Here is a 239,663-nt window from a genome sequence, read left to right as displayed (position 1 = left end):
TACCCAAATTGCACGCCCTTTTTCACCGCTACTACTTAATAAATCAATTAATATAATATTAATAATAACCCCTTTAGACAAAATTTCACTCTCTCATATATATAATAATAATAAGTCAAATGGGGTCATGACATGTCATCGAAACTCCCAAAAAGTCCCAACCAGGAATGTGCATTCCACGCTCTCTTTTCATGAGTTTCTATATGTTACAAAATTTGAAATATATAATTCATTAATTGCTCTATTGATTGTTCCTGGAATAATATAAATATGTATTTAATAATAGTAGAGTATGACTATGAGTTGAAACTGATCAGTTTCCCGCTAGCTCTAGGAATAACCTTAAACAATCCCCCTGAAACCAAGTTAGAAGGGTATAAATATATAAATATCTATTTGGGGTTCAAAACAAACAAGTTTGAGTAGTGATAGTACTAATAAGTTATACTACTAGCTAATAATAGTTATATTAGTACTAGTACATACAGTAGTGTATTGTACTAGTTTTGCAATTGAAATAGGTGTTAAGGTGGAGAATAGCCAAAACGGGTTTGCCAGTGTGGATGTTGGGGTTGGGTGCAGATCGGTTGCGGGCCGATATGAGTCGTTTGCTCGCACTACTCTTTCACCAGGTACATATAAATATGGCCCATATATTTACATTTACATATATGCATATGACTCTATATTTGGTTTTGTTTGATATTTTATGTATATATATAAATTGTAGGGAGTATTGGATGAGCAATTCTTGCAGCTGCAACAGCTACAAGATGAGAGCTCACCTAACTTTGTATCTGAGGTTGTAAACATCTACTTCCATGAGTCTGAAAAACTCTTGAGAAATCTCAGAAACTTACTGTAAGTTATGGATTTTAATTATCTTCCTTCTTCAATATAATGGGATACATTAATTATGTGGTTTATAATTATTTGTATACATAGGATGGATAAGGAGTTTTGGGATTACAAGAAAATGGGAATCCATTTGAATCAGTTCATGGGAAGCAGCTCTAGTATTGGTGCTAAAAGAGTCAGAAGTGTTTGCGTTGCCTTTCGAGCCGCTTCTGAACAAAACAACCGTCCCGGGTACTAACATTAACATGCATCATTTTATCCCACATCGATAATTTTAATCACAATTTTATACTATAAAACTTTGAACGTTTAATATTATATTATTTATGTTTTTGTGTATATTAATTTAGGTGCTTGAGAGCTTTGGAGCTTCTGGAACATGAATATTGTTACCTCAAGAACAAATTACACGAACTTTTCCAAGTAAAAACCATTACTTAGTTAAATTATAACTTACTTTGATAATAATTAATTATTATTAGTACAGGCTTTTGCATATGCTTTTTTACTGAAATGGGATTTAATTATTGTTTTTATGTATTATGATATAATGCAGTTGGAACAGCAGCGAGCTATGGCAGCTGGAGTTAGGTATCCAATGCAAAATTAAAATCAAGAGCCACAAAGTCTTCTTAGTTAAGATAACATAAATTTAAAAATCTAACTGAGATATATATATATATATATCTCTTTTGTACTATTTCTTACTCATCATCAAAACCAAGCGTTTTAAGTCTTGTCAAGTTGGAACAAGTTAAAGCACTACAACCACGGCCAGTACAGAAGTAGAAGAAGGGGTTATTTTGTTTCAAAAGGAAAAAACTAGAAGAGAAATATTAATTAATGTCTAAATATATATATATTTATCTTTTCTAGCTACCCACCTGCCCTTTAATTTAATCCTTATTAAATTATATATATGTATTTATGGAATGTCCTAGTATTTATATCTTTAATTTCATGTACGTTTTAATGTTATCTCTCTGGTTGTAACTGATGATATCAATATTGATCTTGATATATATGAAAGCAAGATCATGAAGACTTTTAATTAATTAATATATATATTTATTCTGCTGTTGTGATTCTCATATCAAAGTTTTAATTGTCAGCTTTAAATTTGATGAGTAAATGCTAGTGGGAAGTAGTAGAGAGCTGTCACTTGTCACATGTAATCAAATCTCATATCTCTATTTAATTTGCATGTATTTGGAAAGTTACGAAAATGATCGGCTCTATATAGAAATATGTATCTTTTTTAAGTAAAATCCCATCAATCAGTAAGAGCTATAGCTTTGGACTTCGAATCGATATACAAACTGTTTAAATATATAAACGTTGAATTCCTGATTTTGAGTTTTGAGAGAGTCAATAAAAAGAGGTTGGTTTTTATGTATGTATTGTATGCACGTAGATTTGAAGTTTGACTGTGTATTAACAGTAGTCAATGTATATATAGATAGATATATAGTTACACAGGAACCAAGTCTTATTTGGACTGAGACAGACTTTTGTGGTCAGGGCGGCGCGCGTTGCCTATATATGTATCGTCTTTTGTTTTACTTTTCATGCCCTTGTCAAATTTTCAGTGATTTATTACCATCTAGTAATATGGGCATTCTTATTTGACATTAATAGTGTCCAATAATTTTTACAGTGATGTTTTATAATTAGTAATTAGATATTTTTTAAAAATTATTTTTACTAAATAATAGTAAAATATCGAAAAAAAAAAGTGACACTTTTTAGTACTTCTTCTTAATAAAGTATTACTATCTAATATTTCTAGACTTGTCATTTTGATATTGTTTAGTAATATTTTTTTAAAAATTATTATATTAAATTATATGAGTTAAATCAGATATTCACATATAAGAAAAATTATTATACACTACTTGTATTCTTTAACATTTCTTCTCAATAAAATACCTGTTTAATAAATTTTTATCTGCATATATTCACGAGAAAGCAGTATGTTTAAGATAATTTTATAAAAAAACATCTATGAAATAATTTGTCAAAAAACAAAAAAGTTGCATATGACACATCATAATCCAATAATTAATTCTTGAACTTAAATTAAACGTAGAGATTCTAAAAGAGGAAAAAAATAAGGGAAAATGGGCAATATAGCCCAAACTGAAAATGGATTCTAATCTTATTCAACAAATATCATAATTCATAAAGACATTGTCACCAACTTACATTCTAGGGAATTTCAGTACAACTAAGACTATATTTGGTTTTGAATGTGAAAACTGCAATCTTAAGTTTTAAGGATATTAATGCAATTTTAGTTTAATTTAAGTTGAATAAAGATTATAGATACCATGTTTTACGCTATAAATAAAATAATAAATAATTTGACTTACTAAAGAATTTTGACATGTTTTATTCTATAAATAAGTAATATTTTTAAGAGATAAAATGAAATAATTAGTATATAATATTTTGAATATTTAAGGAATAATGGATATTAAAAGGAAAATTTTATTTATGTTTGATTTTAAAAGAGTAAGAGTAAGGAATAGGGATCCTATGAAGGTTATGAAGTAGAATGCTATAATTTAGTTGTTACTAGCCAAAGGGATTAGCCAAAGGGTAATCCCTTTGGCTAGTTCTAGTATTTTATAGGGAGATCTAGTTGCTTAGTCTTGGTGGTTGGTTGATTCTCTTCAATTTGAATAGTTTTCTAATTAAAGTTTTATGTTGTTTTTTGATATATTTTTTCAGGGGGAACTTCAGTATTTATTGAGTTAGGAGCGTTGTTTGAAGATGTTATAGCTTTATTGTCTAAATTTCCGGGGGCAGTTTTGTCCCATGGGGCTCGCTCTAAGATTTTAGCGGCCCATGGTTGGCAAAGCATGCTCTGCGGTTAGACGATGAGCTATCCTGGTTCGAGAAGGTTCCAGCGCCAGTGGCGGACGTGGGCGTCGTAAATTCATGAGTGATTTAAATCACTTTGTCAAAAAAAAAAAATGACTATATTTTGTATAGTTTTCGGTTTTTTGTTTTCAAAATAGCGTTATTAAAAATTATAACAAAAAATAGTTTTTGAAGTTAACACAAATCGCGTTTGTTAGTGTTATCTAACAATAATACTAATCAAAAGTAAATTGTTTTTTAAAAAATTCATATTTTTTGTAATTTTGTTTTCTGAAAATTATTTTCAAAAAAGGCCAAACAGTTTTTAAAAAACAATCATGTATTACAAGTTTTCCCATCGGTTTTTCAGATCTTAAAATTTTGTGGATCTTTTGTATATATTTTTCATAACATAAAGAGATAACTAAAATTAACAAACTAATCTAATTATGAAAAGAATCATAAAGTTCAAATTTTAGTTACTATGAAGATCTAAAAGTTTACCTGAAAGTAAACCATAAAATACCATAAAAGTCTGTTAGGTCATTCAAAAAGTTGTTACTGTTTAATGACTGTTTTGAAAAATACCATAAAATTGAATTAAATATTGGAAAATGCTATGTTGTTCTATTATCAAAAAAAGTCGAAAATGTCATGAATGTGTTGCAAAAGTCGGCTCATGTATATTTACTTTCTTTTCTAATTCTCTAATTTGTTTGTTTGTTAAGGCCATGAAATGATGGTTTGGTTACTATGACTTTCATTTTATCTAAATAAATAGCTATAAAATATTTTGGTTTGCCGACGATAAACTATAATTTTGCATATAAAAATATGTGAGCTTACACCGTACGTACGCGTAGAGATCGAAAGTTGTCAAATTTCTGGAATTTGTGTCAAATTTTAATCAAAAATTGACTTATGAGAGCAAATAATGTAGAAAGTTGTTATATAAGCTTTCGGTCTCACAAAAGCCCAGCAATATGGCCCATCTCACACCGTCTCTACAGCTTGTCAGATTGGATTTTAAATTCAACATTGGGTGGCTATAAAACCATAATAACCATTATAAAAATAAATAAATAAATAAATAAAAATTAAGATTTATTTTTTGAGTTAATTTTAATATTTATTTTTATTTGTCATAATTTTTTAAATCATGTATAATATATAACAAAATTTCGTATAATATTTTTATTTTATTTTTTTGTTATAATATTTAAAATATAATTTATTTTTCTTTAATATGTATATTTTACTATAAAAAATCTTACTTTTAATCACAAGTTTTATAAAGTAAAAAAATTATAATTTAATTATAAATTATCATTTATACATTTTGACTAAAAGATTCGTGTCTGAAAGTATTAGTTACAAAAATCAAAATTTATTGTGACTAAGTGTGTTTTTAGTCATAATACTTGTTGTGACTACTAAAATTAAATTAGTAACATCTAAATATTATGTTTTATTTATAAGTAATTTTTTGTTGTAACTAAAAGTTACATTTAGTCACAAAAAAAATAATGTTGTGACAAAAAAAATTGTTATTAAAAATGACATTTTTATATATAGTATTTTTTAAAAATATGAATTAGAACAAAAAAAAAAATTAAAAAAAAAACTAATATTATTAAAGATATAAATATTAGTTTGAAAAATAATAAAAAATAACAATTTGTCTTTAAATTAAAATAATTAGTTAAATAAATAAAAAACCTATATCACATATGTCATTGTAATATTATCCTCTTATATGGGAGAATTGTATTGAGACATAGTCATACCTAGCTGTGATTTGTCAGAATCAAATATTCCTCCAATTTTAATTTTTAGCAATTCGTGATTTGTTATTTTAGTATTTGTCGAAAGAATAAGGAAAACGTGCTCAATTGTTTTAGTTCCTAAAAATTATTAGGATGCTTATGTTGGTACGTACCGGTATATATACCAAATGATCTTATTCCATTTTTTTAGGGGAAATGATCTTAATATTCCCTTTGCTATAAAAAGAAATCAATAGATAATTTATAATAATACAAGTCTCTCTGTTTATTAATTTTGCAATATTATGAATTGTGTGAACTTATTAATTAAAAGAAAATAACACACGATAATTTAATTAACACAACATGTATATAATATATTGGGTGTGAAGATAATGAAAGCGTGTATTGAAATATGAATTTACAGATCGTTAGGTGGATACATATTATTGTGCTCAAATTTCAATCAGAAGTTTCTTTTGAAAGTTTAATTTAATTTATGAAAGGCATATAGAATCATATATAGATCTGGATACCCAGCTATAAATATATATATATATGTATATATACAGTGTATAAAGTCAATATATAGTTTCCCTTTGGGAGGTAAGGTAAGCTATCAAATTAAGTTGTTTGATAGGTCAAACTCATCTAACCACACCAAAAGTTTAAAATCGTCCAAACACCCAAAAAAAATTATATTCATGACCATTTCTTTCCTATAAATTTAAAAAGACTAACTAGCAATTTTTTTGGCCGTTAAAAATTATACCTCTGAATTTTTTTGGCCGTTAAAAATTCTCCTGAACTATTGAGATTGTTAAATTTAAGAACTTTTGTCTAATTTCATTCAATTTTACTGTTTCAGTTATTGTTTATGTAATAAAATATGCTCCTCAGATTTTGACATCTACCAAATTATGCTCCTCAAACTTTGATAATATAATCATGTCCCTGAACTTTCATCCATGTTAGAATTTTTTTACTAAAATTAGACAAAAATCTTTAAATTTAACAATCTTAATAGTTCAGGGGGAATTTTTAACGGCAAAAAAAAATTCAAGTGCATAATTTAGTACATGTCAAAATTCGGGAAAAAAATTGATAATTAACTATTTAAAAAATATATAATAATACATTTTTATTAACTTATCAAAACATTAAACAAACATTACACCGAGATGATTTTTTTTGTATTATTAAATGTTCGAGTACATCTTTGAGATATTTTGTTAAAATAATAATTAATTTCTCATGATCATACATGCTTCCTGATGAGATATCATGACCTTATATTGGAATCATGAATATTTAACATATATATATATAAATAATATTTTTTAATGAGTATTACTCATTAATAAGTTTAAATAAATTTAACTATAAATATTAATTTTAAAAATATTAAACCATTAAATTTTGATTCGATAACGAATAATAAAAGAGAAATTAAATTTCTATGCTTAATTTAATTACTTAATTAAATAAAATATTAAAAAATACCTCTTTTTGCACTATATCAAAAATATATTTATATGAAAAATATTTAAGTCAAAATCAACTTTTTAATCACTTTTTTGCCGAATTTTTTTTTTTTATTATTTTTTTTTTCAGCTGATGAACCAATCTCAGCCTATATAATATAAAAATGAGAAATTTTTTAATTAAATAGAAAAATTAATATAAAAACTCAAAATTTTATAATATTACTCATTCATGGATAATACCCATTGAAAATACACCATGTTATATATATACTTATGTATTACAATGCTTATATATATTTAGAGAATTGCTGTATAGATAAATAGTAATAATTCAGATAAATATTTTTTTTACAGATAAACTATCTGTATGCACTATTTATAAAAAAGTTTACATTAAATATTTTTGAATTATTTACAGTATAATTATACTTAAATTATAATTTTAAAATTTTATAGGTCTTTAATCTGTTAAGTGGTAAGTAAATTGCCACGTAGTAATTTTTGATTACTTTAAATTAATAAATTTTTATTTTTTATTTAAAAATTATTTTAAATATATATACTAATAAAAAAATAATACGTAAATTTATACTTAATTAAATATAAATTAAATACTATTACTATTAGAAATTAAATTTATAAAATATTAATTGTCTACAATTAAAAATTAAATTCAAATATTTATGGCACAAATTATTTAAATTTTTGTATATAGAATGGTATATTTAAATAATTACATAATTTATTTGCATTTTTCATTCATTCACTTCTTTTTTTTTTTTTTTTTTTTTTTTTGCATAACCTTAAATCATTTGAGATATATACATATCATATATATGGATCTATAGATTTACAGCTCAACTATATATAAAGACACAGTTTTCCTTCTTTTAATGAAATCCCAACACAAGTTGTGTTACAGTTCAACTAGACCACACACAGTAATAATACTCATTAATATTCATATATTTTTATATAGTGAAATTGGATTTGACAGATTGCTTTTGTTTGTTTTCGACGTGGGAACACAAATCCTCTTTACCATATGAGTTTGTGGTAGGGTTCACTTGTTTTTATCCATATCATATATATATATATATATATATATATATTTATATTTATATGGATCTGCTTAATTGTATTAGCTAGCTAGTATTATTTGCATAAATGAATATATTACTTTATATTTTGCTTTTGAATATAAATTAATCGATCATCCCAAAACAAAAGAACATTCACCTTTTTTTTATTCGTTTTTTCCACAATTTATTAGCATGCATGATAATAAAATAATTATAAGAATTAATTAATCCTGATAAAATATATAATTTGCATTAGGTATTTCTATATCACAGGTAATATTATTGTGCAATGTACATATGCAAAGATCACAAATTTGTGACATGCAATTACATAATTAGTGTTTCAAATGTATTGTTTCATTTGCAGATATATATATTATATTAAGAGAGGGTTAAATTGGATATGATCATTAATTCTTCCCAAAAATCTAATTACAAAATGGAGAAATTAAAAATTATTGGATATTCATTAAGGGCTCGTTTGGAACGCCGTATTAGATCGTATTGTATTGTATTGTATTATATTGAATTGTATTTTAATTATGCAATATTTTTATGTAAAACTATATGTGGTATTAACTTTTATAGACACCTAAATATATAATATTTTAGTATAAATTAAAGTTTAACATAGTATTATATAAAAATATGATATATAATACAATACAATACGACCTAATACGGCGTTCCAAATGAGCCCTAAGAACATATATATTTATATATATATATTAAGAGAAAATTTAAAGAATATCCAATAATTCTCTTTAGATCTATATAATAATTAAAAAAGTGTAACTGTTATCTCTCAATTATATCACTTTCTATCAAAACAAAAGCAATTACTATACTTATTTGGTTTAAATGCTATTTGGCATGTGATTAAATTATTTATAAAAAAAAATAATATATATAGATATAATTACTTAGTTAATTAAATAAATACTTTTTAAATCTAGTTATTACTCCAAATTAAATTTAATTTGTTGATACAAATTCTAAATTATTAAGGCACCTCAAAATAAGTAATCTTTATTTAACCATCAAAATTCGGTTTCGTAATTATTATTATTATTATTATACCCTCTATCCCTAGCTAATTTTACCATAAACAAAATACATATACAAATTTGTAGTGAGATGAATTAGAAATTTTACCTATAATAAATATAGTATATACGCATGATATAGACATGAAAAGATATATGTATCTATATAACATGCATGCACGAATGATGTACACATAAAGATTTATAGTATATATATATATATATATATATATATATACAGTGGAGTAGAACTCTCCTACGATGGAGTCAGAGTGTCAATCATTAACTTTTTTCGATCCATATATTTTGGACAAGTCATACGTATTCAAGTCTCTCCACTTAAACACACACCCTGCCCTAGATTCGCGATAAGTTTCCACATTTCCACCGGGCTCCACACACCACACTATAACATATTAAAAATAAATAATAACATATTTATGATTTATGATTTTCTTTTTCTTTATTATTATTTCAATCACTAAATATTATTATATAGGAAAAAGTTAAATGTCACCGGTGGTGTCACTCGACAAAAAATAATATTTTAAAATAGTATATATATTTTGATAATTATAAATATGGCTCGGGTTTGAATTGTGGTATAAGATCTCAAGGGAATGTAACTAAACTTAAAGTCCCTTGCTTTTTTATCCTTCCAAATAAAAAGATACTAGTAAAAAAATCACTTATTGAAGTTGAAAGTTTAAGAATAGATCTGACAAAAAATGATAGCCTTTAATCAATTATATAAAAATAATTAGTATTTTTTTATATCAAGAATACTAATTATAATATTTAATCAACTTTTACACTTAAAATCACTTAATGGAATATTGCAGTTAATTTTTTATAATACCGAAAATAAAATTAATAATATTTTAAATCTATATTTTTTACAATATAAATTATTCAACTGTGAAAATTTTATTAAACAAATATAAAAAATAATTAAAAAGTTATAATAAAAAATTTACTCTAACTTTTCACTTTTCTTATTAATAATATATTGGAAAGAAATGAACGGAAAGGTTTGGAAACAGCATTGAATATTATAATGCCACAAAAGATCTCTATATATAAACGATATATATGATATTAATGAGAAGCCACATGTCATATCGTATCATTTAAATCAACTAAACCTTCCATTTTTTCTCTCTCACACTCTTCTACTAATCCCTCTTAACATTTACATCTAAATATTTTTCTTCGTTGAACATACGTTATATATTTTTTTTTTGCTTAAAGTCAATCTAAATTTTCTTTTAAGCCCTCAACTTTGGAGAGTTTGGAAACTAAACCCGTAGAAGAAAAGACATGAAAAAGGGGTTGGTAGTTGAATCTGGGTATGTTTTCGATGAAGAGACCAGCCTCACTGTCTCAAAAACCTCTCTTTTCTTCGCCGGAGATGGCTTCACCGTCTACGATTCAAGAGGTGAACTAGTCTTCCGAGTTGACTCGTACGGACACAATATTCGTGATAAAGACGAACTCGTTCTAATGGACCCTCACGGCCGTTGTCTCCTAACTGTTCGCCGGAAGGTATTATAAGTCTTTTTTTTATTTATTTACATCATGTCTTTTCACTTTCTTCCACACACTCTCTCTCTCTCACCTCACGAGTTGACTCAGTGAGTACTCAACTCGGTGTCGCAGAAACTATTGTTAGGCATTTCTAGAATCGTGTCCGCAAAAGGGTTGGCTATTTTTTTGATTTAGATTTGTGGGTAACAAATGAAATATCCTTTGTTGCTTGTTTTAATGGAGATTCGCTTGCCTCGTATATATCTGAGTTAACTCGGCGAGTTTGGTTTGAGTTTGGTCTGGTTTGGTATATATAATCTTTTTCGTTTTCTTTCTTTATTGTAATTAGTTTATTAATAATAATAATGAAACAGAGGCCGAGTCTTCATCAACGGTGGGAAGGGTACTTAGGGGAGAGATCGGAGGGTCAGAAACCGATCTTCAGTGTACGGAGATCATCAATAATCGGACGGTCGAGCGTGGTGGTTGAGGTTATGGGAAACCCAGAAGAGGAGTATCAGATCGAAGGGTCATTTGGTCAACGAAATTGCACGATCTTTAACGCAGCGAAGGAATCAGTGGCTGAGATTAAACGCAAAGTTGATACTTCAACCAATGTGGTGCTTGCTAAAGACGTTTTCTCTCTTTGCCTTAAGCCCGGTTTCGATGGAGCCTTTGCCATGGGATTAGTCCTCATTCTTGATCAGATCAACGGTGACGATTTCTTCAACGTTGGAGGAGGAGGAGAAGAGCTTGATTAAAAGAAAAAACAATTAATAACTTAAATTAAACTAAAAAAAAAAATTGAACTAAGTACACTAATTATGTATCGTATCTTTGTAATGTTTGTGGTTTGGGTTTTGTGTTTTTTTGGAGCAAAAAAACAAAATTAATAAAAAAAATTGAGGGAAGTGATGAAAAATAAGTTATGCGATTCTTTTTGTGTTCTCTCTTTCTTTCTTTTGCAATAATTTCATTATCTTATTAATTTATATATATGGTTAGCAATTATTATGTTAATTAATAATTAATATAAGAAATAGTTGAGAAATTATTTTAATAGGATAAAAATGTATGAATAATATTTTATTAAAGAAGAAAAATTGGAGTGTTCGTAAGTGGTCCTTATTGACAATTTGTGGTGGAATTTGTGCTAAGATAGTTGCATGGGTAAGAGTTAAGTGGTCACACATTTATGTATGTACACTAGTTTCCAATACAAAACTGGTTGTTTCTGCATCCCAGAATTGAAAGTTTCTATAAATTTATTACGTTTTTTTTTTTTTTGCAACTCTATTAGACTAATACTTTATTTAATTTTTATATAACTCATAAAATTAAAATTAATTAAGATTTTTCTCCCCGAATCTTTAAAAATTAAAATAAGTAAGACTTGATATTAAATTGCACCAGTAACAATATTAGATCTCATAAGAGTGTTATGCACTATGGTGCTTTTTAGCATTTTACTATACTAAATTATGCCTCTCTAACTTTTTGAATTGTTAAAAATTCTTTCGATCTATTGAGATTGTTGAATTCAAGGAGTTCTGTTCAATTTTATTAATTTGGCGATAGTCCATATATCAAATCGTATTTCCGAACTTTGATATATACTAAATCATGCTCCAAATTTTGACATGTATCGAATTTTATCCTATGAACTTTCGATTTAAGTTTCTATTAATAAAATAAGAAAGAAGTCTTGAATTCAATTAACTATCTCAAAAATTCTAGTTCAAGAGGAATTTTTAATTAAAATATTTAACTAGTTCAAGAGGAATTTTTAATTAAAATATTTAAGTGCACAGTAAAAATCAATTCAAGAGTAGCCAAAATTTTAATTTGCCTAACATTAATATTCTTAGTGAGTTGTGCATTTAAATTAGTTGGAGACATGCTTACATATAACAATGTATAACCAATATTTGATTGGGAAATTTTGATGTGAGATTTAAAGTGACTACTTAATTATAAACATTGCTACCAAAAATATTGTTGACAATTAAATGACAACAGCTAGTTTAGGATATTCAATTATTTCATTAATTATAGTGTGACAATTATATTACTTGAGCAAGATCAATGTTGCATTTTTGCTGATTTCAAAAACTAAATATATATTATCTATATTTGATATTATTATTATTTTTTATAAATATATAAGGAAGATCGTAAGGAATTGCATCATCCTTTATACCATTTTTTGAATATATATTTCAAGTGGTAAATACTATATAGTTTATATCATGTTGTTATTATTTTAATATTGTAAACAAAAACCAGCATCATAGATCGGCTCTAAAATAAGTATATATTTTATGTATTTTATTTTATTTTATTTGTTTTATTAGTGAGAGAGTTGATGATCAATTATCCAAAATTGAAATTTGAAAGCACACAAGAAGTTAAAAATCAGGGACATATTAATTAATCTATTATAATATTATATTTTTATATATAAATAATATTGCGATTGTGTTGTCCCACCATATATAATTTCTTTTTTCTTTGGTTAGTGAAAACTGAAAAGGTGTGTTAAATTAATTAATAATGCATGAGCCATATTCTAACATATATGGAGTAAATCAATCATATCACATGGTTAAAAATCATAATAATAATAATTAAGTAGTCAATGAGTGGGGAGTGGTTACATGATTTTCATGTAATATTCTCACTCGACCCTTATCTATACATGTCCAACCATGGAAGGTTATTAATTTAATTCTTTTTCTGATCACCCTCATAGGAAATATCTTTTAGATATCATCACAATATTCCCCCACCTCTTTTTTAGTGTACACATTAATATATTATACACTTTAAAGTTTTCCATACATACATAGTATTTTAAATTGAAAAAATCCTCAAAGATTATTAAAAAAAAATTAGAGAAGAAATAAGAAAATATTATTAGAGGTGTCAATTAAATTCATTTAGCATAATTCAATTAAATACAAATTAAATATTGATTGATATGTAAAAGTAACCGATCTAATCTAATCTACATATATTTATATAATTTTTTTAAAAATTATATATATAATTACTATGACTATAAAAAAATTAGGTTTTAAAAATATAATCAAATAATTATGCTTTGAAACACAAAGTTAGTGCTATGTGGATTGGGGTTTCTCCCCCTTGTGCTCGTCCCGCAATTGAGCGGGACTTGCCATTTCCTTGTAATCGTTTAGTTATTTAAAGAATTGTTCTTCCTCAAAAAAAAAAAAAAAATATAATCAAATAATATAAATATATTTTAAAACTTAATAAATCAAATATATATTCTATTCTTATATATATTTGTCTATGTACAAAATATTAAACAAAATTAAATATATTTTTTACATATAATTTTTTTCTTCTTTTAAATTTTTATTTTATATTATTAAAAACATAAAATAACAATAATTTATTTTATTTTATTGTTAATTACGTAAAAAAATATTTTTTAATAAAAATTAAATAATATAATATTAAAAAATAATTAATCCAAAATAATATTAATAATACTCCATTTTTTTTAGCCTACACTCGATAACAATTTATAGTTTTACTAAAGCTATAGCTATAATTACAATGTCAAGCTGTGAAAAAAGACTGGCTTAATCCATTGTATTGATTGTTGTTTGAATGAATCTTGTTTCAAAAAAAAAAAAAAAATTACAATGTATATCAATAAAATATGACTTATAAATTAAACACATGCTTATAATTATATCATTACTAAAACAAATTAATAAATTAGCAATACTAATATTTAATTTAATTAACACATACGATCACTGTGGTCTTCTACTTCACACATTCAAATTGCATATGTTCTTTGTTGCTTTATTCCCGAACACTATATGAACTTGTGGTTTAAACTGTGAGTTATATCTAATAAATTAAATGAAACCTTATAATACATAATTAAAATCATGGTTCATATCCATTTCTTTTGCTTAATTATTATAAAATATAATTGAAGCATTGCTATACATTGACTAATTAAAAAACTTTATTATCTGTCAAACTCTTCCCAGCCGTTCTTTGAATAAATATCTTTTAATATATCAAAGTATATATATATCAAAAGTTCATATATCTTCCAAACAAACTTTCCAATAACTTTTTAAAGTTGTTAAACAGTCTATCTATTTAGTTATAACCTCAACTTTTTGTTTTTTCAAATAAATTAGCTGTACTATATCATATAATATTGTCGGTGTAAACGCCTCATAAAATATATTCAATTAATTCGAAAGTTACAAAAAGACATTTATTTATTATTTTATTAATTAGAATTATATACCTTCCCATATCCTATGTATAGTATTAAAGAAAGAAAAGTAAAGATTTGAATTCTATGTATAAAATGTTCATTTTATACCACACTTAAAATGTATTAAGTTTTATTATTATCATCTTGTTCTTTTGTTAATTAATGTAGTATATTTGATTGTTAATATCCTTTTCATAGCTAGATTTCTTTTAAACTCGAGCACTCTTTATTTGAAAAATAAATAAATAAATATGTAGGATTAAACAATATTGTTCTACATGATAATAATAAATATAAAAAAAATTAAACTATACATAAAACATAATTTATTTTATTTATTATACTAATTAATTTTGAGATAAAACCTTTTAAAATAGTAACATTATTGGCCTTTCACTGTAAACCCATGTTATTGTTATTAGCGTACTGTAAACACATGAACTTTAATTATACCAAAAGAGAATTTATAGTCAAAAAATTCATGATGAATGTTTAGATTCATAAAGGAGTGGCCACTGTGAGAAGAACATCCTTATGAAAAAAACTCATCATAATCTTCAGAAAATACAAACCACTTTAGCCTCTCACTTCTCACTTTTCCAAAAAAAAAAAAAAAACTTTCTTTTTGATTAAAGTTGCTAATCAAAATATCTACGTGTGATATGCTCTTTCATCCCACGTAACAAAATTAATTAATTGACTAATTATTGTATTATATAATTTTAAAGCTAAAAAAAGCACAATGATGATTCACGTTGCCTAGTGCATATAAGAGATCATATATTATATATATTGATAAAATATTATATTTCTATGTCCTTTTTAATTGACAAGTTCGACTTAAGTACATTTTAATTATAATATTTAATTATATGAATAAGATGGACACTAGTAGTACTACTGGACACTACGTATAAATATAGTTATCTCTGTTAATTAATTATATCTTATCATTGACTCCAACGTACACTCTCTTTCACCTATATCTAACATTTACTATATATATTTATGCATGTCGATCTACCATTTATGGGTTTTTTTTATTTTTAATTATATGATAAATGGGTGCATGTATAATGTAATAAATAATGATAAAATCATTTTTGATGATGAGAATGAATAATTAAAAATCAAATCAAATCAATAATTAATTTTTTAATTAAATTATTGAGTTTATGATTTCCTTACATTTACATTAATTAAGGAATTAATATTATTGAAACATTTTAAATATTTCTTATTAAAAGAAGTTTTTTATTCTAACTGAGTATTAAATTAAAATATGAGGAATACGACAAGTCGTTATAGTATTAACTCATAATCACTTCACGTTCTTATTCATTAATGTGTTGTAATTTATTTTTTTTTTCTTTACATTGGGGGTGAAAAAATTTGAATTTGATATTTCTATTTGTAAAATGAAGTGTAATATTCCTATGATTGACGACAATATTTTCTTATAATATTGACAATATATATATATTCCATTTATATAAGTTTGCCAATATTTTATGTAAAGCCATAAAATTTGGCAAACTTATATAAATGGAAAACAAGTTAATTTTTTTTATCTTCCATTGAATAGTTTATTTTACAATTACGGAAAACAAGTTAATTTTTTTTATGGACCAACATTTTTATTATTTATTTATATGCATGACCGGTTTACCAACGATGATCATATCTTCATTTTTCATACTCTTTGTAATTTAGTTAGAAAAAACTAACAACAAGTTTACTTTTTTAGGGCTTTTTTCATATATTATAAATATATTTTGATCCATACCAGTTATTTTCGACCTCCAAAACTAGGACAATGGACTCGGCTGGAGCCCCTTGGAAACTAGATGAAAATCTTGGTTATAAAAGCTTCTCTCTTTCTTATTTTGAAAGCTTTGGTTATTATAATATTCATACTAAAAATAATTTTTTTTAAATAGTAATAAAAAAATGAAATTTAATTTTTAAAAATGTTGGGAAGCTTGGGTGTACATATTCCAAAATCTTCATTTTTTGTTAAGGGCATTTTGAGTCCATTGGGCCTCAGTCCTGCTCCAAGGGGCCCACTCAGCTTAGGTACCAATCAATTTTCGAATATACACACAAAATATTTTGATAAATTTTAAAAATACTACATATCTCATGTCCAATAACTAATTTCTCCTCAGGGCTGGCCGAGTCTTAACATAAAAGTGCATTGGATAATAAAAAATTATGTTATAATAACAAGGGGAATTTTTATTTTTATAATTTTTAAAGTATAAGTTTGTAAAAATGTAGTTTTTTCTCAAAAAAAAAATATATATAATTTGTATTGTTTTAACTCTCAACAATAAAACTAGTTATTATATTTAAAAAAAAAAGTTATTTTAAGACAACTTTTTTTAAAAAGTGAAAAGATCTAGAAAAAGCCTCCTTATATTAACTGGTTACTCTTACCAGATTTTCTCATTTTTTTTTTCAGCTTTATCTTTAATTTTCCCACAATATAACCTTTTTGAAAAATAAAAGGGAAATTTACAAAAATACTGGAATTTGGGTTAACTTTTACAAAAATACTGTGACACGGAAATCTTTTCAAAAATACTGTATTTTTATAAAACACCAGTAAAACACAATGCAAAACAACTCAAAATAACAGTAGAACACCAATAAAACACCAGTAGAACACCAGTGAAAATTTAAGACAGTATACTGCAGTATAAAACTTATAAAAAATACAGTAAAAAAGTAAAAAAATACCGTCTGGCAGTATTTTTATAAAAAAATGACAAAAGTTAGTATACCATGTAAATTTCCCAAAATAAAATCATTTTTTGCACCAAAAAAAAAAGAAATATAAAAATCCTTAAAATTTATAATTTCCTCAAATAACAAACATGGTATAGATTTAGCTAGTTGAGTAGGTTTGACAAAATTGACTACATGTCCAAAATTTTAACCAAAAGGGTAAAAAATATGGCCAAGCTTATTACATTGACAAACATATAAACCAACTAATTGGTAACGAAAGTGACTACATAGAGAAACAGAGAGTGAGTGCAATGGACATTAAATTGAAGAAGACAGCAGCCAGAACAGAGGGCGGCGGCGACGACGAAGAACCAGGCGTAGACGGGACATTAGCATTAGATGGTGAAGGTGGGTGGGAGGGTTCTTGGGAAGATAGGACTTGGATGGCTAACTTCTGGCCAGATTGGCAGTGGTCGCCGAAGGTGCATATGTAGTAATGGTGTCCTTGGGTGAGAGAAAAGTTGGTTGGGCTTGTTGTGAAGGTGTTGCCTATGGCATTGGATGCACTACAACCCTCGTATGATGCTTTTGGTACTTCAACCACGTCGTGTCTGCCATTCATGAACTTGAATGCTGAAACAATAATGGTACACAACATTAACACTATAACATATTTACATGGGTAAATACTATTTTGGACCCTGTATTTTTCAAAAGTTACAGATTGGACCTTGTGTTTTGTCAAATGACAAAATGGACCCTGTATTTTCTAAAATAGTAAAAATAGGACCCTGAGCTTAATTTTTGACAACTTTTTTTTTTAATACAACCAACTTGAAGACAATGCTTAATGCGAACAGATACAAAAAATGTAAACAGTTTTGTCATAGCACTTTTAGATCGGATTATAATTAAACTTTAATTTGACAAAAAATCAATTCAGGGTCCTATTTGTACTATTTTAGAAAATACAGGGTTCATTTTGTCATTTAACAAAACACAGGGTCTAATTGGTAACTTTTGCAAAACAGAGGGTCCAAAATGGTATTTACCCTATTTACATTAGTGTACAATTTTTTTGGTACGACTACACCCCATTATTTTATAAATTGAAAAAATAAATAATATTCTTAGCAAAAAATATATATTTATCATGTGATGGAAATGTGCACATTCTCAAACTTAATTATTAAAAAATAAAATAATAAAATTACATATAAATATTAAATAATTAGTAATATGATGATAACATCCAAAAAGGTGAGAAGTGGAGGAGGATTGATAGGGTAAAATAGACTTTTGTTAGTATGGAATTAGCTTTCAAGTGATTTTATAGTGGAAAAGTAAATCCTTAGTTTAGGTGAATTGTAATTCCTTTGGAATGGGCTTTCAAGTTCTAATAAAGAAACCAAACACTTGATTGAGCTTTCTTAAGGAATAGCAAGTCCATTCCAATGTTCATTCATGTGAACCAAACACCACCTTAGTGTTTTTGGTTACTAAATATTACAAAATTTTGAATAATTTATAATAAATGTTAATGGCTATTGTTATTAATATTTTAACACGACCAACATCATAGAAAATGATCCTTTATATGTAGACTTGTTGTTATATAAGAGTTTTCTATATTAAACTAAAATATATGAATTATTAAATTGTAACAATAAAATATAAGCTAATTAAGATTTTTGTCTCTGAATTTTGACATGTACTAAATCATGTTCTCTAAATTTTTTTTCATTAAAAATTCTTTTCAACTATTGAGATTGTTGGATTTATGAAAATTTATTCAATTTTATTCAATTTTTCTAATTTTCGATTGTCCATGTACTAAATCATACTCTTTAGATTTGATATTTATCAAATCATGCCCCTCAAATATTGATATGTACTAAATCAAGTCAACTGAACTTTCATCTATGTTAGATTTTCTTTATTAATTAAAATTAGAAAAAAAATCATTAAATCCAACAATGTTAATTAGCCTAAAAATATAAGGGACAGCTTGGTACTCCTCTTTCAAGGAAAAAGTTTCCCCAGTTGTGTAACATTAAGAAGAGAAAATACAAAATATGGTTAACAGAACATATATAATAAGATGTGGAAATCTTACTTAGGATATCGCCAGCAAAGAATTTCTTAGGATTGGCCCAAGTGGAATACTCTGAGGGGTTTTGTGGGACGGTCCAGCCCATGCTATCTCCAACCACATGCACTGTTGTTGATTGTGCAAACATGCCTTCCACAAATACTGCTACCATGACACCAACAACAACTATAACACATTTTTCCATTTTTCAACATACACACTCTTCTAATATTGAAGGTAGATGATTATGTGAGATGCTTGTTAAGTGGATGGAATGGTATGGAACCTATAAATAATATCAAGGGAGTAATGTAAAAGAAAGACTTCTCACGTTTCTGTTGAAGGGTCTAAACCACGGCGTTGACGTGGAATTAATTGGCACATACAAGTAAAATAGAGGAAAATGACAAGGAAACTCAATCAATGTTTTGGTAACTTGGGAAATAATTGGTATCCATTTTTCAAAGTTCCATGGTCTAGGAAAGTCAATACTTAATAATCATTTGGTTTTCTCCATATACGATCAAAGTAGTTTTATGGAAGATGATTTATTATTATAATTGAGAATTTTATTTCATTCCACTTGTAATACTACGATTTGTACATAATTTTGTTTTGTCATCTCAAACTCATTAATAAGATTTAGTTAATGTATAAGTATAACCCTTTTTCTCAATCGACTATTAATTATTAAGTTGCCAAAGTTTTTGGACTTTGAATCTTTCTCCTCGAGAAATGAGACTTTATTCATTAATTTCTTCATCATCGTAATTATGAATTGTTGAGTAAATTCCACTTATAACCAGTCCCTTTACAATAAATATCCACATCAGCAAAGCAAAAAATAGAAACAAGTAAACAAAACAGTCCTAGGGTGGCTTCGCCTCTAGTGGATCAAATCTTAGCAGTTAGTTACAACTGAAAGTGTAACTAACTCCTAAGATCTTGATCAACCGACTCTACTACTCTATAAAAGAACAGAATCAAAGCAAATAACCTAAGATCTAACACAGAAAATCAGATCAGAAATTACAGAGAGAGAGAAAGGAAGAGAAAACCCTAGTTTTGAAGACTTCAGCTCCAAGATCCAACCTTGAGAATGCAGATCTCATGGTGAGGAGGTAGAAGGGATGAGTACATGCACAACGACAACAAACAGAGTTAGATCGAGAAGAAAATCACAAGAAAAACAAATGAAAACTTGTACAAACCAAAACTGAGTTTACCTGATCAAAGATCTTGTGACAGGAAGCTCCAAAAGTCTGTATTTTTGCCTTTGATCATAGTGGATATCAAGCTAATCTCTGAGACGAGCTTGACAGAGACGTAGCCCTAATTTTGGGGTGAACTCTGAAACAAATCTGGTGATTTCTTTCCTATTACTTGGTTTTTTCATTCATCTAAACCTAAAATCTGTGTGTGTGTTTGGATCTGGGTTTTCTGGGTTTCTAGGGTTTGGAATCGAGCAAGTTCTCTTTGAGAACTTGCTCTGCTAGGGTTTCGATCTGTGGGATTGGTGAGGCTGAGTGTTTTGAGTGTTAGGGTTTCTAGACCCTTCTCAGAGTATTTAATACTCAGAGAGCCAAACGACACAAGTTTGAATGTCGTGTTGGTCATACGGTGCCGTTTAAGTCTAAAGCATTAGTTAGACTTGGAAAGGTCAGTTTTGACCTTAATACTGATATTAAGTCTTTGTTGGTGTAGGGTTAAGGCAGTAAAATCCTACATGAATTATGAAAATGTAAGAAAAAGAACGAACAAATAAAAAACAGAGGAGGAAGGTAAGGGAAAAAAAACATAACATATGCATTTTGATTTTTTTCTTATTGTAAATTATGAAAAAAAAAACAGCTTTGTGTGATCCACGTCTAATACATATATAAAAAATAATCGTGTTATCATTGGTATATATACTTGGAATTGAATGAATAAATTTACCATATACAGTAAATATTTTACACAAATACAAATTTTTACATCAAATTCAAATTTCAAGGATCTCAACGTATAGGATGGGGAGTCAAAGTCTTTGGTCAACATCCTCAATCATCACGACGATAAAATTAGAAGCAGAACCGCAGCACAGCTCGTAAAAGCCCATGAATACGATGATCGAACCAAACCTTGAATTCCAATACCCTTTTAACAACACAAAAAGAAAACCATTAAAATCTATGCATACATCGTATAAACTAAACTAATCAAAAAGATCAAATGTAAACATACCTTAAACGACAATAGAGAAGAAGTGGCAGAAGAAGGAGCCAACCCAGTGAAACCAATATCATAAGATATACTCCCATCAGCCTTAAACAGCCCAAAGTTCCTTTCCGAAGTTGGACCAGGTTTTAGATTCTCATTAAACAAAGCGAAAATATAAGCCCTTACCTTAGTCTTAGGCCTATAAGGAGTACCCTTTTTCTTAAGCAATTTTTTCTTCAAATTCAAGTTATAAGTTCTAGCGTTTTTGAGATTAGCACCAGCTTCATCACTATCACCTTTCGAAGCCCAACCTGTTTCAGACACAATCACTTCCATTTTAGGAAACCCAGCTTTCTCCAAAGCTGCATAAGCAGCATCAAGCTGAGCATCGAACATGTTGTCGTAATGAAGATTAGTTTTGGCATCGAAAATGCCAGGACTTTTCTTGAACAGAGCATAGTTTATATCAATGTGTTCAGGGTCACTTTTGTAAGCTAGAAAAGGGTAAGCATTGATATAAAAAGGGGTTCCAATTTGTTGAAAGAATTTCAAAAGTGGTATCATGATTTGGGCTACATCTTCTTTAAACACACATGAAGATGGTGGATATGAATTGGCGAAAACTGCCTCTGAATGTGGACTTGAAACCTCAATAGATTTGTGTAGATTAAGTTTTTGAAGAGAACTGTAAACGTTTTTCACAGCTGGGAGAAGAACTTCACCCAATTCTAAACTAGAGCCACCCAATATCTCGTTTCCAACGGCGATTCCTCTGATTCGAGTTCCAGGAATGTAAGGCTGAACATTTTCTTTGATCCACATCATTGCTCTGTCTTCAGCTACACTTATATCTTTCAAGAACTCGTTACCAAGTCCTACAATGATTTCGATTCCTGAACCTTTGAAAGCCGTTAGAACATCTTTGTTTGCGTCGTAGATTCTTATGTTTTTGATCTTTGCTGCTTTGAGAAGTGTCACTACGCTTTGTGGTGGTGGTATGTTGTCTGCTATTCTCCCATAGTTTACTCCATACGTTCCTGTAAAGGCGTTGACTTCTGGTCAACCAAAAAAAACAAAAACAATGTGTTAAAATATATTTGAAAAAAAAAAAACAATAATATACAACAAAACAAAAAACTTATTTGAAAAAAGATGTTACCTTTGAGAAAGAGAGGAGAGAATAAGAGTAGAGAGAAGCAGAAGGAAAGGGAGAGGGAGATTGAAGAGAATGCCATTTGTTTGGTGGGAAGAATGAATGAAATTTCCATTTTTGTAGAGAAGAAGAAGAAGAAGGAAGAAGAGGGAGATGAAGTGTTCACCATTACTATTATTTTTTTAAAAGAATTTTGATTTTAGTACTTTTCCTTTGGTATTGTTTAAGTAGATTCTTGCCCTTTGTCCAAAGATGATGATGGTTTAGAAAGATTGAAACTTTTGAAGATGATTCTTGTTCTTGGCCTAAATCCAAAGATGGGGAAATATGTTGGGAATAGATTCTTATCTTTTTTCTCTCCACTAAAGTATACCTTTTCGAAAAAAAAAAATTGAACTTTCTATTGGTGTACGTTTTGTCTCTTTTGTTTTTGTATAATTGATTTGAATTGGCATGCATGTTTGTATATTTATGCTTTTCGTAGGGAATAGATTTTTAAAGAAAATTAATAAACTTGGCAAGCCATCTAAAAATATTAGAATGAATATAATTTTTATTCCTGAACTAAAATCTAACTATACAAATTATTGTATTTTTTTTCGTTCAATAGGGTTACTTGGATATATTGATACTAAACATACAAATATTCTCATAATTTGTTATTAAAACGTTATGTATTTGTTGCCTAAACTATTAAATTATACAAAATTAATGACATATTAGTGTTACATCAACAAAACTATAAAAAAATAACAAAAGGACTTTTAATAAACAAACTTTTAGATGAATTTAGCTTATTGTATTTTCAAATGAATATACAATTCTTTTTTTTTTTTTTGAAACAGAAATACAATTCAACCACAGAAAAAATTCATTATTTTTAAGAGAAAAATGAAAATTTCTATTAACAAATAAATCACACAGTCCATTCCATAATGAAATCGTTCAAAAAGCATAATTAATCAAAATAAGCAAATCATGCATAGTCAAAGTCCATTATTTTATTTTATTTTTTTTAATTTCAATCTTTACAATATTTATGCATATATAAAGTTAAGAACTGTTTCACAGACGTACATTTTAATATATCATCAGGTCATTTAAACACTACATAAATTTAAACTAAAATTGACTATTTATCCACTTGTTATTATTTATTTTTTTTGTCCCACATTTCTAATAAAAATAAAACAATTCTTATAGTGCTACTTTTAAGTCAGTATAATTATTTTTATTTTAAGATTAAATTTTTATTTTAGTATAAGTATCGTATTGAAAAATTAATCTCTTCCTACCTTATTTTATTTTTATGCCATCTTCACAGAAATTTGTTACAGTTTAAGAAAATTTCTGCAGCAATTAGGTTTTTTCTTCATCTGAATTATACCTTGAAAAACCATGTTCACATGATGTATTTAACTAACCTTTTGAAACAATCCAATTACTGAAACTTTAAAATTTAATCAACATAATAACAAATAAATTGTATCATAAGAACATTTAATGACAGTTTTAGTTACCAACATCAGCAATTACGGTAAATAGCGTACCAACAGAGCAGAAGCTATAACCTAAACTCTACAGCACAAGAAAAGAGAAACTAACCCACATAAGATGTCTTACCTTATTACTCCTACAATAAAGCTCCTGCCCAACATATCAAAATCTACCTCCTAATCTACTAAAGCTACATACAAATAAAGCTAACATAGATTTTAATATTAGAATTACAGTCATCCATTAAATTCTGGGGCTACCCAATTCATCATAAATTACCTTTACCTTTGACTAGAGTATTACAAAATGCACAGGGGAAATTGAATTGATAGCTCTACCACGTAACGTTCAGCAGCTCACTGGGGAGGGTGCCGGAGGTTGTTGTGGGGCATCAACTCGCCCCATATGGTCAACCTTTCCGTGATCAACAACACCCTCATCCGCCTTCGTGATATTCTCCTCAACATCAACCCCCTTAGTCTCTGCTTGGGATGGAGGTGCCACTCCACTAGGATCCTCTTTCTCTGCTCCTCCATTTGCTTCTGCGGTTACAAAAGCAGTGACATTTTCATATGCTTTCTCTGTGTCAGCTGCGGTTATAGTAGCAGTGTCGGTTTCTTTCTGGACATTCTCATTTGTTTTTACTGCTTCGGCTGTGGCTACAGTAGCAATCTCGGTTTCTATCTGGACATTCTCATTCATTATCTCTGCCTCAGCTGCAGTTACAGTAGCAGTCTCAGTTTCTATCTGGACATTCTCATTCACTATCTCTACCTCAGCTGCAGTTATAGTAGTAGTCTCGGTTTCTATCTGGACATTCTCATTCACTATCTCTGCCTCAGCTGCAGTTACAGTAGCAGTCTCGATATCTATCTGGACATTCTCATTCACCATCTCTACCTCAGTTGCAGTTACAGTAGCAGTCTCGGTTTCTATCTGGACATCCTCATTCACTTTTTCTACCTCAGCTGCAGTTACAGTAGTAGTCTCAGTTTCTATCTGGACATTCTCATTCACTTTCTCTACCTCAACTGCAGTTACAGTAGAAGTCTCGGTTTCTTTTTGGGCATTCTCATTTGCTTTCTCAGCTTCAACTTTGGGAAAGCTTTCCTTTCCATTCTCAGTAGCCACAGCTTCACCCAAAAGTTGTTCTTCTGCAGCTGCTTCTGCAACTACTTGCTCATCACTTTCCTTATCCTTAGTATCACTCTCACCTTTAGTTTCTTCAATCATAATAGCATCATCAATCTTAGTACTGTTATTTTCTTCCACATTGCTACCATTCCCGGCCCCATCAGCTCCAGCATCTGTCTTTTCAGCAGCCTGTGCTTCATTTTCTTCATGAGCAACTTCCCCTTCTTTCTTGTCCTTCTTCGAGATTGATGATCTTCGACGTTTTCTGGGTGGCTCATTTTCTGGTGGTGGTGGGGTTACCTTCACCTTCTCACTGATTCTTGCAGATCGCCGAGGAGTCTCACCAGTAGTCCAGTCAAATTCCGATACAGGAGGATTCCCAGGATGTGATTTTAGGTACTGCTCCAATTGCTTTCTAGTCGATATCTCTTCCCCACTAGGTGCGATAAAAATAACCTCAGTTTTCCTTGGTGTTCCTGCCTTCTTTGGCACAAACTGCACCCAAAAAAAACAGATCAGAGATACTTGTAATAAGAAAATACCTAAAGTAATCTTGTTCCTATGGACTCCCACTACACAAGAGTTGTACAAAATTTAGTGGTATCCCAATACATATTTCTTCAGAGTATTTAGAAGTCAAGACAACTGCCAGTCTTACCACTTTTACAAAAATAGGGCTATAGATTAGAACCATCAGAAATTTAAAATCAGCTAAAAATGGAACTGGCTAAATATAGCAAAATGGCAAATTATAATCTCAGCTTTATAAGAAACTAAATTCGTCAACTATCTATATAGTATATACTAGTAAAACTACAAGAGGGATTTTCTTTCCCTCGTTTCTTCTGTTCATCTGCATTTTAGGAAAACTATATTTCGAGAGACCAACAATTTCCAAATTTCTATTCAAGTTTATTGACTTGAACACGATCTAAAGTACAAAATCCATACGACAAAAAAATGCATATTTGGTTCAAAATTGAAGAAGCACACTTCAGAGATTAAACAAATACAAATGGTACTTAAGATAAAGTCAACCCTCTGAAAGCAGAGAGTGTGTAAGTACAAAATTGATAACCAAAAACCATTATTTTGGGAAAGCTATTCCAGAAACCATAAATTGCTGAAATTTTTGCTAATGTAGGTAATTCAGGGAGAAAATCCTTCATCAAAAACAAGTTTTTAAATTTACAAGCTTATTTCAAATTTTCTCCTTCAAGAAAAATGAAACTGTTACCCGAAAATAGTAACAGATGGACAAAGAACCCCATCTTGGGAAACCCTAACCCCAAAATTTACTATCTTGGCAGTTAGTACCAAATTTTATGCAGAAACCCTAGCTATGAAAACTAAATATACTATTAATTACTTGTCAAAAAATTACTCCCGTCAGACTACTTAAAAAGAAACAATCTAGCAAATTAAGCACAACAAAAAAGTGACAAACTCGGACCCAAAAACGGAAGGAAAGAAATTGATGTCATGAATCATAAAAATGGTACCTTCAAAATTCAAAAAGCAAACTTGGAGCCACAGAGGCAAATATTCACATAAAAATCGTTCGAGCTCCAAAAACATCAAAGAAATTAAAAAATTGTTACTCTTAATTAGACAAAGCACTTGTTATTAAGAGTGTAGAAAAAGAGAGAGAAGAAAAAGACCAGTTTTTTCCAAGCAGGAGGAGCTGGAAGCTCAACAGACACAACCTCATCCACTTTGTTCTCCATACCTGAAAAATTCAGACCACAAAACAAAACAAAACCAGAATAAAAATTGAACTAATGATAAATGGAACCTCAAAGTAGAAAGAACTCTCTCCTCTACCCCTTTCTCTCACTAGAAACTCCTTCTCTCTCTCTCTCTAAAAAGCCTAGCAAGTACTTATGCTTTGTTTGTGTATTTGTGGTAAGAAAGAATAGGTGTTGGAAACCGTTGAGACCTCTTTCTCTCTCTCATATATTTTTTCTCATGTAACTTAAACCGTCACAATATCCAGTGGGAGTGATAAGCTCACCCCACATTGTACACTATTTTTTTTTTTTTGGGATTATTTAAAAAAATAATTAGATAAACAAAGAAAATTAAAAAATTTCATTTCACAGTTGTCTAATCTAATTTTGCTATTTTTGTCAGTTAAAGCTGATTTTTGCCTTGTAATTTTACTTCTAGCTACTCTTTTCTTTTTTTTTTAGGTTTTCTATTTTTTAATAAATGATTTCTATTTATTTTTTTCTTCCTTAATAGTGGAGAGTTTTTGTTTGAGATGGGCACGTGTTATATGCTTAGGTTTATTTTTTATTTTTTTATTTGGTGACCTGTCCCACGATGTGACGTGGCGCGTATTCAAATCAAATCTATCAAATGTTTTTCGCTATTGCTCGTGCTTGAGTACACTTTTTTAGTAATTGTAATTAGATATGAGTAGTGTTAAAAATCTCTTAATTAATTTTACATCTCAAATTATATGTTATAATATTTTTTTATAACAATATTTATTATTTTTATAAATTTTTTAAAATTTACAAATAATTTATAATACTGAAAATAAAATTTTTCATGTTTCACTTTAATAGGTATATTTAAAAAAATAATTAGTTCAAATATAAGTCTGTCAATTTTATGTATGATTTGTGTGTGCGTATAATCAAATTATATGAATTAAATATTAACATTTTATGAATGTTTTTTTAATGAAATTTATGATGATTATTTCATAATTAATAAATTTTTCTTGTAAAGTAATTTTTGTGCTAAAAGTATTATTGATGTCTAATATTTTTTTTGGTCTCATACTGTTATTAGTGTAATAATAATTTTGTATCTTATTTATTAAAAAAATACAAAAAATACAATAATACATAATATAGGTATATACACATCCTTTTAAGTAATAATAATTCTATTAAAATTATGATGTACTTAATAAAATCAATCATATGTAATAAGATTGGGGAAATTTGAATTTCTATGCATGCATTAAGGGATAATTTTTTTCCCTAAACTAATACTTTTCAACATTGAAAACATATGACCACTTTTTCAAAACCCCAAAAATACCTCTCTCAAAAACTCACTCTTTCTCTCTCCTTCCCTCAAACTCTCCTTGCCTTTTCCCCTTCACCCGAACCCACATCCCACAACCCCCCACACAACCCACTCCGACTGACCACTCCGACCGAGACCCACACCCACCTGACCCTCATCGCCCGAACCCACATCGCACAACCCCCCACACAACCCACTTCGACTGACCACCCCGACCGAGACCCACACCCACCATTCCGACCCTCATCACCGCGTCACGGAGGAGACCCAAACGGTGCCCAACAATGTCCAAGGTTCAGATCTGTGATTTGGGGAAATCACAGTTTGGGGAAGACGATGGCCTGATGGGGTTCGATGCATGTGCAAAAAAATTTAGTTTTTGGGTCTGACGGGTCCGATGGGGGTCCGATGCATGTACTGGAAAAACTTTTGAGTTCAACGGGTCTGATGGGGACCTCGATTAGGGTCCAATGCATGTGCTGTAAATAGGGGTTCGACGGGTCCGATGGGGACCCTGATTGGGGTCTAATAGGTATGAAGAAAGAGAGAAGAAGAGAGGGGATAGGGGATAATGTAAATGGGGGTATTTTAAAGATATTATAAAATATGTCATATCCCACAAATATTACATGTTATGTATTTAGGGAGAAAATATTAAATATTTGTAAGCATAAAAAATTAAATTTGTCAATTAATCAATCTATAGCATATAGAATCTATAAATGGTATATGGCATATGAGAGTGCGTGAACAAAACTCCTTAAAAAGATTTCTATCCAATAAAGAAAAAGAAAAAAAAAATCCTTGAAAAGATACATACTTATAATATTTTATTGTTGGATTCGGATTTCGGACCACTCTAAAGTGGAACCCTTAGAGTTAGAGAAATATTCTTCCCTTTCTATTTTGGATTTTATAGGTTATTAGAATCAAATTGTGTTGTGGTCAATTTCCTTCATAATCATTAGTTAAGAATATGTTATGATTGCATAGCATCTCCACAATCGAAAAGCACATGAAACCAATGACTAAATATACTTAATTAGATCATAATGCAAAGAGACAAATCGTGCACTATTACAAATGATAACGTTAATCCCCCACAAACTAGCTTCACCAATTACCATTTTAGACTAAATTATAAAAAGTACTTCGTGCTTAACATCTTAGTCCGTATTATATTGTTATTAATATAATTAAATATTAAATTTCATATAACTTAATAAAATAAATTTCAAGAATATTATTAATCAATGGTAGTGCCACTTATAAAAAATGTTAGACATCAATACTAATACAAAATAACAATACTCTATATATGTGCAGCCTTAATCTATACAATAAAATTAAATTAAATAATAAATACTATAATAAATTTCAATTTCCAAGTTCCAAATAAAGAATATTAATAGGTGTGTAGATTAATTTTTTGTATTACTATATATCAAATAATATTGTGTATAAAATATATATATTTAATAATATAGTATTTATTCATTGTAATTATAATAAATAATATACAATACTAATCATCTAAAATATTATAAAAAATTGACATGAAATAAAAGTATTCTTATAACTTTTATCATCTAATTTTTTATATTTGACAATTTTTCAAAAAAAAAAAAAATTAAAAGGAGACATTTACCAAATTAGTCCATTTATTTGGGGTCAATATTTCTACCTTAATCCTATTTTATCCCTGAATTTTGTCATTTCAAATGAAGATGAAAAGAGTTGAGAAAAATACAAGAATAATCGAAAAAATAAAATGACATGGAAACGTGTTGTATTATGTCTAAGATATGTGAACAAGGACATGTTTTCTACAACATGTTCTTTACACGTTATAATAATTTATAGTTTATATACAATAAAAAAAGACCCCATAGTCATGACAGTGTTGAGAATAGATTAATTAATATCAACTAATTCATACTCTATTTATTAATACCGTCCTCTCTTTCTCTGTCTCAATTTTTTTCTTTTAAAATTAAAAAAAAAAAATGTTACATATTCAGAGGAACAGCTCTGATTCATCTAGATTCCCCATTGACAATCTTAAACTTGGTACTCATCAAAATTAAGGCAAACAAAAAACAACTCTTCCAAATCCCATGAGTTAATGAAACAGAACATAAGAAATGAGGTCAGTCCTATTTTCCCACCTTTTACTTTTGTTTTAAGTCACCATATATATTTTCTTTTGCTTTATGTTGTAATCTAATCATGCAATTTTTTCATGCCTAGCAGATATGTGAACTTAAGAGTTAGAGCCATGATGAAGTTTTTGTTACTCTTCTTTTTTGTAATCAAATCATGTTTTGGTGGTAGACAACATGTTGACAAAATCTACCCAGGTTTCCAAACATCTCAGATGGATTGGAACGACAACCACGGCTTATTCCTCGTATCAAACAACTCTGTCTTTGGATTGGGATTCTTTCCTGTCCCTGATGCCAAATCCTTCTTCCTTGCAATTATTCACAAGGACAGTTCAAAGCCTGTTTGGATTGCTAATAGAGATCTACCAATATCAAACTTTGATAAGTTTGACTTTGACATAAATGGTAACCTCATTTTAACAAGTGGGAACGGTGTCGTTTGGTCAACAAACACAACGGGAAAAGAAGCCATAGCCATGGAATTGAGGGACTCTGGTAATTTGGTGGTGATTGGTGGGGATGGAGACCATGGAGGAGGAGTCATTTGGCAGAGTTTTAGTCATCCCACAAATACCCTTTTGCCTGGCCAAGAATTCTTACCAGGAATGACTCTCAAAAGCTCTCTTAATCACAACAATTTGTCTCACTTTCTTGAAATCAAATCAGGGACTTTGGCTCTCTATGCAGGGTTTTCTCCAACACCACAAATTTATTGGTCTGTACAAAGTGAAACAAGGAAAACAAATAGAAGTGTTACTGGTGTGGTTCATTCTGCAACTCTTGTCTCCAATTCATGGAACTTTTATGATCCAAATGGAAACTTACTATGGCAATTTATTTTCTCAAACCAATCTGACAAAACTGCTTTTTGGGTTGCTGTTTTAACCTCTGATGGGATCATTTCATTCAAAAATCTTCAAAAGGGAAAAACCTCAACTTTTGAGGCTACTAAAATACCAGAAGGATGGTGCAGTGTTCCACAGCCTTGTGATCCTTACTATGTGTGCCATGTTGATAACTGGTGTGAGTGTCCTTCTCTTCTCAGCTCTCGGTTTAATTGTAAACTTCAGAATCTCCCAAGCTGTAATCTTTCCAATGATTCAGTGGAGCTTATATATGTGGGAGATAATGTTGACTATTTTGCTATTGACTTTGTCACACCCTCTTTGAAAACTGATCTCAATTCATGTAAACAAGCTTGTCTCAAAGATTGTTCTTGCCTTGTATTGTTTCATGAAAGTAGTTCAGGAAACTGTTTTCTCTTAGACCAGATTGGAAGTTTCCAACATTCTGGTGAGAAGAGTCATGGCTATATTTCCTATGTTAAGTCTTTGAGTAACAGAGAAGAAAACGAGGAAAGAGAGGAAGACCACATACTAATAGTTGTTGTCATTATAATTTCGACCATGTTTGTTATTTTTTCTATGGTTTATGCTGGATTCTTGTACATCAGGAGAAAGAAGAGACTAAAAAATGATTGTGCTCAAGAAGGCTCAGATGATGATGATTTCTTTGACAATCTTTCGGGTATGCCTGTTCGGTTTACTTATTCTGATCTTTGTTTGGCAACTGAGAATTTCACTAGAAAAGTTGGCCAAGGAGGGTTTGGTTCAGTCTACTTAGGTGTTCTTCCAGATGGGACACAATTGGCTGTGAAGAAACTTGAGGTGATTGATCATTGGAAGAAAGAGTTTAAAGCTGAAGTTAGCATCATTGGTAGTATTCACCATGTTCATTTGGTCAAAGTCAAAGGCTTCTGCACTGAAGGGTTTCACAGGCTTCTTGTTTATGAGTACATGGCAAAAGGGTCTTTGGATAAATGGATTTTCAACAACAACAACAATCAAGTATTGGATTGGAATACAAGATTCAACATTGCATTGGGGACAGCAAAGGGTCTTGCTTATCTTCATGAAGAGTGTGAAGTGAAGATTATTCATTGTGATATAAAACCAGAAAATGTTCTGCTTGATGATAATTTTGTAGCTAAAGTTTCAGACTTTGGTTTGGCAAAGCTGATGAACAGAGAACAGAGCCTTGTTATTACAACAATGAGAGGAACAAGAGGGTACCTGGCTCCGGAATGGCTCACTAACTATGCCATAACAGAAAAAAGTGATGTCTACAGTTATGGAATGGTATTGCTTGAGATCATTAGTGGGAGAAAGAATCATGATTCAGAGGATGATAATTCAGAGAAATCCCATTTCCCTTCTTATGCATTTAAGATGTTTGAGGAAGAAAAACTTGAAGAAATCATTGATTCAAGGCTAGAAATAGATGAAAATGATCAAAGAGTGAATAATGTTATTAAAACAGCATTGTGGTGTATTCAAGATGAGATGCATATAAGGCCAACTATGACAAAAGTGGTTCAAATGCTTGAAGGTCTTTCTGAGGTGCCTCCACCACCATTTTCCAAACCCCAAAGACTAGTTCATTATGACTGATTTTGAGTTTTATAGAGATGTACATAACAACACTTGTAATCTCTTAAGGAATGAGATTTTCCAAACTTGCTCAATTTTTGAATTTCATTTTATATTTATTCTTTGCCTAACATTAGGATTTCTCTCCTCACAGACGAATTTTGACATGTACTGAATCGTCACTTAAATTTTTCAAGTCGTTAAATATTTTTCCCGAACTATTGAGAGTGTTGAATTCAAGGATTTCCGTCCAATTCACGAACGCCTTACACAACGATCATTTATGTACCAAATTGTGGCTCCCAATCTTCCGTCCACGTAGCCCGTTAGTAAAATTGAACAAACAGTTTTAAACAGAAGTCTTTAAATACAATAATCTCAATAGTTCGAAATAATTTTTAATAGCTTGAAAAGTTAAAGAAGAACCCTAAGTAGCCTTGTTTTCTTTTTAGAAATGCTTGATTTTTGTTTCAGCTTCACTTATTAGGTTAGAGAAACCACATAAAAAAAACGACAGCAACCTGAATTATTTCTTATGAATAAAGTTTTGATTTAACTTTTCATATGGTATCTTCTGAGAAAGAGGAACGTGATAACTATGGCAGTTTGATAGATATAGATATGGTCGTTACAAAGCTACACAAACCACAAACAAAGATTATCTGTAGACACAGAAAATTGAAATAGATCTTGCTGCAATATAATCCACAAACGCACCTACTACTCACAATTCTTATCGTTGGATATTTTATTTAATTTTTGAACCATCTCTTTCAAGATTAATATTATTATTAATTGATTCCTGTCAAAAAAGACAATGATCTTTAATACTTGGTTGAGATTCATGACCTGTCAAGAGATAAAAAACAGAGTTATGCTTTTTTGATTTGGAATTTAATTCTAAAATGGAAACTACACAAGTCTCAAGTCATCATCTCTAGCTGTTCTAATGAATCAAAACTTCAATTGAACCAAACAACAAAACAAGAAGAATAACTTAAAACAGGAAGTACTAATAATTTTACATAGTTTATGATATTATTATACTATAGTCAGCAAGTCTTTAACTATTACAAGCCGAAAAGTTACATCTCATATATTATATATCTATAAATTTATATTATGTTACTATGAGCTTATTAATATTGTACAAGTCATAGTGTTTTTACTATATTATTTGTTGTAAGCAAAGAGTTTAAGAGCAAGACCAGGTGAATAGTGAGTACTAAGATCATGTTCATGCAGTTATTGGGGGGGCTCCATGGAAGTAAGTGGCTGGAGATGAATGCCCATGATCATGTTCCTTTTTTTCTTCTTCTTCTTCTTCATCTTCATCTTCAGCATCCCAAAGAAACCGAGCATATGAAGCCAAAACATAGCTGCAAAAATAACAAGACAACACAACACAAAGAGAGATAGTACGTAGGCAGACCAAACGTACATTAATATACTCTAAAACTAAATATTCAAATAAATCAATTAATTAGTCCTACTCTTTTTGTTTTCTCCAACCAAAGATAGAAGAAGAAAACCTTCTTATTAATTCTTACCAATCATCTGGAGAAGACTTCACAGCTTGGTCAAAATAATTCTCAGCTCTCTCAACATCTTTGTGGCTTGTCCAAATTAGATCAGCATAAAGGGATAGAATCTCTGCATCACCAGGATTAGCCAATATTGCTCTGCCACAGTATTCTTCTGCTTTAGCATAGTCTCCTCGAACCTGTTTTTTCATATATTATCAATCCACAGAGCTTAAAAATTGAATCTTTACCACAAATATTGAATCTTTACCTCTTTCAAAAACTTGGCATAGTTTCCAAGTAAGAGCCCATTTCCTGGGTTGGCTTCAATCATTTTCTGGTAATAAACATCAGTGCTATTACTCCCACGATTATTATTACCCTCAAAGAATCCCGACCCATCACCATCTCCGCCGCCAGAACCTCTCCCGTCACCGGCTCCACCGCCAATTCTGCCACCGTTGCTGCCAATTCCGTCACCCATTACAAGCGTCTGCAAAACCCTCTCTTCCTTTTCCACAGAGCTTCTTTCTTCACTACTAACTTTATCTCCCAAACCAGAGCAGGACAACAATCTCTGGATCGTAGAGGATGATCCTGAGTCGATTTGGGGGCTACCCTTTTGCTCATCTTCCTGGGATTTTTTAGCTTTGATTTTCGATATGGAGTTTCTCTTTCTGGGTTTTGGTGGGTTTTGTGATTTTGAGATGGGAATGGAATGGAATGATCTGTTTGATGATGAATCGTGAGTGGGTGAAGGTGAAGAACAAGTAGAAGAAGAGGAAAGAAAAGAACAGGTTAAGGAGACTGATTTGGTTCTTTGGAGATGGATTAATGGCTCTGGTTCTGGTGATGATGAATCTTTTGAATGAGGTAGCCATGAATTCAAGAGTGGTGCTGATGAACTCCTAAGAAGCATTTTTCTTTTCTTTTTTCAGTGAAAGAAAATGTGTTGTGGATTCAGAAACTCAGAAAAGGTGAATCACATAAATCTTGGATTTATAGAATCGAGGGAGAGTGGTTGTGTCACTGTCCGTAACAATAGAATAGTACAAACTACAAATACAAAGATATTATCAGAAACAGTCAAAAATAGAATTACTTTGCATATGGAATCCTATAATTATTGGTAGTTGAAAAAATATCACAAATACTTCCGTGCTAGGGAAACTCTCTTTTGTACTCTCTTTTACACTCTCTTTCTAATTAAGTGACATGTGTAACTTTTTAAAGGGGAGTTCTATTTACACCCCACAAAATGATAAGTATACCCCATTATTAAAAAAAATATAAACTTAAATAATTTTTAAAAATTACTCTTAATATTTTTTTAAAATTTTTTTCTCACATTATTTTATGTTAATTTCAATACTTATTTTGATTTTATTTTCATAATTTTTTCTAACTCATGTATATTTTTTTTTAATTTTTTCTAAGAAAATTTCATATAATTTTTTATTTTAATTTTTTCCTCATAATATTTAAAATATAATTTATTTTTATTTGATATGTATATTTTTTAAGAATATGAATTGGAAAAAAAAAGTTAAAAAAATTTAGTACAATTAAAGATATAAATTTTATATAAAATAAAAATTATTAAAATGGGGTGCTTTTAGAAAATTTTGGGGTGTAAATAAAATTTCCCCTTTTTAAAATATCTTTAAGTATAGTTACAATTATACCCTTTTTACTTTCATTAATAATTAAAATGTGTTATCTCATTTACTTGTTTATTTTTTGGACTATATTATTAATTTCTCATATTTTTTTTACTAAATAATGTATACTACTATGCATCTTTTTTTATAATAAATATGTAATATTTTATGTTATTAAAAATAAAAAACACTAACTCTTTTTTTTTTCAATAAATTTTACATCAGTTTTTTTTTTCTCATATTGTATCATTCTTTAAATTATTTTATTTCATATTTATATATATATAAAGAAATATTAAAAAAAAAGATTTAAAAAATAATAATAAAAAAAAATAAACTAATATAATTATGCCTATTCAATAGTATATGTTAGATCGATTTACTTTTGTTTTATTTTTTTAAGTAAAAAAAAATTATTTTCATGAATAGACAAAAAAAAAAAAAAAAAACTAATTGATTTAACATATATATACATATTTGATTAGAGAGAAATTTGAGAACTATTTAAGGGAATGTAAAAAAATAAAAACAAGAATTTTTTTTTAAAAGAATGATACGAAGCAAAAAAAAAATGAATGAAAAATAATAAAAAAATTGATACAAAATATATGAAAAGAAATATTTTTCCATTTTTTATAAAGTAAATAGTCAATATTTATTATAAAAGAAATTAAAAGAATAATTTATTGTGGTACATATTATCGATTAAAAAAATGAAATTTTAATAAAAAAAATTATATAATTTAATTTAGTTTTTTTATTGTCTAAAAAACAAACAAACAAGTAAATAGAATCACACATTTTAATTATCAGTAAAAATAAATAGATTAATTATTAGTTTTAAAAAAATAAAAAATAAATAAATGAGATGACTCATTTTAATTATCATTAATAAAAACTAAATAAGGACATAATTGTAACTATTTTTAAACATAATTTAAATTGTTACACATGTCACTCAATTAAAAAAAGAGTGTAAAAGAGAGTGCAAAAGATAGTTTGCTTAGGAAAAAGTAAAAAATCGTCCTTAAATTGTGGTAATAATAATGGTGTAATTATACAAGAGTGTAATAATAATTAAGGAGAAAGTGGAAATGGTGTAATTATTAATAAATAATAAGTATAAAAAAGGATGGTCACTACAAAATAGGAAAAAGTAAAAAATCGTCCTTAAATTGTGGTAAATTTGACACTTTATTTTTTACTATTCATATTTGTTTTTTCTTTTTTAATTTTCCTTTTACACCTTTTTGTATTAATTTTAATAATTTTTTTTTGGTTTTTCATAATATTTATTTTTAAATAATGTATTTACTATTTTAATTTTTTTATTAATATTAAAAATATAATCCCTACATATATTTTAGGAAAATTATCTCATATACTATTTTTTTTTTCAAATTTACGGTTTGAGTTTCTAAAGTGGTTTCCCTGGTTTCTGTATGGGTTGTTATACTATTTTTTTGTTGCGATTTAGGTTGCTCCACTAGTTGCAATAAGAGTTTTTGTAAAATTCCATAAAAATACAAAAAAAAAAAAAAAACAAAAAATAAATAAAAAAAAAAATTCCTATATTTTATTTGAAATATATACAGCATAAATAACTTATATTTTTAATTTCATACACTTATATATTAATTTTTTATCGATGAAATAAATAATATATGTGTTAACTCGAAAATTGATCTCAATGATATAGACATCATGTTTGACATGTGACAAGAGAAAAAATATATCAGAGTTAAATAGTTTTGAGTCATAGCAGTTGACTTAGGAGGCGTCCCTAGTCGTGCGCCTAGGATGATTTCAGAAACTTCAAAATGAGTGTTTGAATTCTGTCAAGTTATTTCCAAACTCACTATCTTCCAATATTTTGTACCACAAATGTATGAAACGTCCAAGTCAAATATCTTCATGATGATTCCCTTCAAAGTCTTGATAACTGTCTCGAAATCACTTTCAACCATCACAAACGGGTGTTGAAACGAAACAACCGTCTACATAGCTAACAGACAGACTGCAGCTTCTCCAATGAAGAGATCAGAGAAGTTAAGCATGTTTGTGGCCACCCACAAATAAGACTCGGTGTAGTCCCTAACCAATGCCACAACGCACATGAATCCGCAACCAACTTTCACATCACTGTTAAAATAATAATTTTAATATTTATTTTACTATTTAGTTTTTTAACTTTATTACTAATACCAAATAAAACGAAAGAGAGTAATTATCCTCTCTATCTATCTTACTCCCCATTCTTCCAAAACTCTCCATCCATACTACTCTATATTTTTCCTTCCAAACATAGCTTCACTGTAGTCAGTTTCTTTTTCCTTTTTATCTATCTCACTCTCTATCTTCTTTATTCGAACTTTATCACCTTTTTATTCTCTTCCTTTTGCAACTCCCAATTTTGTTCTCATCATTATCTCTTTTATAGAAATTTATCCCTTTTATAGAAATTATAACAGGAATTATAATTAGACATCTCATATTCAAACATACATTACATTCTGAAACATATTGTAACTACTTAACTGTAATAATCTAAAAATTACACACTAACTTTTGAAGAAAACACTTTAAAAATGAAAAACTTGTAAACTACATTCTATATTTTTAGTGCATTCTATTAGAATATTTTTATTATGGAAATTATTTTCTAATTAAGGAAATGATTTTCTATTTAAGGAAATAAATAAATAATTGATTTTCTGATAAATGAATATTTTATATTCATTAAATCTGGACAAAATCAATTATGTAATATTCTATATATGGTCAGATTTCTATATTCATTACCTGATTTGATTTCCTGAATTAATTGTCAAAATATTCGACAATTAATGTGGCACGAATGCGATGGAGTATCTCACCTATAAATATAGGGTCTCGGTCCCCGAGCTCCTCACTCATTACGAATCCATTCGGCAAATTCCATCTAAAGAGAGTTGAGAGAGCGAGGAAGCCCGAACTCAATACCGAAGCTATCGCGAGTGGATTGAAGCTCGAATCGATAGGTGGAGGTACATCGATCCTTTCATTGCATATATTATAGATATGATCACAGTTTATTTTCCGCATTTCATATCATTGTATATGCTATATTATATACACTATATATATAGTCTAACAGTTGGTATCAGAGCGGATTTATCTCTGCCTTATTTTATTTGAGTTTCATATATATATATACATACATATACTGTTCATATATATATATATTTGTTTTCGGTTCTGTATATATATATATTTATATTCATACCATTTATATTATATATACATTTTAATCAGTATATACATATATATATATATATATCTTTTATTGTTCATATATACATATATATTATATACTCATACATTCATACTCGTACGTGTATATATATATTTTATGTGTATATATGTTTATATATATTGTATATTATATATATGTTTTGTCACATAATAGTAATCATAATATTCATTTTTTTATTATGTGATATATACATGCATATATATATATATATACATGCGTATATATAATCACGATCGGTCCATGGTTTTGTTTTTTCCTTTTTTCATTTTTTGGTGTTTATTTCGAATTCTATATACATTACTATATTCGTATAGTATTATAGATCGATCTAAGCATTGAAAATCCATTGAAAAACTTAAAGATGGAAAAAAAATTTCAGTTAAAACTTTTTCGGACCCGATTAATTTCGTGATATTAAAGTATATATTTTTTCGTGTTTTTGTGCATAAAATCTATGTGGATCTCTTTATTATTTGATTTAGAACCATTTAGATTTGAAAACACGCAATTTGGTCGTCGGAAACGCAATTTCCGATCGGGTTTGGGTCGGGTTTGACGGACCCGCGTGCAGAAAAACGGGTCAAAATCGACCCGGTTTGGCTGAAGAAGACGACGCAAACGACATGTCGTTTTCCAAAAAACGACGTGTCGTTTGCCCAAAAACGACGTGTCGTTTTACAAAAACGACGTGTCGTTTGAAGGCATTCATTTCAGCTGTCGTTTGTAGTAAACGACATGTCGTTTTTCATACTGTGAAAAACGACATGTCGTTTTTCGTTTTTTTTGGCAGCTCTTCATTGTACAAAACGACGTGTCGTTTTTCCCTTTGGGGAAAACGACGTGTCGTTTATTCATTCTTTTCAGCCCCGTCAGAGTAAAAACGACGTGTCGTTTTTGCGTTTTGCAAAAACGACATGTCGTTTACAGGCAGTGGTTTTTTCAAAAAAAAAAAAAAAAAAAAAAAGGAAAAATTCCGAATTTTTGATAAATTTTTTATTTATTTGGAATATTAATTATTTTCCTATTTTGTGCGTTAATTTAGTCAATAAATTGCATTTAGTTAATTTTCCATTTTTGTTTAATACATATATATAGTATAAATTGAAAATGGAAATTTGTTTAATTATATATTACCAAATTTATGCAGTTTATTGTCTAAATTAATTTTGAAAAATCTGCCATTAATGTCATATTAAGGAATTTGCATTTAATTAATGATCATACATTAATTGTATCATTTTGTATTTAATTGACAAATTTATGTTTAATGCAATTAATTTAGATTTGTATGATTTAAATGCTATTCATAAATTCCTTTTATAGTGCTAGATATATTTAGAAATATTCAAACATTAAGATAGGTTGAATATTTTATTTAGCAATTAAGTTTCATAAAACTTCATAAAATTATTCATAAAATATTCATAAAACTTAATAAAATGAATAAAATATGAATAAAACGTAAGTAGTTTTGTGGTTTGACATAAGAAAACATGAACCTGGGACAAATGCTCATATCTAGAACGGTTTTTAATGATCTTCGGACGACCACACTAGGAGCACTAATCTCAGTGATTGTCTATTATGTTAATAACGAAATTACTTTTAGGTAGAGCCCAATACCTAATAATGCAAAAAGTGAAAATATAATTTTTTATAATTAGGGAGTAGCCACAGCATCTTTAATTATATAAAATTATATATTAATTAAAATTCACCTTAATGGACAAAACTTGTAATTAATTATTTGGATATAATAATTTTACCCCACAGGGATTTTATTATATTTTTATAATTAATTAGGATAATATATTAAGTTAAATTCTCTTAATTTACCCCACAGGGAGTTATGAGGATTTGAATTAATAGTGTTATCACAAATTTTAATTAAAGATAGATTTCATTCCTCCATTATTTCTAAATTAAATACTTCATTAAATCTATCATAAAGTTCATCCAATTTTATTAGATTTAAAATTTAGCCCACAGGCAATTTTAGATTTAATAAAATTTTCATCTTCATCATGTTTCTACATTGGTAAAACATGAATTCATTAAAGCCTCAATTCTTTTAAACATCTAAATTTTTTTGTAATCCTATTCTTGCAGCTATTTCATCCACCTCTAAATATGCTGAAATCACTAGTGAAATCCCTGAGCTTAGGAGTGACAACTTCAAAATCTGGAAGGAACGAGTTCTTCTCCACCTTGCTTGCACTGACATGGATTATGCAATAAGGAAAGATGAACCACTCGCTATCACCGATACTAGCACCGCTGTCGAGATTGCACCGGCGTGAAAAGTGGGAGCAATCTAATCGTCTACTCGCATCATGTTCATTATGTCCGAATTCCTATGGGAATGCGTGGATCGGTGGAGCCACCACGAGAAGGTGAAAGACTTTATCAAAGTTATGGATGAAGCGAGTTTGACACTTCGGATAAATCCTTGTTCATCAACCTCATCCAAGAGTTCTCGTCCACAAAACTCACCGGTGTTAAAGGAGTTCGAGAACACATTTCTAAAATGAGGGACATCACTGCTCATTTGAAGAAACTCGACGTTATCATTCCTGATACCTTCCTGGTTCATTACATCCTTCACAATCTTCCTCCACAGTATGGGCCTTTCAAAATTTCCTACAACACACATAAAGAAAAATGGACTATCAATGAATTGATGACCATGTGTGTTCAAGAGGAAGCCAGGCTCCTACAAGAGCAAGGAGAAAGTGTTCACCTGACCACTCAACCTAAGAAACGCAAGCCATTCAAGAAGAACAAAGGGAAAAAGCCCATGGCTCCCAAGGCTGCCATAAAGAAAGATTCCATCAAATGTTTCTTTTGTAAACAAAAGGGACATGCTAAAAGGGAGTGCAGCCAGTTCAAGAAATGGATGGACGACAAAGGTAATCCAATTTCCTTAGTATGTTAAGAATCTAATATGGCTAATATTAAACTTAACACATTGTGGATTGATTTTGGTTCAAAAATTCACATAACAAATTCCTTGCAGGATATTCAAAATCTAAGGAAGCCAGTGGCAAGTGAGCAAAGCATCTTATCTGGAAACAAGATGGGCTCACATGTGGAAGCTATTGGAACATGCAATTTAGTTTTAAGTAATGGTTTTATTTTAAAGTTAGAAAAGACCTTTTATGTACCAAGTTTCTCTAGAAACTTGATTTCGATTCAAGACTTATACCCTTTGGTTTTTCCTTTACATTTTCGGTACAAATATTTCAATTTATATTATAAATGCGAATGTGTTGGAAATGGTATTTTGTCTGATGGTCTTTACTGCCTTAATTTACAAAATAATACCACTAATAATGTTATGCATGTTCACGCTGGCACTAAGAGATGTGTTATGAAAGAGGATTCCTGTACATTGTGGCACTGGAGATTGGGACATATCTCCATTGATAGAATTAAAAGATTGGTAAAAGATGGGGTACTCGATACCTTAGATTTTATTGACTTTGATACTTGTGTGGATTGCATTAAGGGAAAGCAAACCTCCAAGTCTGTCAAAACCGGTGTCCATAGGAGTTACGAAATATTAGAAATCATACATGCGATATATGTAGTCCGGATATGGAGTCACATGGTCGAAATACTTCATCTCATTCATAGATGATTACTCACGCTACATGTATATCTACTTACTTCATAATAAAAGTGAAGCATTAGATGTCTTTAAGATATTTAAAGGCGAAGTAGAGAAACAATGCAACAAGCAAATTAAGATAGTGAGATCGGATAGAGGAGGTGAGTATTATGGTAGATACACGTAAGATGGACAAGCACACTGGTGCATTTGCGAAGTTTCTTGAAGAAAATGGGATTGTTGCCCATTACACCTTGCCGTACACCGAGCAAAATGGTGTTGCGTAAAGAAGAAACCGAACATTAATGGACATGGTGCGGAGTATGCTTAGTAGCAACTCTAACCTTCCTAAATCCTTGTGGACTGAAGCATTAAAGACATCCGTGTACATATTAAACCGAGTTCCAACAAAGGCGGTCTCGAAAACTCCTTTTGAATTATGGAAAGGTTGGAAACCAAGTTTGAATCATGTACGCATTTGGGGATGTCCATCCGAAGTCGAATATATAATCCACAAGAGAAGAAATTGGACCCAAGGACCATAAGCGGATTCTTTATAGGGTACGGCTGAAAAGTCTAAAGGTTACAAGTTTTATTGTCCATCTCATAGCACAAGAATTGTGGAATCAAGGAATGCAAAATTTCTTGAGAATGCCTTGATCGATGGGAGTGATCAATCAAAGGACTTAGGTCTGAGAAAGATCCTTCGAACCTTCCACTTCAAAAGCAAGATTGATAATGGTTAACAACTCCTATAGTTCAAACGAATGTTGAACAACCATTACCAATCCTTTGAAGATCCACAAGTTGGTAATGATAATCCGGTAGATCAAAATGTTCAAGAGTTGCCTGCAATCGTTGAACAACTTTCTTGAACTCTTCTTGCTCCACAAGAGCACATTGGTGAAGTCTTAAGAAGATCTACTAGACCTATCAAACCAAGGATTTATAAAGACTATGTTGTGTATTTATTAGAATGCGATATTGGAATTGGAAATGATCCGAAACGTTTTTACAAGCTATGAACGGTAGAGAATCAAAATTGTGGTACAATGCTATGGATGATGAAATGAATTCTATGAGGTGCAACAGAAGTCCGGGAACTTGTAAAGTTGCCTAATGGGGCGAGAGCCATTGGTGTAAATGGGTCTATAAAACTAAGAAAGACTCATTAGGCAACACCGAGAGGTACAAGCGAGACTTGTTGCTAAAGGATTCACTCAAGAGGAAGGAATTGACTATACGGAGACTTTTTCTCCGTATCAAAGAAAGATTCCCTCGAGTCATCTTGGCATTAGTTGCTCATTTTGATTTAGAGTTTGGAGCGAGATGGATGTAAAAGCGCTTTTCGAATGGTGATCTAGAGGAGGAGGTATACATGAAACAACCGAAGGATTCACCTCTAGTGAAGGTCGGGATTTGGTATGCAAGCTCGAAGTCCATCTATGGATTAAAACAAGCATCCCGCCAATGGTATTTAAAATTTCATGATGTCATCTCTTCCTTTGGATTTGAAGAGAATGTCATGGATCAATGCATATACCGAAGGAAAGTGGGAGTAAAATTTGTTTTCTTGTTTTATATGTGGACGATATTCTTCTTGCATCCAATGATAAAGGGTTGCTACGTGAAGTGAAACAATTTCTTTCAAAGAACTTTGAGATGAAAGACATGGGTGAAGCATCCTATGTCATAGGCATTAAGATTCATAGAGATCGATACCGAGGTATCTTAGGTTTATCTCGAAGCCTACATCAACGAGTTTTAGAAAGATTTCATATGAAAGATTGTTCACCAGCGTTGCACCAATTATGAAGGGTGATAAATTAAATTTGAGCCAGTGCCCAAAGAATGATTTTGAAAGAGAACAAATGAAGAACATTCCTTATGCTTCGCCGTTGGAAGCCTAATGTATGCTCGGGTGTGCACAAGACCCGAGCATTGCTTATTCGTCGGAATGTTAGGAAAGATTTCGAGTAACCGGGGATAGACCACCGGAAAGCCGCAAAGAAAGTTATGAGGTATCTTCTGTGGTACTAAGGATTACAATTTGATGTTCAAACGAACCGACAATCTGAAGTAGTTGGCTACTCGGACTCGCATTTCGTCGGTTGTCTTGATTCACGTAAATCTACATCCGGTTACGTGTTTATGTTTCTTTGGTGGAGCTGTGTCTGGAGGAGTAACAAACAAACTTTGACCGCTACTTCTACTATGGAGGCCGAGTTCGTTTCTTGTTTTGAGGCTACATCACATGGTGTATGGCTAAAGAGTTTCATTTCGAGCCTTAGAGTGGTTGATTCCATTGCAAGGCCGCTAAAGATGTTCTGTGACAATTCTTTTCTTGTTTTCATGGCTAAGAACAACAAAAGTGGAAGTCGAAGCAAGCACATCGACATTAAGTACTTAGCTATTAGAGAACGTGTTAAGGAAAATAAAGTGGTCATTCAACACATTAGCACTGAATTGATGATTGCCGATCCTATGACAAAAGGCTTGCCACCTCATAAATTCAAGGATCATGTAGAGAACATGGGACTTGGTTCCCTTATGTAATTTGTACAAATAAAGTTATTATCAATGAAACTCTTATTTTGATTTTTCTCATATTTATGCGCATCTTAATTTTATATTTGAGAAAAAATTCAGAGGACCTGAATAAACATAAGGTTTAGGGTTTATTCACTTAAGTACATTGCCACATAAAGTACATTGTTATATAATAAATGTATTGTAATACATGGAAGATAATACTCGATTCATAATGAGGACATGTCGCTATGATTCGTATGTTTATTATATAATGAGGAACGTTGGATTTGAATATTTTAGTTTAAATGCTGACCAAGTGGGAGAATATTAGAATATTTTTATTATGGAAATTATTTTCTAATTAAGGAAATGATTTTCTATTTAAGGAAATAAATAAATAATTGATTTTCTGATAAATGAATATTTTATATTCATTAAATCTGGACAAAATCAATTATGTAATATTCTATATATGGTCAGATTTCTATATTCATTACCTGATTTGATTTCCTGAATTAATTGTCAAAATATTCTGACAATTAATGTGGCACAGATACTGATGGAGTATCTCACCTATAAATATAGGGTCTCGGTCCCCGAGCTCCTCACTCATTCTGAATCCATTCAGCAAATTCCATCTAAAGAGAGTTGAGAGAGCGAGGAAGCCCGAACTCCAATACTGAAGCTATCGCAGGGATTGAAGCTCAAAGATCAATGGCTGGAGGTACATCGATCCTTTCATTGCATATATTATAGATATGATCACAGTTTATTTTCCGCATTTCATATCATTGTATATGCTATATTATATACACTATATATATAGTCTATCACATTCTAATTGTTTATAATAGAGCAAAATTAGCCAATGAATACTGTCACACTCGAGTAAAAAGGTACTAAGAAAGTGAAATGTTAAAGAAAAACAAAAGAATATTAATAATGCATGTACTAAACAATGAGGTGTTGTCTCAAATTTAGCCCACGAAACTAATAAGTTTCAACTTACAATTAACAACCTCTCTACCATCGACACCTTGCCTAAAAAGCACGTGAGGTTGGGACCCTTGAAAGCCGCCATTTTCATTTGGTTTTTATTAATGAACGGTCTTAAATTGGACAAAGACAAGTAGACCAATACTATGTCGTTTAGCATCCTTTAATGTCGTCGAAGCATTCCTTGCCACGTCCTAGGTCGAGTTGCAGAAGAAGTCACCACTTGATAATGTTTTATAACACTAGTTACAAATATGGTAGATGGAATCATCATCATCATCTTCATTATCATTGGTTAATGCCTTTTCTTTTCGAAAGCCATAGTTGTTTGCTCACAATAGAAAGGACAAAGTTTCTTTTCAATGAAAAGAGATATCATTTTGTTCTGAGTGACACTGAGCTATATGCTCCGCTCTTTTAGAGCATGACAGTGTAATCAAACAACCAAAGTTGCTTGCTTGACTCCAATTTTGTTTTTCAACCAATCAGGATTTAGAGAAGAAAAAATAATTGGTGACAACAATGGGAAAAGTATTTGGTGGCTACCTCACTTAAAAAACCCCACAAGAGACTTGAGCAACGGCAATAACACCCTACACTGCAGATGCTCTAGTACTCTTAGTAACATCATCAGTATATTCAGTACTTGATAGAAAGAGGGTAAATTGTCCTTTTAGTTCCATCTTGGACACATGTCATTATGCTCTATCTCAAAGAACCAAGAGAAAATAGTTGATAAGGTTTTGAGTTCAAACCATACAAGTAAACCAACAGAACATGACGATATGATTGAGTATTGAAACATCGGGCATTTTGATCATGAAATTCAATAAACATGCTTAAATCTTTTCAATATCATTACTCACTCCCATGTGCAACAGACTTTTTCTTTTAGAATAACATCAGCAGACTTGAGTGCTTCATAAGTAACATATTGATGATAAGACAGAGTGGGTTCAAAACTTAATCATTGACAAGTATTGATAAGTAGAATGAAAGTATTTTCTTGTACATAAATAGACTTTCAAGTAAATGTAGTAATATTACACTATTTACTGGTCCACAAATAGCAGTAGAGGAGAAATTGCTTAAAGAGCACGAGCACCTAAATTAGGTGCTTAATACCTTTTATAGTCATTCGAACAAATAAATTATAAGATCTCACCCATTTAAAAACTGAAAATGAATTTCACCGAAGGTGGCATACCTTGTCTTTCTTAGGGTGCAGGGTGCCTTATAGCAATGCTCATAATCCGAGGATTTCTCGTGATAACCCCATGAAGTGAAACAATAACTGAAACTTCGATCCACATTCCATCCATTCTCATCCCTGGTCTTTTAGAAGCAGTTATAACTTTTTTCTTTTTCCTTTTGTAGGCCAGCATATACTTACCACACTAAGAATGCTTCCCTCATATTGTGTATGCTATAACACTATCCATTTAATCCTACCAACTATATACAAATAAATGTTTACTGGGTCATCTTCTAAATCGTGATCCTTTGTTTGGTCTATTCCTTTCATCCCATGCGCAAGTCCAGAAGAATAAAGACATCCAGAAGAGGACAGCAAAAAATATCTGAATTCTATCTTGAAATTTGGAGAAAGATGATGCAAGACCTGCTCCAAAAAGAATGAAAAGACTGCTCAATATCCAACTTCAGGTAGCATAAAAGGAAGAGCAGCAGGAAAAGAGGTTTAAGAGACAAATATGAACCACAAAACAATTATTCCATTCAAGGAAACAAAACAAATTCTAGAAAAGGAAACTAAAAAAGTCCAACAACTACAGTATTTCCTTATTTTTTGGAAGGAACAGGTCGTAAATGAAGAGAAAGGTGTGAACTAGATCCAGGCAGGTGCTCTTGAGAGAAGTTGGATAAGGAACTCATTATTTTATTTTATTCTACACTCTAATAAAGTTCACAGGCCATCCCTCCCAAGTTGTAGATCACTCAAATGTGTGAATTAGAATTCCTTACACGATTAGTGCAGTTGGTTTTTTTTTTTCTTTTTTGTTAAATGATTAGTGCAGTTGGTTATTATATGATTGACAAATTCTGGATCTTGAAATTGACCATAGCAAAAGCATCAGCTATTCACACGATACATATTCCTTGTAGAAGAGAAAACAAACATCCAAAGATAAAAACAGCCCTTTATACATATACAAATACTTATTATAGACGTCCTTTTTTAAGATTATAAATATGGACATATGTTTATCTAGCCTAAACAGTTTATTTAGAAAAAACTAGCTAATTAAACTTTGTTCATTTCTCATACACTGACGCATTGAGATACCTGGGAAATGTCCATTGAAAACTTTTATGGGCATCCCCTTTTCTTCTTTCATCTCGTTCTCTTCATTCATTAGCTACAGTTCTAAGGACATCAATATCCTATCCAATTAAGGGTAACTATATACTCCCCTCCAAGTTAATGTATTTGTCATCTTGAAAAAGAGCCGATGGAACAGAATTAGCATACCGGATATGCTATAATGTGCTTTACATACAACTTGGTTTTTACTTGAAAATATTCAAACATATTAGATTAGTAATAATGAGTGGCTGAAAGGGGTTCACATGCAAAATGAAGCTAAGTGTTTCTTTCTTTTTTCGGATAAAAAACATTTCATTGGAGCAACACATCAAACACCAAAGCTGCAAATTATGCAGGTTGTAGAAACCAGAATCTTTTACTACAAGAAAATTAACCCATTTCTGTTTAAAATTAAGAGCACCACCTGAGTCCAACAAAACCAAAATCATGCTGAAATTCCTCCGTAATCAATCTCAAACCCTAGTGAACAGTATTTCTTCAATTTTCATCTTTTTTAAAATAAACAAACAGAAGCATAAGAAAAACTGGGTTCAACAAAAAAATATATCTTCAAAACCAAAAACACGAACAAAAGAAAAACGTGGGTTACGTACCCTTTATCGGGGGCGTCCCAGGAGGCGGGTCGGATTCAGGGGGAGAGGGAGGAGGTTGGCCGGGTTTCGTAGCCCGGAGAGAAAAAGACAGAGACTGACGACGGTGAAAACGAACAGGAGAGGAAAGCAAACGGTTCGCCGGAGAAAAGTTGCGAGAGGAGAGTGAGAAGCCGAGGAAGAAGAAGGAGTTAGGGAGTGGCAATGCGTGGTGGTTGATTTTGGAGCCATGGACAAAACCTGTCGCCGTAAAGAGAATCGCCATTTCAGTTGCTTTTTTTTTTTTGGAGAAATGAAAGTTAAGATATTTTCTCCACTTCATCTTTTCTTCTCTTCTTTTCTTTTCATTGGAAATTTTATTTGGGCTGGGCTTTCATTCAAAATACATTTCCTTTATTTTTTTTTATTTATTATTTTTTTAAGGCAAAATCAATTTATTTTATTTTATACATGCTGTAAAACATCATTATAAAATAAATCCCAACCCATTATAAAAAAAATCTAACAATTTAAGAATAAAATAAAAAATATAGTGTGAAAAAAAAAAAGAAAAAAGTGTTATTTTGGTCTAAAAATAAATAAATATCCATAATTTATTACCATTATTTAAATTTCTTTTTTAGTTTTATCATTCTTCTTTTCTTTTCTCCAAATGATTTTGAGACTAAATTTGAAAAGCTGATTTGATTAATTATATGAGGCAACTTTTTTTTTAAGGAAATACTCACTAACTTTGAGTATACTAATCTTCAATCAAAAATATATTTATCTAAAATGAACACAAGATATAATAGATCAAATACTCCCATTGACAAGAACAACAACAAAGACAGAATCAAATTAGAAATATTTATGTATGTACTAATAATAAAAAGGGTAGCTAGCTAAGAGTAGAAGATGAGATCATGGATGATAGATCTTATTTCCACATCTGCATCTCCATGAGAGTAGATAATATGTGTCATCTTCACCATGAGAAGTGGTCTTTAAATTATTAGGCTTCTTCTGGTGATTTGGAACAACCAAAGTAGCCTCACATGGTCTACAATTCAAACACTTGTTTACACACTGAGGTGGTCTTGACCCCAACACCATTTTCCTCTCCTCTTCTCTTGATGAATATTCAAAACCCACTTCAAAGTACACATCAAAAACCAAAATTAATATAATATATGTACATATAAAAACCCAATAGGATGACTAACTTTATATATATGTACCTGTTTTGGGTGGTAGAATTATGATGGAAAAGATGAAAAGCACAGTAATTACTGCTCCAACATTGAAGTAGTTCACTGGGAATAAGTATGAAGCCATAATAATGTGGATCAGTAGCTATAGTAGTCTAGAAGAGTGATATTGTTACAGTGAAGAAAATGATGTTTGGAGAGAGACCCTTATAAATATATTTTAATTTCTTTAAAACAAGAATGTTTATGTAGGAAAGGAAATGTAATTAGGAGGACAAAGGTTGAAGATTGTTTCCTCCTTAAACGACAATTGCAAAGGTTTTCTCACTGTGTTGAATATGGAGTTTTGGAAACTGTTGCTCTGACTCACTCTCTTGAGGTTTTTAGTGAAAAGTCTTCCTCCCCAGGTGAGACTATTTGATCATCTACGGTTAGGTATGTATTATCACTTTTCATCAATAACATAATTACCATCTTACCCTTATTCAATATAACACACACAAAAGAGGTATGTCATATCATATTTGCTAGTACTGTATGTAACTTTATTCATTAAAGTATTTATAGTTGAAAATGAAATAGTACAATAAACCTCATTAATAATAATATGGAATTTGTTTAATTAGTATATGAGTGAAACACAAGCAAGATTATAACATGAAACAAATGAGTGATCTGTTCTGCTTATAATCTTCTGCAGTGCAGTGGTATATAATTATATATAATATATGAGTTAATTATATAATTACTTTGAAAGTTGGTGAAAAGTAAAAAAGTATATATATTTTTTTTCATGTCTACTGTTAAACAACAGTAGTTAAAAAAGAATCTAAGCAAAGTAATTGAGTAGGCAATACTAGTACCATGCCATGGAGCAGAAAGAAAGTACAGGTGGCTTCCTCTGAACACTTATATTATTATTATTATTATTAATATTATGACAAAATTCCTCTGTTTTCATCTCTATTACAATATGCTTGGGTTGGTTGGAAGGAGAATAGAGAGAATGGAAGGTTAAGAAAAGATGGAAAATAATCCCTCTATATTGTTTGGCAGGAGAGATACAAAAGTGAAATGATAAATCACTATTCATTTGTCAAATTACTATATTATTTTCTAATTACTTTTTAATAAATCTTATAATTTTGAACAAATAAGAATAGAGAATATCAATCTTTCTATTAATGGAAGGAGTTAAAAAATGTAGTTGATTTATTTTCCTCTCACTTTTCCTTTCCTTCCAAGAATCTTTCTTGACAAACAAGAGGATTTGACCTTTCCTCCCTCTCATTTCCCTCATTTCCATCCTCCCACTTTTCCCTCTCACCAAATATAGTGTTAAGGTTAAATCTATGTTATAGCAAAAATATCCTCATCATGTAGTTGAGTTTGATCCAAAAAAATATACTCAAAATTGATAAATATGAACATGGTCATAATCATCTAATTTCATCATTGGTTCCAAAAGGGGCATAAAATTAATATTGTTGGAGTTAAAAGAGGTGAAGAAAAATCAATGGAGTTGGTGAGCTTTTCCCGAGATGAATTAATAAGTGTTGGTTCTTTAAGTAGACTTTTTCAGAGGTTGAATTCAAAAAAGAACTAGTTTGAAGTGCAGTGAGGAAAAAAAAAAAGACTTATTTATTTGAAGCTTCCAGAGCAGGTTACTTTAATTTCCCAAAGAACTAGGCAACTGAGGAAGTCTCTGTTACTTTTTTCCTTAACACAGGTTTTTTAATTCAACAATGGTTTTTAACTCATTACTCCTCTGCTCAATTACCATACCAATCTTCTTCATATTGTCAAACAATTTGGATAACATTTTTGAAACTTGCAACTTAGTTTTTAATTCACTTGATCTAGGCTATTCAGAATTATAACGACTTTATTAATTGGTCAAAATCCAAGAATTAGATTTTTTAAAAAAAGAGAGAAAGAGAGAGAAACTTGGATTATGTTTGGTATTGGAGAAAATGAGAAAAAAAATGAAGAGAATAAAAAAAATGTTTGTTTGGTTTGAAAGAAAAATAGTTGTTGATAAAATTTTATTAGAAAAAAAAGTTATTCACAACCATACATGTATCATGTAAGTAGGGTTAGTCTAGCTTTTATTCCTTCGAAATTTGCATACATCTTTCTTGTTTTATTTATTTTTTTCTTGAAATAGATGTTGTTTTGTTCCCTTTTATTGATCAAAAGTACACATAAATATTCGTGGTACTTTACTATAGTGGCAAAAATTTTGAAAACCCAAATTTCTTTTCTCATATATATTCCTGTATAAGCAGTTAATTGTGTTAATCAACCATAATATAAGAGGAAGGAGAAAAATGGATTAAACCCAAATCCTATATAATCCTATTGCTATTTCCTACTACACAAATGTTGAGGTTGAAGAGGAAAAGTTCCTTTAACTGACAAAAACTTATAGTCCTGCTTACTTACTCTTCACATCAACTATCTTTGGTCATCTCATCTCATATAAATATATATATAGTATAATATATATATATAGCTAGGACGGCCCCCTTCTGCATGGTTTTTGTACGTACAGCATATACTATCACTACTACTTAAAACTTTAATTATTTACTACCCCAGAAAAGAAGTCTCAATGAGTTTGATTTATAAAAGAAAGAAAATACAAAGTAAAACTGTGCTTGACAAGACCCTTGTGTTGTGTAGTGTACTATACTTTACCATAACTGTTCAAATCATAACAATAACGTCATTCCTTACAGCCGACACGTGTCAGAGGGCCACTGTTCTTTTCATTGGCCAGTCTTGTCCTTGTAAGAACAATGGATCGTATTCGTTCGTATACCCTGGCCTTTAATTAGAATAAGAAAATGGAAGAAATTGTGAAGTTGTTAACCATAAATTATAGCTTTTATTATATAATGATAGTCTGACTGGTCAGTGATCTAGTGCATGTGCATGCATCGTTAATGTGATGCGCCCTGCTGCTGTGGCGTGTTGGCGCAAAGTGGGTGCGCGCATGTCTCAATGTCTCATACGTGGCGCGCGCGCGCGCGCTCGTACGTGTGCTCTCTTAAAACTTATATTTGCCATTTGAAAAGGGCTTGCCTTTAAAATTTTTCCTTTTTGCCTGAATTAATAATGACTTTTGTGATTCATGTGGTGTGATGGAAAGTAATTTATTAAAAATGATGCTTTTAGGTAGTGATATTGTTGTATATCGACATCGTCATTTTGATCATGAGTTTTGGCAAGATGGCTTCGAATATTTTCGTATACAAACATTATAATCAAAGGCCATATTCATCGTAATTCTTCCTCCATCCTTATTTTCATCATACAAAAACACACACACACACACATATTAAAGACACAAAAACAGGCCAAGAAATGTACATAGATTTAAAGAGATGCAGCTTCCATTATCAGTGTATTTGGACCTCCTTAGCCTCTGTTTTAGGCTTCTCTGTTTTGGGAATGGTAATAGACAACACCCCATCTTTCAACTCCGCTTTGACATCATCAGCTTTGGCATCATCAGGCAACACAAGGCTGGCATTGTAGTACCCGAACCTCTTCGACGACGAGCTCCAAAACTCGTCGTCTGAGCTACTTTGATCCTCCTCCTCTTCCTTGTGCTCTCCCTTTATGATCAAAACCCCGTCATCTATAGTAATCTTAAGGTCCTCCTTGGCCAGCCCGGGCACGTCGAATTTCAACTTGTAGAGCTGGTCGTGCTCTTTTACTCGCCCAGACAGTGACCACGGCGACAAGTTTAGGCTCTCAAACAACCTGTTTACGTTCTCTGTTGCCTGCATCAGTGCATTTCCAAGGCTTGAAGGAAAGAACTCTGCCACCAAAAGAAAAAAGAAAAACAAAGAAGACTTTTGTAACACACACAATGGCCAAGTCTATAACATTAATATAAAACAAGAAAAGACGAAAGAAGAGAGTAAGTACCAAAAAGGGCAGGAGGAAAATCGGCTTGGTTCCTCCTCCAGAGGCCTCTTTTCCTTTGTCTCCTTGGTAAAACTGGTCTAGATTTTTTGCCTTGGGAGACAGAGACTTGTTTTCCCTCTGAGCTCTCAGTAGCCACCTTTTCAGTAGCTTCAGTGGAAAATCTCTGAGCACCACCAATGATAGCAGCTCTCTCCATAGCACCATGACCCACAAATGAAGGTGAAGAGAGTACCCTTTGGTGCATGTTCTTCAAAGCCAAACGAGCCAAAGCCATTGATAGCTTATTAAGCTACCTGTTTTGGTTAGAAAGTAGTTGAAATTAGAGCTTAGTTAACTTGCTAAGGATTGCACTTGACAGAAAAAATAAAACAAATATAAGAGTTATAAAGAAGTTTGAAGATTATACAGAGTTTTCAATAGATGAAGAAGGCTCTAAGAGATTCTGGGAGGTACTGGTGGTGACTAGGGACACCTAAAATTAATTATTATTAGTAACTATAATTGTGTAATGTGACCAAGCACAAGAAAAGGTTTCTTTATTTTAGTTATTATTATTTATTATTGTCTATCTATTTTCTTCTAACAAGTTCTTGGTCTTTCTCAAACATGCCATATAGCAAATACTGGTGAGGAAATTCGAAGAGTGTTCCAGAGGAAAATGCATAAGATGCCACGTCTTTTCTTGGGTTTCTTTCCTTTATCTTATTATTCTTGTTCTTTTCTTCCCTTATCCAGTATTAACAAATAAAGAGAGAATAATCTTATAGAGTTGGCTTATTGGTCTTGTATGATTTTCATATGATTTTCCCTAGTTTTGTCTAACTTCAAAAATGGAGATGCACTATCTCAAGAATAAAATAAATATATAAATATACTTTACACATGATATGGATGTCCAAAGTTAAGATAGCATAATTTTCCTAGTTGCTATTGCTGAGAAGTCAAAAACGTGTTTGGGCAAGACAATGTTGACTTGAAGAGGTAAGAACATGGTGCTGGTCCGAACAAATCATGATAAATCAATATGGTCATTAGAAAACAAGAATAATAATAATAACAAGCATGTGAAGCCATTATACAAAATGTTCGTATCTTCCATATCTTGAGGACCCCAGAAACATAGATAGAGAACCAAACCAAAACCTATCAACTTTCGCAAAATCTAAGCAAAGATTGAGAATTAGTTCAAATTCAATACAAAGGGCACAATGAAGATGGGGAGAATTTTGAGAACCAAACAAATGTTTTTATCATTTAAGGTTGTTGATGTACAAGCTGCGGTTTTTGTTTCTTCTTCACCTATTTGCTATGGAAGCAGGGAAAAAAATAATGGTACCCAAAGCTTAGATGAGTTCTGAAATGGCTAACCACGCAGCTATTATGCTCCGCTCAATCGTACATTCCCTCTTGCTCCCAAATGTCCACAAGAAAATCTACCATTTCCTGATCATTTTCAAACCCGGCAAGCTTAGTAGACTTTTTAGCCAAACCTTTAAATAATGGTTAGAGAATCAAAAAGACTTGGTAAAAGGTCAAAACTTACAGCAAGAGGGATTGGCTGCGGGAAAGGCTTGTTGCTCCCGAGTAAACTTTCATAAGTTGCGTTCCAACTGCAAAGCCATAATAATGATAGAACCATGCAGACAGAATGAGTGCTGACAAAACACACAAAAGTGTTCCATGAACAATTTAACTCCTAATGACTACAAGTATTGCTACCTTGAATTGAATTAATATACATACCAACTGTGATAAAGTGACTTTATCCAAGTTAGTTATACAAACAAAGTTATCCAAGTTGTTAGTTGTTTAATGATGGTTTTTTCTTCTTTTTTTATCCTCCTCATTATAACGAACTATATACTTTTAGACAATTCCATTTCCATAATTTAAACAGATGTTTTCACTTTTAAACACACTCTAGATGCCGCAAAAACAAAACTGATCATAAAAAATATTAAGAGAGTTACAAGTAAGCAGATATAGGGTTGGATGTGAGTAATTCTTAAAATTGTAAAAACAATAAAATCGAACCTTAATTTGGGATCTCGCTGTGGTGGCCGGTTATCGGGCTTTTTATTCCCTATCCAACGCTGCCTAGATTGGTTCCATAGAAGAAGACCTGCAAATAAAATCCCAATTAACATCTTTAATATGTTTCCACATATAAACAAACCAAAACTAGTAAAATAATAGCATGGGAAAACTGGGAAATGGAAAATTAAACTAGTAACTAACAGCTTTTCAAAGTCCAAACGAAGATACATAGGAAATGCCAAACTAGCAAAGTCATCGAAAATTCGAAAGCTGCAATTGCAATAACTTACCATGATTTACAAACTCATTTGGGTTAGCATTAAGAGCAACACCATTGGGATCAAGCGCTTGGTTATTTGTGCTAATTGATGAGATGCTTCCCTGCGATTGAACTGCACTATTGTCCATATCAAATGTGCTAGTGGTCCAAAAATCCTCTGAGTGACTTGGTTTCCTTGATGACCGTCGATGTGATAATCTTTTTGGTGGCTGCTCATCCACACTAACTGGTTTCGGTTTCGTATGGCAAGCTAGACAACCACTGCTCTGTTACAAAGATAGTTGGTTCTGTTATTAATCACATAAAACAAATCACCATCATATAGTTTTCTAAACCAAATCAATAACAAGAAAAACACAAACACCTTTGTTATGATAATGGTCTTTAAGTTACATAACATCAAATTCTTCTATCTAGCAGAGATTCTAAATTCAAGATTAGGAATAGATTATAAGAAAACATCTAAATCCTCTCTTTTCCTATCTATCACCTATTCAATAACCTACCAAAGTTAATCAAGAGAGGATTTGAATCCATTCAGAAGCCAAAACCTGATGAAACTTATTGAATACGAAATGAGAATCTGAATACTTACCCCATGCCTGCACTGCAATATATGGAAGATTAATAAAGCTATTGCAGATCTAAAAAGTCGAGACGAAGATTTTCCGGAAGAACCCAAATCATCCAAGCCAACGGAAAATCGATTCCAGGAAAGAAATACCACAGAACCCACCTCTGAAAATTAAGAAAGAACCCCAAAAAACCATACTTTTCATAATGGGTATAAACATAAAAAGAAAAGGAGAAAAAATATAAAAGGGTAATAATGAAGATTTGAGGAAGAAAATGAAAGGAAAGCTAACCCGTGAGGAAGGAGAGAGTAGTCCCCTTTGGGGGTCAGAAAATGGTTGAATGAAGCAACCACCCCACCACCTTCTGGCGTAGCGATTCTGATGGGGTGGCCTGGCCTGGCCCCTTTGGGTTCTTCTTCTTCGCCAATTATTAGCACAAACGAAAGAGAAAGGAAAGCCTTTGCTTAGTGCTGCGAATAGATAATATATTTTCAGATTATGGGTCGAATTTTTTTAAAATTAAAAAAATAAATAAATAAATAATTTTATTATTATTATTTAAGAAATATTATATACTACTTCTTCGTTCTTCCTCTCACCCTCTATATTGCATGTCACTTTTTCAAACCAATAATGGAATAATATTTTAGGTAAGAAATATCATTCCATTTCAATGATCATTTTATCAAACCAATTATGTAGGCCCTTATTCCATTTATATTTAAATATATTTACTACAAACAAATTATATATCAAAGAGAGACTTTAAAGTAGTGATCACAAAAGATGCTTTCAAGATAATAATTTAAACAAAGAAAAAAAGAAGATAATAATAAACAACCTTACAGAAAATAATAATAATAATCATAATCATAAACAAAAAAAATATATATTCTCCATTTTAAAAAAGAATTATATAATTATATATATAAAAGAAATTGTATAAAAAAATGAATGTGTGATTTTAATAGTAATTGCGCATATTTTTATAAATTTACTGGATGTTAAATTTATATGTACATACATATATTGTACTTAATATTAAATTACTGAGTAAGAATGAACATTTTTCTCGGGATGGTCCCGTGGGGACGCCCTATTAGAATAGGGATTTCTCAATTAAATGGGAAATAGAGTGGGAACAAGAATAATTTTTATCCTTGAATGTTGAACGAGACAGAGACAGGAATGTTACTCCCCTCCTAATAGGAACTCATCTAATTTATTAATTATCTTTTTATTAATATTTTATATGTTATAGTATGTATTTATAATTTTTTAGTATATTAGTGTGATTTTCATAATTTATTAAATTGTCTTTTTGTATAATAATAAGTATATATTTTGTTGAAATGGAATAATTAGTATGATGAATAAAAAATAATGTATACATTTTAATTTTTATTTAATTTAATAATTGTATATATTTAAATTTTTAAAATAAATTTTATTTTTACATAGAGGATTTTCCGTCTTGTCCTCATCTCGGAGATTCCTCATCTCATCATCAATGGGTAGTAAGAGAGAATGGAAATTAATAGAAGCACATCTCTCAAATCTCTAGCCTTTTGTATTCGCACCTGATGAGTTATTTGAAAGTAATTACTTCTAATTTATTTGGTACAAAAAAATTAGTAAATACATGAAAATAAAATATTATATAACATGAGAATATAATAATTACACGCAATTACACTCCAATAAGAGTCTAAAAATTAGAGAGAGTAGTTAAATATTATTAACTATTTCAAATTATATAGTTATTGTGTAATAAATAGTTATAATCAAATAAATTAGTTAAATTAAATAATTAATTTGAATTACACTTACACTACAATCTAATTACAAAATGACTTTCCAAATCCTCCCCAATCTTATAATCATGTTACAAATTAAAGAAAATATGAGTCATAAATTTTCAAATAAAGTACAAATATTTATTGGGGGGAGTTTTTTTTCTACATTATCTTATATAAATATGTGTGTCATTGTCTCACATTAAGTAAACAGAAGTCTTCGTAAGTGATTAGCCCAACTAAACTAAACTAAACCGTGCATACTTGGATAATGTTTGCTTTTTTAAAATAATGTATAAAAAATAATTATTATAATTTAATTTCACATATATGACTTGTCTTCTCTACAATAGCTTAAATATGTGTGTTTTGAAAAGTGGTTTTTATTTTTACTTGTTTGAATTGGATGCTTTTGAAAAGTTTAGTTAGCAACTATTATATAATTGTTGAATGAAATTAATAATAGGATATTTTTTTTAAAAAAAAAAAACATATTTTAGGGTTTCCTAAATTTATAGCAACATAAAGTTATTTTCTTTCTCCATTCAGGCTCGTCAGTCTTTCTTGGGTGTAAGTGCGGCGTAGTCAGAGTTATGTTTTGTTATTTCGATTCAATTTTTGTTATTATAATTAGTATTATCTCTGTAACATAGTTTTGAGTATTTAATATTGTCTCTATAATATAGTTTTGAGTGTTTTATTTTTGTTTTATGTGACATGTTTTTGTATTGTTCTGTTTTGTTGTTAATATTTTTTTGTTCTTTGATGACTCGTCATCACTATTAGTAGTTAAGAATAACAAGTTATTTGCGACGGAAGAGATTGTTAGTAGTACAATTACGTACATTGTACAATAGTTGAGTGCTAAAGTTACGAGATTAAACAAACTTGCTGCAATATTTTATATTATTGTATCTTTTAAGCTGTAAATGAAACTGAATATTGGTGTTCTTAAGGTTAACTGTGATGCTGCAATCATATTGATCTAATTTTATTTTTAATGTTTTGTCAAACAATCTGAGAATTAAGTGGTTGATTATTTAGTTCGTTTTTTAATTTTAGTCTTAGTCGTATCTCGAACAGTAAAATATTCTGATTGGATTGTAAACTATTATTTTAGTTAACTGCTATTAATAAAATGGCATGATTTATTAAAAGATAATATGATATATATAAAATTAAGCGTGAAATATATAATTATCATATTTTTTTAAGCGTAAAAAGGTAATTTTTTTTTTAAAAAAAAAATGGTGTCTTATATAATTATCTAAAAAGTTAATATATAACAAATATTTAATAAAATATGAAATTTTATATATATAAATATGGTCACATAAAAATTCTTTGATATTGTAGCTTATAGTATATTTTAATGTGTTATTCTTAGACCAAACTGACCTTACAAATTAATACTAATCAACTTTACAAAATCAAAACTAGTCATACTGGTCACGTTGACCTTACAAAATCAAAACAAAACACTTACAAAACTAAGCATATTAGCCTTACAAAACCAAAAAATCCACATTAGCCATAAGTTTGGTTGGGAGGAATGAAAATATAGGAATGAGAATAAGAATATGAATGGAATGGAATAAAATTTAAAATGCATAAAAAAAAATTGATAAAAAAATCATTAAGTTTTTTTTCTTGTTACATTGGAATGGTCATTCTTTTTTTTTAAAAAATTGAATAGCCATTTACCAAAATGGTGGAAAGAGCATTCCATTAGAATGCTATTCTAATACTTTAAAATGCAAAAAATAAAGGAATGGAATAAAAATTATTTCCTTTTTATTTCATCCATTTCATTACCTCCAACCAAACGCCACCTAAATTCATAATAATAATAATATAAAATATTTAAACCAACTAATGTCTAAAAATAGCATTTCTTCAATTATAGGAAGCTTCTTATATGGTTTGGGCCTCTTCAATTGGGATCCTTTACATGCAACTAACAACTCCACTTGATTGATGTCTTCATCAACCAGTACATATTTGTCACTTATTTATTTATCTATTTTTGGATTATATCATTTTCCCATACCCATATCAAAACTTGCCGACATGTCGTTTTTGTGGTTTGGCAAAAGTGGGATCAAAGAAATTAAACCAAAATTGTTTTAGTGAAATAATAAAAATAATGGTTATCTTTCGTTGTTAAATGATTGATTGGAGAACCGTTCACAATTATGTGAGCCTCAAATCAATAATGGGTACCCAACTCAACCCACTTGCCCTCTAACTTCTCAAAAACATGGATGTGTGTGTGTGGTCTCTTCTCTACTGAGTAATGAGTAAGTACTCCTCCTATCAAGTGGTCCATTTGGTTTTGCTTTTCTCATTTTTAAAAAAGTCTAGAAGTCTACTAATTACAAATCCTAGGTTGGAACAAGTTGAGAGGATCCCCAATTATAATTTTACAGTCATCTAAAATCACATCATTATTTGTTGTTATAGTTACACTATTATTTTTATAAATTTTTGAAAAATTCTAAAATATACATTACTGAAAATATAGTTCTTGATATTTTAATTTACCATGTATTTTCAAAAAATTGTAAACATATTTTTAACACTGTAAACTATTCGAAAATTTTAAAAAATTTACAAAAATGTTATTGTGAGTATAACAAACACCACTATAAAAAAACTACGTATATTTTCAAGTACGAAGATTGACTGAAAAGTCGTAATAAATAGTTGACAATACCACTCCTCATAAAATTAATCAACATCACTCTATTTATTTATATATACATAAAGTTCAATCAAATACACAACATTAATTGAATTACCAAATCTTATTAGGGGGCGTTTGGTATGAGGTGTTCAAAATAATTTGATTATAGGAAATATTATGAAGAAGAATATGATTATAGGGAAATGCGTAAACTGTGTTTGGCTGTGTAGGGTAATATGTAATCATATTACTGTTAATTAAATTACACTGTTTGGTTGAGTACAAGAATCTTATATATATATATATTATTTTAAGAAATTAAAATAAAAATATTTTTTTTATTATATCTATTTAATGTTAATTACATATAAAAATAAAATAGTTATTTATTAAAGAAATATATTTATTAATTAGTAAACATTAAATTTTATTGTATTTTTTATTAATTAAAGTGAACTTTTCTATATATTTTATCACTATGTTATTTATTTTTGTTAGATATGCTATTTATGTATACCATCCGCATAAAATTTTTATATAATAAATATATATATATATGTTATTGCTAATAATATAAAATAACTCAGTTAAAAAAAAACTGATCTCACAGATTAAATATATATATATCGTAATATTTTATTTATAATAAATGATAATATTATTGGTATTTAAATTTATTTATTAATTCAAAAATATTATTCAAATTAATATGATGGAAGGTAATAATTCAATCCTACCCATTTTTAAGGTATGAACATTACCCTCCTCAAGGGTAGTTATATTACTAGGGGAATAATATTCTAAGGTTAAACCCTCCAAACAAACAAGGTAATGTTTCACATTACCATTCCCTTACTAGGATTAACCTATTCCAAACAGCCCCTTATAGTTAAATTAAAATATATGAAACTCCATACTTTATACAACAAAATAGAATTATTTCATAAATACCTTTACAGATCAACATTTTTATTTTTATAGATTTAAACATTTTTTTTTATAGAAATACAGAGTTGGTTTTTTTCACATTGCTAAAAATATTTTTTTTTTTTTAAAAAAAAAAAAAACTAGTGAAAAACTTGTAAAAATATATAAAAAGAAAAAAAAAATCATAAAATAGTAAAAAGAAATTTAATTTTAAGTGGATTGTGTAAATTTTCAAAATAACAATATAATAATACTACATAATTATACCCTTTAATATTTCACTTAATCTAACTACCATTTGTGATGGCTTCAAAGAAGACCACTCTCTTACTCTTGAGTCCACCAAATAATATTTTATTTACCTATTTTAAAGTTGAAATCACACACAAAACAATTTCTTTTTTCAAATTTTTATATTATGCTATAAATTAATTTTATTTTTTCAACGTAATTTATTTATTATATTTTAAATATATTTTTATTCAATTATTTTATCGTATATATAAATATAAATGATGTGATAGAAATAAAAGGAAAAGATTAAAAAAATATGTTTAGGTAAGAAGTCACCAACATTGTAATGTGTCATTTATTCACAGTCTAAATCCTTAAAAACTTCTAAAGTTTTCATAACAGAGAGGCTTGATTTCCAATTACTTTCCTCTAAAAAAATTTAAAAAGAAAAAAAATATATATTTCCAATTACTTGTGGACAAATGTTATTATTTTTTTTTTCTCATAAAACCCAAATATATATAGTAAAGAATAAAAATAAAAATCATCAAGAATAAAGAAATAGAATAAAGTATGTCGAAATAATTTGTTTTTCCAGTAAAATAAGTTAATTAAACGGTGGAAGTCGAAAAGTTCAAATTCTAAACATTTATAATGGAGTGCTAAATAAGTAGCGGTGTATTGTTATTTATTTTAGCACTTTTTATAAAAGATTACTGTGACATCTGATTGGAAGAAATGAAAATATAAGAATAAGAATGGGAATAGGAATAGAATAGAACAAAATTTAAAATGTATAAAAAAAATTAATCAATAAATTTTTTTTCTTTTAAAATGGAATAATCATTCTTTCAAAATAGTGGAAAGAGCATTACATTGAAATGATATTCAAATACTTTAAAATATAACTAAACAAAGGAATAGAATAAAAATTGTTTCTTTTTCATTCCATTTAATTTCTTACCTCCAACTAAACGTGACTAAGAGTATTTCCAATAAAGTATTACAAAAATAATATATTGTCAATTTTTAAAAATATTTTGATAAAAATAAGTTCTAATAGTGGTGTAAAATATGTGCTAAATTTAATTAATCCTAAAAATTGTGTAAATTATTGGAACTTATTTAGGATGATGCAATTAGGGTTTTTTTTAATTTTTATTGGGTAGCTTATAGTAATATATATTTTTTATATTGTAAATTATTCTAAAATTTTTAAAATTTTGTAGAATATTTAAAATAACTATAATGTATATGAATATAAAAAAAAAAAAATAAGCTAAAAAATTACAAATAAAAGGTGAAAAAAAAAATACATCCTTTTTAAAAAAATGTATTCTAAAATCAGTCAATATGATAATCGGTTAAATTAGTAATAACCATGCAACTACCTTATATATCGTTCATCAAAAAAGAAAGTTTCCAAGAAAATGGACAAATATTTTGATTAAATTTCATTCAAAATCATCTAAATTTACTTTTTTTTCAAAATCTATTCATTTATTCAAAACCAAAACTTGAATATAGAATTTGACAATTTCAATCTGATTTTTTGTCAGAATTTAATTGATTAAAATAAAATTAAGAAAAAAAAGTAATCTAGACCATTAAACACTATGAGGCTATATATTAACATAATTTAAAATAAATAAAAGGGAGTGGAGAAAAAAAATGAAGGCATGACCAAACTTTCTCATTAAGGAAAAAAAAAAATCCATGAGTTGAACAAAATATTTACAACCACAGAAACCAAGATTTTTTTTTTTTTTGGTATTTTTTTTGGTGGGTAATCTTTAATTGAAAAAAAAAAAGAAAAAAAGAAATGAAGAAATTATGGAAAGTGATCAATAAGAACACTGGAGCCTTTGTGTACGATCCTTAATGATACCGTTGTACAGAGCTATACGATTATTATTTTTGTTAGGCGTTTTTTGAATCCCAGAAATCTCATTCCTGCAATTATTATTATTCATTTCCAATATTCTTCTCCTCTTCTTATACCCATTCCTGAATTCTTCTCCATTCCCTTTTGGCTCTTTCACATTCTCAGCAAATTTCACTTTCTTTTTCTTATTTCTTTCCCTCTTTTCCTTATCATTACCTGCTCTCAATAATAATAAAATAATTATTAATTAAAATTAAAAAGAAGAAAGAAGAGGAAAAATGAAGAGATACCCATTTACCTGAGCTTAAACAAGAAGGTGGGATTTTCTCAGAAGATTGTTCAGAATCATGATTCCCGGAAAGTTGAAACTTTTGCTTTGAGAAAGTTAGAAAAAGAAGTGTGCTTGAAACAACCATGGCAGTTGCTAGAACCAAACCTTGAGAACCCAACATGTGCAATTCACAATTTACTTATTAGTATTACTTTTAAGAATAGTATTCCTTGCAAGTCTCTAGAGTTTAGAAATGAAAGATATATAAATATACAAATGGTTTAGATATGGAAAATCATTTAAATAATAGGCGTGAGAGAATCTTGATTTCGAAATTGAGAAGAGATGGAATTTGGATTTGGTTTTGGTTTTTGGTTTCTTTCAATGCAAAGTTGAAAGAAAATGACTTTTGAATTTTGAGTGAGAAGTGGGAAATGAATGAGATGAATTTTACTCACTCAGCTAACTCTTATTCAAAAAAGAGAAGGAAAAGAAAAACTCATCTTCACTTCACGGGTCAACTACTCAACTCAATGACTGTTTTATTACATGAGTGGAATGGTCAAATCAATTCTGGGAGTTTGGATAAGGTGTGAGAATCGGTGCACAACTACACTTTTCAAAACCAATCATACTTCGCCACCTCACCCACCCATTTTTTGGTTCCATCCATTTTATTTTTCACTTATTCAGTTTTGTCGTACTCATCAAGCTTCACTTACTCTTTTCAAATCGGAATTTGAAGTAAAATAATTTTGATTTTTTTTTACATTTGTGTGGAGATTTAAACTTATGATATTTTTTTTTTCAAAAAACTTATGATATTTTCTTTTATCAGAAAAAGTGTGAAATTATTAAATTATATAAATTTAAATTTTTTATAATTGTAAGACTATCTTTAATGCAATACATAAATATTGTGTTAAATTTGACATAAAAAAAACAAATTTTATATTTACCATAATATTTGTTATGTTGCTCTAATGTACAATAACATTTTAAGAGGTAAATTTGTCTAAAAAGCAAAATATTATTAATGACAAATAATAAATTAAATATTTAAAAAATTACTAATGATCTCGACTCAGACCTAGATCTAGACCACGGACCTAGCTCGGAGACGGACCTCGGAGCTGACCGGAACCCTGAACTTGAACCCTACCCTCGGACTCTGGCCCTAGCCCCGAACCCTGACGTCAGACTAGACCCAAACCCAAACCCGATCCTGACCCTAGCCTTGAACTCGGTCGCGGCTCCAACTCCAGACCTAGACCCCAGACCCGAATCCCGGACTCGAACCTGAATCTCGCCCTCGAACCCAAATGCCGGACCCGACCAAAATCCGAACTACGGATCCCGCCCCGATAATAGACTTGGACCCATTTTTAATAAAATTATCAAATAAAAATAAAATTTACAAAACACACTTTTATTTTTTATTTTTAAAAGCTGAAAAAACAAAACTGATTGTATAAAGTTGAATTAAAATAAACAAATATAATAATTCTCCTTATAAAAAATATATATATAATTCTAATATTCTAAGAAGAATTTCAAATAAAAAAAAAAAGGGAGAGTATGATTCCCTTGGTTAAATGTTTAGATTGAAGAAGAAGGTTCTATGCATATAAAATAAAAATAGATATGATTAAATCAGAGAAGATCAAGTGTAGATGCTCCACCTGGTTAGTTTACAACCTCAATTTGGAAAATGTATGCTATGCCGTGTCTGAGTCTCAGACCCCAATCTGATTTGACTCTTCTGATACGTGTCATGCTATCATGCCACGTGTAATTAATTTTTCTGATCAATTGATAATTATGGTTTTATTTTGTTTTTGTTAATTTGAGGCAATTTTGTACATCATTATTTATTACTCTTCTCTTTTCTTTCCTTTTCTTTATCATAAAAAATGATAATAAAAAAAATCTCATGTTTCTCTTTTTATTTATAATTTAAATGGAAAAAATATAATGTTTTACAAATTTATTTAAGTGTTTCTGTATATTTCGTTAAATTTCATGAAATATTTGCCATTTCTAAATAAAAAAATACTTTATAATTATATTGAGGAATTATTGTAAATAATATATCTTGAGGATTTTATAAAAAGGATAATAAGAAAAGTAATAGAGATATCTTTCACTTTTATTTTTTACCGATGACATGTTTACTAATAAGTAATGGGAATAATGGTAAGGTAATTATTTTTTTATATTTGTTTACTTATATTATAAAAATTAGAAAAGACAGTACTTGATTAAATAAGGGATAAAAAAAAGAAAATACTTTAATGTCATTGAGGATAATAAATTTTATTTATTTTTATTTTACTTTTTAATATTAAATATATAATAACAATTTATCTTATAAAATAACTACTATATATTATAATTTAACTTTAAAGGACAATTTATTTAATTTAAGTATTTTGATTACGTTTCCTAATAAAGTAAATATTATAAATTACTATTATTCTATTTCTAAAAAATTTAATAAATAAGAGCATGTTTGGTATTGTTTTCTGTTTTTTGTTTTAAAAAATTGTTTTTAGAAATGAGAACAAAAAATAGTTTTTGAAGTTTTTAAAACACAAGTCATGTTTGGTTAGTGATTTTTAAAAACAATATTGACCAAAGGTGAATTGGTTTTTAAAACAGAAAACAACATTTTGTTGTTTTCAAAATTCTTGTTTTTTGTAACTTTGTTTTCTGAAAACTGTTTTTAAAAAACAAGGCCAAACAAGTCAAATTGTTTTTAAAAACAATTTTCTGTTTTTAAAAACAAAAAACAGTTTTTTAGTTATGATGCCAAACATGCACTAACATATTACAAATATTAATTTTAATTATTTCTTATTTATTTAATTATTTTTTCTATTAATTTATTCTGAATATTGTATAATAAAGATACCACAATATAATCTTTCTTAGGCTTGGGCCTTAAGAGTATGTTTTAGCTTAAAAGACTATAATTTGGGAACTCCTATCAGAAAATATCACACAAATCCCGAACCCCAAAATACTTGGGCCAGTTTAACGGTGTTGGGCTAAACTTTCCATCAAAAGTGTACTGGTCCAACCCATCAGTTGAAAAATGAGATATATATTTTGAAATCCATATATACAGTATATATATTTTCAAAAGAACAAATATAATCAATCTAACAAGTCTTCACTCAATCACCATTTCTGTCATTGTTTGGTAATAGAAGTTGTAAATTGGCGCTCATAGCATTATATTAAAATCCATGCAAGCCAGTTAGAAATACACCACAGCAATATTCCACATAATGATAAAGCTGACATGACTCTATTAAGCATTAAACACATAAACACAAGTACCCCAGTCCCAGCTGATTAAATGACTATTATTCTCCAAGCTAAGACCAAACAAACTCACAAGCTAACAAAGCTATTATTATTAATATTATTCTCTCATAAACTCAAAACTCAAGCAGCAGCAAAAACAACCACACACACTTAAGTAGTGAGAATTGGAGGCAGGTAGTCAGATTTGGTTCCTAGTACACGAGCCTTGGTGTCAGGGAAATGTTCAAAGCCTGGCAACTCTGTGATTAGTCCTTCACTGGAAACAGCAATGGGATATCGGAGCAGATGTCCGGGCAGATCATGTTCCAGTGTCTCACTTGAATACAAGTCCCAGTATTTGTCAGCAATCTGGTTAACCTTCTCTACACACTCCTCTGATTCTGGCTGGAGGAATGACTCATCTAGCATGCCAAGGTGCTCATACCATAGGCTCATACGGAAACCATGGATCTGACCACGAGCTGGAACGCGGTTTGACAAATGGTGAGGTTGGAAGCCTCCCATAGCGATCTCAGAGTCCCTGGCACCGTCCATTGACCTCTGGTTGATGTTGGCCGATCCAATGATAATGTATTCATCATCAACTGCAAGCAACAAGGAGTGACACATTATGCCCATAAACTAAAATTTGAACTTTTGGTAACAGAAATGATTTACTAAAAACAATGATAGAAATTTCAACAAACTTGCTCTTGTCTTAATACTACAAGCTAAAAGAGTTGAATCCTGGTTTTACTAAATTGTTTAAGACATGGACATTCTGTGAATTATCCAAATGAAAAGGTTCAATGGAATGGGAATTCATTTTAAAACATGTATTAAGATCAAAGATTGCTTAAATGTAGAGTTTAAGTTGTTTCCACTTACCAATCATCATCTTGGTATGAACATATATCATGAAGCGTCGGGCTGCCTGAGCTCTTGCATAATCTGAACCTTCATCTGGTCTTTCTGCGGGTTCATATTCTCCTGGCTTCTTCACCTCCCTATTTCCAAGGCAAAAGAATGTCAAGTAGTTCCTAGGATCCTCCTCCAGGCCCTGAGCTTTTAGTGCTTGGATAATATCCTTGTACATCATCTCCATTGTCCTCCTCTGCCAGTCTAATATTGCCTGAACTGATCCACTCTCTGGGAGACCCTCTGGCCACATAGGGACGACAACATAAACTTTAAACTTCTCCCCTGCTTCAATCTTGTTGACGATTTTCATTGAAAGCTCCCTTGGAATAACATGTAAAGCACCAATATCCTCTGGCTTAATGCCCTCAGGAGCCCATGCATAAGAACTTCCAAGGAAATACTGATTTTCAATATAAATGAAGTTCTTTGCACGTCGGATAGCATTGATATAAGCATCCTGAATGCTTCGGTCAATGATGTTATCCTTACCACTGACTAGTCCAGCTTTGGCTGCTTCTTCAGGGGTTTCAGGGAAGCCAAAAGCAGCACCTCCATCAATGGATCTAAATAGCTGAACATTCCAAGTCTCACGGTCATCTGGGAACATGACAGGAGATGGGGGAATAAAAACATCTTCAAGCTCTCTGAGTCCAAGGAGTAAATCTTTCCCACCTTGCTTTCTCCATCTCTGTTCAAAGTTATACAAGACATCCCAAGCAATGGGCCCTTCTAGCCTAGAGTGGATATCATGCCAAGGCTCTCTGGGACCACCTTTAGTGATTGCTGCCCCCTCGAAGTTAGGCTGGTGGAAATCATCATGGTGCACAGTGTCTAATGTCCTAAACAGTGAATGGAAGGGGGTATCGTATCGTCCATCACACAAATCAATCCCTCCAACAAAACTTACAATTCTCCTCTTCTCTGATCCTCCAACACCAGGCAACTCACTGTCAACCACCACAATCTTCTGGTGATGAGTGAACATAGCAGAAACTTGAAAGTCCTGGATAATACTTCCACCATCATCAGGATTACGGGGGCACAATACACAGTGCACATCACTATTCTGGAAGAAGTTTTCAGTTTCCTCATCGTGGGTGGCCATCAGTCCATCCTTTTTCAGTACATCAATGGAGGTTCTATCATCCCAAACAAGCATTAGAACTCTAACACCTTCACTTGCCTTCTTCTTTAGCAGTTCTCCCAAGATGATGTCTCCACCAGGCTTTGGCCTCCTTGTGTCTCTTATCAGAGCAAAATTAGTGTAAACAGACCAGCCAGTGATGTAGATCAAATGCTTAGCATTGGTGATTGCATCAAAGATGTCTTCCCAACATCTGTGGGGCTCATAATTCTTTCCAGAAGCAAGAGGGATTTTGGGAACAAAATTATCTGGGACATGAGCATCCTGGTACAGAGAAACTTTGCATCCTGATCTCTGTGTGTAATAAGTATAAGGAACTCCAGGAAATTTGATACTTCTAATACCACGTCCCCAATTGGGGTCCTTGGTAACATCAAAGTATTGGAGTTTGACATGAATCTTAGAACCTCCATGAATGGGGTTTTTGTCTTCATCCAATATTTCAACCCATCTATCAACTTCTTCCCCATCCAAAATCTCTTGAACAGGTACATATGCTCTTCCAATTAAAGTTGCTCCAATAGGATTATCATCCTTGACAGTGAATATAACATTTGAAGCCGTATGAGCACAGTAAATGTGAAAAGACTCGTACCACCTAGGATTAGTTTCTTCGTTCTCCAAAAGCCTGGTCCTTCCAACCCTAGCCTTCTCCAAGTCAATAGTAGCATAGAGCTTGGAAATTCCTTTGCCAAAACCAATTTTCTCTTCTATGTTTCCGAAAACCTGCAAGATGAAAAGAGACAGGTAAGGATATGTTGGTACACTTGCATTCAAAACCCAACAAAATTCATAACATAAACCTCCCAAAATAACCAAAAATAGTCACTTTTATCATCAGATACTAATTGGAAACAATCCTCAACAACACAATTTTTGCTACAGAATAAGACATTGAAGCTTTTACAGACATCAATGAAGAAGTTATATTTTGCATTTTGCTATCTATATATGATATACCCAAGGATAACGATATAATCTCAAAACCAGCAACAGCACACAACATGACATGAGTAATTTTATACTTGGATTTGGACCATAATACAATTTGGGAAATCAGAAAAATCTAGCTTAAATTTTTTACAGTTTTCTTGGACTACACTACAGCCCTCTTCTCCAGCACCCAACTCGATCTATTTTCGTAAGATTTTGTAGATCATATATGTCCCTTTATTACAACCATAAAGATTCATATAATTCTATTCTCTTTTCCCCCGAAAAGTACCTCTCCAATTGACTCAAAATCAACCACAGAATAAAGTAATCCAGCAGAGCAAATACAGATCAACAACAAAGAATAAAATAAAAACAAGGAACAGTGACAATCACATAAAAAAAGTTGATAAAGTATATACCTTGCTCAAGAAATTGCCACCTCTATTATGGAGCTTATCGACCTCATAGATCGTAGCATGTAGCGTTCCATGTAGCACAATATGCGCCATTAATTCACAGTTCTGACCACTCTACACAAACAATTCAAAGAAAATAATGAGAATCCGATCTCAAATGAGAAAACCCATAATTAAAAAAGAGTAACTAACCGTGTGTTGAGAGAGATCTGATGATGAGAATGAGAAGTATGGATGAGAGTGAGATCCAAGCCAAGCTATATAATATAAAGTTCGTACTGTAAAGTCAATAAATTATTAAATAGAAACCAAAGCACAAAACCAGAGACCACAGAAAGAGAGAGAAAGAGTGATCCGCTATTATAGCTCTTACAATTTCATTCCCCTTTTTCGCGGACACTATTCAACCAATCCCTTCCTTTCTTACCATTTTTTTTTCTTAAAAAAAATAAAAAATCCTTACCATTTTTTTTTTCATAAAGTTACCATTTTTTCTGTTATTATTATGTTTTTAGTATATGTTTTATAAAATAATTAAGGTATAAGTGTAATGGAATAATAGTGGTAATAATTAAGGTAGGTTTTGATTGTAATAGAATTAGTAATGGAATGGTATTATGATAATTGATTTATTTTTGGAAAGTAATGAGAATGAGAGGTTTATTGACAAAAATTTCCTTTAGTTAATTTTTTTTTTTAATTTTATTTGCTTATAAAATAAGTATTTTTAACATAGTTATTTTGAAAATATTCTTTGAAACTTATTTAGTATTTTTACTCTAGAATTATTTTATCTATTTTTTTAAAATATTTCTAGTACTAAAATGTAAGATTTTAAATGTACTAAAATATACCAATACACCACCTAAGTTAATTTTATAGTTTTTTTTTTTTATATTCGATATATATTATAAATTTTTTTTGATATAATAATCAAAATTATAATTAACCATGCAGCAATTTATAATACACCTTCTACAACTAATATCTCATATATTATTATTACTTTTTGAACACTTAGGAATGAAAAATGATCAAATTGCACGTGGTGCAAAAAACTATATCAACTTTTCGCCACCGACCTTCCTTGGAACAATAAAATCATCATTCAAAATTCTCCAAAAACTTATAAAATCCACATGAGTGAAAATATAATAATAGTATTTGTATTTTGTATTTGTATATATCTTTCTTTCTTTTTGAAAGGACTATTCTATTCACCTTAGAATAGTAAATGAAACTCGTGCAATGTATTTTTTCATTGTTTAATTTCATAGTACTTATACAAGTGGCACAAAACAACAGAGAAAGGAGTAAAAAGAAGAAAAAAAAAACAAGTAAAAAAGAAAGAAGATATGGTGGCATGCATGATTATTATTACAGTTCAATAATGTCCTATTTTTTTCAATTTATTATTATTATTATAAGAAAAGTAATGCTACTCTGTTCCCACTACTGAAACTTTATGAGTTACATCCAAATGTGAGTGATTATTCACTTATAATATATCTAGTTGTTTTGATAGTCTCATGGCATCAAATTATTATTCAACATCTGAGGTCAATATTCTTCATATATATAAATGTTAGAAATTAATTTTTTAAAAAATTATTTTACCTAATGATTTTATTTTTAGTAAGAAAATATTACTTAATGTTGTTTAAAAATTCTTTATTTTTATTATTTTATACTAAATTTAATTTTTTAGTAGTAAATATACACAATATTTTCAAAATATTATAATTTATTCGTAATTTTTTAAAAATTTAGACGATAGTAATAATAAAATTTACGTTTTTTTAAATTTCCATTAAAAAAAGAAAAATAATTTAATATACATTTTTGAAATATTCTAAAATTAAAATAAAAAAATATATCTGCTGCTAAAAAAATTAGATTTAAGAGTACAGCATTTTAAAAATATCAATTTACTATTAGCATTTTTTTTTTTTTTTGAAATTACTATTAGCATTTTATTAATTAATTATTAATTATTTATTTATTTATCGAAGTTACACTACATCTTTTGATAAAAGTTTAACAAAAGGGACCATAATTAGCATTTGGGGGATGGAATATACCTTCGTCGATGTTAATTTTTGTAGCAGTAAACTATATGAACTTGTTCCCCCCTATAAGAGCACCTCCAAGGAGGCTGCAAATAAGTGGTATAGTGTGTATATATGTTCCAAGGAGGCTGCATATGATGCAGCATTTTGATGTTTTATGTACAGTGCACGGCATATATGCCGTGTACTGTAGTCACGGCATTCTTTTTTTTGTTTTTTAAATATTTATATTATTGTATTTGTAAAATGAAATTTTATTTTTTGGAAAATTTTACAATGCACATTTTTAAAAGTAATGTACGAATCTATTCCTATTTGTTTCGGCACGTGACAAATTTTTTAAGTCAATTTTTTTTTATATAGTAATGTATATTATAATTATTTAAGACATCCGGTAAAATTTAGAAAAATTTAATATGCCGAAAATAATGCACTTCTTTAAAAGTGTGGTGCACTGATATAACAATTGTGATAATTTTTGATAATTAATATGATATTATTTTTTATTTTATTAAAAAATTAATATAATAATAAGGAATATTTTTTTTAGTGTAATTTTTGGTGTTGTGGTTGGAGTAGAAATACTTTTTGACACTAAATTTGGTGATAGTGTCACAACAAATTTGGTGTTTCTTTGGAGATGCTCTTATGCATTATTCTATCTACCTTTCCTAACCTTTTTTCTTGAAAAAAACAAAATAAATAAAGGGTCTAAATCTTTAATTAAGCTTCAAGTTATAAATTTCATATAGAATATTGTCAAATATGACCACTCATTTTTGTTAGATAAAAAAATAAGACAATTTATTAAAAGTATAAATTTTCCATAAACATTTTTTTTTTTTTAACAAAAAGATATCATTAATAGCTAAATCGAACATAATTGATTGTTCAAAAAAAAAAATCGGACATAATTGAAATAATGAAATCATAAAAATTAGGCATACGAAGTCGTTTACATTTTACAATAACATGCATGGAAGACAACCATAACAATAATCTCAACTTGGAATCTAATAAGCCACTAACAGTCAAGCATCAAAAAAGTGTGAAATATACTAGGCTTCAAAATTAAATGAACATGTGACATAATTCATCTATCAATGACTACGTGCTAATGAGCTTCCCAATGAAAATTGAGATATTAAAATCCCATTATTTAATCTAAAATAAATAATAATAAGTAAATGATTAATCATAGCGATAACAATTGTAAAAAGACATTCACAATATGAACTATGAGACTAATAGAAATATAAGAATCACCAAATAATAATTAAATAAATAAACATTGTTGGAAACTATAAAAAACAATATTGATAAATAGTAACAATAATTATTTTATATGAAAAATAAGAAAATTAATTTTGTCAAATACAATTGATCCCCGCAGTAGATCTTGAACACAAACTACTTCAAATAATTAATAACTTGAATAATTTAATAACTTTATAACTTTAATAATCAATAACTAAAATATTTTAATAACAAATAACTAATTAATAGTAACAATAAAATCTACCTCAACAATGGTCATAGAAATATAAGAGGATATGTGTTTGTGGGAAGTCTTGGACAAACTCTGCCTCCCCAAATCTGCCTGGGACAAACTCTGCCTCCCCAAATCCCTAGGGGGTTTGGGCTTCCGAAAATCCAAAGAAATGAACCAAGCTTTCCTCGCTAAGTGGGGGTGGAATCTTCTGACAGAGAACCAGTCTTTATGCTGCCGTATCCTTGAGGCCAAATACCTTAAAGGAAAGTCCTTTCTAGATTGTGTTCCGAAAGCCTCGGACTCGTGGTTTTGGAAGAATGTAACTAAATCAAGAGACGTCATTCGTAAAGGGGCTTGTAAGCGTGTGGCAGATGGCCAGGATACCAACATTTGGTTGGACCCTTGGATTGCGCATCTAAAGGGATTCACTCCCCATTCTAGTGGGCGCGTAGTGAGTAGAGAAACCAAGGTAGCCGAGCTCCTGTTACAGAATGGTGGATGGAATATCCAAAAGCTCCACAGTTTGTTTAATCAAGAAACGATCTCTGCTATCCTGAGTGAGGGTATTCCTGCTGGACGAGACAAGGATAGCTGGTTCTGGACCTTGGAAAGTAATGGTCGGTTCTCCTGCAAATCAGCCTATTTGGCCTGAGCTTGTGGATAGTTCGAGCCCTAGAGAGGTTGCTCCCTCTATGTGGAACAAGCTTTGGAATAGTAAAATTCCAGAGAGACTCAAGGTCCTTTGGTGGTGTATTCTGTCCAAGGCTCTCCCAGTTCGATCGGTGTTAGGTAGAAGGTTTCCTATTGAGGATGAGAGTTGCCCCCTGTGCGGAACAGAAAGTGAAACTATGGAGCATTTATTTCTCTCTTGTAATGTTGCCTTTCACCTATGGCGGTCATCTCCTTGGGGTATCTTCCCTATATGTGACGCTGGTATAAGAATGTGGGATTGGGTTAAGTTATTATGGGATCTCAAAAACAAAGGAATTAATGAGCAAGAGACCTTTTTATATGCTTCGATCATCATTGACACAATCTGGCGGACTCGGAATGAAAAGCTACATAATAATAGTCCGGTGGATATCTTTAAATGTATAGACTCTGTTCGTTTTTCTTTTGCAGATCATCATGCTTACTTGCTCCCTTGTCCAACTCGGTGCTTGACGGAATCTTGGTGTCCACCCCCACAGGATTGGTTGAAGCTCAACTGCGACGTTAGAGTGGGGATGGATAACATGTGCGCTGCAGTGGTTGCAAGGGATCACGTCGGCAAGGTGATCTGTGTTTCTATGCTCTCTGTGGGGAAGTGGCGGCTTGCTGTTTGGCTATAGAGGAGGCTAAAACTCGTGGTATTGAGTTCCTTATTGTGGAGAGTGATTCGTGGGTGGTGATCAACGCTCTCAATGGGAAGGAGTCCTGTTGGGAGCTTGATAACTATGTCTCTTTTTGTAAAAATACCTCCACCTCTTTTATTGGTTGTACTTTTCAATTTGTTCGTAGACAGTGTAATTTTATGGCCCATAATGTGGCTAATTGGGCATTTTCCCATCAGAGGTTTGGCTCTGTGCCAATTTCCTCTATGCCTGATATTATATTTTATAATGACCGCGAGGTCTAACAGTTTCTAATCTAATACAAGTACGCTTTTCTTCAAAAAAAAAAAAAAAAAAAAAGGATTCAAATGAATCTAATGTATATATAATTTAATAAAAAAAAATAGTTGTGGCATTAATGTATTTAAAAATATAGTTGTTATAATAAATTATGTTTATGTAAGACTTATAAAAAAGTTTTAAATTATTACATTTAAGACTTTCATGTACTTCCATACTGAATTTAGTCTTATAAAAATGTAATATCTTGTAATAAATGAATTTAATTGTCAAACTAAAGCTAGACGCGTTAACAGTTTCTGGGGTCGTTCTCAAACTTATATCCTAGTCATTGCCGACACATATAGTTAGTTATAGGTGTTGAGAATCAACGGCTGAGATGAGTTCAACACTCCCATCCTCACCGCTAAAACGATTCATTAGATTTTTAGAGTTAAGGATAAAGAGGGAGCCCACTGCCACAGTGCCACGTACAAGGATAATTGAACACATTTATTCAACCAATAGAAACGTGGCACGTTTAGAAACGTTTCTGACACCACGTTAGATTGGACTGGATCACAGTCTTTCCCCATCATGACCCTACGTTCTCCACACGAACTCAACTCAAACTCAGCAATCCGGGCCAATTATAGCCCATGGGCCTTAATGGGCCTAAGTTTTAATTGTTTACTAGTTATCGAGCTCAAAACCTAAAGGAAATTTACTTGAAACTATTATTTTTGGCAAATATTTTACACAATTACGATTTTTCTTTACGTGTTCGTCAAAATAATACCAAAATAATAAAAAATCACATAAAAAATAATAAGAAAATAACACCAAAACAATATAAAAAGATAATATATAAATAACAAAAAATTAACAACAAAATAACAAAAGTACCATAAAAAATATTAAAAGAACGTATTTTATGTAAATAAAATCTTAAAAACCGTAAAAATATTTAAAATTTCGTACAACCGTATATTTATAATTTTTTGTTGTTTTATATTTTTTTTTTTTTTTTTGAAATACTTCTTAAATGTTATGGGATTTTATACTATCTATGCAAAAATATGATTTTTTTTTTAATAAAAAACATTTTATGAGAAAAATCCAATAAAAGATGAAAAATATAAATGTAAGGATAACCATGTATGTTTAGAGTAACCAAGGGAGTATCTAGGTACCTTAATGTAACTAGAGAAGTAACCAGTTATTTTATACTATTTTTCTCATATTTTTTTATTAAATTTTTTTTCATAAAATATATATTTTTTTTATAATAAATCATATTTTTACAAACTTATATATATCCTATAAAAATTTGGGGTAAGTTGAAAAATACCTATTTTATTCATCAATTAATCAAATTTACCTCTAATTTTATATTTATTTGAAACATAACTCTTTTTATATGTATTGTACCCAAAATACATTTATATAAGAGAATCACATGGAGAGTATCTTGAAGTGACAGGAGCAAAATTGGTACAATGTTTAAAAAAAGAGGTAAAAATGATAGATTTTAGAAAAGAAGGTAAAAATAAAAAAGGACAATATAAAAAGGGTATAGAGTGTAATTTCCTCTAAAAATTTCCAATGAAATTGGGCCACAGTTGTGCTCCTTTTGTAACAACTGCAGCCTTTACTTTCCCCAAAATATAGGAAATTGGGCCCAGTGTTGTACTCATATTTAGAAGGAAATTATATTGTACACTCACTTTATTTTATTTGTTTTAATTTTTATTTTCATTTTCATATTCTTTAAATGTTTAAATGAGTATATTTTAATAAAATATAGAGTATTTTTTATTAATAAATACAAAAAAATAAAAATAAAATAAGGATTCCTCAACTTATCCCCACATTTAGCTTGAACTTAGATCTTCTTTCTATTTCCATGCTTACCACTTTTTATTATTATTTTTTTTTAAAAAAAATAGAAATATATTCAAATTTGCTCTTATCAACTAAAAGTAAAGTATGTAGCTTGGGAGATCGTGAGAATGAGGGGTTGAAGATGTGGTAGAAGAGGATGAATGTATTTTGGTAAAAGTAGGTAAAATGTATTATAATAAATTGTTTTTTTTTATAAAATTAATTTTATCTTCTTTTTACAAGATATGTCCACAAATATCTTTTTTCTATGTGTTTTAAATTTCCATGTTATTGTACAAAATTCTTAAGCTAAGGTTTAATCATTAGTGAGGATTCTTTTCTTCTTTTTTGCTGGTTTTTCAGTGACCAGAAATTTTGGTAATTTTTTTTTTTGACGCGGTGATCCAAATCACACATAATTAACAAAACAGCAATCCACAATCGGCGGCAGCACCTCCTCAAACCAGGATAGCTCATTGTCTAACCGAAGAACATATTTTGTCAAACCATATGCTGCAGAATTCGCATCCCGAGCCACATGGACAAAACTAATAATGTGAGAAAATTACAATTAAAGATACAGAATCAAATCAACTAAACTTTAAACAATCAAACAATTCATAATGACAATTAATAAATCACGAACAATTAAAGCAGTAAATCAATAAAATCAACACCAAGATATATACTGGTTCATGTCTGATAGATCGATGTGATCTATGGCTCTACTCCAGTTTTAGAACACCACCAAATCCTCTTTAAGAATAGGTACCATACAATCGAGATCGATTCTCTGATGAGTTTTCTCAAAGTGTTTCAACTCTCATACTCTTACCCAAGAATCTTCTTCATCTACAAAAGATTCTTCTTGCAAAACCTAAACTCAATCTCTCTATTTTCTTTGTACCTCTCTCTCTACCTCTCAATCTTCTCTCTCTCTCTCAATCTCAACTCGATCGCTCTCTCGAAATGATAAGTGAATGTGGTATTTGTAGCCTTAGGATCAAGATCCTAAAGTCGATGGCTGCAAGAAGTTAAGTTGTTATGTTAGTTAGACAATAACTAATTTAACAACTCTCCTTTGAGCGAGAAATTCGCATCAGCATAAGTAAAAGTGCATCCGGGAGTGAGTATAAGGGCTCCTAGAGTCACGCATCAAGGCACTCTCTGAAAGACCTTCCCGGGTAGGAACGAGTTAGCTGGAGTCGACTATTTGAGACTACCTTCCCAGGAACTCCTTTTCGAACTAACTTTCTTGAAGACTACGCTCGGAGTGGACATGATAGTCATCTGAGAACATCCTTCCAAGAGGACAACTATCATTCCACGAGACTACTTCAGGAGAGCAAGAAAGCTATCCAAGAACAAACTTCCAGGCAGGGTCGGCCCAAGCATTTTGGGGTCCTCGTGCAAATTTTAAAATTGGGCTTTTTTTTTTAAAAAAAAAAAAAAAAAAAAGCATTGTACATTAAAACTACAATTTTATTACTAGTTTTTTTTTTTTTAAGATTTATTCATAAATTTTCAATTACAAATTTTTTATTTATGTGTATATAATAGGAAAAAAAAAAGGAAAAAAATAAGCCTTTTCTTAAAAAAAAAAAAAAATTGGGCCTTAAAAAGATGGGGCCTTGTGCAATGGCCCAAGCTGCCCAATGCTTGGGCCGGCCCTCCTTCCAGGAGACAAAAAACTTTACAGAAATAACTTTTAAAGAACTTTTTATTTTGAGAAATTATACCACAAATAATAATAATAATAAACTTTGTCTTGAAAAATGACATATTAGTAGTATGTTTGAAATACATATCAACTCTAGGAGAGCTAGAATGAAATTTATAAGAGTATAATTATAAATTTGAGGATCTATGCATGCTTATAATACCCCCAATTAAAATCAACAAAACTGCACAAATAAACAAAATTGTCAGAATTCTTTTTGAGTAATGTGTTGAGAAATCTTTGAGTTCAGATCAGATGTGTCCAAAATGTAACCAAAGTTAAAAGTTGAATAATATAGTTAGTAGGTGGAGGAGCCGCACGTACGGGGAATTTAATTTGGGTAAGGTTTTAAAGATATGAAAATTCACAATCAATATACAATGGAGTAAATTAGCTAATGACCCTTATGTATTGAATTATTGCTTCTTTAAAATATGGTACAAAACGCCTTTATTCAAATATAATAATAAGATAGCTAGCTAAAAATCTTGATTTGGATTCCAACAATATCCAATATAAACCACACATAATTTACATATTTAATAACTTGGTAACTGAATTCTCAAACTCTGTATCAGAAAAGATTCGAGTAGTACAGGAAGTTTGGTCCTACCAAAACTGTTTTAAATATATATTCATCATATAAATCATATCATATCCTTATACCAAGATTCTATTCTAATACCAAGTATCATAAATTATTTGATATATAAGCTAGTTATGTACAGTAGTTAATTACTTGTCATTACTAATAATTTCAACGAAAAATCAATAGTACAACCTCAAAAGATTCTTTCGACACTCTCTTTATCAGATTCCTTATCTAGGAGAGTTTTTTTTTTTTTATATATATTTTAATTATTTAAATTTTTTTATTAATTTTTAAAAAAATTTAAATAATTTATCGTGTCAAAAATATTATTCAAACAATTGCTTACGGTGGATATAAAAAAATAGAATTACAAGTGCAATAAAATATTAATTTTTTTTTAACAGTGTAAATTATTTAAAAAAATTTAAAAATTTACATATAGTCTTAAATAACTACAATTAGGGCGGTCTCTAGATTTAGTAAGCCATAGAAGAATTAACATTTTCAAACCCTTATTTAGAAAAAACAAAAATATGATATTTTTTAAAATTATTAAAATATATATATTATTTTAAAATAGGACAATTTTTTTTAGCTGCTGAATAAAGTAAAGTTAGACACAGACTTAACCCGTCTATATTCAGAGCCAAACTTATCTACAACTGATATGATTATTTTTTTAAATGCCAAAACTGATAAGAATGCACTAAGTCGATCTTTTTTTTAGTGTACTACAATATTACCCTAAATTCACTCAATATTGGTGTTAAATCAAATATGATCACTGAAAGAAGAGTTAGAGTACTAGTTGTGGGGTATTTCGTATTTAATTCAATGGAACCACCAAATTTCATGAAAATGGGTTAAACTCAAGCCAAGTATATAGAAAGGTGATAGTGATTTGTCTCAAAGTTTTCTCATACACAATATTGTTAAATATTTGTATGTAGCATTTAAATGCATTATATATATTGGTATATATATAAGTATACATTTCTGACTACTTCTTCTGATCAGCAGAGTGAAGTCTATACCAAAACCATTTACATATGATTCAACCAAAGAAATTCAGAGGTGTCAGGAGACGCCATTGGGGTTCTTGGGTCTCTGAAATTCGTCATCCATTACTGTACTGAACATTTCACTAATTTGTTTCATCATAATAATCATATTTATATTATAAATATATGGTACTATTTAATTGAGAATAATATATATGTATATTATTTTTGTACACATATACAGGAAAAGAAGAGTGTGGCTTGGGACATTTGAAACAGCAGAAGATGCAGCCAGAGCATATGATGAGGCAGCTATCTTAATGAGTGGCCGTAATGCCAAAACTAATTTCCCAATCAAACCAAATAATACTAATAGTAATAATATTAATAGATTTCTGGTTGGTGGTGGAGCTGCAACGACGTCGTTTTCGGCAATACTTGGTGAAAAGCTTAAGAAGTTTGGCAAGGCAACACCCTCACCCTCTCTCACTTGCTTGAGGCTTGACACTGAGAATTCCCACATAGGGGTTTGGCAGAAACGGGCCGGGTCTGGGTCTGAGTCTGGGTCTGAGTCCAACTGGGTCATGATGGCTCAGCTAGTCCCTCCTAAGAATCAAAATCATCATTATCAAGATGTGGAACAACTTCAAGTAGTAGAAGAAGTTCAACCAAGTAGTAGGCCTGAAGAAGTTGATGATAATATTGGTGGGAGTAAATGCAATATGGGACTTGATGAGGAGGAGAAATTAGCCTTGCAAATGATTGAGGAGCTCCTTAATATATAATTATAGCAATTAATTACTCCTGTTCATGATTATTATTGTTATTATATATATATGGGGCGATTGTAATATTGTGTATATATTATGGATTGTCTAAATACTAAATTAGTAATCTGTTTATGAAGCTGAATAAAATGTTTTTTTTAAAAAAAATTTTTTAATGAATTTCAAATCACACTATCCAATTCGATCCCTCTGATGAAATCACTGGTGGGATTATTTGGTATGGTGATGAGAGTTTAGACTTGGTGAATAAAAAAATGTGGTAAGTTTATTTACAAGAAAAAAGTTGCTAGTTCTGAAGGGATTGTAAATAATTTTCGAAATAAGGTTAAGTTCACTAGTGAACAGATTGAGGATATTGTTGTAAGGGCTTTGATTCTATTCCAGTTGGGAAAGTGAGCTATAAATTAATTAATGTGCAAACAAGGAAAGTAGAGGAGGCCCTAAACTAGGAGTCATGGCCCAAAACATGTGTCTACCAAGTACCAACGTTAGTTGGACTTTTGAGTTGCTTGCTTATAAAATCTTCAAGTTCAAGCTTTTGTCCTCTTCCTTTTTATACATATGTTTATCTTTGTTTTGTTTTGTTTTGTGTATTCCAACTCCAACTCCAAGTGGGTTTCTTAATACTAATATTTGTATAGTTTATTCTTTTGGTACTTAACTACTAAGTATTTTTGTCATTTTCTTGGTGGGTCATAAACTCAGATTGTCATATTCATGGCACCATATTATAGTTTAGATTTATAGTAAAAGTCTTTAAAGTCTTGTTTTTGAATTGTGAAGATTTTTTGTTTAGAAGTCGATATCTTCTCATATAAGAAAGACAATAAGAATAGTGATGTTGTCACATAGCTATGATATATTGATATTATCCATCACTAATAAAAATTATTAACCTAATTAAACACACTTACATTTGGACTTTGGGCTTGCTGTTCATACCAATCTGTAATGCCTAGTTTTGAACTTTAACCAATCTGGACTAAATAGATTATGTGAAAATAGTTTGGTAAATTCAGACCGTTTATGATTTTAAACTAAACTAATCTGTGTGATTTTTTTTATATAATTTTATATTTTAAAAGGATATTTGCGGCGAAATCTTTTTAATATTTCTAACTGTTACACATACGACCTTAATAAAAAAATAGCAGTTAAAATATGTTATTTTACGATTTTATTATAGTTGTATTATTTTTTAGCTGTTAAATGTCAATTAAGCCCATTAAGTGTCAGCTCAAAAACAAGTGGCAACATATTTCTTTAGCTTATGTAATACGTAATCTAATAATATGTCGCCACATATTTATGAGTTGACATTTAATGGCTAAAAAAAGATACGACGGCAACAAAATAGTAAGATAAATTATTTTTTCCGCCACTCTTTTTATTAAGGTTATAACAATTATAAATATTTAAAAAATTTCACCACAAATATGTTTATTTTTTATGCAATATTAATATTTGGAAACAATAAATTTTTGAATTAAAAAAATAATAATTACAAAAACAAAATAACAATAACAAAATACAAACTACTTTCTTAATAGATTGGTTTGAACATTTAATTAATCTATTTTGGTAAAAAATGCAAGTTTGGTTTTTTTTTAATTGAAACGATTATATAACCATAGTGTCACCTGCCTTGTAATATGAAATAAATAATGTGTAACAAAATTAAAGAAAAAATAATAATGAGTAAATGAGTGAAAGTTAAAGACTAATCTGCCCTTACAAACTAGAAAGTTCCTCCTTTTTTTATCTCCTTTAAAATCAACCCATGGAGTCATAGGCACATTCTATTTTTTCAATTAGAGAAAAAAAAAAAAAAACACTGCAGCGAAAATGGGGAGAACGATATCAGCGTTACCCACATTTCTGGTCTATACGACCTTCGTTTTCACCTTCGCACTAGCTCAGTCCTCCTCTATTCTTCCACAACCTCAATCTCTCGCTTCCTTCATTCCCAACAATACTCACACCCAGGTTAGTTAGTCCCCAACTCAAAGCTACAAAGACTTTCTTTTTTTTTTTTTTCTTTTTTGTAATTAAAAACAAAATTATCATATTTATTGTAGAATCAAGGGACCTGCTCATTCACGGTATCAATCAAAACGAGCTGTTCTTCACCGAAATACACTCGCGATGAAATCAGCCTTTCATTCGGCGATGCATATGGAAACCAGGTAAAATATTTTAATTTGAAATACAAAATTGGATTGGGCGATTGATTAATTGATTGCTTAATTTTGGCGATGAAATTGAAAAAGGTTTATGCTCCTCGGCTAGACGATCCACGATCGAAGACATTCGAGCGTTGCTCAACTGATACATTTGAGATATCAGGGCCTTGTACTTATCAGATCTGTTATCTCTACCTTTACCGGAGTGGTTACGATGGTTGGAAACCAGAGACGGTCAAACTCTACGGTTATCACGTCAAAGCCGTTTCCTTCTATTACAATACTTTCATCCCTAACGGCGTTTGGTACGGCTTTAACTTGTGTAACGCCGTCTCTGGTTTAGCTTCCTCCGCTTAATTAAGCTTTGGTTAATTAAATTAAATTAAATTACCAAATATTATGTTATGTTATTGTTTGTAAGTTTTGTTTGGACTTATTTTCGTAGAAATTTCGCCTTTAATTTTCAAATGAATAATGAATGTGAGTTAATAACTGAGCAAAGAAATGAATGTGAGTTAATACAATATATATTTTATATATGTGTCTTATAGGGTTTAATGATGTTGATATAATAATAATAATAATAAATTGATAAGGGTGGTGGTGGTGGTAGTGGGTCTTGGATCTTGGCTGAGGGCCCTTGTCTTTGTTTCGATTTTCAACAACTTGGTTGTTAGGTGCATTGTGCTCGTGTAACATGTGTATTTTTGGGTAATTATGTGATGAAAACAAAAAAGAAAAATGTCAAATTTAAAAGAGATATACTTTTATAAAAAATAATAACTTAATTATTAGTTTTTTTTTTTTAATAACTACGTATTGTTAATTTTGTTAAGCAAAGAACACAGTTTACATCATAACAAATATTGAGCATATTTTGGCTTACTATTAGCTATATTTTAAATTTACATATTAAATGAAGATGATCTTTGTTATTGGCATAAATTTACCCTCTTTGTGAGAAGGACTTGACTATATAGAACTCGCCGTATTTAAAGTGGTTTGCAATATTAAAAGGACTTCACAATTTTAACGGTAAGAGATCTTGCTATATCAAGAAAAGTACACCTCGCATATCTAAAAAAATTGTGGTATCAATAAGATAAGGCTCAAACTGTTTTTAGAAGTCAAAACTGTTTTTGTGGAAACTTTGTTGTGATGTTCTACCATTCGGATCAAGACTTCAGTGCATATTTGGTAAGACTTCGGGTCCGTGTATGTTTTGTGGAAAAAGTGAGGGGGATGATGCTCACCATTTCCTTTTGATTTGCACGGTCACTCAACATCTTTGGTTTGCTTCTCAATGGAATTTTTGTTCCTCGGCCCTGAATGCTCTCTAAAGAGGAGTCTCAGGAGTTCTTTTTTTATGGTACTCTGCTGTACCATAAATTGTGGATGATGCGGAATGATATGTATCATCATGGAACCCCTTTGGATTTAAATAAGTTGCAGAAGCAAGTGAAGGGTGGCTTCATTGAGCATAGGTGTTTGCTGCAGTCTTTTTCTGGTTCTTCGCAGGAGCTTGGCAGTGTGGAGAAGGTTCGCTGGGGCCTTCCGAGACCAGGAAGAATCAAAGGTTTTGTGGATTTTGCAAAATCGGATGAGGATGGTGCGGTAGCTGCAGTCTTCTTTGACCCGTCCGCATCTGTTATGGCTTTTGGAGCTAAAAAAGTTTCGGTGTCCTCTGTGTTTCAAGGGGAGTTGGAGGCTATGCGGTTTGGCGTGGATCTTGCGGCTAGGCTACACTTGGGGAGTCTGTGTATCCTCTCGGACAACCTCCATTTGGTTCAGTCTGTCAAGGCGATGTCCTGCCCTTTTTAGAATCTGCATCTTGCGTTTTTTTCTCTTTGTTGGTGCTTTGCACTCGGGGGGGATTGATGTTTGTTGGGTCTCTCGGATTAATAATGCCGCGCACTCTCTTGCAAGATGGGGCCTGTCCCACCAGTGCAATGGGTTGCCGCGATTTTGGGAGGTGAGTCCCCATGTGCTCACCAGTCTTCTTGGTTTTTAGTTTGAATGAATGTTTGGTTCTTAGCAAAAAAAAAAATAAGATAAGGCTCGAACACACCAACCATCGGAAACTAATGGTCAAGCATTCAAAGTGCAATTATGGGAAATGTTACACATATTTTATAATTGATATAATTAATTCAATTAATAAGCCTATTATTATTATTATTATTATTATTATTATTATTATTATTATTATGTAACAGTCCTATTATTATTACAATTATTTGTAACCAGTGTCCACTACTTATAAGTAGGGATTTCCTTTTCCATTCAAAGGAGGGATGATCTAAAGAATAAAAATACAGAGTTAGAGTACTCTTTTCAACAGTGGATTAGGTTGATTGAGCCCAAACCTCCTACAAAACTACTATAATTTTTGTATCTATTTTATATTATTTACAATACTCGCATGTATTATACATTATATTCTTCGAGTACTCACTATTTTAAGTGAGTATTCGCATATCTATTTTCGTGTATTTAGGCAACCCTTGAATACACTCACAAATTTGGTGTTGTTTAAATTTCTTTGATAATAATCTTAAGGTGTCAAGTACCATAAATGCTGATAGAACGTTATTAGTGCAATTTAATATTGTGATTATTTCAAAAAAATAATACAAAAGTAACAAGAAAAATATATAAAAATTCGGCTGTGTGAAATTGTAAATAGTTTTTATGGTTTTTAAGATTTTATTTGCATAATATACAGTTTTTTAATATATGTTTATGTTGTACTCTTATTATTTTATTGTTAGTTTTTTGTTATTTACATATTATTTTTTTTATATATTATTTTGATATTGTTTTTCTATTTTTTATGTATTTTTGTGTTATTTTTTTGAATACTTTGAAAATATAAAAATGTATTAAATTTACCAAAATTAATAATTTATGTAAATTTCCTATTAATATTAGGTTTTACAGATTTTTTGGTTAATAAATGATATATGAATCTTATATTATAATTACTTGCACTTGCACCGTGTATCAAGTCTAATCTCAAGTTAAGCCGGATTAAATTGGTGTAGTGCCTAAGCCCAACTCAAACTTAGGGCCCAAAAATCATATAAACATGTATACATTTTGCAGAAATGTAGTATATACCCAAGCCCACCTAAATATAAAACAAAGAATAAGTTGAAAACTACATTTTTTTTATTACACATTAACTAAATATAACTCTAAATACGAGGACAAGTGTTCAATAATTTTTTTTTTTTCCATTTTGGCTATTATTAGATAGAGCTGCAATGTGATAGAAAACATCATGGACAAAAATGGTAAATGGATCAATAGCCAAAATCAAATTGAGAAAGAGTTCATGGATTATTTCAACTGCATCTTTACGTGTAGGAACATCACATAGATGCCTAATATGAACAATATTATCATAGATGTCTTACCTAAAGATGATCAATAAAACTTATGCGTGTCCCAGAAGCTGAAGAGATCCGAAAGGACTTATTCACCCTGAATAGCTACAAAGCTCCTAGTCTGTATGAAATTTCAGTCTTGTTCTTTAAACACTATTGGGACATTGTGGGAGGAAATTTATGTGATTCAATTTTGAACTTTTTTCAGACTGGAGTAATGCAGAAAGGAATCATTGCGACAAATGTAGTGCGAATCCCCAAAGTCCATAACTTGAAAAAGGTTACTCTATTGGAGTTATTGAAGAAAATTACAGTTTTACAAAACATTAGGTACTAATGCGCTAAACATAAATATTGAATTTATGCCGCTTATAAACTTAAAATTTAAGTACTTATACCGATATTTACTTTAATAATTATAATAAAAAAATACAACTTGTGTTTTTTTTTTTTTGAAAAAAACCCCCAAAGAGGAGTTAAAACTTATTATATTAACTCATCTTATATAAAAATGTGATCATGTATACAAGAAAGATAATCAGACCACCAAACCTTATTAATAACTTCCGACAGTGTATATTTAGCCAAAGAATGAGTAACAACATTAATAAATGTAGAACAGAAAGAAAGACTAGTACAGTGAAATTTAGAAAAACTATGTTTAAAATATCTAATACTAAACCCAATGAAGTAGCCAAACCCTAAGACCACCTTTCAAGCACTTTCAAACAATAAGCTTATATTAGTTCATCTCAAGTAAAATGAGATCATGGATACAAGAAGGATAAACAAGCTACCAAAACTTGTTAATAACTTTCGACAATATCTAATACTAAACCCAACGAAGTAGCCAAATCCTAAGACCACCTTTCAAGCACTTTCAAACAATAAGCTTATATTAGTTCAACTCATGTAAAATGAGATCATAGATACAAGAAGGATAAACAAGCCACCAAACCTTGTTAATAACTTTCAACAATATATATTTAGCCAAAGAATGAGTAACAGAGAATAGAAAGAATGACTAGCAAAGTAAAATTTTTAAAAAATTATGTTTAAAATCTGCTAATACTAAATCTAACGAAGTAGCCAAACTCCAAGGCCACAGTTCAAACACTTTAAAGCAATAAGCTTAAAGAGAAAGAGGAGAGGAGACTGATTATATTAATTAGTTCATCTTATATAAAACGAAATCATTAATACAAGAAGAATAAACATGCCACCAAATCTTACTAATAATTTCTGACAATGCATAAATAGCTAAAGAATGAGTAATAATATTATTAGATCTATAATAGAAAGGAAGACTAACAGAATAAATTCAAAAGAATTATGTTAATACTAATCCTAACAAAATAACCAAAGAAAACTGGTTATAAATTTTAAAAACACATTCAAACAATCAAATTCAAAAAAATACATTCTCAAAATTATCATTTTTTAAAGCTAAAACTTATACCTTTTTAAGAAATAAAGTATCCAAAATATGGTAAACGAAAACCAATGGGAAATTTGATTTTCTATGCTTAGAAAATCAAAAAATTTGATTTATAAACCAATAATTAAAACCCTAAAAAAACTATACCTTTTTTTTCAAAACCCCAAAAATACCCCCAAACTAAAACTATCTCTCTTTCTCTCTCTATCTAGCCGGTCCCAATAATCCCACACCCCAGGTCCGATGGTCGGACCATGGGGTCCGATGGGGTCCGACCAATCGGACCCATCGGACCCCAAGGTCCGACCATCGGACCTCTCTCTTCCCCTCTCTCTCAAATCGCGGGGAAAAAAAAAAAAAAAAAAAAAAAAATTAAAGCCGACCATCGGACCCATCGGACCCGACCATCGGACCCATCGGACCCATCGGACCCGACCATCGGACCACTTTCTTCCTCTCTCTCCAAAATCGCAAAAAAAAAAAAAAAAAATCAAAGGTCCGATGGTCGGACCTTGGGGGTCCGATGGGTCCGACCATCGGACCCCCAAGGTCCGACCATCGGACCTTTGTCTTCTTCCCTCTCTCAAATCGCAGAAAAAAAAAAGTTTCGAATTTTTTTTTTTCTTCAGATTTCAGAGAGGGTCGGAGGTGGTGGAGGTGTGGGTTCGGTTGGCTCTCCGTCGGCGTCTCGGTCGGAGGTGGCATTCGCCGTTCTGCGATGGTTGGTTTTGGGTGGAAGGGAGGTGGATCGGCAGTGTGTTTTGGTGGGTTTGATTTGAGAGAGAAAGGAGGAAGAGAGAGAAATGGTTGAGAATAATGAGGGGGGTATTTTGGGGTTTAGGTAAAAGTAGTCCTATTTTTTAAAGAGTTATAAGTATTAGTTTAGATAATTAATTTAGGTATAAAAAATGCATAGAAACTCAAATTTCCCAAACCAATTACCATCATCTATAAACGACATCTATATTAGAAAAGAAATAAAGTACAATTTATTTAATTTTCTAAATAAAATAAGAAATATAGGAGATATTATTTTGGTCTTTTCATAATTCCAAAATCCACCACTATATAAATACTGTGCCCTACTTCATTAACTTCTCTATTATCTTCCTCTCTCTCTCTCGGTCCAAACTCAGATCCAGGGTTTATCCCGAGCCTTTCTCCGCTCCCTCTCTCAGATTTTAGGGTTTTTTTTGTTGTTATTATTTTTGTTGTTTTTTCCACAGAGAAGTTCAAACTCGCACAAGCTCTTTCCTATTCTCTCCGAGTTCAAAGGTATGCGATAAAGTTATAGTTTTTTCTACTGCCTTCGCAGTTTTTTTCTTTTTTTGAAATCCCTAACCCTAACCCTAGAACTTGATTTTTTTAATCTTTCGTCGTTCTTAGATGGGTGAAGTTAAAGACAACGATGGTTACGAAGAAGAGCTCGTTGACTACGAAGAAGAAGACCAAAATGCCCCCAACTCCGTCTCCGCTAAGCCGTCTGGCGAATCTGTCAAGAAGTAAGCTTTTCATTTTTTTTTTGATTCGTCCTTAAATTGAACTATATAATTTTTAGTAGAATAGACTACTGGTTTTGTCTTGTCATAATTTATTGTTTACTGTTAATTAATTTTGAAGTTCTCAATTCTTATTCGGAAATTTTTTATTTTGTGGTGTAGGGGCTATGTTGGTATCCACAGTTCGGGTTTCAGAGACTTCCTGTTGAAACCGGAGCTTCTACGAGCCATTGTCGATTCGGGATTCGAACATCCTTCCGAAGGCAATTTTTTTATCTTGGTTTCATTTTATATATGTTTTGAATCCGTATATATACACATGGGCACTTGCATATTTTTAATTTTGAACTCTTCGTCATTTTATATATGTACTCTTTGCCATTAATGTCATACTATACTATCGTACTCATTAATGGTAGACTAAATGCGTCTTAAATAAACTCAGGGAAGTATGATTCTAGGTGTTGTTTGCATATCTGAAAAGATGTATTGAAAGGTTTCATTTTAGTATGACCGCTGAACCACGAAATTTCACAAGTATCTATAACTTGGAGGGCTTGAAAATTGGTTATAATTGGAGGAAGTGAAATATTTTGCTGTATCCTTTCTATTTTAGAATCCTTCATATTAAACAACTACCTTACCAGTAACCCAAATTCATCCAACAATTTTTCATTCTTCTCATTTCTTCCCCTTTTTTACTTTTACCAAACACACTCTAATTTTATTGTGATCTGTATGTGAGGCTCGGCATAGTATATTCATACATGGTCTAGTGGCATACTGATTCCTATGTTTCAATGCTTATGATTACTTGCATCCCCTTATTCTAATTGTTCATTTGAAGCAAATTGTTTGTTATTCTTATTGTTCTGATTCCTAATATATCTATATTTATTGTTGTGTTCAGGTAATCATCACTACTTCCATATTCATGATTCTGCCAGGAAAACTGGTTTGGTAAACCTTTCCATTAAAAGGATCTCGAAGATCATTTATACTTACTGAGGTTTCGTCCGGTACGATTTTGTTTCATTCTTCATCAGTGCAACATGAGTGCATCCCTCAAGCTATCTTAGGAATGGATGTCATTTGTCAAGCGAAATCTGGGATGGGGAAAACTGCAGTCTTTGTTCTTTCAACTCTTCAACAAATAGAACCAGTTGCTGGCCAGGTTGCTGCTCTTGTTCTCTGCCACACAAGAGAATTGGCTTACCAGGTATGCCTTTATCCTCTTTTACAATTTCTAATTTTTATGACTACATTTTATGCATGTAGATAGATTTGTCTTGTATCATTTCTTAATACCTGTACCATTCTGGTTATTTAACTTAATTAATTGACATCTATAACTTCCCTGTTTTTTCACAGATCTGTCATGAATTTGAGAGGTTCAGCACTTACCTGCCCGACTTAAAGGTTGCTGTCTTCTATGGTGGTGTCAATGTCAAGGTTCACAAGGACCTGCTAAAAAATGAATGCCCTCATATTGTTGTTGGAACACCTGGGAGAATATTGGCTCTAGCTAGAGATAAGGATCTTGGACTAAAGAATGTGAGGCATTTCATTCTTGATGAATGTGATAAGATGCTCGAGTCTCTCGGTAAGTTTTTCTTGTTTAAGCATTCTGATTTTCAAGATATGTTTCTAAAGTATCAATTTTTTTTCTGTTCTGAAATTTAACCTATTATGTTGTTTTTCCTTCTAATCAATATTTCCATTTGCTTGTGTCTATATGTATTGCAGATATGAGGAGAGATGTTCAAGAGATTTTTAAGATGACTCCTCATGATAAGCAAGTGATGATGTTTTCGGCAACACTCAGCAAAGAGATTCGCCCTGTCTGCAAGAAATTTATGCAAGATGTAATATCTAGATTGTTCTTGTGGGACAAAAATATAGCATGTTATGTCAATTGTGTATATATTTACATTTTAATAATTATCTTTTATGCAATCATAGGAATATGTTTTACTTTAACCGGATTTTTAAAATATTTAAATTATCTTTCTCTTCTTTTTAATGGTCAATAATTAAGCTTTATTCAACACCCAGGTTCTTTTAAAGATGTAGTGAAGTCCTTTACCTTAGGAACTTTTGGGTCTTTAGTTCAACTACTGACAAATTGTGAAGCTAGTCATTTAAAGCTCTGGAAGTCCATTTCAATCTGAGTTTTAAGATGTTTTGATTTATTTTGTTGTTTGTTTCAGCCCATGGAAATCTATGTAGATGACGAGGCCAAATTAACCCTTCATGGTCTAGTACAGGTGCATTGGTTTGGTTTCAAATGTTGAATTTACTGTTGGAGGAATGTTTTTTTCTCTATTTGTGCTGATCCTTACTTTTTGTTCAGCACTACATTAAATTGATGGAAACAGAGAAAAATCGCAAGTTGACTGATCTCCTAGATGCTTTGGATTTCAACCAAGTTGTTATTTTTGTTAAGAGTGTTAGCAGAGCTGCTGAGTTGAACAAGCTTCTTGCTGATAGTAATTTCCCATCTATCTGCATCCACTCTGGAATGTCTCAGGAGGAGAGGTAAATAACTTTCTAAGCTTCACTCAAAATTTGTCGGGTCATGTAAAATTCTTTCTCCTTTTATCTTTTATTTCTGTTCCAACAAACTTATATGGGAGAGCTAGAGCTTCTTTATCTAAATTTTCTCCCATGTTTATATTTCCTTTGCTAGATAATGGTAATATCATCAGGCTTTACATTGATTCATCAATTTCAGGTTGAAGCGGTACAAGGGTTTCAAGGAGGGACACTCTAGAATTCTTGTAGCAACTGATTTAGTTGGAAGAGGGATTGACATTGAACGTGTCAACATTGTTATTAACTATGATATGCCAGATTCTGCCGACACATACCTGCACAGGGTATAAGTTTGATATGCATTTGTTTTGATATTTTGGACAGCTTATATAATAGTTGAACAAACTAGTATATAATATTGGGTTTTCGTTACTCTCTTTTTTAGGTTGGCAGAGCTGGTAGGTTTGGTACCAAGGGGCTTGCAATTACATTTGTGTCGTCAGCTTCTGACTCTGAAGTTCTTAATCAGGTGAGTAAATTAATTTTGTTTGACATGAAAAGGTTGATTGTTTTGCTTCTCAACTGGTTATGTTAATCATTTATATTTTATACATTGTTTCAGGTCCAATCTAGGTTTGAGGTGGATATAAAAGAGCTTCCAGAGCAAATTGATACTTCTACATATAGTAAGACTTCTCTCCCAATAAATATTTCATAATTTTATTTATATTTATCACTGTTCTACCTACAAACAGTAATTATAGAACGATACTAAATCTTTTGACACAAGTAAGAAGCATAAATAAACCCCAAAGAGTCTAGGCATGCTAATGTAACTCTTGCATTTTTATGTTGTGCAGTGCAAGTATGAAGGTGTTCATCCAAAGAAGGAAGCCTACGACGAATTGAGTGTTATTGGAAGGATTTTGATTTTGGTGGCAGCTAGTTATCATAGATTTGTTTCAAGTTGTTGAATGTAGAATATATTAAACTGAAGAGGTGACTAGAATGTTTTAAGTGGATGATGATGATGATGATGATCTTCCCTTCCTCCCCTTTGATTCTTATTTCTCTATAGATTATTAGCAGCAACAAGAGAACTTTGGGTTTTTGTTTCTCCTATTTTCTCATTATGCTATTTTATCTGCATTAATTTAGATCTTTTTCTCTCTTATAGAATTGTGTCATCAATCTCTGAAGAATTATTTTTTGTACACGAATTGAGTATAGGAGGAAATAAATGGCACGACTTAATTTTATAAATCAGAAACAAGGTAAAATTTAATAGTATGTTTTACTACGTCAGCTGTTAATTTTTGACAAGAAAATGTAATAGAACTAAACTATAATGTTGGGTTAATGTTTTTGTTTATGTTTTGTTTGTTTTCTGAGATGAATATCTTTATGCAATAATAGTCTTATTTCAACATTTTTGCTCTTAGTTTTTGCATTTAAAAAATGCGTATTGTAGTATTTCTGTTATTTTTTTGGTGTTTAGTTTTAACATCATATTTTTTTTGAAATTACTATACTAAATATAGTATTTGATCTAATTACTAGAACTTTATCTTGATATTTCAATTTAAGTATTACATTTAAAATGCATATTTTTTTGGTGGTGTGTTTTGGTATTGAAAATATATTTTTTTTAATCACATCAAATAAAATATTTATCTAAGATATTTCAATTTTAGTAATACTTTAATTCTATAAGCTCTTTTCACTTTTTAATTGTTTAATTAAGAATCATGTTTGGAGCCAAGGCTTGAGGCAGGGGCTTGGACCAGGGCTAGGGTCCCAAGGTTGGGGTTGGGGGCCTAGATTGGGACGCTATTTAGGGCCTCAGATTTGGACTCGACCCCAGATTTGAACTTAGACTCTGACCTATATTAAATAAATTCAACAAATAAAAAAAATAAAATTTATAGAGCTCATTTTTATTTTTTAAAAAATATACAATCATTTTTGTGATTTAATAATTTAAAAACATAAATGTTATCAAATATTACTTAATGTGTTGAAAAGAATTCAAATTTATTTTTTAAAAGGTAAACTATTCGAAATTTTAGATAAATTTATATGATTAATCTTGTAATTATATTTAATACCAGCATAAAAATAAATAAAAAATAAGTAACCCAACATGTATTTTTAAGATAGAAGTTATGGGGTTTATGGAGGCCTTAAGCTGGCTAAAAACTAATTCTTGGTATCAGGCAATAATAGAGATCGATTGTCTCTTAGTTGTGGAGTTCTTAAAAAGTACCGTGAGTTTGGTTTCTTTATTTTATTTGGTATTGTGATCAAAGAATGTAAGTCCATACTTTGAGAGTAAATGTTTCATTTTATTTGGTTAAGCAATTAGCTAATGTGTTTGCTCATGAGATTACTAGAGTATCTATGTTTTATCATGATTGTAATTTTAGTTTGGGGAATATCCAACTGTATTGCTTCTTTTTATAGTACCTGATTTTGAAGGTTAAATAAAGTCAAATTTTCCTTTAAAAAAATAAAAGATGGAAGTTTAAAAAGTTGAAATAGAATGTTGTAATTAGCATTATTCCTTAAGGAAATATGTTTTAGGGGAAGAATTTATTAGCCTCATCAATGTCAAGCCCCTGTGCCTAATTCATTACAAGCAATTATATGAGAACAAAAAGGGAAATAAGCTAAAGTGATGCATAATCCAATTTTCTTATTTCCATTTTTATTGATGTAAATAATATTATGATATACAAAAATTATGGAAATTATGTTGAAAAGATACTCTTATTAGCAAAACAAAAACCAGGAGATATTGTTCTTATCATCTAAAGTTAATAAAATAGGAAGAAATTTATGTGGCAGATTGTATCCAGCTATTTTTGTTAAATTACCAAATAAGAGTGAGAAAACTAATATAAAAAGCCACTTTTATGCATTTCAAATTACAATTTTGTGTTTCACATTTCTAATTACTCAAAAATAATTGTGCTTGCACCAAAACAAAAGCCACTATGGTTTGCACAATATACCAAACTACACATCTTCTACAAAGTTTTTTTGTAATTACAACATTTTAACATGTTTTAGCTTTATTATTTTTTTGTTATGTAACAGGATCTATTATTTGAGATTATTATTATATACATAGTGGCCCTGATTTGCACAATTTCAAATTACACTATGGCAACTTCAAGTGTAGCAAATATTTTGAACTATGGAGCTACTGGCAATGGAGTTACAGATGATAGCTTGGTATATTACTATAAATAATAATGTTATTTTTTTTTACATTTTTTTGGGTTTATTTTCTGTTATTTTTATGTGTTTTTTTTTTTTTGTATAAAAATGTAGGCATTTTCGAAGGCATGGATTGCTACATGTAATTCAGTGGAAAAGAATCCTAGCTTGTTGGTTCCAAGAGGTCATACATTTTTGGTCCATTCACTCATCTTTTCTGGCCCATGCAAACCCTCTAATTTCTTTTTTCTGGTAAATAATAATAATAATGATTTATAAATGGATTTAATAATGTATTTTTCTTAATAAAAAAGTATAATTTGGTTGCAGATAGAGGGAGGGATTGTAGCACCAAATGGTCCTAGTAAATGGAAAGGAGGCAATGATAGTTTGATATTGTTTGAGAATGTTAATGGTCTCATCATAAATGGGAGTGGCACTATTGATGGACGTGGTCAACCCTGGTGGGATGCCTCTTGTGCTCGTCATCCTCAATTTAAGGTATACTAATATTATTGGTCTAGTACTTTATTCGTTGTCATATTATTATTAATGTAATTAAGATTCAAGTCTCGTAAAACTTAATACAATAAATTTTATGAAATATTACTAATTAATTATTAGACGTCACCTATAGAAAGTGCTAGATACCACTGATGCCTAATAAGAATGTGCTATATATTTAGAATTTTTGGCTTTTAAATTATAATCTATAGTATTATGTCTCTTATTTTTTTAGGCTTTTAATAATAGTCCCATAACTATTAATATTTCACAATATTATATAGTGGAACTTTTGTTAATTTTTTTGGTACGCGGCAAACAAATTATAATTTAAAATTTGTATTATTAAGAGATCATTAAACTAAAATTATTAAAAAAATTTATATGAAACTTTTAAATTATCTTTCTAAATTAATTACACATGTATTATACATGACAATTCCTAAAACAATCACATTCTCATTCTATTTGTCATGTATAACAAAATCTAAAAACTAATTTATAACAATGTGAATGGTTTGGAATTCAATTTTAACGAGCTGGAAAATTTAGTCCCACATTTATATATGCTTATTATAATATCACACTTATTATCAATTGATTAACAATGAATTTTTCCTTTTATATGATCTTTTGTTTTGATCTTATTTAAAAGCTCTCCTAATCCCAATTTTGTTTACTTTGACAGGGTTGTTACGATAGAAGGCCTACGGTATATATACTAAACATTTTACAAAACAAATAAAAAAACAATAGGGATTCTGTGTGTACATATATAAATGTTTTTTTTTGTTGTTGCAGACATTGAAGTTCAGATTTTGTACAAAAGTTAGAGTTTTAAACATATTGGTGATTAATAGTCCACAAGTTCATGTACTTGTGTGGAATAGTCAAAATGTTGAAATTAACAACTTGTCTATAACCTCACCTCCTCTAAGTCCCAACACTGATGGAATTCACATTGAAGCCTCTACTAATATCATTGTTATCCACTCACTTATCAGAGCTGGTAAATATATAATTACATATTCTTATATATATATATATAGGGATATGATTTTGTCCCGTTAGCCGTTAGATGAGGGAGTTATTTGATCTGACGGCTGAGATTGATCTAAGGGTAATTAGGGTTAAAAAGTATAAACGTACCCTGACACTCATTTAATGTACCCTGAGACCCATCTAATGTACCACAAAATACATTCTGTGAAAATACATCATGAACAAAATCATATCCCTATATATATATAAAATATAATCATATTCATTATTGATATGATATGGATTTAATAATTAAATTGAATTTCAGGTGATGATTGTATATCAATTGGTGACCAGTCTTCCTTTATTCATGTCAGTAATTTATTATGCGGACCTGGTCATGGTATAAGGTAATAAATTTATTCTTTATGGGCTCGTTTGGAATGTCGTATTAGGTCGTATTGTATTTTATTGTATTATATTAAAATATTGTATTTTATGCAATATTTTTATGTAAAATTATATGTGATATTAACTTTTATGGACACCTAAACATATAATATTTTAGTATTAATTAAAGTTTAACATAGTATTATATAAAAATATAACATATAATCCAATTCAATATAATACAATACATTATAATACGACCTAATACGACGTTCCAAACGAGTCCTATAAAATTTAATTAATAATAATCATGAATTAATTAATTTAATTATATGTATAGCATTGGAAGTTTGGGCATAGGAGGAAGTGTAGCCAATGTACACAATATAGATGTACATGGTGCTCATTTCTATGGCACAACCAATGGAGTTCGTATTAAAACATACCAGGTCACTATATATATAAATTTCCAAATCTATTATACCAAATACAAATTAATTTCCATTAATGGGTTTTCCAACACTATTTTCAGATATTATATTTTAAAAAAACAAAGTTATTGTGAATGAATTTGGGCCAGGTTGGAAAAGGAATTGTTCAACATGCTACTTTTAATAATCTAAACTTCCATGACGTGCAAAATCCTATCCTAATTGACCAACATTACTGTTTTGATCCACGTGGCTGCAAAGACTTGGTAATAATTAATAAAATTTCACTAATTGTTGTAATTTTAGAGCTCGTTTGGAATGCCGTATTAGATCGTATTGTATTGTATTGTATTATATTGAATTGGATTATACATTATATTTTTATATAATACTATGTCAAACTTTAAGTTATACTAAAATATTATATATTTAGGTGTCCATAAAAGTTAATGTCACATATAGTTTTACATAAAAATATTGTATAAAATACAATTCAATATAATACAATACAATACAATACGACCTAATACGGCGTTCCAAACGAGCCCTTAGGGAGTAAATTATGAATAGATTTGATTATGTTTTATGTGTGGTTGGACAGGCAACTGCAGTTCATATAGACAATGTGACCTTTTCGAATGCAATTGGGACATCATCGACAGAAATAGCAATGAATTTGAATTGTAGCAAATCAGTGCCTTGTACTAATATTAACTTTAAAGAAATTCGATTGACACCATCAAAGCCATTAAAGGTTATACAGTCAAGTTGCAACAATGCTCAAGGAACTACCACAGGAGTAGTCCAACCAGCTTCTTGTCTTCATCCTTGATCAAATTCATCACTATATCTTCATTTATTTGTAATTATGTTTATGTTCAAATGCAATAATTATTTAAAGACAAAATATTCATTTGACATTTGTTTAGTGCCAATATGCAATTCGTTTCATTGTTTTGTGTTGAATTGTATTTTATTTTCGACTATTGTATTTTGCCAAATGAAATAACTTCTTGAGGCAATTTCATTTGTGGTTTGCATGCGTACGCTAAATTTACTTTTTTTTTTTGCTTGAAATGACAAATATTATGCATGTTTACCTATTGCTTTTGGGAAATTTTAAGCTTAATTAAATATAAAACATGTTGTTTTAATATATCATACAATTAGTATATATATTTTTAATATATATTTTTTTTTTCAAAAATACCTTTACATCTTAAAAAAACTTTTCTCTCTAACTCTCTCACTCTCCGTCGTTAACCCCGACCCAGAACCCATACCATCGAACACATAGACCCAAAACCCCGGTTGTAAGGTCTCGCCATCGTCTTCTCTCACGACTTCTCTCATTTTTTGCATTTTTTTTCTTCTGGTTTACCAGTTTTTTGTAATATTTTGTGATGTTTAACGATGTATTTACAATGATAGAACAAATCTGAGATTATAGAGATGAAGTTTAGCAATAATTTGCGATATTTGACGATATTTTGCATATTTAGCGATGTATTTGTGATATGAGACTAAAAAATACACAAGACATCGCTAATCATCGTGAAAATTTGAGTATGAATTAGCGACATTTAACGATGTGCTTAGCGATATTAGGAATTGGAGACATTTAGCGATGTTTCATGATTTTGCGATATTTTACGACATCGTTAAAAACCAAAAAAAAAAAATACAGAAAACAAGCGAGTTGAGAACTCCGGGTAGGGATTTCGGGGGTTTTGGATTTCACGATTTCTCTTTGTGGTTTTGCGATATCCTCCTCAGTTTTATTCTACGTTTCATCTTCGAAGTGGGTTTCGCCGGAGGTGTTGCGGTGGTTGTAAGTTTGGTCTGGGTTTAGTTCGGTCTGATTCTGTGGTCATGGGTTTGGTGGGAGTTAGAGAGAGAGGAGAGGGTCGAGAGAAAGAAGGAAGGTATAAGAACGGTATTTTGGGATTTAATTAATTTTAGAGTATTAAATTCCTATGCATTTTAATATGTTATACTAAAAGATCATGGATAATTTGAATTGTCAAATTTTCCTTTCCTTTTTAAATCTTTTAAAAAACTATTTGCACATATTTTACTTTTACTATTTTCAATTTCAAATGCAAGCGAGAAGATTTATATACAATATTACTCTGCATTTTGTTTTTAAAAATGTTCCATCAACTTCTGTATCAACTTCTCACCTAAGGTTGATAAATTTATATATTTTTTAATTTTATTTATCTACTCTATTTTTGTGTGGAGGTATTCATTTTCAACATGAAAAAACAAAATTGAAGGTAAATTATTTTGTTTTGCTTAATTTATTAGAAAAATATTATATTGGTATAAATTGCACCATATTTATAATATATATATTGTTGGAACTTTGTGAAATGTTAAAAAATGATGTGTGTGAGTAGGAGTCCCACATAGGATAGAAACATTTTATTTGAAGTGTATAACTAGTGCAAGTTTGAGATATGGGTTTGGGCCCCAAGTGGTATCCAGTTTTGCGCGCATGGGTGAGGACTCACACACCGGACCACCACACACGCGCGCGCCGCCGTCCGTCCGACGGAGCGGGTGTGGTGTCACCTTATTTTTTGGAGAAAATTTATTTCTTAAATTATTATTTATTTAATTAATTAAAACAATTTTCTTTTTTTTTAAATAAAAACGTGTTTGATTAATTAGTAAACAGAGATGCTTCCTGATTTATAGCATCTTCCTGATTTCAATTTTGCGTGCATGGGTGAGGACTCACACACCGGACCACCACACATGCGCTCGCCGCCGCCGCCGCCCGTCCAACGGAGCGGGTGTGGTGTCACCTTATTTTTTGGAGAAAATTTATTTCTTAAATTATTATTTATTTAATTAATTAAAACAGTTTTCTTTTTTTAAATAAAAACGTGTTTGATTAATTAGTAAACAGAGATGCTTCCTGATTTATAGCATCTTCCTGATTTCAGTTTTGCGTGCATGGGTGAGGACTCACACACCGGACCACCACACCCGCGCGCGCCGCCGCCGTCCGTCCGACGGAGCGGGTGTGGTGTCACCTTATTTTTTGGAGAAAATTTATTTCTTAAATTATTATTTATTTAATTAATTAAAACAATTTTCTTTTTTTAAATAAAAACGTGTTTGATTAATTAGTAAACAGAGATGCTTCCTGATTTATAGCATCTTCCTGATTTCAATTTTGCGTGCATGGGTGAGGACTCACACACCGGACCACCACACGCGCGCGCCGCCGCCGCCGCCCGTCCAACGGAGCGGGTGTGGTGTCACCTTATTTTTTGGAGAAAATTTATTTCTTAAATTATTATTTATTTAATTAATTAAAACAGTTTTCTTTTTTTAAATAAAAACGTGTTTGATTAATTAGTAAACAGAGATGCTTCCTGATTTATAGCATCTTCCTGATTTCAATTTTGCGTGCATGGGTGAGGACTCACACACCGGACCACCACACACGCGCGCGCCGCCGTCCGTCCGTCCGACGGAGCGGGTGTGGTGTCACCTTATTTTTTGGAGAAAATTTATTTCTTAAATTATTATTTATTTAATTAATTAAAATAATTTTCTTTTTTTAAATAAAAACGTGTTTGATTAATTAGTAAACAGAGATGCTTCCTGATTTATAGCATCTTCCTGATTTCAATTTTGCGTGCATGGGTGAGGACTCACACACCGGACCACCACACACGCGCGCGCCGCCGCCGCCGCCCGTCCAACGGAGCGGGTGTGGTGTCACCTTATTTTTTGGAGAAAATTTATTTCTTAAATTATTATTTATTTAATTAATTAAAACAGTTTTCTTTTTTTAAATAAAAACGTGTTTGATTAATTAGTAAACAGAGATGCTTCCTGATTTATAGCATCTTCCTGATTTCAGTTTTGCGTGCATGGGTGAGGACTCACACACCGGACCACCACACGCGCGCGCCGCCGCCGCCGTCCGTCCGACCGAGGGGGTGTGGTGTCACCTTATTTTTTGGAGAAAATTTATTTCTTAAATTATTATTTATTTAATTAATTAAAACAGTTTTCTTTTTTTTAAATAAAAACGTGTTTGATTAATTAGTATACAGAGATGTATCCTGATTTATAGCATCTTCCTGATTTTTTGCATCGTTTACATGATCCCATGTTCCAACGTTCCCATCCAGTAACGTATTTCTTCCCGTTACTACTATCAGCGCATTGCCTATATAATGCGACTGAACATTGGGAGAAAAACACAACTTTTTATTCTGAAAAAAAATTACGATATATACACACTGCTATATTATATATTTATATTTATATTTTCGCTTCGAGCAGTAGTCGGTTTTGGGTGTTTAATTTCGACGGTTCTCTATCGTGCAATAGAGTTCCGATACAGTGTGTTTGATTAATTAGTAAACAGAGATGCTTCCTGATTTATAGCATCTTCCTGATTTTAGTTTTGCGTGCATGGGTGAGGACTCACACACTGGACCACCACACACGCGCGCGCCGCCGCCGCCGTCCGTCCGACCGAGCGGGTGTGGTGTCACCTTATTTTTTGGAGAAAATTTATTTCTTAAATTATTATTTATTTAATTAATTAAAACAGTTTTCTTTTTTTTTTTTAAATAAAAACGTGTTTGATTAATTAGTAAACAGAGATGCTTCCTGAGTTATAGCATCTTCCTGATTTTTTGCATCGTTTACATGATCCTATGTTCCAACGTTTCCATCCACTAACGTATTTCTTCCCGTTACTACTATCAGCGCATTGCCTATATAATGCAACTGAACATTGGGAGAAAAACACAACTTTTCATTCTAAAAAAATTATACGATATATACACACTACTATATTATATATTTATATTTATATTTTCACTTCGAGCAGTAGTCGGTTTTGGGTGTTTAATTTCGACGGTTTTCTATTGTGCAATAGAGTTCCGATACAGTGTGTTCGACTGGGCTGTTTTATCCTGGGGACGACGAGGCTAATAGTCTGCTTGCACAAATCTGGACAGTGCCGCGAACGTCTTAAAGAGAGCGACCTAGTCCGCGACTCAACCCAGATTCTATTTCGGTAACTTCGTTCCTTTTATTTTCTGCAACAACTAGTTTCTAACATATATAATTGTTTGTTTATTGTATAACATGTTTAATATTTCTATGTGGGAATCAATACAATTTTTAAAATTGGATAGTTACAACTAACACACCTAAGTTATGAGTAATTTGTGAATCTTTACAGTATTATTATTATTATATTTTAAGAAAAATAACCTCAACAAAAGATCTAAATTAATTAGGCTTTAATTTTCATTATGTGGTGGGTCTCCAATTATGTTTTTGGCTTGGCTATGTCAATGTAGAAGTCGAAAAACCAAATGGATTTCCAAATTGTGTTTAAGTTGTTGAACATTTGGCGGTTTATAGTTAAATCTTATAAGATATTTATTTAGTTTGTAATAATCTTAATGTTTTTAAATTTTTATTTTGTAATTGCTCAAAATCTTGCTAAATTAGCTCTTTCTCTTGATGATGAGAGGGTTTGGTGGGATTACTCAAATTGATGTAAGTCTTTGGGCTTGGATTTGACTTAGGCCTAATGAGAAGTTTTTTTTCATTCAAATAAAAAAAAACAAGTGAAAATTTTGGATATATGTAATTATATCAAAAGGGGAAAATGTTTAATACATGCATATCCATTTCTTGTACTTGGAATGCATATAATAAGATAAGACATAAATAGCATGAGATATTGTTCCTAACAAATACAAAATTAAATAAGAAATGAATCTGAGAGTTAATCACCTTGAGAAATTACCTGAAGAAGATTGAATTTTGAGTCTCTTTCCATTCCATATGATATAATTATGAATTAATGTAATGGATAGAATTTAGTTAATACATATAAAAAGCCACCTTCATGCTCCATTTTGATATAAAAATCCATACAATTTCTCAAATTAATATCTTAATTGCAGAAACCATGGTATACACTATTTTCTGTAAAACAAAACAAGATTTTTTTTTTTTGACATTTTAACATTTTTTACTTATTATTTTCTTGTGAGCAGGGTCAGTTTGGTGTTATTATATGCATAGTGATCACACTGGTTTGCACAATACCAAACTACACTACTATGGCCACTTCAAGTAATGTAGCAAACATTTTGAATTATGGAGCTGTTGGGGATGGTATTAGAGACGACAGTTTGGTATATATATACATATATTTCTTCTATATCATCATCACTATTCATATAGATTTTCTTATTTGGTTTTGTGGAATATAATGTAGGCATTTATAAAAGCATGGAATGCCACATGTAATTCAATGGCAGAGTATTCTACCTTGTTGGTTCCATCAGGCCATACATATCTGGTCCAACCCCTCTCTTTTAATGGCCCCTGCAAGTCCCCTAATCTCTTTTTTCAGGTATATATATATATATATATATATATATAAATGTATTTTCATTATTATTATTCTTATCATTAATTAATTAAAAGAAATATATATTATATATTATTGTAGGTAGAAGGAGGGATTGTAGCACCAAAGAGTCCTAATGAATGGAACACAAAGAATAAGGATTTGATATCATTTGTTGAAGTTGTTGGGCTCTCTCTAAATGCCACAGCCACTATTGATGGCCGTGGTAAACCATGGTGGGATGCCTCTTGTAGAGACCACCCTAAGTTACAGGTAATTGCTATAACTACTTGGGTAGAACTCAATCCTAAAATTAACCGAATTGCGGCGGCGGACTCAAGATTTAAATTGAGAGTGGGCGATACTTCTTTTTTTATAAGTAAGGGGGTAAAGTAAATATGCTTTTATTGGGATTAGAAGTCATAACCTCCTTTGATGCATGATATGACTTTACCATTATACCAAAACTTATTTTACGTATATAGATATCACTTTTATTTATAAATATATATTGTAATTAACTAAAATACATACATATTTTTTTTTCCGATTTTTTTAGGATGGGCGACTGCCCCACCTCGCCTCTATGTGGGTCCGCCCCTGGCCCACTATATGGGGCCTAATTCGGGAATGTTGGTCTCACTCGAGGGTGCATGACTTTGTTAGTTACTACTAGCCAATTATGTTATTATGTACTCCTAATTTTATTTTCTTTTGATTTGACAGGGCTGCTTCGGCAGAATGCCAACGGTAATAATCAAACACTTTATATGATTTTGCTTAATATTTTTTTTGGTAAAATGGTCCAATTTAACTATATCTTGACTAGACATAGTATTTATTTTTGTGTAATGTATATGTTGGTGGGTGCAGACAGTGGTATTCTTACATTGTACAAGAGTTAAAGTGGTACGATTATTGGTGGTTAACAGTCCACAAACTCATATACTTGTGTGGAATAGTGATAGTGTTGAATTGAACTACTTGTCTGTAAATTCTCCTGCTAATAGTCCCAACACTGATGGCCTTCACATTCAAGCTTCAACTAATGTCTCAATTCACCACTCTATTATCAAATCTGGTATATATATATATATGAGTTAATTAGGGCCTTAATTATATAATTAATTTAATTATTGTCTCAATAAATATATATGAATTAAATCAGGTGATGATTGTGTCTCAATTGGTGATCAGTCTTCTCATATTTCGATTATCAACTTAATTTGTGGCCCTGGTCATGGCGTAAGGTTAGGAATTTTTTTCCCAATTATTAAAATTTATGAATTGTAATTTAAAGTAATTTGAACTTAGATAATCTCATAATATAATTTATACAGTATTGGAAGTTTGGGCAAAGATGGAAGCGTAGCCAATGTAAGCAACATAAAAGTGCATCGAGTTAAGTTCTTTGGCACATCCAATGGTGTCCGTATTAAAACATACCAGGTATATATTGTACTAAATATTTTAAGTCTAAATTTACTATAATCTATGTACTAATATGTGTAATTGTGAAATTTGGTCATTAAATAGGTTGGAAAAGGGATTGTTCAACACGTTGAGTTTCGCAATCTAACATTCTACGACGTTCAAAATCCAATCGTAATTGACCAACACTATTGTTTCGATCCAAATGGCTGTCATGACTTGGTAATTTTTTTTTGAGCATTTTAAATATAAAATTTTAATATTATTACTGAATAATAATAATGGGTTAAAAATTATGTAGGCTACTGCTGTTCATATAGACAATATTATTTATAGTGGAGCAAAGGGGACATCAGCTTCTGAAGTGGCTTTGAATTTGAATTGTAGTAAAACAGTGGCTTGTACTAATATTAAGTTGGAAGATATTCAAATAACACCATCGAAACAACTAAAGAGTGTTGAGTCTAGTTGCAACAATGCTCATGGTGTCACTACTGGAATTGTCAAACCAGCTTCTTGCCTTTAAGAGAAATGATAAAGACATTAGTGGTGTCTACCACCTTCCTACGTGTATTGGATTTCATAATTTAATGTAACAACTTTTTAGAAGTATTGTTAATCGATTACAAGATGACACATTTAGAAGGTTCTAGACACTATTGGTACTTAATAGTAATGCTCTGTTTTTAGAGATGATCCAATATTGTATTCTATTCTTATACTAATAAATAATTCGTACTTCGCGACGGTTGTTTAATTCTGTTTAAATTTATTGATAGAGACATAAGACATTTGAATCTTACATGTTTTTTTAATTAATTTTAGTGATATTAATTCATAAATTTGGTTATATAAATATGATAAAGTAATTTTTAATATTTTTTATTATTTATATACTAATTTATTTATATGAATGTTTGATCTGTTTTTTTTTTACCAGTTATTCAAATAATATTAATACATGTTTAAAGTATATATGCTCATAAGATTATATCGGTTTTTGCACTATTTTTTTTTTTTTTATGGTTTTGATGTCTTTTAATGTTTTTGTGTATTTCATGACTTTGTTGCTATTTATTATAGCTTGTTCCTATTTGTTTAAAGTAATTTTATAGTATGGTCAATGGATAAGAGAAGTGATCCATTTTGTGCTCACAATTTTTACTTATAAAATAAAAATAAAATATGTTTTAAATATTAAGACAAAAAATTAAAATAAAAAATTATATGAAATTTGATCAAAAAAATAATATGAAAAAAAATCCAAAAGATATTAAAAGTAATTTTTAAAAATTAATTAAGTTAATTATTTCTTAATATTAGGGTGCACTTCTAATTTTATAGAGTGCAAATAAAATTTTTCTTTAAAAAGAGTTCTACTTGCAACGCCACAAAATTGATAAGTACACACCAAAATATTTAAAAGTTAAGCTTAAAATAATTTGTAAAAATCAATTTTCATACTTTTTTTTTTAAATTTTTTTTCTTACATTAGTTTCAATACTTATATTAATTTCCATTAAAAAAATACTTATATTAATTTTATTTTTATATATTTTTAAACAATTTGGGTATAATTTTTTTTCAAATAAATTTTTATATACTTTTATTTTTTATTTTTTTTTCTATTAATATTTGAAATGTAATTTATTTTTCTTTAATAGGCATATTTTTTAAGGATATAAATGGAAGAAAAAATATCTAATATAATTAAAGATATAGGAAAATTCTACAATGCATGAGTACACCGATACACTCTTATCTTTTTTGATATCTAGAAACAAATCCAGTCTAAAAAATTTTTATGGTCATTATAATTATTTAAGATTGTAAAATTTTGAAAAATTTGAAAAAATTTTAACACTTCCAAAATAGGGTTCAAAGAGGCACGCGTGACTTTTTTATTTTATACGCGTATAAAATAGATATTTTGAACATTGAATTCTATATTGTAAAATGTCTTAAATAATTATAACTTACACGATTATAAATTATTAAAAAAAATATGTATTTATAAGTTTTTAGCTGAAAATAAAACTCTCAAATAAATACGAGGAGTGCTACTTTCAATCTCTTGCTAGAACCTCTTAGTCAACTTCCACGCACAGAAATATATGTATCTGAATACTTTTTTTCAGTTTTTTTTTTACGACTGTGTTTGTTTTGCTTACAACATAATTTCTGTAAAATTTTTAAAAATTTCAAATAATTTACAGTGCCAAAAATACTTTTGAAATTTTTTAAACACGCGTGGTAAACTGGAATATTAGTAACTCTGTTTTTGGTACTGTAAATTAATTTAAATTTTTTTAAAAATTTACAGAAATAATATTATAATTATAACGAATACCACTATAAAAAAATTTTTTAAAAAAATTTCCAAATATGATTTGAGAAATAAAAATTAAGTAAAAGGTTATAATCAAACAATATACTTGACATTTCTCCACATTTGACCGGAATTTGAGGAAAATTATTTATAGAATTTAAAGAACTACTTCTTCATCGATCAATTTTATATATTATTACTAGAGATTTTGAGTTTCCATGGCAAGTCAAGAATTAATTTTGCACTGTTTTTTTTTTTTTATTGATATTTTCCATAAATAATTACGATATTTTGGTTGAGATTTCAATTGGTTCAGAAGTGATTTTCTTATTACTAATCAATTTAGAAAAATTGTGTATTCAGATCTCTGGAAGAAGGGTTTTCAACAACCTAATCCACCATTAACGACGTATACGAGAGATAATGTCGAGTGACAATGAATTGGACGAGGACGAGCTTCTTCAAATGGCGCTGAAAGAGCAATCTCAGCGAGATCTTAATTACCGGAGACCTTCCTCCGCCAACAACCGCAAACCCGCCGCCAATAACGCTCGGACTCAACCGAAGAAAGCCTCTGTTCCTCAGGTACCCAAGCCCGACGGAGGAAGAGGAGCAAAGGCGAGAGTTGTGGTGGACGATGACGACGATGATTCCGAGGTTGAAATGCTTAGTATTTCAAGTGGTGATGATGAATCCACCGACAGAGATAATTCTCGACCTGGTGCTGTGGGTTCGAGGTCTCGTCCTGGGGCTGGTAGAGTTTCTGGGAAGGATGACGATGGCGGTTGGGATGGAGATGAGCCCGATCGTTGGAAACGCGTTGACGAGGCTGAGATTTCTCGAAGGGTTAGAGAAATGCGAGAGACAAGAACAGCTCCAGTTGCTCAAAAATTCGAGAAGAAAGCATCAGTTGTGGGTAAGAAGGGATTTAATTCTCTACAATCTTTCCCTCGTGGTATGGAATGTGTTGATCCACTTGGTTTGGGTATAATTGATAACAAATCGCTTAGGTTGATAACTGAGGCATCAGAAAGTTCTCCATCTAAGCAGGAAAGAGATAGTCAAGATCAAAACCTTCGTATGAAGTTGTTATATTGTTCTGAGAAATTTGATGCAAAGTTGTTTCTATCTCGGATTCACCAAGATACTAGTGCAGCAGAGCTACAAAGTGGTGCTCTTGCTTTGAAGAGTGATCTTAAAGGACGTACTCAGCAAAAGAAAAAATTAGTAAAAGACAATTTTGATTGTTTTGTCTCGTGCAAAACCACAATTGATGATATTGAGTCGAAGTTGAGACGGATTGAAGAAGACCCAGAAGGATCAGGTACTTCAAATTTGTTTAATTGTATTTCTGGAGTGAGTTCATTGGCTAATCGTGCTTTTCAGCCTTTGTTTGAGAGGCAAGCTCAAGCTGAGAAAATCAGGTCAGTCCAGGGAATGTTACAGAGATTTCGTACATTATTCAATTTGCCAAGTACTATTCGTGGGAGCATTAGTAAAGGAGAATATGATTTAGCAGTTAGGGAATACAAGAAGGCGAAATCGATTGCTCTGCCATCTCATGTTGGAATACTCAAACGTGTTCTTGAAGAGGTTGAGAAAGTAATGCATGAATTCAAAGGTATGTTGTATAAGTCTATGGAAGATCCAAATATAGACTTAACAAATCTTGAAAACACTGTGAGATTGTTGATGGAGCTGGAACCTGATTCAGACCCAGTTTGGCATTACTTAAATATACAGAACCAAAGAATTCGTGGTTTGCTAGATAAGTGTACCTTTGATCATGAAAGTAGATTGGAAATTTTGCAGAATGAGATGAAGGAAAAAGCCTTATCTAATGCAAAATGGAAGCAAATTCAGCAAGGCTTAAATCAATCTACAGATGTTTACAGTTCATTGGACAATCACCTTCCATTGGAATTGGCATGTGAAGAAGTTGATGCACTCAGAGGAAGGTATATTCGTAGATTAACTGCTGTACTTATTCATCATATACCAGCCTTTTGGAAAATAGCACTTTCTGTTTTCAGTGGAAAATTTGCTAGTACTTCTGCAAATAAAGTTGATGATAAAATTGGGGATGGAAAGTTTTCAACGCATTCCCTTGATGAAGTTGCTGGAATGATTCTCAGTACTATTTCTGCTTATGAGGCGAAAGTACATAGTACATTTAATGATCTTGAAGAATCAAATATTCTTCGTTCGTTTATGAGTGATGCTATAAAGGATATTAGTAAAGCTTGCCAAGCTTTTGAAGCGAAGGAATCAGCTCCCCTTGTTGCTGTTACTGCACTACAGACGCTTCAATCAGAGATAACAAAGATTTACATTTTAAGGCTTTGCTCATGGATGCGTGTATCGACTGAGGAGATTTCAAATAAAGAAATATGGGTTCCAGTATCAATTATTGAGAGGAACAAATCTCCTTACACAATATCCTATCTGCCTCTGGCTTTCCGTTCTGTTATGGCCTCAGCAATGGATCAGATCAGTTTGATGGTTCATCAGTCTCTTAGGAATGAAGCCACAAAATCTGAAGACATGTTTGCTCAGTTTCAAGATACCCAAGAATCTGTTAGACTTGCATTTTTGAACTGTTACCTGGATTTCGCTGGTCATTTGGAGCGTATTGGGAATGAGCTCTCACAAAGCAAAGAAGTATCACATTTGGAGATTGGATATTCGAATGAATCAGAAGAAGACAAGTCATTGACTGATGTCCCAGAAAGTGTACAGGATCCACATCAAAGGCTCTTGATGGTTTTAAGTAATATTGGCTATTGCAAAGACCAACTTTCATTTGAGTTGTACAACAAATACAAACACATCTGGCTGCAGGGTAGGGAAAAGGACGAAGAGGAGAGTGACGTACAAGATCTTGTAATGTCTTTTTCTGGGGTTGAAGAAAAGGTCCTTGAGAAATATACTTTTGCTAAGGCTAACTTGATCAGATCTGCTGCAGCGAACTATTTGTTGGATTCTGGGGTTCAGTGGGGTGCTGCACCTGCAGTAAAAGGTGTTCGGGATGCAGCTGTTGAGTTACTGCACACTTTAGTAGCTGTTCATGCCGAGGTTTTTTCTGGTGCTAAACCCCTTCTGGACAAGACACTAGGCATTCTTGTGGAAGGTCTGATTGACACTTTCCTCAGTCTTTTCCATGAAAACAAGGAGACACATCTTAGGTTGGTTGACGTGAATGGTTTTTGTCAGCTCTCGATCGAGCTTGAATATTTGGAGAACATATTGAACCCTTATTTTACTTCTGATGCAAGAGAGTCTTTGAGGTCCTTACAAGGTGTGATTTTGGAGAAAGCAACAGAGAGTGCAAGTGAGGCTTTGGAGAATCCAGGGCATCACCGACGGAGACCTACCCGTGGTAGTGAAGATGCACTTGCAGATGATGAGAGACAACAAGGAATGAGTGTATCACCAGATGATCTAATTGCTCTTGCCCAACAGTATACTTCGGAGTTGCTTCAGTCAGAACTCGAAAGGACTCGAATCAACACAGCATGCTTTGCGGATTCAATTCCTATGGAGTTGGTGCCAGAACCTGTTAAGTCTGCTTATGCTTCATTCAGGGGTCCAATGGACTCACCCAGCAGAAACTTTAGAGGGACACATGTTACTGGATCCCCAAGCTATTCTCGCCAAAGACGTCGGTGATCTTCCCATGTCCTGGAATTTTTTCTAGTTTCTATTCAAAGTTTGGTGGTTTGGTTTGGTTTAATTTGGTTTGGTTGAGTGAGTGAGTGAGTGAAATCCAGTTATTTTTTTATTTATGGTAAATTCTATATGAATAGACATTGCTAATCTCTGCATATTCTCCTAGTTTTATTAAATAAAAGACATAACATATTTCTGGTAATAAATACTGGATATTGTTGAAGTCATTATTATAATGCCTAGTGTGCAGTAACTCAACAGCTGAATAATAATTAAATCGAATAATAAAGTTTCTACAAGAATGCCTAGTGTCTTGTCCAGAAGGGGTTTAGCACAAAGTTTCTACATATGAATATAATACAACAGCTGAAGGCATTCAAAGTTTCTACATATAAATATAATACAATTATTGAATAATAATTAAATCGATTCAATTTGATTTTTTTTAAACTCTCTCGACTATCATTTCATTTGCATAACTTTCCAATCTCAACTTTTTTAATTGTAAAACCCTTCAAACTTCTAAACTATTATCAAATTTAAGGTTTTATCTATTTATCTTAATTAACTGTTGACATAGACTACTTACGTTTACTATTATATACACGTGGTACATTTAAACGAAACGTGCATTCAGTAAATTTTGCTGTCAAAATTTTAAGTTTTATAGTTAAGTGTAGCAAATTTAATATTCAAGTACTTTAGACACTAGTATCTAGGTATGAAAAATAAAATAGGATAAACTTAATTTTAGGGTTTTTATTTTTGGCTAATTAGGATTTTGCCCCCTGAACTTTGACATGTACCAAATCATGTCCCTGAACTTTTAAAGTCGTTAAAAAATGCTCCCTGAACTATTGAGATTGTTGGATTTAAGGACTTTTTTTCTAATTTTAGTAAAAAAGTCTAACATAGATGAAAGTTCAAGGGCCATAATTTAGCACATATTAAAGTTCAAGGGGCATGATTTGGTAGATATCAAAATCTAGGGAGCATGATTTAGTATATAAGTAATCACTGAAATAGTAAAATTAAATGAAATTAGACAAAAGTCCTTAAATCCAACAATCTCAATAGTTCACGGGCATTTTCAACAACCTTAAAAGTTCAAGGATATAATTTGGTACATGTCAAAGTTCAGGGACAAAAATCCTAATTAGCCTTTATTTTTGATGTAAATATAATTCCAAGTTTTAGCTTAATATCATAATTTTTTTTATTTTTAACCTAATATAGCCTTATATTCAAAAAAGAAAAAAAAAACGATTTACAGATTGAAACGGACGCATGCGAAACGGCCCTGGAGTTTAGAAGAAGAAAAATGTGTTGGATTGCCGATTCAATCGACTCAATCAAGTCCATTCAGATCCGCCAGCTCCTCACTCAGACCGTCAGTCTTGGTTCGTCACCCTCACCCCCTTCTTTTATTTTCTCTCTTTTGTTTGGCTTCTCAGTAAATAAAGGTTTTTGATCAGATATTTTGACATTTTCGTTTCATAAAGCTCTGTCCACACCCGGACCTTATACAATTCTTTTATTTTCCTTTTGATTTTTCGAAGATTGATCCTTTTTTATACTTATTTAATGGTTTCAATAATTTAATTGAAAAGTTTGCGGTTTAATTATATGATGATTGAAAAGTTGGTGAATTGCGTTCCCAAAAAAATTGTAGCAGAAGATAAATCAAAGATTGTTTTCTGTAATGGGTCCTACGTTTATTGAACAATCTACAATTTACAACAACCGTTTATTTCATAGGGTCATTGTTCATAGATGTTCTTTAATGTCTTTGGTCGCTTACTTTGATTATTCATATTGAGTATTAGTTAGTTTTACTTGAAATTCAGTTTTGATAGCCTGCCTCTAACTTATAGGATACTACGAACTCTAAAACTTTGGTCTAATTGGATTTCTCCGTTTATTCAATGATTTTATTAACAGTGTTAAAGATATATTTTGGATGTGAAGTTTGATTTTTTTTTTTCTGTCGAGATATCATATGTGATTGTGGTCCCATGTCAATCAATTGTAGAATCCTAAACACTGCAATCCCCAACTGTTCGTCGAAACTCCTCCAAGACTAGAAACCCCCGTTTACAGGGTAGTATGGGCAAGAGAGGAGGGGCCAAAAGGGTACCAAATTCGTCATTTGGGTCTAACAATGTCATAACTCTGAGAGAAGAAACAACAGGGAAAAAACACCACCATAAGAAAGGAGGGTCCTCTTCAACCAACGTCAAGCATTTATTGAAGGTTGAGCACTTGGAGAAGCTAGCGGTTTTGACTGGTGGGGAGGTTTCTATGCCTTCCTTGGCTGCGTTCTTTGGCCGAAGATTGGCTTCTGTTGGGGAGTCTTTGGGTGTTTCTCCTAACCCTTCTCTGTTTTCTTGCCGGAGGTTAGTTTCAAGTTTGACTTTTATTTAATTTGATTTTGGGTTTAGGAGTTTAAACCTATGAAGGTTTTAAAGCTTAATACATTGTGTCCCTTGTTAACTATTTATCACCATTGTTTTTCATTTATCTAAATGATAGTTTAGTCTGCATTTAATCATTGATAAATTAAATGAAAGGTGAATATTTACTGCATTTAATCTTCGAAGTGATATTTGTGAGTTCTTCACTTATTCTGATTGTGAAGATATGATATGACTTGAGATTGTTAACTGCATTATAACATTAACCATTAAAATCTAAATAGGGTTAGATGAAGATATTTCTTAGAGAACCTGTCCACTCCACATGAACTCCTTAACTTTTGCTTTTTCATTCTTGTCAAGGAATTCACTCCTGATTATTTGGTTTAGTTTGAGAATGTTTTCAGATTCTAGATGAGCTAAACAACTATTTGTTTTGCAGATGTGAAACAATTCTTCAGCCTGGCTTCAATTGCACAATTAGAATTGAGAAAAATAATGCAAAGGCACGGCGAAGAAGTAAGAACCACTTTACTTTTACTAAGAATATTGTGGTTCATACTTGCCACTTCTGTTCATATAGGAATTTCATGGGAGGTACTCCAAAAGGACATCTAAAACAGATTTGCCCACCTAAGGTCAAAACCACTGAAAAATCAAAAACCCCAAAATCAAATTCTCTTAACCCTTCCAGCTTAAAGGAGGCCGGTGAAGGTAAAGACGGGGTTGAGAATTGGGGTGAGCCAGATTTACTGCCATTACCAGCAACATCTGAAGAGTTTCCTATTAGTCACAGTCCTGCAACACCTGTGGTGAAAACTGTGACCACTCTGTTGGAAGCAAAGAAGAGAAAGAGGAACAGATCAGTGAATAAGAAACAATCTGAATCTGAAAGTAGTTCTAACCCTACAAATGGTGAAAAATCGATTACCGTGTCAAGTAAACGAAGGAAAAAATCATGGACTACTTTAAAGGAAATTGCTGATAGCAAAGATCAGGCTAAGTACCAAGAGATAGCTGATTTGCCAATTCCTTTTCTTTTGTAATTGTTGTGACATTCTAGGCAACATTTTCGAATTCTTCTGAATTTCGTAGAGAAGATTTTGATGAAATTTGACAATTTATCGTTTAGATAGAATAAGAATGATTCACTAAAGTTGTATACAAGTTTTAGATGATTTTTTTTTTTTTTTTGAAAGAACTACATGTTCATTGATCAAGAAAGTCGATGGGAATCACAGGGCGATTTCCCTCCCCTTGATACAAAACAGCCATATCACTAGTAACTCTAGCATTTTTGGCGACACAATCCGCTACAGAATTAAAACTACGATTAACAAAATAAAATTGAACAACAAAGATCACTTTTAGATGTACAATTTATTGTTTAGATAGAATGAGAATGATTCACTAAAGTTGTATACAAGTTTTAGATGATTTTGTTTTCTAAATTCCACATTTCTGACCATTCAAGGAAAGAAGTATATTTAATATCAAGAAATAGTTTATTATATCATTTTGTTGATAAATTAGAAAGTAATGTAAATATAACAAAGTTAAATTGGTTTAGCATGCCTTTTGGCTATGGAAAACGTGCTCCCATTTTTTTTTTTAAAAAAAAAAACAATCAAAATACAATTTATTCTGAAAAAGAAAATAGAGAGTAGCTCATTTTCAATATAATTACAAGTCAAAAAATGAAAATGAAAATGTATTAGTTCATAAGTTTTTAATTTTGAAATGTGTGAATGACATTTGGGTGTATGTATCCTACCATTATTCATGGATTATGTTGTAATTGCAGGCATTAATGCTAATCTCCAAGTAAAGGAGGAAATTAAAAAAATGATATAAAATTGCATAACCTTAAATTAATCCATGCATAATTAGGCCAATCCTGTTAGCCAAATTCATAAATATACAGGTAATTAGATAAGACCATGAGATATTTTCTTAATCAACTAAAACTAAATATGAAATGACAATTCACATCCAGCTTAGTTTTTGAAAATTACCAAACAAGATTGAATTATGAATCTATTCCATGTAATGGAGTATTGATAGATAATTTAAAAATTGATTGATATAAATACCCTCTTTCTTCCACCAATATTGGATACATAATGCTTAGTTTTTGACATTTCAAATAATTGTTTTTCTTTTTGACTTTGGATCATCCATGGTAATCTGATTTCTATAAAACCATTTCTTCATTACAAAATATTATTTAAAGTGACATTTTACTTCAATTTTTTTATGGGCAGGATTTTTTATTTGGTATTACTGTATATTTAGTCACCCTGGTTTACACAGTACCAGACTACACTATGGCAACTTCAAGTGCAGTAAATATTTTGAATTATGGAGCTGTTGGTAATGGCATCAAAGACGACAGCTTGGTATATATATATATATATAGATATATAAATATATATATCTATACATATACATTCTTCTATCACTTTTATATATATATTATTTTGTTTAGCTAAAGGTTGTTAAAAAATGATATAGGCATTTTCAAAGGCATGGAGTGACACATGCAACTCAGTGGCAAACCAATCTACCTTATTGGTTCCATCTGGTCATACATTTCTGGTCCAACCCCTCACCTTTACCGGTCCATGCAAGTCCCCAAATCTCTATTTTCAGGTATATATATATATATATATATATATATACATATACACATATGAGTATTGATATTAGCAGTTGGCATCTTGCAAAAAATTATGTATAATATCAGACTCGGTCTTAAGGCGAGCTGGACTCCTACTTAAAGCCCACTCAAACTCAAGATTTGAAAATTGCATATAGCATACTTTTATGCTTGTAAAATTTTATAAAATAGAACTAATAGTACTCAAACTCCACTTTAGATATAGTATACACACAAATATTCTTGGCATGTTATTACTCAATTTTGGTACGAATGATATTTAACCTCACTATAATGTCGAATGGTTAATAATATTTCATAATAATTCATTCTAAATATGACACCTTAAAAGAATGTGCTACTCACCACCATCTCATTACATATATAGACATTCATATAAATCATATTTTTCATTATATTATATATATTTGTATTAGCTAGAAGGAGGGGTTATAGCACCTGGTGGGCCTGAAAAATGGAAAATAAAGGCTCAAAGTTTGATATCCTTTGAGAATGTAAGTGGGCTCACTCTTGATGGTTATGGGACTATTAATGGACTTGGTAAAGGTTGGTGGGATCTCTCTTGTGCTCACCATCCTAAATTAAAGGTATATAAAAAATCCAATGATATGTTTAATTTCTTATTTCTTTTTTAAGGTCATTAAAACAAAATCTCTGTATTTTTGTTTGTTTGTGTAATTTGACAGGGCTGTTACGATAGGAGGCCTACGACACTAACATTCATATATTGTACAAGAATTCGTGTGAATAATATATTCATGATTAATAGTCCACAGGTTCATATACTTGTTTGGTATGGTAATGATGTAAAATTTGACTCTGTTTCTATAAACTCTCCTGCTCTAAGTCCCAATACTGATGGAATTCACATTGAAGACTCTAAAAATGTTTCAGTCTTCCACTCAGTTATCAAAGCTGGTATATATCTATATCTATATTTAGCTCATTGCTATTAAGTACCAAATAGTGTGTAATACTAAGCATTGCTATTAATTAGCCATTATTATATTAAATTATACGAGGCCCATACTTAATTATAATAATAGTACAAATTGAAAAAGAAAATGCATGCATGCATTCTATTTTGTTATATAATATCAACTTAATTATTTTTCATGACAAATAATATTTATTATGTATAAACTAATAATATAAAAATGAAATCAGGGGATGATTGTATATCAATTGGTGATCAGTCTTTCCATATTTTGATCGTTAACATATTTTGCGGCCCTGGTCATGGCATAAGGTCAGCAACTTTTAATTATTTTAAATTATGTTTAATTTAATTATATATCTTCTTAATTAACTAATATGTGTTAATTATATAAATATATAGTATTGGAAGTTTGGGAAGGGATGGTGAGGAAGTGAAAGTGGAGAACATACAAGTTCATCGTGCTAATTTCTTTGGCACAACTAATGGTGTCCGCATCAAAACATATCAGGTAATGTATACATTAAAATTTATTAATATTAATTTGGTTAATTAATATTTCTGGTTGGAATTTATTAATATGTCTGTCCATTTTTTTTTTTTTGTTAATTATGAATTTGGTCAGGTTGGAAAAGGAATTGTTCAGCATGTTGGATTTAAAAATCTAACGTTTCACAACGTGGAAAATCCAATCATAATTGACCAACACTACTGTTTTGATCCAAATGGCTGCCCAGACTTGGTAATTTTTTATTATTTTTTTTAATTTTATTTCCTTAGGAATACACGAGGGACGTGAAATTTGCGTAAAGTGCTCTCCTATTCTCATTCTCATTAAGAATTTTAATCTCTATTCCTATTTATTTTTCATTAAAGGCGGTCAGAAAATCTCTTAATGAGGTAGAAAATCATAAAAATAAAATTTATTTTAAAAATTTAAATATATAAAATTATTAAATTATATAAAAGTTACAATATTATACATAGGATAATTTCACAAATGCACAAAAACAACAAAAAAACTAACAAAAATACGGTTTCACGGAATTTTAAATATTTTTACGATTTTTTTGATTTTATTTACATAAAATACGGTCTTTTATGTTGAAAATTTGTTCATTTGTTGTTAATTTTTTGTTATTTGTATGTTATTTTTTTTTGTTGTTTTTTTGTTGTTATTTTGATGTTATTTTCATGTTACTTTTATGTTGTTTTTTGTTGATTTTATGTTGTTTTCGTGTTATTTTTTAGAAAACCGTAAAAATGTAAAAAAATATTCTTTAAACGTAAAAATGTAAATATTTTACAAAAAAAATAGTACCTTATGTAATTATTCCATTATACATTATTTATTATTCAATATACTAATTACTATAAAAAAACATAATTTAAAAAATTATAAAAATACATTAATATACTAAAAAAATACAAACACATATTATAAAATATAAAATATTAATAAGTTAAATGGGTCATTTAGATAGGAAATTCCTAAATGAGAAGGAGATTATTATTTTTTTTTTTTTTGTATAATTATTAATTTTTTTCAAAATTATATTCATTTCAAAATGTATAATTATTTTGTTTTGTGTGTGTGTGTGAAATAAATGTATTGAATGCAGCCCACGGCAGTTCATATAGACGATGTGAAATTCCAAGGGGCAATTGGGACATCAGCTTCAGAAGTGGCTATGAATCTAAATTGTAGCAAATCAGTGCCTTGTACCAATATTAACTTCAAGAATATACGATTGAAACCAGCAAAATCACTCAAGAGAATCAAGTCAAGTTGCAACAATGCTTATGGATCTAATACTGGAACTGTTAAACCCTCTTCTTGTCTACACAGCTAGATGATTTTTTTTTATTTTTTATTTTATTGAAATATTCTTTTGAAGGCTACAATGTTAAAATGTTCATATCCAATAATGTAGGAGGTCAAAATCCAATAATGTTAAAGCTCTCTCTTTCCATGTGTTTGAATTATATCTATTTATAATGTAACACATTAATAAAGGATCACCATTTAATTTCACAACTTGTCATAGCAGAAAAAAGTACCTGAATTAACTGTCTCCCTTGCAAAACTCTCTCTTTACCATCCAAATAAAAAAACCTCTCTATTCTATTCTTCTTTCTTTCCCATCTCTCTTCTCTCTTTCTGACTCTTCCTCGCAGCGTGGAGTCGCTATGGGGAAGTGGTCTACATCGCCGCCAGACATTGAAAAGGGTCATCATCATCATCATAATAAGTCCCGGCCACCGCCACCACCGCCACAATTCTGTCCACCAACACCTAAGCCATGGTTCCCTTGGCTCGTACCTCTCATACTTTTGGCCAACATTGCCATGTTTGTGTACAGCATGTACCTAAACGATTGTCCTTCAACAATTGATGGTGCTCTAGACCAATGTATTCTCTATCATTATTTGAAGAGGTTTTCTTTCCAACCCTTTAAAGAAAATCCTCTCATTGGCCCTACAACCACAACGTAAGAATTTTTCACCTCTTCATTTTCATCTTTTGTATTCTTTTTTGAGGAAAAAACCAAATGGGGTTTTCTAAATTTTGGCAGGCTGAAACAATTAGGGGCTCTTGATAGAAACCTTGTTGTGGAACATCACCAAGTATGGCGCTTGTTATCTTGTATGTGGCTTCATGCTGGTGTTGTCCATTTACTCACCAACATGTTAAGCCTTATCTTTATCGGAATCCGCCTTGAGCAGGAGTTTGGATTTCGTAAGAACTCGAAACCATTTCTGGATTTTGTCTGTCTGCAAAGTTTTTATTCTTTGCCATGAAATACTTTCTTAATGTTTTGAATTTGGTTGGTGGCAGTGAGAATTGGAATCTTGTATGTACTTTCTGGTTTTGGAGGAAGTTTATTGTCTAGTCTTAATCTTGATCCATCTGAAAGACCAACCATATCAGTTGGTGCATCTGGTGCTCTGTTTGGATTGTTGGGAGCCATGTTATCTGAACTTCTCACTAACTGGACAATTTATGCAAACAAGGCAAATTTCTAATTCTAAGCATGTTACTCCAATAATTTCAATACTGTCTAAAACCCTGTACCATATTTCTCAAAACCAACCTTTGTTGATTCAAAGGAAGATACACACAACAATGGGAGATTTATCTTAATCCATACTTAATTGAACTCCCTTCATTACTCTCTAGCTGGTTGAATAGAAGAGAAGAAACTAATGTATCAGAGACCATAACCCCTTTTACTTGTATAATTTCTACACCAACCATTTGAGTCCAAATTAAGATTGCATTTAGTTAAAAGGAATGAAAATATAAGAATATAAAATGGTAGAAAAATCATTATATTGAAATGATATTATAATACTTTAAAATACAACCATACAAATGAATAAAATAAAAATTGATTCTTTTCCTTTCTATTCTATTTCATTACTTCCAATCAAACGCTCCCTAAGTATTTTGATTCAACAATTAGACTGATATGTGTGTGTGAGAGAGATTGATTGGAAGTTCTAACTCCTTTTTTCAGTGTGCAGCTTTATTAACTCTGATTCTGATAATCATTCTAAATTTGGCCTTTGGATTTCTCCCTCACGTTGACAATTCAGCTCATATCGGAGGCTTCATGGCGGGTTTTCTACTCGGCTTCATTCTTCTGATTCGTCCTCAGTTTGGATACGTTAGCCGTAAATACATTCCTGCTGGGTACAATTTCAAGCGCAAACCTAGACACAAATGTTATCAATACATCTTGTGGATCTCAGCTTTGCTAGTCTTACTTTTGGGGTGAGTTTTTCTATACACTTTCCTCTTCTTGTGAAAACAACACAATCACATTGACTAATAGTAATTGCTTGAACTTGCAGATATGCATATGGCTTGCTTAACCTATATGGCGTTCGGCCAATCAATAATAATACTGCTTTGTAGTTCAACAATAGACAACAGAGAAATACTTTGACTGTTTTTTCCATTTTTTTCTTTTTCTCTCATGCTACTATATCATATATATAATATATAGAGATTAATAGTATTTCCACACATACATTTTCTAATAAGAATATCATATAAATATCACTTGTTCCTTGTAAATTAGTATACAATTCAATGCCTTTCTGAATTCAATCGTGTATTAGTTAATAAACACATAAACTAACTTGCATAATCCATGTAACATACAATACAATACAAAACAAAGCAATATAGTATTGGCAGAGCAAGATCTCTGTTTTAGGTACTTTCCACATACAGTACAATAGAAATTACTGATGATATAATCTATAGCTCACATGATTCTGAACGACCAAAAATTGTGTAACGATTGTTTGCAACATTGTCATACATAAAATCTCTCGCAAATCTGCAACAATTCAAAGCAAAAAATAGTTTCAAATTATGTCTATTTTCAATGTTTCGAAACCAATTTTTTTAAGTTGAATGAAAAAACTTACAGTGGTACGAAGTGTAGGAAGAAAGCTAATTGGGGAAAAGGCAAGTCTATATATTCCATTATCTTTAAAACAGCTTCTGACTTAATATATGATCTGAAATTCAACAAAGAAACATTAATTTGGGCAATAAATTTAGCATTAATAACAACAAAATGAATATTAGTTTACCTATCTTTTTCAACAAGAACAACACTTGATATATCATCTGGTGCTCTTCCTGACCTCCTAAGAAGATTCTTGCCAGCTTCACTTTGAAGAGCCTCAAACCTTATTCTCCTGTCATTATTAACACATTCCCTTTAGTAATTTGTTCATTATAAATTTGAAACTGAAAAATTCCAACAAATAATTATTTATAAAAGCTCACCTATTTCGATCATTATCACGTACAAACTTTACACCTCCATTACATAAGTTACAAACACCTATATATATAAATAAAGTATTACACTTATAATAAGCTGAAATCACATATGTAAATGAAGTAGTAATATATAGTAAAGAGTACCATCAAATAACATAATGGGTCGGGTATCTTTCTGGAAGAAGGTCGAAGTAGCTTTGACCCAGTCAACGCCATCATCGGCTCGGGGAGGAGATAGGGTAGCAAAAGGAGTAAGCCTTCTGCTAAGGTGCGCCGGTTGTGAGACGCGTAATCGTACACCACCGTATGGAAATTGGAGTTGCATGGCCATCTGCTCTCTGACTCAAATTGAATCCAATTCCAAATGGTCTGAACTCTGAAATTGTAATCTCAAAGCCAAAAATTGAAGCAAATGATGGAATTTCTTTTTATTTATTTATTTAATAATGACTGGCTCCCTCTCTCTCTTCTTATTTTCACGTGGCACTCAAATTACCATAATATTTTTATTTATTTATTTTTTTTTATAAACATAATATTGTTATTTATTATTTTCTTTTTATCTTTTATTTATAATTTTACAATCTAAAATTTTTAATTATAAAAATATCCTCTACTAAAAAAAAACAATTAAAAAATTATAAAAAATTAACCTTAAATCAACCCCAAAAAAATAACACTATGATATCTATAATGCAACTACAAAATAGCCCGCGCTTCGAGTGCGCTATAAAAAAGTTAGATTTAACTCTATGTAGGAGTGACAAAAATATCATTGTGTTGTGTTCGTGTCATCCATATCTTTTAATTCAGCTTAAAACTGCCTTAATACTAATAATTTTAGCAACTTCAAGAGTAAAAGTGTCTATACAACAGCCAACTTTAGCGTCAATGAGTATTCTTGAGTTGTTTCTTGCAACCATACCGTATTCAAATTTGTTTTTACTAGCAAACATAACAGCATCAACATTAATTTTGATTGTATTTGTACCAAGTTTAGTCCATAGCTCCACTTCATCACCACTACTACAAAATTGATGGATGATAGGTATGTATTGTCCTGAGCTTTTAGCCAATGATCAAGATACATACGTGCTGAAGCTAAGACATTTGCAATAGTAAGAACTTTGTTCTTCCAAACGATAGAGTTTCTTGCTTTTCACAAAGACCAACACACCATAACCATCTGACAGACATGGTCGGTATCAAGATACTGAAAGATGGAATCAAGCCAGCTTGAGAAAGAATCTCTGGGAGAGATGCCAGCAGGTAGACTCACATTACGCCAACAACATAAGCAAAAGTACAAGAAAGTAAAATATGAGATGCAGTTTTCGAAGTAGAGCGACAAATTGAGCAAATGGGAGAGATGTCAACATGTTTTGTTCTGAGATTGAAGCATATTGGCAAAATCCCAAAAGCAGCTCGCCAAAAGAAGTTCTTGACCTTTGGTGGAATTTTAAGTTGCCAAAGATTCCGCCAAAACCTTGAATTGTTGTTGCTTGGCCTTGGATCTTTATTATCTTGGATCATTTTGTACTCTGTGTTTTACAAAAGTTACCAATTGGACTTCTGTTTTGTTAAATAATAAAATAGACTTTGTATTTTCTAAAATTGTACAAATAGGATCATGAATATTTTTTTTTATCAAAATAAAATTTAATAATAATCTGATCTAAAGATGTTATGATAAAACCAGTTACATTTTCTGTATCTGTTCGTGTTAGAAATTGTCTTAAAGTTAGTTATATTAAAAAATAAAATTGTTAAAATTTGAGTTCAGAATCCTATTTTTAACATTTTAAAAAATACAAAATCTATTTTTTCATTTAACAAAATAGAAAATTCAATTAATAATTTTACAAAACACAAATGTAAAATAATATTTACATCTAATATTATCTTACATAAATTGGTTATGTTCTTAGTAAAAAAGAAAAGAAAAAAAAAGGGAAATTTACACGGTATACTAACTTTTGCTATTTTTTTACAAAAATACTGCCAGGCGGTATTTTTTACTTTTTTACTGTGTTTTTTTATAAGTTTCATACTGCAGTATACAGTGTTAAGTTTTCACTGGTGTTCTACTAGTGTTTTATTGGTGTTCTACTGTTGTTTTGAGTTGTTCTGTTTTGTGTTTTACTGGTGTTTTATTAAAATACAGTATTTTTGAAAAGATTTCCGTGTGACAGTATTTTTGTAAAAGTTAACTCAAATTCCAGTATTTTTGTAAGTTTCCAAAAAAAAACCTTCTACCTATTACCTTATGCGGGATGGCCAAAAAGAAAAAAGCTATATTTTTAATTAGAAGAAAAGAAAGGGACTCATAGCCTCATTCGTTTCTCATTCTCATGTTTCTCTTTTCTCTCAACTCAAACTGCTCTGTTTTGGGGGCTTTAATCTCAATCCCAACACTGAAACAAACACCATGATCGAATTCTTCCTTACCTACAAGAATTTGTTACTCCAAGCCCTTCTCTCACTCTCACTCACCCTTTTTCTCGTCTTCCTCAAAATCCCCATCTTCTTCCTCCACGGTCTCTTCACTTACATTCACCCAGACAACCTAAGTAATGGCGTCAAAGCCGCTATTCGGAGGCCCGACACCTCCGATTCCACTTCCAGAAACAATACTGAGCTCAGAAAGAGGAACAAATCCAAGGACAAGTTTGAGTTCGATGAAAACAATGCCCAGATCTTCAGACTCAAGCTCGACGAAGCCCATCTTCAATCACGCCTCTTTTCCGATGACTATCGTAACGCTTTTACAATCTCATTCGTTGCTATTTCTTGTTTTTTACTTCATGTATACTTAAGTAGTAGCGCATCAGAAGAATCTGGGTTTGGGATTTTGGTTCCGGTTCTTTTAGGTTCCGTTGCTGTTTTTAAGTTACTGATATTGCTGGCTAAACTTTCGTTTGAAAAATCTGCTTCGAGGCGCTCGGAGAAGCTATTATGTGTTGTTTTTGGGATTTTAGGATTGATATTAGGGAGTGTGACTTGTTGTAGATTTACTTCCTTGGTTTTAGATTTTGATTTTGGTTCAATTGATGGGTTTGGAAGAATGTTCATTGCTGTTTTTATGAGCTGCACATCCACAATATTGTTCATGCCCTCCATGAAGATTGCCAGATCGTTTTGGCTTGGGACAGATCAAATTAGGTCTAATTTATCAGTGATGACATGTGAATGGTATGGTAGATTTGTGTTATATGCAAACTATTTGTTGATGACATTAACAGGGCTGTTATGGATCAAGCCCTTATCTGAATTGCTTGTTATTAATAATAACAACACGAAAAATAGTATTCGAAATGCAGAAAGATTGGCAGGGAATATCGGGTTTTCGCCTTCTGAGTTTGATAAACTCAGAATTTGGTCGTTGGTTCTTTCAGGTGTCTTGCAACTTGTTGCATTACGCCCCAACTTGCAAATGTACCTAAATGAGGCACTTCTTTCATGGTATCAACGATTGCATGCTAGCAAGGTTCCTGATTTGGATTATAGTAGAGCAAAGGTTTTCTTGCACAATCACTACTTGTGCCTTGTAGTTATTCAGTTCTTTGCACCACCAATGTTGATACTTCTCTTTGTTGGATTTTCTCAAGTTGATGGTCACTATTTTGATAATTACCAATTCATGTGCAGCCTACTGCCTTGTTCTGCCTTTGTGAAAGAAGTGGGTTTATTCATGGCTTGGTGGGTTGTCTTTGTTTCATCTGTTTACACTTCAGCAACTATTGCCCTTTTTCGGTGTGGCAACTTGTATTTATCTTGATGACTTTGTTCTCATCTTTCAACCTTCAAAATGGTTGTTCAGTTGGATTTTTTTGGCAAATTTTGAGTGAAGACTATTTTGCTTGTCACAGAAATTTTATTAATGGATCATTGCATTTCGTAACTCGTTTCAAAAGATAAGCATTATCTGGTATTGTCTCAAACCCTCAATTTAGTGTGTTATCTTCATTACTTGTGCTCATACTCATAGATTAATTATAGCAGTTCACTTTCTTATATATAAGCTTACTTATTAGCATTTAATTTTACTAGAGACTGATCTTTTTAATGGGGATTCTTTACTAGTACTAACTCAGGATTTTCTATCATAACAAATGTATGTGTAGTTTGTTTTTGATTGTAAAAAATGTATACATTCACATTTGAAGCTATAAATTAGAACTTTACCTTGTCAGATTCATCATTTCTTGTGGTCAAACAAGTAATGATACCATCTGTAACAATTTATTAATCTTGATAACATTAGCTGTAATAATATTATCATGTATGTTGAACAGCATACCACTTTGCTTCAAACCCAATCCAAGGTGTCGTTGTAAAGTGTCTCTCACTCAACAGTCGATTTTGTTATTTTCTCATTCATTTTACTTTTCACTAAGCAAATTATAGTGGTTGGTGTTTTGTTGCAATGATATAAAAAGTGGAATTGAAGTTATATTTTTCTTTTCTATTATTGTCGTCTCTGTCCAACATGAGTGTTATTTTCTCATTCCTGCGTGGAGATCAACATCTGGGAACAGTGCAGGAGATTTAGCTGGTCCATGCAATCACACACTAAATTATGCACTAAATTGTGTTTAGCAAATTCTACAATTTTGAGTCTGCACTAATTTGATATATTTTTTTTCGTATTCTAATCTTTATTTTAAAAACTAATCTTACATTTTAGTCTTCAAATTAAAATTTATTACAAAAATAGTAATTGATTTAAAATACTAACATGACCGGGAGGTCTAATTTTATTTATCAATGAAGGCTCATTTTCATGAAAAAAAAATTAAAATTAAAATACTAACATAGTACAAAATATAAAATAACAATTACGAAAATATAATTATTTTGCATTCTGGGGCTTGTCAACCGGCTGTGGCTGAAGTTTTGAGCGTCAAGGAGGCTCTTAGTTGGTTGAAGTTGAAGAATTTGTCCAATGTGCAAATTGAGACAGATTGTATTGGTGTTGTTCAAGCTCTTAATAGCTCAGTTGCTCTTCCATCAGTTTTTGGTTTGTTTGTTCTGTTCATGAGTGTCAATTGATTCTTTCTTCTTTACATAATGTTTCTATTTGTCATGTTAAACGATCTGCTAACAAAGCCGCACATTGTGTTGCTCGCGGTGCTTGTTTTTGGTCTGACATCTTTTTACTGAGAGCAATATTCCACATGCTCTTCAGTCTATTGTGATAGCGGATATTGTTGTTTAATGAATTATTTTTGTTCAAAAAAAAAAAAAAAGAACAACATAAATAAAAATAAAAGTTAAGTAATTTAATTATTATTTTTTTTAATATGTAAAATAATTATTTAATAAATATTACGTGTGATTTTATTTAATGTGTAATGTTTAATTGAATTAATAAATATTTTATTTTACTCAATTATTTTAAGATATTAAATTTTTACTAGTAGTCAAATAAACTCTCTAAACCGATCGACATACACCCTTACCTTAGTAGTCATGTTTTTTTTTTTTTTTTGCTTTAAGCCTTTATATATTACAACAATGCATAATTTGAGACTTGAACCAGGACTTTCAATACACACACACTTTTATGGCCACTTGAGATTCCAGTAGTCATGATATAATTATATCATAAATTGTCTATTTTGGGTTATTAATGTAAATAATATTAAATGCGAGATTTTTCAAGTAAAATATATTTATTTAGTGGGACATTTGGTGTGAATTTTTAGAGTTATTACACTAAAAATAAAAGATTTTATATTACACAAGAGATGGTAACCATTAGTTATCATGAAATATTTATTTATATCAAATTGATGTAACCATTAGAGATGGTCTAAATATACACAAGAGAAATTATATTGATTGTGTAATGAATCATTTTAATATATTTGATGTGTATCTTTCACAAATCAAAGATTAATCATTTTATTATATTTTCTTAATATATTTATTAATATATTTTAATATATTTTCTTAATATATTTTAAAAACTTATAAATATAATGCAATGACAATTGAATAACAATTGAATCGATTTAGTTTGGTTTTTATTGGATTGGATTCGGATGTTCCATCTAACAATTGATCTGATTCAATTAGACTTTTAGAATTTATATTTGATATATTCAAATTATAATTGGATATCCAATTCTATTTGATGTATTGTAATTGAATCGATCAGTTATAATTAAATCGGATGAATATTTACACACTTGGAGGTAGAGTATTTGTTAAAGTTAATGGTGGTATAAAAAAAAAAACTTGGGGTACACTTTCTTTTTCAAATAGGCAATGGAGGGTATAGTTATAAAAAATAAAATAGGGTAAACTTAATTTTAAGGTTTTATTTTTTGATGTAAATATATTTTCCTTTATAAGTTTTAGCTTAATTTGGTTTTTTAAAACCTAATATAGCTTTCTATTTTAAATAAATAATATTTATAGCCTTTTTAAAGTTTTTGCATTTGTTTAATGACAAAGTAATTTGGCAACACATTTAGAATTTATACTATCAAATCAGGTTTCTATTTGGCTGCAAGTTTAGAGGAATAACAACAATCTTTCTCTTCGAACAATCCCAAGAATTGGTTAAAAGCTTTTTGGAGTATAAATCTACCTTTAAAAATTAAAATTTTCGCATGGAAAGCACTGCACAATGCCATTTCAACAACGTCAATCCTTCACCGAAGAAAAGTCATCGACTCGATAGCTTGCTCAATATGCACAAATGCTTAAGAATCAATTGGGCATGCTATTTTCTGTTGTTCACAAGCAAAGTCAGCTTAAAAAAATTCAAATTTCACTATTAATTATCAAAAATCTCAACACTATGTATAATGGTGATTACATAGTCCATCTTTCCACATTACATTCCTATGCTAAATTGGAACTTATCATCTATGTCATGTGGGTGATATGGACGGAAAGAAACAAAGTTGTTCACAGTGGAAATAGAACTAATGGTGCCCGTATTTATGCTTGTGCTATGAATTACATGGAAAAGTTTCACTCAGTTTCTAACCGCATCCAAAAAGGACATTCTGTGATTATTTCTGCTTCTGTGCATATAACAAGAACTGCCACCAGTAATATAACAGAAGAAACATCTTGGAAGCCTCCAAATAACAGGGGGCTTAAACTAAATATAGATGTTGCCTTAAACTTTGCATAAAAAATACTGGGTGTTGGTGCGATTGTTTAAGATCATAATGGTCATGTGATCGCTGCTCTTTCAAAGCCAATACAAGATTGTGTTTCAATCTGATGAAATTGAAGCTAAAGCCCTTTTTCATAGCCTTAATTGGGTGTTTTGGAAGCAATTGCAAATTACACATATTGAAATGGATGCATTGAGCGTCTCTGATGCTTTGAACTTTACATCAAAGGATGTATCTTGTTTCTCGAATTTAATATTTGATGTTCGTTGTCTTTTATCCTTTTTCCTTGAAGTTGTTGTTTCTCATGTAAGGAAGAATGTTAATCAAGCTTCTCATGATTTAGCAAAATATGTTTTAGAGTTTGGATCAAAATCTTTAGAAGTTGGATCAAAATTTTTATTAGATGAGAGAAATTTCTTATCTTTATTTTTGCTGTTGTTGTAAATCATTGTTGATTTATAATAATAGTAAAAACTTTTTTTTTTTTTTATAAAAAAAAAAAAAATTATATTTTAAAATTATTTATGTTTCCATAATTTAAAGAATATTGGCCAAAAAAAAAACACGATTTACAGTGAAACGGACGCATGCGAAACGGCCCTGGAGTTTAGAAGAAGACGAAGGCCGAGAAAATTTTCCCAAGAAAAATGGGTTGGATTGCCGATTCAATCGACTCAATCAAGTCCATTCAGATCCGCCAGCTCCTCACTCAGACAGTCAGTCTTGGTTCGTCACCCTCACCCCCTTCTTTTATTTTCTCTCTTTTGTTTGGCTTCTCAGTAAATAAAGGTTTTTGATCAGATATTTTGACATTTTCGTTTCATAAAGCTCTGTCCACACCCGGACCTTATACAATTCTTTTATTTTCCTTTTGATTTTTCGAAGATTGATCCTTTTTGATACTTATCATTATTTTCACACCCTCTTTCATATTATCGTTTTTGCTATTTTTTTAATCGTTTCAATAATTCAATTGAAAAGATTGGGGTTTAATTATATGATGATTGAAAATTTGGTGAATTGTGTTCCCAAAAAAATTGTAGCAGAAGTTAAATCAAAGATTGTTTTCTGTAATGGGTTCTACATTTATTGAACAATCTACAATTTCCAACAACTGTTTATTTCATAGGGACATTGTTCATAGATGTTCTTTAATGTCTGTGGTCGCTTACTTTGATTATTCATATTGAGTATAAAGTTAGTTTTACTTGAAATTCAGTTTTGATAGCCTGCCTCTAACTTCAAAAGATATTATGAACTCTAAAACTTTGGTCTAATTGGGTTTCTCCGTTTGTATTTATAGTGAAAAGAATTTTGTTGTGGAGAGTAGTCATCTATATCTTGCCTTACTATTTACATTTTATGCAAAATACTTTAAATGATTGTTATTAGTTGCTTTCTTGTACAGGCTTGATCGTTACTTCTGCGCTTATAATATGGAAGGCATTGATGTGCATGACCGGCAGTGAATCACCTGTTGTAGTTGTTCTGTCTGGAAGCATGGAACCGGGCTTCAAGAGGGTATGATGATTTAGTGCATGAATCTTTCGAGGTTACTGTATATTGTATAACATGTTTATCTGTAAACATTATGTAGAATGGTATTTACTTGTTGGACATCATGAATTGATTTATTATGTTTCTTAATATTGCCTACTGATGATAGTCGCTGGTATCCTATGCAGGGGGACATTTTGTTCTTACACATGAGTAAGGAACCTATTCGTGCAGGGGAGATTGTTGTTTTTAATGTTGATGTAAGTGGTTTGTTTTGTTTCTATCAATTCATATCTGTATCTGCTCTCAATGTCTAATCTCTATTGTGCTATGTTATGTATTCTTGGTGAAGATGCATTATTTTAGAGAAATATAGCGTGTCTATCACTGTTAATCGGTCTTCTATGGAATTTTCTTGTTGTGTGTTATTATGTTGCCCTTTAATTATAGAATTATGTATTTCTGTAAGTGGTAATTGTTCTCATTATTTTTATGTATATTTCCAGGGCCGTGAAATTCCAATTGTGCATCGTGTCATCAAGGTAACTTTTTTTTATGCAGTTACTTGAGCTAATGCCCCTTATTTTGTGTTCTGAGAATCTTTAAGTATATTTGTAGGTTCACGAGCGAAAAGATACTGGAGAAGTTGATGTCCTAACAAAAGGTGCAAATTACTTCAATTTCTGAAATGATATACACAACACCCAAACAAGCACACATTGTATAGTACCTGTACTTTGTGTAGAGAATACCGGTGCTATACTAATCACTGAGGCTATACTAATCACTGATATACTTAATGTTAACCCTCTGTTCTTTGTTTTGTTTCTCAGGAGATAATAATTATGGGGATGACAGGCTTTTGTATGCTCATGGCCAACTCTGGCTTCAGCGGCACCATATCATGGGCAGAGCTGTAGGGTAAGATCTCCAGCATTAACCCTAGTCCCCAACATCTCTCTATATTAAAAGTCAAATGTTTTGCTTCAGTGTCTTTTTGTGGGAACTCAAATATGTAATCCAGACACAATTGTGATCACCTACAATTTAGAAGTTTTTTCTCATTTTGACTGTTTGGTTGCATACACTAGTGATAATTGCAGTACATTGAACTTTGGATTTTAAGTTTTATTAAAATCTTGAAATTTCTTTTTGTAATGACAACATCATGTTTGAACAAATGGGTTCCATATTACAGGTTGTCAATGACCATATCTTGTTCAACAAATGATGTTGCATACTCTGATTATAAACTTTATTCCTGGCCATGAATTTGTTTAGATTTTCCTTCATACATGGTCGAATAAGTTTTGATTTGCTTGAAATTTCTCTGATCCATTTTGTTTTCAATTACAGGTTCTTACCTTATGTTGGCTGGGTAACTATTATTATGACCGAAAAACCCATTATCAAGGTTAGATTTCATTGTCCTTTGTTCCTTACCATCCCCATACTCCTGATGTGAATGAAACGAGATAAAATTTACCGTTCTGTGTTTCTTTTTTATGCAGTACATTCTCATCGGCGCTTTAGGGTTGCTTGTTATAACTTCAAAGGACTAAATGAAGCAATTTCTTGGCGTGGGTCAAGCCAAGTAATTTTACCAGACCATGGCCTGGCCTGGGGTAACTCGAGTTTTAGATTATTACTGTCTTTTGTTAACCACCCAGGTTGATTTAGAGATATAATAGCACAAATGTTGGTAGATGTTTCTAGTTCTGTTAGTTTCCCCCTATTGCCTGTTGTTGGATTCTTATTTAATCAGATCAGAAGCCTCACATATTATAACTTGGGTTAGTAAATGGTTTATCGTGTTACTTATAACTTGGTCCTTATCAAGAAAAAGAGGGGTTTTGCTTCATATAATCTGGTACGTTGGTTTTGCTTAATAACTTTTACAAAGTGGTTAACGGCTGCCACTGTATTTATCCACTTGGATCTTCCTAAGCCTAGTATTTACAGAAAAATCTGATGTGTTTCGTGTCTACCTATGATGGAGCATTGTCAACCCCAATTATTTTGGTGTTAATTTAATCTTTGCAATAAACTTGGTTATAATTTTCAGTACCAAACACCATTTAACTTGGAAAGAGTACTTGGAATAATATTTTTAAGGGAACTTTACTATATTTTTCACCATAACATGTTCTTAGTCTTTTCATTTAGGAAAAAGAAAAGTAAATAAAAATTAAACTACCCTCATTTAAAATATATGTTTTTTTTTTTTGGTTGGCGTAAATAATCTATTTTTTTTTTTTTTTAAAAATGAAATAGTAACTTCATTGAATATTTAGCATTCAGAATACAAAAGGGAGATTAACTCGTCCCAAGCATTATACTCAAAAATGCTATGACCAGAGAGAAAACAAGAGTGCCTAGCAACGACATGGACAACTCAGTTTGCTGATCGTCTGATAAAACAAAGCTTAACATTATTTAGAGAAGAGAATAAAACTTGACAGTCATGATAAATAGAATTTAAGGATTGATTACTACGAATGCCTTGCATAGTGAGCATGCTATCAGTCTCAACCTCAACATCATACTAATTCTTACTTTTAATCCATCTGAGAGCTTCTTTGACTCCCTTTTTCAATTTAAGCATTGTAAATTAATTTTAAAAATTATATTTGTTAAAAAAACATTAATAATTTTTTATTATATAATAACATGAATTTTAGGATTAAACTTGTTATTTATTTAAAGGAGGAGAATCAATTTTTTTTTAAAGAAATGTAAATGTTACATACCACTGAAAACTAATATTATTTTTTTAGCAAAAAGAAAACTAATAGTAATAATTTCTCAATCATTATGAAAAAGAAAAGAAAAACATTAAAACAAAAAATTAGTTACTTGAATGGTAAAATTTGTTTTGAGCGGCTATGAAATGAATAACCTATTAGAATAGAATGTTACGCAGCGTGGACTCCTTAATATTCCAACCAATCACTATCGATTATCTGAGGGGTCCACGCTTACATACCATACACCCTTCCACTCTTCACAATCACAGTCCACAAAGAACGATTAACCAAACCTAAAACCAAAACCAAAACCCCCCAAAACCCCTACCCAGATTCTCTTGCTCCGGTTCAATACTCCACTCCCTATTTCCCATCCAATCTTCATTCTTTCCATCTTTCATTTCTAAGTGGTTTTTCACCTTCACCTTCTCCACCGTTCCAACGAGAAAAAACCAGCTTTACAGTCACAACTGGGTTGATCTATATCTTCTTCTGAAATGTGTGTAGCCAATTTTGTTTCTATGGTTTCTGCTTTCACCTTAATATAGCTAATGGTAACGGGCATATCCCAATTTGGGAAAGGGAAAAAAATCTACTGAGATTCATATGTTTCGGATGCTCATTTTTGTCTAATTCTTCTGGGTTTTGTGATTTTTGATGTGTGGTGATGGTGTTTTCATCTAAATGTTTGGGTTTAGGATCTAAATTTCGATGAGGGGTTATGTTTCAATTTGAGGGGATTCCTAGAACATGCTCTCTCTGCGACCTATTCGCAGGTTTTGCCATGCCGCCGCCTCCGCCGTAGGATCAAGTGAGTGTTCATCTACTGCTGCTGCTGCTGCTGTTGTTGCGTCCAGTAAGGTTTTTAATTTGAAAGACTTAGAAGAACCTGCTCTTGTTAAGCTCAAAGCTGAGAGAGACCCAGATAAGCTATTTCAGTTGTTTAAGGCTAATGCCCATAATAGGATTGTTATTGAAAATCGGTTTATATTTGAAGATATGGTATCTCGGTTAGCTGGGGCACGGCGTTTTGACTATATAGAGCATTTGCTGGAGCATCAGAAGACTCTTCCTCAGGGCCGGCGTGAAGGGTTCATTGTGAGGATTATAATGTTGTATGGTAAGGCTGGTATGACCAAAAATGCTATTGATACTTTTTATGATATGCATTTGTATGGTTGTAGGAGAACTGTTAAATCTTTTAATGCTGCACTTAAGGTTTTGACACAGTCTCATGATTTAAGAGCAATTGAGGATTTTCTTAGAGAGGTGCCATTGAGGTTTGGTATTTTGTTGGATGTGTTTTCTATTAACATTGTTATTAAAGCTTATTGTGAGATGTGTATTTTGGATAAAGCATATTTGATAATGGTGGAGATGGGAAAGGTGGGGATACAGCCTGATGTTATCACATATACAACATTGATGTCAGCTTTTTATAAGTATAATAGGTATGAGATTGGCAATGGTTTGTGGAACCTTATGGTGCTAAGGAGGTGTATGCCTAATATTGCAACGTTTAATGTTAGAATTCAGTATCTGGTTAATAAGAGAAGAGCATGGGAAGCCAATAGAGTGATGAGTTTGATGCCGAATATTGGCATTGCACCGGACGAGGTTACCTATAATTTGGTGATCAAAGGGTTTTGCTTAGCTGGGTACATGGAAATGGCTAAAAGGGTTTATTCTGCTTTACATTCCAAGGGATTTAAACCCAACATAAAAATTTATCAGACTATGATTCATTATCTTTGTAAAGAAGGAGATTTTGGTTTAGCTTATACGATGTGCAAAGACTGCATGCAAAAGAATTGGTTTCCAAATGTGCTTACTATCCATGCCTTGGTTGAAGGCCTTAAGAAGAATGGGCAGCTTGGTAAGGCTAAGGCAATTATTACATTAGCTCAGAAAAGGGTACCTCAGTTTTCTTCAAAACAATTAGGTGCTCTTCGTTCTGTTTTGTCCAAGCATTGAATTAGATAGAAGACTTTTGAAGAGAAATTTCTTTTTTTGATGTAACCCGGGAAGCTCAACAGGAGCTGGTATTTTTTTTCCCCCATTTTTATTTGTAAATTTTTTAACCATTTGGATATGAACTTTCTGGAAATATCACAGGAAGGGCAGGCTTTTTTTTTTTTCCTTAGTGAATTTGTTGTAACACCACAATAAAGTTTGTCACTAAATGAGATTTCGCAATAGAAATTGTTCTTTCTGCAATAACTTACTCTTTCCATTCATTGTGTTTCATGCAGCTCATATGATGAACAATTTCCTACAAGTTTTATTTCCTTATCATCTCTTTGCTCTCTATGGTATACTGCAGTAGAGTGCTGTAGCTACCTAATCCTGTAAAATTGTACTTTTTATTATTTAATTTATAATGCATTTCCGTGTCATGATCCTGACCAGGCTCAGTAGTTATTCTCCTTTAATCCACATGCAACAGAACTCAGCATCATGGCCACTTCATGAAAAAATCTTAATCCTGGTTTGTTCATTCCTAGGTAAGGTTATGCTGTGTGCATAATTATTTGTCTTATTTGATTAAAGAAAATTATCTGATCTTAGACATCAATTAATTCCTGATATATTAATGACATTTTCTTTCCATTACAGGTTTGTTTATTTTATGGTGGTAGTTAGTTTCTGGTATCTTACATGCTTTGTTCTGTTTCAGCTTTGGTGGTGAAAAACAGAAGGATCGACCAAGTTACAACTACCAAGTCATAATGGTAAATAATTCTTTTGCTGTACTTGTAGTTGTAGTTGTAGGTTAGATTTATTTATTGTTCTCTCTAATTCAATATGAAAATTGGTAGATGCATTTATTTTCATTGGAGTTTAAGCTGATGAGTTTCATGCATAATAAGATCTAAAAATGGAGTTTCATCCATTGACTATATGAAGTTTTCATGCATATACAGCTCCACTTTGAAGTTATCATTTCTCGAACATTGATCGATAGCTGTTATTTGGGAAGCAAGCCTGGTTGGGGTGCGGAAACAACAGTCGAGTTGGCGGGTTTATTCCTGCTTGTATTGAAAACAAAAGATGTTCCAGTGGTCCCAGTTTCAGGTGGTATGAGATTTGAAGAAACTTACATTTTCAGAAGAGACAATATCAAGCTACACTTGTCTAGAGCAGACAATATCAAGCTATCAGCTTGTGTGTAATCTTAAATTTGAATGGAATTGTCTACTACTGTCTACTGCTACACTTGGGAAAACTACTCCTATTTTCCAAATTTGCATAGATTATGACTTGCATAATCTCGATGTTACTTACCATGTACAAGAAAAGAAGAGAAATTTCGTGAGTTATTACTATACAGTGTTTGAAATTTATTCTTAATATATATTTTTAATTATTCTTTTAAAACATTTTATGTTATTTTTAGGAGCCTGATTATTATGGTAGCAGATCATTTGACAAAACATAAAAACTTTAAGAATTAGGGATAATTGCATAAGGCATAATTTTTTGTAAAAAAAATTACATTTTTATGTTTAATTTTTTTTTTACATTTTTATAGTTTTTTACATAAATAACACGAAAACAATAAGAAAATTAGATAAAAGTAACATGAAAATAACATTAAAACAACAAAAAATAACATACAGATAACAATAAATTAACAAGAGTACAACATAAAAAGACCGTATTTTTTGTAAATAAAATCAAAAAAATCGTAAAAATATTTAAAATTTCGTAAAATGAAATTTTATAATTTTTTTGTTGTTTTTGTGTAATTGTGAAATAATCTTATATAATTAATACTTACAATGATAAATCCAGAAAGCCAAACGAGGAAGGCATTTGAAATGAGCTATGCAAAGCCACTCAGTTTCCACAGCAAAATATCTTGTCATCTCTTCCTTTTAATCCAGCTTAATGCTTTTTTGATGTGAATAATTTCAGTAAGGACAGAGATATACCCCGACTTAGATAACACAAAAGTCCCAATCAACTTTCTATTACTATCTCGAGCTAAGGTAACAACACCATAAACATCTTGACCATATTAGTATCCAATTTAATCTAATGCTCTCAACTTTTAAAGTAATTAATAGTGGCTCAAATTTTCTTGATTGAGCATGTTTTTATTAGTCAAAAACTAATTCTGCCGAGAAACCACATAAGTAGAATAATATGTTTTCTTAATATTTTTTCTCTGTTAAGAGTATTAATGATAAATATAATCTTTATAGACATAATAATAAAAATAGTGATTATAAAAATAAAAATTATAAACTTAATAAGGATAAAACTAAAATTATGTGAGATAAAAGTAAAATTACACGAAATAAAAATAAAAAAAAATATCTTTTTTATGGGAATAAAATAAAAATATATGGTGGTATAAATAAAAAATTATTAATTTTATAGGAGCAAAAACTAAAATATTTTAAAATCTATCCACAAAAAATAATTAAATAAGAAGTTGGGGGGCTTTTTAGGTTGATTGTCGATTTCTCCGTTTGTTGTCGTGTTTCAATATTTCTGTCGTTTTTCCGAACTGTTGTCGTTTCCCGATATGGTGTCGTTTGTCGGATATGGTGTCGTTTTTCAGATATGTTGTCCTTTTTCCCGATATGCTGTCGTTTTTCGATATTTATGTCGTTTTCTTCATCTGTTGTCGTTTTTAGATATATATGTCGTTTTTCTGATCTATTGTCGTTTTCCTCACCCCAGCTGCTATCTCCGTTTGTTGTCGTTTTTCGATATTTCTGTGGTTTTCCCGAGCTGATGTCGTTTCCCGATATGGTGTCGTTTTTCCGAAATGTTGTCGTTTTTCCCGATATGTTGTTTTCGATTTTTATGTCGTTTTCCCTGATCTGTTGTCGTTTTCGATATTTATGTCGTTTTTTCTGATCTATTGTTGTTTTTCTCGCCAGCTATATATACAGCTCAAATTCATTCAAAATTTATTGTTATATGGTCATGTCTAAGATTCTTCTTTCTCGTATCAAACCACTTCACAACCCCAAAACCTGTTCTTCTCCATCATACCTGAAGAAACTCGTGGATGAAACCATCCATATCCTCAATACCCACGACCAGTGGGAACAATCCCTTCAAACCCAGTTCGCCGAATCCGAAATTGCCGACGTTGCCCATTTTGTTTTGGACCGATTATACGATGTAGAGTTGGGTTTGAAGTTTTTTGATTGGGCTAAGAAAAGACCCCATTGTTGTTTCTCAAATGGGTTTGCTCATTCTTCCCTTTTGAAGCTTTTGGCCAAGTTCAGAGTATTTTCCGAGATTGAAGAAGTAATGGGTCAAATGAAAATGGAAGAAATAAAACCAACTCGTGATGCTTTGAGTGTTTTATTACGCACTTATGTAGAATCTGGGTTTGTTGATAAAGCCATTGAATTGTATTATATAGCTGTTAAAGTTCACGATTGTATTCCTAGTGTTTTTGCTTGTAATTTATTGCTTAATGTGCTCTTAAAACTTGGTAAAGTTGATATTGCACAGAAGGTGTATGAAGAAATGGCTAAGAGAGGTGATAGAGAATCTCTTTCATTGGATAACTACAGCACTGCTATTATGGTTAAGGGTTTTTGTAAAGAAGGGAAAGTTGAGGAAGGAAGAAGATTAATGGAGGATAGATGGGGAAAGGGTTGTGTTCCAAATATAGTGTTTTATAATACACTTATTAATGGCTATTGCAGAAAGGGGGATACAGAGAGTGCTAATGTACTTTTCAAGGAGTTGAAATTGAAGGGATTTCTTCCTACGGTGGAAACTTATGGAGCTATCATAAATGGGTTTTGTAAAGAAGGCAACTTTATGAAAATTGATCATCTTTTGATGGAGATGAAGGAAAGAGGTTTGAATATTAATGTCCAAATATATAATAATGTTATAAACGCTAGATATATGCATGGTTTGGTGGTGAAGATTGAGGAGACTCTGAAGACAATGATTGAGAGTGGATGTGAGCCTGATATTACTACCTACAATATTCTTATTACTGAATCATGCAGAGAAGGAAAGATTCAGAAAGCTAAACAACAATTAGAGGAGGCAATAAAGAGAGGTTTGGTACCAAGTAAATTTACTTATACTCCTCTTCTACATGTCTATTTTAAACAAGGAGAATACTCTATGGCTTTGGAATTGTTAGTTGAGATGACAAGAAAAGGATGTACACCTGATTTGATCTCTTATGGAGCTCTCATCCATGGACTTGTTGTTGTAGGACAAGTTTCTACTGCATTGACTGTTAGAGAGAAAATGATGGATAAAGGTCTACAGCCTGATTCTGCTATTTATAATGTTTTGATGAATGGGCTTTGCAAGGAAGGGAGGTTTCCTGCTGCCAAGCTGTTACTTGCTGAGATGCTTGATCAAAATATACAACCCGATGCGTTTGTTTTGGCTACTTTAATGGATGGTTTCATTAGAAATGGCAGCCTTAATGATGCAATAAAACTCTTTGATCTTGCAATTGAAAAGGGTATAGAACCTGGTGTTGTGGGGTACAATGCTATGATTAAGGGTTATTGTAAAGCTGGTCTGATGACGGATGCGCTATTGTGTGTAAATAAAATGAGAAAGGAAGGCCTATTTCCTGATGAATATTCTTATTCCACAATCATTGATGGCTTTGTGAAACAGCATGACTTGGATGGTGCATTAAAGATTTTTGGGCTGATGTTAAAATGGAAATGCAAGCTGAATGTTGTCACATACACCTCCTTAATTAATGGGTTCTGTAAGAAAGGATTTTCCAGCAAAGCCATAAAAACTTTCAAGGAAATGAAATCTTGTGGTCTGGAGCCTAATGTGATCACATACAGTATACTTATTGGTAACTTCTGTAAGGAGAGTAAGCTTGCAGAAGCAGCCTTCTATTTTGAACTGATGCTGAAGAACAAGTGTAATCCGAATGATGTTACTTTTCATTATCTGGTAAATGGTTTTACAAACTGTGGACTAGCTGAATTTTCGAAGAGAAAAGAGGAATCTGAACAGAGGCATAAATCAATGTTTCTTGATTTTTTCGAAACAATGATTTCAGATGGATTGGATCGAAATTTTGCTGCATATAACTCTATTTTGGTTTGCCTTTGCCTACATGACATGGTTAGAACTGCTTTACAGCTTCTTGACAAGATGAAAAGCAAGAGCTTCTTTATGGATTCTGTATCTTTTTCCTCCTTGCTCTATGGAATTTGCAAGGAAGAAAGATCACGTGAATGGAGGAATTTGATCCCGTGTACTCTCAATGAGCGGGAACTTGAAGGCGCTGTTAGGTACTTACTTAAGATGGATCAATACCTGCCAAAAGGAGCAACTTCTAAGGCTATGAAAATATTGCAGTCTTTGGTTGAAGACTCCAAATCCTATGATCAAGTGGAAGATCACAGAATCTCAATAAGATAGAAAAATAGACTTAAAAAGGAAGGTCTCTCTCTACAACTAGGAAATCTGTATCTTAATAAAAGTTGATTCAATTTCAAGTTAACATAAATTGTATATACATTTTGATATATGGACCTTTCCATTACAGAAAAACCACTGCTTCCATTAGACTCACTAGACTACTTAAAGAGCATGCTGCTCATAATTTCTTACCTTGTACTGTATTATGAATGTTTTCTGTACATATGGGAAAGTTGTAAAACTATATGCTCGTGTAGAAGTATGATTTTTGCACCATGTTTGAGACAGATAAGGTTCTTTACTGAAATCAAATTTTGTTTTTTTTAAGTATATGATAAATACAATAGCTCCTCTTTTCAAGAAAAGATGTAGGCATTAAATTTATACAATAATAAATCATACAATATATCATCTTAACCAAAATCTCGTTGACAATGCAAACAATTAATCACTAAAAACAATTGAGAGGTTAGCATCTTAATCAGTCCTTGTCAGTGGTAAATGATAGCCGTACGGACAGCTATCTTCTTTGAATCTTTTCACAAGAGATGAAACAAAACTTGGTAATCACAACTTGAACTCACAAAAGCAATCAGGCAAAGCAGATCCTTTCCCCATTACGAAATCATCTCTATGAGCTTCCCACAAGGCTTGGCTTAACTCCTCTCCTTTCAAATCCTTGGAAGTGAATTCTGCAAAAGCTCTCCTGCTTAAGAAAAGAGTCTTATACAATCCCTTGAAAGCTCTCATTGCTGCAACCATCTTATCCATGTTCCCAAAGTAAGTTGCTACGTATGAATCGCTGTTAACAGAAACGTAATAATCCAAAGCAGCTTTAGTGTTCCCATGCATGCTTCTAAAATCTTCACCACTAAGAAGACTAGACTTGGTAACTACATTGGTGTAAACAGAAGTTAATCCTTCAATTTCCATTAGGCCATCTCCTGCTGCCAAATATATGTTTGTGTTCGTTGGAATTTTGAGAGCTTGAAGTATAAAGGCCGTTTCACTGGGTGTCAAAGGACATTTTCCCCGTTTTCTCCAGATCTGAGCTAATTCTCCAGTCCATGGTTTTCTATCTCCCTGTGCCTCCTCAATAGCTTTGAGTGAACTAGGGGACAGGCCAGCATACTCACATTGGCTGTAAGCAACCATGTCAGGTTCAAATCGAAGGTGAAGTGAGAGAAATGGTTTGGGCATAGCTTCTAAAAGTTCAGCTGCTTTCTGCTCTATGGATCTTGTGAGACGTAGTGCATTATAACAAGCTTGACAAAGGGCAGCTTTTGCATACTGTGGATACCTGCATGCTCATGTACCCATAGACAAACATTTTTAGTGGTCTGTTTTACATAATAATACAGTTTCAACAACAGCGAGTTTAACTTGTTCTAGATCTAGACAACTCAGTTCTTTTATGACCAGTAACCCAGAAACAGCACAAAGGCATAGACCATGATTATACCTGTCCCTTCTTTGGCTCATAGCTGGTGTAATTGAAATATACTGATGCTCCATCAGTGAAGGAAGCACACTTTCAACGTAGTCAAATTGGCCTTTGCGTTTTCTACAGTCTACATGAAACGGTTCCTTTGATGCAATCTCTGGTGGCAACTCTTTGGCAACTCTAATGAAGCCATTCATTTGTTGAATGAAGTGGTCAACATCAAATATATCTGCAAAGCCACTGAAGTGCAATAAAGAGTTAGATAGTAGAGACAAGCAGAGCTAAGACTAACTATATTCTTAAAAATTTCTAAATAAATTACCTTGATTCATTCCAGTACGCAGCCACTTCAAACTTTGGCAAAACCAGGGTCGCATTCAAAAGACGGGCGATACCAACACCATCACACAACTGCACTCATCACAAATAGCATCCATGCTCAAAAAAGCTGAAACAAAGTTCGACCAAGTTTGAAAACATAACTGGAAATTGCTCTACTAAGTTAATCAGCCATCACTCACATCTCTTCTCATCTGGTTGAGGCCGCCATAGCAATCCACTCGAATATATCCATTACTTTTGGCTGGAAGAGCTGCAGCATTTCAACAACAAAAAAAACCAAAGCAATTGTCTGCAATGAAAGTCAAGATTGACTCAGAATATCAAAACAACTAAATCACAAACCCCACCCCAACCTTTCTATCATTCCATATAATCATTTATTATGTCCATTACCCACAATGCCAGAAATATCTCCCAACAAAACAAATCCAACTTTTCAATTAAAGTCACGCAGATACAGCAAATTGCTGAAAAACTTCATTTTTTCTAACATATGCAAACAAAAGCACACTTGAAATAACTGAAAAAACAAAAGCAAGAGAATTTTCAAATACCTGGAAGATGTCCTTGTAGCCACCACTTGCAAGGTCTCCATTCAAACATCCTCCTTACATTCCAAATACCCTTTTCTCCTCTGCGTTCAAAAGATTCAGCACATAAAATCAACAAACCCAATAAAAACAATATTGCAGAACTCACGATCCAAAACTCAATTCTTATCCTTGGATTGTAATCCACCAAATATGCATGTACAGTAGTAAGATGTAAGATTTGAATCAAGAAATCAAAAACCCCATTACGAAATTAGTACTTACAGTTGTTGTGAAGTTGTAGAAAGTAAAGTTTGAGATGATGGAGAATAGAACGAGAAGAGAAGCAAGAGGAAGGAAAAAGAGAGAGCAACTACCGCTATGCCTAAGGTGGGCTTCACTGATATTCTCACCACCATTTTCGGGTAACACTCAGATTCACAATCAGATCACACACAGAAAACTCCTCAAACTCAGAGACGAAACTGAAAATTTCTATGGCTTAGGAATGAGTTGTGGACCATAGTCGATCGGATTCTGCATCACCGACTTTGCGAAATGGTTTGTTTCTTCCTTCGCTTGAGTCGTTGGACTTAAGATCTAAAACGACAATTCTCTGTTTCCTCTTTCTGCAAAATAATGTCGTTTCCATTTGAAATACGACATGTAGTTTTAAGGTCATTTAAAATGGAGAAATTAAATTAGTTTGGAATGTTTTCCATCAAAACAATAAAAACAAAATAAGATGAGAATATTGATCAAAAAAATTATTTTTGAAAATAGTGGTTACTTATTTATTATTTAAAGGTATTAATCATACTTATAATTTTTATTAGTGTAATTAAATATTAATTATATATAATTTTTTTTAATAAATTAGACTCATATATTTTAATTTAATAATTATATATAAAATTGTTAATTATTTATAGCACTTGTCAAATAGTGATATTGTGTATAAAAAAAAAATAGCATTCTCAATATTTAAATAAATAGTGAGAATAAAAATATAATATTGCGTTTTTTTTCAGACATTATATTAATTGTATTTAATAGATTAATAAAAAGTAATAATGGTTCAACTGTGAATATTTCTATAAACTCTTTAATACAGCCAATGCCATTATCCTTGTTTGATGAAAAATAGTCTTCATTGGCCACAATAATGCCAGGTTTAAGTTTGGTCTCAAAGAAAGAAAATTTTACACCGATGTAATCATCTCAACTTTCATTTCAAGATCTCAGAGAAAGACTGATCATGTTAACATTATCCAAATTACATACACAAAGGAAGGCTGAGACTAAAATCAATCATGTAGTTGGAAATTTCACACCATTTTTCTTCTTGTTAGCAAATAATCCAACATTTGACAACAAGGGTGTTTACTACAACTATTGGTTTTTCCTGTCAAACTTGTTAACACAGCTTAAAACTTAAAATGCAGTATCATTTGTTTCGATGAATCATGTAAACCTATCCAAGACACTTCAGTACAACAAAGTAAACCTATAATCTTCAGTCACTTTCAAACTCACTTTCTTCATTTCTTGATGCTTTAAAGGGCCTATTGCCTCTCATGGCATTTGCAAACTCTTGTATTGAGCAAGAAGTACTTCGTTCCATTTTACAAGCAAGTATCTCAATCTGTTCAAGGAGCCCCAAGCCTAAAAGCCGATTCCTCAACATCTCGACGGTAGATGAATATGGCGGTATTCCTTCATCTACCATCATCTCAAAATACTTACAAGCCTCCTCTAGCTTACCTTTCTTCTTGCACAGACCATGAATCATGACAGAATAAGTTGAAGCAGAAGGATAATACCCTTTCACTGACATATTCTCCCAAACTGCAGCCATTCGATCGAATCTCCCTATCCTGATCAGTAGTTTGAGCACCATATTATAGCTATGACGATCAGGAACACAGTTATCATTTTCCATTCTGGATAATAACTTAAGAGCTCTATTAACCTCACTATGATCACAATGGAAAGCAAGCAGAGCATTGTAACTCCAAGCATCTGGTCTAACACCATATTCAATCATTTCATCTAAAAGTTCATAAGCCTCTTCAACCTTTTCATTTTTCAACAGTTTCTTAATGATACAATTGTAAGTAAACACATTAGGCAAGAGACTACACTTTCTCATTCTATCAAGCACACGAAAAACTGAATGAATATCATTAGCTTCACAGTATGCTCTGATGAAGACTGAGTATGTACAAGCATCTGGTTCAATTCCATTCGATGGCATGCCTCGAAAAATCTTGTAAGCTTCATCAGAATTCCCTCCTTTACACAAGGCCTCCAAGTAGCTATTGTATGCAAGAACATCAACCAAGCATTTTGTATCAAGCATTTCATCGAACACCTTACGAGCTTGATTTCCATCACCAACATCACCCCAACCCCTGATCAAAATGCTAAAAGTTTTCACATTTGGCTCAAACCCACCTTTGATTTTATCAAAAAATTCATGGGCATGCTTGACATGCTTCCTTTTGCATAAAGTATACAAAAGCTGATCAAGATCATCAACCCCAGGCTTGATTCCAAATTCCACCATTCTATTAAATGCCCTAATGGCATCACGAGGCAAATTAGCTCTACTATATGCTCTAAAAACAATCCGGAAAATCTGAGGACTAATCTCACAACACTTGGATTCTCTCATATCTATGAGAAGATCCCACAAGATTGCAAATTGCTTGCTACTTCCCAAGACATCAACCAAAATATGATAGCTCTCAACACTGTGTTGGAAACCCGGAATTGTTTTAGCCCAAAGAAAGAATCTGTGTGCAGAAAAGCCAAGATTTTTACACCTTTTAAGGACTTGTTCGACTGTTGTTGTTGATACATGGGTTGAAAATGTATTGAGTGAATGTTCCAAGTCATCGTGGGGATTGCGGTGGTCGCTTAGAACTCGGGAAACATCGTTCACTATATCCGGTGGCGACGGTGGTAATCGTAGGTCTGAATGTTGTAGAGCACCAGAAGAAAATTTAAGGGTAGTAACGAAAGAGCGAAGGAATATGGATTTTGAAGAGAGAATCCTAATTGCCATGTTTCTAACTTTCGTTTGCATGAAAGAGGCCTTTGACTCTTTGAGTCCCAATATATAAGCATTGTAATTTGTAAGTTATATTGCCAAAATTAGAGTGATGCCAAATGTGTGATGAGTTTATTTTGTGTTGAATTTAACATGGAACATTATTGTTAGACAGCGAAGAACATTATTGAGCACCAATAAGACCCTTTAACAAATCTCTAGACTAGACAAACGATAAGTTGTCTAGTGACAAAAAACTTGCTCTGTTAAAAAATTGTGTGCTGACCAAATCATCTTAGGTGGACTGTAGAGCCAACCCGCCCAAGGTCTTGGCCAACATTTTGTGGGCAAGAAGCTCTCATCTCAAGGTTACGCATAAAGAGAGGAGCCACACCACCTGGTAGCCCCTCGCAAGTCCTCCCCTTTTCGTTATAAAAAAACTATTCTCTAAAATATAGTCAAATATAACACAATTAATAATTCTTTTGAACCAAGGGATCATGAAATTAATTATAGGCATTTCGATTAACAATTAAAAAAATAATGATACGAAGATTATATTTCAATGCTTCGGATTTGGAATATAAATAAGTTAAAAGAAATAAATAAATAAATAAAAGGGAAATTACCCCGTATATTATTTTTTTAACTTTTTTTTTTTTTAATTTGCGGTTTGAATTTCTAAAATAGTTGCAGCCCTAGTTGCAATAAGAATTTCTGTACGATTTTTTGTTGCAATTTAGGTTGCAGCGCTAGTTGCAATAAGAATTTCTATGTAGAATTCCATAAAAAATGCAAAAAAAAAAACTGTTTTAAAGTGTAAAAATAAAAAAACAAGTAGTTCCAATATGGTGAAAAGTACACTAGGGTGTAAGGTAGTAACAACGTAATCTAAGCTGGATGATACAAATGGCAAAAAAAAAAAAGAGAATTAATCGATCTAGAACGCATAATGTGAAAGGGTGTGGTCCTATGAGGTCACATCTTTGATCAGCTCTGCTCCTCGGCGGCCTCTCTAGCTTCCTTCTCCTCTTGGGCGGCAGCCATCAATTCATCGAAATTTGCTGTTTTCCCAAGCAATATCTCAATCTAGGAAGGAGTGAAAAACCAAGTTAGAATGTCACAAATGTACTATTAGTATAACTGACATTAAATATTAAGAACACTTCTCAAGTAGCCAAAATGCTCCAGGGTTTTGCAAGAAAGGTCACCTTGGCTTTTTGGACAGGTCTCCCTCTAGAATCATCCTTTATATCAACAGTCGATGTCATAATCTCTGCAATTATTTTAAGAATACATAAAAATTGAGATCTTATTTAAAGCATTTCTTTCAAATAACTAGCAAGAGCAAAATTGAAGTTTTAGTCTCACTCTTCTCAAGAGCCAGCCCATTGTTCTTTAGGATTTCTGCAATTGTTACTACGGTAGCAATAGCTGCAATGGTACAACCAGAAACAAATTAAAACACATAAAGTATAGCAACTAACAAAATAATAGCATATACAGAAACATATAAACCGCAAATCACCTATAAACAGAAAATACAAGGTTCAATCCATTTACCACCTTTCCATTATATAATTTTTCTACAGTCAGAATCATTAAAAAACCATCCCTATTATTCTCTTACCTTTACTTTTCTGGTTTGTAATAAGAAATTTCTTCATTCAAAATCCAAAAAATAGTAACAACAAACATGGTAGGACACAGCCCAGACCAAGGTCAAAGCCATATAGAAAAATAAAAGACGGAATAACACCAAGAAAAGAATAAACTATAATATCTTCCATACTTGGTATTTGTCATAAAAACCCATCCATCTTTACCTTTCTATTGAAAGTAATAACTAGTACAAATTTAATGGACTGTACTCAGGTAATATCTAGTCAAGACCATCACAGATTTTAGGCTTACCTAACAGCTCCTAAGAAGGTTTCATAGTACTTCACACAAAAAAGTTTGGTACAATATCAATTAAAAAAGTAATCAAAAGTCACATTAGCTTGTAGGTACAAGTTGTTCAAGTTAACAAATAACTTTTTTTAATCCAAAAAATTAGTGACCTGAGCTTGAGCTTATTTGGATTCAGCCTAATATTTCCAACACTAGTAAAAAATATACAAAACGAAAAATACAGAGAAATTAGTTTTAGGATATCCATACCCATTCCTAAGGCTGAGAGCTCGACCTCATTGTATTGTTGCATGTATCTCTGAAAATTGGAAATAAAATGTGAAACACTTGTTAATCCTAAACCCTAAATCAAATCAAACTTGATGAGTACATAAAGAATTAAAAAACCAGGGTGAGGTTTAGGGTTTTACCTTTGCCAAATTGACGTAGAAGAAAAGAGGCTTCTTTGTATTGGAGACCTGAATACGGTTCCTCTTTTGAGAATCTGCGACATTCATGTTGTTGACGCCATCCGTAATCTCTTCCATTGCAGAAAAATACAAAGCAAACTGTACTCAAAAACCCTAGCCCTAAATCCTATTTGGTCTTCCCTTCAAGGTCACTCTCTCTCTCTCTAATCTCTGACTACCCTCTCTCTAGAAAAGCCCCCAAATATATAACGATATAATGATATATTCCTAAATTAATTAGAATTATCTGTTCCGTAATTTTTATCCAAAATATTATTTTAAATATTATATTTTATATAAGTTATTGATGAGATATTTTATTTTGTTAAATTACAATTTAAATTTAAATTTTTTAAAATAATACAATGGATCGTAAATTTAATTTTTACTAATTTATTTTTTTAATATAACTAATTAAGAAATGTTAAAAGATATTAATAGTGTCTAACACATTTTTCGTTATGATATTTATATTAGTGCAATTAACTATCACTGATATCAGGTTGGTACTAGCTTCGTAGCTCGCAATAGGGATGGAAGGTTAGTTGAGGCTTTTTCAACGGTTTATACCACAAGCTGTCAACCTACTGTTGCAGAAATTTTGAGCGTCATGGAGACACTAAGTTGGATCAAGCAGAAGAATAAGTCGAATGTGATCATTGAGACTGATTGCAGTTTAGTAATTGAGACCAGGCCCGGCCCTGGGCATAGGCGGGCTACGCCTGTGCCTAGGGCCCAAAAAAAAATATTTACCTTTTAAAATTATACCATTTTTTTAATGATTTTGAAAAATACTATATTTTTTTCTAAATAAGAGCCCAAAATAATTTTTTTTTCTATGGCCCACTAAAAATCAGGGTCGGCCCTAGTTGAGACCATTCGTAATTCTGTCTCAATGCTATCTATATTTAGTTTAATTGTTCAAGAATGTCAGCTTATGTTTTCTTCCTTAGATAATATTTTTATTTGTCAAGTTAAACGGTTTGCTAATAAAGTCGCGCACTATATAGCATGTGGTACTTGTTACTGGTTTGACTGTCTTTTCACTAAGAGTAATGTTCCTTATGCTTTTCAGTCTATTGTATTAGCGAAATTATCTCTCTAATAAATTTTAATTTTCATTCACAAATAAAAAAAAAAAAAAAATTCTCCGCCACAACCGTAGTAACACCAATACCAGTAAGTACCATCTCGTGCCCAGCACCAACGACCAAAATAACACAACACACTATCAAATATCATTAATCTTACTTATTTTAAATATTTTTATAGTTACAGAAAAAAAAATGTAATTAAGATTAGGGTGCACCCAGTTATCAAAAAAAGATTAGGGTGTACAAATTGCACTACAAATGATACTGTTCAGCTTTTTTTTTAAAAAAAAACTTCATTCTGTGTTTCTCTCATTTTGTTGGGCCGGCCTAAAAATTTATTTTCAAAATTGCCAATTTCTTTCAAATATAGATAAATATATGGGTTTAGTATACTGAAAATTAAAGACACTGGAGTGGAGTCTACTATTAACTTTTTCCTGATCAATGGTGGGTACTAACAACTTGTAAGAAAGAAAAAATTGTACATCGTAAAAGTCTTTAAATACAGGATAAGGATAGTGACAAGAATTATGGATAGAAAGTTCATTAAAAATATTGATGTGATACATTATCAAATTTTATCTCAAAATTAATTAGAGATGAGTAGAGTAGTTTATATTTTTATATGTGGCTTAATAAGAACAATATTATCCAAAAGACTATGTTATCAATGGATTAGTTTGGTTCAAAATTTTATTTATTTTTTAACCAAACCAGTAATATTAGTTTTTTTTTTAAAAAAAAAAAAAAATCAACCGAACCAAACTAATTAAATGCTCAAACAAAACCAAACTAATCCACTTAAAAATGGGTTGATTTGTAATTCGTAAATGTTCTCATTCTTTTTTTTTTTTACTTTAAAGTATTATACGTAAACAACAATGAAACTAGATATTGGTAAAGTCAATATTAAGGCAACTATAAATATTATGCCTAAGATTGTTCTTACATATTAATATTTAATTAAAAAAATTAAAAATCTTCTTATATATGTATAAAAACAGTTTGATTTGGTTTGAACTACAAGTAAAAAATTTAAAATTGTGACCGAACCACAAAGTTATAAACAGTTCGAATCGACCAAATTATTGACACTGAATTTACTTGTTTAGATCTCAAATTATTTAGTCCGAATTAATTGGAATTTGAAACTACAAATTGTAAATTATATGAACAACCAAAGAGACTTTTATTATTAGATCAATAACATAAAATGATGAAATAAGGGAAAAGAGAATGAGAGAGAGAGGAGATATAAGAAAATACAATCTTGAGATTTGCTTAAAGCACACCAAAATAGTTTATGAAAGTGAATGTGTACTTCTAGTACGAGTTTGTTTAGTTGTGTTCGTGCTTCTATTTTTAGCTTCTCAAGAAGTTGTTTACGAGAAATCTATTAAATCTTACTTATTTAAATTAAATTTTAAGAGCTAAAAGTTAAAGGCTACTTACACGAAGTAATATTTTTGGCAACATTTTAATATTTTTAGGATTAAATGTTAAAAAAATAATCCTCCACTTAAACTGATATTCAGACCAGATACAAAGGACAGAAAAGGAAATATATACAAAATCCCTAAGTTGGCCTTCGGCCTCTAATTCCCTAACTGAAATTAGTTAGAATGGATTAGGAAAATCCATACCTAACTAATATCAGTAACTAACAATATTAAACACATGCTGAAATTAAAATAAAACCCTAGATCTATAAATATACCTCAAGCAAAATAACCAGATTAAGTTGGTTGAGGGTGTTCTTCAAGATCCAGAACTTTGAAGCTTGAAGAATCAGAGATTGAAGCTCGTACATGCAAAGAAAAACAACAGAGGGGTTAGATCTGTAGAGAGTAGGAGGGATTAAACACGTATCAAACACATAAACACTTGTATTAAACTTAAGATTACCAAATAAAATTTACCCGTGACTTGGAATCTTCATGATTGTACTTCGCATCGACTCGATATAAGTGGAATCGAGCTCTCATATTTGAGGAGCTCAAACGGAGACGTAGCCAATTTATTGGTGAACTTCGGAAAATCTCGTGTTTTCTAAACTTAGATCTTTCACGTTTTCGTGTGTGTATTGGGTGTAAAGATCGATCATTTTGATCCGATCTTTTCTTCAGGTTTGTGTTTCGGGATTTCGGTTTCTAGGGTTTGGATTCGAGTTTCTCTTCGAGAAACTCTCCTCGTGGTTTCTAGCATTTCGCAGAAAGGAAACAAATGAGAAGGTTCTCGATCCATTCCTAGGTTTTGTTCAAAGACAAAACGGTCGTTTTGGGGTTAACTTTGAAAAGTCAAAGTGAACAGAGAAAGGTCGAAATTGACCTCGGTATTTCGATTCGTTTGCTTTGTTTGGCAGGTGGCAAGATAGTAAATTCTATCTTAAAATTCCTACAATGGTATCAGAGCTTGGTTGAAGCTGGAAAGATCAACATTCAAACATATCAAGAAGGATAAGAACTCAAGCAAGAAATCAAGAAACACAAACAAGAAATTCAAGAACTCAACAACACCAATCTGAAATCTTTAACAAAGGATTTCTGGGACATTTTCTAATAACCATTATAACTGAATTGCCTATTATTATCTATTTCATCTGATTTTACATAACTTTATTAATTATGAGCAATTTAAAGGTTGACATTGACAAATTTGATGGTTCTGGTGATTATAGGATTTGGAGGAGAAAGATTAAGTCACTCTTGGCTCACCGTAAATTATCGAGAAAGTACTTAATGACCCTATAGAATGGCTGTATGACTACCAAGATTCAACAAGAAGAATACTTGAAACCGCTACTGGTATCATGATATTTAACTTATCGATGCCATTATCAAAGTTAATTGATAAGGAAGAAACTCCTCGCCTGCATTTGGAAGAAACTCGGAAGAACAAGTTTTCAACCGTAAATCCTTAACCAACAAGATATTCTTGAAGGAAAGGATTTTTGGGTTTGCAAATGAGTTCATCCAAATCCCTTGATCAAAATTTGGATGAATTCTTAAGGATGCATATTGAACTTGCAAATTTCGGGGGAAAATGAGGCACTAAGTTGATGAAAACCGTGCCATTATTATTCTAAATTCATTACCTGAATCCTACAGAGAAGTCAAGACCGCTATTAAGTATGGAAGGACATCTATAACCCTGTAGGAGGTGATCTCTCGCACTCAAATCTAAAGACTTAAATGAGGACAGAGAAAGGTGGACATTCTAATGGTGAAGTCAACTCCGAGTAGGGCGCACTGTGTCCAAGAAAACCTTGGAATAACAGTGAGGTAGAAGTCAAGGCAGAGGTTCAAACAAACAAGGAGGTTTTCAAAGAGTGCATCAAGTTCTAACCCTAGAAACTCGATGAAACTAATGGTCATATAACCGTGGTAAACCCGGGCATTTCAAAGAGATCACGTTATTTCTTGAAAAGAAATAACAAACAAAAACCACATGGACAGGGAGACTCTAAATACTCAAACTCTAAACCTAAATCCGATATGCATGATGCTAATATTACTTACCGGATATGAAAGTGGTGAAGTGTACCAAGTTGGACCATCCATCAAAGATGAATGGATCCTTGACTGGTTGCACTTTCCACATGACTAATAATAAAGCTTTTATGTTTGATTTCAGAAAACAAATGGAGGCAGTAGTTATACTTGGAAATAACTTGTGACTCGTGATATACAAGGTCATGGATCTATAAGCTTTAAAATGCATGATGGAATGGTCGTAACTCTAAGTGAAATTAGATATGTTCCTAACCTAGCTAGGAATCTAATTTCACTAAGTGTTCTAGATGACCAAGGCATAGTTAGCAAGATTGAATCTCGGCCAAATGAAAATAAGCAAAGGAGCCCTAACTATCATGAAAGGACACAAAGATGGAGGCTTATACTACTTAAAAGGACAACCAAGCTCGTACCTTGCAATTACACTCGCTCACAGCAACAATGATAACTCAAATGCAATGCTATGGCACAAGAGGCTAGGACACATGTTGAGAAAGGATCGCAACTAATGAGTGAACAGCAACTTACTAAAGTAAAGACAAGGTATGCAAACTTGATTTTTGTGAGTTGTTGTGTACTTGGAAAACATCATAGACCGAAATTTTCCACCGGCACACACAACACTAAGAAAATACTGTAGTATGTTCACTCGATTCATGTGGGGACCAGAGAAAACAAGTACTCATGGTGGTCGTGTATATTTTTTATCTATTGTTGATGATTTTTCTAGGAAAGTTTGGATTTTTTGTTAAAACATAAAAATGAGGCTTTTTCTAAGTTTACACGATGGAAAACACTTGTGGAAAATTTAACAAATGAAAAATTAAAAACTACAGGATGACAAATGGATTAGAATTTTGTAATGATGAATTTAACAATTCTTGTAAAGAACATGGCATACGAGACACGGGACGGTTAGAATAACACCCCAACGAGAATGGAGTTGCGGAGAGAATGAACAGACCATTCTCGACAAAGTGAGATGCTAACATTTGCAATGCGGACTATCCTGAGGTTACGGGAGAAGCGAGCTAACATTTGTGTACTTAATTAACAGGGAGTCCATCCGGTGCAAATGGATTCAAAACTCTGAGGAAAAATGGTACAGTAAACCTCTAACTTATCTAATCTCGAGTGTTTGGTTGTGCGGCATATGCACACCAAAGTGTTGGGGAAATTAGAACACAGAGTACATGAAATGTGTTTTACGGGATATCAGGAAGGAGTTAAGGGATATAGACTTTGGGTTTGGGAACAAAAAGGGTTTAAAACTATTAATAAACGGGGATGTAATATTTAAAGAAGATATATTTCCATGTTTGCCTATTTCTTCTAACCACTAGTGCGGGTACAAAAGACCGAAAATGCGGGTAACACGAATGAAGAAGCGGATCTATTCGGGTGGAACAAAGCCGATGAACACACACGAACGAACCGGGGAGATCGAGTTCGAGTGGAACACAGGAAACCGAGTTCGGGTGGAACTGATGAAGACAACTGCTTGACATTGTTGATGAAGGCACTCGAGAAGACTTGGGGGATTATCAACTAGTCGAGGACGAGAGCGAAGAATTGCAAAGACCTAATCCTAAATATAGTTTTAATATTTGGGATGAAGACATTGCATATGCCTTTATGAGTGAGCTTGGAAATGGCCAATAATGAACCTCGATCATATGAAGAGGCCATTAAAGGACCAAATTCCGGGAAATGGAAAGGTGCGATGGATGAAGAGATGGAATCTCTTAAGAAGAACGAGAACTGGATTGTAGTGCACCTAAACCTAAAGACAAGAGCATAGTGTGTAAATGGCTATTCAAGGAGAAAGAAGGCAGAACTAAGAATGAACCTATAAGATACAAGGCCAGATTAGTGGCCAAAGGGTTTACACGGAAGGAGGGTATAGATTTTAATGAAGTGTTTGCAGTTGCAAAATACAAGACTATAAGGATAATGCTAAGTCTAGTACTCTCGATTCAACCTAGAAATTGACCAAATGGATGTTACTACTTGCTTTCCTACATGGTGAACTAGAAGAGGAGATCTACATGAGACAACCTAAAGGATATATTGAAAAAGGGAAGGAAAACTATGTATGCAAGCTAGTTAAGTCAGCTGTGGGTTAAAACAGTCTCTAGGCAATGGAATAAAAGGTTTGATGGATTTATGCTAAAGGCTGGGTTTTAAAGTTACTTGTGATCCTTTGTTTGTACTACAAAGGTGCGATATTAATAAAGTCATATATCTACTTCGTATGTAGATGATATGCTTATAATCGGTAAAGAAAGGGCAAGAGTAAACACGATGAAGGGCCTACTCAATGCGAGTTTGAAATGAAAGACCTAGGGAAGCTACTAAGATTTTGGGAATCTCTATTAAGAAAACGGAAAGCGAAGGGACACTTATTCTAAATCGGGAAGACTACATACACAAGATAATTGAGAAATTCTCAATGAAGGGATCTAAAATTGCTAGCCAACCTATGGCCTCACAGTTCACACCTTATCTAAGAAGCAATGCCACGAGAGCGAAAGTGAGAAGGAGGAAATGAGTAAAATTCCCTATCTTAATGCTATTGGATACATTATGTACTTAATGGTAAGCACCGGACGACCTTGCTTATGCTATTAGTGTACTTAGCGGATTCATGACAAATCTGGTAAGACACAACGGCTTCTTGTATGAAATGGTTACTAAGGTACCTAATTGGGACAACTAAATTGGGACTCGAGTACAAGCAACGAGGAAGCACGTGATAGAATGCTTCGGTGATGCGAGACTATCTTTGGAGATAGAGACGATGGGAAATCTACATCGGCCTATATACTACTGCTTAGGAGGAAATTGTGTAAGTTGGAAAGTCCAATTACAACTTTGTTGTGGCATTATCCACTGGCGAATCGGAAGTACATTGCAACTACGGAGGCCATTAAAGAAAGCATATGGGTTAAAGGAGTCTAGAAGAACTAAGATTACTAGACACAAAACCGGTAATTTACTCGATAGCCGGAGTTGTGTACACATGCGAAACCACATGTTCCATGACGAACCAAGCACATAGAAATAAAGTACCACTTCATCGGAGATAAAGTGACACGGGGACACATAAACATTGACAAGGTGCCTACGAAGAGAACCTACTGAGACATGGGAACTAAAGTGATCACCTATCTAAGTTTAAACATTGTTTTAAACTTAATAGGGAGTTGGATCGAGATAAGGTGATCCTTTGGATCACGGAAAGGCATGACCCTCGAAATGACTCGACCCTTTATAATATCGGCTCGAGTGAAGGATTAGGTGGAAATTGTTAAAAAAATAATCCTCCGCTTAAGCGTATTCGGACAGTCTGAAAGGACGAGAAAAGGAAATATATACAAAATCCTTTAAGTTGGCCTTGACTCTAATTCTACTTGAAATTAGTTAGAATGGATTAGGAAAATCCATACCTAACTAATATCAGTAACTAACAATATTAAACACATGCTGAAATTAAAATAAAACCCTAGATCTATAAATATACCTCAAGCAAAATAACCAGATTAAGTTGGTTGAGGGTGTTCTTCAAGATACAGAACTTTGAAGCTTGAAGAATCAGAGATTGAAGCTCGTACATGCAAAGAAAAACAACAGAGGGGTTAGATCTAGAGAGAGAGAGGGATTAAACACAGAATAAACACATAAACACTTGTATTAAACTTAAGATTACCAGTCAAAATTTACCTGTGACTTGGAATCTTCATGATTGTACTTCAGATCGACTTGATATAGTGGAATCGAGCTCTCATATTTGAGGAGCAGCTCAAACGGAGACGTAGCCAATTTATTGGTGAACTTCGGGAAAATCTGGTGTTTTCTAAACTTAGATCTTTCTGTTTTTGTGTGTGTATGGGTGTAAAGATCAGATCATTTTAGATCTGATCTTTTTTCTGGGTTTGTGTTTGGGATTTCTGGGTTTCTAGGGTTTGGATTCGAGTTTCTCTTTGAGAAACTCTCTGCTAGGGTTTCTAGCATTTCAGAGAGAAAGGAAACAAATGAGAAGGTTCTCGATCCATTCCTAGGTTTTGTTCAAAGACAAAACGGGGTCGTTTTGGGGTTAACTTTGAAAAGTCAAAGTGAACAGAGAAAGGTCGAAATTGACCTTGGTATTTGATTCGTTTGTTTGTTGGTGTAGGGGGCAAGATAGTAAATTCTATCTTAAAATTCCTACATTAAATAATTTTTTTTTGTATATTTTTATATTTTTTTAATTACAATTTTAAGGTGTTTTATAAAAATAACATAAAAACAACAAAAAAATGACATACAAATAACTAAAAAACAAACAACAATATTACAAAAAATAAAAAATGAAACCATCAATAGTCCATTTTTAAAAAACATAAATAGTAAAATATTTAAAATTTCATATAACTGTATTTTTATAAAAAAATTAACTTTTTTTTTTTTTTGGATATTTATGAAAATATCCCAAGTTAAAGTTATTGATTTTGGTTACCTAACTAGTAGCAAAATTACTTTTAGAGCTTCAAATGTAGTTTTCAAAAACCCAACCAAAGTAATAGTAAAAAAATTATGTTTCATTTCAACAAGATCTTATTATTCTTCTTAATTCAATGAAATACCACTTGATCAGAAAACTGAATTCGAAAATGGGTCTTGGGTCCCCTTGATTTCATGATCTCACTGATGATCTTTGTTTCATTCTGGCCTTACCTATAGCCATATTGGGCAAGTTTTATGGGTATTCTAGACTTCAGCATAGGCCCAGTTGGTGATATGGTCCAAATTTTAGGCCTAAGTTGCTTGATGATTTTGGACCTTGGTTCAGTTGTTCCCCTCCAACTTATTCGGCCACTAATTTACAAAACAAAATCCTTAGTTTCATTTTGTATTTGTTAGTTTGTATGAAAGTTCCAATATTTTTTTGCAAACTTTGGATATAAATATAATAGTAATCATATAATATTGTAATTAATAATCTTGTGGTCAAACAGTCCCAACCTACCAATTGCTGGGTAGCTTGGGTGTCCCTGAGAAGCATATCTGGCTCTTTAACCTACCAAAACTATATATGGGAATATATCTTTCAAATATCTCATCCTACTCAACTTTTAAATACCCCATTCTATTCCACTAAAGTGGTGTTTAATAGCAACATTGGATTGTTATAGCAATAGTAATGAGAGTGTAATGTACTAGGAATGTCAATCTGGGCTATTTTCGCGGGCCGGGCCGGGCCCCCGGCCCGACGGGCCGACTGTGGCCCGAATGATTCGGGCTAGCAAAGTGGTATATATTATTTCGGGTCGGGCCCGGCCCGGCCCGGTTTCAAATATTAAAAAAAAACTTAAATCCCTAAAAAAAAATCTCAAATTCTAAACCTAAATCTCACCACTTCTTTCTCAGACTCTGCACTCCGTGGCTCCTTCATCTCCAGCCCCGCCGCCGACGACTCTGTCTCCCTCACCTCTGCCACCCAAGACCCAATCTCAAATATTAAGTAGTTATTATTTATTAAAATAAACAAATAAATTAGAGAGAGAGAGAGAGAAAGAGAAAGTGGGTGTGACTGAAACTCCAAGGAAACAAATTCACTTTCCTCAATTCGAAGAAGAAAGATAGACGGCTTAGGCAGTCCTCTAAGTCTCACAGTCACAGGTATTTGTTTTTGAGTTTTAACTATATATATTATTTATTAATTCATATAAACAATAATTGGGTAGCTAAGCAATTTGCCGATGATCATGTGTTTATGGGTTTTGAGTTGTGGTGGGTTGATTCGATCTCCTTTTACTATGCTTGGTGAGAAACCCATTAAAGGAATTGAGACCATAATTAAAAAAAAAAAAAAAAATTATTTCGGGCGTGTATTAGTGCCTGGATGTTGTGATAAATTGTATTAGTGATCCCTCCCTTGCCCTTGAAATCACAAGAGGCCCTTTTGCTTGCAATATTATGTCAATGAACGTCTGATGTATATTTTCCACAAGTGCTGTTTGTCTTTACTCTTTAGCTTAATATCTACCTTCCATAAGTTGCATTTATACCCCTTCTAAGAAAATATTGATCTTAGTTCAGGTGTTTTGAAGGCTCTTTTTTTATTTTTATATATATTTTTTTTTGTAGAAAGATGCATTATAAATACTGTTAGCTATAGTATTTCTCATAGTTATATGATGTTCTTTGGAGAGGAATTATGACAAATTCAAAAATTCTATACTAATATTATGCAAACTTGTTCAAAAAAAGTGATGAGAAGCTAATAAAGTACAAGCAGTATTATTACTTAACTATTTAATAAAACCATTACTAATTAAATACCCAAATGAAACAAAACAAAATAATAAGTATTTTTTTTTTTTTTAAAAAAAAAAAAAAAAGCGGGTCGGGCCTAACCCGGCCCGATTATCTCGGGCCGGGCTTGACCCGCTAGGCCAAAAGAAGGAGTCGGGCCGGGCCGGGCCGGGCCAAAGTGATGTCGGGCCGGGCCGGGTTTGTGGCGGGCCGGGCCGGGCCCGGCCCGACTGACATTCCTATAATGTACTATAAATCTTTAACTGAAGGAAGAGTATAAGAGAAAGGCATTAAGGTCATTTTTGCTTTTATATAAATGATGTAAATTGTAATGGTGAATAAGTACTGATATTACATAAATATAAATATGGAGTTTATTAGAAATATTCTTGTATTGTTAATGTTTAAAAAAATAATATCACATATATAAAATAAATGTGTTACTTTTATTATTATCAACCGGTTCTATTCCAATTTTCTCAACCATATATACAATCTGAAATACTAATAGAGTTGTAAGTAGTGTAATACAGTAGAGTTTTTATCTAATAATATACATTTGAAGCTACTAAATAAATTATATTTTAATTAAGAAATTATAAATAATTATAATTTAGGGATTATTATTATTTATAATCGATTTAAACTATGATTTAATTTTTATATAAAAAATTAAAAGTTATTTGTAAATAATATTTTTTTAGATAGATATTCTACTATGAGTGTTTTATCGTATAGTTTACAAAAACTAAATCAATCGAAGAATTAATTGAATTACAATGATGATGATGACTGTGTTACGATTACACTAAACTTATAACATGGTTTAAATAGTAATATATAGGATCATCGTGTGTCATTAATTATAACATGCAGCTATTTTTAACTTTTACATGTTACAAATTAATTATAAAATATATATGTTTTTTCTTTAGAAAAAAAAAGATTAAATTAATGAAGTAATGTCAATTCATGAATATGCATGCATGAGTATATTTTCAATAATAGGAGTTTGCTTAGATCATTTCACATAAAAGTTATGGAACAGGTTTCTTCAGTTCATGAAAAGCCACAATACAAATGTCCTTTTTCCCTTTCAAAAGTCAAATAATAAAACAAATCTCTACATCAATCTATATTCAATGTCTATATATTTACTGGAACGATTTTCCCCATATATATAATATAAATTTAAATATATATCAAATCATTTGTAACGTTTTTGATGGAGATATCTAATTAATTAATTTAATTTCTAACACAAAAACTTTTGTTTTCTGCAGTACTTAAAAGTAAGCTGTTTACATAATTTGACCAACTTGCTCCGAGGCCCCAAATGTACCCTTCTACTACATTAAAACTTTAATAATTAAGCTTGTTTTTCATCAGATTAAAAAAAAAACAAGTGTGTTTTGAAGAAAGAAAAATAAAATATATTAAAAGGGAAAGAAAGTAGAATAGAATGTCAAAATTTATTTCTTTCATATTTATATTGTAATTTTATTATATTTTCTTATTATTTAATATATATTTTTTTTATATATACTAATAATATTTGGCTCGCCTCACTTAGTGCCGGATCTATACCTGGGTGCCACTAATGGTGACAATGGAAGGAGATGACCTACCATACATAAAAGTACATAATTACTATTTTTCTAAAAAGGATCAAATAAATAATCATGATATTTTATTTGCTATTGCTATAGATGTGTTTTTATTCAAACTACTACTACTCCTTAAAATGTCCAATGAAAAAGAGCCTGAACCGACATGTCTTTAGATTTAAAAAAAAAAAAGGAAGAAAAAGAAAATGGCAAATGCTGTCTAAATTATTATTACACTTGCATTGCACTAAATTAAGTCGGTTGTCATCATCATCATCATTTTTAATCGAAAACTCAACTACTCATCGCCGCATTATCATATCAAACATCCACACAAGGCAATCCCACTTAATTGGTGTACTCTCAAATTCCCATTAATATGTACTTAATTGGTGTACATACACACGTAGAGAAATGTTAAAGGTATCAATGGTGCCTAACACCTTCATATGTGTTAATATCGTTATTAGTTCAATTAAGCATTTCTTTCAAATAACTAGCAAGAGCAAAATTGAAGTTTTAGTCTCACTCTTCTCAAGAGCCAGCCCATTGTTCTTTAGGATTTCTGCAATTGTTACGACGGTAGCAATAGCTGCAATGGTACAACCAGAAACAAATTAAAACACATAAAGTATAGCAACTAACAAAACAATAGCATATACAGAAACATATAAACCGCAAATCACCTATAAACAGAAAATACAAGGTTCAATCCATTTACCACCTTTCCATTATATAACTTTTCTACAGTCAGAATCATTAAAAAACCATCCCTATTATTCTCTTACCTTTACTTTTCTGGTTTGTAATAAGAAATTTCTTCATTCAAAATCCAAAAAATAGTAACAACAAACATGGTGGTAGGACACAGCCCAGACCAAGGTCAAAGCCATATAGAAAAATAAAAGACCGAATAACACCAAGCAAAGAATAAACAATAATATCTTCCATACTTGGTATTTGTCATAAAAACCCATCCATCTTTACCTTTCTATTGAAAGTAATAACTAGTACAAATTTAATGGACTGTACTCAGGTAATATCTAGTCAAGACCATCACAGATTTTAGGCTTACCTAACAGCTCCTAAGAAGGTTTCATAGTACTTCACACAAAAAAGTTTGGTACAATATCAATTAAAAAAGTAATCAAAAGTCACATTAGCTTGTAGGTACAAGTTGTTCAAGTTAACAAATAACTTTTTTTAATCCAACAAATTAATGACCTGAGATTGGCAAGGTGAGCTTATTTGGATTCAGCCACATAATCGATAATATTTCCAACACTGGTAAAAATTATATAAAAAGAAAAATACAGAGCAATTAGTTTTAAGATATCCATACCCATTCCTAAGGCTGAGAGCTCGACCTCATTGTATTGTTGCATGTATCTCTGAAAATTGGAAACAAAATGTGAAACACTTGTTAATCCTAAACCCTAAATCAAATCAAACTTGATGAGTATATGAAGAATTAAAAAACCAGGGTGAGGTTTAGGGTTTTACCTTTGCCAAATTGACGTAGAAGAAAAGAGGCTTCTTTGTATTGGAGACCTGAATACGGTTCCTCTTTTGAGAATCTGCGACATTCATGTTGTTGACGCCATCCGTAATCTCTTCCATTGCAGAAAAATACAAAGCAAACTGTGCTCAAAAACCCTAGCCCTAAATCCTATTTGGTCTTCCCTTCAAGGTCACTCTCTCTCTCTCTCTCTCTCTCTCTCTAATCTCTGACTACCCTCTCTCTAGAAAAGCCCCCAAATATATAACGATATAATGAGATATTCCTAAATTAATCTGTTCCGTAATTTTTATCCAAAATATTATTTCAAATATTATATTTTATAAAAGTATTGATGAGATATTTTATTTTGTTAAATTACAATTTAAATTTTATATTTTTATAAAATAATACAATAGATTGTAAAGGGAAATTTGAATTAATATGCTTAAATTACCTAATAATTTTTCTCTTAAATACAAAGTTAGTAAAATTGGTCATATATGACCACTTTATCAATTTTCCTAAACTACCCCTCTCATTTGAAACCCTCTCTCTTCGTCTCTCTCAGCCGAACAAACCCAACACCCAAAACAACCCATTTCAGCCACCACGGTTAGCACACGGACTCGCAGCCTTTCAAGGAACTCGCAACCCACTCGACGAACTCGCAACCCATCTCAGCCCCTTCTCTCTTCATCTCTTTCTAACCGAAAAAAAAACACCACCAGGTCCGATGGTCGGATCATTGGGTCCGATGGGGTCCGAATTTTTTTTTTCTTTCGGTTAGAAAGAGATGAAGAGAGAAGGGGGCTGAGATGGGTTGCGAGTTCGTCGGAGTAGGTTGTGAGTTCGTCGGAGTGGGTTGCGAGTTGGGCTGTGCGATAACCGTGGTGGCTGAAATGGGTTGTTTTGGGTGTTGGGTTTGTTAGGCTGAGAGAGACGAAGAGAGAGGAAGAGAGAGGGTTTCAAATGAGAGGGGTAATTTAGGAAAATTGGTAAAGTGGTCATATATGACCAATTTTACTAACTTTGCATTTAGGGGAAAAATTATTAGGTAATTTAAGCATATTAATTCAAATTTCCCATTGTAAATTCAATTTTTACTAATTTATTTTTTTAATATAACTAATTGAGAAATGTTAAAAGATATTAATAGTGTCTAACATATTTTTCGTTATGATATTTATATTAGTGCAATTAAGTATCAAGTCTCATATTATGTTGACAACAACGATTATTGGATCAAACCAGCAGTAGGTAAGCTCAAAATTATTGTTGATGGAGCTGTTTTTGAAGCTACAAACCAGGTTGGTACTAGCTTCGTGGCTTGCAATAGGGACGGAAGATTAGTAAATTGTTCAAAAATGTCAGCTTATGATTTCTTTTTTAGATAATATTTTTATTTGTCATGTTAAATGGTTTGCTAATAAAGTCGTGCACGGTATGACACGTGGTGCTTGTTATTGGTGTGACTGTCTTTTTACTAAGAGTAATGTTCTTTATGCTCTGCAGTCTATTGTATTAGCAGAATTATATGTTTAATAAATTATAATTTTCATTCAAGAAAAAAGTCTCCGCCAAGTAGTAACACCAATACCAGTAAGTACCATCTCGTGCCCAGCACCAACGACCAAAATAACACAACTAAAAACTATACTCTATCACATTCACATGTCACCAGTTTTTAAACAAATATCTCATATATACTTTTAAAATATGACCAACTATACACACACTATCAAATATCATTAATCTTACTTATTTTAAATATTTTTATAGTTACAGAAAAAAAAAATGTAATTAAGATTAGGGTGCACCCGGCCAGTTATCAAAAAAAGATTAGGGTGTACAAATTGCACTACAAATGATACTGTTCAGCTTTTTTTTTTAAAAAAAAACTTCATTCTGTGTTTCTCTCATTTTGTTGGGCCGGCCTAAAAATTTATTTTCAAAATTGCCAATTTCTTTCAAATATAGATAAATCTATGGGTTTAGTATACTGAAAATTAAAGACACTGGAGTGGAGTCTACTATTAACTTTTTCCTGATCAATGGTGGGTACTAACAACTTGTAAGAAAGAAAAAATTGTACATCGTAAAAGTCTTTAAATACAGGATAAGGATAGTGACAAGAATTATGGATAGAAAGTTCATTAAAAATATTGATGTGATACATTATCAAATTTTATCTCAAAATTAATTAGTGATAATTAGAGTAAATTACTTTTAGAGCTTCAAATGTAGTTTTCAAAAACCCAACCAACAAGATCTTATTATTCTTCTTAATTCAATGAAATACCACTTGACCAGAAAACTGAATTCGAAAATGGGTCTTGGGTCCCCTTGATTTCATGATCTCAGTGATGATCTTTGTTTCATTCTGGCCTTACCTTTAACCATATTGGGCAAGTTTTATGGGTATTCTAGACCTCAGCATAGGCCCAGTTGGTGATATGGTCCAAATTTTAGGCCTAAGTTGCTTGATGATTTTGGACCTTGGTTCAGTTGTTCCCCTTCAACTTATTCGGCCACTAATTTACAAAACAAAATCCTTAGTTTCATTTTGTATTTGTTAGTTTGTATGAAAGTTACAATATTTTTTTTGCAAACTTTGGATATAATAGTAATCATATAATATTGTAATTAATAATCTTGTGGTCAAACAGTCCCAACCTACCAGTTGCTGGGTAGCTTGGGTGTCCCTGAGAAGCATATATCTGGCTCTTTAACCTACCAAAACTATATATGGGAATATATCTTTCAAATATGTCATCCTACTCAACTTTTAAATACCCCATTCTACTCCACTAAAGTGGTGTTTAATAGCAACATTGGATTGTTATAGCAATAGTAATGAGAGTGTAATGTACTATAAATCTTTAACTGAAGGAAGAGTATAAGAGAAAGGCATTAAGGTCATTTTTGCTTTTATATAAATGATGTAAATTGTAATGGTGAATAAGTACTGATATTACATAAATATAAATATGGAGTTTATTAGAAATATTTTTATCTGTAAAAAAATAATATCACATATATAAAATAAATGTGTTACTTTTATTATTATCAACCGGTTCTATTCCAATTTTCTCAACCATATATACAATCTTAAATACTAATAGAGTTGTAAGTAGTGTAATACAAGTTGTAAGTAGTGTAATACAGTAGAATTTTTATCTAATAATATACATTTGAAACTACTAAATAAATTATATTTTAATTAAGAAATTATAAATAATTATAATTTAGGGATTATTATTATTTATAATCGATTTAAACTATAATTTAATTTTTATATAATAAATTAAAAGTTATTTGTAAATAATATTTTTTTAGATAGATATTCTACTATGAGTGTTTTATCGTAAAGTTTACAAAAACTAAAACAATCGAAGAATTAATTGAATTATAATGATGATGATGACTGTGTTACGATTACACTAAACTTATAACATGGTTTAAATAGTAATATATAGGATCATCGTGTGTCATTATTTATAACATGCAGCTATTTTTAACTTTTACATGTTACAAATTAATTATAAAATATATATGTTTTTTCTTTAGAAAAAAAAAAGATTAAATTAATGAAGTAATGTCAATTCATGAATATGCATGCATGAGTATATTTTCAATAATAGGAGTTTGCTTAGATCATTTCACATAAAAGTTATGGAACAGGTTTCTTCAGTTCATGAAAAGCCACAATACAAATGTCCTTTTTCCCTTTCAAAAGTCAAATAATAAAACAAATCTCTACATCAATCTATATTCAATGTCTATATATATATTTACTGGAACGATTTTCCCCATATATATAAAATAAATTTAAATATATATCAAATTATTTGTAACGTTTTTGATGGAGATATCTAATTAATTAGTTTAATTTCTAACACAAAAACTTTTGTTTTCTACAGATTAAAAGTAAGCTGTTTACATAATTTGACCAACTTGCTCCGAGGCCCCAAAAATGTACCCTTCTACTACATTAAAACTTTAATAATTAAGCTTGTTTTTCATCAGATTAAAAAAAAACAAGTGTGTTTTGTAGAAAGAAAAAGAAAATATATTGAAAGGGAAAGAAAGTAGAATAGGATGTCAAAATTTATTTCTTTCATATTTATATTGTAATTTTATTATATTTTTTTTATTATTTAATATTTTTTTTATATATACTAATAATATTTGGCTCGCCTCACTTAGTGCCGGATCTATACCTGGGTGCCACTAATGGTGACAATGTAAGGATATGACCTACCATACATAAAAGTACATAATTACTATTTTTCTAAAAAGGATCAAATAAATAATCATGATATTTTATTTGCTATTGCTATAGATGTGTTTTTATTCAAACTGCTACTACTCCTTAAAATGTCCAATGAAAAAGAGCCTGAACCGACATGTCTTTAGATTTAAAAAAAAAAGGAAGAAAAAGAAAATGGCAAATGCTGTCGAAATTATTACACTTGCATTGCACTAAATTAAGTCGGTTGTCATCATCATCATTTTTAATCGAAAACTCAACTACTCATCGCCGCATTATCATATCAAAAATCCACACAAGGCAATCCCACTTAATTGGTGTACTCTCAAATTCCTATTAATATATTCTTACTCTCCATCGACATATATACACATAGAGAAATGTTAAAGGCATCAGTGGTGACTAACATTTTCCTATGTGTTAATGTCACTATTGGTCTAACTAAATATCATGTCTTATATAATTTAATATAATAATTTTTAAAAAGTATCGCTAGCCAATCACAATGCGACATGTCAAGAAAGTGCTACACTCAGGCCCGACCCTGGGAAGAGGCGGGCTAGGCCTGTGCCTAGGGCCCACCCAACCCAGGGGCCCAAAATTTTTTTTTTCCTCTTTTAAAATTATACATTTTTTTACCGATTTTGAAAATACTATATTTTTTCTAACATAAGAGCCCAATTTTTTTTTTTTTTTCTTATGGCCTACTTTATTTCAGAGCCGGCTCTTGCTACACTATTGCCTAATAAGAATGCTCATACATATATATATAGTTGGTGGTCAAATTCCCTGCATGCTTGCTAATTAAAGATTCTTTTTATGCACTAGCTAGCTCGTTAATTATAAATTTTATGTGACATTTTAATTACTTTTTTTTTTTTCTGTATATAGTAGTGGTGTGGTGAATGTTGACAAGGATAAGCACAAAAATACTCACGGGAAAGTAATTATCTACTTTGTTTTGAAAAAGACCTTATTATATGTATATATGGTTACCAAGTACTTACCTAAACTCTGTTCTATCGCATTCCATAATTGTGGATTATTATTAGAGAAATGTTAAAAAGTAGCTAGCGTTGATACTATAACTTTTTTGTTGTCATATATATCACTTTTAGTATAATTAAAAATCAGTTTTTTAATATAATTTAATATAACAAGTCTTAAAAATATTACTTATTAGTTGTTGGCACCACATTTGAAAGGTAGGAGTATTTACTAGATCATGTTCAATGGATCTTTGAACCCAACTGATTCAATCTAATTATTTATTAAATATTTGATTTTGTCATCCGATCCAATCTAATATCGAATTGAGTCATTCGATCCAATCTATCCGATCCAATCTGATCCAATAGATATATTGGATTAGATCAATTCTATTGGATGCATTAACTAGCTTATTGGATTTGATAGGATCCATATTCAAATCTATTTTAGCTACTATATAAGTTAATTTTATTAAATATATATAAGAAACATAATTTAAACCTAATAATCTAACATATATACTAAATATTAGTTTAGTCCAACTTAATTCTCATGATCTCATAATAAAACTGTCAAAAAAATAAAACTTATTCAATACGCATTGATAATTTTATTAACGTTTAGAAAGATGAGAATTAATAATTTAGATTTAAAGTTTATTTTCTTTAATTTCAGGTGTTAACAATATATTAAATCAATTAATATAATTTTTAAATAAAATATATTAAATATATAAAAATTATAAATGTATTTTAAAAGTATAAATATAATTGGATGACCATTGGATGATAATTGAATCAGTTCGATTCGGTTATTCACTTGATTAGATATCCTATCTAACAACTGATCCAATTCGATTGAATTTTTAAAATTTACATCCGATCCGATCTAATTATAATGATTAGATATCCAATTTTATTAGATCAATTGAGATTTAATCGGTCGATTACAATTAAATTTGATGACTTTCTACATACTCCTACTACAAATTAGAAAATATCAGATACTACTAGTAACATGTAACAATAATACTCCTCATGGCTTTTTATTCCTTTTCTTAACGTGCATGGTAATGGTATATGTAGTAATGGTTGACAACTGTGTATTTATATTATTATTTGTGTATCTCATTTCATTTATATCCTTATAATTCTTTTCTTATGTCATGTGTCTTTTGTTAATGGATACATATACATGATACATGTAAAGAATATAATAAAAACTAATTAATGATGCGTGTATAGTATATAGATATGATATTTGTCCAGAAAAGTGGGGGAGGAATGTATAATAAATAATTAAGAACAACATATATACCTAACTATATAAATTATATGCCAACTCCTACGATAGCCTACTCCTAAAAATTCACTCATTTGTCTTTAAGAACAAAATAACCACTCTCAATTAATTAATTAATTAAGCGATATTTTATTTATTTAGGGTTTATTAGGTGTTGATTAGGGCCACCAGATTGACACATGAACACTGCACACCCATGTTGTGAGAGCTTCCACTTAAATTATCATAAAAATAATATATATTATGATTAAATAGTTAGTATTTAATTTTGATAATTAACAATATATATGTTAAGCTAATAATAATTACGTACTAATTAACATAATACATCAACAAGTGAGAACATGGACCACGTTAGGTTTCGTTTCACTACTATATATATATTAGCAATATATATATAATCCGATAGATAAACTAAATAATAGTTAATTAGCTCCAATTCATTAGAGCCATATATTTTAATACACATAGATCCATACATGACTGTATACATGCATTTTTTTTTTTGGGTATAATAAATGGCCACATATATTCTTTTTGTGTTTATAACAAAAGCATGCTCCAACATATTCTACGTAATATATATTATATATAATAGGAATGGTGTTGGGCCATATAAGAGAGAAGTGATGATCATTGTCTTGATATTAATTAATTTTTAATTTGGATTATTTATATAATATATACAAATTAAGAGAAATTGAACTACTTCACCTTTATTGCTTCAGTACTTCCAGTAAATATATATTATACTTAATCGCGTGAGAAAAATACGTACTCTATATATTGGGTTCATAATAAGAAATTAATCACCTATATATACATTTACATTTGTCACCCATAATGATCACTACTTAATAATTTTTTATTATAACATTATAGGAGAGAAAATAATTAACTCAACATACGAATATCTAATGAGTTAATCATGTTGATCATACATAAAATTTGAGCAAGCATTTTAGTACTAATTATAGGTTGGCAAATGATGTAGCCGACCACAAAGCATTATTAACAAAAAAAATGATCGTAATATCCATTACTATACATAAATATATATAATGATCTGATATGTATGTACTTTTCTTTTGCCAAAATATGTACGTAAGTGATATATATTTCAGCATATACATTTATATATAAGGTTCCCTATTTATTATAAATGACAACTGAATATATTTTATAGAGCTAATAATACCAAGGGTAGATATTATAAATTAGAGAGTTCAAAATAATATTATAGTAAAACTATATTTAGCCACCCCATAGGCCTTTACCCTCCAATCTCTCTCTTAACAAGAAAAAAATTAAATAGTAGGCCCCTGCAATATAGTTTGCCATATCTCAGATTATTCTTAGTGAAGTATAATGATATTTATTATTAGTATTTAGCAGTACTATAATACCTGAAAAAAAAACACTAAATATATTTTAAAACTAATTAATTCAGAAATTTTGAGTTAATTAATTAGTAAACACATCATATATACATGATAGAGTATGAAAAGGAATTCTCACCTACTAATAATTTCATGTGCAAAGACCATGCATGTTTTTATATAATAACAAAACAAAAGAATTGGTAAAAAACTAAAAATGTCACACAGTACATGATATATAATTAACGAGTACCACTGCATCTGCAACTGGTAATTTTGTGGTCCCACACACTTAACATCTAGCAGTTTGTCGTCTATTACTGTAACTAACACGTTGGAATATTGTATACAGTACACATGTGTATACTGGACCTAGTCTCTGTCTCAAGAGTACATATATATATTATGCATCTCATTGATATTTAAAAATTATCAAATGGTACGTAACTCCAAGTAGCCAGATTTGACAATATATGCTCTTTATTTAATTTTAACAAGTTTAAAATGAATGGATTTTGACATTTTTCACATTCGACACAGTAGTGTCCAAAATAGTAGTGGTGAAGGCTGCTTGGTTAATTAGACATATATTTTTCACAATAATGATGTTGGGATCGATCACTCTTTAGTCCACAAATATATGATATGATCCCTTTCGGTATATGGAAATGTTGACACTTGAGGCTGCCCAAATGATTAACTTTTTGTTACAGAAAATATTGAAAACAGGTTCAAAGAAAAATAGATTTTTTTGAGTATAATTTTTTATATTGTAAATTATTTTCAATTTTTCAAAATTTTAGTAAAACATGCATGCAATAGACTATTTAAATACTCTATTACTATTTAAGTTTTGGTTTTAAAATATTAGTAGAATCATAAAATAAAATGATAATAATAATAACCTTTAGACTTCAGGAAGAAAAGCTAAGCATATAATGAAATTTCTTTTCGTACTTTATATTGTCTTTTACCAAATTAGATGTATTCAATTTCAATATAAATACTTCATCATAAGTTTCTTCATTGAAAAAACTTCATCATGATTTGAATGAAATTGTAAAGAGATGATGTAATTTCCTCCTACTGATCTTATATATCTTCCTATTTTAATTTAATGATTATGATCCTTATATACCTAATACCTATTTGTTTTATTACAATATATTTAATACAGAGAAGAAGAAGTAAAAAGTACAAGCAAAAGTGATATGAATCACAAAAAGATAAATGTATACAGATTAAATTTACAGAAAAGAATGACTTATATATATAAGACAAAATCACACCAAAAATTTGAAAACCTACAAAATAATAAAATTATAAAATATAAGGTACTTGATTAGCACTAAACAAACAAAATGTTAAAAAAAAAATTATACAAGAAAAAATTGTCTAACTCTTTTCCATTTTTTTACAAGAAATAATATTTAATAACAAGAAAAACATAATTTTTAAAAACTTATTGAATAAAATAGTGTCATCATCTATCGAAATTAGTAGGTTTAATCTAACTTTAAGATCTCTCTTATAAGACAAAAAATATAAATAATGAAACACACTAAAAACTATCAATGCAAAGAAAGAATTAGTACACTAAAATTGATAATGATAAATTCAAAAATTGATAATGTTAATGTAAAATAGGACTGTGGACAGATACAAGCAAGGAATTATAGAAGAAAGCACTTGTTATTTGTGTGGAATGGAGCCTGAGACACATGTGACATGACCACCTATTTTTTAGCTAGGTGTGAATTTACAAAATTATTTCAAGTAGTTTGGCTATTTTTTCACACTGAATATAAAGTAGGCTAATTAGTAATTTTTTCTCCCCGAACTTTGACATGTAACAAATCATGCCCCTGAACTTTTTTGGCCGTTAAAAATTCTCCCTGAACTATTGAGATTGTTAAATTTAAGGACTTTTGTCTAATTTTAGTAAAAAAATTCTAACATGGATGAAAGTTCAAGAAGCATGATTTAGTACATATCAAAGTTTGAGAGACATGATTTGGTAGATATCAAAGTCTGGGGAGTATGGTTTAGTACATAAACAATCACTGAAATAATAAAATTGAATGAAATTAGACAAAAGTCCTTAAATTTAACAATCTCAATAGTTCGAGGGGAATTTTTAACGGCCAAAATAGTTCAAGGAGCACGATTTGGTACATGTTAAATAGTTCAAGGAGCACTATTTTAACGGCCAAAATAGTTCAAGTTTAGGGAAAAAAATTACTAATTAGCCTATAAAGTAATATAAAAGTCAAAAGTATTTTGTGAAAAAAAATAACATGCATGTTATTAGTATAGGTAGTATTAATTAATTTATTTAAGCATTTGTTTCTTTATAATAAATTCTGTGTAGTTCTTTTGTGATGGATTACTGAAAATAAAATATACCTTGTTAATATAAATAATACCAAATAATAACATACCTACTCAATCACAAAATCATTACACTTTACCTTTTTCAAACAATGTAAATTTGCACAGCAAACTATCGATTGTCACAAAAATTGTGTCATAAGTAAAAAAGATTGTTATCACTAATATAGGTTATTTAATATTTATCTAATTAATTAGTATTTTTTCTTTTGCTAAATTAATTTATACCAAATAAAAAGGAAAACAAAACTGAAAAAATTAGATCAAAAATTTGAAAATTAATTCTATATTTTTATATAGAAAAGAAATTAATTACAGGAATAATTAATGTTTAATTTTCTTCTCTTTTTTCCTTTTAAGAGCATATATTTTTTATGATCGCCCAAATTTTATTATGAGATAAAAAATCTCTATATAGAGATGATTTAGTGCCGCACGTCACTGTATTAATTTCCTTCCAAAATAATAATAATAATAATGTCATTTTCTTTTTTTCCTTTCGAATAAAAAATAATGTCATTTTCCATACCATACCATACCATGAATCTCCCCTAATCCGAAAACGAACCCATTATTTGCAAATAAAGTCTCCCATAACCTATTTTTTTTAGATCATTACATCAATATTAAAAATAAATAAATAAATAAAATCTCACATCAACACAGAAAAAATTTCCGTTTTCTAAATATTTCTGGGCAATAAAAATATTTAATTACGTGTTTGTGACTCAAAAGAGAATAGTAACAGATTAGTAGTGGTGGTAGTGGTCCGACTCAGCTACGTGGAATCTACGTGTCATGTGATGATATCAATCTGACACGTGGCAACCATGGAGATCCTTCCTCTTCTCTATTTATAGAGAGCACCTACACTCCTTTTCTTCTCAACGTGGATTGCCCTAATTAACTCTCATCCATTTCTTCTTCCTCTCTTCTCTTAATACATTTCTCTTCTCTTTATACACCCAAAAAAAAAACCCCAAATTTTGTCACAGAAATATTCTTAAATTTATCATACATTATTCCGTTGATTAATTTTTTTAATTCAAATTCTTTGGCGGAGCCGTTGAGAGATTTTCCGGGAAAATGAAGGACAGCGTGCAAAACCCTTTGCTTTTGAAATCCTTGAACCACATCTCTCTTGTGTGTAGATCACTCGAGGAATCCATTGATTTTTACCAGAATATTCTTGGCTTTGTTCCTATTAGGAGACCCGGATCATTCGATTTTGACGGTGCATGGTAATTAATTAATTTAATTAAATCATGTTAATATACATATAATGCACTTAATAAAACTCAAAAAAATTATAAATTGAAATTTTAGAGGCTTTATTTTTATTTTCATCAATTATTTTGATTTAAGCATATTTGTATTACTGTTTTTATATATAGGCTATTTGGTCATGGAATTGGAATACATCTTTTGCAGTCTGAGAATCCGGAAAGCATGACGAAGAAGAGTGAAATTAATCCCAAGGATAATCATATTTCCTTCCAGGTAATTAATTAATTATTAAATTACTGAATTTAATACATAATTACCCTTTACTCATTGAAATTTTCTTAGTTGTGTAATATATTTTGTTTCTTTTAATTTTGTCATGTACAATAAAGTAGTTTTGAGCACGTCTTGATAATGATGATCTTTATTTGTAAATAAATTGGATTAATTGTATTTAGTATCGGACATATATATAATTCCAAAATAGTCAGCTTTATTTTTTTAAAACGTACGTATTTAAGTTGACAACAGGTTGGATGAATCATGAAAACATTGATATGTGATAAGAGAAAACTGACAAATTTGAGCTGTCAACTCTCAAACGTAACAATATATTTTTTTAGGTTGCAAGTCTACACTGAGTATCTATTTTATTTAAGAATACTTTTGAATTAATTTAGTATATAGTACTGAAAAAAATATTAGAATTTTATTTTTGCCAAAATTGTCACATATTAAATTCTTTCTTTGTATTGGCTAACAGTCAATTATTCAACAACAACAAAATATTTTTATACACTTGCTCAAGCAAACGCCAGGTGTTTTGAGAAACAGAAATGGAGCCCCAATTTGAATATGGGGTCTCATTTAATAATTTTTTAGAGAATATAGCTATATTCATTACTTAATTAATTGTTGTTTTTGAATGGGCAGTGCGAGAGTATGGGAGCAGTGGAGAAAAAGCTCACAGAAATGGGAATAAAGTACGTGAGAGCCAAGGTAGAAGAGGGTGGAATCTATGTGTTTCAGTTATTTTTTCACGACCCAGATGGGTTCATGATCGAAATATGTGACTGTGACAATCTTCCAGTCATCCCATTAGCCGGGGAGATGGCTCGGTCATGCTCCCGTATCAACCTCCAGATCTTGGGCCAGCAGACCCTGCAACCACAGCCAGTCGTACAACTCTTCAGTGGCACCACAAAACACTGAATAAAATTAATTAATTAATTAATTATTATTATTATTACTCGTCTTTGTTTAATTCTACTGTGCTCTCACTCGTGATCTGTCACGACTCAAATTGTTTGAGCCGATTGGGTGAGTGAGTGAGTGAGTGAATAGTAGTAGTATGTAGTGGGGCTGTTCAGTGTGATGTTGGTTTTTTGTGTAGTGTTTGTGTACTGTAAACTTGTTTTGTGATTATAATTAAGACAATAAATATAGGGTGATTGTCATCATTCTGTCTTTAGCTGGAATCTTTGTGCTTGATCTCATTACTGGTTTTCTTTTTTTATTTCTTAATTATAATATTCATGACGAATCCTTTAAGATTTTCAAGTTTTCTATCTGAGCTGGCAAGGTTCTAGACTTTTCTAATTTTCTTTTATAAGGAAAAAAGTGAATTCATCCGTTTTATATTATTTCCTTTTAAAAATAAAAATAAAAACTAATTTAGTTAATCTGATATACCATTAGAAACAAACTAGAATCAAAATTAATTGTGAAAAATTAGTATTCCATAATAATTACCAATTCAACTAATTATTTTTCTTAAATACTATTAACCAATTTTCTTTTCCTTAAAATACTCTTAAATAAATTATACCATTTAATAATCAGTCATGCATGGTATGTTTGATGTAATTTTATAAAAAAAAAACGCACTTAATTATTTTCCTATTTAATACTAGCCTGGCTTCAAAATATGATAATTAATATTATTTATTGTGTGATATTTAGATATATACATTTTGATTTTGTGGTGTAAATTAAATTTTTTGTTAATTTTCTATAGTTGTTAATATTAATGACTTTTTATTTTTGTACTAATAAATTAAGTTAAAAATAATTTTAGGTAATATTTGTTGATTGAATATATGTTTAGACAATTTATGTTGATACTTATATTGGTAGTTTTTCTTCAACTCCAACGATTCCAATTTGATTTTGGTTTTATAAACATTTGTCGTTTTGTCATCGTGGAATTTTTGTGAAATGCGTTAAAGTAGACTCTTCTTGTGTTTTTTTTCTTTTCCTTATATATAGATTTTTTTGAAATATGGTTTTTCCTCTGCTGAAGATGATGATGTCGTTTTTTAAGCTTGTCTATTACAAAAATTTTATAATTATTATTATTATTATTATTATTATTATTATTATTATTATTATTATTATTATTATTATTATTATTATTATTATTATTTTGCTAAAATACAGACTTCATTCAACAAAAGAAGAAATCAGAACTGGAAAGTAGTAGTGGAAACGAAACATCTTTCTGCCCTTCCAAAACAGAAAGCATCATTATGTCGTTTTTGTATGAATCAGTCGCTGACCATTCACCCTCTTATTATTTGTCGTTTTTTGAGAATGATAAAAATAAATAATTAAACATAAAAATAAGAAGAATTATTAAATCCTTAAAACTTAAATATTTAAACATAGATTATTAAAATGGAACAAAGAATTACTATTATTAAAACTAAATAAGAAAATACTTGAAAATTGTAGATTGGGCGTTTGGTAATTGGTATAGTGTTCAAAAATTTGATTTAACTAGAATAATAAAACTGAATATATGTAGTTATTTAAAAACTTTGGTTATACATGATTACTATTAATTCAATTATATTGTTTGGTTGAACACAATAATCTAATAAATTATTGTAAAAAAATTATATAAAAATATTAGCATATTAAATCCAAGATGTAATACTTAGAATCCACATTTTTTAAAAGGATTTAAGATTTACAGATTAATTTTGTTTTCATAGTAATAATAATCCTGTCCTTAAAATAGAAAAATCACATAAATGTAAAAAATTACAATTTCTATTAAAACATTACTTCATACCAAAGAGTCCATCAGATTGTAACTAATTATATAGACCTGACATATATATGCCAAGCTGAAAAAAATAAAAGAAAGAAAGAAAGAAACAAAACAGAACTTAATTCATGTGAAATGATTCTCGTCTTGTATATATAGGAAATAATAATTAGTATAAAATTAAGCAAAACAGCTAGCTAGGCAGAGGAGGGTATCGAATAAAATGTTTCAATTTATATCTTATTTTTGCTCAGAATCATGTCCACTATACTAATCAAAGAGATTATTAGACAAAATCTCATTATTTATTGAGAAAATAAACCTGTCCTCATATCATAATGATGAAAAAAAATTCACAAAATAATATACATATAATATTAATTTCATGTATTATTTGCTTATTATGAAAAGGTACGTTGTACATGTTAATTATTGTTCACACTCATATAATATATGCTTATTTCGATCATGATGATCATATCCCCTCTAAAAAAAATATACATCAAAGTTCCTTAAGAGGGAGATTATTAATTAAGACATTATTAATTCATAAGCAAACCAAAAAAAAAAAAATACATATAGAATAAATATTATATGATATAATAATAATTAGTATTTAATTAGAGGCCTCTAGCAAGCATTTGGTGGTAATTATCAATGGAATCGAGCCTCTGAATCAAGAGTTGTTGCCTAAACTTTTTGATGAAAGCATCTGCACTTTCATTAATATCCATCGACGCCTTACTCTCTAGCTTATAATTACTACTGCTTGTCGTTTCTTTCTTCTCTGCACCATTAAACGACGTCGTATTATTATTAGTGGTATAGCCTCTTACCTTCTCTGATGATCTAATTTCATTTGGATTAATTGGGCCATAATAATGGCGAACCGGAGGCATGTAATTACCGTTGCTGTTCTTCATAATTAATTAATGGCTTAATTAATTTCTTTTGATGATGATGATGATGAGAATGATTTTCTTCTCTCGAACCAAAACTATAAGAAATTATGTTAGTGTTTTTTTTGGATGATGGGTTCGTAATGCTTTCGACCTATATTTATAAGGCCCAAAAAAATATAGTTTTTATTTAATTTATATTATTTTATACGTGTACGTGTACGTGAGCTGTCTCCTATATGCAATTGAAAAATCACTTTTTCTAGGTAAGTAAATAAAAAAATAAAAAAAATATAGGGACTAGCTTAAGCTATATAGTATATCTAATAATGTTTGAAAGTTTGTACACAGTCAAACTGAGGTTACTTATCAGATTCCTTTTTTCTTAGACAATTCTAGTAGTTCTAATCGCCTTTTTGGTTTTAACCCTTTTACGTAAACTCTTCATTCATATAAAAAAAAAGAACTTTATAATTTGAATGCTTGTGGCAAGTCAAAAACAATGAAACAAGAATTTTAAGTTAAGCTGAACAAAATGGTTTTAATAATTAAATAAATGTTATATTTTGTATGATTTTATCAAAAATATATAAATGAAAAATTTCGTCATTGTCTCACATTATTTATATGTTAGTAATTTGCGGTATTTATATTACACTGATAAATAACTAAGCTTAATTAATTATAAGATTTTAGTAATTTTATAAATGTCATTTTTTTGATTTTATATAAAAAAAAAACAATTATAAGTTAAACCCTTTAATTAAATATATTCACATTTACATATAAGTATAATAAATAGTTGTGTAAGATTATGATTTATGTAATATTGCATAATAGTTTAGATATAATAATTAAGGTGGGCACAGCTTGTGTGAATGGATCGAGTTTTGACTTTTCAAAATTAATTAAATAAGACTAATTAGTAATGATTTAGAAGAAGTAATCATAGGTTATAACATGCTTATATCTGTAACGTTGAAATGAGTCTTGCGGCTTAAGCCATGCAAGGATTAGGGGACCGAAAGGTGCCTAATTAATTGAAGCAATTTTTGCCGACTACTCAAGAAACCAACTAACTTCTCATCATTTTCTAAGGAAAAAATAATAGTTGTAAAAGAGGTTTTCTTTTTTCTTTTGTTTCTTTTAGAGAGAGATCTAGAGAAAGAATAATAATATATATTATAATTAAATACATATATAAGGCATCTATACCTAATTATTATTAATAAACTGCCTAATATGAATGAAGGAAAAGGAGCCAAATACATCGTATATGGTAATGGAATGTAAATAAAAATATTTATTATGAGTTGAATTAAGGTTGGGTTGAATATATAGAAAGAGCATTGTTATTAGCCACTAGTGGTGCCTAGCACATTTGCGACATGTCGCGTTGCAATTAATTAGCGATACTCTTTAAAAACTATTATGTTAAATTATAAGGGACCCGATACTTAGTTGAACCAATAGCGATATTAACACATAGAAAGGTGCTAAGTACTACTGTTGCCCTTTAACATTTCTCGTATAGAAACTACAAAGGCACATGTTTGCATTCAATTGAGGCGGTATGGTTGGTATTGTCAGCCATATGGGTGACCCAGTGCCCCAGCTTAAGGATGAAATTCTTTTATATTATGGGTATGGCCTAACTCCAAACCATACCTTTCTTTTATTCTCTTTTCAAGCTTTGACAATTTATATATAGCTACACAAAGAGAATCATTATATATTTATACCCATGAAATAAATAAATATATGTATATAGTTAAGTTTAATTATTGTTCGAAGTATCTATTTTTCAACTTACTATAGATGTATCATTTTATTATTTTAGGAGAATTTTCAAAAATCCTAATTAGAACTTTGAAGAAAAGTATCAAAAATACGAAAAGAATAAATTACAAAAGTGTACAGAGGGATATTTTTTTTTTTTAACATAAATTCAGGGATAATTCTAAATATGATATTTATATTTCTGTTAACGAATTTTTTTAAATTTGTAACCGTACACTGTACAGATCTTTTTCTTTTTTAACTGAAGTTTACAATTTTAAGTTAAATTTTTGCTGTTACACAGCATTGATATAAATTGACATTGTTTTCTTTAAAATCTGAATAAAAAGGAAAGGAACTTGTTTTCTCATAAATCTGTTTCCAGCAAATTTAGTTGTAATGTCTCCTTAGTTGCATCTTTTAACTAACATTCTTTATATATATAACTACGAAATATCATGTTACTTTACAAAAAGTTTGACTATAATAAGAGGATTCACGAAATGTGGTAACAGTAACAAAAATTAAACTACCTTTTTCTTAAAAAGAAAAAAAAAACTAAACTAGTTTGTTAAAACAACAAATATATATAACTAACTTTTTTTCTTTCTAAAATAATTAGTTTAGGATTGATTTTCATGTAGTTAATTATGAACTTATGATTTAAGATACTAACTAGTAATGTCTAGCAAGTTTTGTAACTAGTTATTGAAAATATTATAATTAAGGATTGGATCTCATCACCAGGGAAAATTTTGATTGGGCCTAGGTGATTTATTTATATATTTATTAATTAATTTTATTTGTAAGTGTGTGTGACTCTTTGTTGTTGTTGTTACACATATCTGTTTTGAAAGAATTGTCTTTTAGAAACTCGTCACAAAAATGATAAAGTTTTATGACCAGTTGGTCATTTAATTTATAACCACCATTCTAAATTATTAGATTACATTTTACGAAATCATTATAAGAAAGCAAGATGATCATGATTCATATTTCATGATTTAAAAATGATATTATTATACCTGTTTTCAAAAAGATAATTATTATACCGATAATGTATGCGATCAAAATATAATATTGGTAATTGATACGTGTTTCGTGTGATGTGTGTGAAGGGTATGTCAGTAACTTAGTTACCTACAGCTTTCAACCTTATCATTTGGGCCATTCCCAGGCCCTTTTTGGACCTACATAGTACCCCTTTCATTCCCTCCAATTGAGGCCCTTTTTCAGCCCATCAAACCCCTGCCTCATCAGGTGCAACATAAAGCCCAAGCCCAAGCCCAAGCCCAAGCTTACAAATACAAACCCCCGAACTATCTTCACGATGGCATATTCGTAATTTCGGCGTCGTTAAACCTTGTGTCAAACACAGTCCTTTACCAGTAAAACGTGATTCATATTTCATACAATTGTTCATGGCTATGGAGATCGCCTACCGACTCTCATTCCGTCTCCTTCCACTACTTCAATCTGAAAAGTGCCTAAACCCCGGCGTTTTCAACCCAATTTTCAGAAAATCATGTGCTCCCGTTTTGGGTCATGTACACCAAGAACTGCCATCCAATACTATATTCACGAACCGGAGAAGTTACAGTCGGGCGTCCCCGTCAATTGCCAGAGCAGGCTGGCTTTTGGGTCTTGGAGAAAAGAAGAAGACAAGCTTGCCCGATATAGTCAAAGCGGGTGACCCGGTTTTGCACGAACCCGCGAAAGAAGTTGAGGTCGGAGAAATTGGGTCAGATAAGATCCAAAAGATAATTGATGATATGGTTGCGGCGATGAGGAAAGCTCCTGGGGTTGGTCTTGCGGCTCCACAGATTGGAGTACCCTTAAGGGTCAGTTTTTGGATATTAATTTTAAATTTATTTTCTTTGTCCATGCTTGTTTGGTTACTGAGAAAATGCATGAATGAAAAGATATAACTTTACTGTTCTGATACTTAAATGATTGCAGATAGTTGTTTTGGAAGATACTAAGGAATACATTAGCTATGCACCTAAGGAAGAGACTAAAGCACAAGACAGACGCCCTTTTGATCTTCTGGTATGTTAGTTTTGATTGGGAGAGAAGACTTTTTTTCACATTACCTCGAGTATCACTACATGTTGGTTGGTTTGGACAGGTGATTATTAACCCAAAGCTTAAAAAGAAAAGCAAGAGGACTGCAATGTTTTTTGAAGGGTGCTTAAGGTAAATCTACAATTGACTTTATCCAGTGGTGATAATGTTTTGTTCTATCAAAGCATGGAAAACAGGATTCTAACTGAATGAATAGATACTTGAATTGTTGAAAATATCTCAACTTGACATGTCTGAGCTTAATTTCATATCATTTGGGGTTGTCGATTTTGTTCATTTTTTGGGGTGTTTTGCAGTGTTGATGGATTTAGAGCAATGGTGGAGAGATGCCTTGATGTTGAAGTTTCTGGTTTGGATCGTTATGGCAATCCCATCAAAATAGATGCTTCAGGTTGGCAAGCTCGTATTTTACAGCACGAGTGTGATCATTTAGAGGGAACTCTTTATGTTGATACAATGGTGCCTAAAACATTCAGGACGGTAGAAAACTTAGATTTGCCTCTAGCAGATGGATGCCCCAAGCTTGGAGTTCGCTAGCTTATCGTTTTGAAAAAAATCTAGATAATTTGATGCAAGGGGATAAAGATTGAGTTTCACATACATTTTGCTTGGATTATTGGACTCCTTTGTGCAAGTTTGTTCTGTTGTAAATCAAAATTCATTTGTTCTCGAGCAAGGTGTAACCGCATTAGGAAAGTGGCCATCTCTGTTCAATTCTGAGTGTCAGTTTTCAGTCATGAATAACCAGATAAAGATCTGAATGTGTTATATACATTCAGCCTAATTTTTGTAATTGGGATTATTGTACAAGTTTATTTGAATCATAATGATATATAAAAGAGGCATTTTCCCACCAAAGATGTTTTTGTAGTTACTAGTTACCTCATTTGTATCTTTTCTATCAACAATGATAAATGGCCCTTTATCAGTTATCATGAATCTGAGCAAAATAAAAAGTTGTATGATTTTATTAACAAACAATTGGATATTTACATCGCCATCCTTATCAAAATGCTTATAAATATTATTTACAACAATTATAGTATAAAAATCTGAGAACAAACTCCCCTTCTCAAAATATGGTTGTATAAATAATCACTCGGCCACGTTTCTGAAAATGGCAAGCTATATTAACTGCTCTGTACGCGTGAATAGCTATTTGATATTCCTGGCTCTTTGATGAAGCCATCAAAGACTGAAAAACAAGCTGGTGGATCAACTAAACCGAAACTTGAGCCATATGCCTCCCAACAAGAGGACCTGGTCGTTTCGCCAATGCATGATTGAAGTTGAACATCTTCTAAATACAACCCTTCACAGGGTAAGTCATCACTGCAAGTAAATTGTATTGCTTCCTCTGTGGCAGAAGTCCCTTTAATGTGAATGAAAGATATGTTCTTCACTTTAACCGCCATAGTCTGCTTCTCCAAAAACATGTTAAGTTAGCTTTAGTTAGCATTATTATTTGAGAGAAGGAACTGATGGCATAAGCTGCCACTGACAAAATTCCTACCTGGTTGTGGCATGGTGTCTGAGAGTCACAGTAATATTGATCTATTATAATTGGATTTGATACATTCTCCATTAACACGTTTTTGAATAAAATCTTTGAAGCAAAACCACTCCCACCCTTAAAAAACATTGAAAAGAAATATTAGATTCAACCGTAATGAACTGCTCTAGGAGTTAGAGGGTGCCAGCTTGGTTCAAAAACTTACCTGCCAAGTTTTAATCCTCAACCCATTTTCAGTATTGAACAAGAAAGCCCCATCTACCGTTACATCATGCACATTTGACCATGACTTTGACTTTCCCAAGCTTCCAATACTATGGATGTAGGTTAGAGTCAGTTAAGGTGATCTTTGATACATATATAATCTTGTTTTATTAAAAAAGAAAAGCCCTTTACCTAACCCCATGACCTGGGCCACAGGAAATATCACGTATCATAATCCGTGAAGAATTACCAACAATAGAAATGCAGTCATCACCTAAACAAGAGAATTTTTTATTGCCAATGTCAAACTCAAGACATATAGTTCATAGGGTGTGCTGACATTGTCAAGGTGATGCTCTGACTGACCTGTTTTGAATATGCTGTGTTTGATCTCAACGCTTCTTGATGAGCTAATGTGGACTGCATCAGTGTTAGGACTAGAACCAGGTGCAACGAGTTTGAGGTATGACGCTAAAACCCGGATACAGTTAGTGAATGCCATGTGCATTTGTTGGCTATCAACAAGCATTAGGTCCTTCACTTTCAGATTCTTACATTTGTGGAATGTAATAGCCTGAATTGTAATTGATACTAATCTAAGATTGTAATCTCAGCTGAAGTGCAGATAAGAAAAATGAAATTTAAAACAAAACTGCATGTTCATAAACAATATAGTAACACTTACAGTAGGAGCATGTCGACATGGCTGAAACACCCCCAAGAAAAGAAAGAACAATCTCTTAGAACAAGTCATGAAAAACTAATATGTAGAACAAACATGAATGAAAGGACACAAGATAGATTGTAATACTTTTTTTGGGTTGCGCTTGCAAGACCGAGACCACCATTCATGTCCCATCCCATTGATTGTGCCTCCTCCTTCAATGGTGAGGTGGTTCACCTCATAGAAGTAAAGCCATTTACGTGCATTCAAACCAGACCAGGCTTTGGGATCTTTTGGAGCAGTGATGGTTCCAGATATCTACAAAAAGAAATACAATACATATAATAAAAGTAGTAATGACAAAATGTGAAAAGAAAGTATATGAAGAAAGAAGAGGACTTTCTGAAACGTATTGGCTCATACCCTTATAGTGACCTTTGAACGACAAGGCCCTCCAAGATAAATAGGATAAATTAAGTAAGTATTTCTAGCAGGGACTACAATGGTTGTCTTCACAGAAAATGAACAAGCTTTCTCCCAAGCTTTTATCAAAGCCTGAAGAAATCAAATATGAAATGATCACATAACAAAAGATGGCACACAATGCATAACACCAAAAGTATACAAATAACTCTTTAAAATTCTCATCATAATAATAACTTATAATATAGGAATTCCCTAAACAATTGAACTGTTTAGAGTAGGTGGTAAATATTAATTTGATAATGTGATTAAGTGACCCCACAGCCACATGGATAGTAAGTTTTATGTATTTTTAACGCTAGATCAATTGACCAAAATCTATAACCAAACATTAAAAATGATTAATACAATAACTAATATGTTAGGAAACGAATTGTTTAAAAAAAAAAAAAAAACAATACCCAAAAATAGTACCTTGGTATCATTATGAATACCATCTCCCTTGGCACCAAAATCACAAAGGGAAAGAACCCTTTTGGATCTGAGTGGAGTTGTTGGTGACCCATATTGTGGGAGCTGTAAAAGAGAGTCGAACCCTTCTGTACATCTGAATTGGGAGATCCAAAATCCGACCACGCAAAGAACAGCTATGGCATTGACATGAAATGTCGAAGAAGAATAAAGTCTGAAGCTTCCCATGATGAAGGAGAGAATAGATACAGTACTGTACAGGAGTCTTAGCTAGCTACCATTGTTGTTTGAACAATCTAGAGCTTAGAACATCTCACTGTTCCAAAATGTCGGCAATATTTATATAATTTGTTTCTTTTTTCCATATTTTTACAAACGATGTTACTTAGTGGAGAAGAGAAAGTAAACGAGATCATTACACGACATGCCGTTTCTTGAAAGAAATTATACGACAAATCGTTTAGATACGAAGTTTTGAATCTTCTTACTTATAATGTTTTGAGTTTTGGGGGTAAAGTTACACTTTATTCTTGCTATTTTTAGTAAGAAAATAATGCATCTTCTATTATTATTATAAATCAAATTAACTATATTTCAAAGGGTAAATACCATTTATGAAAAAGTTACAGATTGAATCCTGTGTTTTGTTAAATAACAAAATAGATCATGTATTTTCTAAAATAGTAAAAATATGACCCTAAGCTTAATTTTTGATAATTTTTTTTTTAATACAACCAACTTGAAGACAATGCTTAATACGAACAGATACAATAAATGTAAACAGTTTTGTCATAGCATTTTTAGATCGGATTATAATTAAACTTTATTTTGATAAAAAATCAATTCAGGGTCTTATATGTACTATTTTAGAAAATACAAAGTCTATTTTGTCATTTAATAAAACACAGAGTCCAATTGATAATTTTTGTAAAACAGAGGGTCCAAAATAGTATTTACCCTATTTCAAAACATTAAGTTGGCATTTAGCAGAAACTATCACAATTTAGTAATGAGTTTGTAGTACTAGGCTATATTCTTCATTTGTTATTTAAGAAGGGGTAAGTTGAAAAATGCATCTTTTATTCATCAATTAATCAAATTTACCTCTAATTTTATATTTATTTGAAACATACCTCTTTTTATATGTATTGTACCTAAAATATCCTTACATAAGAGAATCACATGGAGAGTATCTTGAAGTGACAGGGGCAAAATTGGTACAATGTTTAAAAAAAGAGGTAAAAATGATAGATTTTAAAAAAGAAGGTAAAAATAAAAGAGGACAATATAAAAAGGGTATAGAATGTAATTTCCTCATTTAAGAATGTAGCTGAGATTTCTTTTGTGTATCATAAAATAATTGGGGTTGCTCACCCTTTAACTAATTATACTTTAATGAATAAAGGTAGTGTCATGTAGATTGAGTTAATATGATTGTGCTATTCTAACATGACTTGCACTCCCTTGTAATTTTTTTTTTTTTTAAAAAAAACATTAATAGTTTTCATATATTTTTGTGTGGTGCTCAACAATATTATATCTATATGGGTTACCCATCAAATTATATTATTTAAAACCAAGTCGAGAAAAACTGTGCTCAACACTATATGACCAACTAGCAATTAAATTATCTCATTGGCTTACCAATGTCAATAGTATGCTTTAATTTAGTTTATTATTATCATGGTATCAAATTTAATTTATTTTCCGAAAAAAAAATTATCTTTTACAAATACAGACTAATTAGGCCTTTAGTCAATGGGGGTCTTCTAAATGGGCTTGCCCTTGATTTGGATGAACACCGAACTGGGCTTGAGTGTGTTTACATTGCTATACTAATTTTTGCTATTATTTTACAAAAATACTGCCACGTGATATTTTTTTTTACATTTTTACTGTATTTTTTTATAAGTTTCATACTGCAGTATACTGTGTTAAGTTTTCACTGTTGTTCTACTGGTATTTTTTTATTGTTCTACTGTTATTTTGAGTTGTTCTGTTTTGTGTTCTACTGATGTTTTATAAAAACACAGTATTTTTTAAAAGATTTCCGTGTGACAGGATTTTTGTAAAAATTAACCAAAATCTCAGTATTTTTGTAAATTTCCCTATTAAGAGTTAAAATTGACAGTGGAACTTGAAATTGAGCTGTTTGGGAAACTTTATAAAGAATTAAAATTTGTACCGACCCAAATTATACACAATACAGTAATTTTTTTTATTATTATTATTTTCTTTGTTAAAAAGAGAGTACAAATAAGCAATTGTGCAAAATACAAAAATGTATAAGCTCTTATTTTAAATAGGAGACCTGCATTCAACCACAGTGGGGCATAGCCTGTGTTGTCCTGCCCATAATTTGCGCCTAGATTATGTCATCTATATAATGTAAGAATATATAAGGTAAAAGCAAAAGAAAAAAGGTAATTTATTATAAGATTTTTAATCAAGTGATACCATAAATCAATATGGCTTTCTCTTTATACTTTTGCCTCTTACAATTACAAGACATAATCCATTATTCCATGCCACAAAAGTACTGCAAGACCAATATTTAAAAAGAAACTTTTTTTATTATTATTTTTTTATAATAAGCAAATAATAATAATAAGGTAAAGTTTGTTGCCTGAAAATGGAGATGATTTTCCTTTTGTGAAGCGTGATGAGAATTTATGAAGCGAGTTGTTGTACCGCTGTGGTATTGATGTTTTCGCATTTGTGGCAAAAATATCCCATTGTAATATCTATCACAACCAAATTAATCATATATATTAGTAACAATAACAAATAATTCAATATTATATAATTATTTGAAAAGTAAAATCACAAACTTAGCTAGTAATTTTCAAACCCAAACTAAAGTATTCTAAGAAATAAAATAAAAGAGCATTGCCAATTGCTATAATGCCCAAAACACCTTATAATGACAATCATATGACATAATTTGAATTGAAGTGTGCAATTGACTAACTATTCCACCTTAAATTAAAATATATAAGATTATTAGTTATCTAATATTTAAGTAACTCATCTCACATGTTTTACTTTAAATTAAATATATATAATAAAAAACTCATATTAAATAATATCACTAACATTATTTTATATGAAAAACCATTGATCTTATATTGCAATTAGTAATAACTTTTATTAATAAGCATTGTTATTGAGTACTGGGTACCAAGACTTTTTAATTATGGCTCTTATATAATTATATAACAATATTTTTTAAAAATTATTACATTAAATTATATAAAATTCAATACCTATTTCTTAAAATTTATTATATTACATTATATATAATTCAATACTTAATTGTACCATTAATAATCCCAGACCTAAAAATACTAGACACCAATACTACTTTTTAACATTTATCTCTTTATCAATGACAACAATACTATCTCAAAACAAAAAAATGGTCAAAGCAAACCTCAACTTCTAATTTATTGAAAAGTTTATATTTATGTTAATACTTTTATTAAGAAAAACTGCCTAAAATAATTTGCAATGTAGATAATAATATTCAAAAACTCTATTTCATATAAGTGTAAAATAAAATAAACATATTTTTTAACATTATTTTAAGCACGTTAAATTATTTTAAATTTTTTAAAAATTTATAAAATATCTTAAATAATTACCATCATATAATCTATAGCATAAAACTAATTAAGATTAAAACTATGTGAAAATAAAAAATTTGAAACAATAAAATTTTCATACATATATTATTTAATTACAAAAAGAAAAGTAATAATAATATTATACTTACTGAGATTGTGATCGGTGGTGGTGGCGTTGGCGTTGGTGGTGGCGTTGGTGGTGGCGTTGGTAGTGGCGTTGGCGGTGGCGTTGCCGTTGGTACAACAAGGAGAGAAATGTACATGGAGAGCATCTTTGGTGCACTTTAAACCAAGTACACTCATACAACCAACAAAAAGAGGTGGATATGGTAATGCCAAACAATCACAAAACTTATTAGCTACACAAGCCCCAAATTCTGCACTTGTTTTCAATGTACACTTTATTGAATCATCTGCATTTACATGCTCAATAACATGTTTCACCATATCATCTTTCACAAAATCTGTACATTTTAATCCATGAAGTAGACTACCTAAGCTGGTTTTATCTACTTCACCTCCTCCTGATGACGATGATGATGATGATAATTCCGACCAAAACAAAGAAGTATTATGGTTAGTATTATTATTAATAGAAACTGATGATGGATCAGTTTTAGTATTTAATGTTGTTGTTGTTGTTGTTGAGGATCCATTAATATCAGTACTTGTTGATATTGTTATTACAATATTGGGATTTATTATTAAATAAACCAACAATACCACTTTCATCATCATCCCTGAAAATAATATGGGAAATCTAGTGCTCTTCATCCCTATCCTGGCTAATTAATTAATTCTAATTCTTCTTCTTTTGTGTATTAATTAATTAATGTGATTTTTTTTTCACATGCTACTAAAAACAAAATGAGTTATTGGCCCACCACCTTCCACGGCTAATTTGTTATTTTTAAACACTAATTAATTTTCTAATTTTATTAATTAAGAATGGTTATCCTAGAACAAGATTGATGAATACCTATACCTAATTTACTAAATATTAACATAATAATTTATTAACCTGAACCACCTGTATTTTGCCTTAAAAAACCACCCGTATTTGAATTAATATATGTGTGGTGATCAACATTACATGTGTTATGACTAATTAAATTATTTGATTTATTTATTTAAAATTCAATTAAATTATAATTGCGTCCAGCCGTATACTAATACTACATGTGACCAATTATAATATTTTATTTTATTTATTAAGACTCTCTATTCAAAAATTATTGTGCTTTTATCTTTATTGTAACTTGTTTTTTTTTTTTCAAATAATAGTCAAATTTAAAATTAGTATATATTGAGATTGACCCTTGGATATACTTAATAATGATTAGTAGTGCTATTTCCATTTCAAAAGAATAAAAATAAAATAATAATGACTAGTAGTGCGGAGAGGGCGATAGGATTTATATGAATATTTCAAGTTATAATTGTTAATTAATGAAAATAATTATATATGATTAATTTCACTATTTTGTGAAAGATTACAGAAAGTAGCAAAAATAAAAAATAAAAATAAAAAAACTGAAGGCAAGCAATAGTCATGCTCATGTGAAAAAGTACTATTCTACTATTTTTATGACTTTTTTTCTTTATATTTTTCTCTTACAATATTATATTATAAGATATATATTATACCATAACACACAAAACAAAACTACTATTATTACAATAAAAATAAATTAAGGTAATTAAACTCTCTTCCTGCATTTGCTGTAGCAGAAATCTCCTATTGACTTTTCATCTATCACAACAAGCAAAAAGAAAATATTAGTATAAATATTCTATTTAATTAAGTGACTTTGCATGAATCATGAAATTAAATCAGAATAATAGAAAAATTAAGTATATAACTAAAAGAAGAAAAAAAATGAAAAACATATATGTATTATAAGCTGTTCCCATGATTTTTCAAAGTCACTCTCATTAAACATCTATATTATCTCTTGTACTTTAAATTTTAAGATGGAAAAATTCAAAATTATCTTATGTTATTTTTCTTGATTAAATGTGAGAACCCAAACAAGAAAAACATGAGATCTAATAGAGTAATTGAATAAACAAAATTAAATGTACATACCAAGTTTGGGAGTGTGAGTAGCTGTGGTGATGATGGAGGTAACACAAGCAAGGGCACATGAATAGAGATAAGGTGATTTTAAGACAGCATCATTCATGCATTTCAAGCCAAGAACACCCATACAACCATACATCACAGGTGGATATGGTAAACTCAAACAATCACAGAAGTTATTGGCTACACAAATCCCAAAATCAGCACTTTTCATTAATGTAATCTTCACTGCTTTTGTAGCATTTACATGGTCAAGTATTTTGTCCACCATTTCTTCTTTCACAAAATTTGTACACTTGAGTCCCTTAAATATATTTCTACCAACTGAGAATTTTGATGAAGAAGAAGAAGAAGAAGAAGAAGCTATTGGAGAATAATTAGGATCCATTCTCATTGATGATGATGATGTAATGGGATTTAGTATAAGATAAACAAACACTACTACTACCACTTCCATTTTCATCATCTCTCAAAATATTCTCCTCTCTATCTCTATGGTTGTTATATTATGTATATATATGACTTTGATTTGGTTCTTTTGATAATGGTTTTATAGTACTAGCTAGCTAGCTAGTTTTATATATGGTTTATTAAAATGATTTTTTTAATATAAGGTTGTTGTTGTTGTTGTCACTCATTTCAACCAACTAACAAAGTTCACATGTTACTAAAAAGTAAAAACAAAATAATTAGGCCCCACCTCTATATATAGAGCAAGTACTAGTTATTTTGTGAACTATAATTTTTTTTTTCTAATCAATACTAGAGGCAAATTATATTAAAATTCTACTTGTTTTAGAATTTGGGAGAATTTTTTTTGTTATTTTTTTTTTCATAATAGTGTATATTATAATTATTTAAAAGATCTTGTAAATTTTTAAAAATTTTAAAAAAATTTAACATGGCAAAAACAGAGTTCAAACAATCTATTTCACAAGTATATAAACTCTTTAAATTATATTTTAGGTATGTTAAATTTTTTTAAATTTTTTAAATTTTACAAAATGTATTAAATAATTACAACAATTATATAAAAAAAATAGATTAAAATTATCTTAGATACTAAAACAAATAGAAAATACATTCCTCATTATATATTGAGTTAGGTGACATGTGAACATATTTTTATAATTGACATTTTATGGTGTAGTAGTAAAAGAGAATGCTTTTTTAGGATTTTTTTTAATGTGCACTTCTAGGAATTAATAAACTATATTTTCAAGTGAAGCTTTCATGTTTTTTTTTTTTTAAAAAAAAAAATAATAAGAAAAATTAAATTATCATGTTGGTACATACATTGACATCATAAATAATTACTCTTTAGTCTTTACTTTATCTTTTTGAAAGAAAATTACTCCAATTTCTATTTTTATCTTTTGGATGGAGAACAAGGACCACATGCATTTTGTTTCATTTCATATGTCTTGTTATGTTTCAACTTTCAACTAAAGTATCTTACCATAAAAAATAACAACTTTCAACTAAAGTATTAAAATGATACTAAGAGTGATTGGCGGCAAATTAACTCACTTACCTTTATAATTTGCTTTCTTTCTTTTTTCTTTCTTTCTTTCTTTTTTTTTTTAAAAAAAAAAAAGAACAATTTTTTTTGAAAGACGGAATTTTATTAATCAACTTGAAAAACCATCATCCCTTACAATTGAAAGCAAATCAGATGGAGCAGACAGCTCATCATAAATACAATCTGACATAAAACAATACCGTCTCGCAATGCAATTGGTGGTTTTATTTGCAGATCGTTTAACAAAAGAAATAAAGACATTTTGTAAATCTGAAAGAAGCTTTTGGCAATCTTGAATGAGTAAACCAAACTGAGATGGCATTTGAACCGAACAATTAATAGCTGAACAACTACAAGAAGAGTCATACAATACAACATACATTTAGGGCTCGTTTGGAACGCCGTATTAAGTCGTATTGTATTGTATTGTATTATATTAAATTTTATTTTATGCAATATTTTTATGTAAAACTATATGTGGTATTAACTTTTATGGACACCTAAATATATAATATTTTAGTATAAATTAAAGTTTAACATAGTATTATATAAAAATATGATATATAATCCAATTCAATATAATACAATACAATACAATACGACTTAATACGGCGTTCCAAACGAGCCCTTAGTATTCTCAACAATACCTTATATGCAACCTCAATTCAAAACATAAAACATCTTAAAATTAACTTTTTTTTCACATAATTGGCTCACTAAATACATTAACTAAAACAAATATTGAAAAACTAAACTAACAACATACTATCAAATAAAAATTTTGCTATTAACTAAAATAGACATCGGAAATTTGTTCTAGAAAAGAAAAGGAAAGAAAAAGACGTAGGAAATGGGAACTTCGTACTTCTCTCTTTGGACTAGGCCCATTTAGGAAATCCACTGGAATGGCCCGATCCTAAATTACTGAAGAGTTGGGTTTGATATTTCAGAATGTTTTTAAGATATAGATTTCCAAATATCTACTACACGTATACTAAAGAGGAAATTACACTCTATACTCTTTTTATATTGTCTTCTTTTATTTTTACCTTCTTTTTTAAAATCTATCATTTTTACCTCTTTTTTTAAACATTATACTAATTTTGCCCCTGTCACTTCAAGATACTCTCCATGTGATTCTCTTATGTAAGGGTATTTTGGGTACAATACATATAAAAAGAGGTATGTTTCAAATAAATATAAAATTAGAGATAAATTTGATAAATTAATGAATAAAAGAAGCATTTTTCAACTTACCCCTATACTAAAGGAATACTTACATAGTAAGAAAGCCGAAGAAAACTCAGCCACACGCCCAATTCCAACACCAAAGGAATACTTACATAAGGAACTGTAAAAGAATATATATTTTTATGTTTAAATAATTTTTTTTTTAATTTTTACGATTTTTTATAGAAACAACATGAAAATAACAACAAAACTACATAAAAGTAATATAAAAATAATATTGAAATAACATCAAAACAACAACAAAAAATAAAATATAGATGACAAAAAATCAGTAACAAATTAATAAGAGTACATGATAAAAGGACTGTATTTTCTGTAAATAAAATCAAAAAAATCGTAAAAATATTTAAAATTCCGTAAAACCGTTATTTTTGTATATGTGAAATAATCACTATATTAAAAAAAAATTCAATATAATTTTCGAAAATAAAATAAAAATGTTTATATATATATTTATATAAAAAATATTAAAAAATATTATAAATTAAAAATATTAAGCTATATATAAGAATATAAATTATTTAATTTCATTCATCACTAAATAATTTTGAGATGGAATTATCTTATTACAAAACAACCTCATGTGATTTAAGAATTTATACTTTTCCATTTTTTTATGGGAAAAGTCAAAACTTTCTTTTTAGTGAAAAGTTCGAAATTTTTCTTGAAAAGAAAACTATATATCATTTTTAAAAGATAATTTTGAAAATTGCAACAATTATTTGAAGAAAAATGTAATGTCAAAGTTTAATTTTATTGAGAAGATAAAGATCAATGTTCATGCTTTAATGCTAAGTGGTAACATAGATAGATAGATAGATGAATCAATAGTCATGCACATGTAACAAAGAAAAAGTCCACTATTCTAAATATTTTTAGGGAAAGTGATACCAAAAACCAACATGAATTTGGCAATTGTCCCACATAAAGTTACAATTTTTTTATGATTTCTACTTTCTATATACTTTTTTTTTCAGATAAAATTATATTTTTTCCCATTACACAAAAGTAATTCATGAGCAGTATTAGAAAGGAAAAAGAAAAAAGCTAAATTCTCTTCATGCATTTGCTGTAGCAGACATCTCCCATTAGGCCATCATCTATCACAAGAATAATGAAAATCGAAATTAGAATAATATAAAACCAACGAAATAAAAAAGAAAAAAAAAATCAAGCTTATTATTTTCTTCAATCCTTCACATCATATAATGATAAGCAGTAATTATGTGGTTTAAAATGATTTCCAAAGTCTCCCATTAGTCATTACCATATTCAATAACAATTTATAAACAAATTGACAATTTGCCATGTTTTAGAGTAATGATACATACAATCTTAATTTACACACTACAATATTTTAACCATAAAGTATCAATTTTTTAAGTGGGGACTAATGGTTAAGATTAATTACATATCAGGGGCAAGATCACAACATGGGATCAATTCAATAGATTATTAAACAAAAATAAAGGAATATTTATTTATAGACATACCCGAGTTTGATAGTTGAAAGTGGTATTAGTAGTAGTAATGTTTGATTATGGAGCTGAGTTTGAAAGAGCATTTTTCATGCACTTAAATCCAAGTTCAGCCAAACAAGCATAAACTACAGGTTTATATGGTACAACCAAACAATCACAGAAGTTATTGGCTACACAAACTCCAAATTTGGCACTTATCTTCAATTTCTTCTTTACCTCATCAGAAGCTTTTAAATGGTCAAGAACTTTGGTGACCATTTCCTCTTTCAAAAAGTCTGTACACTTGAGTTTCTTAATAATATTTCTACCTTTTTTACCTATTGAGAATGCCTTAGATGAAGATGAAGAAACTAGTATTGGAGAAGATGGAGCTGCTGTTGTTGTTTTAGGATCAATTCTCATTGATGATGTAATTGAAATTGGTATGATTACCAGATAAACCAACACCACCAATGTAAATATTCTCTCCATTTTGTGTACTTTTTTGATAATGCTTTTGTACTATAACTAGCAATTGATAATGGGACTTTGGAAGTTGGAACAGAATTATATACAAGAATAAGGAAAAGGGTATATCTACAATATTTATATATATTTATATATCTATCAATGGGATTTGAACATAAGGGTGTTAGTGATACTCATTGCAAGCTGCAACAAGTAACTGAGTTCACACGTTACTAAAGAAAAGACAATAAATAGGTCCCCCACTAGTAGTGAGCAAGCATGTTCGTGAGTTTTGGAGTTTTCTTTTTCTTTTAGTAGTTGACTTGACATTTCTTCTGTAAAGTCTAAAGCCCTAAGCGTGTTGAGAATAAGGGGTTGTTTGTTATGGGATGGGTGGAAAATTGAATTACCCTTTATGTTTGATGCAATTTTGTAAGTGGGAATGTTGTTGGTTTGGTGTCACATAATTTTAGAGGCTAATATCAATCTAGTTTGACAATTCACATAGCTCCCATCTTAATTTCTCTCCCAAATTACTAGATCTTTACATAAGAAATTTGGTTTGTACTGACAAAGCTGCACTTGAATATTTAGCGAAGATCACCTATAAAGTGATGAAGGAATTAACTTTTAGCCCAACAAAATCACTTTTATAACAAACACCCCCTTCATGACTTAAGTGCAACTTTTTACACTATTTACTGATTTTTGCTCAGAATTTTCTTTATTTCATCTGATATTTCAGTATCGAAGAATTGTCAAATTGAGATGTGAACACAAGAATAATACAACCGTAAATGGCCACACATTAGTGAGAGTTCAAACTCCTTCCAATTTCTCATCTTGAAGTGTTGAATTCAGCAGATTCTAACTGAATGAATATAGATACTTTTTTAAAAAAAATCTCAACTTGACCTTTCTGAGCTTAAATTCATATCATTTTCGGCTTTTATTTTGGTGAAATCTAGATAATGTGATGATGATTATGCAAGCCATAAAGATTGAGGTTGGGGTTGACATGCATTTTGATGGGATTCTTGTACTGTTTCTTCATGCAAGTTTCTCAAATAGAGAATTGGAAAGTCCTTGGACAAAAAAAAGTAACAATCAAATGATAATAAACAAAATCAAACATGAAATTATCAGTCATGTTTCTCCATTTTGCTTTAGGACTATAGATCATATATTGGTCTATGATTCTGCACAAAACAAAATCAACAGATACATAGCATTCATCAAAATATATTGACAAGAATGACATAAAAGCAAATAATAATCCCAAATGAAAGTCCATTCTGGTATAACATTTTTAAATTCATAGTGAATCTCAACTGAAACTAGAATCTTCATAAGTGAAATAGTAGCAGAAGCTAAGGAATTCACCTTAACTTTTGTATTATCCAAATTCTCCATCTTCAGCACCATTCCAAATTAGTGGCCCAACTGTTGAGAATCATGGGTTCCATCTCAAAACTAATTGGCAATGAGTGGAGTAGCCCATGTTCTTATAAATGGCTCACTATCTTGAACCGTATAAGAGTGGACATGGTCACTATCTGTATAGGTGCGGATCGGATATGATCACTTGCCCGCAAGGGATATGGCTCTGATACCATGTTGAGAATCATGGGTTCCATCTCAAAACTAATTGGCAATGAGTGGAGTAGCCCATGTTCTTATAAATGGCTCAATTCTCTACCATTTATTCTATGTGGGACAATGTCCACAACACCAACTATGAGACATTTAATCGCCCTCCAACAATTAGCTCCTAAAGTTAGCTATTGGATCATCGAAAATCTCAATCAAACCCATATCCTAAAGAAACTTGAATTTTTTTGGGGGGAAACTTACAAAAATATTAGAATTTTGGTTAACATTTACAAAAATACCGTCACACGAAAATCTTCTTAAAAATACTGTATTTTTATAAAAAGACAGTAGAAAACAAAACAGAACAATGAATAACTAAAAAACAACAGTAGAATAACGGTAAAATCTTAACACAGTACACAGTATAAAATTTTCTCACACAGTATTTTTGAAAAGAATTCCGCTACGTGGTGTATTATCTTTTTTTTTTTTTGGGTGCTGAGTTGAGCAAAATAGCTAACATATAAGAATACTTGTCAAACATGTGAATATGATACCATTAAAGAAAGACATCGAATGGGAATGGGAAGACCTCATCTTAAATTCACTTCTTTAATGAAACAAGAAAGGTAGTAATCATCATCACCCTTCCACAAAGAAATCATTGAGAGTCTTTGTAAGAAGGGATTACACAGAAAATGCAAACAAAGATGTTCACCATCTTCATCTTGCTTCTAAAACATGCTTTTCTCTTGTAAATATTCAATCTCTCATTATTCAGCAAAAGAAAAGAAGAAATACCTAAACAGTCATTGAAGCATACAGTTACTACGATTCAACCCTCTAATCTTCTTACTCTGAGATAATTTGATTAAGAAACATGTGCATGTTGAGTCTGCTTTATGGCCATTATTGAGATGAACATAAAAGATTATGCACACTTGTTTTTTACATGTTCATACTCTTGGAGGATTATGCAAAGAATAGGAAGTTGGCTTGGGAGTTATCTTAGTATATGAATGAACCGTAATTTGTGCATATTTGAAAAGAAATGTTTAAATCCTTCTTGTATAGATGACTTTGTTAAAGAAAATTTAAAAGTTAGAGTGAATCTTGTAAATGAGAGGAAGTTAAATCATGATGATAAACATGTTGTCAAGCTTCTAAAAGTTTTGTAAATGTTGAGTTGAGTTAGAGGGTCTTTTCCCTTGTTAGTTGTAATATAAGCCTTTTTGATTGATGAAATATTCTTTTCTTCATCAAAATAATAATAAGGAATACTTGTGGTATAAATATCACATGTTTTCAATTTTTATATTTATACCATTTTTTTCGATGAATTAAATACCAAAGGTTACATATTTGTTACTTATGTTACTACCATTTTGCTAAATGCTTACAGATTCATTAATATTAACACGTGTCATCATATGATTAGAACCAAAAATGTAATGTTAATAAATCCAATTAACACTTAACATATAATTGAAAATATATGATATTTACACTGCAAATATCCCAAATAATAATAATTTTCTCAAATTGTTCTTATCACTAGAGAAGAAGAAAACTAGCCATTGATTGATTTGAAACAAAACAATTACTTCAAAGAAATTTTCAGCAAATGTGCAGAATTATTTACTTAAACTAATAAGAACATAAACGCTTGGGCCTGTGAGTTTGATGGCCTTCCAATTCCATGGATTCAAAAGTGAGGTCTAGTGGGAATTGTTTTCAATTTTATTTGCCTAATTGGGTTTTGATTATATAGGGCTGTTCAATGAAAAATGAAGAATCAACCCCAATATCTCAGATAAATTCTTTTACTTATTGGGACTATTTTATATGTATTCATTTCAGATCATGACATACATATCTATGCTAGAAACTCAAAGACTCTGTTATGAATGTAATATTATTATGACAATAATGTATATAAGCTAAACTTAATTAACAATCACACTTAACTTAATCATAAGCACTAAACTAGGATACTAGCATAGCAACAACATTCAAATATTAACAACTACATAAATTGTATGTACCCAACTAACAATCCAACACTCTCAATCAAACAAAACAATTCATACCCCAAAACGAAGAACAAAGAAACCACAAACACTTTAGAAAAAACAAGACATAATTAGATTGATCTGAATAAACTTTTACTTATAAGCATAACCTCATCCCCAAATTACACCCCAGAAACCCCAATCAACAGTTCAAAACAAAATAAGAAGAAGAAAAGAAAATCAAAATTTCCCCACACTTTAGCACAGTCGAGAACAAAAAGTAATAAGAAGAAAGAGGTGAAGCCAAGGGGCATAGGTTTAGAATCTCACTACGAATACAAACACAAATTCATTAATTGCTTACGAAACGAAAAAACACACTAATTAATTTTCATTTTTAGTTTGCAAAAATATTGTATTTTTCCAAAAAAAAAAGGTTATTTCATTCGAAATTTAAAAAAATTAAAAGAATATGAGAAAAATAATTAGTTACCTGTTTTTTTTTTAATTTTTCTCATAGAATAATCTTTTTGAAGAAAAAAAAACCGTATTTTTACACAGTAAGAACTTACAAAATTTGTAATTTTCTAAAAAAGATATATTTCCATATTTATAGTTTTTTTTTTCTGGTAAAATTTTCAAAAATATGAATTTGTTTAAGAAATTATTTTTAAAAAAATTAAAAAATATGATAAAAACAATTTAGAGTAACCAGTTACTTTAATAACAGTAACCAGTTGCATCATACTATTTTTTGTCATTATTTTTAATTTTTTTGAATTTTTTCTATAAAATAACTTTTTGAGGAAAAAAAAAACATATACACAAGTCAATGTATAAAAATTTGTGTAATTTTCACATAAAATAAATTTTTTTTTAAAAAAAAAAAAAAAAAAACTATTTTAAACTATTTTATGAGGAATACATTACAGTACTTTGTTGTCATAATAGCCTGTTTTATTTTTTCTGCCATATATAGTGCAACATTTAATGTATATGTTAGATGCATTATGCTTTACTTGAATTGGTGCCCCATTAAAGAGCATTTGTCTTTTCAAAATAATAGTGCAAATTTATAATATAAAGCTTTCCAAAATTGCATATCTTCCACTTCCACCGAAAAAACATATTAAGATTTCAACTGTTAGAGATTTATAACAATGGAAGAAAATCAAGATTTATTACAACTCTATTGTAAAATAATACAAGGACTAAAATAAGAGATTGATTAAATATATGTTACAATACATATATATACACTATATATTCTATATATATGAAAGGTAGAAGAGAAGATTACAACACATGTAATATAATATATGTATATATACAACAAGAGAATAATATATATATAAACACTCACTCACAACCTTGAGTGTAGATTAGTGGGGATCACCATGACTTGAACAAGGTATTACACCTTTGTCCAAAAGCTTATTTCCCCCTATCTCTAAGCACCTGGAACTCTACAGGAAATAAACTTTGGGAATTATCAAGCCTTAGAGTTTTCTAGCAAAGTGCTTTCTTGATAGAAAACTTGACATCTCTTCCAAATGAGCACCAAAGACCTCCTTTTATAATGTATAGGTGATCACTTAGAATTCAAAATACACAACACTCATTTCTCTCATATAAATGAGTATTAATATAGTTTGTATATATATATATATTCTATGTAGGTGATTGTTATATTATTTTATAATATAATAATAAAGTAGATTAAAATGTGATAAATATATGTGAATAATATATATTAAGTGTATGGTAAATAAATGTGTAACCTATGATTTTATAACCTACACTTTTGTAACCTACATGTTGTAACTTGGAGAGGAGTTACAATTTATTGTCACTTGTAACTCATGTGTTGATCACACATTATTAGTGTAATAAAAGGGTTGTTACACAATTTGATGATAGGATTCAAATGGTATGAAATATAGTTGTTACAAACTATATTAATACTCATTTATATGAGAGAAATGAGTGTTGTGTATTTTGAATTCTAAGTGATCACCTATACATTATAAAAGGAGGTCTTTGGTGCTCATTTGTAAGAGATGTCAAGTTTTCTATCAAGAAAGACTTTCTTTAGAAAACTGCAAGGCGCTGATAATTCCCAAAGCTATTTCCTAGAGAGTTAAAAGCCTAGTGCTTAGAGATAGGAGAAATAAGCTTTTAGACAAAGGTGTTATACCTGTTTCAAGTCATGGTGATCCCCACTAATCTACACTCGAGGCCAGTGAGTGAGTGTTTATATATATATTATTCTCTTGTTGTATATATACATATATTATATTACATGTGTTGTAATCTTCTCTTCTACCTTTCATATATATAGAATATATAGTGTATATATATGTATTGTAACATATATTTAATCAATCTCTTATTTTAGTCCTTGTATTATTTTACAATAGAGTTGTAATAAATCTTGATTTTCTTCCATTGTTATAAATCTCTAACAATCAAAAGCTTATCCCTTTTCAATGGAAGAGGTGATAAATCAAGATTGTGAGAATACAAGGATAAGAGATTTTATGTGAAAGCCATTCATGGGTGAGCATGATGGTGAATATTATGTGATTTACTATTTTATATGATAGTAATATATAATATATATATATGAGTTATATATATGTGATTATGTGTTTGTATCATATTAATATATATAGTAGTATATAATATGATATTTAATTTTTATATCATGCTATTATATGTATATATGTGAGATATATAATATATAATATGTATGTATGAGTAATATATATTATATATATGTAGAGCATGTGATATAATATATATTAGTGAGATTAAATATGTAGAAATAATTACTTCTATGTATTTATGTGAGACATGCATATATAATATATGTTATATATGTGTATATAATATATATCATGTATATTAATGTGTATATATATGTTATATATGTGTGAGGTATGTAACATATATAGCTGTGTAATAAAGATATATATATAGATATATTATGTGTATATGATATGTATATTATAGTATATATGTTATATTTATATGAGATATGTAACATATATATTTGTGAATTTAATATTGACATTATGTGTATGTTACATATAAGATGTTGATTAGTAACATACATATTATATTAATGTATGAGTTATATAGTATGATAATAATGTTGATAGTAATATAATAGTGTTTATTACTATTGATGTGAAAATTATTATTATCTATTTTGTGAATAAAGAATAGATTTGAATTCTTATTCAATTTGGTGGTGAACATTTCACTTTATGAGATAATAAAAGATGGATTTTGAGAAGTTACATCTTTTATTGGATTATAAGAGATAATCATCTCATATTATGAGATAAGGAAAAGTGGACTAAGAGAGTTACACTTATGAGAATTGTCTTGTCTTAGCAAGAACAATAGATTAAAAGGGGATCCAAACTTGTGAAATGAGTCATAAATTGGAAAAACAATTTTAGACTCAAAAATAAAGTGAGTCAATGTTGATTCAAAAAAAAAAAAAAAAATTGTGAAAAGATAACAAAATTGGAGAAGCAATTTTGAATCTTAAATAATCAAAGTGGTGAACAAAATTGATGAGAATTTTGTTAACTTTGGTATAATTTTGGGCTAATCTCAATAAGGAGATAACCTTAAAATTATGAGTAAAAATAATCACATTATTTTATGAGTAGTAATGTGAGTTTGATATTTTAGTTTTGTTGAGAAAACTAAAAATGTCAAATGGTATTTTTAAAGTGGCCTTAAAGAGTCATTTGAAGAGAAAAATACACAAAAGTGATATTTTATATACACTTTATGGTAAAAATGTGGGGGTGAGCCACAAATTTAATCAAAATGTGTTGAGACATTATTGATTAATTTATTTGATAGTGATATTTTATATACACTTTATGGTAAAAATGTGGGGGTGAGCCACAAATTTAATCAAAATGTGTTGAGACATTATTGATTAATTTATTTGATTTTGAATTCAAATTCTAAATCAAGTTTGGCTATGTGCATAAGTGAAAATATTGACATATTTAGTGTCAAAGTTTTGGTAAAAATAATTTCAAGAAGGAAAAAAAAAAAATTTAAAAAAAAAAAAAAAATTATAGAGACAAAGTATGCCTTCTATATTTTAAAATCAAGATATTGTCTTGATAATGAAATGTGAAAATGTGGGGGTGCATACTCCAATATGAGAAAGTTTAGACATACTTGGTGTCTAAAATTAAAATATGAGAATTTAGACATATTTGGTGTCTAAATTAGTGTATTTTTGATATGCTTGGTATCAAAATTATTGAGAATTTGAGTTGAGTGAAAATTAATCTTTTATGATTGAATTTTCAAAGCTTAAGTACTTAAGGAGAAAAGTGGTCACAAAGTGAACACTATATTTTTTGGCATGCATGATTCACATGGAATCAATAGTGAGAGGTTATAACAAATCGCTTAATCTCCGTACAAGATTAAAGCATGAATTTTCGAGGGATGGGACCTAAACTCCCTTAGTGTTTTGCTCATTGATGGTAACCTATCTTAACACTAGTAAAAATCTAGTCTTAAGTTCAATAGGTAATAACAAGTCAATAGAGTGAATGTAGTACTCAATTGTCCCATCTATGGATGAGTACATGTTGTAAAATTGAGGGTTAAAATCGAAAGGTTTTTTAATGGAGCTTAAGCTTAAGAAAACTCACTTAAGCTTAAGAAGTGTCTGAAGAGTGGTGAGACACTAAAACTCCACCTATATGGACTAGAGGTGGTGCCGCCTCTTATGAGAATTGGGAGTATTCTCTAGAGAGTCCATGAATTGGAATTTTGCACATGGCCATTAACGGTGCAAGAGCGAGACATGCGGTCTCAAGTGAGCATTAGCGAGGGTGTGTGTGTTATCACCGGTTTGTATTAAAGGGATAGTGGTTCAATGCTACGGCAACCAAAATTTCATCAAACTTTGTGGTAACTACACTAAGGTAAAATTCAAGTCGAAAGACATTTTACCTAATGCACCTAAGCAAGACTTCTTTAAAAGTGTATATTTATTCAATCAAAGTGGGGGAATGTTATATTTTGATATAATATTTTGATTGATTAAATAAATGTTACAAGTGTGTTACAAGTGTGTCACACATTTTAATCTAGTGGGGGATTGTTATATTATTTTATAATATAATAATAAAGTAGATTAAAATGTGATAAATATATGTGAATAATATATATTAAGTGTATGGTAAATAAATGTGTAACCTATGATTTTATAACCTACACTTTTGTAACCTACATGTTGTAACTTGGAGAGGAGTTACAATTTATTGTCACTTGTAACTCATGTGTTGATCACACATTATTAGTGTAATAAAAGGGTTGTTACACAATTTGATGATAGGATTCAAATGGTATGAAATATAGTTGTTACAAACTATATTAATACTCATTTATATGAGAGAAATGAGTGTTGTGTATTTTGAATTCTAAGTGATCACCTATACATTATAAAAGGAGGTCTTTGGTGCTCATTTGTAAGAGATGTCAAGTTTTCTATCAAGAAAGCACTTTGCTAGAAAACTCTAAGGCTTGATAATTCCCAAAAGCCTATTTCACAGGTTAAAGTTTAGTGCTTAGAGATAGGGGGAAATAAGCTTTTGGACAAAGGTGTAATACCTTGTTCAAGTCATGGTGATCCCCACTAATCTACACTCAAGGTTGTGAGTGAGTGTTTATATATATATTATTCTCTTGTTGTATATATACATATATTATATTACATGTGTTGTAATCTTCTCTTCTACCTTTCATATATATAGAATATATAGTGTATATATATGTATTGTAACATATATTTAATCAATCTCTTATTTTAGTCCTTGTATTATTTTACAATAGAGTTGTAATAAATCTTGATTTTCTTCCATTGTTATAAATCTCTAACATCAACAAGGATTTCAGGTTTCTAATTCCCACATATTATAGTGACGCACTCAATTGCATTGTCTTGGTCATTTTGAGGATCCAAACCACTAAAGTATTTTTTTTTTTTCAATAATAATTATTTAATCAATCATAGCACGACAAATGTTGGATTAATTTGTATATTTTATTAGAATTTCTTCACCATTAAAATTTTTCAAACTTTAATTCTATGCCACATATCTTCTTTATTGACATGATAATGTGTATGATGCTATGATAATGACAATTATGATGACAAGGACCATGTTGCAAAATTAGTGCATGATTCTCTTCTTTGGCCTTGTAAGTTATAATTGGTGTAATTTTTTAGGTGGTTTACCAAAATTTCAATTCTCCTCATTTTGAAGAGTATTACTATTTGATACTTTTAAGTGATTGATCTTTTAAAGAATCTAATATCATTTCTTGTAGTATTTAGTACGTACCTAAGTGTCTCTCTTAGCATCTCACAATTTTTAATTAAGTTCTTGGATTTTAATTTCATTGGGGGCCAGGTGTCCATATTCTTCCTCATTTTTTTGACCCAATGATTATTCAAGTTGGTAGTATTAAGCTTATTTGACTTATTATACGATCAAGTAAATTACAAGAGTAGTAAGTTTAAGTAATATTATCATATTATTTGAGTTGCCATGCTTGAAAAGATAGAAAAAAAGTAATGATTTAAATATAATATATATATATAGGTATATTGGTATGGACGGCCATAATATTATGTATGGACACATTTTTTTCACCTTGAATTTTCCTTTTTTCCGTTCCTAGAATTTTCTTGAATACGACAACTCTAATAAATAGTGTACAATTGTTCACACACGTGTTAGATGGACCCTAGCTATTTCATGTTTAATTAATTGTATACCAATGATCTTTCATACACTTAGCAGTTATTAGTTGAATTTTATAAACAACTGATTGGAAAATTATGATAAGTGTGTGTTGGATTAAATATAATCTACATGAAGATATAATAATTTTATATGAATTCGCCAGAAAGGATTGAATATATATTTGTACCACCACGCCTGAATAAACTTGTGATTGCAACCAAGTTCGGGTCGTGGCTATTCCGGCGTGGTGGTGCTGCTGGTTTAGGGTTAGGGGTTATGGGTTTTTAACGGTGAGAAGAAGAAGAAGACAAAGAAAAAAGAAATTCAAATTATTTATTTATTTAAATAATAATTTGGACCAATAATATTTTGACACGTGATAATTTTTTAAAAAGTAAACGGTTCTATTAAAATTAAGACTAACGAGCAAATAAAAAGCATGACCTTGAGAATTATTATCGCTATTTTTCAAGGTTGAAAACTTATGTGTATCAAATTGAACTTTTTGAAGACTTTTGCCATAAATTTCACATTAATTAAATATGATTTCACAATTAATGGTCCTATTTTTAGTTTGAAATTTATTGTTTACTTCACTCTTCCTTACTAGACACCCATTTGTGTTTTCTCTATTAGATTTTATGAAAATTTGGTTATAAAATGTGCCTCCTAATTGTGTACCTAACCCATAAAATATAATTAGTGAAGTGGTTCGTTGGACTTGGGTGGGTGTCACCATAATTTTGTAAAGTTAGAACTTAGGTGGCGTTTGGTTGGAGGTAATGAAATGGAATGGAATGGAAATGAAACAATTTTTATTCCATTCCTTTGTTTGGTTGCATTTTCAAGTATTGGAATAGCATTCCAATGGAATGCTCTTTCCACCATTTTGGTGGAATGGCTATTCCATTTTAAAAATAAAGGAATGACCATTCCAATGTAACAAGAAAAAAAAATTAATGATTTTTTTATCAATTTTTTTTATGCATTTTAAATTTTATTCCATTCCATTCCTATTCTTACTCCTACTCCCATTCCCATTCCCATTTTAAATTTGTATATTACAGCAAGAAAAAACAAAATCTAAGAGAACTCAAATTTATAAAGATATTTGTTCAGAAACAATCAAATTTAAGAGATAAAAAGAAAGAAATAAATAAATATTTTATTTTATATTTATATAATACCTCAAAATTATCTATAATGAAAACATTGGTTTCTCAATCTTTTTATTATATCTTTAGTAATATTATTCTTAGAAGTAATGTTTGAATAAATGAAAAATCTTTTTATAAGAAGGTAGGATTGATAATTTCTCTAAAAAAAAATTGTGAAGTTATTTTTAAAATTAGAATAATTTACATAATTTTTATTTTATTTAATGATATGTTTTTTTTTTAACATAATGATTAGAATCACTCATGAATTTACGATTCAGACATCCACAAATAGCGCAAGAACTTTCTTGAACCTGGATAGCTTATCGTCTAAGCAAAGGGTATGCTTTATCAAACCATGAACTGCTAAAGTTAGTGAGCAACATGTGACAAAACTGCCCTAAGAAATTTAAATAATAAAACTATAACATCCTGAAACATCACACTCAAAGAGCTAAAGCTTTAGCTTATATCACTTCATATATACTACACGCCAACTCATTAACATATGAAAAATAATCCAAAAACATCTACAAAATAAAGTAAGATAAAAATGAATAAGTCCCCTAGCAATAATATTATAAACTAATAAAAGAAATCCTCAATAAATATAACAACTCTCAAACATTATATTTCAAAAAAAAATTATCGACAAACTTTTTGTAGCAGTTGGTCTTTCTCAAAATTGACCTACATGTTAACAATAAAGAAAACTCTAATATCATACAATTTAATGGAAAAAATAATTAATGAGAATAATTATGATAAACAATTCATATTATAATGAAAAAATACTTATACGTTAGATTTAAAAAGTCATTTGTAGAAGGTATGAGAGTACAACATAAAATACCCATTGATTATACTACAAATTTACTTTTAACAATTAATGGCAAACCTTAAAAAAGTTATGAAATTCCGTATTTTAATATTTCCAGTTTAATTATTTAACTAAATGGTTAATTAAATGCGGAATAATAAAACTGGTACTGAAAACAGTTTTCTGTAGTTACAGAATGCAACTCCGTAACTCTAGAGAAACCCAGAAAAACAAACAGTGCATAAAAGTAAAAACACACAAGATTTTTGTACGTGGTTTCAACAATCCTTTCAGATTATTACTAGTCCACGGGGCCACGCCCAGAGATAAAATTCATTAGATCGGTATCAAAAATACAAAGTAATTGACTTATGCATAAATAGACTCCCTCTTATTGTATGCCGCAAGCTTGATGTATTCCACCTACTAACCGAATCTTGATAAAACTCCAAGATCTCGAACTCCCTTCGATCACCTTGAAGAGTGCTTGAATCCTCCCGATTCAAGGCTTAAAGGCTATCTCCCGAAAGCCTATACAACCATCTCCCGAAGGTTGTGTGCTTGTATCCTCTCAATGCAAGACTTCAAAAGCAATCTCCCGAAAGCTTGTAAATACCCTTCTCCCGAAGGTGCACTGATGTTCTTCTTCGTTGTAGACTTGAATACAGACTCAAGACAATACAAACAACAAATAAACAGAGTAAGATTAGAACAACTCTTCTCTACAAAACAAAGACACTCTTTTCTTATGATATAAAAGGGAATAAAAGAGTTAACATAACAAAGACACTCTTTCTTTAAGATATGAATATAATTCTAAGTGTATGAAAGAGATACAAAACCTAGCAGCTATAGGATGTATTTATAATGAATATACATCTCATAGACAGCTTACATTCGGTCTGAACAAGACCTCAACCTACTAGAAACTTCCCTAAAATAATTCTTCAATCAGTCCAGGAATTTCCGTTTCTGTACCTACAGAATTGTGGGCAGTAACTACAACTTTCCTTTTATAGAAAAGGAAAGTCTAGCTCCGGTTTTCTCTTCAAGAAACCTGATCTTAGAAAATGGGAAACTCAACACAAGATCAGAATAACAGCTGATTACCAAAGAATCAATGTGTAATCAAAACTTACCATTTTTACCTCAATTTCCATAAATAGAAAAGCTAGTCAACTTTCCTTCCAAGTTTAGATATACATAGGAAAACCATATCATTATATGCCATTTTGTCAATTAAATAGGCCAAAAATGAAATTAACAAGTTACAATAACCATGGGGTAGTACTAGCAAACTTAAATTTATTTTTATATTAATGATATTCAAATATTCATATAATAATTATTCAAATGATAAAAGTAAATAAATATTTTATACTGCTATAAACAAGTAAAAATTTAGTCCAACATAACTTATATAACATGTTTTAAGAATCTAGAGATACATGATAAATTAAAATTTAATTTATTTAATAAATAATATTAATTATAAACTGAATGCATGGCGGATGATGTGGTATATAACACTGCTGACATTTTAACTTGTGCCTAAAATAAAATATAACTTATTGCCATCCCCATTTAATTTGAAAGTCAAATTAAGTTATCCAATAAATAAAGAAACAGAATTAATATCACACTAATATTAACTTATTTTCCAAAAATTAACTGATTTTTCAAGTACAATCTAGATAATAATAATTCAATAATTAATTCTAAAATGGAAAATAAAACAAAGGCGGCTAGCTTTGCTTCAGGGGATAGCCAAACCACCAAAGCCAGGTCAGCCATGGAAGACAAACTCCAATTTAAATTATTATTATAACAAAAAATAAAAAACACTTTACTATATTTTTTAAAAAAAATATAAACTCAAAAGTAAATAAATAAATAAATAAATAAGCTAAAATTTAGTTAAGATTTTTATTCGAATTTTAAGATGTATTAAATTTTGCTTTTAATTTTTTTTTTCAAACTATTAAAAATTTTATCAAATTATTGAGATTATATTAGATTCAAAATACTTGTCTAATTTTACTAACAAAAAACTAATGAAAGTTCATAAAATACGATTTTATACATATTAAAATTTGAGAGCATAATTTAGCATAAGAACACCATTTTGTTAGAGGAACAATTAGGACGGAACATTTCGAGTGGGTTCGACCCGAACCCGAGCAACCCGCCCGAACCCGAACCAGTGAACCCGCAATTCTTTTGAAAAAAAAATGTTCGGGCGAGTCGGATTCAACCCGGTACAATCATCATATTAATAAACTAATAAAATTAGATAAAAATTTATAAATCCAACAATCTTAATAATTGAAGAAATTTTTCTATAACTTAAAAAGCTCATAAGCATGCTTTGGCAAGAAGAGTTTTATTTGTACTCTAAAATTTTATAAATACACCTCATTTTAATAATTTTTATTTTACATAAAATATATCTATTTAATTATATTAATTTTTTAATTTTTTTTCCTGTAGTTTATATTCTTAAAAAATGCATCTATTAAACAAAAATAAATTATATTTTAAATATTATAACAAAAAATTAAATTTCAATAAAAACTATGTACAAATTTATTAGAAAAAATAAAAAATAATAAATTATACTTGATTTAATATATAAAACTAAAATTAAAAATAAATATTAAAATTAGCACAAAATAATATAAAAAGATAAAAAAAAATTATTAAATAGTAATTTTTAAAAATGATTTAAAATTAAGTAATTTATGGCATAAATATCTAAATTTAAACTTAGATATTTATTTGCAACTACAAGTTAAACTTAAATATTTATGCCACAAAATAATCTTTCAAATTTAATTTTTTATTTTAATGTTTATCAAAGTTGGAATCTTTTTATCTTTTATAAATTTCTCCACCCTATAAATATACCCCAAATCGAAAATTGCAATATTTCGTTATAAAGCCAAGTTTCTATTTTCTTCATATAGAAAGATCCAGAGAGAGAGAGAGACAGAGAGAGAGAGAGAGGCCATGGCTGGTTTACAGAGATCTGTAACATCGTTTAGGAGACAAGGCTCGTCAGGTATGGTATGGGACGATAGGTTCTTGGGAGAGCTACATCAACTGAGTCAAAAAGAAGAACAAGAAAGAAAACAAGCCCAAGAAAAAACTCACGGAGGAGCAGGAGGTGATCAGACGGTCGACGTTGACCCACTCAAATCCCTTAAACCAATCAATACCGTTGATAGAAGCCGATCCAACGGAGGACGAGGCTACCGAACAGGCAAGGTAGCTCCGGCGATCGAACCGCCTTCGCCAAAAGTATCCGCCTGTGGTTTATGCAATCCATTTGGCAAATCCACTAAGAATAAGAGTAATCGGAGAACGAAGACAACTACTACTAGTACTAAGAGTAAGCGCAGATCGCGGTAACCGGTGGTGGGAGTTTGTACCGGCGAAGATTTGGAATATTCTTGGGTATGTTTTGTATTATTGGCGATTAATTTAATTATGGATCGGATTTGATGATGCAGTCTTCGTCTTCATAGGATTAGGTTAATGAATTTGTTATTAATTAGAAAAACTATTATTAGGTTTTCTTTTATGGTGGTTGAATAGTGTTCAATGTTCATCATGTTTTTGTTTCTCAATTAGATCTAATAGAGATGGTTTGGGCTGGGGGTTTCATGTGATTACATGTGTAAATTTGTTACTCTTCTGGTTTTTTTTTTAAAAAAAAATGAATCTTTTTGTATAAATTATTATTAAGAAGATACTCTTGTACATATTTGGGTATTTTGCTCTCAATTGCAAGCCAATTTTCCAGCCCTAAATTAAATGCAAACTTACTTTAAACTCAGTTAATTTTCAATGTTCTAAAACCAATGTATGCAGCTTTATTATGTTAAGGTTTTTTCTTGAGAATAATATGGAAAACGACAACAAAACTCAAATTTCTGAATTGGGTCTCTAATTCCCATTCTTTGGCAGAGTCTCAGAGACTTGTAAAGGTGTTCTTGGGATCAGCAAAAGGATGTGGACCATCTAAAATTTTGGGGGTGAGTTAGCTAAAGAAGCAAACTTTGATACTCTCTATCAAAATTACTCTTCAGTCTTTAACATAAGAAAGATATTACATTTTATTTTGGGCCTATTATGAGTTGGAATGAATAAAGAAAGTGTGCTTTCTTTCCAATTAAAAATAAAAGGGACAAAATTAGCTTTAAATGAGAGTAGTTGCTGCCATTAATGGAGATTATGAGTAATTTTGACAAAAGTTACTTCTTTCATTGTTTTCTTCAACATTAATGGCCATGGCTTATATTTCAACTCTAGCTGTATATGTCTAGATAGCTCTAGGTTCTTCTTTTTCTTCTTGTCGAGTTTTTCAAAATTTGCAGTAATTATATATTTATAAGCGTGAGAATTTAGTGACAACTCTTAACTATAGCTTTCAAGAATCAAGATGTATGGTCCCTTTCAAAAGAAAAAAAAAAGAAAGATGACTATATGATTCTTTCTTTCCCTTTATCTCAATTAATGTATCAAATCACTGGAGGCGTTTGGTTGGGAGGATTGAAAATATAGGAATAGGAATGGGAATGGGAATGAGAATAGGAATGGAATGGAATAAAATTTAAAATGGATAAAAAAAATTGATAAAAAAATAATTAAATTTTTTTTCTTGTTACATTGGAATGGTCATTCCTTCCTTTTTAAAATGGAATAGCCATTCCACCAAAATGGTGGAAAGAGCATTCCATTAGAATGCTATTCTAATACTTTAAAATGCAACCAAACAAAGGAATGGAATGAAAATTATTTCCTTTCCATTCCATTCCATTTTATTACCTACAACCAAACGCCACCTTAGTATATAGTTTAGGCATTGAGTGAATATAGTTGGATATAGCTTTTCAGAAAAAAGAAAAAGGAAAAAGGAATATATGGTTGGATGCATATATCAAAATTAGCAATGAGTGTTGCACTATTAACAAAAATTGAAAGAGAAAAAAGCACCAGCTGTTTTGAATAATAACTTGTTCAGTATCTTATGCCAAATAAAGTATTTGTGCTTCCTAGGACGATTAGGAATAATTCTTTCAAAAAATGAGTTGTTTCTCTTATAATACTCAATTTTGTCCCCATAAATTTTATATTTCTATCTACACTATTTTTTTTACAATGAAAATAATATTGAGATTATTTCACAAATACTTAAAAGTAACAAAAAAAAATTATAAAAATACGATTTCATGGAATTTTAAATATTTTTACGATTTTTTTTTTATTTTATTTACAGAAAATACGGTTTTTTTATGTTATACTCTTATTAATTTTTTGTTATGTGTATTGTTTTGATGTTATTTTCATATTACTTTTATGTATTTTTTGTTGTTAATATGAAAAATTGTAATAATATAAAATAAAAAAAAATAAACGTAAAATATAATTTTTTTAAAAAAATAATGCTTTATGTAATTATCTCAATAATATTTTCATTGATAACCCTTTAAAAGAATTAAAAGAATTAAAGTACTTTAATAATAGTTATCATAACTCATAAGAAATTTTTGCTACACAAAATAGTTCAAGTGTTAAAATTCTACAAAAGTAATACTTTTAAGGAAAATAAAAGCTATTTGTCGTAAATAATAATAAAAAGTTGCATTTCTATAATATGTATTGGTATGATATTAGCCGTTACAATCAAAGTGTTAGAGGTACAGATACAGCTACAAATACAATGATGCAAATTGGTACAAACATTAAAGAGTCATTAATTAATATCAATGATTGAATTAAGATCCTTACACCCAACCCAAATATCTGTTATGTATCATTTTATCATAACAAATTCAATTCAATTAATCATGATGATCAGATGTGTTTACCGACATAACAGAGCAAGCAACCATATCAGACCATCTTTTGATTCCTTGCCCCCACTCCACTCCTCTCCATTTTTCCAATCCCTTTTCATTATTTGGAATAAATATTAGTATTGTATAATATATGCCTCAATAAATAAATAAATAATATTAGCAAATATTAATTAACTAGATTACATGTTACTCAATGATAATCAAACACAAGTGCTTGATCTGTGAATATATACCCAAGATGTGAATAAGTAAATATATGTGCACTTAATTATTCATTTCATCACCTTTTTTATTTAATTTTACATCTCTTTTATCACTTAGTAGCAATTGTCAAGTTAACTCCTGGGATTATTTTCAGAACTACCACTCATTTTTTTCTAAATGAGATGATGAATCATACTACCCAAATGATTATTAGCTATTTGTACCACCTTTTTTCAAGTTTATTGTAAAATATAAGAGCGTGGGTTACTAAAAAAGTGGTATAAATCAAATGTAAACATAGTGGTGGTATAAATCAACCATTGAAGTACGAAGAGTCCATCTTCATCTAATTCCTTCTCAGTTGGCAATGTTAGAAAGAAATATATTTAAAGAAACTCAAGTGCATATGCAGACTTTTTGAAAGAAGAAATGGTCACTAAAGAAGACACTGAAGACAAGTGCCAAATTTGGGGTTTGTGTAGCCAATAACTTATATCAATTGTCGGCAGGCACTTCAATTTTGATGGGATCATTCTTGCTTCCATCAACAATTTCTTTGTCCAAATAAAAAAAATAGCAACAAAATAGGAAGATCGATGGATTTGGCGTTGGTTGATGATTGGATTTGATACAATTTTTTGGGGGGAGAATTTTTGCTTTTATGGTTTTTAAAGTACGAATTTGTAAAAATATATATATATTTTTTTGTTATACAAAATTAATTCATTAAACAGCAATATCCGCTATCACAATAGACTGAAGTAAAAAGACGATCAGACCAAAAACAAGCACAGAGAGCAACACAATGTGCGGCTTTATTAGCAGATCGTTATATATATTTTCTTTTTAAACTTAAGAAATAGTTATTATGAAAAAAAAAAAAAAACATTATAAGAAAACAACAACAAAAACAACATAAAAATAATATACAAATAATAATAAAATTAACAATAAAATAACAATAGTATAATATAAAAATACATAAAAATACCATATTTTATATAAAAAAAATCTAAAGAATTATAAAAATATTAAAAATTTCATACAACTCTATTTTTATAATATTTTTTGGTTGTGTTTGTATTTTTTTTGAAATTATCCTTGATATTTGGTTTTGTGCCATAGAAGTGTTGGGCTTGGACTTAAATGGTTAGAGGTGTTAGGGGAAATTACACTCTATACTCTTTTTATATTGTCCTCTTTTATTTTTACCTTTGTTTTTAAAATCTATTATTTTTACCTCTTTTTTAAATATTGTACCAATTTTGCCCATATCACTTCAAGATACTCTCCATGTGATTCTCTTATGTAAAGGTATTTTGGGTACAATACATATAAAAAGAGGTATGTTTCAAATAAATATAAAATTAGAGGTAAATTTGATTAATTGATGAATAAAAGAGACATTTTTCAACTTACCCGTAAATGTTAGGCTCTACTTGGGTTAAAAGAGTTTTGGCCCATTGCAATTTTGGAAGTGAACTCACTCACCGCTCTTCTCTTCTGGCTGATAAACGGTGCGGCAGTTTGGAGAAGACGACCAGCCAGCCACACATTCAAATTCAATTCAAGCTTCCCATCCCATCTTTTGTTTCAAAAAATCTTTTTAGGAATTAAATCAAAATTACAAAAAGTAATTTAATTTAAAAATACTTCTCTCTTCTCTTCTGTTATTTTGAACCCCCAGTGTGACAGTGTTCAACGGAGCACCCGACTTGACCGGAGTCTGAAGAGATAGTTGCTTCTACTTCGTCTCTACCACAACTTCAATTCATTATCAGTAACGCCACACAGGTACGCAGCTCCTGCTATATGCTCTATGGAGTTTCAAGTTTCTAACTCTTTGGTTTGAGGTTGAACTGGACCTTATCATTTCGTATGTATATTCCATTCCATTCCATTCATTTTATTTGTATTTTTTAATCTGGGTATTTGAGATTTTATTTTTTGAGCGTATACATAAATTAAATTATTTTACTGGATTGATTTTGTTGGTGACTTTTCCATTCTGCTTGTAATATGTATGATGAAATGACTCAGTGGGGTGAAAGTGAAAGTTGGTTTTTCTTTCTGGGCTTTTATAGAAGTTAGTTACTGTCTTCAGTGTTTGCTAGGAACCTTTCCTGGTTAAACAGATATGTTGTGATTTTTTTTTTCGTTTATATTCTTTGTCAATGTTTTAATCTTCTTATTCAAGTATTATACTTTATGAAGAATTATGCTATATGTTGTCTTTATTTCTTCTTCTTCTCCTGAATTTCATACAAGGGACAGTAAACGAGGGAGATAGTGGTGAATAAATGTTCCAGAAGCCTCCAGCAGTATCCTCTGCTTTACGGGATTCATCTCAAAATGGTGACTTATTTTTTCTATTATGAGTGTTTCAGAATGGTTATGTACAGATTGTTTTTGGTAATATGGTTCCCTCACATCACAATATTCATTTGGCAGGCATTTTCCCGATTATAACTGAGTTCACCAGGCCTCATTTATCAGCCTTAAGGCCATATAGACTCGGATTCAAGGTTTTATATACTCTCACATATCTTCTCTTTTATTTTCTTAGCCATGAGAGGTAGTTAGTACAGGGGTCAGGTCTCAGGTCTATAGTTAATAATCACCCTAAGGTTAAGGATTTGATTCTTCTGGGACTATCTTCATCCCAAAGATTGTTGTTGTCAGCTATAGGATAAGTGAAAATTATAATGTTTATATGTGTTCCTTTTTCCTTTTCTAGCATTGCTAATAGAAATTAATTAAACTAGCTATATCATCTGTTTATTTGTTTTCAAATATCATTTCACAGAGACTAATTTTTCCAGAAGCTTGTGCTATACGAGCCAATTTAACACCGGAATTTATAGCGACTAAAAATTTGAGTTCCATGTTCTTCTTTGTCAACGTCAAAAATCATTTGTTCTTCAACCTTATACATACGTTTCTATTTGCAGTTTGAGGTAGAACATCAGCTTCATAAACGTAGAACAACCAAATTGACAACTAGAATATGTGCGAGTTACAACCCAACACCGAAATCTCCTTTCAGAAGACAAGAGTCACATCCCCAAAATGTAGATCTTCCTGAAATACTAACCAAGAAAAAGAAGAAGCCATACCCTATCCCTTTAAAGAAGATCAAGCAAGCTTCTAGGCAAAACAAAAAGCTAGCAGATAAGGGAATTGAGAATCCCCTCGAACCTCCAAAGAATGGACTGCTTGTTCCTGATCTTATACCTGATGCTTATGCATTACTAGATGCCTGGAAGCTTTTAATTAAAGGTGTTGCACAACTTTGGCATGTAATTCCTGTGTATGCTTGCAGGTAATCATCCTTCAGTATCACCCCATATAACTTTTAGATTAAAGCTTATTTATATGTATATATATGTTAGAGTATCTAATTGCTTTAGTTATTTGCAGTGAGTGCTCCGAGGTTCATGTCGCTGAGAGTGGTCACCACATCCAGAACTGCCTTGGTCCAACCAGTGCAAAACGCCGAAGCTTCCACTCATGGATCAAGGGATCCATCAATGACATTCTTATTCCCATAGAGTCATATCATCTCTACGACCCTTTTGGTCGGCGCATTAAGCATGAAAATCGATTTCAGTTTGACAGGATTCCAGCCATTGTGGAGCTATGCATCCAAGCTGGTGTGGATATACCAGAATACCCTTCACGGCGAAGAACAACACCAATTCGCATGATTGGGAGGAAAGTAATTGACCGTGGTGGATTTGTTGATCCACCTAAGCTATCAAGCTCTACAAATCCATCTTCGCTCGTTGATCTCGATACGTACGGGGCTACTATGCGAATTCCACCTCCATTATCATCGGAAATACCTAGAATTGCACAGGAAACAATGGATGCATATGAAGCTGTTCGATTTGGAGTTACTAAGTTGATGAAGAAATACACTGTCAAGGGTTGTGGATATTGCTCAGAGGTTCATGTGGGACCTTGGGGTCACAATGCTAAGCTATGTGGGGAATTCAAGCATCAATGGAGGGATGGGAAGCATGGGTGGCAGGATGCAACTGTGGATGAAGTTTTCCCTCCAAATTATGTGTGGCATGTTAAAGATCCCAAAGGCCCTCCCTTGAGAAGTGCACTTAAGAGATTCTATGGTAAGGCCCCTGCTGTGGTTGAACTGTGCTTGCAGGGTGGTGCAAAGATTCCTGAGAGGTACAAACCCATGATGAGGCTTGACATTGTAGTCCCTGAAAGTGATGAGTCGGGCTTAGTTGCCTGATCATTAGGTAAATGTCAATTAGAACTTAATTTATGCATGTACAGTTATTGTTTGAAGCTTGTTATTTCAGGCGACTTGACATCTAAAGTTAAGATGGTATGTAGATGAACTACTTAGCTGAGACTCTTGTTGTATCAGAAATGGCTCTTTGTGACCAGCATATTGGTCATGGTGCAACAAAAAAAGCTAGTCTTGGTCCCAACTTAGCTCATTTGGAATATCAACTTCTAGCTTATGTGTGGATTTGCACACATTTAAGGTTCGCTCAAATCGTCAAAAAATAACTAAAGGGAAAAGCCATTAGAAAGAATTCACTTGGGAAGAGCACTGTAATATCCTACGTTAGTCTGAATGACTACTTAGTGTCTTTAATAATTTTTAAAATAGTTTTTAATTTTAAATGAAACATAATTTATTTTATAATATTTTTTTTAAAAAAAAAGCAAATTAATTAAAATTATTTGAACAAATAAAAATGTTTTCTGTATGTAAATGTAATATTGATATAACTGCTTTTGGATGTTTGACTTTGGAAAAATATGATTAGTCTGAAGATGGAAGTGAATGGAAATGGAATTGAAAATAAAAATGAAGAAAAAAATAAAACCTTTTCTATGTTAACGGTGCAAGATTCAACAACGTTAGCACTTAACTTTGTTACTTAAGGTTCGGACACATTTAAGGTTGGCTCAAATCGTCAAAAAATGACTAAAGGGAAAAGCCATTAGAAAGAGTTCACTTGGGAAGAGCACTGTAATATCCTACATTAATCTGAATGACTACTTAGTGTCGTTAATCATTTTAAAATAATTTTTAATTTTAAACGAAATAGAATTTTTTTTATAATATTTTAAAAAAACACAAAGTATTAACCGACAATAGTTTTGGTTTTGGACAATTTCAGTAGTTTTTCTTTAAAATGCTTTTGGATGTTTGATTTGGAAAAATATTAATTAGTCTGAAGATGGAAGTGATGAAAATGGAATTGAAAAAAAAAAATGAAGAGAAAAATAAAACCTTTTCTAACGGTGCAAGACACAACAACGTTAGCACTTAACTTTGTTACTTTTGCCGTTAATTTTAACGGAAGCAAATTATAAAATTGCATTGCTGTTAGTAATTTCAAAATGAGCGTAACCTTTGGCGCGTATTTTCTAAGAAAGATCCCGCTAAAACCCTAGAACCATTTCAGAGTCCATTTTCTACCCTATTTTCCCTTTCACCAAACACTAAAACTCACTCTAACAAAATCGACTGTCAAAGCCCTATCTCTGCTCATTCATCTTCTTCCTTCAATTCGTTGAAGAAGGTATCTCTCTCTCTCTCTCTCTCTCTCTCTCTCTCTCTCTCTCTCTCTGTATATATATTATATTTATTATATACATACATACATGCGTGAAATTAACTCACGAAGCTTTATCCCCAATTTCCTTTCATCTTCTTGCATTTTTCAAATGGATTAATGGGTAATTCAAATGGTTCCATTCCTTGAGCTAGAAATGATACAAAGATTGAGATTTTGGATTATTACATGGATCCTCTCGGTGGAAGGAAATGTGGAGTTTTCAATTTTTTCTAGTTGTAATAATTAAGATCTTTGAAATTTGAAATCTACTGAATTATTATAGAAATAGAAATTAGGTGTTCTCCTCTCAGCCCATTTCCTTTTTCTGGGTTAAATGCTAGTTGGAGTAGGCTTCCAATTTTTGTTCTTTTTCTTAACTTTGCTATGCTCTGTTTTCTGATTAGTAGCCCTCACGGTCATGGTATCATGATCATGACCATGATCATTATAATAATTTAGATCTTTTAGCATAAGTTCAGGTATAATGTTGAGATGGGAAATTACATTATTATTTATTGTTCTCTTTTTTGGTCATAATTTATGATGTTACATATATCCGTTTGTACGTTGAGCATAGCATTCCTTCCTCCATTTTAAGACTTGTATTTCTAGACTGTTAGAATCAAATAAGATGAAATTACAAAATCGGATTTTTGTGTTGGTGGTGATTTCATGAAATAAGAGTATTCTCAGGATCTGAAGAGTTGAAATCCCGCGAGTTCTGTCTGTGCTCCATATTTGGTTAGTGTAATTTGATGTCTTTATGTTTCGAATTCACTTACATTATTCAATTTGTTGCCGCAATACTTTTGAATTTTCAGCTTCCACCTCGTTTCGGAGATGTACGGCAGAAAGGCGTGCCAACTGGTTAGAGAATTTTCAACAGGAGAAAAAGGCCAGCTTACGCCCTTCAATGTAAGTCCCAAGTTATCCTCTTCTTTATTATTATTGTTATTATGATGATTTTGACAATGGGTCGTTTCCGGAAGGACTTGAATTTAAACGTAATAGGATTGAAATTTTGAGATTCACTCATATTGTATGGTTTATGCTAATTTATAATACGGTTTGAGAACGATTTGGAACTTGGAACAATTCAATTGACATGCGATTGGGTTCTATTTGAAGAATTTTGTTCCACAACGGTGTTTACTCATATAGAAAACATCAACCATTTAAATTAAGCTTATCTTTTTTTTTCCCATCTCAAAGTTGATCTGATCAGCATTTCATTTAACTAATATTGTTGTACTTGATACACAAAGAAATTTGAGGCAAATACCTTAGAACTTTTTCTCTTTTGTCTTATAGAAACGCCTAAATTTGGTTTATGCACTTTGAAAATGCAGAGTGACCTATTTGATCAAGTAATTGCAGAATGTAGCCAGCATTATCTTGAACTTCAAGCCTTGATAAGGTGATTCTTTTGACACCTAAAGTTTGAAACAAAGTTGAAAGTAATGTTGCCATGATGTTAGTAGTTGCTATGATTACATATTCTGTGTTCTTTTATTTTATAGTTATTATTACAATGAGATAGATGACTTAATTGTTAGATTCAAATGGTTTGATTTGCAACAGGAAAATGCAGGAGAAAGAATTGGATGTACAAACAACAAAAAATGAAGACCATTATGGGTCACTCATTCACCACCTTTCTTTAGTTCGCAACAAACGCTGCTTAATGTCATATCTGTTAGTATGTTTTAGTCTTGTATTACTCATAGATCAGTTTCTGCAAGCTGGCTGGTCTTATGAGGCTTGGTTTTGATACCCAGAAGTTAGCTAATTTTGCACTTATGGTTTGATGACAATGTAGATACAATCGAGCTGAAATTATGCGAAATTTGATTTGGAAGGTTGGGCCAGTGCTTCCACAAGAAATTCAAGAGAAGCTCAGTCACTACGAGGAAGAGTATGTCAAGAAACATTATGCATCCTTAAAATCCTATGAGTCAAATATCGATCTTGAGTTGGCCGTGGTAAGTACTGCTTGTTTGTTCCTTGTTCTTACAAGTTCAGCCTTACATATTACATTTCCATGGAACTTGTTAACATAATTCAAGGCCTATTTTACATTATCAACTATAATGGTTTCGGTTTCTCATCTAACCAGGATATGGTACCGCCAAAAGATCCCTACATTAAAGTGAGGGTCCTTGATGATATAGGGGAAGGAATAGTATTAAGCGATGATAAGATAGCCAATTTCACTCGGCACTCAATGCATTTTCTTAAACGAACTGATGTTGAGCAGTTCATCTCAAGGGTAGATCCTTTTCCTGCTCCCCTGTTTTCGAAAACCATATATATTTCTATCTTTTACTAAATTTAAAGATGTTACTCTATGAACAGGGCTTGATGGAAGAGCTCACAGGGTGACACAAACGTTTTTGCACTTACTATTTTTCTGGTTCTTTCCTTACATTGTGATGGTATTATTCTAGATGACCCTCTTCTCCCATGTTCTGTTTTCCCTCCTAATAAAATCTAAAACTTTGTACAACCTGAATAAGATATTTTTTCCTCTTCTCTCTTTTTATATTTTCTGGTCAATTACATTCTGGCTTGTAGGGTGATACACTAATGTTTTAGAATATTGGCATTTCATTGATATCAATGAGAAAATTATAAGGTTCCAAACATTTCTTAAGATATGAGTGACATGCGTGTTGTGCCGGCTTAACTTATATTTTGTAAAGCTTGTATAATGTGAGAGGGCATTATCCCGGCTTTGGATACTTCTTATAAGGTTGTTCACACAGCCATCAAGCATTTGTAGGTTAAAACTTCCATTGATCAAATGAACCAAAGCCAGTGAAAGCTATTTAGATTGTTTTTCTTTATAATAATTGTTCTTTAATAGAATTCTAAACTTGAATTCAAGTTCAATATATATATTGAAAGTGTTCTATTTATTCTATCAAGCTTGGAAATATTTCTTTAGGTAAGCAATTAATTCCTAACATCTTTTAACAGAATGTTGATACTTTCTCATGATTGTATCTGAATTTTATTCTCCAACCACTTAGTCGAAGGTAAATTACAGTTTTAAAAATGAAACTCACCAACATTAAAGCATGGTTTTTAAACTGTTTTCCTTATCTATTCTTGTTGGAACTTCTTCTGCCTTTTATGAAAGAACCATCAAAACTCAAGAGTAATTTATTTTGCATATAAATGAAAAAGAAAAAAAAAATTGCACCAGCCGGGAATCGAACCCGGGTCTGTACCGTGGCAGGGTACTATTCTACCACTAGACCACTGGTGCTGTTTGAATATGATGGACAAGAATAAATTATAAACACAAATTTTTGTTCTATACTTACTTCCATTGATTGTCAGAAGCCACTTGTCATTGAACTCCACACTACTTTTGCTTAATTAGACGACTCAAGTTCTCAAGCTCAAATGCAAACTCCAAATAATGTAATGTTCTTAGATATAGATTATCAATATGACTCCAAGGAGGCAAGGATGTTGTTGAGCCCAATAATGTCCACATCCCAAAACAAAGATTCTTTTACTCACTCCCCATTACATACTTAGATTGAATCAAATGAATATGTTCCTTCTGTAATGAACTATGTTAACTACTAACCCAGTTTATCAACTGACACCACAACTCCATTTCTTTCAAATGATTCAAACCCAAGACATGCAATTGAAACAAACTTCACATAAAAACAGATACATGGGAATCTGACACACTAGCAAATAGATAAGCTGGCCAAGAAAAAAAACTTTGAGAGATCAACTGTTGAAAAGTTAAACGAATAAAAAGATGGCAGTATCACCTTTCCAAAGATTTGAGTTCAGTTCAGACTAAAATCTACACTGTTACGATCATTTTCAACTAATCTCACTAGCCTAAAATCTAAATTCTATTACGTGACTACTAATAATTTTAATTTCAGTCACACACATATGCTGTATTTAATTACAAAAATTCTATAAGCACTTAGTAAAATATAATATAAATCATACAAATTTGTAGTTATTTGATCTTTGTTAGAGTTCTATGTAGAAATATAACACCATATGTAAATTTATGGTTTTTTTTTTTATTGTTAATTGGTTTTATGATAAAATTAGATGTACCTTAACTAAATAATCTTAAACTTTAACGAGTACATATACAATCTAAATCCAATAATTTATCCAAAAAAAAAGCTATAGAACTATTTTCCTGTGAAAATATAACACCAACTTTAGAGATAGAACCCATTATAACAATCTTGAATGACTATTTTGATTTTAAGCTTTTTGTTGTGATTGTTATTCATTTATGTACTCATGAATAACTTGGCGGTGAATTATATTAGATTGGATTGGGTTGTTGGATATCATACGGGTGTGGTGTGTGTGTGTGTGATATGGGCAATGGGGACGCGTGACCCACATGCTGAGTTTGTGTGTGTGGCACTATATGATCTGACCCACATGTGAGCCTCTCAATTGCTTCATTCAATTTTCTTGTTTCTTTACATAATCATATAAACACTGGTTTTCTGATGATCCCAAAGGCCAAATACATATATATCGACAAAATTCCTATCAAAGTGTTTACATTGGTTTCCTCTCACATTTCTTTATCTAAGAGATTTTTACCTTGGAGTTTCTCTCTTGGTCCCCAACTAGAATAGGACAATGCTTTCTTCATAGTTATTATTCCTAAACTAATAGAGATTTTTCAATAACTTTGGAGATATACTAAAAGGCTATTATGGTGTCCACAATCACTATTCACTATTAGCTATTGTATTTGTATTATTATTGTTTGTAGTTTTATTTACACTCTTAAAATGATACTTAATTTAATATTTTTATTCTTCTAGGAAAAAAAAGATAATAATATTTTTAGTTTATATAAAATTTATATCTTTAATATATACTAACTTTTGTTTTACAAAAATATATATAGTAGTTTTTGAAAAAAAAAAATCTTCTCTTATTCTTATAAGATACATATATATAACAAAAATAAAATATATTTTAAATATTAAGATTAAAACTAAAATAAAAAAAATTATTAAAATCTTATTACAAATAAAAATATATATTATCTTAAAAAATTATATGAAAATTATTATTGAAATTAATAATATAATTTTTTTATACATAAACTATATACAAAAATTAATTTTATTTAATATTGATGTGTATTTATAATTTTATGGATTAAAATAAAAATTCACAAATAGTTTCAATTTTTTTTTCTTTTCTTTTTTTTTTATAGATCAAATAGTTTCAATTTTTACTCCATTTTTTTTTAGAGAAAATGGAATAATCATTAATTAAAAAATCGAATAAAATTCATCATATCAGTATATAAAGCTAATTTAAATTTTTACTCCTGAACGTTAAAATCGTTAAAAATTTCTCTCAAACTATTGAAATTGTTGATTTAAGGAATACTTTGTCTAATTTTATTAAAGAAAATCCAACGTGAATAAAAATTTAAGGGCACAATTCGATACATGTTAAAGTTCAAAAAATGTGATTTTGTAAATATATTAAAGTTCGGAAAACACAATTTAACATATGAAAAATTAGTAAATTACCATAATAATAGAATTGAATTAAATTAAATTAAAATCCTCAAATCCAATAATATCAATAGTTCAAAAAAAAAAAATTAATAACATAAAAAATTCAGAAGCATAATTTAGTACATGTCAAAATTTAAGAAATAAAATTCTAAATTAACTTATATAAAATGGTAGAAAACTCTAATAACTACTTAAACTAAGGATTCAATAAAACTCCAAAAAGAATATGTGAAATATACTAAGTGTTAAAATCATATAAATATCAAAATAAAGTGCACCAACAAGTAATAACTATCAGATCTTCTAATACAATATGAGAAATAACAATCTAATTAATTAAATCATAAATGAGAAATAAGAATTTTGAATTTTTTTTAATAAGAATTTAATGGTATCCTTTATATACACGACTTGAAAAAGAAAAGAGAATATCTTATAGCTAGGTTGCTTCACCACTGGCACTGAACTGAGTGCCTTCATTTCACTATCTCAAACCTCAAATCCATTTGGTTACTAATTTACACAAAGATTTGATCTTCCAAGATTAAGCTCACTGAAGAACAAGGTAGTCTCTCTCTCTCTCATTGGTTCCTTTGTTGTCTATGCGGTAATTTATATATGTTTGTAGAAATGCTCTTAACTAACTTCTCAAATCAATGGATTTTGAATTAAACTAAAGTTATGCCTTCATCGACCAACTCGATCTCTTCACTGATCGCTACATTGGGTTTCCCCTCTTCTTTTTTTATTTGTATAAAGTGTTCGATTGTTTCAAGATTTTACTTATTGAGTTGATTTGATTTCGTTTAATTTGATGCACTTTGCTTTATTTGATTAAAGATTATTTAACAATCTAATATGAAAACAATCAAATTTGCTAATCATTTTTTAATCTTGTGTTCTAATTTTTTATATAAATGGTATTTTATGTTTCCAACCCAAATTTAATTGGCAACTTAATTGTATTTGTGATGTGTCTAATGCTTACCTTGCCCTATGTGGTTACAAAGAGGTGTTTGATATAAACAAGAGTGTTTAATATGGAAATTTTCATTAATGATTACTTGACTCATTTAATCATAATTTTTATGCTTGAATTTAGAAATTTTAGTGAAGTTAAATGTTGGATTGTTGTATATATATATAGTGTAACACTCTCTTGTTTAGCAGCTGCAGTGAATGTGAATAGTGAATCCAAACAAGTACCAGAAAACGGACACAAACATACTCCTTCCTGAAGATTCCTTCTCAGTCACCCAAGTTTCCTTTTTGTTCTTGTCCTTTTCTGCCCCAAACTCTTCTTTAGGGCTTTCAATAAGTGCGTATTCTCTAATTGGATTCACACCAACTTTACTTCAAGAATGGGATTGTGGGATTCGCTTCTCAATTGGCTCCGGAGGTAACCCCTTTCATCTTTTTCCTTTTTTTTTTTTCTTTTTCTAATCTATCATTTTAGGTTAAAATTGTGTCTTTTATTTCAACTTTTTGTTTTTCCTAATCAGATGTATTCAATTTTTCCCCTTTTTGTGGGGAAGACAATATTAGGATTTGGGCACAACTCCATTTGTAGCTTTATAATGGCCTAAAGTATAGTATTTGAGAGCACAATTTGCGAGAACTGTTGGGTATTTCAGTTCTTGTGTTCCAAAGTTATTAAGAAGCCATTGAAAGGCATATGCATAGTCCTCCAGGATGGGTTAGAGAGATTTTGGAAAATTTGATCTCTTTAGATTGCAGTAAATTTAACAACCAATGAGATTCTACAAAGGAACCCAGTCCTGATAGTATTAAATTAAATTAGCTTTGATGAAGAATCAAGATATCTTATAATCAAGTAATTTACATTTCTACTATTTTCAATAATAAAGCCAAATTTCATTGTAGTCACCAAAAGCCAAAAGTGAAGTTGATATTCCCTGAATATTCTGCAATTGAGACACTATTTTGGATAATCAATTATCTTTATTTATAGGATTTATAGGCCCTTAAAATGAGTATATACATGTAAATATGATACAAGAAGACAACATATATTATGATTCAAAAATTCAAGAAATTGAATAAAAAAGCTTGATTAATCATGCTTTTCTCCATAATTTATGTTGTGAAGTATTTATAGCATAATTCTGTTCAACTTTTAAGATGTAAGCTTTGCAAACTATATGTTCTGTGTGAGTCTGCATAAAGTATAAAGTTTATAAACATAGTTCCTTATTATTTTTCTAAGACAATACAATTCTGAATAAAATAATGTCGTTTTTTAGAAATTGAGGTTCATGTTAGCGTTGGGTTCAGTTTGTCTTCTTCGTTATTTCAGGTTACAATTGATCTTGCAATTAGTTCTATCATAATATTTGCTTGTTTAGAATGCTTAATTGGTTGAGCTGCTTTACATTTGCAAGGAGCTTTAGATAGAAAAGTATTTTATGTCTGTAAATCCGTTTGGTAACTTCTCTTATTTTTATCTCTGTATGTGTCAGTTTATTTTTTAAACAGGAAATGGAACTTTCATTGGTAGGGCTGCAAAATGCTGGAAAGACATCTCTTGTAAATTCCATTGCTGTAAGTAACCAAAAAGGGCTGCTAAACTATTTTGTATTTGGTAATGGTGTTTTCTTCACATTAATTCTTTCATGTTTTGGCAGACTGGGGGCTACAGTGAGGACATGATTCCAACTGTAAGTATGCTTCAATAATGGTTTTATTTCTTGATCATAAGAATCTCTTTCTCTCTCCTTTTTTATTACTTAATAAATTTCTCTCTGAAAAAGTTGTAACTATTTGTTCGTTAATAAGACTTTTTATCTTGAAGGAATATACAAAGATCTTATTCTATCAATGCATAAATTACCAGGTTGGATTCAACATGCGAAAAGTAACAAAGGGAAATGTGACAATTAAACTTTGGGACCTTGGAGGGCAAAGGAGGTTTCGTACAATGTGGGAGCGATACTGTCGTGGTGTCTCCGCAATTGTGTAATTATTTCTCTTTCCAAATCTTTTATTTGTATGCTCAAACTTTCTTTGCCCTTCAAATAATTCAGGTTGATGCTACATGCTTTTAAAGAAACAAGTGAATGCTTGCATGTATTCAAACATGGAATTATGAATCATGTGAGCTAATACAATGTTTCCTTTCTCATGTATAAGTAGCACCCTGATTTTAATATGTCAACTCGGGCAAACAGAAAAGCTAATGACTTTTCCTATCATCCTCTATTCAGGGTTTTAGGTAATGCAAATTATAGTTACGACCCTGTGTTACATAAAGTATTGATGCTCTGTCTGCCCCATTCTATAATATGCCTCAGCATATACACTTTTGCTTGGTTATATTATTGTCATGTTTTTGTTTGTGCTGTGTATTACCCAATACATTCAGGTTCTTTCTTACACGGATTTCATTGCAGGTATGTTGTTGATGCTGCTGACAGAGACAGTGTTCCAATATCTCGAAGCGAGCTGCATGAACTTTTGACGAAACCTTCACTAATTGGGATTCCTTTACTTGTTCTGGGAAACAAAATTGACAAATCGGAGGCTCTTGCCAAGCAAGCGTTGGTTGAACAGTTGTGAGTACCGGAAATCATATCATAATTGCTTCTTCGTCGGTCAATCTGACTTCTTTATAACTTGCCTTTATTAGGCATGTCAAACTCCTTTTTGTCCTGATTTATCTTTTGGATGAACCAGAGGACTTGAATCTTTGAAGGACAGAGAGGTTTGCTGCTATATGATTTCATGCAAGGATTCGGTTAATATCGATTCGGTCATAGACTGGCTTATCAAACACTCTAAAACTGCTGGGTAAGATTAGATACTGGTTAAAATTCAAGCAGGTATCGAAGGTTGAGCTGGTGACCGGAGCAGAAGTTGCCGAAAGAGAATCCTTAGTGCTAGATTCTGAGATGTTTTAGCACTATAGTTATGTGTTGATGCTGTACAGTGTCCAAAGGCAAGAATTTCATATTTTCTTTATTAATGTCCTTTTTTCTTTTCGTTTTTCATCATTTGGTTACTATGTAATATGTATGATTTTGTTCCTGGAATACTATTTTTTTTGCTTTTTACTTTGGTTCTTTCCTTAATTTCGTGGTTTTATTGGATGTACTGCTTAATTATGCATTGCTGCAGTATCATCACAGATGTTATTTATTTATTTATTTGAATAAAATGAATTTCTCATATCACAGTGATTTAGGCTGATTACAAATATAATGAATGTTATGATTTGGGGGAAATGCAGCATAAATAAATGCAATTATATTTCAATTTTATTTCGTTTTTTTTTTAAATGATAAAACTACTCAACGTTATATTTTGGGTGCATCTGAAAATGTTAAACCCTTCAATTTTCCAAGCATATAAATTATTTTTTAGTACAAGTTTGAATATTGTCAAAATTAATTGGGGGAATCACTGCCACTGACGTCCCTACATTCCTCACCGGTACCGACACTCCTATCAGCCTGAGTTGTATTGTTTAGCTGTCTTTTTCTTTGCTGGTGGCTTTTCTTTTTTCCTTTACTTTAGTGATATTATATTCTTTGAGATAAAATTTAAATTGCAACCTTAATCACAACCCAAAATCACTATCGAACCATTCGGCATTGCTAGTCTTTGTCCACAGAGTTCTAGCCCAAATCAAAATTCAAAGTCGCAACCTAAATTGCAATCATAAATCACTATAAACCATTTGATTGAAGTGCTAGTTTCTGTCCACGGCGTTCAAAACCACTTGGCCTCGCATGGTATTGTTGCTATTTGCTTAAAGTATTCTCTAAAATTGAAACCCAAATCACAATATAAATCGCAATTACATCTTTTCCCTTTCAACTTGTAATAAATACTACTTTTTAGTATTTCATGGCTATAAATTAAAAAGTAAGAGTTGTATAATAGCTTTGTTTAGGGGGGAAATATAGTATTGAAATAAGAAGATTGATAACAAAAATCACAACAAGGCATAAAAGTGATGAAGATAATATATAACCGTTTGCAATGAATGAAATTCATCACAAGACTGCACAAGACACAAAATATTCCAAGTAGATAGCTAATACTTCACTTAGAGAAAGTACATAAAAAATGTTTAATAATTTATCATATCCACCACCACCAGATTACCTTTCGGACCCAAGCAAAAGGCACATACATAACTTCAAAAGTTTGGTTTGTTGTTTGTTTGTTATATACACATAACACAAAAATGAATGAATGAAGTGTTAAGTGTACTAACAGTTGACGCCACATTGAGATGCAGCTTTCGCAGCATCGGAGGTGAATGGATCGATACGCACCCACAGCAACGAAAAGATCGAAGCAAGAAGAATCGACCAAACAATGACAATGGTAGGTGTGCGGTTTTGTCGACCAAGGAGACCCTTCAAGAATGGGTACAAATGGGCAATAACCCATATTGCAAAGAAGAGCTTCCCAAAGAGTGGTCCCCAAGATTGGTAGCCACTGTTTATGGCATGTGAAACACCAGCAACAATACCGACCATGTTGAAAATCAGAACTGTAGTTGGAGGGATGAGAAGTGTTGTCCATTTGAACACATAAAGCTCAGCAAAGTCTCCATCATCATCTGATGCCTTGGAAGTAACAGTAAAGTTTGTATCAATCCCAGCAAGAACTTTCAACAAACCTTGGAACACAGCAAAAAGATGTGCTGATGTTCCACCAATGACCCAAAACTGTTCATTTCTCCACCAGTCCTCAATGCTGACACCACTCCACCTGAGCTCAAGAATTCCAGTAGTGAAAATGGAGACGAAAAGCAGTATGAACCACATGCTAGCCAAGTTGCTTAGCTCCGGAATAATAAACTTCCCAGTGAGAAGACATAAAGCAGGGAGGCAACAGTAAAAAAGTAGTGGAATTGAGGTAAGAGGATACACAATGGTGTTGATGTACGCCAATCGCTCCAAAAGTCTGAGTTTCCCGTTGTAACCATACCAAATGGGGCAATGTCTGCTAAGCAAAATTTCGATGGATCCCAAGGCCCATCGAAGCACTTGGTTCAAACGATCAGAAAGATTGATAGGAGCAGAACCCTTAAATGCTGGGCGAGGAGGCATACAGTATATCGAAATCCAGCCACGAGCATGCATCTTAAACCCAGTTAAAATATCTTCAGTCACTGAACCATAGATCCATCCAATCTCTTTTCCCCATTCAGTCTTGTCTTCGTATCCACAGCTGATTACATGGATTGCTTCCTTCAGTAGTGTTGCCAGGTTGGTTGATGGTGGAATACCTCCTTGTTCCATGAATGTGGCTGCAATAAAAACAGGTGACTGTCCAAAACGTTTCTCTAAGCTCTTCTGGGACATAAGAAGTGCTCTATGACCCTCATCATCATCATAACCTTCTTCAACATTACCATCCTCGATGTCTTCCATATTGAAAATCGGAATAGTAGACTCAGTTCTTTTAGCTGCTCTCTTTTTGTCAACGTACTTCTTGTTGCTATGTTTTGCTTTCTTTCTTGAACCTCCACAACAGCTCTTCACAATAATGTTTGGTTCTAAATCTTTCTCAGTTAATATAGGATCATACCCATATAAAGCTTTCCTGTTGAAACAACAACCCGTTCCCACATAAACTGGACCTTGGATACCATCCAGCCCTTTCAAGTTGATATCAAAGAAGACAATATTTCGATTTGCATATCGATCGTGATTGTCAATGCCATCGAAACGCTGAGGAAATTGTACATAACAGGTCTTTTTCCCATAAGCAGGGTCCATCATGAAACACATTGCTTCTTTAAGAGCCTTGCTGTTATTGAAGTAGTGATCACAATCAACATTCAAGAGATACGCACCATTGGTAAGGACAGCCGACACGCGAATCAAAGCATTCATTGCTCCGGCTTTCTTGTGATGCTGGAAGCCAGGACGCTTCTCACGAGAGACATAAACAAGTCGAGGCAACTCATTACCATCAGTATCAAGGCCCCCGTTATGGCCTAAGAAAACCTGAATCATTCCAGGATGATCCCTAGAATTATTTCCAGGCCAGGGAGTGCCATCCTGCATTGTCCAACCTTCCTCAGGCATCTTCTGTGCTTTTGCTACAAGGGCATTGATTCGCACCTTATATTCTTCGTACTCCCTCTTCATTGCTCGTCGCTCTTTCACAAAAGAAGGTTGAATTTTGTCCTTCAAGTAGTCTATCTTCTGGGCAAAATAAAACTCAGGAGCCCTTGGTTCAATGTTATGTTTCTTGCAAAAAGGCACCCACTTTCTAGCAAACTCAGCAGTTTCAGAAAGGGATTCAAACGTCAACATCGCCGAACCATCATCTGATACATAACAAGAGACTTTGTCGACGGGATAATCCACAGCAAGTATAGACAAAACAGTGTTTGCCGTAACAAGTGGAGGCTCCTTGAGGGGATCCACAGTACTCACAAAAACATCAATTGGAGCTAACTGTGATGGTTCACCTTCGCGATCAAACCTCAATGCAAGTCTGTCCAGATAAGTCTCACGGTTAACTGGACACCATTTTGGAAATTGATCCAGAAGCCAAGATAACGCAAACCAAATCTCACAGATAACAGATACCAGCCATATTGGGTATGCATCTTTGACTGGGTGAGTTGCACGGTATTGCAAAAAGAAACCCAGAATAATAAGCCGAAGTATGATCACAATACGATAAGGAGTCATATGTGATGATGAAATTGGCACCACACGACTCAATGGTTGTCGAGCATCATCATCAGCCATTTGAAGCTCTTCTCCATTTGAACCAGTCCCTTCCATGTCTCCCTTTCCATCTGCATATCTGCTGGTCACCTGAATCATATTCTTATCTTGTTTAAGCTTCCAACCTTCAACTCTCTCTTTCCAGTCAACATTCCCTAACCCATACGAATTCAGATCTTTTGATGGATCCACAATTCTCACTGGAACTGGAAGCCGAGGATCAAGATGCTTGTCCCCATTAGGACCCAAAGGACCCGAATTCGTTCTCACAGATTGGTTATAATCAGATGTAGCACATGGAAATGGAATCTCACCAGATACCGGTTGCCCATTGGTGAGGAGGCGAATCGGCTCATGTCTAGAAGAAGATGGATTGAACTCATTCTCCAGATCATCATCTCCATCCTCATCATCATCTCCATCGACACGAGGACTCCCCTTAAGCCTTTGATACCTAGTCTTACACTTAGGGCAAGACTGATCTCCCTCTTTTCTTTCGTATTCATAACAAGGCCGGCAAACTGGGTACGCACACTCATTGCAAGCAACGAATACATCACCATCAGCTGTCAGACCAACAACACCCCCACAGATCTTACATATTTGACCACTCACATCCACGGGTTTCGACCCACTATCGGAATCGTGACGAATCCGAACGAGCTCATTCCTACGATGAGATCCGGCAACTAAACCGGCATTAGCTTCCATGACTCTCTCTCTTCAACTTGATTCCTCAGCCTGATCTTCTTCGCCCCCACTTCAATACGCCATTGCCGTACTGTCTTTTCTCTACCTAGTGACAAATTTTCAGTAATACCCAGATTCAAATTGTGAGTGAATTAACAATTGAAAAGTAAAGAAAAACACAATTAAATAAAGTAAAATCAATATATGAACACATTAAATTACAAATCTTTGAAGCTAAACACAAATGGAAAAGATGATTTGATAAATCAGTAAAAGAAAAATGAGAGAGAAAGAGAGAGTAAGTAGTACCTGAAGGTGAAGAGTGAAGAGTGGAAATAGGAGAATAATAAATGGTAGATATGAAGGTTTGGAATAATGTCGGTGCACATGGTTTAATGGTTTATTATATTTTGTTGTATAAATTGGATCTTGTCTAAACTCTCTTCTTCCTCTTCTCTTCTCACACTGTCAACCACTCACTTACAGGTGGCAAACGTTTCCAATACGAAAACAACTTTATCGATTAGTGGTGGGCTGTTTAAAAAAAAAAAGTAGCGTATTATCATAAAAACGAAATAGTTTGAACTCCCGCTAGTTACAAAATAAGTTTTCCGGTAAAGAGAAAATCGAAATAGAGTCGTTCAAATGGTGAGTAAAAGCCCACTTAGCCACGTTGTGGAAAACAAAATTATAAGACCTACTAACATTGATAAAATTATAGCTAATAAAAGAGGGAGAAGACTTAGAGCAAAATGAGACATAGTTCTCAAGAGCTTAATGGGACTCCTTCCCATTGAGCGCGTTGATTACTAGTCTCGAGTCACTCTCTACTATTACAAATTTAGATCCCATTTCTAACGCCACTGAGACGGCTAAAGAACAAGCTGTAGCCTCTCCACAGAGGGCATCCGAGAAGTCCAGCTGAGCCGAGTGGATTCGGATCACCTCACCCAAGTGATTCCTTGTGACAACTGCAATACACATACTCTCCAGGCCCACTCTAACGTCACAATTAAGTTTAATCCAGTCCTGAGGAGGAGGCCCAAGACTCTTGCCGCATCGGAAGATGATCAGGCAAGATAATAGCATGTATATCTGCAAAGGAATAACAAACAGAGTCAATGCATTTCTTCACATCATGTGGTGGGCTATTCATGCCTAGTTTACTTTCCACTTTTCTTCAAGCATCCTAGTTCATGTGTTTCCTTCGTGATCTAGTTGTGCATGAACGAGTTTGTTATCTTTTTTTTTTATTGATGTTAGAGTCTGGGGTCAGAGTCCAGGTCTTAAGGTCCACGTTGGGGTTAGAGCCTAAAATATTGATTAAGAAAAAAAAAACGTTTAAAAAAATTGTGAAAATGATTTTTTTTTTCAAAATTTTAAAAATTTTGATTCTCAATTAAAAAATAAAAAATGAAAACAATTTTACAGAACATGTTTTTGAAAAAATATTTTTAGTTTTTCTAATTAAAAAACAAAAAATTAATTAAAAAAATATTACCAAATGCACCATTTATTTAACACAAATTTAACACATTTGATACGATTTTTTTAATTAGCATAAAATAAAATAAAAAAATAATAATAATAGTAGTAATTATGTAAAAATATATATTTAGTGATCGCACACATCAGATTGTCTGAGCTCTATTTTTATCGTGTTAAATTTTTTTAAATCTCTCAAAATTTTGTAGAAAGTCTTAAATAACCACAACGTAGGTTACCATAAAAACTCTTAAGCTTCAGAAGTGTCTAAAGAGTTGTGAGACAAAACTCCACTTATATAGGCTAGAGGTGGTGTTGCCTCTTAAGAGAATTGAGAGTTATTCTCTAGAGAGTCCATGAATTAGAATTTTGCACATGGTCATTAACGGTATAAGAGCGAGACATTCGGTCTCAAGTGAGCATTAGCAAGAGTGTGTGTTATCACCGGTTTATACTAAAAGAATAATTGTTCAATGCTACAACAACCAAACGTTTATTAAATTTTGTAGTAACTACACTAAGGTAAAAATTCAAGTCGAAAGATATTTTTCCTAATGCACCTAAGTAATACTTTTATAATAGTATTTATTTAGTCAAAGTGGGGGATGCTATATTTTGATTGATTAAATAAATATTACAAGTGTGTCGTACATTTTAATCTAGAGAGTGATTGTTATATTATTTAATAATAAAGTATGTAGATTAAATGTGATAATATATATTAAATGTGTTGTAAATAAATATGTAACCTATAGTTTTAATCTACATTTTGTAATTTACATGTTGTAACTTGGAGAGGAGTTACAATTTATTGTTACTTGTAACTCTTTTATTGATCACATATAATTAGTGTAACAAAAGAGTTGTTACACAATTTAATTTAAAGAATTCAAAATTATGATGATATAGTTGTTATAAAATGGATTAATACTTATTTATGCGAGAGAAATGAGTTGTTGTGTGTTTAAATTCTAAGTGTGATCACCTAAATACTATAAAAATGAGATCTTTGGTGCTCATTTGGAAGAAATCAAGTTTTCTATCAAAAAAGCACATTGTTAGAAAACTCTAAGACTTGATAATTCCTAAAGTTATTTCTATGTTAGTGCATAGAAATAGGGAAAAATAAGCTTTTGACAAAAGTGTGTTCAAGCCATGGCGATCCTACTATTTTACACTCAAGATTGTGAGTGAGTGGTCTTGTTTTTTTTCTTCATGTTATATAACATCGTGTAATTTATCTATCTCTTCTACTATTCATATATATAGTGTACGCGTTGTAACATTTATGTAATTAATATTTTAATTTTTATAGTATGTTATAATTGAATTATAATATATCTTAAATATCTTATATTCATATATAAAATATATGACACAAATTACACATACTTCATATGTATATATAATGAAAGTATAAGTTTCACTTAAAAACATAAATTAATTAATATTTATATTTGAGTGCATATCAAGAGACCCGTCGGTAAGAACACGTAAATTTTATCATTGGTACAGTGATGTAAAGACCAGTTTCACCACTAGGTTCTCCTTTTCTATCGAGTAGTAATAGTATGAAGTGTTATAATATGGGCCGAGCTTCTTAATACGGTACGAAATCGGCAATTAGCTAAAAAGGCACGACGAGCATGATTCGATAGGAAAAAATATATGATTAGGCATGACACAAAAAATATGAGCTTAGGCACAACACGACATGAAAAATATGAGCTTAGGCAC

At 30.9% G+C, this 239,663-nt stretch overlaps 40 protein-coding genes, 3 long non-coding RNA genes and 1 other non-coding gene across 59 annotated transcripts; 24 read left to right on the top strand and 20 right to left on the bottom strand.

The window, feature by feature from the left end:
* Positions 1–214: 214 nt before the first annotated feature.
* On the top strand, positions 215–3,064 carry LOC115705353 (pseudo histidine-containing phosphotransfer protein 6). Its single transcript, XM_030632678.2, has 5 exons — positions 215–632; positions 731–861; positions 946–1,089; positions 1,209–1,281; positions 1,415–3,064. Exons 1-5 carry the CDS (start codon positions 564–566, stop codon positions 1,466–1,468), a joined length of 471 nt encoding a protein of 156 aa, XP_030488538.2. The 5' UTR covers positions 215–563; the 3' UTR covers positions 1,469–3,064.
* Positions 3,065–10,140: 7,076 nt separating this feature from the next.
* LOC115705339 (protein LURP-one-related 5) lies at positions 10,141–11,553 on the top strand. The gene is made up of 2 exons (XM_030632653.2): positions 10,141–10,649; positions 11,006–11,553. The coding sequence occupies exons 1-2, from the start codon at positions 10,425–10,427 to the stop codon at positions 11,390–11,392; spliced, it is 612 nt and encodes a 203-aa protein (XP_030488513.2). The 5' UTR covers positions 10,141–10,424; the 3' UTR covers positions 11,393–11,553.
* A 6,180-nt stretch (positions 11,554–17,733) lies between these two features.
* LOC115705356 (cucumber peeling cupredoxin-like) lies at positions 17,734–20,031 on the bottom strand. Its single transcript, XM_030632684.2, has 2 exons — positions 19,754–20,031; positions 17,734–18,270 (listed from the first exon to the last, which is right to left on the bottom strand). Exons 1-2 carry the CDS (start codon positions 19,932–19,934, stop codon positions 17,921–17,923), a joined length of 531 nt encoding a protein of 176 aa, XP_030488544.2. The 5' UTR covers positions 19,935–20,031; the 3' UTR covers positions 17,734–17,920.
* Positions 20,032–21,603: 1,572 nt separating this feature from the next.
* Positions 21,604–24,443, bottom strand: LOC115705284 (glucan endo-1,3-beta-glucosidase 14). The gene is made up of 3 exons (XM_030632586.2): positions 23,091–24,443; positions 21,956–22,986; positions 21,604–21,868 (listed from the first exon to the last, which is right to left on the bottom strand). Exons 1-3 carry the CDS (start codon positions 23,251–23,253, stop codon positions 21,779–21,781), a joined length of 1,284 nt encoding a protein of 427 aa, XP_030488446.2. The 5' UTR covers positions 23,254–24,443; the 3' UTR covers positions 21,604–21,778.
* Positions 24,444–24,553: 110 nt separating this feature from the next.
* On the bottom strand, positions 24,554–27,783 carry LOC115705279 (methyl-CpG-binding domain-containing protein 11). The gene is made up of 2 exons (XM_030632576.2): positions 27,377–27,783; positions 24,554–26,210 (listed from the first exon to the last, which is right to left on the bottom strand). Exons 1-2 carry the CDS (start codon positions 27,440–27,442, stop codon positions 24,930–24,932), a joined length of 1,347 nt encoding a protein of 448 aa, XP_030488436.2. The 5' UTR covers positions 27,443–27,783; the 3' UTR covers positions 24,554–24,929.
* Positions 27,784–30,625: 2,842 nt separating this feature from the next.
* Positions 30,626–33,485, top strand: LOC115705256 (G-type lectin S-receptor-like serine/threonine-protein kinase SD2-5). The gene is made up of 2 exons (XM_030632537.2): positions 30,626–30,909; positions 31,014–33,485. Exons 1-2 carry the CDS (start codon positions 30,905–30,907, stop codon positions 33,373–33,375), a joined length of 2,367 nt encoding a protein of 788 aa, XP_030488397.2. The 5' UTR covers positions 30,626–30,904; the 3' UTR covers positions 33,376–33,485.
* Positions 33,486–33,940: 455 nt separating this feature from the next.
* On the bottom strand, positions 33,941–35,915 carry LOC115705313 (uncharacterized). Of its 2 annotated transcripts, XM_030632622.2 has the most exons (4): positions 35,149–35,915; positions 34,905–35,077; positions 34,563–34,733; positions 33,941–34,203 (listed from the first exon to the last, which is right to left on the bottom strand). In XM_030632622.2, exons 1-3 carry the CDS (start codon positions 35,794–35,796, stop codon positions 34,592–34,594), a joined length of 963 nt encoding a protein of 320 aa, XP_030488482.1. In that variant the 5' UTR covers positions 35,797–35,915; the 3' UTR covers positions 33,941–34,203; positions 34,563–34,591. The 2 variants fall into 2 exon arrangements, with proteins under 2 accessions (XP_030488482.1, XP_030488481.1); XM_030632621.2 differs by lacking the exon at positions 33,941–34,203 and having other exon boundaries at positions 34,365–34,733.
* A 12,007-nt stretch (positions 35,916–47,922) lies between these two features.
* LOC115705355 (uncharacterized) lies at positions 47,923–50,343 on the bottom strand. 2 transcript variants are annotated; one of them, XM_030632682.2, is made up of 2 exons: positions 49,912–50,322; positions 47,923–48,592 (listed from the first exon to the last, which is right to left on the bottom strand). In XM_030632682.2, exons 1-2 carry the CDS (start codon positions 50,228–50,230, stop codon positions 48,453–48,455), a joined length of 459 nt encoding a protein of 152 aa, XP_030488542.1. In that variant the 5' UTR covers positions 50,231–50,322; the 3' UTR covers positions 47,923–48,452. The 2 variants fall into 2 exon arrangements, with proteins under 2 accessions (XP_030488542.1, XP_030488543.1); XM_030632683.2 differs by lacking the exon at positions 47,923–48,592 and adding an exon at positions 49,115–49,427 and having other exon boundaries at positions 49,912–50,343.
* A 468-nt stretch (positions 50,344–50,811) lies between these two features.
* Positions 50,812–51,225, bottom strand: LOC115705364 (EPIDERMAL PATTERNING FACTOR-like protein 2). Its single transcript, XM_030632694.2, has 2 exons — positions 51,129–51,225; positions 50,812–51,041 (listed from the first exon to the last, which is right to left on the bottom strand). The coding sequence occupies exons 1-2, from the start codon at positions 51,223–51,225 to the stop codon at positions 50,812–50,814; spliced, it is 327 nt and encodes a 108-aa protein (XP_030488554.2).
* A 3,097-nt stretch (positions 51,226–54,322) lies between these two features.
* LOC115705332 (26.5 kDa heat shock protein, mitochondrial) lies at positions 54,323–55,924 on the bottom strand. The gene is made up of 3 exons (XM_030632644.2): positions 55,444–55,924; positions 55,038–55,330; positions 54,323–54,927 (listed from the first exon to the last, which is right to left on the bottom strand). The coding sequence occupies exons 2-3, from the start codon at positions 55,309–55,311 to the stop codon at positions 54,503–54,505; spliced, it is 699 nt and encodes a 232-aa protein (XP_030488504.2). The 5' UTR covers positions 55,312–55,330; positions 55,444–55,924; the 3' UTR covers positions 54,323–54,502.
* Positions 55,925–56,068: 144 nt separating this feature from the next.
* Positions 56,069–58,576, bottom strand: LOC115705348 (uncharacterized). 3 transcript variants are annotated; one of them, XM_061118103.1, is made up of 7 exons: positions 58,509–58,576; positions 58,221–58,399; positions 57,950–58,092; positions 57,365–57,615; positions 57,072–57,159; positions 56,581–56,647; positions 56,069–56,480 (listed from the first exon to the last, which is right to left on the bottom strand). In XM_061118103.1, exons 3-7 carry the CDS (start codon positions 57,952–57,954, stop codon positions 56,427–56,429), a joined length of 465 nt encoding a protein of 154 aa, XP_060974086.1. In that variant the 5' UTR covers positions 57,955–58,092; positions 58,221–58,399; positions 58,509–58,576; the 3' UTR covers positions 56,069–56,426. The 3 variants fall into 3 exon arrangements, with proteins under 3 accessions (XP_060974086.1, XP_030488529.2, XP_030488528.2); XM_030632669.2 differs by having other exon boundaries at positions 58,529–58,564; XM_030632668.2 differs by lacking the exon at positions 58,509–58,576 and having other exon boundaries at positions 56,581–56,692; positions 58,221–58,435.
* A 6,659-nt stretch (positions 58,577–65,235) lies between these two features.
* Positions 65,236–66,249, bottom strand: LOC115705357 (uncharacterized). Its single transcript, XM_030632685.2, has 2 exons — positions 65,756–66,249; positions 65,236–65,673 (listed from the first exon to the last, which is right to left on the bottom strand). The coding sequence occupies exons 1-2, from the start codon at positions 65,907–65,909 to the stop codon at positions 65,417–65,419; spliced, it is 411 nt and encodes a 136-aa protein (XP_030488545.2). The 5' UTR covers positions 65,910–66,249; the 3' UTR covers positions 65,236–65,416.
* Positions 66,250–68,943: 2,694 nt separating this feature from the next.
* Positions 68,944–72,905, bottom strand: LOC115705254 (phospholipase D alpha 1). Its single transcript, XM_030632535.2, has 4 exons — positions 72,650–72,905; positions 72,461–72,571; positions 69,929–71,831; positions 68,944–69,645 (listed from the first exon to the last, which is right to left on the bottom strand). The coding sequence occupies exons 2-4, from the start codon at positions 72,548–72,550 to the stop codon at positions 69,212–69,214; spliced, it is 2,427 nt and encodes an 808-aa protein (XP_030488395.1). The 5' UTR covers positions 72,551–72,571; positions 72,650–72,905; the 3' UTR covers positions 68,944–69,211.
* Positions 72,906–82,513: 9,608 nt separating this feature from the next.
* LOC115705338 (ethylene-responsive transcription factor WIN1) lies at positions 82,514–83,742 on the top strand. The gene is made up of 2 exons (XM_030632651.2): positions 82,514–82,935; positions 83,052–83,742. Exons 1-2 carry the CDS (start codon positions 82,856–82,858, stop codon positions 83,590–83,592), a joined length of 621 nt encoding a protein of 206 aa, XP_030488511.2. The 5' UTR covers positions 82,514–82,855; the 3' UTR covers positions 83,593–83,742.
* Positions 83,743–85,287: 1,545 nt separating this feature from the next.
* Positions 85,288–86,283, top strand: LOC115705346 (embryo-specific protein ATS3A). Its single transcript, XM_030632666.2, has 3 exons — positions 85,288–85,581; positions 85,674–85,781; positions 85,866–86,283. Exons 1-3 carry the CDS (start codon positions 85,441–85,443, stop codon positions 86,133–86,135), a joined length of 519 nt encoding a protein of 172 aa, XP_030488526.2. The 5' UTR covers positions 85,288–85,440; the 3' UTR covers positions 86,136–86,283.
* A 5,362-nt stretch (positions 86,284–91,645) lies between these two features.
* LOC115705283 (DEAD-box ATP-dependent RNA helicase 15) lies at positions 91,646–95,756 on the top strand. Its single transcript, XM_030632583.2, has 12 exons — positions 91,646–91,880; positions 91,992–92,107; positions 92,267–92,367; positions 93,151–93,323; positions 93,476–93,707; positions 93,851–93,969; positions 94,315–94,371; positions 94,458–94,642; positions 94,839–94,983; positions 95,085–95,168; positions 95,262–95,325; positions 95,500–95,756. Exons 2-12 carry the CDS (start codon positions 91,992–91,994, stop codon positions 95,508–95,510), a joined length of 1,287 nt encoding a protein of 428 aa, XP_030488443.1. The 5' UTR covers positions 91,646–91,880; the 3' UTR covers positions 95,511–95,756.
* Positions 95,757–97,914: 2,158 nt separating this feature from the next.
* On the top strand, positions 97,915–98,268 carry LOC115705369 (uncharacterized). The gene is made up of 2 exons (XR_004009446.2): positions 97,915–98,113; positions 98,192–98,268. It is a non-coding gene; the product is annotated as an uncharacterized LOC115705369 (long non-coding RNA).
* A 20-nt stretch (positions 98,269–98,288) lies between these two features.
* Positions 98,289–100,999, top strand: LOC133034812 (probable polygalacturonase At3g15720). The gene is made up of 6 exons (XM_061110219.1): positions 98,289–98,384; positions 99,054–99,077; positions 99,167–99,374; positions 99,675–99,756; positions 100,077–100,185; positions 100,769–100,999. The coding sequence occupies exons 1-6, from the start codon at positions 98,289–98,291 to the stop codon at positions 100,997–100,999; spliced, it is 750 nt and encodes a 249-aa protein (XP_060966202.1).
* A 372-nt stretch (positions 101,000–101,371) lies between these two features.
* LOC133033563 (probable polygalacturonase At1g80170) lies at positions 101,372–109,358 on the top strand. Its single transcript, XM_061108414.1, has 8 exons — positions 101,372–106,582; positions 106,682–106,852; positions 107,306–107,329; positions 107,453–107,660; positions 107,748–107,829; positions 107,920–108,028; positions 108,116–108,232; positions 108,312–109,358. The coding sequence occupies exons 1-8, from the start codon at positions 106,481–106,483 to the stop codon at positions 108,534–108,536; spliced, it is 1,038 nt and encodes a 345-aa protein (XP_060964397.1). The 5' UTR covers positions 101,372–106,480; the 3' UTR covers positions 108,537–109,358.
* Positions 109,359–110,437: 1,079 nt separating this feature from the next.
* On the top strand, positions 110,438–114,214 carry LOC133033561 (exocyst complex component SEC5A-like). Its single transcript, XM_061108413.1, has 2 exons — positions 110,438–110,560; positions 110,703–114,214. The coding sequence occupies exon 2, from the start codon at positions 110,763–110,765 to the stop codon at positions 114,006–114,008; it is 3,246 nt and encodes a 1,081-aa protein (XP_060964396.1). The 5' UTR covers positions 110,438–110,560; positions 110,703–110,762; the 3' UTR covers positions 114,009–114,214.
* A 1,036-nt stretch (positions 114,215–115,250) lies between these two features.
* On the top strand, positions 115,251–117,620 carry LOC133039216 (uncharacterized). Its single transcript, XM_061118056.1, has 3 exons — positions 115,251–115,408; positions 116,041–116,404; positions 116,865–117,620. The coding sequence occupies exons 2-3, from the start codon at positions 116,115–116,117 to the stop codon at positions 117,466–117,468; spliced, it is 894 nt and encodes a 297-aa protein (XP_060974039.1). The 5' UTR covers positions 115,251–115,408; positions 116,041–116,114; the 3' UTR covers positions 117,469–117,620.
* Positions 117,621–118,749: 1,129 nt separating this feature from the next.
* Positions 118,750–121,892, top strand: LOC133034809 (probable polygalacturonase At1g80170). The gene is made up of 8 exons (XM_061110215.1): positions 118,750–118,821; positions 118,937–119,074; positions 119,519–119,689; positions 119,789–120,020; positions 120,270–120,351; positions 120,442–120,586; positions 120,665–120,781; positions 121,662–121,892. Exons 1-8 carry the CDS (start codon positions 118,750–118,752, stop codon positions 121,890–121,892), a joined length of 1,188 nt encoding a protein of 395 aa, XP_060966198.1.
* A 17-nt stretch (positions 121,893–121,909) lies between these two features.
* LOC133039214 (RHOMBOID-like protein 5) lies at positions 121,910–124,195 on the top strand. The gene is made up of 5 exons (XM_061118053.1): positions 121,910–122,531; positions 122,616–122,779; positions 122,879–123,054; positions 123,561–123,817; positions 123,898–124,195. Exons 1-5 carry the CDS (start codon positions 122,230–122,232, stop codon positions 123,959–123,961), a joined length of 963 nt encoding a protein of 320 aa, XP_060974036.1. The 5' UTR covers positions 121,910–122,229; the 3' UTR covers positions 123,962–124,195.
* LOC133039220 (DCC family protein At1g52590, chloroplastic) lies at positions 124,079–125,323 on the bottom strand. Its single transcript, XM_061118062.1, has 5 exons — positions 124,991–125,323; positions 124,850–124,907; positions 124,651–124,758; positions 124,483–124,575; positions 124,079–124,391 (listed from the first exon to the last, which is right to left on the bottom strand). The coding sequence occupies exons 1-5, from the start codon at positions 125,175–125,177 to the stop codon at positions 124,310–124,312; spliced, it is 528 nt and encodes a 175-aa protein (XP_060974045.1). The 5' UTR covers positions 125,178–125,323; the 3' UTR covers positions 124,079–124,309.
* Positions 125,324–127,143: 1,820 nt separating this feature from the next.
* On the top strand, positions 127,144–129,038 carry LOC133039210 (uncharacterized). Its single transcript, XM_061118051.1, has one exon. It carries the CDS (start codon positions 127,275–127,277, stop codon positions 128,622–128,624), a length of 1,350 nt encoding a protein of 449 aa, XP_060974034.1. The 5' UTR covers positions 127,144–127,274; the 3' UTR covers positions 128,625–129,038.
* Positions 129,039–132,479: 3,441 nt separating this feature from the next.
* Positions 132,480–135,343, top strand: LOC133039218 (uncharacterized). The gene is made up of 8 exons (XM_061118058.1): positions 132,480–132,711; positions 133,394–133,506; positions 133,671–133,742; positions 133,989–134,024; positions 134,101–134,146; positions 134,316–134,403; positions 134,839–134,896; positions 134,994–135,343. Exons 1-8 carry the CDS (start codon positions 132,633–132,635, stop codon positions 135,042–135,044), a joined length of 543 nt encoding a protein of 180 aa, XP_060974041.1. The 5' UTR covers positions 132,480–132,632; the 3' UTR covers positions 135,045–135,343.
* A 947-nt stretch (positions 135,344–136,290) lies between these two features.
* On the top strand, positions 136,291–139,555 carry LOC133039206 (pentatricopeptide repeat-containing protein At1g80150, mitochondrial). Of its 3 annotated transcripts, XM_061118048.1 has the most exons (5): positions 136,291–138,271; positions 138,482–138,541; positions 138,639–138,733; positions 138,907–138,961; positions 139,154–139,555. In XM_061118048.1, exon 1 carries the CDS (start codon positions 136,980–136,982, stop codon positions 138,201–138,203), a length of 1,224 nt encoding a protein of 407 aa, XP_060974031.1. In that variant the 5' UTR covers positions 136,291–136,979; the 3' UTR covers positions 138,204–138,271; positions 138,482–138,541; positions 138,639–138,733; positions 138,907–138,961; positions 139,154–139,555. The 3 variants fall into 3 exon arrangements, with proteins under 3 accessions (XP_060974031.1, XP_060974029.1, XP_060974026.1); XM_061118046.1 differs by lacking the exon at positions 138,482–138,541; XM_061118043.1 differs by having other exon boundaries at positions 138,482–138,733.
* A 1,590-nt stretch (positions 139,556–141,145) lies between these two features.
* On the top strand, positions 141,146–143,756 carry LOC133039201 (pentatricopeptide repeat-containing protein At1g52620). The gene has a single exon (XM_061118037.1). The coding sequence runs from the start codon at positions 141,165–141,167 to the stop codon at positions 143,622–143,624; it is 2,460 nt and encodes an 819-aa protein (XP_060974020.1). The 5' UTR covers positions 141,146–141,164; the 3' UTR covers positions 143,625–143,756.
* Positions 143,757–143,902: 146 nt separating this feature from the next.
* LOC133039202 (O-fucosyltransferase 13) lies at positions 143,903–146,561 on the bottom strand. Of its 2 annotated transcripts, XM_061118040.1 has the most exons (6): positions 146,226–146,561; positions 145,965–146,044; positions 145,590–145,660; positions 145,391–145,479; positions 145,087–145,308; positions 143,903–144,924 (listed from the first exon to the last, which is right to left on the bottom strand). In XM_061118040.1, the coding sequence occupies exons 1-6, from the start codon at positions 146,357–146,359 to the stop codon at positions 144,192–144,194; spliced, it is 1,329 nt and encodes a 442-aa protein (XP_060974023.1). In that variant the 5' UTR covers positions 146,360–146,561; the 3' UTR covers positions 143,903–144,191. The 2 variants fall into 2 exon arrangements, with proteins under 2 accessions (XP_060974023.1, XP_060974025.1); XM_061118042.1 differs by lacking the exon at positions 146,226–146,561 and having other exon boundaries at positions 145,590–145,699; positions 145,965–146,047.
* A 579-nt stretch (positions 146,562–147,140) lies between these two features.
* LOC133039192 (pentatricopeptide repeat-containing protein At1g52640, mitochondrial) lies at positions 147,141–149,477 on the bottom strand. The gene has a single exon (XM_061118027.1). It carries the CDS (start codon positions 149,029–149,031, stop codon positions 147,457–147,459), a length of 1,575 nt encoding a protein of 524 aa, XP_060974010.1. The 5' UTR covers positions 149,032–149,477; the 3' UTR covers positions 147,141–147,456.
* Positions 149,478–149,751: 274 nt separating this feature from the next.
* LOC133039195 (uncharacterized protein At2g34160-like) lies at positions 149,752–165,625 on the bottom strand. Of its 2 annotated transcripts, none has more exons than XM_061118032.1 (5): positions 165,372–165,625; positions 165,211–165,259; positions 164,398–164,460; positions 150,207–150,271; positions 149,752–150,084 (listed from the first exon to the last, which is right to left on the bottom strand). In XM_061118032.1, the coding sequence occupies exons 1-5, from the start codon at positions 165,486–165,488 to the stop codon at positions 149,986–149,988; spliced, it is 393 nt and encodes a 130-aa protein (XP_060974015.1). In that variant the 5' UTR covers positions 165,489–165,625; the 3' UTR covers positions 149,752–149,985. The 2 variants fall into 2 exon arrangements, with proteins under 2 accessions (XP_060974015.1, XP_060974013.1); XM_061118030.1 differs by lacking the exons at positions 164,398–164,460; positions 165,211–165,259; positions 165,372–165,625 and adding exons at positions 150,367–150,429; positions 151,159–151,207; positions 151,320–151,564.
* LOC133039199 (uncharacterized) lies at positions 161,034–164,461 on the top strand. The gene is made up of 2 exons (XR_009688611.1): positions 161,034–161,625; positions 163,545–164,461. It is a non-coding gene; the product is annotated as an uncharacterized LOC133039199 (long non-coding RNA).
* A 10,941-nt stretch (positions 165,626–176,566) lies between the features above and the next one.
* Positions 176,567–178,403, top strand: LOC133039190 (glyoxylase I 4-like). Its single transcript, XM_061118025.1, has 3 exons — positions 176,567–176,942; positions 177,096–177,201; positions 177,859–178,403. Exons 1-3 carry the CDS (start codon positions 176,788–176,790, stop codon positions 178,135–178,137), a joined length of 540 nt encoding a protein of 179 aa, XP_060974008.1. The 5' UTR covers positions 176,567–176,787; the 3' UTR covers positions 178,138–178,403.
* Positions 178,404–180,343: 1,940 nt separating this feature from the next.
* LOC115705365 (uncharacterized) lies at positions 180,344–181,025 on the bottom strand. Its single transcript, XM_030632695.2, has one exon. The coding sequence runs from the start codon at positions 180,898–180,900 to the stop codon at positions 180,598–180,600; it is 303 nt and encodes a 100-aa protein (XP_030488555.2). The 5' UTR covers positions 180,901–181,025; the 3' UTR covers positions 180,344–180,597.
* A 2,870-nt stretch (positions 181,026–183,895) lies between these two features.
* On the top strand, positions 183,896–185,598 carry LOC115705327 (peptide deformylase 1A, chloroplastic). Its single transcript, XM_030632638.2, has 4 exons — positions 183,896–184,496; positions 184,615–184,704; positions 184,784–184,851; positions 185,037–185,598. The coding sequence occupies exons 1-4, from the start codon at positions 184,077–184,079 to the stop codon at positions 185,275–185,277; spliced, it is 819 nt and encodes a 272-aa protein (XP_030488498.2). The 5' UTR covers positions 183,896–184,076; the 3' UTR covers positions 185,278–185,598.
* Positions 185,599–185,681: 83 nt separating this feature from the next.
* On the bottom strand, positions 185,682–188,512 carry LOC115705280 (probable polygalacturonase At1g80170). Of its 2 annotated transcripts, XM_030632577.2 has the most exons (9): positions 188,019–188,512; positions 187,545–187,676; positions 187,269–187,439; positions 187,143–187,163; positions 186,824–187,031; positions 186,650–186,731; positions 186,459–186,567; positions 186,254–186,370; positions 185,682–186,158 (listed from the first exon to the last, which is right to left on the bottom strand). In XM_030632577.2, exons 1-9 carry the CDS (start codon positions 188,241–188,243, stop codon positions 185,871–185,873), a joined length of 1,353 nt encoding a protein of 450 aa, XP_030488437.2. In that variant the 5' UTR covers positions 188,244–188,512; the 3' UTR covers positions 185,682–185,870. The 2 variants fall into 2 exon arrangements, with proteins under 2 accessions (XP_030488437.2, XP_030488438.2); XM_030632578.2 differs by lacking the exon at positions 187,545–187,676 and having other exon boundaries at positions 188,019–188,387.
* Positions 188,513–193,060: 4,548 nt separating this feature from the next.
* Positions 193,061–194,564, bottom strand: LOC115705349 (uncharacterized). Its single transcript, XM_030632671.2, has 2 exons — positions 193,731–194,564; positions 193,061–193,394 (listed from the first exon to the last, which is right to left on the bottom strand). Exons 1-2 carry the CDS (start codon positions 194,188–194,190, stop codon positions 193,342–193,344), a joined length of 513 nt encoding a protein of 170 aa, XP_030488531.2. The 5' UTR covers positions 194,191–194,564; the 3' UTR covers positions 193,061–193,341.
* A 2,773-nt stretch (positions 194,565–197,337) lies between these two features.
* LOC115705368 (uncharacterized) lies at positions 197,338–202,352 on the bottom strand. Its single transcript, XR_004009445.2, has 2 exons — positions 197,991–202,352; positions 197,338–197,597 (listed from the first exon to the last, which is right to left on the bottom strand). It is a non-coding gene; the product is annotated as an uncharacterized LOC115705368 (long non-coding RNA).
* Positions 202,353–213,725: 11,373 nt separating this feature from the next.
* On the top strand, positions 213,726–214,622 carry LOC115705358 (uncharacterized protein At1g15400). Its single transcript, XM_030632686.2, has one exon. The coding sequence runs from the start codon at positions 213,820–213,822 to the stop codon at positions 214,219–214,221; it is 402 nt and encodes a 133-aa protein (XP_030488546.1). The 5' UTR covers positions 213,726–213,819; the 3' UTR covers positions 214,222–214,622.
* Positions 214,623–218,339: 3,717 nt separating this feature from the next.
* LOC115705281 (APO protein 1, chloroplastic) lies at positions 218,340–221,335 on the top strand. Of its 3 annotated transcripts, XM_030632581.2 has the most exons (6): positions 218,340–218,672; positions 218,919–218,993; positions 219,147–219,233; positions 219,330–219,403; positions 219,830–220,200; positions 220,299–221,335. In XM_030632581.2, the coding sequence occupies exons 3-6, from the start codon at positions 219,179–219,181 to the stop codon at positions 221,131–221,133; spliced, it is 1,335 nt and encodes a 444-aa protein (XP_030488441.2). In that variant the 5' UTR covers positions 218,340–218,672; positions 218,919–218,993; positions 219,147–219,178; the 3' UTR covers positions 221,134–221,335. The 3 variants fall into 3 exon arrangements, with proteins under 3 accessions (XP_030488441.2, XP_030488439.2, XP_030488440.2); XM_030632579.2 differs by lacking the exon at positions 218,919–218,993 and having other exon boundaries at positions 219,153–219,233; XM_030632580.2 differs by lacking the exon at positions 218,919–218,993.
* Positions 221,336–221,539: 204 nt separating this feature from the next.
* Positions 221,540–225,131, top strand: LOC115705342 (uncharacterized). Of its 4 annotated transcripts, XM_061118000.1 has the most exons (8): positions 221,540–222,442; positions 223,172–223,219; positions 223,300–223,393; positions 223,828–223,895; positions 224,060–224,173; positions 224,298–224,460; positions 224,595–224,747; positions 224,834–225,131. In XM_061118000.1, the coding sequence occupies exons 3-8, from the start codon at positions 223,319–223,321 to the stop codon at positions 224,858–224,860; spliced, it is 600 nt and encodes a 199-aa protein (XP_060973983.1). In that variant the 5' UTR covers positions 221,540–222,442; positions 223,172–223,219; positions 223,300–223,318; the 3' UTR covers positions 224,861–225,131. The 4 variants fall into 4 exon arrangements, with proteins under 4 accessions (XP_060973983.1, XP_030488518.2, XP_030488519.2 ...); XM_030632658.2 differs by lacking the exon at positions 223,172–223,219 and having other exon boundaries at positions 221,542–222,442; XM_030632659.2 differs by lacking the exon at positions 221,540–222,442 and having other exon boundaries at positions 222,471–223,219.
* Positions 225,132–225,678: 547 nt separating this feature from the next.
* On the bottom strand, positions 225,679–225,749 carry TRNAG-GCC (transfer RNA glycine (anticodon GCC)). Its single transcript has one exon. It is a non-coding gene; the product is annotated as a tRNA-Gly (tRNA).
* Positions 225,750–228,434: 2,685 nt separating this feature from the next.
* Positions 228,435–232,215, top strand: LOC115705345 (ADP-ribosylation factor-like protein 8c). 2 transcript variants are annotated; one of them, XM_030632664.2, is made up of 7 exons: positions 228,435–228,595; positions 229,201–229,429; positions 230,511–230,592; positions 230,676–230,708; positions 230,885–231,006; positions 231,441–231,602; positions 231,724–232,215. In XM_030632664.2, exons 2-7 carry the CDS (start codon positions 229,392–229,394, stop codon positions 231,839–231,841), a joined length of 555 nt encoding a protein of 184 aa, XP_030488524.1. In that variant the 5' UTR covers positions 228,435–228,595; positions 229,201–229,391; the 3' UTR covers positions 231,842–232,215. The 2 variants fall into 2 exon arrangements, with proteins under 2 accessions (XP_030488524.1, XP_030488525.1); XM_030632665.2 differs by having other exon boundaries at positions 228,440–228,595; positions 229,198–229,429.
* A 718-nt stretch (positions 232,216–232,933) lies between these two features.
* LOC115705245 (cellulose synthase A catalytic subunit 1 [UDP-forming]) lies at positions 232,934–237,274 on the bottom strand. Its single transcript, XM_030632525.2, has 2 exons — positions 236,751–237,274; positions 232,934–236,547 (listed from the first exon to the last, which is right to left on the bottom strand). Exon 2 carries the CDS (start codon positions 236,460–236,462, stop codon positions 233,265–233,267), a length of 3,198 nt encoding a protein of 1,065 aa, XP_030488385.1. The 5' UTR covers positions 236,463–236,547; positions 236,751–237,274; the 3' UTR covers positions 232,934–233,264.
* Positions 237,275–239,663: the final 2,389 nt, after the last annotated feature.

This window comes from Cannabis sativa, chromosome 1 (genome assembly GCF_029168945.1).
Source record: "Cannabis sativa cultivar Pink pepper isolate KNU-18-1 chromosome 1, ASM2916894v1, whole genome shotgun sequence".
Classification (NCBI taxonomy): domain Eukaryota; kingdom Viridiplantae; phylum Streptophyta; class Magnoliopsida; order Rosales; family Cannabaceae; genus Cannabis; species Cannabis sativa.
This window is presented reverse-complemented; position numbering and strand designations above follow the sequence as displayed.

Coding starts and splice junctions, on each gene's coding strand:
- LOC115705348 (XM_030632668.2), bottom strand. Junction 57,160..57,364: donor AAATGAGTTTGTAAATCATG/GTAAGTTATTGC, acceptor TTTTATTTGCAG/GTCTTCTTCTATGGAACCAA. Junction 56,693..57,071: donor CAGCGAGATCCCAAATTAAG/GTTCGATTTTAT, acceptor GTGTTTTGTCAG/CACTCATTCTGTCTGCATGG.
- LOC133039210 (XM_061118051.1), top strand. CDS start 127,275: ATGATCGAATTCTTCCTTACCTACAAGAATTTGTTACTCCAAGCCCTT.
- LOC115705254 (XM_030632535.2), bottom strand. CDS start 72,550: ATGGCGCATATTGTGCTACATGGAACGCTACATGCTACGATCTATGAG. Junction 71,832..72,460: donor GTGGCAATTTCTTGAGCAAG/GTATATACTTTA, acceptor TTCATCTTGCAG/GTTTTCGGAAACATAGAAGA. Junction 69,646..69,928: donor TCATACCAAGATGATGATTG/GTAAGTGGAAAC, acceptor TGTTGCTTGCAG/TTGATGATGAATACATTATC.
- LOC133039206 (XM_061118046.1), top strand. CDS start 136,980: ATGCTCTCTCTGCGACCTATTCGCAGGTTTTGCCATGCCGCCGCCTCC.
- LOC115705284 (XM_030632586.2), bottom strand. CDS start 23,253: ATGGTGAACACTTCATCTCCCTCTTCTTCCTTCTTCTTCTTCTTCTCT. Junction 22,987..23,090: donor CTCTCCTCTCTTTCTCAAAG/GTAACATCTTTT, acceptor TTGGTTGACCAG/AAGTCAACGCCTTTACAGGA. Junction 21,869..21,955: donor CTTCTCTATTGTCGTTTAAG/GTATGTTTACAT, acceptor TGTTGTTAAAAG/GGTATTGGAATTCAAGGTTT.
- LOC133039220 (XM_061118062.1), bottom strand. CDS start 125,177: ATGGCCATGCAACTCCAATTTCCATACGGTGGTGTACGATTACGCGTC. Junction 124,908..124,990: donor ACCCATTATGTTATTTGATG/GTACTCTTTACT, acceptor TTATATATATAG/GTGTTTGTAACTTATGTAAT. Junction 124,576..124,650: donor GTTCTTGTTGAAAAAGATAG/GTAAACTAATAT, acceptor GTTGAATTTCAG/ATCATATATTAAGTCAGAAG.
- LOC133039216 (XM_061118056.1), top strand. CDS start 116,115: ATGGGCAAGAGAGGAGGGGCCAAAAGGGTACCAAATTCGTCATTTGGG. Junction 116,405..116,864: donor TCTCTGTTTTCTTGCCGGAG/GTTAGTTTCAAG, acceptor TTTGTTTTGCAG/ATGTGAAACAATTCTTCAGC.
- LOC115705245 (XM_030632525.2), bottom strand. CDS start 236,462: ATGGAAGCTAATGCCGGTTTAGTTGCCGGATCTCATCGTAGGAATGAG.
- LOC133034809 (XM_061110215.1), top strand. CDS start 118,750: ATGGCAACTTCAAGTGCAGTAAATATTTTGAATTATGGAGCTGTTGGT. Junction 118,822..118,936: donor GCATCAAAGACGACAGCTTG/GTATATATATAT, acceptor AAAATGATATAG/GCATTTTCAAAGGCATGGAG. Junction 119,075..119,518: donor CCCCAAATCTCTATTTTCAG/GTATATATATAT, acceptor TATTTGTATTAG/CTAGAAGGAGGGGTTATAGC.
- LOC133039218 (XM_061118058.1), top strand. CDS start 132,633: ATGGGTTGGATTGCCGATTCAATCGACTCAATCAAGTCCATTCAGATC. Junction 133,743..133,988: donor TTGTTGTTTTTAATGTTGAT/GTAAGTGGTTTG, acceptor GTATATTTCCAG/GGCCGTGAAATTCCAATTGT. Junction 134,147..134,315: donor AGTTGATGTCCTAACAAAAG/GTGCAAATTACT, acceptor TTTGTTTCTCAG/GAGATAATAATTATGGGGAT.
- LOC133039202 (XM_061118040.1), bottom strand. CDS start 146,359: ATGGTGGTGAGAATATCAGTGAAGCCCACCTTAGGCATAGCGGTAGTT. Junction 146,045..146,225: donor TCTACAACTTCACAACAACT/GTAAGTACTAAT, acceptor TTTTGAACGCAG/AGGAGAAAAGGGTATTTGGA. Junction 145,661..145,964: donor GCTACAAGGACATCTTCCAG/GTATTTGAAAAT, acceptor GAAATGCTGCAG/CTCTTCCAGCCAAAAGTAAT.
- LOC115705353 (XM_030632678.2), top strand. CDS start 564: ATGTTGGGGTTGGGTGCAGATCGGTTGCGGGCCGATATGAGTCGTTTG. Junction 862..945: donor AGAAATCTCAGAAACTTACT/GTAAGTTATGGA, acceptor TTGTATACATAG/GATGGATAAGGAGTTTTGGG. Junction 1,090..1,208: donor GAACAAAACAACCGTCCCGG/GTACTAACATTA, acceptor ATATTAATTTAG/GTGCTTGAGAGCTTTGGAGC.
- LOC115705349 (XM_030632671.2), bottom strand. CDS start 194,190: ATGATGAAAATGGAAGTGGTAGTAGTAGTGTTTGTTTATCTTATACTA. Junction 193,395..193,730: donor TACTCACACTCCCAAACTTG/GTATGTACATTT, acceptor TTGTTGTGATAG/ATGAAAAGTCAATAGGAGAT.
- LOC115705357 (XM_030632685.2), bottom strand. CDS start 65,909: ATGTTGGGTTCTCAAGGTTTGGTTCTAGCAACTGCCATGGTTGTTTCA. Junction 65,674..65,755: donor ACCTTCTTGTTTAAGCTCAG/GTAAATGGGTAT, acceptor TATTGAGAGCAG/GTAATGATAAGGAAAAGAGG.
- LOC115705365 (XM_030632695.2), bottom strand. CDS start 180,900: ATGAAGAACAGCAACGGTAATTACATGCCTCCGGTTCGCCATTATTAT.
- LOC133039195 (XM_061118032.1), bottom strand. CDS start 165,488: ATGGAAGAGATTACGGATGGCGTCAACAACATGAATGTCGCAGATTCT. Junction 150,272..164,397: donor TGGGCTGGCTCTTGAGAAGA/GTGAGACTAAAA, acceptor AAATAATTGCAG/AGATTATGACATCGACTGTT. Junction 150,085..150,206: donor GACCTGTCCAAAAAGCCAAG/GTGACCTTTCTT, acceptor ACTCCTTCCTAG/ATTGAGATATTGCTTGGGAA.
- LOC115705338 (XM_030632651.2), top strand. CDS start 82,856: ATGATTCAACCAAAGAAATTCAGAGGTGTCAGGAGACGCCATTGGGGT. Junction 82,936..83,051: donor GAAATTCGTCATCCATTACT/GTACTGAACATT, acceptor ACACATATACAG/GAAAAGAAGAGTGTGGCTTG.
- LOC115705283 (XM_030632583.2), top strand. CDS start 91,992: ATGGGTGAAGTTAAAGACAACGATGGTTACGAAGAAGAGCTCGTTGAC. Junction 92,368..93,150: donor ATTCGAACATCCTTCCGAAG/GCAATTTTTTTA, acceptor ATTCTTCATCAG/TGCAACATGAGTGCATCCCT. Junction 94,372..94,457: donor CCCTTCATGGTCTAGTACAG/GTGCATTGGTTT, acceptor CTTTTTGTTCAG/CACTACATTAAATTGATGGA.
- LOC115705345 (XM_030632664.2), top strand. CDS start 229,392: ATGGGATTGTGGGATTCGCTTCTCAATTGGCTCCGGAG. Junction 230,709..230,884: donor GTGAGGACATGATTCCAACT/GTAAGTATGCTT, acceptor ATAAATTACCAG/GTTGGATTCAACATGCGAAA. Junction 231,603..231,723: donor CAAGCGTTGGTTGAACAGTT/GTGAGTACCGGA, acceptor TGGATGAACCAG/AGGACTTGAATCTTTGAAGG.
- LOC133034812 (XM_061110219.1), top strand. CDS start 98,289: ATGGGAGTGGCACTATTGATGGACGTGGTCAACCCTGGTGGGATGCCT. Junction 99,078..99,166: donor GTTACGATAGAAGGCCTACG/GTATATATACTA, acceptor TTGTTGTTGCAG/ACATTGAAGTTCAGATTTTG. Junction 99,375..99,674: donor CCACTCACTTATCAGAGCTG/GTAAATATATAA, acceptor ATTGAATTTCAG/GTGATGATTGTATATCAATT.
- LOC133039192 (XM_061118027.1), bottom strand. CDS start 149,031: ATGCAAACGAAAGTTAGAAACATGGCAATTAGGATTCTCTCTTCAAAA.
- LOC115705356 (XM_030632684.2), bottom strand. CDS start 19,934: ATGGAAAAATGTGTTATAGTTGTTGTTGGTGTCATGGTAGCAGTATTT. Junction 18,271..19,753: donor CTTTGCTGGCGATATCCTAA/GTAAGATTTCCA, acceptor TTATTGTTTCAG/CATTCAAGTTCATGAATGGC.
- LOC115705346 (XM_030632666.2), top strand. CDS start 85,441: ATGGGGAGAACGATATCAGCGTTACCCACATTTCTGGTCTATACGACC. Junction 85,582..85,673: donor CCAACAATACTCACACCCAG/GTTAGTTAGTCC, acceptor TATTTATTGTAG/AATCAAGGGACCTGCTCATT. Junction 85,782..85,865: donor GCGATGCATATGGAAACCAG/GTAAAATATTTT, acceptor AAATTGAAAAAG/GTTTATGCTCCTCGGCTAGA.
- LOC133039190 (XM_061118025.1), top strand. CDS start 176,788: ATGAAGGACAGCGTGCAAAACCCTTTGCTTTTGAAATCCTTGAACCAC. Junction 176,943..177,095: donor TTCGATTTTGACGGTGCATG/GTAATTAATTAA, acceptor TTTTATATATAG/GCTATTTGGTCATGGAATTG. Junction 177,202..177,858: donor ATAATCATATTTCCTTCCAG/GTAATTAATTAA, acceptor TTGAATGGGCAG/TGCGAGAGTATGGGAGCAGT.
- LOC133033561 (XM_061108413.1), top strand. CDS start 110,763: ATGTCGAGTGACAATGAATTGGACGAGGACGAGCTTCTTCAAATGGCG.
- LOC115705339 (XM_030632653.2), top strand. CDS start 10,425: ATGAAAAAGGGGTTGGTAGTTGAATCTGGGTATGTTTTCGATGAAGAG. Junction 10,650..11,005: donor TCCTAACTGTTCGCCGGAAG/GTATTATAAGTC, acceptor ATAATGAAACAG/AGGCCGAGTCTTCATCAACG.
- LOC133039214 (XM_061118053.1), top strand. CDS start 122,230: ATGGGGAAGTGGTCTACATCGCCGCCAGACATTGAAAAGGGTCATCAT. Junction 122,532..122,615: donor ATTGGCCCTACAACCACAAC/GTAAGAATTTTT, acceptor AAATTTTGGCAG/GCTGAAACAATTAGGGGCTC. Junction 123,055..123,560: donor GGACAATTTATGCAAACAAG/GCAAATTTCTAA, acceptor TCCTTTTTTCAG/TGTGCAGCTTTATTAACTCT.
- LOC133039201 (XM_061118037.1), top strand. CDS start 141,165: ATGGTCATGTCTAAGATTCTTCTTTCTCGTATCAAACCACTTCACAAC.
- LOC133033563 (XM_061108414.1), top strand. CDS start 106,481: ATGGCAGAGTATTCTACCTTGTTGGTTCCATCAGGCCATACATATCTG. Junction 106,583..106,681: donor CCCCTAATCTCTTTTTTCAG/GTATATATATAT, acceptor ATATTATTGTAG/GTAGAAGGAGGGATTGTAGC. Junction 108,233..108,311: donor CAAATGGCTGTCATGACTTG/GTAATTTTTTTT, acceptor AAAATTATGTAG/GCTACTGCTGTTCATATAGA.
- LOC115705313 (XM_030632622.2), bottom strand. CDS start 35,796: ATGCTTCTTAGGAGTTCATCAGCACCACTCTTGAATTCATGGCTACCT. Junction 35,078..35,148: donor ATGCCAAGTTTTTGAAAGAG/GTAAAGATTCAA, acceptor ATGAAAAAACAG/GTTCGAGGAGACTATGCTAA. Junction 34,734..34,904: donor AAGTCTTCTCCAGATGATTG/GTAAGAATTAAT, acceptor TTATTTTTGCAG/CTATGTTTTGGCTTCATATG.
- LOC115705332 (XM_030632644.2), bottom strand. CDS start 55,311: ATGGCTTTGGCTCGTTTGGCTTTGAAGAACATGCACCAAAGGGTACTC. Junction 54,928..55,037: donor TTTTCCTCCTGCCCTTTTTG/GTACTTACTCTC, acceptor TTTTGGTGGCAG/AGTTCTTTCCTTCAAGCCTT.
- LOC115705327 (XM_030632638.2), top strand. CDS start 184,077: ATGGCTATGGAGATCGCCTACCGACTCTCATTCCGTCTCCTTCCACTA. Junction 184,497..184,614: donor AGATTGGAGTACCCTTAAGG/GTCAGTTTTTGG, acceptor AAATGATTGCAG/ATAGTTGTTTTGGAAGATAC. Junction 184,705..184,783: donor GACGCCCTTTTGATCTTCTG/GTATGTTAGTTT, acceptor TGGTTTGGACAG/GTGATTATTAACCCAAAGCT.
- LOC115705280 (XM_030632577.2), bottom strand. CDS start 188,243: ATGGGAAGCTTCAGACTTTATTCTTCTTCGACATTTCATGTCAATGCC. Junction 187,164..187,268: donor GCAAGCGCAACCCAAAAAAA/GTATTACAATCT, acceptor GGGGTGTTTCAG/CCATGTCGACATGCTCCTAC. Junction 187,032..187,142: donor CATGTCGACATGCTCCTACT/GTAAGTGTTACT, acceptor ATTACAATTCAG/GCTATTACATTCCACAAATG.
- LOC115705281 (XM_030632579.2), top strand. CDS start 219,179: ATGTTCCAGAAGCCTCCAGCAGTATCCTCTGCTTTACGGGATTCATCT. Junction 219,234..219,329: donor ACGGGATTCATCTCAAAATG/GTGACTTATTTT, acceptor TTCATTTGGCAG/GCATTTTCCCGATTATAACT. Junction 220,201..220,298: donor ATTCCTGTGTATGCTTGCAG/GTAATCATCCTT, acceptor AGTTATTTGCAG/TGAGTGCTCCGAGGTTCATG.
- LOC115705279 (XM_030632576.2), bottom strand. CDS start 27,442: ATGGAGAACAAAGTGGATGAGGTTGTGTCTGTTGAGCTTCCAGCTCCT. Junction 26,211..27,376: donor CTCCTGCTTGGAAAAAACTG/GTCTTTTTCTTC, acceptor TTTTGGGTGCAG/TTTGTGCCAAAGAAGGCAGG.
- LOC115705342 (XM_061118000.1), top strand. CDS start 223,319: ATGTACGGCAGAAAGGCGTGCCAACTGGTTAGAGAATTTTCAACAGGA. Junction 224,174..224,297: donor CGCTGCTTAATGTCATATCT/GTTAGTATGTTT, acceptor ATGACAATGTAG/ATACAATCGAGCTGAAATTA. Junction 224,461..224,594: donor TCGATCTTGAGTTGGCCGTG/GTAAGTACTGCT, acceptor TCATCTAACCAG/GATATGGTACCGCCAAAAGA.
- LOC115705364 (XM_030632694.2), bottom strand. CDS start 51,225: ATGGCTTCATACTTATTCCCAGTGAACTACTTCAATGTTGGAGCAGTA. Junction 51,042..51,128: donor AATTCTACCACCCAAAACAG/GTACATATATAT, acceptor TGTACTTTGAAG/TGGGTTTTGAATATTCATCA.
- LOC115705355 (XM_030632682.2), bottom strand. CDS start 50,230: ATGAAGTGGAGAAAATATCTTAACTTTCATTTCTCCAAAAAAAAAAAA. Junction 48,593..49,911: donor TGGGACGCCCCCGATAAAGG/GTACGTAACCCA, acceptor TTTTTGGAGCAG/GTCTTGCATCATCTTTCTCC.
- LOC115705358 (XM_030632686.2), top strand. CDS start 213,820: ATGGCTGGTTTACAGAGATCTGTAACATCGTTTAGGAGACAAGGCTCG.